We start from the raw sequence: 217,500 nt of genomic DNA on the forward strand, positions 1-217,500 counted from the left end.
CCTCCCCTCCCCCCTCCCCCCTCTCCTCCCCTCCCCGTTCCCCTCCCCTCCCCCCCGTTCCCCTCCCCTCCCCTTTGCCCTCCCCTCCCCTCCCCTTCCCCCTCCCCTCTCCCGCCCGGCAATGCCAGGTACTTCTGCTCGTAATTAAATAAGTCATCAATTAATTGATTAATGAAAAAAGAGAAAATATGGTTTTTGTCAAAGTACTTTCTCACTATTGTGCCAACATTTCAGCTACCTAGCTCAAAGGATGGCTGAGATATTGCCTGGACAAACAAACAAACAAATGAAAAATCGGTCAGAGACCGAGGACTTGCCGGAATGTACTTTTTTATCGGCCGTTTTGGACAAATATAACGGCCGAACCACGTGACCAATGACGTCATCATTATTTGTTTTCTAAACGAATTGTCCCCCGTCGCACCGCGGAGCGAAAGAAGGACTATGGTTTTCCCCTCCGTCCGTGTGTGCGTGCGTGCATGCGTAAGCAAAGGACCGAATTCTAATTTGGTGTGTGGGTGCAACCCACGTCAAAATCCAAGATGGCCGCCGCCATGTATGTCTGACGCCATGTATGTCTGAACCTTGTGAGCGGAATATCTTGAAAAATAAGCGAAGTACCAACTTCTAGTCGGGTGTGTGGGTGTGTCTTGGCATAAGGAAGAACGCTATTGAAAATTGGGTCGCCCCGTCAAAATCCAAGATGGCCGCCACCATATATATGTCTGAACCTTGTGAGCGAAATATCTTGAAAAATAAACGACCTACTAACTTCTAATCTGGTGTGTGGGTGTATCTACGCATAAGGAAGAACGCTATTGAAAATTGGGTCACCAGGTCAAAATCCAGGATGGCCGCCGCCATGTATGTCTCAACCTTGTGAGCGGAATATCTTGAAAAATAAGTGAAGTACCAAATTCTAATCTGGTGTGTGGGTGTATCTAGGCATACGGAAGAACGCTATTGAAAATTGGGTCGCCACGTCAAAATCCAAGATGGCCGCCACCATATATATGTCTCAACCTTGTGAGCGAAATATCTTGAAAAATAAACGAACTACTAACTTCTAATCTGGTGTGTGGGTGTATCGACGCATAAGGGAGAACGCTATTGAAAATTGGGTCACCACGTCAAAATCCAAGATGGCTACCTTGCGTCTTCCACTTTGTCAACTCACATCACTTCACTGACAGGGGACCGAGGCGTAACGCTTGTTTATTCCTTGATGATGCTCAAGAAATTTCATCTTGATCGGATGAAGTTTTGTACTTGTCGAATTATGACGTCATAATGGAGGCACCTATGACATCATCATTAACATATTTTAATTCCCCATGGAGAGTTCTTTACAATGAGCCATGTCTCAATTTTTTCTATTCAGCACTTTCAGAGATATAGAGGTGCAAATTTTTTTCGATTTTTCCAAGATGGCGGCCGAACCACGTGACCGATGACATCATCATATTTTTTTTCTCCACCAGTTTATGCCTTCATGTCGCTCAAGAAATTGCATCTTGATTGGATGAAGTTTTGTACTTGTCGAATTATCGAATTATGACGTCATAATGGAGGCCTTGGGCCGAGAGAGTTAAAAATTGGGCACAGTCTATTCCAGGGAAGACAAATATGTGTGTAAAGTTTGGCGATTCTATGTGCAACGGTGTAGACGTAGTACTGCGCACAAACAGACAGACAAACAGATGAAAAATCGGTCAGAGACCGACGACTTGCCGGAATGTATTTTTATCAGCCATTTTGGACAAATATGGCGGCCGAACCATGTGACCGATGATGTCATCATTATTTGTTTTCTAAACTAATTTATTCCTTGATGATGCTTATGAAATTTCATCTTGATCGGATGAAGTTTTGTACTTGGCGAATTATGATGTCATAATGGAGGCACCTATGACATCATCATTAACATATTTTATTCCCAATGGAGAGTTCTTTACAATGAGCCATGTCTCAATTTTTTCTATTCAGCACTTTCGGAGATATAGAGGTGCAAACTTTTTCGGTTTTTCCAAGATGGCGGCCGATTCACATGACCGATGACATCATCATTTTTTTTTTCTCCACCAGTTTATGCCGTCATGTCGCTTAAGAAATTGCATCTTGATTGGAGGAAGTTTTGTACTTGTCGAATTATCAAATTAAGACGTCATAACAGAGGCCTTGGGCCGAGAGAGTTAAACATTGGGCACATTCTATTCCAGGGCAAGACAAATATGTGTGTAAAGTTTGGCGATTCTACGTGCAACGGTGTAGACGTAGTGCTGCGCACAGACAAACAGACAGACAAACCAACCAATCAACATACTTGCCGGAATCTTTTCCGGCAAGTAACAAACAGACAAACCAACCAATCAACATACTTGCCGGAATCTTTTCCTGGCATGTAACAAACAAACAACGGGAGTGAAAACTGGGTACTCCCTTTCAGTGTGCGTCATTACCGGGTCCCCTTCGGTGCCCGGCAATGACGTCATGCAACACCTGGAGATGGCATCGGAAAGGAGCGGTGTACAACAACAAGAAACTGATTATGTCTACGATGTCTCCTCTCCTTCCTGCAGAATGAAGAATCGACATGTTTAATAGTTTCATTGCCAACAAAAACTGTCTTCCTTGCCTCATTCAAACTTATCTCTATTGCTGCAGTTTCACCCCTGTCTGAATTCACTGCACCTTCAGCACCGCCTGCACTTGCTACGCTCTCACCACCGCATGCACTTGCTGCACCCTCACCATCACCTGCACTTGTTTCTCCCTCACCACCGCCTGCACTTGCTGCTCCCTCACCACCGCCTGCACTCGCTTCGCCCTCACCACCACCTGCACTTGCTGCTCCCTCACCACCACCTGCACTTGCTGCTCCCTCACCACTGCCTGCACTCACTTCGCCCTCACCACCACCTGCACTTGCTGCTCCCTCACCACTGCCTGCACTCACTTCGCCCTCACCACCACCTGCACTTGCTGCAATCTCACCATCACTTGCAGCTCCCTCACCACCACCTGCACATGCTGCGCCCTCACCACCACCTGCACTTGCTGTGCTCTCACCACTGCCTGCACTTGCTGTGCCCTCACCACCATCTGCACTTGCTGCTCCCTCACCACCACCTGCACTTGCTGCTCCCTCACCACCACCTGCACTTGCTGCGCTCTCACCACCGCCTGCACTTGCTGCGCCCTCACCTCCACCTGCACTTTCTGCTCCCTCACCACCTGCACTTATTGTGCATTCACCACCACCTGCACTTGCTGCACCCTCACCACCACCTGCACTTGCTGCGCCATCACCACCACCTGCACTTGCTGCTCCCTCACCACTGCCTGCACTTGCTGCGCCCTCACCTCCACCTGCACTTTCTGCTCCCTCACCACCACCTGCACTTATTGTGCATTCACCACCACCTGCACTTGCTGCACCCTCACCACCACCTGCACTTGCTGCGCCCTCACCACCACCTGCACTTGCTGCGCCCTCACCACCGCCTGCACTTGCTGCGCTCTCTCCACCACCTGCACTTGCTGCACTCTCACCACCGTTTGCACTTGCTGCGGATTGGTTGTTTTGGTTGTTAACCATAACCTGGTACCCAAGTGGACTCGTTGTGCTCACGTCGGGCTACCAAACGGACCTTTCCAGCCTGGGCGACTCCCCTGCCCGCACAATGCGCTCACGTTCCCCAGAGATATTTTACCCACATCGCGCTCACGTTTTAGAGTTCAATCCCTTAAAAATTGAGGCAAAGGAGAGGGGAATGGAAAGGTCCGGCTGTGAAAATTGGGATGGGGCGGACGTGATATATATTTTAAAAGAATTGTCGACCTTTGCAGGTCACTCACTGCCCTGCTTGCCAGGAGGCACCCGTGGCAGGTGGGAGGAGTGCGGAGCGTGGTTAGGGGTGGGGATGGGTGATTGGTGCATCGCGCTCTCGCCGCAGTCTCCTCCCACTTAAAGGAGCACCTGTCATCAAATAAAATGTGGATCACTGGAAACGCAAGACAAAAAGGGTTGGGGGGAGGGGGCAGAGGGAGGGGGCAGGTGAGGTTTAAAGGACGATTTTAATATCTGGGCTGGGTCCCTCTACTACCTGCGTCTGTTTAATCATCGATTTGTTCCGCAAACTCGCTCGCTGAGCATCACGTTGGCATGTGCTCAGGTAGAAGACGCATCTCCTTAGGGGGAGCAGGAAGAGGTCAGGAAAAGGAAACTTAAGATGCTACGTTGTTGGAGCTCAGAGAACGTCGTCTCCTCTCCTGGTGAGCGTCGTGAGCCGTCAATTTCATCTTCCACCAAGACGCCATTAATTGCTCTTTCTGGTCATTATTACGTCATAGAGTCCACTACGAGGAAAACCTCAACATAGCAACGTTAGCAGAATTGCGAACCGATTTGCAGCTCATTCAATCCCGTTTCTATTTCCCCCCAATTAGTACAGTATTTGCATCATCATGGTGATTTTGCACCATGGGGGCTTTGCTGCTATTTGGAGCCGTTTCCAGCTTGGGAAGTTCTTATTAACAAAATGTTGATTTGTATTGCCTTGTTATACCATTATAGTAATGTGGTTATAATTGGTTAACTTTTCTCTTTCTCTCTCTCTCTCCCTCACTCTCACTCTCACTCTCACTCTCACTCTCCTCCCCCTTCTCCGTTTCCAATCCCGCACTGCAGATCGAGGCTACATCGGTTTCCACTATCTGCCTTGTCTTTCTCTCGCTCTCTCCCTCTCCTTCTGTGTCCGCTCGCCTCCCATGGCAGACAACTCAGAACAGGAAAATTTCAGCCCAAAGAAGCTCCAGTTCTCGTTACCTGTACTCCAGCCCCGCCTGGACCCACGTTCGCTGGAGCAGGTACAGTATAAGTTGTTCCAAATCGCTGGAATTTCCTCAACTGTCTCCCTCGTTAACTTCCCAACCCTTTATGTGTCTTAATATTAATCACATTTACCATAATATCTACCATAATTACGATTATATATGTATATATATATAATTAATCACATTTGCCACAACATCTACCACGTTTACCATAACTCTCACGTCTACTTTTACAATAAAAAAAAAAAAAAACAATTCCCTTTTTAAGGCCATTTTCCCTGCTAGAGCGGGGGTGAGCCTTGCGGGCCCCATGATAATCATCATGGTTCCCTTTTTGAGGCAATGTTTTTATGACCAGATGCCCTTCCTGCCACCAACCCTTTAGTCGCTTCTTCCGACATGCAGGGACATGGTGCACCTATTCTAAACCTGGGCACACACCGGCACATTCATCCCAGCAAGCTGGTACTCAATTTGCCGACCTCGGAAGGATGACAGGCTGAGTCAACCCCCCCCCCCCCCCCCAATTCAACGATCGACCAAGATTCAAACTCAGGATCCTCGGATCCCAAGCCAGCACCCTAACCGCTAAGCCAACACCAGGCTGCTACTTTTACAATATCTACCATAGTATCTACCATGTTTAGTCATTTACCGTAATATCTACATTTCCCATATCTACCACATTTACCGTAATATCGACATTTACAATACCTACCACATCTACCAATATATCTACATTTACCATATCTACCACATTTACCAATATATCTACATTTACCATATCTACCACATTTACCAATACATCTTCATTGACAATAATATCTACAACGTTCACCGTAATAGCTACATTCACCATACCTACCACGTTTACCAATATACCTACCTTTACCATACCTGCCATGTTTACCGTAATATCTACATTTCCCATATCTACCACATTTACCGTTATATATATACATTTACCACAATATGTACCATGTTCAGTTGTTTACCGAAATATCTACATTTACCTTATCTACAACACTTACCATAATATCTATATTCACCATACCTACCACATTTACCAATATATCTACATTTACCTACCTACCACATTTATGTAATATGTATATTGTTGTAGCGGTTGCTGCTGAGCATACACAATCGCCTTACACCTGCCGAAGACGCAACCAGGGAGCGATCACTGTACCGGGCTCGCCCAGGCCGCCCGGACATGCCCAGACGCGCCTTTCCCGGGCATGCCTGGACTCGCCTTTCCCGGGCTCGCCCAGGCCGCCCGGGCACGCCCGGTCTCGCCTTTCCCGGGCATGCCCAGACTCGCCTTTCCCAGGCTCGCCCGGGCACGCCCGGTCTCACCTTTCCCGGGCATGTCCAGACTCGCCTTTCCCAGGCTCGCCCAGGCCGCCCGGGGACGCCCAGTCTCGCCTTTCCCGGGCATGTCCAGACTCGCCTTACCGGGCTCGCCCAGGCCGCCCGGGCACGCCCAGTCTCGCCTTTCCCGGGCAAACGCTCCGGCATACGTGTTTGATTGCATATATATATATATATTGCTGCCCGATAAACGGACTTTTCAGAGTACCCGAGTTTTGGTTTTGCTCAATAAAGAAACTCGGACGAATTCCCGTCTTTTGTCGCGTCAATCCTTTCGACTCGCGTAGGAGCACAGCTCCTTCACTGGTGACCCCCGACATGGACACGGCAGTTGCCCTTAAACTGCCTACCTTCTGGGAGGCTCACGCGGCGGTTTGGTTCGCCCAGGCGGACTCCCAGTTTGCCCTGCGAGGCATTACCGCCGACGACACCCGCTTCCACCATGTGGTAGCGGCACTCGGCTCCGCCAACGCGGCCCGCGCCCTGGGCCTCCTCCAGCACCCGCCAGCCGCTGACAAGTATGGTGCGATCAAGACGCTCCTCCTCGACGCATTCGCCCTCTCACCGGCAGAACGCGCACGACGCCTGCTCGACCTGCCCGAGCTCGGCGACACGCGCCCGTCCGAGCGAATGGACTACATGCTCTCGCTGCTCGGTGAGCACTCCCCGGATTTTCTTTTTCGAGAGCTGTTCCTCCGCCAGCTGCCTAGCCAGGTACACTTCGCCCTGGCAGGCACGCAGATCACGGATCCCTGCGCCCTCGCCAGGGAAGCCGACAAGATCTCCTCGGCAGGCCAGCACATCGGGGCGGCTACCTGGAGCCCGCCGCCGTCCGAGGCGACGCCCATGGCGCCCGAGCGCCCGGTGCGGTTGGAGGCCGAACTGCCGGTGCAACTGGCGGCCGCCACACCGCGCCGACCGCTTCCAACACGACGGCCGGGGCCTCCACCTGACCAGGCATGGTGTTATTACCACGCCAGGTTCAGACACAAGGCTCGGACATGCCGACCCCTGTGCACTTTTGGCAAGTCGGGAAACGGCCGGGCCGGCGTTCATTACCAGCCATGAGCGCCGGCCACTCAGGCAACTTGCTTTTCATCAAGGACAAAGCGTCCGGGCGGCGTTTCCTTTGTGACACCGGCGCCCAACTGAGCGTCATATCCGCCTCCGAGCAGGACAGGCAGACCGCCGTTTGCGGCCCCTCCTTGGTCGCCGCCAACGGATCGGCCATCCGCACCTTCGGCCCGCGCAACGTCACCCTCTGCTTCGACAGCCAGCGCTTTCATTGGACCTTTGTGACGGCGAGCGTGCCCATGGCTTTGCTAGGCGCCGACTTCCTCTGCGCGCACGGGCTGCTGGTCGACGTCAAACGGCGTCGTTTAATCAACGCCGAAACCTTCAGCTCCCTGGTATGCACATTGAGCAGCTCCGCGCCGACCGAACTAGCATGCGCCCTCCCGGCGGCGAACGAGTTCGCTCGCCTGCTCGCAGAGTTCCCGGCCCTCACGCGGCCGACGTTTTCGGCCGTCGCAGTGAGACATGGTATCGAGCACCACATACCAACTACGGGCCCGCCGGTCTACGCCAGAGCCCGCCGCCTCGACCCGGCCAAGCTCGCCGTGGCAAAGGCCGAGTTCGACGCGTTGGAGCACCTCGGCATCGTGCGGCGCTCCGATAGCGCGTGGGCCTCGCCACTGCACATCGTGCCAAAGCCGGGGGGCTGCTGGCACCCATGTGGCGACTACCGCAACCTCAACGACGTTACCACCCCTGACAGGTATCCGGTCCCGCACATCCAGGACTTTTCCGCCCGTTTGGCGGGGCGGGTCATTTTCTCGAAAATTGACTTAATACGGGGATACCACCAGGTACCTGTCAGGCCGGCCGACGTCCCAAAAACGGCCGTCATCACGCCGTTCGGCCTGTTCGAATTCCTGAGGATGCCGTTTGGCCTCAAGAACGTGGCCCAGGCGTTCCAGCGCTTGATGGACGGCGTGCTGCGCGACATGCCGTTCCTCTTCGTCTACCTGGACGACATCCTCGTCGCCAGCATGTCCCAGGCCGAGCACCTCCTCCACCTCCGAACACTGTTCGGGCGCCTCAGCGAGCACGGCTTAATCGTCAACCCGGCCAAATGCCACTTCGGCACGACGGCAGTTGACTTTTTGGGCCACCACATCACCAGGAATGGGGCCGTGCCGCTGCCAACCAAGGTTGAGCCCATCACCGAGTTCCCGCGTCCCCGCTCCATCAAGGCCCTGCAGGAGTTCCTCGGCATGGTGAATTTCTACCACCGTTTCATGCCCCGCGCTGCTCAGCTCATGCGGCCCCTTTACGAAGCCCTCCGGGGCAAGCCGGCCAAGCATGACGTCGTCTGGTCCGCAGCCATGGACGCGGCATTCACAGGCGCGAAGCTGGCGCTCGCCGACGCAACTCTGCTTGCTCACCCGGTGCTCGACGCTCCCATCGCCCTCACTACGGATGCCTCCGAGTACGCAGTGGGCGCCGTACATGAACAATGGGTGAACGGGGTTTGGCAGCCACTCGCTTTTTTTAGCCGGCAACTCCGGCCGAACGAGCTAAAATATAGCACATTTGACCGCGAGCTCCTCGGTCTATACCTGGACGTTCGCCATTTCCGCCACCTCCTGGAGGGCCGCCTGTTCACGGCTTTCGTCGACCACAAGCCGTTGGTTTACGCGATGGCCAAAGTCACGGAGCCGTGGTCGGCCCGCCAGCAGCGCCACCTCTCCGCCGTGTCGGAGTTTACCACGGAGATCCGGCACGTCGCCGGAAAAGACAACGCCGTGGCCGACTGCCTTTTTCGGGCCAGCGCGAACGCGGTCCACCTTGGCGTGGACTTCGCGCTTATGGCGGCCGACCAGACCACCGACACCACGGTGGCGGACACGGCCCTCCGGCCCTCCGGGTGGCGGACACGGGCCTCCGCCTGGCCGACGTCCCTTTCGCGGACACTGTCCTGCTCTGCCACGTCTCCCAAGGCCAGCCTCGCCCCGTCGTGCCCGTTACCTGGCAGCGCCGCGTTTTCGCCTCCCTCCACGGCCTTTCCTACCCGGGCCGGAAAGCTTCCCAGAAGCTGGTGTCGGCGCGTTTCGTCTGGCACGGACTTCGACGGGACGTCCGCGATTGGGCCAACGCCTGCACGGCCTGCCAGCGGGCCAAGGTCCACAGCCACACCCAGGCCCCGCTAGCACCTTTCACCGTGCCCGAACGGCGTTTCGACCACGTCAACGTGGACCTGGTGGGCCCCCTTCCCCCCATCACGAGGTTTCACACACCTACTCACCATGGTGGACAGGACCACCAGGTGGCCGGAGGCCGTTCCCCTCGTTTCCACCACCACCGCCGACATGGCGCAGGCTTTCATCGCCACCTGGGTCGCCCGTTTCGGCGCACCGGCGGACATCTCTTCGGACCGCGGTCCGCAGTTCACCTCCGAGCTGTGGGGCGCGGTCACCCGCAACCTGGGGGTCAAGCTCCACCGTACCACGGCCTACCACCCCCAAGCCAATGGGTTGTGTGAGCGTTTTCACCGCTCCGTGAAGGCCGCGCTCATGGCCGGCCTTCAGGACGGCGGTTGGGCCGACCGGCTGCCGTGGGTCCTTTTGGGCCTCCGCAGGGCCCCCAAGGAGGACCTCCAGGCGTCCACTGCCGAGCTCGTCTACGGCCAGCCGCTACGTATACGCGTCCTGGGCGAGTTCGTGCCCGACGCTACCAGTCCCTGGTCCACAGCTCGCCAGCCCTCGGACCTCCAGGAGGCCGCCCGACGGTTTGCCCCCGTGCCAACGTCCCGCCACGGTGGCCCCCAGTCCTACATCCCCCCAGCGCTTCGCACAGCGGAGTACGTTTTTGTGCGTCATGACGCACACCGGGGGCCACTCCGGCCGCCGTATGACGGGCCCTTCCGGGTCCTGCGACGGGACGATAAGTCTTTCGTCGTCGACGTCGGCGGCAGGTCGGACCGGATTTCGGTGGACCGCCTCAAGCCGGTGCACATGGATGTAGACCAACCACCATGGCTGGCCCTTCCTCCGCTGCGAGGCCGCCCCCCGTCCACGGTTCCCCCCGCTCGACCACCCACCACCACACCGGACCCCCCCCCCCCCACGACCCTCCAGGGGTCGCTTCGGCCGGGTCATCAGGACCCCCCCTTAAATTGACCCTGCCGGGGGCAAGTCGATTCTGCGGGGGCGCGTGTAGCGGTTGCCGCTGAACATACACAATCGCCTTACACCTGCCGAAGACGCAACCAGGGAGCGATCACTGTACCGGGCTCGCCCAGGCCGCCCGGACATTCCCAGACGCGCCTTTCCCGGGCATGCCCAGACTCGCCTTTCCCGGGCTCGCCCAGGCCGCCCGGGCACGCCCGGTCTCGCCTTTCCCGGGCATGTCCAGACTCGCCTTTCCCGGGCTCGCCCAGGCCGCCCGGGCACGCCCGGTCTCGCCTTTCCCAGGCATGTCCAGACTCGCCTTTCCCGGGGTCGCCCAGGCCGCCCGGGCACGCCCAGTCTCGCCTTTCCCGGGCAAACGCTCCGGCATGACGTGTTTGATTGCATATATATATATTGCTGCCCGATAAACGGGCTTTTCAGAGTACCCGAGTTTTGGTTTTGCTCAATAAAGAAACTCGGACGAATTCCCGTCTTTTGTCGCGTCAATCCTTTCGACTCGCGTAGGAGCACAGCTCCTTCATTGTTATGTTTGTAGGGGGTAGGCAGTGATTACCTTAGAACCAGGTAGAATGTATAGATTAGTGTGCTCAGATTGTCATGAAGAAGAAGAACCACCTCGATGTACTATAAGTAGGGACTTTGTATTGGATTGGACTGTCGGGTTAAGTTTGTATCTTCGTCCGCATTACGAGGAGTGGGGTATGTTAATTAGCTCAGGGATTATGGGTAATTTATCCCTTGTTTGTCATTACCTCTGTAATTTATTTCCTATGTCCCTTTTGGCACCACACCATAGACACATAGTGTTACGTGGTCCTTCCGGTGACTACCTGGTCTCGGTGACCCCCGGACCGTGAGAGGAACACCGCCAGAAAGATTTATTATGTATGCGCTTTCGTAACGCAATCAATATGAATTCCAACCAAGAAAAAACCCCACACCAAGGATCCGGAATAATCAATGATATATTCCCCGAGCAATCAACCATCAACAATCCACAATCAACAATCAATCCCCGAGATGATTAAGATGGCCATTTTACATACGTGTGTCCCCTTTCCCCACTCCCGACCCCTTGGGTACTCACGACCCCTTTGGTCTCTGTCCCTCACAATGTCTCTGGGCCCCTCCTGACCAAGATGATGGTCGGCTTCGCCGCACACGGGCGGTTGAACGAACCCCGGGCGGACGTGCTTCCACCGGGCACGTACCGTACCGGGAACCACGGCTGCAGCACACCCCTCCTGGCCAAGCGAAGTGGGCAAAGCAAGCGCCGCTTGCAACGCGCGCGAGGCCCCAAAGTGCGACCCGTACGCGTCCTTGTAGACGGTGCGGTGAACTGTGCCGGACGCTGGGTCCGTGCACGGACCCACGGCAACTTGACGTGTCAAAAGGGTAGTTACACGTCCCGGTAACTCCTCTCGCCAGACGGGCTTGGGAACACAGCTTTTCCACGCTGCTCAATCTCGATCCCCACTCTCCTCGGAGCTGGGCGAGGAAGAAGAAGAATCGTCGCTTCTCCCGGACCTCGTGTCTTTTTTCTTCCGTTTCCGGTCTCCTTTTTCCCAGAAGGGCTCCTGACCCTTTAATCACAACAACCCTTAATCGACTACACATTGATAAGCAAGGACCTGAATAGTAATTCACATACATTCACATAAATATGTAACACATAGCCAAGTCACGCAGTCGCCCGCATTTAAACTCGTAACAGACATCTTTCCACGTTCAACGTAACAGACATCTTTCCACATTTACCGTAACAGAAATCTTTCCATATTCACTGTTGCAGACATCTTCCGCATTCACCGTACGTAAGTGACATCTTGCACATTCCCCATAATATATGACACATTCACTGTAACATCTTGCACGTTTACCATAATGTCTAAAACCTGCCCTGGGGAGAGAGGTGGAAGTGGGGAAGGGCAAGGGGAGTAGGGGAGAGAGGGGAATGAGTGTGGGAGAGACAGCAGAGAGGGGGAAAGACAGGGGTTGGGGGAGAGAAAGAGTGGGAGAAGGGGAGGAAAAGAGAGGAGGGGGATACTTTTGCTAGCTTTTCCCGTCCGGTCCGTCACTTGGGATGGGACTGGGTACTCTTCCTCATGATTTATTAACAACTGATCTGTACATTCGTCTCCTCTCGAGTCCACAAGTGACCACATCACGTGCAGTGTAAAAATCACTGCTGTGTGAACTACATTAGCGAATTAAAGCATTCCACGTGTAATGAGGACAGTGCATGTTGAGACGAAGCTGTAATATGACGTCACAATAACTACGATAAAACAGCTAGTAATTTAAACAACTTGTTTGTCATTCTCATAACCATTGATATTTTCTACTCTCACTAAACCTCCCTCACCCAACGACAATAACTATTTTTCACCCATTCATAATTTTCTCTATCCCTGACTCCTCCCCAGATCCGTAACTGTACAATACTAAAACAACTCTTCCTTATCACGATTCCCCCTACCCAAACTTTACTTTCCTGTAATTAATTGGCGTGCTGTGTCGTGTGCTGTGATGTCGGATAAGTTGGATACCTGCACTGACCCCTCAGATACGCCGAAGGAGACCGACACCAGCTACTCTCGTGCTGCTCAGTGACCTATCGTCACCAGGTGCGCTCTGGGGTTCCTTGTGTGCTTACTCTGCCATATCTAGTATCTAATAATATCTTGTCTTATAATCCCACCTACATTTCCAGTATCTGTATGCATTTTGAGTCCTATATATTACTAGTTGTGTTTATATGAAATGATATTGATAACGTACCATAACATGCTCCGTCTTCCTTCTTATACCTCTGCTGGCAGAGGAGGATTCCCAAGATGTAAGTTGATGATATTTTCAATAATTCATTCACAAATTGCGCATGAACAGACTAAAACAATACAACTCACTTTTGTGTTAACGTTCCGTTTCACCTCGAACTGATCACTGTATGAAGACAAACCACATTATGAACCCGAACAACACCAAAGGGCAAATGTTCAAAAGGTAACCCAAAACAATCACTCATGTCGAATCTCTTCGGGCACCTTCGGGAGGATCATGGAGTGCCAGACTCCACGATCCTCCATACAGACCTGATTTCTGCAATTTTGATTTTTTGGAGACCCAAAACGGCACCCATTCAATATTCAGCAATTTTGAGGATAATACTGCATAATCAACTACTACTCATACAACAACTTATCTAACCGGGCCCAATTACACACACTTTTTTGTGAGGTCAGCTTGTGTCAGATGCTTTTTTTTGGATTGGATTCCCAACCCGACGACTATAAACTATCGGTTTGTTTGTTTTTGGTTTATATATTGTTATGAATTTGGGGTAGGGGGGAATATCTAGATCCAAGTAGATCTGCATAGGTAGGTGCTCCGATGATCGTGATAGAAGAACCATCTCGATGTACAGTAAGTCAGGGACCTGTAGCCCGGATGTCGGATAAGTTGGATATTTGTCCCTGTTATTAGGGGGCGGGGCATGCTAATTATTTCAGGGATTATGGGTAAAATTCCCTTGTATGTCATCCCCATTGTCGCTATCCCGTTGTCCCTTTTGGCACCGCACCATAGACACTTAGCTAGGCCCTTAGCTGCACACATTAATTAACCCCCCCACCCCAATTACAATGACTGACGATAAAACTGACCGGAAGAAACAAGCAGGAAGTGGCCGCATACAACGTCGCCATGGAGAGGCAAACATCGTGCAAGGCAGGCAATAGCCACGCCCAGGAGGACTCTTGATTGACAGGGGGGAGGGGCGAACAAAGAGCAGAGCGCCGATTGACAGGGTAAGGAAGAGCTCGTGATTGGCCACCGACCAATGACACCAAAGGCGCAAGTCGCTCGGCCAATCAGTGAGGAGGGCACAAGGCACTGCCAGCAAGCTACGCGGGGATTGGTAGGGAGGACGAGACGGCCAGTAAAACGTCTCGCTGGCGAACATTTTCTCTCTCTCGTTCTGGCTTCCTCCCTGTCTGGACCTTCTTCTGCCCCCTTGCCTTCTTGCGCTTGGACCCTTTGTGCGCATGGATCTCCTGCCTGCCCTAAACTTCCCTTGCGGTCGGCGAACACCGCTGCTGTGCGACGGACATTGGAGAGGTGTTGGGGCGCTGTCGAGTTTCCTCTCCTGGTGCCTACGTGCGAGTGCTGTGTGGCGTGGGACGGACCGAGCCGCGGGGCCGGTGTTCGTGCCAGCAGACAGACCGTGCGCTTCGCGCCAACCGGAGCGCGTTGGTCGATGGAGCTGCACAACCTGACGGTTCCTGACTGAACCACAAAGATAAGACGCGCATTCACCACACAACGGTTTCTTTATTTAGCCTCCCCATCTGTGTGTATTTGAAATCTGTGCAGGGACGTCCCGATATAGGGGTTTAGTGATTTATCGGCACGGTTCTTTTGTTCTCGGAGTCCGGCAATAAAGCCACATTTACTTTTTGTACATAAACTCCGTTTCGTGTGACTTAATTGATTTCAGGTTGAAGACGCCTGCGACCGTGAAGGTAAGTCGGAATTCTCCCCCAACCTCCTTCTCGTGTATGATCCGCCATCAATTGGAAACGCCTCAAAGTAAGCTCAAATCCATCCGTGGACGCTCTGTCTTAACTGAGCGTCCGCACGACAATATATAATAGCAAAAGTATCCGGCGTTGCTGGGTAACAATGAGTCGCTTCCTGACGGGATATGAATGAGGGGAGGAGGAGAGGAGAGGAGGGAGGAGGAGGGGAAGGGAAGGGGAGGGGGAGGAGAGAGAGGGAAGGGGGAGGAAGTGGAGGGATGGGTGGAGGAAGGAAGGGGGAGGGAGGAAAGGGGAAGGGGTGAGGAGGGGGGCAAGGGGAGGAATGGAGGAGGGGGGAATGGAGGGGGGGGGGGAGAGGGGAAGGGAGGGAGGGAAATGGTGAGGAGAAGGGAAGGGAGGGGGAAGGAAATGGAGTGGATTGGGAGGGGGAGGGTGGATGGAGGGGGGAGGAGAGAAGGGAGGGTGGAGGGGGGAAGGGGAAGGGAGAGGGGAGGGGAAAGGAGGAGGGGGTGAATGGAGGGGGAAAGGGGGAAGGGGAAGGGTGGGAGGGAAATGGTTAGGAGAAGGAAAGGGAGGGGGAAGGGAGAGGGGGGGGGAAGGAGGAGGTGGTGAATGGAGGGGGAAGGGGAAGGGTGGGAGGGAAATGGTGAGGAGAAGGAAAGGGAGCGGAGTGGAGTGGGAGGGGGAGAGAGAGGAGGGAGGGGGAGAGAGAGGAGGTAGGGTGGAGGGGAGAGAGAGAAATTAGGGAGGAGAGAAGAAGGGAGGATGGAGGGGGAAAGGGGGAGAGAGAGGAGGGAGGGGTGAGGAGGAGTGGGGGAGGTAAGGAGGGGGAGGGGCAGGGAGGAGACAAAGAAGGGAAAGAGGTTGGAGGGAGGAAGTGGGGGGTGGGGGCGAGAGAGTGACTATATAATCGCACAAAAATGTGAGTCAATGAAAAAAATGGGTACGTGAAAACAAAAAGGCAGCTCTGTCTAATGTAAAGCTATGGCTTGCAAAAGCAAGCGTTCACCAAGTGGTGTTTCACCTAGTTAAGCATATTCAAAAAGGGTGTTCTAACAAAGCCAAACTTCCCTGGCCTTGTGACTAATTAATTAAGTACACAGGCATTTCTCACTTCATTTGTAGAGCGGCTTAAGCACTCCAACAAAATGGGTGATAAGGAACAGCTGGCTTGGCAAGCGATAGCAAGTTGATTGCTTCTGGTTGAAATGGCCGAGGAATTTAAAAAAACAGATCGACTTGAAGCAGCAAATCATGTGGAAACCACTGAGAGCAGACAAATTCAATAAAAGGGTGTTATAACACACCCAAACCTCCCCGGTCTTGCGACTAAAAACAAAAAGGGAGCTCTGTCTACTGTATCGCCATGGCTTGCAAAAGCAGCCTGAAAAGCGTTCACCAATCACTATATATGGTAAATTTTGTCAGATTTCACTCCAGATTTGGACATTATTTCGTCTACAGCATACAATCCTCATATCCGAATCCAGATTTTTATGATTTGCTTCAATTATGTAATGATAATCGTTTTTCCAAGGCAAGGCCACGGAGGTATATAATATGGAGAGCCAATTGGCCACCTCGCAGCATTAGCCGCCGTGAAGCCACCGGAAATAGTCTGGCGGCCATATTGGGAAGCCGATCGTAAGCCTGTCAAAGCAAAGGCGTGGCGCACTGATGATGCAGCTGGAGCGAATTTTAGGACCGCCGACTATTTAATTAATATAGAATACTAATATTTGAACTGATATTCGGGCTCAGAATCCCGTTCTTTAAGGAAATGGTGTTCATTAAGTTTGAAGTTGGTTCTAGACGCATTTTTCCTGGGGAATCCAATGGTTTAGAGCTTGTTTGAAAAAAAAGTGCCCAAAATTACCGCTCGGTGTTCTTTATCGTTCTTCTCATGACCCAATCACCCACTAGTAGGAATAAGAATCCTGACATGTTACACCCCTGTTTAACTCCTGTCTTCACCTTGAACCATTCTGTTGTTTCACCTTGGTCGACGACCGCACATTGAAAGTCTTGGTAAAGGGCTTTTACAAGGTTCACTAATTTTCCAGGTATGCTGTATTTCTTCATTATGACCCAGACTTTCTCTGGGCAAGGAGTCGAAAGCTTTCTAGAAATCTATAAAATTGAGGTACATCGTCGTTTGCCATTCTTTGGCTTGTTATATAATATTCCTCAATATAAAGATCTGATTTGTTGTCATGTTATATGATGTTACTTAATTCAGTCATTATATTGTAACTAAGATGTGTATGTTTCTATTACCGAGATGTTAGAAACCATGCAGATATAATGATAACCAGAGTTTATTCTACACTGACATGGGTCAGCAACACATCAACAGTGAGTCAGTCACATAAATGACATGAAACGCTGTCATGTAGTTAACCCACACAATTCACAGTTAACCCACAAAACACACCCACACCATGTAGAGATGAGGTCGCTCTTATATTTCAGCTTGCTCTGGTGTTGCCTCACTGGTGAGCAAACAGGACCAGTTTGCAATATTTTTTCCTGATGCGCTCTTCCTTCATGTCATCATCGAGTGTTCTCACAACATGATGGAAACGTATCTTGCTGTATGATTGTGATACAGAATGTATTAAAGCAAACACATGGTTGCTGTCTGCCTCACAGTCAAACATGTGCCGATCCAAGGAAGCAAATGTAGACCGACCGACCTCAGAAAGGACAGAAGTGGAAATTGCCACTCTTATCCCACTTTCACGAGGCATTTTGCCATTGCTTACAGCCAGGAGCCTCTTGACACAGCGTTCAGTCGCCTCACAGACACGAACAACACTGTGCGAGGGAACTATGAGGCCACCCCTGTTCTTGGTAACAATCAGGCTGTACATTGGTGTGGTTTGCCATTCTTCGTTGTTACTGGTCAATGCAGAAAGACATTGGCTACACTTCAGAGTCTTCCTCACCATCCTCACCACATAGCCGGCAATATAGCCAACACATGACTCTGTAAAGATGGAAAGTTGCTCAAAATTTGGAATATCCGCATAGTCGTGGTCCTCTTTTGCCGGCGATCTCAACTCCAGGTCGTATCGTCTGGCCACCAACATGTCGTGACTCTCGTCAGGCACAGCCTGCTTTGCAACGCACTTGAAGGAAGCCGCATTCAGGATTCTGGTTGAGTCCTGTGCAGAACAGTTCCCACTTGCAGACTTGATGTCATGTCGCATCAAGAGGCGCTTATATGCGGCAACAAACTGCCGGGCCGTTGGGTTATTCCCACTTCCACATGCAATGCGGACCGCTCCAAAGAAAAGTTCAATGTGGTCTTGGCTCATTTTGTACGTGAGCAGGTATCGCAGGGGAGATGAGGCAGGTTTGACATATGTGAAATACAAAATTTTGACACTCTCTATGCAGATCATGAAACCAATGAAGGGGGTTTTCAAACGCGTATTGGTCATAACTTGACCATTCATGTTTTTGATGTTGGACAAGTAACTGTAGGCAGTATCCAGGAATGGCAGGAAAAGTCCTTCTCGTGATGTCATGAGTGGTGCCTTGTAGTTTCGTGCCAATGGATTGCGAGAATTTAGAATGTCAAACAGTTTGTCCAATGTTTCAATGTATTGGCAGGTAGCCTCACTGCCCTGAAATTCTGATAGTTGCAAAGTGTCCCTGCAAAACCGAATTGCATCTGCCACACTAGTGCTCAATGTCTGAGCAGCTGTGTCCACCTTCATGACATTGCTCTTCCACTCGATGTGTTTCCGGGAGAGCTTATTTCCCAGACGCAAGCCTTCCCTCTTCTGCAGATCAAAGAGTGCCTGGATGTATTTCCACGCGATGACTTTTTTGTTGCCATCCTCCATCATTTTCATGGATCCAAGACAGTTTCTTGCAAGTTTAAGCATGTGACATGCATCGAGTACAACACAAATTTTCTTTTCGGGATTTGCTGGGTGGGGAAATGTTGGTTTCACATTCTGCGGCGTGATGTCGGCACCTAGCTCACGTAACATTGTCAAATGAGCGGACGGTCCATCGCAAGTTAAGGAAACCACCTCTGCACCGATATCATGCAATTTTAGTAGACATTGTGTCACCAAATTCGCCTGTTCCTTCCCCGACAATCCATTTATCATAAAGTATGCTACAGGCACTTTCCAACTGTCATTCAGTGCAACCAGCATGAAAACCAGTGCGTTGCTGGCCTGGGGAGCACTGTCATCTTGGACTCCGTTTCCGATGTCGACGTACCCCAATACCTTGTCCCCTAAAAAGTCAATTGCCTTCATGATGGCCATATCGTCTAACATCAGGCTACACAGTGTTCTCTTGCCAGTCTCCTTCTCTGCTTTAAACCGGCTCTCTAGTGCTTGGAATACAACTGCACTAAAACCAGGTGAACCATCAATTGCGCTGTACCATTTCCGGATTGTGGATGGACTTGGCAGTGCCAAGTCGAATGTCTCTCGAACATAGTCGTATCCTTTAGCAGAATAAAATTGAAGAGTGAGTGCGAAAGACAAAGACACAAGACACGAAAGTCAAACACGGACGCAGACACAATCGGCTTCCCAATATGGCCGCCAAGCAACTTCCGCTAGCTTCAGCCGACAGCCGTCATTGGCTCTCCAGTTTATTATATACCTCCGTGGGCAAGGCACGTTTGAGTCGGCCGAAACAAAATGGCGGCTTAAGAACCCAGTGAGGTGCATTGGCTGACCAAGATGGCGGGCCACCATATTGGTAAGACACCACATAGGGTTTTTTTATTTTGAGCACCTCGTTAATCATCTTCAAAAAGGGTGTTATAACACACCCAAGCACCGTTTTCATCCTTGCAATCTGTTGGAGGTCCAGCTGTATGCATGCAGAGTTTGGGGGCCATTAGGTTTCATGGTTTTGGAGTTATGGAGGGGACAGACGGACACTGCCTTTTATTACTAGTACCGACTGCAAAGCCGCAATGAGCCAGCGAAGCCAAAACCTCTTGCCACTATTTTACCCATCACCATGGCATCAGTAGGTTAGGTAGTTGGTAGTAGGTAGGTAGGTAGTTGGTAGTAGGTAGGTAGGTAGTTGGTAGTAGGTAGGTGTAGTAGGTACCGTACCTGGTAAGACTTGGTAAAAGAGAACAGCAGACAGTCCTCCCCAATACCTGCATACCTCTTGCCACTATTTTACCCATCACCATGGCATCAGTAGGTTAGGTAGTTGGTAGTAGGTAGGTAGGTAGTTGGTAGTAGGTAGGTGTAGTAGGTACCGTACATGGTAAGACTTGGTAAAAGAGAAGAGCAGACAGTCCTCCCCAATACCTGCATACCTCTTGCCACTATTTTACCCATCACCATGGCATCAGTAGGTTAGGTAGTTGGTAGTAGGTAGGTAGGTAGTAGGTAGGTGTAGTAGGTACCGTACCTGGTAAGACTTGGTAAAAGAGAAGAGCAGACAGTCCTTCCCGATGGCAATACCTGCATACAATACAATAAATGTCACAAGAAGCTTAAGGAAGTAACTATACGATGTGCTAGCTTAAGGCCTATTTTTAACTGGGCTTAATATACGTTTTCACAGTAAGTGTGTAGTCTTCTAACTTCAGTCGCTGTCAGGCGCCAGGGCTGGTTCTCTGACTCTCCGGGCACGGCAGCTTCGTCCACCAGAAGACGTTAGCTTGCAGTGATTAATTCGGTGAATTCCATCTCAACTTCGGATATTTCCGGCCGTGAAAAACTATCCGTATTTCTAAACTAAATATGTGAACCGCTTATACCGTATTTCTGGCCGTGAAAAACTATCCCATACGGCCGCGAGATTTCTAAAAAATAATTCTTCGTCAATTTTAGAATATTTGACGCCGTTTTCACCCTCCGAAACGCGTAATAAGCTTTAAAAAAAATATTTTTCCAAATGCTCGAATCTCATTGGTTCTGGTGTTTGATGACGATTTTCGTTGAAGATAACGAGGTTGGTCTTAACGTATTTTAATTACTAACTAGGGCATGCCCGTACGTGGGTGCCCGTTCCTTGCCAAAAAAAAAAAAAAACGCTACCCGTACGCTCTACCCCGCCCGTACGCCCGTACGCCCGTAAACAAAAAAAACAACGCTCTTCGCTTCCGCCCTTCGCTCTGGGAGAAATAATGCGCATAAGAAATCGAGAAATTATTATTTTCTCCGGAAGAAATCGAATTACGAACCGTAATGGCGCACGCGCTCGGCTCGGCTCGCAACAACGCGTTCTGTGATTGGCTGCCGGAAGTGAAGTCTTCACTGTCCGGAAGGTCGCAAATCGCAGTTACGATGAATCGCAAATTAGTTTTATTTAGTTTTAAAACATAGTTTAACGGCAACATAGTTTTCCAACGTGAAATAAATGAATACGTTCTCAAATGTGCCGTCCGAGGCAGAGTCTGTTCGCCACGTTCGGCACACGTGATAGCTCGCTGCTCTCTGATTGGTTGAATCGTTTTTTGGACATAGCTCGGTAACTACTTGTCCGATTAATATGAAACCTTGAAAAGGCACATCCTCGGGTCCCCAGCAATATACCTGGCAAGTTTAAAGTATATCGGACCCGTGGTTGTCGAGAAACAGCGGTCACAGACATACATACATACATACATACATACATACATACATACATACATACACACAGAGATTACTGGAATTATAGATAGATGAGAGGTTTCATTAGATTATGAAACAAAGAACGACGGGTGAAACAAGCTCCTATTGAACTTTTTCGCAATTGTTTTATGCAAACTTCCGCATCCGGTCGATGGCTGTCTCCAGAACTCCATCCAGTGAGCGCTTTCATTTTAGACATATTTTTGCAAATGCTCGACTCTCATTGGGTCCGGTGTTTGGTGACGCGTTTTGTTGAAGACAACCAGGCCCGTGCGGGCCGATGTTGGTCTTAAATTATTTTATTAATACATCGGAGGTGCATAAGATTGTGAATCAAACGACGACGGGTGAAAGAAACTCCTAATGAACGTTTTAAATTTGTTATGCATACTTCCGCCTCCGCAAGATGGCTGCGCCCACTGCGCTTCGGATTCTCGAGCCAAGGCATTATCAGGTTTTCAACATAATACGTACTCGTTTATTGACAACACCGGCTTCGCCGGCTATTATAGATGGGCTAGGGCTCGTAATAGAGCTCACACACACACACACACACACACACACACACACACACACACACACACACAATACTGACAAGACAAACAACACGTAACAAAGCCACTGAGCTTGTCGTCACTAACGTCACTTCCCAGGATACTCTGGGTATCAGCGACGTCATAACAATGGCGCCGCCCTTCTCACCGTACTCAGCGGGGCATTTCCAGGGTGTTTGATGTTTTCTCAGGCATGTTTGTTTTCTCAGGTTTTCTCAGGTTTGATGTTTTCTCAGGTGTTACATCACAAAGTGTGCCCTCCCTCAGATAGACGTAAATGTATTAGCTCTTAAACAAGCCTCGACTTGGTATACAAAAAATAAAGCTGGGTACCCTGTCTCTGTCTGAGAGCATTATCCAGTGGACATTAAAGATCCGACAGTGTCTTTCGTGAAAAATAGGAGATTTATCTACTGCACTCTTAAATTCCAAATTCTTGTCCAAACCATCAGGTTATACTGCAACACTGACACAGCCATGCTCTTACAAATAATACAAGAAGTAGCCATGTGCTGAATACTCGTGAATAACAAAAGAGAAAACCACAGGTCTGAATTTAAAACTGAACGCACCACCAACTGAGCCTTGTAGCTGCCCAGCAAGCAAGGCTCACTTGGTGCTGCCTTCAATTTTGAATCTGGATCTTCCGAACTACAACCAAATTTTTGCACATGACACTAAAAGTTGTGAAAAGCCATTTATGCACCAAGCAACAGCTGCACAAATCCATTTCTACCTTATCATCTGTGGTGTACAAATTCATGTGGGCATACACTGTCCCACTTTTACACAACCTGTTGCACAAAACATCTTTTTTTTATCACGTGGGATGAAAGTGGGCCAGTGTATACCATTGAACATGTCACGTGCTGCTGTGTCATGGATAAAATGTACCCGTCCTATTCCATAACTGCATGCCTAGTCCTTTGATCAATAGCGAAACACCATTGGCCAATTTGTGATGGTACAGGGGGTCCAGATAAACTGTGTGACCATTCAGGGGGCAGAGGAACTCAGCCAATGAATGCAGGATGTCTTGTGTAGAAAAAAGTTGTACACAACTACAAATACTTTACTGTATATACATGATCACCAGTCTTTGTCGGTACCTTTACAATTGTCTCCTCCTTTCTCCACAGTCAATGAAGAGCAAACCACACACCTACCCTCCTCCAACATATAAAGGTACTCATTTAACAGGAAAGCTTTTATTTAATGAGCCTGGTGTTGGCTTGACGGTTAAGGTGTTGGCTTAAGATCTTAGGGTCCTGAGTTGGAGCCCCTGTCATGCTGTTGAAATTACATTAGGTGGGTTGACTCGGCCCACCTTCCGAGGTCGGCAAATTGAGTACCAGCTCTGGAAAATAAGCCACTTGAGTATCCTGCGGAGTGGTGACATGTCCAGGATTGTGCCCCATAGCCAATGAAACTGCCTGGGCAGCCATCTGTGCATCGTGGCACAAAAGGAATGGCTTTCATTTATTCTACGCCATTCCTTAATTTGCTCTTCGGAATGGTTGAATGGATCTTGAAAAATATTTGAAGACTGATTTATTTCAAGACACTAATTTGGTCCATAACTTTTGAATGGTTTATCCAATTGAGGCGAGTAAATTATTGTACCGAGGTTGTCCTTTAGTTTCTTGTGAGCTTTACAAGGTGTACCATTGACTTTATGAGTGAAGGTTAGTCCTTTCTCAATTTTCTTGATAAGGTGACAAGGTTTCAGGCAAGGTGACAGAGGGCATGAACAGATAGTGAAGTAGTGGGGCAACAGTTGGACACAATAAGCAAAATCATGAACAAACGTTAAAAGAGGAGTGGGAGAGGAGGGGAGGAAACACAGTAACCTGCAAGTAACAGGATTAGCTTTGGAAGGGTTAATTGGGCTAGAAAAGATTGTGGGTAGGAATGGGGTATAACGTGATATAGTGGCGCACCGCGTCCTTCAAGACTGGGTGGGAAGAGTGCAATTGAACTGACTACAGGAGGCATTTTCAAAAACAGGAGGAAAGAGGAAAAAAAGGATTAACATCAACTGAAAGTCTGGATTTAGGAAGCTCAACTAGCAGGGGTTTACTGGAAGAACACGTGCATCCCGGAAGAGCTGGGATGGTCAGAGGGTTGAGAAAGCAGATTAAATAAGCCTGGAGGAGAGGTGGTAAAAGTAGGGGCATCTGGCCTGTCTGTGATGTGACAGCAACAGACCTTGTACTTAGAGTTCATTGCAGAGGCCAATTATGTTGAGAACTTTAGATTCCACTGGATCCAGCACAGACATGTGATTTTGGGGGCACATTACACAAGCATAGTACAAAACCATATCCTCTTAATTACTGGGCTGTTAGCTGACTGCCAATTATAAACTAAAGTCATGGAATCCATCATCACAGTTGACATGAAATCCTTCCTTTTATCCAACGGCCTGATCTCACACCATCCATTTGGATTCAGACTAGGTCACTTCACCCTGGAGATGCTGCTTTTGGTCTACCAACAATGGATGGAGGCCCTCAACATCAGACACAAGATGAGGGCCATCTTTCTGGACATATCTCGAGCAACTGACACAGTCTGGCATTCAGCCATGCTCTCCAAACGGTATCTGAGGCCACCACCTCTCATGGCTTACTGACTTCCTCCACACTCGTAGTCAGCATGCGGCTCTCAATGGGATCCTCTAATCTTCTTTCCCTGTTGAGGCTGGAATGCCACAAGGCAGTGACTTTGGCCCAGTTCTGTTCCTAATCTTCAACAATATTTCCGATTCCCTTTAAAATTTCATCTCATCACTTTCTTGATGACTCCGTCATCTGCCATGACATTTGTCATCCTTCGGATAAGCAGGCAGCATGCTCTCTGTAAACCTCGATTTAAACAGGATCTAGTCCAAAACTTGGAATATGTCTATGAACCACTCTTTCTTTTCAAACGGACCATCTGACAAACCCTCCTATCTACTTCCTTAACAAGCCTCTTCAAGAAGTTGTCACTTACATTTTGGCATTCACCATCAGCCACACTAGTGTAAACACAATAATTAGTCAGTTAGTTATTTGAACGCCCGGATCTTCCTCGAGGGACTTCCAGTGGTTGCATTTTGAGCGCAAGGACGGGACGGAAGTGTGATCTTGAGGTGCTTGAACTCTTGGGGTGTGCTGTGCTCGCTTTGGAGTAATTGTTATGCTGTAAGGTTCTGGATTGAATGCATTGCCCTTGGACGAAACGCTCCTCCTGTTCCTATGGTTCATCTATTTTTATGTAACACCCACGAACATAAATCGGGTGTTATAATAGTTTTTGGGCAAACAACATATAGATCAGAATTTGTACCCGAAGTCAGCTGCTGACTGGGCATCCTTTGTCATGCAAAGACTTTACTTGGCATATTTGAACTTTTAGCAACTTGCAAGGGCTTCATCCGCAGTTCGATTGAATACTGCTCTCCCATTTGAGCTGGAAGCCCATCCTCACATCTTGCATCTCTGGATGGTGTGGAAACAAAGGTCCTCAGAATCATGGGAATCTTTCACGATGAGGCTGTCTCTGTACCTGTTACTCTCACATTGCGGACAGGTCAGTGGTCTCTCTGTCGTTTACCACCTCCTTTCTGGTCAAGCACCCTCTGCCCCTTCGGTGCTCCCACCCTGTTCCCTCCTCCCTTTGGAGGCTTAGAAATGTGGCTTGCCCACAGAAGAACATAGCTGATAGTGATGTCCAAAACTTTGAGCTTGCACCCAGTGTGCTCCGCTGTCCTTTGAAAATAGTCCTCCGTTGTGTCACTCTACCCCCCCCCCCCCTTTTCAATGTCTTTTTTGTTCTGGTCAGTTGTTTTCTAACTTTTCCACAAGCCACGACTTTGTGTATGAAGGAATAAAAAAATAGGAAGGATGAGACTTTACAGCAACGAGACTTTACTTATAATTGCAAATAAATTAACTGGTCTGTGATTGATCGGACCTGTTTATGTACCCTTCTTGTGAAAGGGAGTGGTTTGACTCACTCACTTTCTTGGAGTATTTCGGAATTTCTTAAAGACTAGTAAAAAGCCCGTAAAAAATGATGAGTTGGAACTGTTTATTCGACGGTGCAGCCTTGTGAGCGTGCCAAAGTCTGTGAAGCCTCGGCCTAGTGTCAGGTGTGCTTATATCTTCTTTATTTATTAGATATTATACAGATGTAAATGAACACTCAATTTACTCTGTGGGCATTGCACATCATGTGCAGCAAATTTCACCTCCCTGCACCTTGTATTTAATGTTATTTTAAAAAACGCTTCTGTACACCGCCCTTTCGGTTTGAAAGCCACCATCTACAATTCCAAAAAAGACAATTTTTATTTTATGGAAAATGTTTTTCAAGTTTGTTTTATCCTCAAAAATAGACCGTAGTACACACAAAAGTGGAATGAGTACACACGTTCGTTTTAAAAGATTGGTCTTTAAAACCTACCCTTATGAAGGGGGACAGACATCTGTACAAACACACAAACTAACATTGTGTTTTATATGGTGTATATCAAGGGAGTGACTGGTTGCATCATTTAAATGGGCATTCCATCGGAGGCAACTCTCATTGGGTCAATTGGTCAGGATATGTGATGATGGTCAAGGTGGTAAGGTTCAATTTCCTTTATGTAATATTAAATAAATAATTTTAAAAACTTTACATCTGTGCTTATTACTTGTGACATTTCGATGTACAATTAATTAAGAAGAGAACTTTGCCATGCAAATGATCTTGCCTCTAACATACTTCACACAGTGCAATGTTTTTGTACACAGAGCTCCAGAACTTATCATTCCGCTTCGAGACCCTGAACATCGAACACAGCAGCAGCTCATCCCCAGAAAGTGAGCAAAGCAATGGGACTCCTGCGCACCAATTCTCACCTGATGAGCAGAATTCATTAGTTGGCTGTCAGCAGCACACTGCCAAGGCCCTCGTAGCAAAGGTCGCCCAAGCACAGCGGGTGACACAGCAATCGGAACAGCCCCATGTCGGCGCAGCCAGCCAAAAGAGCACTTTAAAATCCGGGAAGGACCCCTGAGATGCAGTCCAGCCCACTGATGGCCTGGATGGATGCTTGCAGTGCACGACTGTCAATCTGGGTTACAATTAGACCTTTTTGGGGGAGATGCCCTCTTCATTGCCGCTGATTGCATTAGCGCTTCAAGGTGGCAATTAAAGCATGTAAACCGGTAATCCTCCACAACCATGGATATAAACTTAACAGCATGTAATAAATTATTATACAAATAATTGTTCACCATTCTCATGCTGCACATACATGTGACTGCATTTAACAAACGGGTAATGAGTTTTTGTTTTTGGACATTAATTTACCGTGCCTTTTATGAAATAAAAAGCTTTTCAATCACCCTTAATTTCTCAACAATTTAAATCTTGGAAATCAGTGATATTTTATAGCCCCAGATAATTCTGTTTTCAACCTTTTCGGAATTCCATTCGACTCGGTGAAAGCCAGACTTTAGTCCTTATGTCACTTATTGAGACCCTTGTGTTGTATTGGACAATGTGGTCGCACCTAAAATATTAAATCATTTATGTATAAAGAATTGGGGTGGGGGAGTGGGGTGGTGGAGGGAGAGATGTTTCTCTCAATATCGATAACCAAGGATACAGATATCCAAACTATGTGAGACACCCAGGTAAGAGTATATATTTATTCGCTATACATTGAATTGTATTATCCAAATCAATTCCATGCTCTTTTGCAATACATGAATAAAGATTTATATCTTCCAATGGAGTTACTTAATAATGTCTCAATATTCTCCATATAACAGGGATGTAAGTTCTTTTTCAGAGCCAATCAGATTTCCTTTTTATTCTCACATCATCTTCCTTATTCCGATTTATTTGAAATCATTTTCAGCAACCACTCAATGTTGATGATGATTTAAATGTTTGGATCTTGGTATGTTTAATGAGTACAGACCCATCAGCATCTCCAGGCAATTGAGGCTGAAGTCCCTTAATGTGGTCCTCCTCTTCATCCGCTCACCAAATTCCAAGTCTCAGCATTCTGTTCACCTTCAATAATTTCATCTGAATAATCACTTTCAATTCGATCCTTTCATATTCTTCAAAATGTCAAAACGACCACCATCTTGGGCGGTCTGTCATATCCACCCACTTTTTTTTTTCTCCGTCTACGTGCGGCCTTATTTATCGACTCTGTCCTAAGGTGTTGGTGTTTGTCTATGTCCTTCCCGTATCTGCATGTTCCTCGTGGTCCACCAGGAGTTGTTGATTTGTCTATCTTCCATCCCGTCATCGTTCTTCCATGACCCTCATCCTCTGCATTTATTTAAAATAATTTAAATGGTTCGGTGGATGTGTGGGATTATCCTTATCCCCTTATCCCTTGACTTGACTTGTATCTTCACTTACCCTTATCTTATCCCTTGACCCCATTATCCAAAGACAGCTATGCAATCCACACGCCGAGGAGCGATGTCTGTCCCAGAATAAAACGAGTCGAGTTTGTGCACTCTTTCTCCAGATGGGCAAAAATGTCTGAAAAAACCTCCCCACCCTCTCCCTAACTTCAGACAATAATTTTGTTCTTATTGCAACAGGCATTTTAAGGCCATTTTCCCTGCTAGAGCGGGGGTTAGCCTTGCGGTCCTCATGACAATCTTCTCCATTTTTCCCTATTTTCTACATCTCCTCTTTGTTAACCCTCTTGCCCGCATTTCTTCTTCCACCACCTTCAGCCAAGTCTTTCTCGGTCTTCCCCGTCCTCTACTTCCTTCTGTATTCATTTATATCACTCTTCTCAACCAGTCACTTTCATCCTTCAACACATGATCAAACCATCTCAAACTGTTTCTCTTCACAGCATCCATCACAGGCTCTATTCCCATCATCTTTCACAATTCAGCATTTGTCTTCCTCTCTCTCAACGATACTCCACACATCCACCAAACCATTCGCATTTCCACCCTTCATTGCTGCTCCACGTTCATTACCCATGTCTCGCTCCCATAAATCATAACACTTCTCACACATGCAGCATACACCTTTCCTTTCAGCTTCAACGACACTCCCCTCCTCGTCAGCACGCCACTGAGTTCCCGAAACTTCTTCCATGCACATCTCACTCCAGCAACCGTTGCTGAGTCTGATCCACCTTCTCCATTCAGCATGTCTCTTAGGTAGAAAAATGTTTTCACACCTTCCAGCTTCCAGCTTCACGCCATCTCCAAGATCCAACTCAACAATTCCTCCATCTGCAGCTCCCTCTGTGCACACCTTACACTTGAATGTAGCTGCCACACTGGTTAATGACCCTCTAAAACCACTATATTTTTGATGAACCCACTCGGCGCACATTGTACATTGAATGGAGTTCACTCGGACACCCTTCCTGCACAAAGCACACGGCCACTTCCCAGTTCATTCCACCTCACCACGTGCATTACCACTTGCCATCACCTTCGTCTTTCCGATATTCACCTTCAGACCTTTTGCCTCCATACATTCCTTCCACTTGTTCATCTTCTCCTTCAGTCCATCCATAGTCTCCCCAAACAACGCCAGATCATCTGCACACAACTCCATGGTAAACCCTCCTTTACTTCCGAGCCAGCACCTCCATCACAGCTACAAACAGTAGTGGACTTGGTACTGACCCGTGATGCACTCCCACCTTCACCTGAAACTCACCACTGTTCCCGTCCTTCGTCCATACAGCTGTGCACGCTCTCTCACACATTGCCATCACTACTCTGATGAACCATTCCTCCACTCCTAACTTCCTCAATGCCCATGTCACTACTTCACGTGGAACCCTATTGAATGCTTTCTCCAGATCAACAAACCCAAGAAACGACTTCTTCCTCTTCTCCAAGTAGTTCTCCTGCAACTGCCTTACAATAAAAAGTGCGTCTGTCGTTCCTCTTTCTGGCATAAATCCAAACTGCATTTTGTCGATCTCACTTTCTTCCTTATCCTCTTCTCCAACACCCTTTCCAATACCTTCATTTCATGCTCTAATAAATTTATCGCTCGATACGAGCCACAGTCCAGAGGGTCACTTTTCCCCTTGTATAGAGGGACGAGGGTACTCAGTTCCCAATCCACTGGAATGCGGCCTTCTTTCACCACCAGATTACAGATCTCTGTCATTCTCTTCACACCCCAACTTCCCGCTACCTTCAACATATCTCCCACAACTCCGTCGGCCCTCCCGCTTTTCTACTCTTAATTGCTTTTATCGCTTCCTCAACTTCCTTCTCAGTTATCTTCTCTGCCGGTCCAAAAACTGGGTTACTCTCTATGTTGCCATCCCATTCATTCTCTGCATTAAACAGCATTTCCATATATCTCTTCCATCTTCCTTTAATTCCATATGGGTCCACAACGATTTGTCCCACTTCATCCTTCAAGCAACTCACCCCCATCACATCACACCTTTTTCGCTATCTGCTTTGCAATCCTGAATACCGCTCTCTGACCCATCTTCAGAATCCAAGCGTTCTCCGAACATTTTCCTACATGCCTCCTGCGCCTTTGCTACCTCTTTCTTTGCAGCCTTCTTAGCTGCCTTATAACTTTCATGCTCTGCCTTTTCTGCCCCCGTACCCTTCACCTTCTGCCACTCCTTGAACTTCTTCCTCTTCTCGTCAAGCCTCTTTCCAACTTCATCATCCCACCACCATGTTTCCGAGTGCCTCGGTGGTCCTTTTGTCCATCCACATACCTCACCAACAGCTCCCAACAGACTATCTTTCATTGACATCCAACCACTTTCAAGCTCAACCACATCATCCTCCACCATACTCAGCCTCTCTTTTAATGCCTCCCTCACTGTCACCTCTTTCAACCTCCACACCTTCATTCTCGGTTGGTACTTCACCCGCCGAGCTCTCATCGCACCTTTCACCCTTATGTCGCAGACAACTCCCCCGGGATCACCTTTGTGTCCCGGAGGTGCCCCCTATCTTGCCTATGCCCCATCAGTTAGTCAACGGTTGTCGTTGACCCACCTGACGTGTATGTAACAAGATTATCCTCTTTCTGGAACTGAGTATTACAAATCAACAAACTCCAAAATCCTTTCGCCTTCTCCATTCCTCACACCATATCCGTAACCCCCATTAAATCCCTCAAAACCGTCTATACTCCTTCCCACATGTCCATTTAGGTCTCCTCCTACCACAACAACTTCCTCATCTTTCACGTTTTCCATCAGCTTCTCTATCGCACACCAGAACTTGTCCTTCTCTTCATCACTCTGACCGACCTGCGGAGCATATCCCGAGAAAACGTTACCAAGAGCTTTCCAATCATCATTCTCACCATCAACAACTTTTCACTCACTCGTCACACTCACCACACTGTGTCTACAAACTCCTCAGAAAACAGGACACCAACACCATGCACGCCTTCTGGGCACCCTTGCCACAGAAACTTGTATTTCTGTCCCTGCCTACCCTTCACCATTCTCACACCACTTCCCTCCATCTCGTCTCTTGCACACAACATATGTCCACTCTTCTTCTGACCAATACTTCCACCACTTCTCCTGATCTCCCTGTCATTGTCCCTACATTCCATGTCCCAAACCTCAGAAACCGATCTCCACGTCGGGCATCAGACGTTTCGTCGTCATAAATGGAGTGATTTCCACCCTTGCTTCGATCGGGTTCCCCACCTTGATTTTTGACGAGAGGTGGTGAGGACCCCCACGTGGTACTTCGGGCTGTACCCTGCCCATATGTAATTGTAATGGTTCCCTTTTTGAGGCAATGTTTTATGGCCGGATGCCCTTCCTGACGCCAACCCTTTCAGTCGCCTCTTACGACACGCAGGGATACGGTGTACCTATTCTAAACCGGGGTACACACTGGTTTATTATTCCGTCTTATTAATACCGGTTCTTATTTATTTCTTAAATAAGAATACCGGTTCTTATTAACCTTGTCAATCCAGCATATGGTCCAATATTCACTCACAAAGCAATCAATTACACGGTTTACATTTAAGCACAGTGAAGGTCACACTGAAGATGATTCCAAACTGCCCTCCCTGAAGCTGTGCAATCACTGTGGAGTGCACCAATATTTTGAGGGTGGTTGGATAATCCTCAGTGAAGCCAAAAACTTCCCAGGGGCTCTCCTGTGGCAGGAAGAATATCATGCGTTTTCATTTGTGTCACGATTTCAAACTATTAGTTGGTTCAGCGTGCTGGGGATAGTGTTATCAACAATAGCATTCATCTGGAACAATCACTAAAATGAATAAACCTCTTTTTATTAAATACAAGCAGTTTCATTGCAGCAAAATATACAAATATAACGATGGCATTTTGGTATACAACAAGTTCTACTTGCATTTCATGTAAAACATTCAAGATTCCTCAACAAAACAAGCAGAGGGGTTTAACAGTGGAACTGAAAAAGCAAATTCACAAATTCACTCTCTATTCCCAAATCCTCAAAATTATTGTAACAAACCTTTTTTTTGTCATTGGATTATTGTTAAGGAAACAATATAGAATACAAAAGCCCAGCAAAACATCATCAAAAGTTAATTATGAACACATCTTATTCCATCCTTAACTCAAAGCTTATCTAATAGACAAAATGTTTTCTGCCAAGCAACTTGTTGCAACTCTAAGGTTCTATGTTTATAACGAAATAACCTTAAACACAGAAATGAAAATAATGAATACGGTAAAACATACAGTTCATAACATTTTTATAACTGCATATTATCATCAATGGATGAGCAGGATAGTTGAGAGGTATGCACACATACCTCTGAGCTGTCTAGCCTGAGAATCCCAACTCAGCTATGAACTGCCATCCTGGTATTTCATGGGCAGAGTGATTCATCCTGTGTTGTCACCACTGCTCATTGGTGGATGTTAACGATCCCATGGTGTCTTGTTTTTTCTTTTCCCGCAACAAGATCAAGGCTCATGGAAGAGCAAGGTTAAATTTGCAGTCTCCTGAATGATTATTATTATTGGATATCACATGAATAGAGGTCTGAATTTGGCATCATAATTTAAGCACAGGTTTTAAGCCTGTGATCAAATATATCGCATGACCATCTAACTGGACTGAAGGATACTAAATAGTCAACCTGTGTTAATTTTCAAAAGTTGCCTTGCAACAAAATTCAAAATTAATCATTTTATTATACCATAATCAAAATATATAGCTCGTGTTTGTCAGATACACTTCATCTTACCTGCTGTTCCATTTGCACGTAACCTTCTTTACATCGTTTAAACACCAGCGTATATTACAATTAATTAGTTTATGACACTAAACGTGAGTGCATGTTAACCCGGAGCATGCACACTGACCGTTAACGACTCCTCAAGCAATACTGCAAGCTTTCCACTTGCAATCGCAAGAATAATCAAGCCAGAGAAAAGTTTATAGTATCACTTTGTATCATACATTGGCAACAGTGGATACTTGTAATTTACAGCAAGTCCTTTTGGTCTGAATGTCATGGTTGAACTATCTCACCCAACCGAGCCATTTTCAGATTACAAAAACATTTTGTGATAAATGGAAATTTTCCGATTCCCAAAAAACAATTGTGGAAAATGGAAATCGTGTTTGTATCATGTTGCTATCACATCCAGGGTTTGATACTCCCATTTCTTGCGTAACTGCGGTGGGATTCAGATGTACATGTTGTGATGGAAAGTACACATTTCAAGTGAGTGAGTGCTCTCTCAAACACTGTGATACAATTGTTTGCGACGCATTTGGAAATATCAACTGACAATAACTTTCCACATTTTTTTTTAAACAATACACGGCAACTCGAAAAATTAAATCTGCCACTTTTCTGGTTACAAGTTCATGGAGACAGGCTTGCTGTTGTCACTTGTGAAACAGTTACAAGTGTGGCATTTCAAATGTCAACGACCACAGCAATTACTGTATTTGGGAAAATTAGAAGGCACAGCCTCCTGCTAAAAACATGGGTTACAAGTTTATTATAGTTTCTACTACTAGGCCTCTGTGAACGATGTCATCTCCCACCCTGCCACCTACCCCAATTGGCCCTGTTAATCATAACAAGGGTCGTTTTATAATTATCAAAACATATTTTCACGATTTTCACCCCTCCCATTTTTTTTACCCTCTGGAAACCAATAATATGGCAAGTAAACAGCTTGCTTGCTATGTACAAGTACACTCTTTCAAGCTCCTACTTTTAGCTTAACACTGCCAGAGTATTATCACAAGAGTCCATCTGTTTTCAGAGGGTATTAACAAGTAACAAGACCGAGTCACATTTTTAGGCATCATTTGGCAGCATCATAAGTGCTTAAAAGAGACTATCTGATGTTATTGACATCGATCCGGCTCTCATCCTTCAAACAAGGTTTACCCAAGTACTTTGAAGAAGATCATTAGTGCTGATCACTTTCCACCTTAGTCTTGCTTTGCTCGAGTGTTGTTTCAGCAATCATTTCAGGTTCTTCCTAATTGCTCCACATCAGGTGATCCACTTACAAATAATGACGTTTGGAATTACCTTTAAAAAGTTCTCATTTTTGTTATCATGTCAATTCACAGCAGTTATCTGATATTTATTCCTAATTTTCCATTACTGCCAAGCTTTCACCATTATGATCAGTTTTAAACGGTGATCCACACTCATATACATAATATAGGTGTCAACACAACTCTGTCTGCCAAAAAAACATAATCACTACGAGCCTCATCGGCTACCCGATTTACTGTTGTCCTCAGCTATTGGTATGTTCCATAGTAGTTGTAGCATTGCTTCAGTTTTCACTTGTATGGCACCTAATATGTTTTGTTAACAAGAGTTTCTTAACAAAACGTTTCCCGCATTCCTCGCACCGATACGGTCTCTCTTTTGAATGGCATTTTTGGTGTATCGACAAGTGAGTTTTCTGATTAAAGGCTTTTCCGCACTCTTCACACTCGTAAGGCTTTTCGCCCGTGTGACACCGAAGATGCTTCACAAGCGAGAAGTTTTCGCTGAATTCCTTTCCACATTCGGTGCAAATGAAAGAACGTTCACCTGTGTGCCGGCGAAGATGTTTTAACAGCGAAGATTTTTCACTGAAATTCTTGCCACATTCCTGGCATTTGTAAGGTCTTTCGCCTGTGTGACACCGAAGATGTTTCACTACGGACGACCTTTCAGTAAACTGTTTGCCACACTGTGTGCATTCGTAAGGCTTTTCGCCCGTGTGGCACCGAAAATGTATTGTGAGATGATTTTTCTGACTAAACGCCTTTCCACACTCCGAGCATTGATATGGCTTTTCGCCTGTGTGGCATCGGACGTGTTTCACAAGTGACGATTTGTCGCCAAATCCCTTTCCACACTCTTCACATTTGAAAGGCTTCTCCCCCGTGTGACTTCGAATGTGCTTCACCAAGGTCGATTTTTCGCTGAAGTCCCTTCCGCATTCCTTGCACTTGTAAGGCTTCTCACCAGTATGACACCTGAGATGTCGTACCAGTGTCGAGTTTTCACCGAAACATTTCCCGCATTCCTTACATGTGTACGGCCTCGATCCATTATGGCTTCGAATGTGCGTTACGAGGTGGGATTTGTAACCAAACGCCTTTTCACATTTTGTGCACTTGAAAGGCCTTTCACCGGTGTGGATTCTCTGATGTGCCACAAGATCAGATTTACGGAAAAAATTCTTTTTGCACTCATCGCATCCAAAAGGCCTTATACCTGAGTGGCTTTTCAGGTGCCTCACTAAGTCGGGTTTTCGACGAAACGACTTGTTGCATTGTTTGCAACTGTAGGGCTTTTCGCCCATGTGGCAAACAAAATGTGCAACAAGGTGAAATTTATGATGGAATGTCAATCCACAATTTTCACAAACATAATGTCTTTCGCCCGCCGTGCTTCCAATGTCAGCTTTATTACGTTTAACAAGAAGATCTCTGTCTCCTTCCTTTCCTTCGTGAGATGTATCATTCATCTGAGAACCAAGCTGCTCTTCCGTGAGAGTTTTCTCTTCGCTCACAACTTCTTTGTCACATGGAGCATCTTGTTTCATAAGCTCCTCCAAACCTTCGGATTTCTCACTCGAACCTACAGCATCTTTGTGGCACCTCAAATGTTGCACGAGAGTAGATTTGCTCCGAAAAGACATCTCGCAAATCTTGCAACTAAATTTCTTTTCGGTAGTCAACAGAGAATGTTTGGAGGTTGTACGTTTTATCGAGAGGGATTTCTGCCATTCAAAGTGTGAACGGGTTTTGCTTTGAGTGTGCACGAGTTGGTGGCACATAAGCTTGGCCAGTTGGTTGAAAACCTTTCCGCAGACTTTACAAACCCGCTCGCTTTCATCTTGAGCATCGATGTCGATTTCGACTTCGACTTCACGTGAGCACTTTTCCGAGTCTGTTTCATCTTCTTGGTTTCCGTTCAAACTATCCAAATATTGCTTATATTCCTTTTCTGACAGAATAACAAACGGTTTAATTTTCACGTTTTTTGACTCGCCAACGGCCATCTTTGAAAACCGAATGCTATCCTGGTTATCTTTGGAATAAACATTCAAAACCCTTCCGTCTTCGTGCTGCAACAGAAAATCACCCTGTCCTTCTTCCTGGTCTGCCTTTAACTGGAGAGGTGCTTGCAACTCATTGCCATCATTCTGAGGACCATCATGGAAAATGCTTTGTGGGCAAAGCAAGTGTTGTTCCAAGTCTGCATACAGTCATACACACAAAGACAACTTGACTGTATCGACCAAATGTATCATAAGCTCCATTTTGATTGTAAAATTGCACACACTGAATTAAACAACATTAAACATATATTACCATCAAATTAGGCAAAGAAAATATTTTTAGTCTGTTGGTGGGTTGAAATAGTCAATAGAGGAAATATAAGATGCAGAATTAAAATTAAGCAGTGTCCTCAATCTCTAAAACCTTTGAAAATAGTCTTGAAACTATACTTGCGGCGCCTCCTCGGCCTAACTGCCTTTTTGGATTAAAACATTCACAATCACAGCATGCAAAGGTAAGTACACCTGGTAATTTGCAATCAATCCAATACAAACGATACAAAGAATGCTCGAGGTGCAGTTACTTTCACGACGCTCATTCAATACCTGTGGCCTGCGAACCTCTCCTCATTTCCATAGCAGCAGTAATAAACCTTCTTTGCTGTCGAAGGACTCCATTTAACGCCTCTGGAAAAGGGAGGATGAATCCATAAGTCACACACACACACACACACACACACACACACACACACACACACACACACACACACACACACACACACACACCTCGTTTTTTCATCTATGTTCCTCACAAGTATATATAATGCATGCACACACGTACACGATGGTGGTTAGATACCTTGAGACGTGGTAGGTCTCCGTTCCATCTCCTGAAACCCACCGTGTGGAGACAGACACAAATACACATGCACACGGAGGTGGATACTTTGAAACCTGGGATGGCTGACAGTAATGTAGGACGAGTCCACTTTTTGGTGGACTCAGACTCACACTCGACTCTTCAGGACTCGCACTCGGAACGCCAAGAACTCGGACTCAGCCAAATTCCAGCTCGAGTCCGACAAAATTTAGTGTTCAGTAAAACGTTTAGGGTACAGTGGAAATAAAAAGCATAGAGTAAAACTTTTAGTGTACAGCTAAAACAAACTTACAAACTAAAACAAAATTTTAGTGTACAACAAACTTTGTTGGTTGTAGAGTAAAACTTTTAGTGTACAGCAGGAAGAACCCACATGTACAATAACCAGGCCCTATTGGTTTCCCACCAAAACGCTCGTACCATGGAACCGTGAAGCAGGTGATCTATAAAGCATTGACGGATGGAATTAAACAATGCTGATGATGAAAATGAAAACAACTCCGACCGATATTCCAGATTTTAGGAAGATTTTAGGAACTGCCTATTTTGGGGGGAAGAAAGGGTTCAAACCTGGACCCACTTTGACCCCCTGTTTACCTCCTTAGACACCGATTTTCTTAGTGCTGTGACCACAAACTATGGTACGGAGTGATGAAGATTGGGGTCAAGTTTCATCGAAATAGTGTGTGTAGTTTCAGAGGAAAAAGCAAATTCCTATTTTGGGGGAAGTCAAACCTGGATCCACTTTGACCCCCGGCAGACCCCCATAGACCCCAATTTTTTTTTAATGCCGTGAACAAACTTTAGTCACAACACAACAAATATCAACATACCAAACATTCTTTGTGCCAAGTTTGATCACAATCCCATCAGCAGTTTGGTGAAGAAGTTGCAAGTGTTTACGGACTGACGGACCGATGACGCGCCATTCCATAAGCTACCCGGAACTACGTTTCAGGTTAGCTAAAAAATATGTTTAATAAACATAGTAACATACTTTGCATCGTTGTACTTGTAAACACGAAAAATACAATTAATTGGACATTCATATCAACAAGTTAGGTGTTAATTTATGTGTTTTGAAAAAAACAATTAAAAATAAGCAATTGTATCTCTCCTGATTGGCTAAGATGATGCCTTCCATACCTCTGTTACTATTTGAGCTAGAACCACAAAAGTTGGTATTCTTAACTGCAAAGGCTACCCTGTGGACGCATTAAATCTGAGTGCCACAGCATGTCAGGAATCAAAACTACAGCGGTTTCCATGCTATTATGGTTACGATTAGGGGGGGTTTCATATTTTATTTTTTTAGAAAAAAAGTCAGTGTGAAGGGGCATGCAGAAAGTGGTCGGAATGTCAAATCTGACCAAACCTGAAGGAATTAGAGCAAAAATAATGGTTAGGTTTACAGTTAGGCTTGTGAATTTTTTGTTGTTTTATTTTTTAGAACAAATCATACAATGGTGTACAGGGGATTACTGCAATTACAGAAGATGACCAGAATGTCAAATCGGGCAAAAAGTGAATGAATTAGAGTGAAAATAAGAAGCAGAGAAGCTGGGTTCCAAACACGATTTCTGGCTAAAACAAACTACCGAATCCTCTAATAAGGTCAGAATCAGTTTCTTTGACAAAAAGCAACTTGAAAATGTTTGTTGTTTTATATTTTTTGTTTGTTTAATATTTTAAAAACATTTTTTCAAAACTGGATCTCGAAAACCGGAGTTAGATTTCTTTGTGCAAGGTTTACTGCAGTTTTTTGCCACAATTATGTCAATCTCTTAACGTTTTTATTTGAACTCACCGAGTGGTGAAACTTAACATGTGAACGGTTAGGCTTGTGAAGCAAGAAGGTAATAATGTCCTCATTTTTCATGCCTCCGCCCCAGAAGATGGCCGAAGGCATTATTTAATATATAAAATGTTCACATATATATTTGCATTAAGTATGTATTTATGAAAGCGGTGCATACTAATGAAGCACTTGTTCCCAATTTTTTTTAAAGTCCTTGTAAAGCTGTTATTTGTTATTTTTATGGTACTAATGGTTAATGTATAAGTGTGACATCTGTCATATTACCCAAAATGTTACTTTTGTTGACTAAAAAGCACTTTAAAAGACATGTACTCTTTAAATGAAATGCAACGTAATTTCTCCTTTCATCACGCATTAAACTTTAATATTTAATGTTTAATTTGACTTATACACATGTAGTTGAGACGTGCGTTTAATTCCTATATGTTTAATTTCTGTATTAACTGTTTTAAATTAAAAGGCCCGACAAGGCTTCACAAGGCCTATTGTAGTCAATAACGTGCTTAAATATGTTAATATACCAGTTTATCCTTTAGGTACATTATTAAGGGAAAATTAGGACCTGACGTTAATGCTAAGATGCGATTAATGATGCGATAAAACGTCAGAATTATATTTTTTAGCATTTGTTTTTGTTTAACGCTGTGAATGATTGTGGAAAATTTTCACGATGTCAAAATCAAATTTTAATGTCACCACTGTGCAGAGGGGCCATTGCAGAAAAGAACGTGTGATTGCATGAAATTGTACGATGTAAAATACATGAAATAAGGTAGCTGGGACATTTGTACCAACAAGTGCACAGCACAACAACTTTGCCTGCATGAGTGTGTGCATGTTTGGGTTTGGAGGTTAGAAATCGTAAGAAATTAATGGATAGCTCCGCATCCAGCAAATTTAGCATACGAGTTGTTAGTAACCATAGACAAGTCCTAAGCACAAGAATTTTTTTTAGGACTCAGACGTGGACTAGGGATGCCAAGTACTCAGACTCAGACAGCTTGGACTCGGGCTCAGACCAGGTGGACTCACTACAACATTGGGGTCCGTTACACCTTCTGAAACCTGTATATGGAGCCAGCAACCAACCAACGACACAAACACACCCTGTGAAATCCCTCACGATACTCACCTTGAGCTATTGGCGAATCCCAGTCAGCAGATTCAAATTTCACAATTTCCAACAAGCCTGCAAGCAATAATGTCAATTAGCTTATTTGGTAGCATTGCCACATTGCCCATTTTGGTAAAGCAAAAGACTAGTTTTCACAAATAGCTTGCCAAAAAAAGATCTAGAGTGAATTACCCAAAACAACACCCCTCTCATGGAAAAATATGCAGGCTCAACATCAATCTTGAGCATGTGTTTCTGCCTTAAGGCTTCATCAGCAAAACAAAATTAGCTTAAAAACATGGTGGGATGGTGGAAACATGGTGGAATGGTGGGACATCCTGCAAAGCAACATTTTCCATGTGAATGGTGGGATATCCCACGAAGCTGTTCACTGTGTGAATGGTGGGATAGCCTGCGAAGCAATGTTTACCGTGTGAATGGTGGGATATCCCGCGAAACAATGTTTACTGTGTGAATAGTGGGATATCCCGCAAAGCAATGTTTACTGTGTGAATAGTGGGATATCCCACGAAGCAATGTTTACCGTGTGAATGGTGGGATATCCCACAAAGCTGTTCACAGTGTGAATAGTGGGATATCCCACAAAGATGTTAACAGTGTGAATGGTGAGATATCCCACAAAGCTGTTCAAAGTGTGAATGGTGGGATATCCCGCAAAGCAACATTTACCATGTGAATGGTGGAATATCCCGCGAAGCTATTCACAGTGTGAATGGTGGGATATCCCTCGAAGCTGTTCACAGTGTGAATAGTGGGATATCCCGCAAAGCAATGTTTACTATGTGAGTGGCGGTATATCGCACGAAGCTTGCTTATAGTGCGGCTAAAATATTATTATGTGGCCAGTTCAAGCTGTGAAAATGGGAAACGCAGGGAGGGAATGTAGAAGCCGGTCATGCTCGCGGCCCATGGAAATAATTTTTTTGCGCCCACGAAAAACCGCGAATTCACGGCACACAGGGCCGCAAATGTGGAAGCAGGTCACAATTTATCAACCGCGAATACATGGGGTCCACGAATGTTGGAACCTCGAATGTCAGGATCAGAGTCTATTAAACTTTCTTCTTTCTCACGCAATCTATGAGGGTACGCTACACACGCTGGCAGTATCCATTACACGTCACTTTATAACGATACCAATATTGAAAACAAATAACTTTGCAGTGAATGTAAATTTAAAGCAAAGGTCTCTTCGTTCTTCCAGAAAGAAAGTACCACTTTAGGCTCCAAGCTGGTTTCAAGATTAGGTCTCTTCTGAGACTAAGATTACAGAGCATGCAGTTAATAAAAAGATGGACTATGGAAAGGCATTGAAATAATTTCTGAAATTTTACATTTTCCACAACACACCGGTTTGAGAATTTATGACACCCTGAAGGTCCTGTGTGCCACCAACAGGCTGCAAAGGGTCATCATATCCCATAGCACTCAAGTAAATGGGCTGCTGTGATTCCAATTCCGTGGCCTCGTCATCTGTACCTTGACACACCAACCAACATCACAGAGGCTCTGTTAACAAAGTGAATATGACCACCGCAGTTATAACTACTTTACATACATGTAATGTTCGTCATGCCCAAGTAACAACTTCAGTCTTCTCCGCACGTGTGCAAATTAAGTGGCATTGTATTTTTACACGTTTATAATTGCCTCACATCATGCAACATTATTCTTTTAACAACAACAACAAAAAAACATTCATTGTCAATGCAACTCACCAACTTTGGAGTTTGCGAACTCCTCAACATCATCGCCAGCAATGATTTCTTCTACATCTTCACAAATTTCATCTGGAGAATTTGCTGCAGCAGTAAAATGAGAAAAATGAGGTGAATTTATCATACCCGATGTCAAAAAGAACACCTAAACCGGAACATTCAAAACTAGGCCAGGAAAAATGGTTTACATTACATACTTATACCTGACTCAAACAATCTCCCAAATCATGTAAAATTTGTCATTTGTTTGGTCCAATCTTCAACTCTGTATCGATTCACTTATATAGCAAGTAGGAAAACATTTTGAGCTCTGCCTCCCCTCACATGCTCCAGCCACTCCTACTACCTTTCCCTCCAAATTTCCATTTTTTTTCATCTCACCCAACCACACCAACCACCCCCCTCCCAAATCTTGTATGCTCCTTGACAATATTTTGCATGTGCAGTATATATACATGTACTAAGACCAAATCTAAATCTCAAACAAGATATCTGGAACGTCTCTCTGGAAATATCACAGATATTCAACACATCCAGGCATACTGCTCTGCTTGCCAAGCTCATTACCTGTGACGTATATAGCTGCCTTCATACTGTCGCATGATACCCCATGTGAACACCACAGGGATCACGAATAGCCAAAGCAAGCTTTTAGCTCCGAGGCGACTGATCAAATGTGGATTTTACTATATGCGCCGGAGGAAGAAAGGGGAGGGGAAGATGAAGGGTCTTACCTGTTGTCCGCCGGCAGTCCCAAAGCCTGCAAAGAAAATAACTCAAACGTGCAGCCTGCTTTCCAACCGCGTAGGCAAAACACCAGCTCTTCCGCCTCGTCTCGATCACCACTGGAAAGATCTCGGAATACGACTGCCGCGATGAAGCCTAATGAGAGGAATGTCCGCGCACAGCCGTCTTCCACCAAAGTCCGGAACCAAGAGGAGAGAGTCGAGGGCAGAGGAAGGCGTGAGGGGCAAGAGGAAAAAATGTCGGTCTGAGTCTTCTTTTATTTGTCGGGTCATGACATCATCGGTGCTTCTCCTTCAATGCTCGCAGGCCCCCGCTGCATGTTCAGCTCTCCACCAATCAGCGTGTCGCTTCTTGCTCACCCTTCTTTCTACCAATCAGTGAGTGCCTTCTTACTCCGCCCTGGCCAATCACGGCTCCTGGGGGCGTGTCTTCGACCTGCTCGACCTCGATGTGTGCTGTAGCTGGTTGCTGTGCCATCGGCAGTGCTCAGAACTGGCTTCCTGGTGGTTTTTATTATCTGAGTGCAGTTGAATGGGCATTCTGACTGGTGTCTATGGTGCGCCTGGTGCGGTGCCAAAAAGGATAAAGGAAATAAATCACTGAGGTTTGACGAACAGGGGAATTAACATAATCCCTACAACTAGTTAACACAAGGGCCATCCTCGTATGGCCACAATTATTCACTCTTACGTGACAACCGGCTAAACAAAACTTACTACATGGTGATGGTTCTTACCCGACATACGGAGCATGTTAATTTCTACATCCTACCTGTTCTAAAGTATCTCGACCCCACCGACAAAACAATACTTAGCTCTCAGACTTCATCCACTCATGCTGTCAATGTGCTGATATCAAGTTAACTCTCTCCTGTCCTCCCATCTCATAGTGGAATTCCCTGAGGCAGTTCCTCATTATTAGGGATTCAATCCTTCCAGAATAGGATCCCTATTGTTTTTGTTCAGATTATGTTATTATTATTCTTCTGTATGGCTTTTCCCACCCACCTCATTTGGTCTGTCCAAGAAAGATCATGGCTTTGAGTGAGGCCCAAACGTTTCAGTGACTTGGTGTGTTTAGGAAGTAGATGGGAGGGTTTGCCAGACGGTCCTTTTGGAGAGAGAGAGGGGCGAGTGCGTTAGATTAGTCAGAGATGAAAATACATATTCCAAGTGTTGGACCAGATACTGATTCTATCAAAGTCTGCAGAGAGGGAAGAGGCTGCTGCCTGCCTGTCTGAAGGATGAGAAATTATATGGCAGAGATTGGAATTGAATCATCAGCAAAGAGATAAGCGAATTTTCCAGGGAATCAGAAAGATCATTGATGAAGATGAGGAAGAAGACTGGGCAAAGACACCCCTAGGGGTACTCCATCCCCATCAGGTGGACAAGATGAAAGGATTCCATTGAGAGCTACACGTTAGCTACACGAATAGACGAAGTCAGTAAGGCATGTGAGTTGGCCTTGGATGCTATGAGCAGAGAGTTTGGAGAGCAAGGCAGGATACCATACTGTATTAAATGCTCCAGATATGTCCAGAGAGATGGGCCTGATCTCATGACTGAGATTGAGGCTTCCATCCATGATTTTTGAGAATAGAAGAGGCAAGTCCAGGATAGAATAACCGGGTGTAAATCCAAAGTGATTATCTGAGATCAAGCCATTGGAGAAAAGGAAGTATTTGATGTCAACTGCAATGATAGATTTCATGACCTTGCTTATTAATTGAAAACAAGCGAATATTCCTGTAGTTAAGAGGATCCGTTTTTACAAGATGTTTATGTATTGCAATGATATTGGCAAACATCCAGGTAGACAGAAACTGACTTAGAAAGAATGATCCAGTGAGTGGAAAAGAAAGAGGATGAGCAAGAGCAGCAAAGCACGTTTTTAGGGCATGCACTGATGCCACCTGGGCTTGATGCAGAATCAGAGTCGAGGTTTAACTGAAACCTCTCCACCTTCTCAAGTGAGTAAAAAACAGCATTGAGGAGCAGTTGGATGCGAGATGGTAGGGTAGGTATAGGGAGTGAGGAGTTGGGTATACAAGATTTGGAAGCAAATACAGAATTGAAGCATTGGGCCTTTTCTTTATAGTGGGGCGGCTTAGCCCAAATATTCAAAAGAATTGTGCATTTTGTGATACAAGCACCAAATTTGGCACACTAGTAGACTATCATATTATGAAAAGATCTGGATATTGGGCCATCTCAGATTCAGAGATTTGATTTTTGCAAGATTTGCAGATTTTGCAAGCTGAGATTGCAACGCCAGGGACGGCCGACTCCTTCCTACGAGCTGCCCACGTCACCCGCACAAGAAGAGCTCATCAAATCACTGCAGCGGCACTGCACATCCTGCAACACCGTGCGTATGAACGCCACTGTATGACATATGCTGATGATGCAGAAGACCTGCCTGAGTTCGAAGACTGGTGTCACCAGAGAGGAGAACACATTCCCAACTTTCAGTACTGGGCAACTGTGCTGGAACTAGAGATGTTGGTACTGGTCTACGTGCGTTCTCTGCGGCAGGCTTCATTCACGACGTACCTTGATGCCCTGACGGAACTGGTCCCATGGTTCCATGCCTTAGACCACACACACTATGCCAGGTGGGTCCCTGTTCACCTAAGGGACACGGTTGCACTCCCAATGAAGCACCCAGATGTAGCCAGAGAATTCAGGGCTGGCAACTTCACTGTACAGAAGACGAAGAAGGTGTTCTCTTCGATCCCAATCGAATCGAAATCTTGCAAAAATCAAATCTCTGAATCTGAGATGGCCCAATATCCAGATCTTTTCATAATATGATAGTGTACTAGTGTACCAAATTTGGTGCTTGTATCACAAAATGCACAACAGGTTTGCTATGCTGCTACACTATTAGCAGACTCAGCTGTTGTGGCATTTGAAGTGATGGAGGGGGAGCACACACCAGACAGACTTGACAAGGTGCCACCATGTCTTTAAAGGAGACATTATATATATATATATATATATATATATATATATATATATATATATACATATATATATATATACAGTCACGTGAAAAAGTAATTACACCCCATGTAAAGTTTTGACTTTTTCAACATATTTCAACATACAGCTATTTGATCTTCATTTCAACAATATTGATATACTAGCGGGGTCACCCGTGGGAATCCCACGGGCATGGATGTGTGTGACATTTCGACATATTTGAGTTATATGCTGCACATTCATTTTTACAAAATGGTTACTGGCAAGGCATCAGATCCAGAAATGGTGTGAATTTAGTTATTTCACATAATATGTGACCCCTCACTCCTCTCCACCTGACACTCTCCTGTCTCCACCTGACACTCTCCTGTCTCCACCTGACACTCTCCTCTCTCCACCTAGCACTCCTCTCCTCTCCAAACCCTCACATCCCTCTCCTTTCCAATCCCTCACCTCTCCAATCCCTCACACTCCTCTCCTCTCCAATCCTTCACACGCCTCTCCAATCGCGCCTCACACTCCTCTCCAATCGCGCCTCACACTCCTCTCCAATCGCGCCTCACACTCCTCTCCAATCGTGCCTCACACTCCTCTCCAATCGTGCCTCACACTCCCCTCCAATCACTCCTCTCCAATCGTGCCTCACACTCCTCTCCAATCACGCCTCACACTCCTCTCCAATCGTGCCTCACACTCCTCTCCAATCGCGCCTCACACTCCTCTCCAATCGCGCCTCACTCGCCTCTCCAATCGGCTTTCCCCGTCTCGTTTCTCTCCTTTTTCTCCCGTCTCGTTCTTTTTCTTGCTCCAAATCGGCCCGTCGGAATCGGAAATCGGCCCGTCTCGCCCGTCGGCCCGTCGGAATCGGAAATCGGCCCGTCTTGCTTTTGTGCTTGTGCGTAAATAAATTGTGTTCATGACACCATTTCTGGTGTTGGGCTAGCGGCTAGGGTGCCGGCTTAGGATCCTGGGTTCGAATCTCGGTCGATCGCCGAATTAATGCCAGGGGGGTTGACTCAGCCTGTCATCCTTCCGAGGTCGGCTAATTGAGTACCAGTTCACTGGTAATTCCCTGTTTGTCGTTGAAGGCGGCAAAAAGGGTTGGCGTCAGGAAGGGCATCCGGCCGTAAAACATTGCTTCAAAAAGGGGACAAAAAAACAACAACTACCACGGTCCCCGAAAAGGCCAACCCCCGCTTTGCGGGGAAAAATGGCCTCTAAACGGTGGTTTTTACACCATTTCTGGATCTGATGACTTGCCAGTAACCATTTTGTAAAAATGAATGTGCAGCATCTAACTCAATATGTCGAAATGTCACACACATCCATGCCCGTGGGATTCCCACGGGTGACCCCACAAGTTTGCATTGACGTTCGTCGATGGACTCGTTCGCCCGTCTCATTCGTTTTCTTGCTGCATCCTGTTCAAGTCTGCGTTCTTCATCGATCGTCTCATTCATTTTGGAAATAGAAGTTTCCACGCAGCGCATGAATTGTCACGATCCTCAAGAGGAATTTGTCTCGTAATCATCAAATGATAAATGGCAAGTAAATTATATTGTGGAAAATTAAAGATTTCAAATAAACCTATTTAAAGTGTATTCGCACATAACTAATTTTAAAAAACGAAGAAATATCTCTCGGTAATTTCCTGAAACATATTTTACTTCCGGCTAATAATGTTGAATTAAATAAAAACGAAGAAATATATGTCGGCATCATTGTTGACGTTTTTGTGACGACTGTCATCAAACGAAAAAGTAATATATCTTAACGGAAAAGCAAAAGCGAATTTTTAATATATATCGACACGTTGCCGTCGGTGTCATGTTGGGCGGTGTATGATACACCATGACGCGATTTTTAAAAATATATCTCTGCATTTTCCCGCGTGTGTGGAATGTTCTCAATTATTGCTGACACCGAGTCCAAAACCATCGATAAAAATGAAATCATATGGTGAGTTAGATTGGAGATAAAGGCGTGAGAGAGACTCAATGGCCTTGAAGTTGAAGTTACAGGCGTTTGAGAATTCATTTCGTTCTATAAACGGCAACTTTCATTGGATTTCCTTCCCGTTTTTTTTCAACCGAGTCGAAAACTATGTTAGCGACTGTGAAAAATGAAATGATATATCGAATTTTTAATATGTATCGACACGTTGCCGTCGGTGTCATGTTAGGCGGTGTATGATACACCATGACGCGATTTTAAAAAATATATCTGCATTTTCCCGCGTGTGTGGAATGTTCTCAATTATTGCTGACACCGACTCTAAAACCATCGATAAAAATGAAATCATATGGTGAGTTAGATTGGAGATAAAGGCGTGAGAGAGACTCAATGGCCTTGAAGTTACAGGCATTTGAGAATTCATTTCGTTCTATAAACGGCAACTTTCATCGGATTTTCTTCTCGTTTTTTTTCAACCGAGTCTAAAACTATGTTAGCGACTGTGAAAAATGAAATGATATATCGAATTTAAAATAGATATCGACACATTGCCGTCGGTGTCATGTTGGGCGGTGTATGATACACCATGACGCGATTTTAAAAAATATATCTCTGCATTTTCCCGCGTGTGTGGAATGTTTGTGGAAAATTAAAGATTTCAAATAAACCTATTTAAAGTGTATGCGCACATAACTAATAAAAAAAACGAAGAAATATCTCTCGGTAATTTCCTGAAACATATTTTACTTCCGGCTAATATGTTGAATGAAATAAAAACGAAGAAATATATGTCGGCATCATTGTTGACGTTTTTGTGACGACTATCATCAAACGAAATAGTAATATATCATAACGGAAAAGCAAAAGCGAATTTTTAATATATATCGACACATTGCCGGCGGTGTCATGTTGGGCGGTGTATGATACACCATGACGCGATTTTAAAAAATATATCTCTGCATTTTCCCGCGTGTGTGGATTGTTCTCAATTATTGCTGACACCGAGTCTAAAAGTAAAACCATCGATAAAAATGAAATCATATGGTGAGTTAGATTGGAGATAAAGGCGTGAGAGAGACTCAATGGCCTTGAAGTTACAGGCCTTTGAGAATTCATTTCGTTCTATAAACGGCAACTTTCATCGGATTTTCTTCCCGTTTTTTTTCAACCGAGTCTAAAACTATGTTAGCGACTGTGAAAAATGAAATGATTTATCGAATTTGATTTGAAATAAAACGGGGAGAGCAAGACACCACGGGCCTACAAAACAGGACTCAAAGCTATGCGAGTTAATAAAATGGTGGATATTTGTTTATAGCCACTCCCAGAATGGGTGGAGCTATGGGTGGAGCTACTCTGCAAACCGAGTAAGCCACACCCCGGACAGACACCCAACAGATAGACAGACAGACAGAATCATCTACGGCTATTATAATATAGATAAAGGTGATATAATATAACAAATATCATGAAACATTTACATTTTGTAGTCCATTGTGTAATTTAAATAAACATAAATGCAAATTTCGCATGTGGAAAAAGTAAGTACACCCTTGGCTCTAATAGGTGGTATTGCCCCCTTTGGCAGAAACAACCTCAAGTAGGCATTTCTTATAACTGTCTACCAGTCTCTAACATCGACTGGGAGAAATTTTTGCCCACTCCTCCATGCAGAATTCTTTCCGCTGTGCGATGTTTGAGGGGTTTCTTGCATGCACAGCTCGTTTCAAATCCCCCCACAACATTTCGATGGGATTTAGATCCGGGCTTTGACTTGGCCATTCCAGAACCTTCCATTTCTTTCTTTTCAGCCATTCCTTGGTGGATTTACTGGTATGTTTAGGGTCATTCTCATGTTGCAAGGTCCACCTTCGGTTGAGCTTCAACTTTCCGACAGATGGCCTCACATTATCCTCAAGCACCCTCTGGTACAATGAAGAATTCATAGTGGATTCTATGATGGTGAGCTGCCCAGGCCCTGATGCAGCAAAGCTGCCCCAAACCATAATATTTCCACCACCATGCTTTACAGTTGGTATCAGGTTCTTGTGGTCATATGCTGTCTTTGGTTTTCGCCAAACATGTCTTCTGGTACTGTGGCCAAATAGCTCTACCTTTGACTCATCTGTCCAGAGCACATTGTTCCAGAAGTGCTGGTCTTTACCTAGGTGTTCATTGGCAAACTTTAGTCTTGCCCTGATGTTCTTTCTGGACAGCAAAGGTTTCCTCCTGGCACACCTCCCATGTAGATCAAATTTTTGCAGCCTCTTTCTAATGGTAGACTCGTGCTCTTTGACAACAAAAGTGGCAAGAGCTACCTGTCGGTCCCGTGATGACATTCTGGGGTTCTTAGAGATTTCTTTCAGCATCTTGCGGTCTGCTCTCGGGCTGAACTTGCTGGGGCGGCCTGGCCTGAACAAGTTGGCAGTTTTTTGGAATCTTCTCCACTTGTAGATGATCTTCCGGACAGTCGAATGATTGATTTCAAATTGTTTGGAGATCTTTTTAAATCCCTTCCCAGACTCGTAGGCATCTATAACCTTCTTTCTGAAGGCCTCAGAGAGCTCTTTTGATCTGGGCATGGTGACGCCACACACTTCAACAACAAAGAGCAAACCAAACTAAATGTCTGAGGTTTAAATAAGACAGGTTCCTCCAAGATCCTCTCTAACGATGTTCTAATCATTTGCACCTGAGCTGGTGCACCTGATTCTAATTTTAGGTATTTGAAGTAGTGATAAATGTAGGGGTGTACTTACTTTTTCCACATGCGAAATTTGCATTTATGTTTATTTAAATTACACAATGGACGACAAAATGTAAATGTTTCATGATATTTGTTATAATATATCACCTTTATCTATCAATATTGTTGAAATGAAGATCAAATAGCTGTATGTTGACATATGTTGAAAAAGTCAAAACTTTACATGGGGTGTACTTACTTTTTCACGTGACTGTATATATATACTGTATATATATAATATATAGTTCAGCCTTGACATTTGCAAGATGATGTTTTCTGGTTTGCCTCAGGATGGACCCACACGTGTTGCGAGCCTTATGGAATGATCAAAAGTTATACTCAGTCAGGTTAGCTTTCCAACTTGAGGAATGAGCTGCTTGACTGAAATTCCTCTTCACAGGATTCAGTGTACCAGGGTCTAAAGGTAGGAAAGGAAAGTCACAAATGGGATGGGATACACCGGTGCAAGAGCAAAGGTCGACTTTTGTGAAAGTATTCCCAGGCGAAATCAATATCAAGTGCAGAGGAGTTTTTTGGGTTTTTTTGGATACAAATTCAAGTCTCGTGGAAGAGCTCGCACACTGGTAGTCCAATCCTTTTTAGAAATGACAAATTGAAGTACCGGTACCTGCCATTTGGCCATTTTCATGGTCAGCCATTGAAAGAATTTAAATCGCTGCTTGAACTTCTATCTAGGCTTCACCATCAGCCCTGATTTCTCCAGAGACAACCACAAGCAAACGTTGGCCTCCAAAGCCAGTGGCTAATTTGGCATCCTCTGTTTCAAAATTTTAATTGAAAATTCAGAGCTACTCGCAGCCTACAAAGTATTTTCCAGTAGCTCTATGGAGTAGTGTTGTTCCCTGCGGGGTGGCACACCAGAATTACATACGTCTCACCTGGATTCTGTAGAATCTAAAGCTCACAACATTACTGGCATCTCCTGCGATGAGCCGGAAGTGCAAGCCCTGTTGCTCTCACATTACAAGAACGCCATTTGTTTCTTTAGTTTTTTGCCGTCTCTCCTCCAGTGTACCTTCATCTGCCCTCTCAGCCATCCAGGGCACAAACGCTCTTCTAGTCACCTTTTCCTGGTTCAACTCTCAAAATCCAGACTTTTTGCATATTCTGGTGTATATTAGAAATCCCTTTAAAGGTTAGGCTAGGTGGATAGCCTTGAGATATGCACGCTCGACTCTGAGTTGTCTAGCCTAGGTTCAAATCTCGATCCAGCTGTAAATCATCATCCTGGTGTTTCACAGTCAGAGCGCTTCATCATTATGTGTGCCGTCCTTCAGATGGACGTTACACAGGGTGTCTGCTAGCATTAATTGGTGGACATTAAAGATCCCACTGTGTCCTTCACGAATAGTAGGCAAGTTACTACCAGCACTCTGGCCAAAGTCCAAATTATGGCATCCTCAGCCAAGTATTCTGCGTCGGAGTGGCAACACATCCAAGATTGCAAATCCTTAGCCAAGAAACTGTTTCCGCAGAACAGACCGTGTATAGAACATGTTACAAAATAAAAATTAAATAAATAATAATCATGATGATTAAAGGTGCCTTTTGAAAACATTAGGCAATTATGTGCCTGTGCCCTGGCAATATTCCAAATTCCTGTCGTGACTAACATAGCACTCTGTGATAGAAATTTGACCTGCCCAATTGGTGAATTCTCTGCCATAGAAACATTCACGGCATGGCGTGGGAGCCCTCTTGTTCCATTAAGGGGTTTGAGACTTTGATGATGGCAATTCCAATATCAAGTTAAAGTCTATGTTGGCACCCTGCAAACAAGTCACGTCCTACTAACCAGTTTCAGGATGAACAAACAGGCTTTCCTGAGAGTTAACAAAATGAGCCTCAACCATACAGCCATGGTCCCCATGGAAAGCTTCTTCACCAATGTCGGAGAGATGGGTCTCCTGCTCCGGCATGGAATTCTCATCTGCAATAATCAAGGGGATATAAATGACAATTCGGACTTGTTACAATTCGGATCTTTATCTGCATTCATTCATGAGAAAATACAAAATGTGTTCATTTTGTAGATTTCTCCATTTTGTAGAAAAAATAAATGTAGATTTCTTCAAGTGAAAAAGGGAAAAGAAGAAGAAGCTCAGAGGTAGAAAGACGTCATTTGGTGCATCATGCCTTTGCATACCCACACCACAAACTTAGTTTGTTAGTTTACTTTTTGTTTTACTTCACAGTTTACATGGTAACTATATTATTACCTTAAAGGCAGTATATCATGAAATAGGTCACATTATTGGTCTGTCGTGAAAATATAATGTAAACACGTGCCTGCATCGCATAGATACCACATATGCAATTGCATAATGCTCGAAAGCATCATGGTTAAGGTTGCATTCATAAAAGCTGGCATGGAATTTTAAAAACCCGAATGATGCATCACCAGTGGTGAGCTCACTCTTGCCTTGAAAGTGTTCCAATGAACATTAAGAGAATAAATGGATGAAATCAACAGGACATTGATCGAGGAGTGCTAACTGCCGTGGAAAGCAAGGAGAAGCTGTTGTTTCTGGCATTAACCCTTCGTCTGAGCAAAAGAGGCTTCGCTCCGATGTAGGGTTCTGCACTATTTTGCCCCGACGAGGGCGTAATGCCTGAAATGTCAGCATCTCCTTGCTTACCACAGCAGTTAGCATTCCTCACTTAACGTCCTGTTGATTTCATATATTGTTATACCTGTCCCCCGATGCAGATTGACACTCGGCTTCATGAAGACTAGCTTGACATTCATCAGTGAATACAACTCATTGGAGGAGACAAAAGTGATAAAAACATCACTGACAAATCGAATCAATTTTGCTTAAACTCAGCCAAATGGATTCAGCTCGGAGCACGGAGGGAAACAGACCAGTCAGCATGGTTCGGAGTTAAAGCCCAAGGTCAGAAAAAAATCGATAACACAGATTGGTGATTTAATCGCCATGTACATGGATAACTTATAGTTGAAAATATGACCCTGGGCTAGGTTAATACCGATAGTGTATTATTTGACATGTAAGAAAAATGATTATATCTTCATGGCATGTATGATTACTCTGAAATTAACATAAATAGTTTCATTATGCAAATATATCCAATGATTTCAGGAAACAAGTTTTTTTTTAAAATAAATATCCTTTAACACACTTCACAAGATACACATTTCATAACCCTTAAAAAACCATTCCCCATTTGAACTATTACCAGGTTCTTTGCAACCATGGTAAAGGCCAAAAGGTGAACATCGTATCTTGAGTTATGGGTGTTTAAAAACTCTCATTGCCCATCGCTCCCAACTACCTGCAGTCCTTTCTACCCCTTCAATCCGACCTAACCCTGTAAGCCATGGGCAGTCTGTCACTATTGTTTCATTGCCCCCACCAGAGGAGAGGATATTGCATTTGAGTCCGTTTGTCTGTTTGTCTGTTTGTTTGGTGGAGGTACACAAGCAGGGAAGTTTGTTATAAATTGTGATTCGTGCAATATATGAGATTTCTCAGCAAAGAGAGAAAGATGTCTACAGTGAGTGCATCTATGAAGGGTTGGTTTTCAAATGACAATAATTTATTTGAAGGGTTCAATTCTCTGGATGCACATTTAACATGTGAAACTGTATCAAGAGATTTTAGCATGATTTGAGTTACTAACGCTGACAGCATGATTCAACATGACAGATGAATCATTTCTCTATTCTCAACAGCATCTTGTAAGAAGAAGTGTACAGAGCGTTCTGCCAAGATGTGATCAAGACAAGAATCATTAACAACAATAAGTTTTCCGTCATTAACAACAAGAAGTCAACAAGAAGTTGCAGCCCAACAATCAAGCCGCCATACCCAGACAGGCCCTCTCCCCCATCATTAATGCACCTTCTCCAGCTGGTCACGGTTGGCAAGTTACAGGTGATGAATTGTCAGTTCTGTGGATGGCACAAGATCCAGCCCCCAGGAATGATATTGTAGAAAATCAAATGCACATATAAAATGTCAAAACGCAAAACAGGACTGTGTTCATTTCGTTCCTCTACCCTGTCCTGCACGGATATTCGTAAGTGCCAGAATTCTGAGAATAGCTCCAAAACACCTATCAAAGAGGCATTTGAGGGCGGGACTGTACAGGATGACAATGATGATGCGAAAGACTAATCTGCTGATGCCATACCATATATTTCAATGAGGGATAGCGTTACTTATTTGGGGGCCCCATATAAAACAGAATAATGGCCCAGTGAGGCCCCTGTGAGCCCTGTTAATCTGTCATCACTTAAATTTGCAATTTGTTGTCCGTCGACAGTCGTCTGATATCGATGGATTCGATCGTTACTTATGCAATCTCAACCAACTAAACTTCCCAGGGGGAAGTCGTTACTTCACTTCGGTCGTTACTTCATTTCCCCCCCTCACAAGGAGTCCCGAATGTGGGACGCACAAATTATCTTCGTAAACGACATGTACCTAGTAGCGCTGCTCCCGGTGGTGGAGGTAGAGGGTATTATGAATGCCGCTTCAGAACCCTCAATTTTATCACAAGTAAGAGGACTCTGTTATTTTTCACTCGCTTAGCCTATGTTGCTTTACACTTGACTGCAAGAAACCTGGAGAAATTCCCATATATATATTGCCTTTTCGTAATGATTTCGTAATGATAATTATTGGTAATGAACGTAGAGCAGCAACGAAGGCTGGAAAGGGTGGAAATGCGAATGGTTCGGTGGATGTGCGGAGTATCGTTGAGAGAGAGGAAGACAAATGATGAATTGCGAAAGATGATGGGAATAGAGCCTGTGATTGATGCTGTGAAGAGGAACAGGTTGAGATGGTTTGGTCATGTGTTGAGGAAGGATGAAAGTGACTGGTTGAGAAGAGTGATGGAAATGAATGTAGAAGGAAGTAGAGGACAGGGAAGACCGAGAAAGACTTGGCTAAAGGTGGTGGAAGAAGAAATGAGGGCAAGGGGGTTAACAAGGGGAGATGCAGAAAATAGGGCAAAATGGAGAAGATTGTCATGGGGACCGCAAGGCTAACCCCTGCTCAAGCAGGGAAAATGGAGAAGATTCTCATGGGGACCGCAAGGCTAACCCCAGCTCTAGCAGGGAAAATGGCCTTAAAATGCATGTTGTTGTTGTTGTTGTTTGTATATTGCCTTTTCCACCTTCGGAAGGTGTATATAATCGCAGCTGGACCATCGTTCCACCTTATCATGGCATTTTTTGAAGGCATCTTCAAATAGCAAAAGTAATTATATAGTGATAAAATAATAATAATAATAATAATAATATTAACATTACATTATTGCAAAATAATAATATAAATAATAATATTAAAACAAGTACAGATACATTCAAAGTACACCACCCCCATGCCAAATAAATAAATAACACCGCCATGCAGCACATAGAGATGGTATTGGGAGGGAGAGGTGTACAGTAATTGATTGATGAATTGCATAATTAAAATCAATAAACACTGATCGTAAAATATTTTCTTAATCAATTGGATAATAGCATACCAAAACCACCAGTTTCATTCAAAGCTGTAACTTTTCAAAAATTCATTAAATAAGTCATTAATCGAAAAAAACCCCAAAAAACAATTGATTAATCAATAAATAATAAATATCCTTTATAGCCACATCACTTGATCACTGTCGTGTCCGAATATCAGCTTCCGAGCTCAAAAGGTGCCTGAGATAATGCCCAGAAGAGAAAGGAAATAAATAAGTACTTAATTAATCGATAATAATCAAGTAACTAATCAATTAATTGATTAATCATCAAACAAAAAATATCGTTCTTGCCAAAGCACTTGCTCTCACTATTGTGCCGAAATTTCAGCTTCCTAGCTCAAAGGATGGTTGAGATATCACCCGGACGAACAAACAAGAAAGAAACAGGAGTGAAAACTGAGTACCCCCTTTCAGCATGCGTCATTGACGTCATGCAGTGCCTGAAGAAGGAATAGGAAAGGAGCGGTGTTCAATAATAATAATAGTACAACAATTGTCAATAATAAAAATAATGACATGATCCCTCATGACCACCCCCACAGATATATTTTAAATTATTTTTTGAGATTAAAATAACAGTAACCCCCAAATCTCACCCGCAACGCCAGTCATAAACACAAACTCGTGCAAAAAACTGATCCAGGGGTGTCCCATTACCAATCATCTTCCTATTGCTTGTCAAGCCAGAAATTCCTTATCAAAGCTCTAAATGGAATTATCCCATCTCCTCTTCTTGTCCAGGCTGGAGTTCCTCATGGCAGTGCTCTGGCCCCTGTGATTTTTCTAATCTTCACAAATGATCTCTCTGACTCTATATCTTTTTGCTGACGACTCCACCCTCTGCCACTCCATTCCTCATCCCTCATATCGACAGGCAGCAGCCTCTTCACTCTTTGCAGACTTCGATAAAATTACAAGCTGGTCAAACATGTGGAACATGTCTTTCAATCATTACAAATCTCACACTCTCACCTTGTCTCTGTGAAGAGACTGTCTGGAAAACCCTCCCATCTACTTTCTCAACAATCCACTCAAAGTTCTGTCACTCAACTTTTTGGGTCTCACTATCTGCCATTAAATTTCCTGCGAAAACCACATTTCCTATCTGGCCTCCAAAGCCAGTCGTTGACTAGGCATCGTCCATCATGCAAAGTCCTTCCTTGGCACCTCTGAGCTCCTCACCACATACAAAGCTTTCAACCGCAGTTTGATAGAGTACTGCTCTCCCCTCTTGGCTGGTGCACCTGCCTCACACCTAGCTCGGCTTCACACTGTACAAATCAAGGCTTTCAGAATAATTGGCATCTCCCGCAGTGAAGCTGATTCTGAGGCCCTTTCACTCTGTCACCGCAGGAAGGTTAGTGGTCTTTCTATCTTCTATAGACTACTCTCCGGCCTTGCACCCCCTGCACCTTCCGTCTGTGCCCTGTCCCCCAAATATTCCTGCTAGACTCACAAGATCTGCCACAACCCCCTTCTGGTAAAACTACCAAAATCAAGACTCTCTGCTCACCTTCACTCTTTCATTCCTCTTTTCTCCCGCTTCTGGAACAAACTCCCACACTCTCTTCAATCCCAATCCTCCCTCCAGGTCTTCAAAACAGCTGTTCACCACCATCTCTTATCTTCCCCCATCCAAAACCTTCATCTTTTCTACTCCGTTAATCCACCCCAAACCCACCTCCTTCAAATGCCCTGTTTTTCTTTCCTGAAATCCCCTGTAGTTTCCATTTGTTTTATTCTGTCTCTCTCTCTCTCTCTCTCCTCCTGCTCCCTGGATTATATATTCTATGTGTTAGCTCTTATACGAGCCTCGAATAAGTATATAAAAAAAGTTCCAACCATATTCTTGAGAACGCCTTAAAAATATACAGCCATTTATGCCAGAAAGAAGGTGAATCATCATCAACAGAAGCATATATACATCGGCGTGACCAGCAGTGTTACCAGCTACGTCTATTTAGGCATTCATACATCACTTTTAATCAAGGTGAGATTTTGTCGAGCGGTTTTCGTAATGAAACCTTTTTACCGTAGTATTAAGTGCACCGGAAAGTAATGTCGTTTTTCAAAGAGGAATACACAGCTTAAAAAACGACATTACCTAATATATCTCTAAACAGGTGTCCTATTTGCGTGTTTTTATTTTAGTGAGATCTTCTGAAACCCAACCTCAAATACACGGTACCTTACTGTACAAATGTGGGCAATACAAGGTCTGGTGGAGGGGACTGAATGAAACCGTTTAGTTTTCCAGTGAAACAATAATTCATTAATGCTAAATTCACCAATACCGATGACCTCAAGAAATGCATCCCTCGGCATTTGCGATGGAGATTTGACTCCATTTCTGGTTGAAGCACATCCATTTGTTTAAATATTTTCATCTAATAGCAATAAAGATTTTCATCTCCACCAAGTCCATCTCCACCGCCACCCACTCTATCCTGACAAACTGCATCACTGAAATAAAATCCTGGCTTCAAATCAACTTCATCAAACTTAACTATGATAAATCTGAAATAATCATCATTGGCCCAAAAACGCTCACCAAATCCACCCATAACTTTGCCCTCAACATCGACGGTTTCCCAGTATCCACCTCCCCTCACATCCGGAATCTTGGCATCATCTTTGACCAAACACTTCCGTTTCCGGTCTTGCTGGCGACGGTTCGTTTTTTCGCAGGTCTCCACGCTCTCCATCGAAATCGAAGTTAAGTCATTGTTCCAATTTGTATTTTCGTTAAAACTGTATTTATTTTATGGTGTATGTACGTATATTGTCCCGTCAAAGATTTTCGGTGCAAATCTTTCATACCTGTATTGAAAATCGCGTTAATTCGTGTCGTCTCGAGGTCTTGTACAGTGTACACTGTACAACCTTGAGGCTTTGTTTTTTCTCTCAGCGCCTGTCGTTTGTGATCCAATAACTTTCGTTCTCTGTTTTCGCAGTCTTTCCACCCCAAAGCCTACTTCCTTATGTAAATCTCAACTCAAAAAAACAAAAAAAAAAGGACTACCTTCTCTGTGCTCAGTCGTTTATTCATTCTTATTCGTTCGTTCGTTCTTCGACCACGTGTTTCTCCCCCATTTCCCCAGATAGATTGTCAAATTTCAATTCGTTATTTTATCGTCCATGTGATATTGTTTGATTATATAGTTAGTTTTGGTTTGAATTTCCTGTAACTCGTAATTAATTAATCGTGTTCTGCTCCTCGTGTGTGGCCTTGTAGTTGTACCCCCGTCGGTGTTTTGTTAACTTAAGTGTGTTTTGCTTGGCTCTTGGTTTTTTCCCTTCTACCCCGAACATAATACTGTCTAACGTTCTAAATCCCCACCCCCCCCCCCCCCAAAAACAAAAAAAAAACAAAAACATTTATTTTATTTTCTCCACGTGTACTGTTGTCTCATCCTGTATTTTCTGTCCAGGTGTGCTGTTCGCCCCACCCCCATTATCTCCTTGCCATCCACCGTTTGCCCTGTTCACGTGACTCGTGGTGGTCCCTCTCGGCTCTCCCCCCGTTGGTATTTTTGTGCATATAAGATTGTTCATAGTTCTGTTTAAATATTTTTAAATATGTTTAACCTTTCCCCTTCTGTTTTTTATTCAGTGGTATATTACAACACGCTGTTTTTCTTCCTATTTAAAAGGCTTTTCTCAATTTCCTCTCCAACTCATTCCACTTCAAAAAAAGAAATTCAATATCTTATACGTCTCCCTCACTACATGGTCTAAATTCACATTCATTCCATCCCTCCTCCATCATCCTGAACCGGATTGCTAACTTGAAAATCACAACAAACCCAATTTGTTATCAATGTTCGTCTTTCATTAATCATCCACTTTCTAATCTCCCCTCTTGCCCCTCCCATCCAAATCCCCCCCCTTGCACCTACACTCCGAAACTTCCCCCTTGCCCCTCCACTCTTAAACTCCCCCCTTGCCCCTCCACTCCTGAACTCCCCCCTTGCCCTTCCCCTCCTAAACTTCTCCTTTGCCCCTCCCCTCCTAATCCCCCCCCTTGCCCCTCCACTCCTGATCTCCCCCCTTTCCCCTTCCCTCCAAAACTCCCCCCTTGCCCCTCCCCTCCTAAACTCCCCCCTCACTCCTCCCCTTCAAAACTCCCCCCCAATCCCTCCCATTCAATTCTCCCCCCATACCATTCCTCTCCAATTCTCTCTCCTCCCCCCTCCTCCTCCAAGCTGCCTCCTCCCCACTTCGTCTCCCTTCTATCTCATACCTCCACCCCCCCAAACCTTCTACTTTCCTCTGCCCCCCCTCAAACAACCCCTCACTGTGCCGCATCCCTTCACCAGCAAACCTTTCATCCTCCTCATCCTTCCCTTTCTTGGAACTCTTCTGCAACATCTGAAACACTATCAACTGCTCTCCCTACCTCCCCCTCTCATCCTTCATCTTACCCTACTCCTCCCCTCCCCTGTCCTGTACCCGATGCTCCCCCTCTCTCTTCATTAACGGTATGGACCTCAAACATCCGGGGCCTTCGCTCAAACCTGACTGATCTCTCCATACAGGTTGCTTCTGACAATCCAGACTTGATCTGCTTAACAGAGACTTTCCTCCTTCAAGATGTCTCTGATTCCTTAATATCTCTTCCTGGTTACTCCCTCCTCCGGTATGATAGACCTGAGCCTCGGCCTGGTGGTGGGGTGGCTATCTTTGTCAAAAACTCTCTTCCTCACTCTCCTTGCACTGCTCTCTTTCCTCCTCACCCGCAGGAGTACCTCTGGTTACGGCTTCCTCTCCGCTCCCACCTTTTGTTCATATGTGTTCTGTACCGTCCCCCAAACAGTGATGACTCCATCTACATTTCAATGTCTGACAACATGGACCAACTTCTATCCACTCATCCCAACTCTCTCTTCCTCATATGTGGTGACTTCAACTGTCATCATGCCACCTGGTTGGGTGTGGGTTCCTCTCTCACTAGTCATGGCACCTCAGCAAAGGACTTCTGTGACTCACTGGGATTGACACAATCTGTCAATTTCCCGACCCGGATCTCAGCCAATGGAGTATCTTCTCTTCTAGACTTGGTTATGACAAACTTCCCTGCTAATGTCTGCTGCTCTTCTTCTGCTCCAATCGGTTCTTCTGATCATGTGCTTGTCAAAGTGGACATCTCTCTGGCCATTCTCAGAGAGCCTCCTCAGCGTCGACGAGTCTGGCATTTCACTCAGGCCGACTGGGACGGTCTTCAAGCAGCCATCAATCGTCTGGATTGGTCTCCCATCTCCACTGCCTCTGACATCAATTCTTCCTGGGAATTCTTCCAAAGCAAACTGATCTCTCTCATGCACAGATTTATCCCATCTCGCCTTCAATTGTCTTACCCTTCCTCCCGTCCATGGTACACTGAATCTTGTGGTGAGGCAGTTGCCCTGAAACAACTTGCCTTTGCCTCTTGGAAGGCTAATCCAACTGAGGGAAATCTCAGTTCCTTCCACCAAGCTCGGAACAAGTGTGTGTCTACCCTCAGGAGTGCCAGGAAGCACTATCTCTCCTCACTCAAGAATGAACTCTCAAACCTGTCTCCTTCCTCCAAATCCTGGTGGCGTCTGGTCAAATCCGTTTCTGGTGTTTGTTCCCCCTCCATCCCCTCCCTTACCTCAAATGGCCACACAGTTGACATCGCACGTGACAAAGCCGAATGCCTCAACTCTGTGTTCGCCTCGAAATCCTTAGTCCCAAACCCATCTCTCTCTGTTCCCACCTTTCCCAGTCGAACCCAACTGCTCCTGGACTCTGTGTCCTTCTCTCCTGACAAGGTGGAGGAGTTTTTGTCAAACCTCGACTCTGATTCTGCAACTGGACCAGACGGCATCAGCCCACGGGTCCTAAAATCCTGCTCTGCCGCTCTATCTCACCCTCTCTCTGTTCTTTTCACCCTATCTTTTGCTCAAGGTCATCTGCCAGCATCCTGGAAATCAGCTAACATTACCGCTTTACACAAAAAAGGTGCAAAAACAGATCCTTGCAACTACAGACCAATCAGCCTGCTCCCAATTATCAGCAAAGTCATGGAATCCATCATTGCTTCGGATATGAAATCTTTCCTCTTCTCCAATGGCTTGATCTCTGATCATCAATTTGGTTTCAGACCTGGTCACTCTACTCTGGACATGCTGCTTCTGCTGTCTCAACAATGGATGGAGGTCCTCAATGCCAAACAGGAAATCAGAGCTGTCTCCCTTGACATATCAAGGGCCTTTGATACGGTCTGGCACCCAGCTCTGCTCACCAAACTCTCCTCCTATGGTATCCATGGAAATCTCCATGCATGGCTTGCGGACTTCCTCTCTGGTCGTAGTCAACGTGTGGCCCTGAATGGATTTCTCTCATCTCCCCTTCCTGTTCAGGCTGGAGTTCCCCAAGGAAGTGTGCTGGGCCCTGTGCTTTTTCTGGTCTTTATCAATGATCTCTCTGACTCTCTGGAAAATCCTCTCTATCTCTTTGCTGATGACTCCACTCTCTGCCGCTCCATTCCTCTTCCCTCAGATCGGCAGTCTGCAGCCTCCTCACTCTCTGAAGACCTGGACAAAATCACAGACTGGTCAAACAAGTGGAACATGTCTTTCAATCCTGCCAAATCTCACTCTCTTACTATGTCTCTCCGAAAAGATCGACTGGACAACCCTCCCATCTACTTTCTCAACAATCCTCTCCAAGAAGTTCTGTCACTCAAGCTTTTGGGTCTCACTATCTGCCATGATCTTTCTTGGGAAAACCACATTTCCAAGCTGGCCTCCAAAGCCAGTCGCCGACTGGGCATCCTCCGTCGTGCGAAGTCCTTCCTCGGCACACCTGAGCTCCTCACCACATACAAGGCTTTCATCCGCAGCTCAATGGAATACTGTTCTCCCCTATGGGCTGGTGCTCCTGCCTCACACCTGGCTCGGCTTCACGCTGTTGAATCCAAAGCTTTCAAAATCATTGGAATCTCCCGCGATGAAGCTATCTCTGAGGGCCTTTCACTCACTCACCGCAGGCAGGTAGGTGGTCTTTCTGTCTTCTACCGACTCCTCTCCGGCCTTGCTCCCCCAGCTCTCTCTGTGCTCTGTCCCCCAAATATTCCTACAGGTCGCACAAGATCTGCCAACAACCCCTGATGGTTAAACTGCCGAAATCTCGGCTCTCTGCTCACCTTCACTCTTTCATTCCTCTTTTCTCCCGCCTGTGGAACAAACTCCCACACTCCCTTCAATCCCTCTCCTCCCTCCAGGTCTTTAAAACAGCTGTTCACCACCATCTCTTATCTTCCCCCATCCATAACCTTGATCTTTTCTACCCCCACTAATTCACCCCAGATCCACCTTGTTTGAAATTCCAACTTATTTCCTGGAAATCCTGGCAGTGTCCATATGTTTATACCTCTCCCACCCCCCCCCCCCCCCTTCACATGCCTCCTCCCCTTCACATGCCTCCCCCCCTTCACATGCCTCCCCCCAAAGCCCTCTCCCTCCCACAGATCTCTCGATGTCTCCATGTCTCTCGGTCCCTGCTCTCAAATGTTGTGTTTGTGTCCTTCCCCCTCTCTCCCCATCTTGTCTACCGCTCCCGATGTTATTTGTTTTATGTGTCTGTTTGTCTTTCTGTGTGATTAATGTTCGCTCTTTCACGAGCCTCGATCTTGTATACAAAAAAAAAAAAAAAAAAAAAAAAAAAAAAACCCTCTCCTTCGACAAATACACTAAACACATCACAAAGACAGCCTTCTTTCACCTGAAAAACATCGCCCGTCTCCGTCCATCCCTCTCCTCCACGGCTGCAGAAACCCTCATCCACGCCTTCATCACCTCCCGTCTGGACTACTGCAACAGCCTCCTCTGTGGTTCACCCTCAATAATCACCAATAAACTCCAATACATTCAGAACTCCGCTGCCCGTCTACTCACCCATTCCCGGACCCGTGACCACATCACCCCCGTCCTTTACAAGCTTCACTGGCTCCCCATCCCCCAGAGAATCCAGTACAAAATCCTCCTCTTGACCTACAAAGCCCTCCATAACCTGGCCCCATCCTACCTGACTGACCTCCTCTCCAGACACACTCCCACCCACAACCTCCGCTCTGCTGGTACCAACCTCCTGACCCCCCCCCCCCCCATCCGGACCAAATTCAGATCCTGGGGGGACAGGGCCTTCTCCATCCCTGCTCCCACCCTCTGGAACTCACTACCTCACACCATCAGAGACTCCTCCTCACTCACCACATTCAAAACATCACTCAAGACCCACCTGTTCAACACTGCATTCAACATTTAACCCTCAGAATTTAACCCCTGACTATCTCTTCTCCTTCTCCTTCCTTTTGCTTTGATTATTTACCTATTGATTTTTGTCTTTTTGCACTTGTTTTTTGTACTCTGTCAAAGCGCCTTTGGGCTTCTTGAAAAGCGCTATATAAAATAAATGTATTATTATTATTATAAATACGCTGTGTGCTGCCTACACAAAAGTAACAAAATTAGCAACAATATTAAATATACAATGTCCTCGTACCAATTTATCATTCACGTACAGTCGTGGCCAAAAATATTGGCACCCTTGCACCTTTTTCAAATAATGCACAATTTCTTCCAGAAAATTGTTGAAATTAAAAAATCTTTTGGTATCCACATATGTATTTGTTTGGTTTGCAGTGGAACAAAACAAAAAAGCTGAAAAAAATACTAAATCTTAGCTATTCCACACAGAAATCTTAAAATGGCCTGGACAATATTATTGGCACCTTTTAGAAGTTGTTAGAAATAATTACATTTCAAACAGGTAATTCTCCTTTACTTTGGAATGGAACTCACCCGCGGTGAGTTGCAGATGCCTGCAATATAAAAATCACTCATTCAACCAGTTTGAATGGAGAAAAGGAGTCATTTTGCTGTTTTGTGTGACTGTGTGTACCGCAATGAGCATGTAGAAAAGACAGAAAACCAAATAATTGTCTGAGGAGGTCAGACACAAGATTGTAGCCAAGCATGGACAATCTCAAGGCTACAAGTCAATCTCCAGAGACCTTGATGTTCCTGTGTCCACCGTACACAATGTTATCAGGAATTTTAAGGCCCATTGCACTGCAGCAAACCTCCCTGGATGTGGCCGCAAGAGAAAACTTGATCGAAGATTGCAGCGAAGGATTGTTTAAATGGTGGAGAAAGCACCTCGATCAACTGTCAAACAGATTCAAGCTGACCTTCAGACACAAGGTTCGACAGTTTCAACTCGCACCATCCATCGCCAACTCAATTAAAGGGGGTTCTATGGTAGGAGACCCAGGAGGATCCAACTGCTGAGAGAGACACATAAGAAAGCCCGACTGGAGTTTTCCAAAACACACCTGAACACGCCAAAATCCTTCTGGGAGAATGTCCTGTGGACAGATGAGACGAAATTAAAGATTTTTGGTAAAGCACATCATCTCTATGTTTACAGAAAACAAAATGAAGCCTTCAAAGAAAAGAACACCTTCCCTACAGTCAAACATGGAGGAGGTTCAGTGATATTTTGGGGTTGCTGTGCTGCCTCTGGCACTGGGTGCCTTGAAAGTGTGCATGGCATCATGAAATCAGGAGAGTACCAAGGCATTTTTCAGCGCAATGTTCAACCTAGTGTCAGAAAGCTGGGTCTTCAGAAAGACAAAACACTGGACTGTTCTGAAGTGGCCAGCAATGAGTCCAGATCTTAATCCCATTGAACACCTGTGTGGAGATCTGAAAACAGTTGGGAGAAGGCACCCTTCAAATCTGGGAGAACTGGAGCAGTTTGCACAAGAAGAGTGTGCCAAACTGCCAATATAGAGGTGTAGGAAGCTCATTCATGGCTATAGGAAGCACTTGACTGCAGCTATTTTGTCCAAAGGCCATGCTACCAAATATTAAGTCAAGGGTGTCAATAATTTTGTCAATGCCATTTCTTTATATTTTCTGATTTAAAAGGATATATTAAGTTCTGAATGAAAAACAAAGCTTCTGTAATATTAACAGTGAAATAAAGAATTGTGGAGACCAAATACTTTTGGCAATTTCAACTTATTTTTAGAGAAATTTGTAAGTTATTTGAAAAAAGTGCAAGGGTGCCAATATTTTTGGCCACGACTGTATTTACCTGTGTGACAGTGAATGGCGCTGCTGATGTCCTGCTGAGCACCGACATGCTGCAAACCATCATCAAAGTCTGTGTCACAAACATCAGAGAAAGGTTCCACAGTAGTTAGTGAGAGGTTTTGCTCTTCCTCCAATTCGACGTCCATCTTAGCTGTGAACACGATGAGATGACCCCAGCAATGGCATGGAACTAAACAACGGTATTCGCCAAGCCTGTGGGGGTTAAGGGAAACAGGTGAAGAAAGAATTGCACCCACGAAAGACAAACACATGTCTCCCCCCCCCCCCCCCCCGCCCATTATGACATACTCATCCAAATCACCCCTGCACATCTGCACGTGTCGTACCGCCCCCCCCCCCCCCCCACTCACCCAATTATGACGCACCAATCCTAATCACCACTGCAAAATCACCTAGCCCGACACTCCAGATGAGGACATTTTGTTGCAGATCCAATTCAAATTCAAGAGGAATTTGAGGAGGTTATACAATTCATAAAGGATGACAGGATAGCTCAGAGTGAGCATACTCTCCTTTGAGCTGTCTTATTGTCTCCACCACCGAAGGTGGCAGGAGGTTATGTTTTCACACCTGTCTGTTTGTTTGTTTGTCTTTGAACAAGATATCTCAGAAAGTTGTGTGAGGATTCAGACGAAATTTAGTCGAGAGGTTGGGTATGTGATAAGGACAAAATGATTATATTTTGGTGAAATCCGAGAATTTTTAAAAAGTGATTCTTCAGCATTGAGAGATGGGGAACAAAACTATATATAGCACAATATCTCAAAAGGTTATAGATGCATTCGGACGAAATTTGGTGGACAGGTTGGGTGGGTGACGAGGAAAAATAGATTCAATTTTGGTGGAGATTCGAATCCAGATCCGGATACGTGAGTTTTTTTAATTCCCCAAGTAATTCTTCACATTGAGTGATAGGGCTAAAAACGATAAATAACATGATATTTCAAAAAGTTATGGACGACTTATGACAAAATTAGTTGGATGAGTTGGTTAGATGACAAGAACAAGCCGATTCGATTTTGGTTCAGGTCCAAATCCAGATCTGGCCTATCAGTGGAATGCAAAATGTAAACTGTTCAGCTTGTCGGAGTATGCTCTCTACCGAGTGCCATTCTAGTTCGCGTTTGATTCTTGAACGACTATATACTGCTTGGAAACTACAGCACTGATAACGTGCCTGTGAGTCGACATCTCTCTGGCTATTGTCAGAGCTGCCTCAGTGCCGGAGAGCCTGGCAGTTCACCGAGACTGACTGTCAGGGACTGCAAGCCACCATGTCACTTCAGGACTGGTCTTCTCCCATTATATTGTCGTGTGACTACTCTGTAGTGAACACCGCAGGGCGACACGGATGCCCAAACGAGCTTTAACTCCGAGGCGTTCAATTCAATGGTGGACCTTCATTATACACGCGGGGAGTAAGTGGGGGAGAAGCCGTGAGCACTTACCTGCACGGGTCCACCCGATGTCTTTGCACCTGGATAAATTAATTCCAAGCCGACACAGGATTAAAATGTACAAAAATACTGGCTTTATTATAGAAAATGACGGTAAAAAAGAATGCACGATAAAACTAAATTCCTAATTGGAGCGCCCCTACACAGACCCGAATACAGAAAAAGGGAAATATATCAGAACGAAAATAAATGTGTTATTTATTGTGTGCACTTAGCTCAGAGTTGCTACAGGAATCGTCAAAGATCGTCGAAGCCTCTACGTCCTTGCGTGCGAAACCGCAGGCTGCACTCCCTGTGGGCGTGAACTAGGCCTCACCGCGTGGTCGCTCACTCATGGCAAGCTCACTCCTGGCGCGAAGCGAACAGGCCGCGTCCGCTCGGTCGCTCCAGCCATGCTTGTCTTCTCGATCTCGTTCACCAACACCAACACCAACGTTTCCCAGCGCAAGAGCGCCACAAACTCAAACCACTCACCGTGAACTGCCGAAGCAGAGTGAGATATCAAATCATGACCGTTCACCAACAAAGCCAGGACTCAAGAGAGTGAGGGAAAGCCAAGAGGACAAAATGTCGGGGAGAAGACCGCTCGCCACCAAACCCAGAACATACGAGGAAATCAAGAAGCAAAAAGACCAGAGAGAAAATGTCGGGCAGAGCGTTCTTTTATACTCGGGGCTCTGCCGTCATCCGTGCCTGCTCCACCAATCCTATGGTCCCATCTTAACAGTCTTTGTGCCAATCTTCCCAGGACCAATCACTGCTCCTCGGGGCAATGGCCCCTCGGGTCTGCCTGTTTGTTGTGGTGATGTGACGGCTGGCAGTGCCAATGGTATTGTTCGATGCCTGGTTTCCGGTTGGTTTTTATTTAATGTGGTTAATGCACGATTTCCTGGTTAAGTGTGTGTGCTGCATGTGTCATAAGGAACAAAGGAAAAATAAGAGGCCATTACATACAGGGGATTTACCATTAATCCCCAGCTAATTAACATATCCCACCCCTCGTGATGGGAACGAAGATACGCTCTCCCACGACATACGGTCTACCGGATCCCTACTTATGATACATGAGGTTTCTTATTCTTCATGACAGTCTGAGCACACTACCTATACAATTCTACCTGGACTAAGGTAATCACTGCCTACCCCCTACAAACAACAATATTAATGCCACCTGAGAATTCTTCCACAATGCCTACTCTTCCTTATTCCCAGATTTATGGCATCTCATACCCATCCTCTCACCCTGGTATACAGAATCCTGTGGTTGCCTTGAAACAAATTGTTTTCTCCTCCTGGAAGGGAAATCTGGCCAAAGGCAATCTCAGATCATTCCACAAAGCATTCAACAAGTGTGTAGCCACTCAAGAGAGCCAGAAAACTCCATCTGGCCAATCTCAACTGTGCTGAACTATCACACATGTCTCCGTTCTCAAAGATCTGTTGGTTTGGTGCCTGGCCAATTCTGTCTCTGTGAGGAGGGCAAGGGTTAGGATTGTGTGAGGGTGAGGATTGGTGGTAGTGGGCGAGGAGGTCGTGGATGAAGGGAGGGGGGGGGAGGCTTTAGGAGAGGTGGAGGTGGACAGTTATGGGGAAGGGTTTCAAAACCATTCACCATTTTTGTATGTAAAAATTATAGATTACGTTTATAGATCTATGAAGGTCTGGAGTTAACGGTTAAGGTGGCCGAGACCCTGTCATTCCGTTGAAATAACACCAGGTGGATTGACTCAGCCTGCCATCCTTCTGAGGTTGGCAAAATGAGAACCAGCTTACTGGTAACAGGGGCACTGCATCAGCGCCACAGCCGCGCTTCCAAACAACCGATGCGACCGCAGGCCGCATACAAAGCAACAACAACAACAAAATAGATCTATGAAAGAGGATGCAAAGACAAACACGTACACAATAAGCCAGAAATTATTGTTCCCTTTTTTTTAAATCCCAAAGGACTTGATGGTGCCAGGGCCAAACTTAGGACAAAAGGGGCCTAGGGCAAATAAAAGGTTAATTATAGGGGACTTTTGGTACTTTGCTACTTTTCGTAGTATCGTAGTATTTCGTAGCTTTGCTATGCTACTACCTGATCACACGATCCACTTTGCCTCAATGTCATAGATTTTTTGCAGAGATGCAACTGTGAGGAAAAAGAAAACGTAAAAATAGGAACCAATATACAATATTATTTATTATACACAGCACAGTTTAAATACTGTTTATCCATCTGAATAATAAATCTGCATGCAGTGCATTCAGAAAGTATTCAGACCCCTTCACTTTTTTCACATTTTGTTATGTTGCAGCCTTATGCTGAAATCGTTTAAATTCATTTTTTCCCTCATCAATCTACACTCAATGCCCCATAATGACAAAGAGAAAACAGGATTTTAGAAAGTTTTGCAAATTTATTAAAAAGAAAAAACTGAAATATCACATTGACATAAGTATTCAGACCCTTTGCTATGACACTTGAAATTTAGCTCAGGTGCCTCCCATTTCTCTTGATCATCTTGGAGATGTTTCTACACCTTGATTGGAGTCCACCTGTGGTAAATTCAATTGATTGGACATGATTTGGAAAGGCACACACCTGTCCATATAAGGTCTCACAGCTGACAATGCATATCAGAGCAAAAACCAAGCCATGAGGTCGAAGGAACTGCCTGCAGAGCTCAGAGACAGGATTGTGTCGAGACACAGATCTGGGGAAGCCAAAAAAAAAAATTCTGCTGCATTGAAGGTTCCAAGAGCACAGTGGCCTCCATAATTCTTAAATGGAAGAAGTTTGGAACAACCAGGACTCTTCCAAGAGCTGGCCGCCCGGCCAAACTGAGCAATCGGGGGAGAAGGGCCTTGGTGAAGGAGCTGCGCTCCAACGCGAGTCGAAAGAATTGACGCGACCAAAGACGGAATTCGTCCGAGTTGCTTTATTGAAACAAAACAGCTCAGGTATTCTGACAAGCCCGTTTATCGGGCAGCAATATATATACACATTTATGCCGGGGCATTTGCCCGGGAAAACCGAGACCGGGCATGCCCGGGTGTCAAGGGCGAGTCCTGGAAAGGCGAATCTGGACATGCCCGTGCGTCCTGGACGCGGCCTGGCAAGTCGAGGCTGGGCGTGCCCGAGCGCTCTGGGCGAGCCCTGGAAAGGCGAGAGCGGGCATGCCCGGACGCTCTGGGCGAGCCCTGGAAAGGCGAGTCTGGACATGCCCGGGCGTCCTGGATGCGGCCTGGCAAGTCGAGGCTGGGCGTGCCCGGGCGCTCTGGGCGAGCCCTGGAAAGGCGAGAGCGGGCATGCCCGGGAAAGACGAGACCGGGCGTGCCCGGGAGGTTCGGGCGTGCCCGGGAGGTTCGGGCGTGCCCGGGAACAGCGAGTCCGGGCATGCCCAGGAGAGGCGCGTCTGGGCCCATCCGGACGAGCCCGGCATGGCGATCGCGCCCTGGCCGCGTCCTGGCAGGTGCAAGGCGATTGTGTACATTCAGCGGGAACCGCTACATTGGTAAGATAGGTGACCAAGAACCCGATGGTCACTCTGGCTGAGCTCCAGAGATCCTGTGTGGAGATGGGAGAAACTTCCAGAAGGACAACCATCACTGCAACACTCCACCAATCTGGGCTTTATGGCAGAGTGGCCAGACGGAAGCCTCTCCTCAGTGAAAGACACATGAAAGCCCGCTTGGAGTTTGCAAAAAAGCACCTAAGGACTCTCTCCTTATTCATGGAGAGAAAACCAATGACGAATCAAAACGATCTGACACATGCTTGTATGTAGCATGGCATTCCTCAAGGCATGTGACCAGTGAGCGATGCAAGGAATGAAAGCCTTTGTATGGAAAAAATTTTTTAATTTTTTTTGTATACTGAATCGAGGCTCGTGAAAGAGCTAACATTTATTTCACAAACAAATCAACCAGACAAACAAAATATACAAAAAGAGGGAGCGGAAGACCACCCTTTAGCAAAACAGGGAGCATCAATATTGATGCCAATGCATCCTTTAGTGAATTCTCAACTTCTTTGGAATGTCCATAGTCAAGCAGACATTTTTTGGACAGCATACTCATTAGTGCCACATAAGCGCATACCAGATTCTTCAAAATAGTCGAAGCATCGCTGTTGTCGGCCAAAATCGATAAGGGATATCAATACACGAGTGGCAGTATTCAAATTGAGCTCAATAGACTGTAATGTTTTACGACTCTGGATGAAGCCTTCAAACATGACATCCCACAATTCAGCAAAAAAAATCCTGTCTCTAGCCTAGTCATCTGTTCATGCAATACAACGACGGGCTGTCACGACGATCAGCTTTTTCATCATTGTCTTCTGAAATATCAAGTGTCCGTGACATCATCATAGTCTTTTTGATGAGAGCTCTGACTGTACAAGACCAGCGAATAACACTGAGTTTCTTTGGCATATAGTCAGGTTCACTATGTTTTTTCATTCAAAATCATGGTAGATTAGCAAACCTATACATTTTTGGAAACGTTATTACATGGAAAATCTGAAAATCAATGTTTACATTTGCCAATTCCGACCAATTCGATTCGACCAATTCGACCAATCGACCAATTCCATTCGACCAATTCGACCATTCGACCAATCGTTTCGATCGACAATTCGATCGATTCGATTCGATTCGATTCATCGAATTCGATTTGATCGACCATTCGACCAATTCGATTTGCCAATCAAATTGACCGACCTTTGCTTGTGTGGAACGGACTGTGAAAACGATGCGGACTATATTGTCGGATACGACACACAGGACAGTGATGACGAACTCTAAATGGCATATTCTGTAATCGTGTATGTTTGATGCCATTGACTGCCTGTGTATATTTTGTCATTGACTGCCTGTGTAGATGTGAAGTTATACTGACTGCATGTGTATATATTATTTTGCTCACTGCCTGTGTATGTTTGGTGATATGAATTATTGTGAAACATTTTGTTGTTATTAACTGCCTGTACAAAATGATAACATGTATTTGATTATGCAACTTATCGCGAATATAAAGACAGTATTTTGCAATTCAAAACCTTTGATTCATGTCTTACCATTCCCCATAGCACTAATTTGATACTTTCATTGGATTCCTTGTCCCTGAAAATATAGGTTTAGTATATTTTTAAAAGTTTTTAGGGTAATTAGAGGCAGAAATAGAACAAAATATGTATTTTACAGTGGCCATTTTGAAAATCCAAAATGGCCGCCATACAGGTATCTCTCCAAATGTAAACATTGATTTTTAGTTTCCTTATGCTATAACCTTTCCAAAAATGTATAGGTTTGCTAATCTACCATGATTTTGAACGAAATATAATTTATTGACATAGTGAACCTGACTAATAGCGGCAATGGTATTATTTGCTCTTTAACATATTGTTACGGTTTTTAGAACCTTCACTAGTAAATTTTAGTAAATGTTTCCCTTAAAAATGTTCCCCTGTAAATATCCCCATCAATTGGTTTGTTAAAGATCGCACCCTAATTAGTCCATGTACAACACGTAGCGAAGCAGAGGACCTCTCCATAGTTATTTCATTATTATGTGTTTCAGTTAAGGATCTGTTCCCAGTAGTTGAATCTACATTGCATTTATCAAATAAGATAGGTCCCTTTCAATTTCCCCAAATCGCCTCACCCACGCTTCAAAGTAACAGTCGGGCAGCGTTCGCTGCCCCTTGTCTTGGTTCGTTTGATTGCCCCAAGCCGCCATTAGCCATGCGGTCAAGCCGAGGAAGAAGGGGGCGGAGCCGCCAGATCACGGGCGTGGCACGCCGACGCACCACCCGAGGCGGGGCCAGCGAGCCCCCACCAGCCAACCAGGGCTGACGAAAGACCATCGCTGGCATGGCTCTATGGAGCGCGCATTGATTCCAACACGAGCAATAAAAGCGGCTACGCGGGACTGCTTGGCCAGTCGGGTGAGAAGGTACCAGTTGAGTGAGAGGGTTCAAGAAAAGGCAGAGAGAGTCGGGTGAGAAGGTACCAGTTGAGTGAGACGGTTCAAGAGTTGCAAGAGAGAGACGCGTGAGAAGGTACCGACCAGAGGGGAAGGACCTGGATTGCGCGACGAACTGGCATCTTGTTCAAGGGAGAGAGCGTTGACACGAGCCATTTGTTATAGACGGAGCATCCCAATCCCATCGCTATATGCAACGTCCGCTCGCGGTGAACGATACGCGCTCGCTGCCTGCCAGGGTTTTCCCGCCACGACGCGAGTCGACTCCTGGAGCCGGACCTCGACGCCTACCGTCTGCCTGGGCCTTCTCATCCCTTCTTCCAGTCATTCCTGCCTGCTATTCCCCTTTCATGTAAGTCTGTTTGTCTGTCCTGTTTGTTGTCCTGGGGTAATATAAGACTGCTTAAGGCTGCCCTGTGTCTTCTTCTTCTTCTGTATATTACTTTCGTTTCTTCTTTGGTTCTTTGGTTTTGTACATAATTAATAAATGTCTGGTATTCCTTACTTTGGTTTCTTCTTTCCCCCGATCGCTTTAGTCCCTTCCTTCGATTGAGTACCTGTGGCACGATTCGGCCAACCGCAATAGACGGGTTTAGTCCTTTGTTAACGGCTCGAATCGCAGATTGCTAAACCGCTCGGCAAATACCATCTTGTCCGTGGTTCGAGCGGTACTTGTCTCCCTGTTTTGCGGAGGGATTGGTAAAGGTATTCGGAAGAACACCTTGACCAATAACCCTGACCAATTTCACCCCGCAAAAGAGCGTTATAAGTACCAGGACCAGAGACGGCCAGCTTAACAGGCCAAGGGGATTAACCCCCCTTTGCTAAGGGGAGTGCCGTCTCTGAGATCCGTAACAATATCATTAATCTTGTACTTTGCTGTGGATGATCAAATGAAAACCCACAATGCCTGATCCATATCAAATAACGAAACTGCTTCACGACGTGCAGCTGATGCTTCTTTGCCAAACAAGTTGAGAGAATGTCCAAAGCAAGGAATAAATGTTGCAAACTTGTTATAAATCTGAAGTATTCTGCTCTGCATGCCCTGATACCGTACTGACTTGTTGCTGGCGTTATCAAAAGATTGATCACGACAATCATGAATATTGATGCCAATATCTTTCAGATTTGACTGCAATGCATTAGCCATGTGAATTCCTTTGTGTCCTGCAGGTTCTAGAAAGGTGAAGAAGCGTTGGACTGGCTCTGATCCTTACAAATAGCATAGAATAACTGTTAGTTGGCCAATGTAAGTATTATCCTCAGATGAGTCAACTGTTACAGAATAGTTGTTGTTGTTGTTTCATTTTGCCAACCTCGGAAGGATGACAAGCTGAATCAACCCACCTGGTAATGTTCCAACGGCACGGCACGACACGACAGGGGCTCAAACTAAAAAACTCGAGATCTTGAGCCAGCCGTCCGAACCATTAAGCCAACACCAGGCTTTACAGAAGAGTATTTCGATGCCTTTACATGATCCAAGGGGCATTGGCAGTTGCCCTGCATTTAATTTGATTCAGGAAGGTGTGTCGTATTTTGTCTAAAAATGATTAAATGGCTTAGAGGTCGGGACAAAAACATAATTGACCCTATTTCAACACCATCATCTTTATGATGCACCATGTCCTAAGCAGAGAGTCGGTGCCGTCGAAGCAGTTACTCGGCTACAATCCGGGACAGATCGCCACTCCGACTCAGGAAGTCAGGGCAGGAATTTGAAATTTGTTCATGGTGCCGGCGATAGCTCGCCTACTCTTCTGCTCGGAGCCTTTAACCTCCACTAATGTTGGGAGCCTTTAACTTCGACCAACTAATGCTGGGAGCCTTTAACCTCTACTAACTAATGTTGGGAGCCTTTAACCTCGACCAAATAATGCTGGGAGCCAATTACCCTCTACCAACTAATGCTGGGAGCCTTTAACCTCTACTAACTAATGCTGGAAGCCTTTAACCTCCACCATCTAATACTGGGAACCTTTAACCTCCACTAACTAATGCTGGGAGCCTTTAACCTCTACTAACTAATGCTGGAAGCCTTTAACCTCCACCATCTAATTCTGGGAGCCTTTAACCTCTACTAACTAATGCTGGAAGCCTTTAACCTGTACTAACTAATGTTGGGAACCTTTAACCTCTACTAATGCTAGAAGCCTTTAACCTCCACTAACTAATGCTGGAAGCCTTTAACCTCTACTAACTAATGCTGGAAGCCTTTAACCTCTACTAATGCTGGAAGCCTTTAACCTCTACTAACTAATGCTGGAAGCCATTAACGTCTACTAAAGCTGGAAGCCTTTAACCTCTACTAACTAATGCTGGAAGCCATTAACGTCTACTAATGCTGGAAGCCTTTAACGTCTACTAATGCTGGAAGCCTTTGACCTCTACTAATGCTGGAAGCCTTTAACCTCTACTAATGCTGGAAGCCTTTAACCTCTACTAATGCTGGAAGCCTTTAACCTCTACTAATGCTGGAAGCCTTTAACCTCTACTAATGCTGGAAGCCTTTAACCTCTACTAATGCTGGAAGCCTTTAACCTCTACTAATGCTGGAAGCCTTTGACCTCTACTAATGCTGGAAGCCTTTAACCTCTACTAATGCTGGAAGCCTTTAACCTCTACTAATGCTGGAAGCCTTTAACCTCTACTAATGCTGGAAGCCTTTAACCTCTACTAATGCTGGAAGCCTTTAACCTCTACTAATGCTGGAAGCCTTTAACCTCTACTAATGCTGGAAGCCTTTAACCTCTACTAACTAATGCTGGAAGCCTTTAACCTCTACTAATGCTGGAAGCCTTTAACCTCTACTAACTAATGCTGGAAGCCTTTAACCTCTACTAATGCTGGAAGCCTTTAACCTCTACTAATGCTGGGAGCCTTTAACCTCCACTAACTAATGCTGGAAGCCTTTAACATATACTAATGCCGGAAGCCTTTAACCTCTACTAACTAATGTTGGAAGCCTTTAACCTCTACTAATGCTGGAAGCCTTTAACCTCTACTAACTAATGCTGGAAGCCTTTAACATGTACTAATGCCGGAAGCCTTTAACCTCTACTAACTAATGCTGGAAGCCTTTAACCTCTACTAATGCTGGGAGCCTTTAACCTCTACTAATGCTGGGAGCCTTTAACCTCTACTAATGCTGGATGCCTTTAACCTCTACTAAATAATGCTGGGAACCTTTAACCTCCACCAACTAATGCTGGGAGCCTTTAACCTCCACCAACTAATGCTGGGAGCATTTAACCTCGACCAACTAATGCTGGGAGTCGTTAACATCCCCCAACTGATGCTAGAAGCCCTTAACATCAACCAACTAATGCTGGGAGTCGTTAACATCCCCCAACTAATGCGGGACGCCTTTAACCTCTACTAACTAATGCTGGGAGCCTTTAACCTCTACTAACTAATGCTGAGAGCCAATTAAGCTTGACCAACTAATGCTGAGAGCCGTTAACATCCCCCAACTAATGGCAATGCTGTAAGCCTTTAACCTGTACAAACTAATGCTGTAAGCCTTTAACCTGTACTAACTAATGCTGCGAGCCGGGACGCCCCGTTTAACGTCCATCCATGGGACGGCACACACAATGATGAATCACCCTGTTTGCAAAGCTTCCCTTTGGAGAAAAATCAGGAATTTAAGGGAACGCGCCGCATCACCCAGTCATTTCGCCTGTCATGAAACACCATCAGTTTATATACGAAATGTTAACTTCAGTTGGGAGACAAATCAGTAGCAGGCAGAGAGGACAATGCTGTTTATTTTGTGTTATATTTTTTATTGTGGGGAAATATTCAAATTTTTCAACATCTTGGGAACGGAAGGGTGAGTATGAAAATATGCTTGGATATTTAAAAAACTATTTTCAAACATAAATGTGTTGCGAAAGAGCAGATATATTCAATTATAAAACATTTTTCCAATAAAAAGCGATGGATATGCCGTCCGACAAGCCGTTCGGTCGCCATGTGAAGGTCGTTCTTTTCCGCCTTGTGCGTACAACCACCCGCGCGGCCTCATCGTTAATAAACAAACTCACCTGAAATAGTAAACTGGTCCTGTTGAACATCGAACACGTTCCTGAGCCTTCTTGTATAGAATTAGACAATGGCGGGACTAAGCACTAAGCTGTTCGGAGGGGAATCTTTCTTTTTTTACATTTTTTTTTTACTTGCTTGCAATACTTCCATTTCTGGTATTTTTATGTTATTACTGTTTTAAACATCATTTTAAACGAAAGTATTAATTTGATTTCAAAACCACCTCCAGATTAACACAAATATTTCGAGTATGCCGTCCAAACCACCAATGGCCGCCACGAAAGGTCGATCGTTTTTTTTCTCCTGAGGCAGAAAAGTATTTTACAAAGACCATTATGTTACTCTGATTTCGTGTTGTATAAATATGATACAAAGCTTGAAATGCAATGGCTTTATGTTTTAAAACAATTCATTTTGAAAACCATACCACAGCCAATAAATACAACTATATACCCCCAATATTTCCTTGCGTTATCCGGAATAATAAAATCTTCAAAAGGCTAATATGTTCATGTCCATTATTTAAACTTTGAAATGCTAAAACGTTGAAAAGTATTCACATTCATGTTAAAAATAAAACGTCCTTTGCGAAATACAGAAGCCACGCCCTGTCGCATCGCACTGTCCTTTTACGTTTTGGCGTTTATTAATAGCGATGCAATGCAGTATTGTCGCGGCTCCAAGGGAGTGTTCAGTCAGCAAGCAGCTTGCTGAATTTACATTGGGGTGCTTGCTCAGTGCTTAATTGGCGAGCGCTCTCCAAACTGATTGGTAATGGAACAGGAACAACCGTTATTGGAAAATCGATAATTTTATACAGCCTTGAACTTTCAGATTTAGATAAAATAAATAAAAAAATCGGCTTGTAGCTTTTGATTGGTGAACCAACTCAGCGACCCAATATGGAAACTCTTAAAATTCCTGGTGACGAGGATGAAAATTGATGATTTTATGTGCCGCTGAATGAGGGATGTTATACCACTAACAGCACGTTACTGATGCGGTTTGCACCATTATAATAAGGAGGGATGTTATACCACTAACAGCCCATTACTGATGCGGTTTGCACCATTATATTATAAGGAGGGATGTTATAGCACTAACAACACATGACTGATGCGGTTTGCACCATTATAATAAGGAGGGATGTTATAGCACTAACAACACATTACTAATGCGGTTTGCACCATTATAATAAGGAGGTGTGGCGGACACAAAAGCCCACTGGCGTGGTGACATCATCCCGCGCACCAAGTGGGCGGTGGCCACGCCCGAGGGGTAGGCGTGGCCTCATGATATACACCGGGCGCCCAGCCCGGAGCGGGCCAGTGTTACAGTGAGCTCCTGAAATAAAGACGCTTAAAGTTACCGCTTGTCCGCTTCCTCCTTGCTCGCAAGCAGCGCGCGTAACGCCGCGCTTTACTGGTGACCCCCTCGACGTTGGATCTGCCGGAGCGATCCTTCCACACGCGACGCCATTGCCATGGCCAACTTCGTCAAACTTCCGGAATTTTGGGAGGCTCAGGCCGAAGTCTGGTTCGTCCAGGCCGAAGCCCAATTTCAGCTTCGACGCCTCACCGGCGATGACACGCGCTATAGCCACGTCGTCGCCTCCCTCGGGCCCGGCACGGCCGCTCGAGTTGTGTCCGTCCTTTGCCACCCACCGGACGGCCACAAGTACGAGGCACTCAAGCGGCTACTCCTAGCCACGTTCGGCCTCACGGACGACGCACGGGCCGACCGCCTCCTGGATCTCCCCGAGCTCGGTGACACGCGCCCGTCGGTCCGAATGGACCATATGCTGTCACTGTTGGGCGACGAAGCCCCCGGTTCTCTATTCCGGGCGCTTTTCCGGCGCCAACTTCCAGCGCAGGTTCGCCTCGCGTTGGCCGGGACCGGGCTAACGGAACCCCGAGCATTGGCAGCCGGGGCGGACAGGTACTTCGCCGCTTCGGACACGCGGGCGAGAGTCGGCATGGCCGTCACGGCCCTCGAGGCTGATGCTGCTGATGCTGCTGATGCTGCTGTTCCACAGCATCAGCTTCTACAGCATACGCAGCATGTTCCACTGCATCAGCTTCTACAGCATACGCAGCATGCGTATACGCACCTCGTGAACGCCGCCACGCCCCGCCCACTGCCGGGCGAAAACCGCCACCGCGGGGAAACCCGCCAACTCCACCGGCCTGGCGGAGCCAGCCGCGCTCCTCCAGCTCCACCACCTGGTGCTGGTTCCACGCCAAGTTCGGCCACGAAGCTCGGCAGTGTCATCCGCCATGCTCCTTCAACAGGTCGGGAAACGCCCGGGCCGGCGCTCAATAGTGGCGATGAGCGCCGGCCGTTCGAGCAGCCTGCTGTTCATAACGGACACCTTCTCCAGGCGCCGTTACCTGTGCGACACGGGAGCGCAGGTGAGTATCATTCCCGCCGGCACGTCAGACAAGCACGCCGCGGGTGGGGGCCCCGCGCTGCTTGCCGCGAACGGGACGCCCATCCGTACGTACGGAAAACGCTGCCTCTCTCTGCGGTTTGGAGGGCAGGTTTTCCGATGGACGTTCGTCACCGCCGACGTGCCCATGGCACTGCTTGGCGCGGACTTCCTGTGCGCTAATGGGCTCCTGGTCGACGTCAAGCGCAGACGTCTTGTCCAGGCCGAGACGTTCAGCTCGCTCGCTTGTACGTTGCCCAGCTCAACGAGCGGCTTGCCAAGCGGCTTGCCGAACGGTTCGGTTCCGGCCACGTTGGTCTGTACGCTTCCGGCAGCGGACGCATTCACCCGCCTCCTCGCCGGCTTCCCGGCCCTCACGCGGCCCACCTTCTCGGCGGGGGCCGTCAAGCATGGGGTGGCCCATCACATCCCCACCGTCGGGCCACCGGTCTACGCCCGGGCACGCCGCCTCGAGCCGACGAAGCTGGCGGTGGCAAAAGCGGGGTTCGCTACCCTGGAGCGACTCGGCATCGTTCGGCGCTCAGAGAGCGCTTGGGCGTCGCCGCTGCACATCGTGCCGAAGCCCGGCGGGGGATGGCGACCGTGCGGGGACTATCGCCGTCTCAATGACGCCACGACTCCCGACCGCTACCCCGTCCCCCACATTCAGGACTTTTCCGCCCGTTTGGCGGGCAGGTCCTTCTTCTCGAAGGTGGACCTCATACGCGGCTACCATCAGGTCCCCGTCAGGCCGGAGGACGTCCCGAAGACGGCGGTCATCACGCCATTCGGACTCTTCGAGTTCCTGCGCATGCCCTTCGGTCTGAAGAATGCGGCTCAGGCGTTCCAGCGACTGATGGACAGCGTCCTGCGCGACTTGGATTTTGTCTACGTCTACCTGGACGATATCCTCATCGCCAGCGCATCCCGCGAAGAGCACCTACGCCACCTCCGCACGCTCTTCGAACGCCTGGGCCAGCATGGCCTGATTGTGAACCCCGCAAAGTGCCGGTTCGGCACCGCCACAATCGATTTCCTGGGGCACCGTGTCACCAGGCACGGAGCCGTCCCCCTGCCGGCCAAGGTGGAGGCGGTGAAGGGGTTTCCGCGCCCCCGCACGATCAGAGGGCTGCAGGAGTTCCTGGGCATGGTGAACTTTTACCATCGGTTCCTGCCCCGTATCGCCCAGCTCCTGCGCCCCCTGCACGAAGCTCTCCGAGGTAAGCCGGGCAAAGGCGACGTTACCTGGACCGAGCAGATGGACACGGCGTTCACGGGCGCGAAGCTCGCCTTGGCTAACGCCACCATGCTCGCGCACCCGGCGCCCGATGCACCGATCGCCCTCACCACCGATGCCTCGGACTACGCGGTGGGCGCGGTGCACGAGCAATGGGTGCGTGGAGCTTGGCAACCGCTGGCGTGCTTTAGCCGGCAGCTTCGCCCGCCCGAACGCCGTTACAGTACCTTCGACCGCGAGTTGCTCGGACTTCACTTGGCGGTCAGGCACTTCCGCCATCTGCTCGAGGGCCGTGCGTTCACTGCCTTTGTCGACCACAAGCCGCTGATCTTCGTGATGGGCAAGGTCACCGAGCCGTGGTCGGCCCGGCAGCAGCGTCACCTCTCGGCCGTGTCCGAGTACACGACGGACATCCAGCACATCGCGGGGAAGGACAACCCGGTGGCGGATTGCCTTTCCCGGGCCGTCGCCCACGCAGTCCACCTCGGCATCGACTATGCCCGGATGGCAGCGGACCAGGCCGCTGACCCCGACGTCCAGGCCTTGCGGACCGCCGTCACGGGCCTCCGCGTCACCGAGGTGCCGTTCGACGGCGCGGGCGCGGCCCTCTTGTGCGACGTCTCCCTCGGGAGTCCTCGCCCCATCGTGCCCGCGGGCTGGCAGCGCCAGGTATTTGACGCCATCCATGGCCTGTCCCACCCGGGTGCGAGGGCCTCCCAAAGGCTGATCGCCGACAAGTTCGTCTGGCATGGCCTCCGGAAGGCCGTCCGCGGCTGGGCCAGGACGTGCCTCGCGTGCCAGCGCGCCAAGGTGCACCGGCACACCCAGGCCCCGTTGGCCCCGTTCACGGTGCCGGAACGCCGGTTTGACCACGTCCACGTGGACCTGGTGGGACCTCTGCCCCCCTCGCGGGGTTTCACCTACGTCCTCACCATGGTGAACCGCACCACCCGGTGGCCGGAGGCCGTGCCCTTGGCGTCGACAACGGCGGCCGATGTCGCGCAGGCTTTCATCACCACCTGGGTCACCCGGTTCGGCACCCCCTCAGACATCTCATCCGACCGCGGCCCCCAGTTCACCTCGGAGCTCTGGGGGGCGGTTGCGCAGGGGCTCGGGGTCCGGCTGCACCGAACCACGGCCTACCACCCCCAGGCTAACGGCCTGTGTGAGCGATTTCACCGCTCATTGAAGGCCGCGCTCCGGGCCACCCTCCGCGACGGCGGCTGGGTCGACAGGCTCCCCTGGGTCCTGCTGGGCCTCCGGACGGCGCCCAAGGAGGACCTGCGCGCATCCGCGGCGGAGTTGGTCTTCGGGCAACCGCTGCGGGTGCCGGGCGAGTTCCTCCCCGACTCCACGGCACCATGGTCCACATCGAGGTGGGCCGGCTTGAGGCGGTCTACCGAAACGCGGTCAGGAGTACCGCCGATGTCCACTGCGGCACAGCAGCGCTCCGCTCTGCAAGAGACCGCCCAGAGGTTCGCCCCGGTGCCAACGGCATGCCACGGGCACCCACCGACGCACGTCGCCCCGGAGCTTCGCGCGGCGGAGTACGTCTTCGTCCGCCACGATGCCCATCGGACACCACTGCGGCCCCCGTACGACGGGCCTTTCCGCGTGCTGGAGACCGGGGCGAAGCACTTCACCCTGGACATCGGCGGTACTCCTGACCGCGTTTCGGTAGACCGCCTCAAGCCGGCCCACCTCGATGTGGACCATCCACCGCCAGTGGCCCGACCCCCACGTCGGGGCCGCCCTCCTGTAGGCGGACCCCCGGCACTGCCCAGCCCCGCCGCCCCCCGGTCCTGCACCCATCCCAGGGGCAGCCAGGGGCATCCCACCTGTCATCCCTGCACCCCGGACGCCGCCGATCGCCAGGGGGCGCTTCGGCCGGGTCATTCGTCTGCCCCGCAAACTGGCCCTCCAGGTGCGCGGGAATTCTGGGGGGGCGCGTGTGGCGGACACAAAAGCCCACTGGCGTGGTGACATCATCCCGCGCACCAAGTGGGCGGTGGCCACGCCCGAGGGGTAGGCGTGGCCTCATGATATACACCGGGCGCCCAGCCCGGAGCGGGCCAGTGTTACAGTGAGCTCCTGAAATAAAGACGCTTAAAGTTACCGCTTGTCCGCTTCCTCCTTGCTCGCAAGCAGCGCGCGTAACGCCGCGCTTTAGAGGGATGTTATAGCACTAACAACACATTACTGATGCGGTTTGCACCATTATAATAAGGAGGGATGTTATAGCACTAACAACACATGACTGATGCGGTTTACACCATTATTATAAGGAGGGATGTTATACCACTAACAGCACGTGACTGATGCGGATGTTATACCACTAACAGCACGTGACTGATGCGGTTTGCACCATTATTATAAGGAGGGATGTTATACCACTAACAGCACGTGACTGATGCGGATGTTATACCACTAACAGCACTTGACTGATGCGGTTTGCACCATTATTATAAGGAGGGATGTTATACCACAAACATAACATGACTGATGCGGTTTGCACCATTATTATAAGGAGGGATGTTATAGCACTAACAACACATTACTGATATGGTTTGCACCATTATTATAAGGAGGGATGTTATACCACTAACAACACATGATTGATGCGGTTTGCACCATTATTATAAGGAGGGATGTTATACCACAAACATAACATGACTGATGCGGTTTGCACCATTATTATAAGGAGGGATGTTATAGCACTAACAACACATTACTGATATGGTTTGCACCATTATTATAAGGAGGGATGTTATACCACTAACAACACATGATTGATGCGGTTTGCACCATTATTATAAGGAGGGATGTTATACCACTAACAACACATGATTGATGCGGTTTGCACCATTATTATAAAGAGGGATGTTATACCACTAACAGCACATTACTGATGCAGTTTCCACCATTATAATAAGGAGGGATGTTATAGCACTAACAGCCCATTACTGATGCGGTTTGCACCATTATAATAAGGAGGGATGTTATACCACTAACAGCACATGACTGATACGGTTTGCACCATTATTATAAGGAGGGATGTTATAGCACTAACAACACATGACTGATACGGTTTGCACCATTATAATAAGGAGGGATGTTATAGCACTAACAGCCCATTACTGATGCGGTTTGCACCATTATTATAAGGAGGGATGTTATACCACTAACAGCACATGACTGATGCGGTTTGCACCATTATAATAAGGAGGGATGTTATACCACTAACAACACATGACTGATGCGGTTTGCACCATTATTATAAGGAGGGATGTTATACCACTAACAGCACATGACTGATGCGGTTTGCACCATTATAATAATGAGGGATGTTATAGCACTAACAGCCCATTACTGATGCGGTTTGCACCATTATAATAAGGAGGGATGTTATACCACTAACAGCACATGACTGATACGGTTTGCACCATTATTATAAGGAGGGATGTTATACCAATAACAACACATGACTGATACGGTTTGCACCATTATAATAAGGAGGGATGTTATACCACTAACAGCACATGACTGATGCGGTTTGCACCATTATTATAAGGAGGGATGTTATACCACTAACAGCACATGACTGATACGGTTTGCACCATTATTATAAGGAGGGATGTTATACCACTAACAGCACATGACTGATGCGGTTTGCACCATTATAATAAGGAGGGATGTTATACCACTAACAACACATGACTGATGCGGTTTGCACCATTATTATAAGGAGGGATGTTATACCACTAACAACACATGAGTGATACGGTTTGCACCATTATAATAAGGAGGGATGTTATAGCACTAACAGCCCATTACTGATGCGGTTTGCACCATTATAATAAGGAGGGATGTTATAGCACTAACAGCCCATTACTGATGCGGTTTGCACCATTATTATAAGGAGGGATGTTATACCACTAACAGCACATGAATGATGCGGTTTGCACCATTATAATGAGTAGGGATGTTATACCACTAACAACACATGACTGATGCAGTTTGCACCATTATAATAAGGAGGGATGTTATACCACTAACAACACATTACTGATGCGGTTTGCACCATTATAATAAGGAGGGATGTTATACCACTAACAACACATGACTGATGCGGTTTGCACCATTATAATAAGGAGGGATGTTATACCACTAACAACACATGACTGATGCAGTTTGCACCATTATAATAAGGAGGGATGTTATACCACTAACAACACATGACTGATGCAGTTTGCACCATTATAATAAGGAGGGATGTTATACCACTAACAACACATTACTGATACGGTTTGCACCATTATTATAAGGAGGGATGTTATACCACTAACAACACATTACTGATGCGGTTTGCACCATTATTATAAGGAGGGATGTTATACCACTAACAGCCCATTACTGATGCGGTTCGCACCATTATTATAAGGAGGGATGTTATACCACTAACAACACATTGCTGATGCGGTTTGCACCATTATTATAAGGAGGGATGTTATACCACTAACAGCCCATTACTGATGCGGTTCGCACCATTATTATAAGGAGGGATGTTATACCACTAACAACACATTGCTGATGCGGTTCGCACCATTATTATACGGAGGGATGTTATACCACTAACAGCCCATTACTGATGCGGTTCACATCATTATTATAAGGAGGGATGTTATACCACTAACAACACATTGCTGATGCGGTTCGCACCATTATTATACGGAGGGATGTTATACCACTAACAGCCCATTACTGATGCGGTTCGCACCATTATTATACGGAGGGATGTTATACCACTAACAACACATTACTGATACGGTTTGCACCATTATTATAAGGAGGGATGTTATACCACTAACAACACATTACTGATGCGGTTTGCACCATTATTATAAGGAGGGATGTTATACCACTAACAGCACATTACTGATGCGGTTTGCACCATTATTATAAGGAGGGATGTTATACCACTAACAACACATTACTGATGCGGTTTGCACCATTATTATAAGGAGGGATGTTATACCACTAACAACACATTACTGATGCGGTTTGCACCATTATTATAAGGAGGGATGTTATACCACTAAAAGCCCATTACTGATGCGGTTTGCACCATTCTTATAAGGAGGGATGTTATACCACTAAAAGCCCATTACTGATGCGGTTTGCACCATTATTATAAGGAGGGATGTTATACCACTAACAGCCCATTACTGATGCGGTTTGCACCATTATTATAAGGAGGGATGTTACACCACTAACAACACATTACTGATGCGGTTTGCACCATTATTATAAGGAGGGATGTTATACCACTAACAGCCCATTACTGATGCGGTTTGCACCATTATTATAAGGAGGGATGTTATACCACTAACAGCACATTACTGATGCGGTTTGCACCATTATTATAAGGAGGGATGTTATACCACTAACAGCCCATTACTGATGCGGTTTGCACCATTATTATAAGGAGGGATGTTATACCACTAACAGCCCATTACTGATGCGGTTTGCACCATTATTATAAGGAGGGATGTTGTACCACTAACAACACATGACTGATACGGTTTCCACCATTATTATAAGGAGGGATGTTATACCACTAACAGCCCATTACTGATGCGGTTTGCACCATTATTATAAGGAGGGATGTTATACCACTAACAGCACATGACTGATGCGATTTGCACCATTATTATAAGGAGGGATGTTATACCACTAACAACACATTACTGATGCGGTTTGCACCATTATTATAAGGAGGGATGTTATACCACTAACAACACATTACTGATATGGTTTGCACCATTATTATAAGGAGGGATGTTATACCACTAACAACACATGACTGATGCGGTTTGCACCATTATTATAAGGAGGGATGTTATACCACTAACAGCACATTACTGATGCGGTTTGCACCATTATTATAAGGAGGGATGTTATACCACTAACAACACATGACTGATGCGATTTGCACCATTATTATAAGGAGGGATGTTATACCACTAACAGCACATTACTGATGCGGTTTGCACCATTATTATAAGGAGGGATGTTATACCACTAACAACACATTACTGATACGGTTTGCACCATTATTATAAGGAGGGATGTTATACCACTAACAACACATGACTGATGCGGTTTGCACCATTATTATAAGGAGGGATGTTATACCACTAAAAGCCCATTACTGATGCGGTTTGCACCATTATAATAAGGAGGGATGTTATACCACTAACAGCCCATTACTGATGCGGTTTGCACCATTATAATAAGGAGGGATGTTATACCACTAACAGCCCATTACTGATGCGGTTTGCACCATTATTATATGGAGGGATGTTATACCACTAACAGCACATTACTGATGCGGTTTACACCAATATATCGGCTTTTTGTGGGCTAGCCCACATAGGCTGGACATGGGTTATACATGGAATTTCCTGGGCCTCATTTGAATGTAAATGGGGTGTAAATCAATGCTGCATTAGTGACAACATCACATCTGCTTTACTGTCAGTAGAAATACAGAATGGAGTGTATTTTTACAGAGGCTTTTGCTTGACGTGATCTTAAAGAACATCCTAACTTGGATCTGTCAAAACAAGCTAATAATGGTAAATAGTTTTTTGGGGGGGTGGGGGGGGGGGGGTGGGGGATTATGGATGAAATACCTTGGCCGAGATATAATCGTATATATTAGCATGCTCCAATTGTCGCGAAGAAGAACAAGAACCCCCCTCAATGTATCTCAGTCGTGTCGAATGTCCGGGTAAGATCGTATTTGTGTCTCCATACGAGGGGTAGAGCTATGCTAATTCGATAGGCCTTAAGGATAAACCCCAGTGTGTAATTGCCCTGTGATTTTTCCCTTCGTTGTTATTGCATCAATAAGGGCCACCATCACAACTACAATGATCGCACCGTAAATGGACTAATTCGGTCACAGCACAGCCAGGCCCGACAAACCCCGCACATTTTCCGATCGTGCCAGTCAAGCCCTGTCTCGCAGCCTTCGACGTCATCCAAACATTCCTGAAAGAGATTGGACTCCACCCCCCGACTACTCGTAACGAGGCGGACATGCCCTGGCCCTCATGATTGATGGAGGTGCGATGAGATGATTGAGTAGAGCTCTGTGATTGGAGAAAGACTGACGTCAGCGTAGAAGATTGGAGAGGTGATGGAAACGCCATCTTGCTTTTCTGGTCTGGGCTTTGATAGTGGACAGTCACATTTCCTCCTTGTTCCGGCTTGGTCGCGGGCGTGTGGTCTTTGATGCATGTGCGCTCTTGGGAAAGGGCTGGTGAAAACAGCGGTTCGGGACAGTCGGAAATACAAGGCACAGGATCGACTTCGGCGGTGGACTGGGTCCACTTCGTGTTTCCTCTTGACGTCGCGGAGCGTGACTCTGCGCCATTTTGTGCGTTTCCCACGCGGTGGTTTGGAGGCGACAAGCGACCAGCCAGCCTTCCAGCCATTTGGGGACACAAAGCTTAGCGCCGGCCGATTACCACAGCATTATTTATTTTCTTTTATTTTCGTTTTCCCCTTGTTTGGATAAGAGTCTGAGTGGAGACGTCTCAATTAGGAATTTTAGTTTTTACCTCACCTTTCCTTGTTATTTGCATTTATTTTCATTAAATCATTATTTGTCGAATCTTACTTTTCTTGTATTGTGGACTTTGCTGTCACATCTTTGTGTCTGTGGGGATCGGATGACCCCTGCGTGTGTTTCTGATCATGTAAGGCCTCGAACCTTCCTGCGCTCATGAAAAGAATACCGCCAAGTTGGGTATACGCCTCGGAGTAAAGCTCGTTTTGGTCATTCGTCCTCTTGGGGTCTTAACCCCGGGGACACGACAATACTTTAATAATTAAATGGTGTTCCTGTGGCATTTTAAATGTCTTGGAACATCTTCCTGTGGTTTTCCTGCTTCCAGAATACCAAGTGTGTGAACCTCTGAAAGTTTGACGAAGATAACATCCGTTCACCCATCCCTGAGGGAAATGGCGACACACACACACACACACACACACACACACACACACACACACACACACACACACACACACACACACACCTCTTATAGTATGTATAGATTTAGTAGAAATCAAACTTTCAACCCTCTACATTGAACCACCATCCGAAGTAACATAAAACTGACGATTCAAGTATTAATTATCGATCTACATTAGGGTCTGCAACATGGATGCTGATTGGAGTTTGTTTCTTCAAACGGAATGATTCACTTCAGACAACAACAAACTCACATTTAAAAACTGTTGTTGAACTGTTGTCGATACCATGTTGGCTGCTACTGTAGTGCCAGCAGACGCTTGTGGATGAACTTATATCAGTAACAATTAACAGAGTTAATCACTGATGGAAAATAACACTGTAGTACCGTTTTCAAAGTGAGCCATAAACCTGGACGTCTCTTGATCCGATTTTGCGCCCACCGTAAATCTCGTGAGATTACGCCAGGAAAAAAAAGGTGAGATTACAGGAAGACTTGACGTCACTCCATACAAATAAGTCACTCTGCTCACGAACCATAGAAGTCAATTATCGTGCATGTTAACTTATACAGACACACCTGCATGCATTGCTTGATTTGTTTTTTTGTTGTTGCTATAAAAACAGCTTCCACAGTTAAAATAACAGCAGGCATTCAATTTTAATAAGATTCGTAAGAAATACAATATACAGAAGATATATAAAACTGCCATTTAAAAAAAACTTCTGAAAACAACATTAGCTTGGCCCAACTGGGACCCACATAGGGCCCAGTCCAAAACCCACTCACCAACCCTAGCCCCAGCCAGCTTTGAAAGGTGGGATATGACGTCAAAGATTGTCGTTCGAGTTGTAGAATGACATCGGCAGCCCAGATGGGACCCATGTGGAACCCAGTTTAAATCCCACACAGAACCCAAGCCCACCTCAGCCCATCCATACCACCTATTTCCCATCTGGGTCCCAGATGTGCGTGCTGGCAGGGGCACAACACCACACAGTGAACTGCATCAATGTTGAGAACATGTTGATGTGAGGAAGCAAAAAGAAAAACATCAAAACAAACTCTCTGGAGCAAGTCAAATACTCAATTCCAATAAGAATTATAAACAGCAAGTATAGAAACCTCATCGAATGGCGTGTGATTGTTGAGAATAAATCCTAAAATAGGTGAGAAGTGAGGCTGGGAAGAGGTGAGAGGAGGAGGATGCGTTGGATCTGTACTATATCTGTGACACTCAATTAAAGGAGTATCAGAAATCTCCAGATCAAGAGCACCAGGGTGTGCATTTCAAATGGTCTTCACTGGTTCAACTTTCATTTGTCCGCTGCCTCAACTGATTTCCAACACTGCAAAGAAATAAAAACAAGAACACGGATCATGGTGTACAATTTACAAACAATATGGGATTGGCCATCAAATCAATCGCTACGACGGAAATGCCTGATGTACATTCATGGATCTCATTTCATTCTCGGACGACAATTTGGCCAGACTTCCAGACACACAACGGCTTACCATTTGAGAAATGCCATTGGATCTTTAACTTCCAGAACCTATAAAGACAACTTCCTTCACATTCCCATCCAAAGGATTTTGTGCTGTATTAGATGCAGCTACCACTGCTGGTATCACGACTATTACTGAGATAACCTACCTCCCTTCGGCATACATCACCAACCTTCCATGGATGTCTCCCAATCCAATACAAGTAATAATGGAACTCTGGGTTGACTCAATAGCCTGAGCTTTATCATTGAGTCTGGTGATTGCAGTTTCAAGTCCCAACCCTGCAGCCACAGACGACTGAAGAGGTGCCATGGGCTGCTGCACGTACATAATGATGATGCAACCTGCAGATGCTCTGCAATATGATTGAATGATCGACTAACCGAACTAGACTCTGCCCATTTTCCAATATATAATGGCAACCCATTTAATACAGCGACTTTAAGGGCCTATTTATTATCTCCACCACTGAAGGTGGGTGGAGGTTATGTTTTCACACCTGTTTGTCTGTTTGGCTGTCTGTCTGTCTGAACAGGATATCTGAAAAAGTTGTGGATGGATTCGGACGAAATTTGGCAAAGAGGTTGGGTATGTGTCAGGAACAAGCCGATTCAATTTTGGTTCAAGTCCGAATCCATATGCGGCCTATCAGTGGGATACAATACGTAAACTGTTCCGCCTGTCATTGGTATGCGCTCTACCGAGTGTCGGTCAAGTGAAACTGAAGAGCATCACTTTTTGGGGGCAAAGCTTCCCGCTTGCTAGTTTTGGGAAAGAGAATATGCCTTCAACCGCAGCTTGATGGAATACTACTCTCCCCTCTGGGCTGGTGCTCCTGCCTCACACCAGCCCCGGCCTTGCACCCCCTGACCTGTCTGTGCTCCGTCCCCCAAATATTTCTGCAGGACACACAAAGTCTGCCAGCAACCATCTTCTGGTGAAATTGCCAAAATCAAGAATCACTGCTCACCTTCACTCTTTAATTCCTCTTTTTTTTCCAGCTCTGGAACAAACTCCCACACTCTCTTCAATCCCTCTCCTCCCTCCAGGTCTTCAAAACAGCTGTTCACCACCATCTCTTATGTTTCCCACATCCAAATGTCCACAGATGTCCCTGTTCCCTACTGTTGTTCTACTTCCCTCTCTCTCCCCCTCTTTTCTCCCGCTCCGTTTATTACACGTTCTATGTGTTAGCTCTCATACGAGCCGAGATTATGTCTACAAAAAAATGCCTTACTGTATCAATGGAGTCCATTTGCAGCACATTGTATATGTGACAAACAAACCTCTCTGCTAGCTCAGCTTTCTCCCTTGTAACCTGGACTTCCCTTAATGTCTTCTGTAGGTCAGGATTTTGCTTGAAAACCCTCCATGATATGCTTGGAGTGATTTGCAAAAACAGAGGTGGTATCGCAACCAGTTAGTACATGGAGAGACAAAAGTGCAGGTTTATTGAAACATACCAGTTCTCATCAGTAACCTTTTGTCCTTAAAATGAAGAAAATAAGCCATTAGTAGCAGAAGAACACTGTGACTCTTGCTGAAATGACAACAGACACTATGTATAACATACAAAACCATTCTTGTGTCTGCTTCCTCATGTGTAGTTCTCAGGGAACTAACATCAGTGTTTTCATTTGATGATTGAAGATCTAATTCATCCGTGAAGCCCCCAGCAGCTACCATATATGTGTGTGATGGAGCATTGGAAAAAAGTTGCACAAACATAAACCCTGACAAGTCAATGTGGCCTTCCAGCGGCTTTCATTTCTGGCAGAGCAAGAAAACTTGATCATGGCTTTAGCAAGGGAACATGGCGGCCTTCTACGACATGTCTGACAGCTTGAATACTCTTACATCTCCTTGACCTTGTGCCCGACTTAACTGAATAATGTATGTATCGATCAAAGACCACTATTCTATTCTGTTCTGTTGATCTGTTGTTGTTCTGTTGATCAGATCTGTTGTTCTATTGATCAGATCTATTCTGTTGAAGACTGAGCCCATATGAAGTACAGTTTTGATGATCACATCTGCCAGATCACCAGAAGTCAATGCAATAGCAGGTATCCCTATGCTGACAATTGATGCTTGACCATGTATTATGAGACAAGATGATTCTTCATGCAGTTGAATAGATTCAGGACAGTCTATGACTTCAGTGAAGAGATCCGCAAGCATGGATTTGTTTCCGATACGGAGTGACCCATTCTTTTCAGCAAAAGTGATTGTTCCAGGCATCAGTTTTATGCTTCAAGATTGCAGCCAAATCAACTGGTCGGCCGCCTCATAAGCGGTGACGAGACCTGCAGTTTACTTCTTTCAGCTTTCGAGATTTTCTGTTTGCATTTTTCTATACAACTCTTCTTTACATGATATAAAGTTGAGATGGTTGGAGTATTATTCCTTCCTCGTGGTTGATGGAATAGTACTTCAGACTTATTATTGACTTCACTCAAAACTATTCGTTCATTCACAGAAGTTTTCCAGTTGTTTCTGTCCGAGGTCTTTGGCATATAGCAATGAGTTTTCCATAGCTTGTGTTGCTCTGTCTTTTGTCAAAATGTTCTACAGTGTTTCTGTTTCTGGTTTCATCTTCTGCAGTGTTTATGGTTTTGTATGAACAGAAAACATATTCAAATTCTGGAAAGTTGCTAATAATGTATCTTCATCTGCACTACCTTTCTTCTGCCTATCGGGTGTATTTTCTTTGTGAAGAAGACTTTCACCCAGTAAAATATGGTATATAGCATATGTTTGGGATGAAATGTGGGACAGTGTCCATCTGCACAATGCAGTGGTAGTCTTTGTGATACCAACAATTCCACCACTACTCTTCCCAATCCCTGCTGGCTATTCCATGGCTTGATCAGGAAGGCTGTGATAGACCTGGATTGTTATTGATAAGTAATTAGGAAAATTTGTTCTAACATGATAATTTCCATTTACCAAAATCCAATATGCAGTCTCTTACTTGTGTCCATGTATTTCATCTTCTTTTATATTTTACTTTGAAGACAACAATTATTTATTTAATCAATGAAAACAGCAAAATTAACAATAATATGTGCTTTCCCTGGCAGTTCAGTTATGAATAACATGATATTGGTGTAATTTTTCGTTAGAATCGCCAATTTAGCAGACACTTTTTACTTCCGCCACCGAAGGTGGATGGTGGTTATGTTTTCACGCCTGTCTGTCTGTCTTTTTGTTTGTCCGTTTGTTTGTAAACAAAATATCTAAAAACGTTGTGGATGGATTTGGACGAAATTTGGCGGAGAGGTAGCGTATGTGATAAGGACAACATGATGAAACATGATGAAACACAATGAAAACACATGATTGGATTTTTGTGAAGATCAGGATTCGGATCCGGTTACTCGAATTTTTAAAGTGATTCTTCACCATTGGGAGAGAGACCCAAAAACTATACATAGCAGGATATCTCAAAAAGTTATGCACGGATTTGGACGAAACTTTGTAGACCGGTTGGGTGTGTGACGAGGACGATTCGATTCGATTTTGGTGAATATCTGAATATGGATTTGGATATGATAATTATTTAATTCTTAAATGATTCTTCACCATTGGGTGATAGGGCCAAAACCGACATATAGCAGGATATCTCTAAACGTTATGGACGGATTTGGACGAAACTTGATGGAGAGGTTGGGTGTGTGAAAAGGACTAATCGTTTCAATTTTGGTGAAGATCTGAATCTGGATTCGGATACGATAATTATTTAATTTCTAAGTTATTCTTCACCATTGAGAGATCGACTCAAAAGGTTATGGACGGATTTGGACGAAACTTGGTGGACAGGTTGGGTGTGTGAAAAGGACTAATCGTTTCAATTTTGGTGAAGATCTGAATATGGATTCGGATACGATAATTATTTAATTTTTAAGTGATTCTTCACCATTGAGAGATCGACTCAAAAGGTTATGGACGGATTTGGACGAAACTTGGTGGAGAGGTTGGGTGTGTGTGAAAAGGACTAATCGTTTCAATTTCGGTGAAGGGCTGAATATGGATTCGGATACAATAATTATTTAATTTTAAAGTGATCCTTCACCATTGAGAGATCAGGTGAAAATCGATATATAACATGATATTTTATAATGTTATGGACGAGTTATGAATAAATTTGGTGGATGAGTTGATTAGGTAACAAGAACAAATGGATTAGATTTTGATTCAGGTCCGAATCCAGATTCGGCCTATCAGTGGGATACAAAACGTAAACTATTCACCAGATGGAGGTATGCTCTCCACTGAGTGCTGTTCAAGTTTTAAATGGGAAAGGGCTAAGCATCTAGAGTTCCTCTTGGGAACGGGAATTTTTGCATTCTGCATGTCCAAATTAGCTTAAAGAGCAATGTTTCAGACTTTTTTGAATTGAAATTCGCCCTAAACAAGGCTGAGAGCCACTAAATGTGAAGGACTACAAAGAAAAAGAAGAAGAGGGAAAACTGGCAAAACCTTCACGTAGTCCTGAAAGAAGGAAAGCTTTTCACATGACCACTGTGCAGAGGGGGTGACAAGGCCAGGCAGAAAAACAAAATTTTCGTACTCAAATTGGATGTTTTTTAGGAGACACCATCTCCGTACGGATGGCCGTTGGCTCCCGAAGTGAGCTCATCCGCCCTTTGTCAGGTGTTGTTTTTAGTCCTAGAAGAGTGTCACAGTCACCTTCCCCACAAGCAAAGCCAGTGAGGGTTGTCGGTTTAGTCTCCGACAACCCGACCATGCAGCAAGGTAGCACTGGGTTACATGTTACCAGTGGCAGTCTCAAAAGACTGACCTGTCTACTACAAGTTTTTCCTCAAAATGCCTCTAGATGCTTCTTTTTCTGAAAATCCAACTCGTCTAACAGGAAGAGGCATAATGTAATGAATTTTTTTTATACTTGTTCACTAATCGTAATTCATAAGGAATTTCAATTATCAAACGCTGCTGTTTGCAAAGCAATTGTCGTACCTTAAAATACGCAGCCGCAACCACTGCGCACATCAGCACCACCAAAACCACACAAACGCTCACAATCCAAGTGATGTTGCTTTGATCTGCAAAGGCAAAGGGATGATGATGTTAGTTAATGCACCAACATTGGCGGTTGTGAAGTGACATTCCCGAAAAATTCCAGAATTCCCTGGGTGATCAGCAAGTCCGTGACTTAACATCGAAAACAAACTGAATCATTGAAACGTTGACATTCATTTCTTGAACAGGAAATTTATCTGTAAAATATTGAGATGTTAAAGCTAACATCGTCCATCGTGAGGTTCAACGTGTTAATCGTGCACTTAAAAGGAGGACGTCGTCCATTCATTCCAACACTGCAGGTTTCCTCTAAATTGTTAAGATGCTCTACATTTACGATTTTTATTCAGTGTGAATGCTTGCTTTGTGAGTTGTCCTTTCAGCAACTGCCAACCCTAGCAGTTGTTTCTCGTTTCATCCAGAAACCTAACCTAACAGAAACCTAACCCTAACAACCCTAACCCTAACCCTAACCCTAACCCTAACCCTAATCCTAACCCTAACAACTAACCCTAACCCTAACAACTAACCCTAACCCTAACAACTAACCCTAACCCTAACCCTAACGCCAACCCGAACCCTAACCATAACCATAACCATAACCATAACCATAACCATAACCCTAACAATAACCCTAACCCTAACCCGTGTGAAGTCCTTATCATATGTCCAGGATGAGAGAGGTCAATGTGATCAATGGTTTGGAGGTGTTTGAACATACATTGCACATTTACAGTAACAGGGTCACTCGTTGCTCTGCCGAATGCATTTGCTGCACTGCATTGGTAGGTGCCTTGATCAGGTCTCTGCACTGCCAAGATGACGAGGTCGTGACCACGGTCCAGGAAAATGAAACGATCGCTTGGGATGATCCGTTGACCGTTTTTGTTCCAGGTGTATTGAGCCGACGTTCCCTTGAGATGCTGGCACATCAGCGACATGTTTTTGTGTTCCTTAACATGTGCTGGCCTCAACTGAACGGATGGTTTTGAGCAAGGAACTGGTGGAACAGAAAGGGACAGACATGTCATGAGCGGGTACGTCTTGGTATTCTTAAAATATTTGGCCTAAATATTCCACACGAGGGGAGTTCAAAACGTTCTGGGAACGAGATACTGTACTGACCATACTCCAAGAAAATCAAAACAAGTATTTTAAAACTTATTTAACTATATACAATTATTGAGAATCTATACATATACACAGTACTGTGCAAAAGTTTGGATTATCTTCACTTTTGTGGTGCTATTCCCCATTAAAGATATGTGGGAAGTTAGAAGTGTGCAATATATGTATACACAAAGAATTAAGTTAAGCACCCCTACACAACGAATTAAGGTAAGCACCCCCTAATATATATTCTTTGTGTATATGTATACATTGGCATATATTCTAAGGTATGTGAGATCAAATAATGATTGGTATGACATTAGCAATTATCCATTGATGAAATTGAGTGATCAAAGTGAAAAAAAGTGATTGGTTGAGTCAGTGATCCGATCACGTGGGTCCTACACACGTTATTGACGCAAAGATCGCTAGAGGTCTTCTCAGAACAATGACTGTACGTTAGAAAACATAAACGTCATCCACACTGTCCGTGATGGACCTATAGCTCCATACTTAAATTGAGGTGAAAATATGCCTAAAATTCCCAAAAAATTTGCACCTTAAATTATTCAGAATAAAATATTGAAAACGGCATGATTGTTATGTTTTTATGTGACCATAATATCACTTCTCCAGAAAATATAGCAATATCATGGGTATATTACACTGTTTTGACGACAACAAACTTGTAATGTGCGAGGTTGTAAAAAAACGGGGGGGGGTGCTTAACTTAATTCTTTGTGTATATGTATGTACGTCTATTTATATATTTTAATTTTAATTTTTTAATATATATATATATATATTGTCACATCGACCCCGTAGTGAAGACCTCAGGGTGACGGATGACCAAACGAGCCTTAACTCCGAGGCGTATACCCCAAAAATATGGCGGTGTTATCTCTTTGGCATGCTCGGGGGAGGGATACCGAGGTCCTTAACTGAACAGACACACATGCAGGGGTTGTCCGATCCCCACACACACAGAAACGAATATACAGACACGACAAAGAAATGCAACAAGTAATGGATTTATTAAAATAATGCAAGGGAACAACGAAAGGTAAGGTAAACTAAAATTCCTAGATAAGGGACCCTCCATCAGACTCAAAGGCACGAACAAGGAAAAAATGAAAGTAAAAATAAATGTCGGATGTCGTGTAGCCACTTAGCTCCAATCTCAACAAGAGTTTGGTGGTGTCACAGGTCCCTGCGTGGGAAAACACATGTTGGTGCGAAGTCTCGTCTAACGCCAGCCGCCGGTGCGAAGCAAACAGGAAAGAGCTCCTCCCTTGGTCCTTCACATTCGGTTGCACTGAGCTCCGACCATCTCAAACCGCTGCCTCTCACCAGCGCCTTTCCAGGAGTGCACACGAACCAAAGCAGCCACAGCGGAGCGACCCAAAGCCAACCAGCGACCATCCACCACAAACACCAGAACAGAGGGAGCGCCAAATGCATACGCTCGCACGAATCACAGAACAGAGAGAGAGAACAATCACGATCCTTTCGCTTTTTCTTCCTCTGTTCTCGATGGTCCCCTCTGACGTCACGCTTGCTCCAATCAATAAGTGCGATTCAATCACCCCATCGTTCCTCAACCAATCCTCATTCGGGGCATGGCCTTACAGCCATTCGTGATGCCCATCGAGAATATTTGGGGGCGGGGCCTGTCAATTACGGTCCTTCGAGGCAGAGTCTAGCCATCCTTCGGGGATGTTCGGCTGGGCGGGGTCGTAATGTCTGGGTACTGTCGGCGATTATGGTTGTTGTTGTAATTGTGGCCCTTTTTAGATGAAATAAAATATAAGGGAAAATCACAGGGCAATTACACACTGGGGAGTTAATCTCTTCTTCTTCGCGTCATCGGAGCATTCTAAACCTACACAATTCTATCTGGACTAAGGTATTTCATTACCTACCCCCACACACGTAACTATATATATATATATAAATATAAATATAAATATATATATATATATATATATATATATATAAATATATATATATATATATATATATATATACGTATATAGGTACCGTATATATATTGCATATATACATATATGTATACTGTATATATTACTCTTGGCTTTGGAGGTTGTTAATTATATCGGGAATGGTATCTATCTATAATTCCAGTAATCTCTGTGTGTGTGTGTGTGTGTGTGTCTGTCTGTGTGTTTGTTTGTCTGTGACCGCTGTTTCTCGACAACCACGGGTCCGATATACTTGAAACTTGCCAGGTATATTGCTGGGGACCCGAGGATGTGCCTTTTCAAGGTTTCATATTAATCGGACAATTACTTACCGAGCGATGTCCAAAAAACGATTCAACCAATCAGAGAGCAGCGAACTAGCGCGTGTGCCGAACGTGGCGGACACACTCTGCCTCGGATGGCACATTTGAGAGCGTATTCATTTATCTATCTATAATTCCAGTAATCTCTGTGTGTGTGTGTGTGTGTGTGTCTGTCTGTGTGTTTGTTTGTCTGTGACCGCTGTTTCTCGACAACCACGGGTCCGATATACTTGAAACTTGCCAGGTATATTGCTGGGGACCCGAGGATGTGCCTTTTCAAGGTTTCATATTAATCGGACAATTACTTACCGAGCGATGTCCAAAAAACGATTCAACCAATCAGAGAGCAGCGAACTAGCGCGTGTGCCGAACGTGGCGGACACACTCTGCCTCGGATGGCACATTTGAGAGCGTATTCATTTATTTCACGTTTGCAAACTATGTTGGCGCTATGTTGGCGTTAAACGATGTTTTAAAACTAATAAAAACGAATTTGCGATTCATTCGCTTTCCTGCGCGTTTGTGTACGCGATGGCGATTTCTTTACCAAACTCCGGAAGCCGTTCGCTTTGGACCGAACCATTTCATGTAAATAGAGGGGGGGGTTCTGTGGTCGTTGCGAATGGACCAAACCATTCATGTAAATAGAGGGGGGGGATTGTCACTGTACTCGCAAGCCGTTCGCCGTTCGCTTTGGCGTTGCGAATGGACCAAACCATTTCATGTAAATAGAGGGGGGGGATATAATTTTAGATAGATATATAGTACGGGCATATATATAGTACGGGCATGCCCTAGTTCCATCAATTCCGATATCATTGTACTCACCCATCACCACGACATTCACCGACATTGTAATGTTGTTTTCAGTCACCTCGTTCTTTACGAAACACGTGTATTGCCCGGAGTGATTCAGTGCAGCAGAGTTTGTAACCAACCATTCGCCATAACTCTGTGAAGAACGATGGAATATTTTGTTCTGAAATTTCCATACTGGTTGTCTCCACGGACGGGAATGGAAGGCACACTTCATTTGAAGCTTCTCACCTTTCTTAACGTAGCAAGTACTATTTTTATTCACATACTGACTGAGTATTTGCAGACCTATACCTTCGGGGCCATCTGCAAAAGGTGACAAATAAAACATTGTCATTGTCTAAGGTCTTTACACTAAAACACACCTCAATATCACTCAAATTGCTTCTCCGAATATTACCTTTTATTAAGGCCTATAAATACCAGCATAATGTAAAACAATAGTTAGTAGTTTTGTAGTTGTCCACCAAAGGCCTCTGAGATACTTAGTTAAACACATGATGCTTGTCTATTGTCTTAGTGAGACATTGCCCAGGTATGACTATATTTAACAATGACCAATGTCGACTTGAGCCAATACCTCATCAATACGTGTTCTATTCACAAATGGAACTAAACAGTGGGTGAAGGTAAGAATTATGATCAGAGGACCTCTGATCAGATCTTTTTTTTTTTTTCAACGACTGCTGCAAGCCATTCACGTTGGACATTAACATGTGGAACATAATTTGGAGTTGGCAAGGCACAGCAACAACGGCAGGGAATATAAATATGGTTGTTTGTGCATTCTCTATACTTTTTTTTTTTTTTTTAAAGTCTGAGCGTTAAGCGAGGAAGCAATATTTAAGTTTTCGACTTTTGAACTTTTTAAAGTTTTAATTGTTTTTTATTCTTTAAAAAAAAACTTTTATAAACGTAAAAAAAACTTTTTTAACTTTAAAAAAACTTTTCAGAACTTTTTTTTAACTTTTAAAAACTTTTTTAGTTTTCAGCTTTTAAAAACTTTGTAACTTAAAAAAAAACTTTTTAAAAACTTTTTAGAACTTTTTTTTACCTTTTAAAAACTTTTTTAGTTTTCAACTTTTTACCTTTGTAACTTTTTCAAGTTATTTTTAAGACTGGTTTTGCTCAGCCACGGTTCGAACTGCCGACACATTATACATTCCAAAGACCATCGTTATGGATACGTCATGGACTTCCAGCTCTCTTCCAACAGCCTCGACTATGTACACTAAAAAGGCCACCGTTATGCAGATGGTAAAAGTATTCCAGGATGGTAAAAGCATTAGAACTGTAATATTGTACCCACAGTAAATGTCATTGCACAATGAATGTGAAGTCGATTTCACTTACAGTATTAACGATCACTTATAGTAAAGAAAGTAAACGTTCACTTACAGAAAATGGCCAGGTTAAAGTAGTCGCTTTCCATGCTTCCATATTTTGTGCTGGCAGTACATGTGTATTTTCCTTCGTCTTCTTTGTCCAAAGAAATGATTGTAAGGGTTCTGTTGGTTGGGAATGTAAAACGAGCTTTCCTTGCCAAACGAGTACCTTTCCTGGACCACGTGACCTCGACAAATGGAGCTTTGACTCGATCACATGTGAGGCTCAAATTTTGACCCACAATATGATTGTAAGAATTTGGTTCAACGGATGGCTTTGCCGCTGGAAATACACAATGGTGACACAGGAGTCAATCACAGGCATTGACATTGAACAAAATATACTACCGGAAAGCGTTTCTGTATATAGTACTATATAACTACTTCGAAATTTGATGTGGTAGCAACATCAAAACCATGAATGTTTTTTTACTTGTTCAAGTATATTGGTTGGTCTGGTCTGTTTTATTCTGTCTGTCTATCATGGGGAAAGGTGTTAGCCTCATCGGGAAAGGTGTTAGCCTCATGCAAGTCGTTCGATCAAGATCCACCTGACCAGACCTGATGTTCTCCTACTCTTCACTGGAGACCTCATGTATTTTTAACGTCCACCAACTGATGCTAGAAGTCGGGACACCCGGCTTAATGTCCATCTAAGGGACGGCACACTTTGTGGTAGAACTTCAACTTTATGATGGTACTACCTACCGGCAAGGTACTAAATGGACCTACACAGCTCAAAGGTAATGCCTCCGCACCATCCTGTCGGACTCTTTCCAGAAAATAATACATCAGATTTTTATTTTGTAATTTCTTCGAGCACACATTATAGTAAAAATAGAAACATTTGTATGAATAATGTAAATGTACTTCATGTAGACATAAAATACAATGTACCCCCCTTACCCCTTCATTACCTCATAGCATTTCCTTCGCTCATACTTCTTCCATACTCCCCATTCCCCCCTCCCTCATGCTCGATCTTCCTTACCCCATACCTCTTCCCTACCTCCTCCCACCCCATAACTTTTAATTCCCTACCTCATACGTTTGATGTGTTACTTGTCAATGGACGTCAGATAAACAGGTTTGTTGTCAGGTTTGCGGTAGGGTAGAGTTACCCCCATACCTCTTCCCCAGCCCCCTCCCCCTAACCTCATACCTGATATTCCCCACCCAATCCCTACCCTATAACGCTTCCATACCCCACCACCACCCCATACTTTATATTTCCTACCCCATACATATGATGTGTTACTTACGAATGAATGTCAGATAAGTGGGTTTGCTAAATCTATCTAGAGTCAGAGATCCACAAGAATATGTTCCACTATCTCTGACTTTGATAGGAGCAATTGTTAAATTCCTTCTGTCTGGAGAAAACCGATGATGAGTTTCTTCTTCTGGCAAAAGTCTTCCATCCTTCTTCCATTCTACAAAGGTCTCATCATATGGCAGGTTCATGCACGTCAGGGTCACCGACTTTGGAGGATTCTCATCCAGGTGGATTTCAGGCTCTGCAAGGTGTTCAAGCTATATCAGGTACAACATGGAATTGCGTTTAAATTAAAAAGCTACTTTGTTTCAAAATTCAATTTAAAGAAACTTGTGCTTTATGTCTTATTGTGAGTCAGAGAATCATCGAACACCTTGATTGGCTCGATGAAGCTCTGATTTGCTAATGTATATTCATTATCAAGTAAAAAGTAAATATCTTACAGCACAATAACAAGCATCTGGGATTAAATACGACATAAAGGGACGTCTATTTATTATGTACGCAAAAAGTATAATTTTTGACCCACCCCTGCACCCAGACTCAGTTGTCCTCATTTTCTCAATTCAGCCCCTCTTGGGCATACGTAGTAAATAGATGGCCCCTAAAGCACACTAATTTCAGAAACGTTGAAATCTACTTTTCACTGTTCATTAATAAAAGGTGAAAAAGGTTTTAAAACTTTTTTTAAGCAAATCAGAATATTTGTAAATGCAACGGATCCATTTGTCAAGTTTGTACATTACACATTTGCCATGACTCCATGAGTATAGGATTAGAAACCATTAAACTATTGAAACTCAAACACAATCAATCTCCAGTCAATTTACAGTTTATTTGCACCCACAGATTATATCAATAATGCACAATCCCTTTCCCTCCCCATATACTCCCTTTCCTCCATACCCCTAAAATTCCTTTTTAATTAAAATGTATGATTACAACATATCACAAAAAGTTATGGACGGATTCGAACGAAATTTGATGGAAAGCTTGGGTGGGTATGTGACAAGAACGAAATGGTAAAATTTTGGTGAAGATCTGGATCTGAGAATTTTTTAGTGATTCTTCACCATTAAGTGATTGAGTGAGAGGGCCAAAACCGATATATAGCATAATATTTCAAAAAGTTATGGATGTATTGTGACAAAACAAGATGGATGAGTTGGTTAGTCGACAAGAACAATTGCCAATTCGATTTTGGTTCAGGTCCGAATCCAGATCCGACCGATCAGTGGGATACAATATTTAGTTCAGTCTGGCGGAGGTATGCGCTCCACCACGTGCCGTTCTACTTGTTTACGAAACTAACCAAATTACAATGTTACCATTTAAAGTAAATATATAATGTAAATCTGGACAGGTAATTAAAACAAAATCAAAACGATTTCAAAAAAAATTTTCTAAAGAATTTTTCAAAGTATTTTTCTAAAGGATTTTGAAGATTATTTTCGTCTTCAGTTGTCATACCCTTCCATGGTACACTCCATGGTACACTGAAGCTTGTGGTGAGGCAGTTGCCATGAAGCAACTTGCCTTCACCTCATGGAAGGCAAATCAAACTGAAGGTAATCTCAGTTACTTTCACAAAGCTCAGAACAAGTGTGTGTCTACCTTCAGGAGAGCCAGGAAACAATATCTCTCTACTCTCAAGACTGAACTCTCACACCTGTCTCCCTCCTCCAAATCCTGGTGGCATCTTGAGAAATCTGTTTCTGGGGTTTGTTCCCCCTCCATCCCCTCCCTTACCTCAAACAGCTACACAGTTGACACCGCACGTGAAAAAGCTGAATGCCTCAACTCTTGTGTCCCGAACCCATCTCTCTCTGTTCCCACCTTTCCCAGTCGAACCCAGCTGCTCCTGGACTCTGTGTCCTTCTCTCCTGACAAGGTGGAAAAGTTTCTGTCAATCCTCGACTCTGATTCTGCAACTGGACCAGACGGCATCAGCCCACGGGTCCTAAAATCCTGCTCTGCCGCTCTTTCACTCCCTCTCTCTGTTCTCTTCACCCTCTCTTTTGCTCAAGGTCATCTGCCTTCAGCTTGGAAATCAAGAAACAATACCGCTTTACACAAGAAAGGTGCAAAAACAGATCCTTGCAACTACAGACCAATCAGCCTGCTCCCCATAATCAGCAAGATCATGGAATCAATCATTGCTTCGGATATCAAATCCTTCCTCTTCTCCAATGGCTTGATCTCGGATCATCAATTTTTGTTTCAGACTAGATCACTCGACTCTGGACATGCTGCTTCTGCTGTCTCAACAATGGATGGAGGTCCTCAATACCAAACAGGAAATCAGAGCTGTCTCCCTTGACATATCACGTGCCTTCGATACGGTCTGGCACCCCGCTCTGCTCACCAAACTCTCCTCCTATGGTATCCATGGAAATCTCCACGCATGGCTTGCGGACTTTAGTCAATGTGTGGCCCTGAATGGATTTCTCTCATCTCCCCTTCCTGTTCAGGCTGGAGTTCCCCAAGGCAGTGTTCTGGGCCCTGTGCTTTTTCTGGTCTTCATCAATGATCTCTCTGACTCTCTGGAAAATCCTCTCCATCTCTTTGCTGATGACTCCACTCTCTGCCGCTCCATACCTCATCCCTCAGATCGGAAGTCTGCAGCCTCCTCACTCTCTGCAGACCTGGACACAATTATAGACTGGTCAAACAAGTGGAACATGTCTTTCAATCCTGACAAATCTCGCACTCTTACTATGTCTCTCCGAAAAGACCGACTGGACAACCCTCCTATCTACTTTCTCAACAATCCTCTCCAAGAAGTTCTGTCACTCAAGCTTTTGGTTCTCACTATCTGCCATGATATTTCCTGGGAAAACCATATTTACAAGCTGGCCTCCAAAGCCAGTCGCCGACTGAGCATCCTCCGTCGTGTGAAGTCCTTCCTTGGCACACCTGAGCTCCTCACCGCATACAAGGCTTTCAACGGAATACTGTTCTTCCCTCTGGGCCAGTGCTCTTGCCTCACACCTAGCTCGTCTTCACGCAGTTGATACCAAAGCTTTCAGAATCATTGGAATCTCCCGCGATGAAGCTAACTCCGAGGGCCTTTCACTTACTCACCGCAGGCAGGTTGGTGGTCTTTCTGTCTTCTACCGACTCCTTTCCGACCTAGCTCCCCCAGCTCTGTCTCTCTGTCCTCCAAATATTCCTCCAGGTCGCACAAGATCTGCCTGCAACCCTCTCATGGGTAAACTGCCAAAATCAAGACTCTCTATTCACCTTCACTCTTTCATCCTCTTTTCTCCCGCCTCTGGAACAAACTCCCTCAATCTCTTCAATCCCACTCCTCCCTCCAGGTCTTTAAAACAGCTGCTCACCACCATGTAGTATCTTCCCCCATCCAAAACCTTGATCTTTTCTACCCCCGTTAATTCACCCCAGATCCACTTTTCACCCCTCAGCCCAAATTGGGCGTCGTCCTGGCGTCAGGGCGTCCGTTAACTTTTGGTTTCCGTCAATTTCGTGCAGAACGGCTTGTCCGATTAAATCCATTTTTGCAGTGTGTTGGGGTTGAGTCGAGGAAGGTTCCTTTCTAAAATGGGCGCGATGCGATTTTCAATATGGCCGCCACGGCAGCCAACTTGAATTTTGGTTTCCATCCATTTCGAGCAGAATGGCTTGTCCGATTAAATTCATTTTTGCAGTGTGTGTTGGGGTTGGGTAGAGGAAGGTTCCTTTCGAAAATGGGCGCTGCGATTTTCAATATGGTCGCCACGGTAGCCATCTTGAAATTGGTTTCCGTCAATTTCGAGCAGAACGGCTTGTCCGATTAAATACATGTTTGCAATGTTTGTTGGGGTTGAGTAGAGGAAGGTTCATGGGCACGCTGCGATTTTCAATATGGCCACCACGGCAGCCATCTCGAAATTTGTTTCCGTCAATTTCGAGCAAAACGGCTTGTCCGATTAAATCCATTTTTGCAGTGTGTGTTGGGGTTGAGTCGAGAAAGGTTCATGGGCGCGCTGCGATTTTCAATATAGCCGCCACGGCAGCCGCCATCTTTGAGATTGGTTTCCACCATGCATGGGCTGAGGGGTTACGCCTGCTTTACGGTGCTATTTATTTTAAATACCGACTACTTTCTTTGAAGTCCTAGCAGTGTCCATGTGTTTTACACGTCTCCCCTCCCCCCCCCCCCCCCCCCCCCATTCCCATGCCTCCTTCCCCAAGCCCTCTCCCTCCCACGGATCTCCCGATGTCCCTGCTCTCAAATGTTGTACTTGTGTGCTTCCCTCTCTCTCTCCCCATCTTGTCTCCCGCTCCCTTTATCATATGTTTTACGTGTCAGTTTGTCTTTTTGTAATCAATGTGATTGTGATCAATGCGATTGTGATCAATGTGAATGTGATCAATGTGATCAATGTGATTTTGTGATCTTTTCTTACACGAGCCTCGATCTTGTATACAAAAAAAGATTTTTTTTTTTAAATCCACAATAATTTCGAAAACTTAATTATTAACTGCAATTATGAAACAAATCCGTTTGACCTGTTGGCATCACCATCTGAACTTAGGATGCAGAGAAACCCACACGTTCAAATCCCATATATACTGTCGAGTATAGACTGTCACATGTACGACCTCTGCCAAGAACCTCAAGTGAATAGAGATGGGAACTGTACATACTGGGAATTATAATCCTACCTATAGCTGGCTAAGGTTAAATCCTACGTAGAGGTAGAGCCGTCGCCTCCCAAACAGACTTTAAAAGCATGTCGGTTATGATTAAGCGATTACCCACTTTACGCCTCAAAAGGTTAGCAACCAATAAGCCAAATCATCAGCGGGGAAAGATGGTGGATACTCAACGCACATGCGCCATTTGCGAAATAATTGCCCCGTGTGCAAAGCGCAAATCGGGGTTAAGCAATTGGTTCACTTTGTCTGTCTACAGATGTCAGTCTATGATCGAGGAAGTACTTAATTTCATTTGAATGTTATATTTTGAACACTCTAAAACACGAATTGGAGCACGAACCTGCAGTTTAGCATTGCTTTGGCTCTGAATTTAGCAAAATGTACGAAATCTTATCCCAAGTGTGCAATTAACTTACTTTGGGAGGAGTAAGGTAATTTTCTTTAAGGATTGGCTTTTTAAGGCTTTAACCCTAAATAGGTGTACCCCTGAGTATACCCATCCATACAGAATAGGTATACCCTGGGGTACATCTATCTTAGGTTAAGGTAATTTAAGGCTTGTCTGGCAGTCAAACAAAATTGAGAATTATTCCAAACAGGAAATTTACTGTTTTTAGGGATGTCATAAAGGACACAAGCAACAGGCACGAATAAATAATTTAACGTGTCGCTGTTGTTGTTACATAGCCCCAGACAGTTCTCTTGAACAAGCCCGCGGCACGGAGCCAGCCAATCGATCTCGCTGGAGTGACCCAAATATTCCTCAAATCCAGGATCGTATACCCCTGCCTTCACAAAGTCAGGGCCAAGGCAGAGTTAGAGAGAGCGAAAGAGAGAAAGAAAGAGGGAGAGAAAGACACAGAGAGACAGAGACAAGAGGAAAGGGCCGGTCCATGGGGACCGGTTGGCACTCTGACCATGACCGCACCGCCCTGACAAATCTGGGCAGCAGGGAAGAATGGGGAAGATTTGGCCCCAAACTTGCGTTTTGCATCAACAGTGGTAAACTGCCGCATCAACATGACAACCACCACGAAGAGGCAAATTTAACATGTTTAATGAGGTGGTGGTAGAAGACGCTGCATCAACAGTGGTAAACACCCGAAAAGGTTTTTTCTCTACAACCTTTAAAACTTTTGTTTTACTTTGATTGAGTTATATACTTGAACACAAATACCTCATTGGCCCTTTCAAAACCTTCCGTTTAGCAGTAACTGAACACAATATTATGCCATTTTACATCATATCGACCAATCAGATTTGCTGCTCGTGTTGTCAGTGTTGGGAAATATCGAGATTCAGACAAAATTGCAGGTCATAGGAAATATAGATTGTGCTCAGAAATGCAAAGCAAAAGTTGAAAATTTGAAATTTTTTTAGTTGAAAAGCAAAAAACCCTTCCCATGCCCTTTTCCTCAAGACTGCGTGTGGTAAGGTATTCTATGAACTCTTTAATTGATTATTTAAATTTAATTACACTTGCTGCATGGTGCAATTTTAGAAAACGCTCCTGTGCCATCACAAATTCCTGCCCTTGGGGTATTCCTATAGGAATCTTGACATCCGTCAGCCAATGACGGCAGGTGCCTGCATCAAACAAGAAGAAAAAGACATAAAATGTCATAGCCCCCGTGGTTTTAGTAATTTTGCTGTCCTGAGTTAAAAGCCAACAGTCGGCCATCTTTGGTCAGATTACAAAACAAAATCTTCTGCATATGTATACTCTCATGTATTGCCTTTGCCCAAGCTTGAACAAAATCGGTCCATGCATGTCTGAGAAATGGCTGGGGACATGTTTAAGTAAAACAAATGGCCACCAGTCGGCCATCTTGGATCTGATCTCTAAAATAAATGAGGTGCATATGTAAGCCATCATTCGTTATCTGTGTGCAAAGTTTGAACAAGATTGGTAAATGCATGTCCAATAAATGGTTGAGGACGTGTTTAACATCGGGGTTTTTATGCCTCAACCGACAAAGTCGCCAGAGGCATTATGTTTTCGGGTTGTCCGTCCGTCCATCCTTCCGTCCGTCCGTCCGTACGGGCTAAACCTCGTTTTTCTCAGCAACCATATGTCCGATTGAGACAAAATTTTCAGGGAGGAGTGACACCCATGCAGAATGTTTTTATGATAATTATGAGGTCATATGTCGCGTGGTATGGCAGCCATATTGGATTAAAAGTAAATAATTAAATAATTATTTCTCGGAAACCACTGAATGGAAAAATTTTAAACTTGGCACATTGTCAAGTACTCCCAAAGGGGGAAAAAAGCATGATAATTATGACATCATAGGTGAAGTGGTATACCAGCCAAAAAAGTTTTAATCGAATTCCTAATCCTAAAAATCAGAAATGGCATGCACATGATCTATGACCCATTTGTATTGAAATACTAAATTTATGACATCATAAGTCACATGGTTTGGCAGCCATTTTGGATTGAAGGAAAAAATTAAAAAAGTATATCTCTGAAACCGCTCACCCTATCGATGCGAAATTTTACAAATATCATCTAACAGCACTGTTGCATATAGTTTGAAAATGATGAAGTCATAGGTCATGTGGTTTGGCAGCCATCTTGGATAGAAAAACGAACCTTATCCGATCAACACAAAACTTCACAAACGTGATCCACCACCCATACATATGCAGATTGATGGCATCTACCCGTTAAGGGACTATGCAGAGGCATATTGGCGACACAGTCGCATTGTTCTAGTTTACAACTAAAATGTCCGCTCGGTCATCTTTGATCGTATCGTGAAACAAAATGATGTGCATATGTACACCGACATGCGTTGTCTTTGTGCAAAGCATGAACAAAACTGGTCCATACATCTCCAAGATATGGTTGCGGATGGACGGACGGACAAGACACAATCCATAAACCCCCGTTTTGGACGAGGTTCAATGGGGGTTAAAAAGCCCAAATTGAGGGCAAACCATCTCCCCTCGTCGGCAGCCGGAACTCGTGCTTTTGTGCCAGCCTGAAACTAGCCCAATGCCAGAAGGTGTGTCCTTGACAGGCCCTGACACCTGATCCTGTTCCCAAGCCTGTAGCCAGCTGGAGCATCCAGGGGTAGGGAGAGGGGGACAAATTAAATTCAAGAGGGGGCGTTTCTTTAAAAAACGCATCAAAACAACTGGAGATGACGGTGCTCTGCGAGAACACGTGAGAAAATTTTACCCCCCTTATACCGGAGTTGATGTATTTACCATATGTGGACTCCGCTGATAAAAATTTACAGCCAAAATCCTCCGAAAAAATTACAATACACCACCCTTTGTGCCTTTTACATTTACACCACTTATATATCACGTTCAATTACTCTTTCTCTCTCAGATGAATGAAGTTTAGGTTTTATACCTGAGGGTCTGAGACCATGGTCTGGCTTCAGTCCATGCTAAAGGCTTAAAGACTTTTCTTTAAGAGTCAGATTCTACAGGGGGCGAAAGAGTGATTGTGACCAAAGAGGGACAATTCTCCCCATGCCCATTCCCTAGCTCGTACATACCGGCTCGTACATACCTGTTCCACAGACGGAGGACACATGGCAGGACATCATTACGCTAAAATGACTCGACTCATACACCCAGCTGGGGCACACAGGCAACCTCACCCCATCATATGTCCTCAATGCATGTTTCAAAAGTTCGATAATAAACTACAATATTAATACACATAATGGTGCTTTGGTGCTGAAAGGCATTAGACTACCTCATGTACCCCAACACATAAACGTAGTAATAGCAAGTGTTTGCCCATTATTAATTAAATAAATAAACAATTAATAAATGATCAATCAAATATTTTCTTCCTTCTTGTGCCTTACCTCGTCCTTGGCAAGAGAAATTGGAGCCAGCCGATAGAATGACAATGAACCAAAAGTAACTGAGCATGGTAATAATTACAGAGAGTTTTCTGTTCGTTGGAAGCAGAAGGAGAGAAATCCGCGGTAATCTTGGCTATCAATGGGAGTCCATTCGAGAGGAGGGTAAAACAAAACGGTGTTGCTTATCTTCACCCTTCACAGCTTCCTGTGTATTGTACAATGCCTGACACAAAAAGTCTCTTCCTCCTTTCTTATCCTTTCTTACAACACGGATGTGCACAACACAGTACGAGGTGAGTGAACGAAACATCTCGTGTAAAACACTATAGTAGGGTCATATCCAGGACTCCCGTGACCATGGAGAGCATAAGTTCGTTTGAGGATGGATTTTGGTACTTTGGGGTATTTAGAAAAAAAATGAGCTCCTATGCCCCTCAAAAAAGTGTGGGCTAACTCCACCAGAGGGCAAAATCCAAAATGGCCGCTGGCGGCCATCTTGGAAATTACACAATTACATATCTCTTGAGTAAAATAACTTACAGACATAAAATAAGTGTCGTTTTGATTAATTTAATGACCAGGAGTCCATTCCAGTGGTTATTTTTTCATTTCATGGTCATCTTCAATGTGAAATCCAAGATGGCCGCCAATAGAAAGAGAACCTCAGTGAGTTGCTTTTATAGCTAGTAACTTGGTTGAAGAAACCAGCGAAAGGTGATATCGATTTAAGCCCCAAAACACTCGCCTTGGCTTCGCTATTGACACAGTATGTCACTGGCCGTCAGACAACATGCAGCATAAACCTGAGTATGACACGACATGGGCTCACTAAAAACAAGGAGCTGGTAGACATCCTCCATAAAAATGGCATTGGCATCAGCTATGCAGATGTCCTACGTCTTCATGATGTGTGGGCAGCGCACGACCTGCAACTTTCCTCCATATGCCCCTATGAGATAGCAGAAGGAAAACCTGCCATCGCCATCATTGATAATGATGATTTCAAGAATGATACTCTCACCGGAGGTGGAACATCACATCGCACAAACATGATGTATGTACAACCGGCATCAACGGAAATTAAGCGGAACTTGGCTACTGAGAGGGTAAAGAGCTCAAAGGAAGTCTCTGCAACCCTAAAGGATTTTGTGACTGAAATGCAGGGTGTCAACCCCTACAAAACAACCAAAAGAGGCGAGCCCCCACAACGTGAAATGATTCCTCCTCAGAATGATGTGCAAATCCAGAGAAAACGTGGAATAATCCATGCAATGGCCATGAAACCATGAAATGACCATGAAATGAAAAAGACCCACTGGAATGGACTCCTGGTCATTAAATTAGTCAAAAACGACACTTATTTCATGTCTGTAAGTTATTTTACTCAAGAGATATGTAATTGTGTAATTTCCAAGATGGCCGCCAGCGGCCATTTTGGATTTTGCCCTCTGGTGGAGTTAGCCCACACTTTTGGGAGGGGCATAGGAGCTCATTTATTTTCTAAATACCCCAAAGTACCAAAATCCATCCTCAAACGAACTTATGCTCTCCATGGTCACGGGAGTCCTGGATATGACGCTACTACTAACCAGGTTGTTCTTACACCTTACACCTCTTATATGGCCTGGGTTGGAATCCCGACACAGCTATAAATTGTCATCCTGATGTTTCATCAATGATGATGTGCATTGTCCAGCCGGTTGTCCTCTCTGCCAGCATCAAATGGTGTACTTTAAAGGTCCCACAGTGTCTTTTGCGAAGAGTAGGCGAGTTATTACCGGCATCCTAAACAACAAGTACAGATACATACATTCAAAGTACACCGCCCCCATGACAAATAAATAAATAACATCCTCCAGCGCGGCATTTCCGGGGCGTCTTCGGCACATAAAGAGGTATTGGTGCAGCACATAGAGATGGTATTGTGCAGCACATGGAGGATGGCATTGGTGCAGCTTATAGATATGGTGTTTGTGCAGCACATAGAGATGGTATTTGTGCAGCACATAGAGATGGTATTTGTGCAGCACATATAGATGGTATTGGTGCAGCATATATAGATGGTATTGGTGCAGCACTTAGAGATTGTATTTGTGCAGCACATAGAGATGGTATTTGTGCAGCACATATAGATGGTATTTGTGCAGCACATAGAGATGGTATTGGTGCAGCAAATATAGATGGTATTGGTGCAGCACATAGAGATGGTATTTGTGCAGCACATATAGATGGTATTTGTGCAGCACATATAGATGGTATTGGTGCAGCATATATAGATGGTATTGGTGCAGCACTTAGAGATTGTATTTGTGCAGCACATAGAGATGGTATTGGTGCAGCAAATATAGATGGTATTGGTGCAGCACATAGAATGGTATTGGTGCAGCACATATAGATGGTATTTGTGCAGCACATATAGATGGTATTGGTGCAGCACATAGAGATGGTATTGGTGCAGCACATAGAGACGGTGTTGAGAGAGAGAGGTGTACAATAATGGTTAGGGTGTTGGGCTTGGGATCCGAAGATTCCTTGGGATCTCCGAGTTCGAATGACCTTCAGCTGTTGAATTAATACCAGGTGGGGTTGACTCAGCCTGTCACCCTCCCGAGGTCGGCGAAATGAGTACCAGGGTACTGGGTCCTCCTTCAAGGTTGGTGGCAGGATTTGCACTCCAGCCGCCATAAAACACACCTCATAACGTAGCACACACAGTGGTGTGTGTCGGGATTGTGCTGACATGGGGTTGCACCACTTGCTATATCGTGGATCGTGTGCAGCCTGTGGTTGCAGATTGCATCATTTTCTGGGGGCACGGCTGTGCCGCTGATGCAGTGCCGCCATTACCTGTCATCTGGTACTCATTTTGCCGACCTCAGAAGGATGGTAGACCGAGTCAACCCAACTAGTGCTAATTAAACTACATGACAGGGGCTCAAATTCAGCACCCTAATATCTCAAGCCAGCCACCTTAACCGTTAGGTCAACATCAGGTATTACTTGCTAAATGAGAGGGTGGTTACTGCCTCGGCAGGAAATTCTGCGACATGTTTACTGCAAGGAATTTTGGGTAAAAATAGAGGTTCAATCCGCAACGTCAAACAGACAGACGGACGGAGCCGATCACAATATCCTCCCGTGTTTTTTTTTCAAAGAGCATGTGATAATAATACTGTCGCGTCCTCTGCTAGTTATCATCAGCCTTGGACGATGAGTCGAACCAGCTTTAACCCCCAAGGCGATCTCCCAATTTGGCGGTTATGACGCGCGCGGGATGGAAGAAACACGAAGCGTTTAACTTCACGAACACATGGGTTTATTCTGAAACCCAACCAGAAACTCGACAACGAAAATGTAACAATAATGATTTATAATAAAATGAGGCGCGGAATGAAAATAAAGGCTGAGGTAAAATGCTAAATTGAGGTACCTCCACACAGATGTAAACACGCACACAGGGTAAAGTAATCAAATGAAAATTCCCCTCCAGCACTTAGCTGGCCCCAATATGGATCTTGTGGTAGGTTTGGCGGCTGTCGAAGCCCGCAGCCGGGAAGCCTGGCAAAATGGCGGCAACGCTGCATGCTTCAAACGCCAGTATCTAGGCGGGTGGCGAGCACTGCCCTTGTTCCCTTCTTTTTCCGTCCACCACTTCAGTGCAGCTTTCAGCTTCCCGAAGAGCCCAGCAGCCAAAGCCTCCTCGCGATCGCCACAGAACAACACAAACGTTCTCCTCAGCAGAACACAAAATGTGCAAGCTCCTTCTTGCCGCTCACGCTCTGCCTGCGTCATCCAGCCGCGTCACTCCGGGGGGCGTGACCTGTTGGCCCTGGTTCCCCCCGCCCATTGTATCACTGTAGCTCCGCCTCTCCTGGGCGGGTCTTCATTGTGTCGTGTCCATGGAGCTTGGATACGAGCCGGCGGTTGTTATAAATAGTAGGGATGGCCACAGAGGGTATCATGAACTGGGGAATTAGCCTTAAACCCTGCTGCTAATTAACACGGCATCATCCCTCGTATGACGACATCAAATCACAACCTTAAGCTACGTTTTCCTTGCTTATTACATCAAAATGCTCCTACACATCACATGGAGCATACTATTTCCTATTCAATCCTACCCCCATTCTCTTCCCTACCCCCATAAACGTAACAATACATTGACTATCTCGAAGTTGTCTCATTCACAACTTCACTATAATAGTACTATCACCACATCACACCTGTTTACACCTTCAACTCACTTCTAGCTTCTCCTGCAATGTCAAGCGAACTTTCCATGAGCTTGTCCTTCTCCACATCAAGTTGTCTTTGTCCAGGGTCCTGTGCCTTCAGCTTGTTTGAACCGAAACATTTATTTTTGTACACGGCTCCTTTCCTGTGCCATTTCCAGGTGCTGTTTGATGTCATCGCCAGGCACTAAAGGGGGCCCAGCAATGACACGTGCTGAAAGGGAGTACTTCGTTTTCACTCCAGTTTCTTTCTTCTTTGTTACTTGCCGGAAAAAATTCCGGCAAGTATGTTGGTTGGTTGGTTTGCCTGTCCGTCTGTCTGTCTGTCTGTTTGTGCGCAGTACTACGTCTACATCGTTGCACATAGCATCGCCATACTTTACACACATATTTGCCTTGCCCTGGAATAGACTGTGCACAATTTTTAACTCTCTAGGCCCAAGGTCAAGCTCAAGGTCACCCAAAACGTGAAATCAGGGGGGTCGAGTTTTCATTTAAAATATATTTCAAACCACTATAACTCTAAAAGTACAAGAGTTATGCATACACTTACTGTTACTGACAAAAAGGAAGTCACATACGACATTTCATTTGGCACCATGACCTTTGATAACAAATTGATTTGATAACAAGGTCAATAACAAAAAAGTACATTCCGGCAAGTCCTCGGTCTCTGACCGATTTCTAGTTTGTTTGTTTTCTTGTTTGTTTGTTTCTCTGGCCGATATCTCAGCCATCCTTTGAGATGGGAAGCTGAAATTTCGGCAAAATAGTGAGTAAGTACTTTGGCAAAAACGATTTTTTTTTACCTCCACCACCAAAGGTGAATGGAGGTTATGTTTTCGCCCCTGTCTGTTTGTTTGTCCGTTTGTCTGTCTATCCGTTTGTGAACAAAATATCTTTAAAATTTGTGGATGGATCCGGACGAAATTTGGCAGAGATGTAGCGTATGTGACAAGGACGGAATGATTAGATTTTAGTGAAGATCCGGATTCGGATCCGGCTCCTAGAATTTTTAAAGTGATTCTTCACCATTGAGTGATATGGCCAACCAGGTGGAAGTATGCTCTCTACTGAGTGCCGTTCTATTTTGTTTTTTGATTAATCAGTTAATTAATTATTTACTTAATTATTATAGATTAATTAAGTACTTATTTATTTCCTTTCTCTTCTGGGCATTATCTCAGGCACTTTTTGAGCTAGGAAGCTGATATTTGGACATGACAGTGACCAAGTGATTTGGCTATAAACTATAAAGGATATTTTTGTTTTATTGATAAATCAATTCATCGATTAATTATTTCCTGATTAATCAATTAATCGCTTATTTCTTTATTTTTAATTAATTAATTAATTATTTAATGACTTTTTAATGGCTTATTTACTTTTCAAAAAGTTACAGTTTCGGATGAAACACTGGTGGTTTAGGTACGCTTTTAGCCAATTGATTTAGAAATTAATTATTTTACAATTACCATTTATTCATTTTAATTACGCAATTAATAAATCAATTATTATAGGACACCTGTCCCTCCCAATACCGTCTCTTTGTGCTGCACGGTGGCATCGCCAGGCGATGAAGGTGCCACGGCAATGTTACGTGCTGGAGGATATGTTATTTATTTATTTGGCATGGGGGCTGTGTACTTTTAATGTTGCTCTACTTATTTATGAATTCGTTTCAGTGAAAATAAATAAATAAGTAAATCGTTTCAGCTTATATAACTACAAAGCAATATTCCCTACATTTACCCTACAGAAATATCTTTGCAAAAATAGGTTGTTTATATTTCAGACACAATAGTACAAAGTTTATTTTGCTCTCCATCAACTCGAGCCCTTCGATAGATTAATGGATTCTGGGTTATTGGTCGCGTGTTGTGTTTATTTTAAAAGCCACTAACAGACCTTTGAGTGTATGCCTATTGGTAATTTTGTTTATCAATCAAACCTTTTACTGAACACCAATCATCCAAAACTGCAGTGTGGTGCACATTGTTAGAGGTCCAAGCGTTTATCAAATAAAGTGTCAAACACCGCATCCGATTTCCAAACTCTCGTGGTTTGCAGACTGAGGCCAAAACTCTCTTCCCGTGAACATAAGTGTGAACCTTTAAGAAGGGCTTGTTGATCGATAGTTCCCTGAAATGAAGATGGCGAACCAGGGTTTGGTGTTGCTGTCCCTTTGCACGGTCACCCTGATGGTCGTGCCCATGGTCCTGGCAGAGAAAAAGGAAGAAATCGATGCTGAGGTTTGCAGTAACTTTATTTTCACAATGAGATGATTGAGAGGTCATGAGTTTAAAAAAACATTAGCATTTATTTTTTTGTTATTACCTCGACCACCGAAGGTGGATCGAGGTTGTGCTTTCACTCCTGTCTGTCTGCTTGTTCGTTTGTCCGTTTTTGAACAGGATAAAACTGAGTTTGTGAACTCAAAAAGTTGTGTACGGATTCATATGAAATTTGTTGGAGAGGTTGGGAGTGTGACGAGGACGAAAGGATTAGATTTTGGTGAATCAATTAATCGGTGAAATCTTTGGTGAATCAATCAATAATTTTGGTGAAGATCCAGCTCTGGATCTGAATCCGAGAATTATTGATTCTTTGCTATTGAGAAATAGGGCAAAAAACGATATGTAGCACGATATCTCAAAAAGTTGTGGACGGATTCGAACGAAACTTGGTGAACAGGTTGGGTGTGTGACAAGGAAGAATTGATTCGATTTTGGTGAAGATGCCGATCCGGATCAGAGAAGTTTTTATGTTTTAGAAATGATTCTTTATCATTGAGTGATAGATCCAAAAACGATACATAGCATGACATTTCAAAAAGTTGTTGACGGATTCGAACGAAACTTGGTGAACAGGTTGGGTGTGTGAAAATAAAGAATTGATTCGATTTTGGTGAAGATGCCGATCCGGATCAGAGAAGTTGTTATGTTTTAGAAATGATTCTTTACCATTTAGTGATAGATCCAAAAACTATACATAGCATGACATTTCAAAAAGTTGTGGATGAGTTATGACAAAACTTGGTGGATGAGTTAGGCAAGTGACAATAACAAGCTGATTCGATTTTGGTTCAGGTCCGAATCCAGATCCGACCTATCAGTGGGATACAAAACGTAAACTGTTCAGCCTGGCAGAGGTATGCTCTCAAAGGAGTGCCATATTCTAGTTATCACTTTGTTGATATTGTTGCGGTTCTCGACGCCGGCCTTCCCCCCTTACCAAGGGGGGATTAGTCCCCTTGTCTTTGACTGGCCTGGCGGGACCCGGGACCTATGACGTCCTTCCCGGACAGCGCGGAATAGGGTATTAGGATTAGAATCGCTATTAACTAATTACTTGCGCTGCCCTGAAACGAGGAAATAAGCCCCGCACGAACCACGCGTGTTGAGACGCCGAGCGGTGCGTACACGCGATCCGTGCCGTTTATATGGTGAACCCGGTTCTAGCGATCTTATTCGTACCACGCTTAGTCAATGGATAAATCACAAAAGCGGTGGAATTGGAAAAAGGAAGAACAGATTTATTTACGCTATTCACAATGGTTCAGAGAAAAAGGGGGCACAGTGCAGCCTTATACAGTCTTAACTTAATACCCAGGACAAACCGGCCCGTCACACACACACACACACACACACACACTCACTCACACGGGGCTTGCAGCTGCAGGATGATGGTCTGCGTCCAAGGATGGCTCCCGTGCAGCTCCCTCTGGTCTCTGGCTCGTCCCGTGCAGATGGTAAGAAGAGAAGGCAGGAGCTCTCCCTGTGTCGTTTGTACGCACAAGGTTATTACGGGGCCAACGGTAGGGTGTGGGCTCTGGCGGTTAATCACTGGCGGCGATGACCGCGTTTACTCGCGAAGCTGACATAGGCACTATTTGCCAACGGCACGTCTGGCTGCAGCCGTGTACTCAACGCCTCTTCTTCCTCTCCTCTGGCGCGTATGTTATACGATGGTGAGTTACAGTTCAATGCCTCAAAGCGAGTGATGCGAGTCAAGTTCTCCTCAAAGTCCGGCTCGTAAATTCTCCCAAGTGCTCACAATGCGCTCGCCCCCTCAAGTCCTCCGATGTAAGTGCTCTCCCAACAAGTCCTCCAAGTCCTGTTCAAGGGCTTTGTGCACCGACTTATATAGGCACGCCCCGTGAACCTTCGAGAACTCACCAGACGCGCCTCTCATGCCATGCCGCTAGAGCCCTGGTTGGCTGGTGGCTCTTACCGTCATCGCCTCTGACGCTCTGACTTGACGCCGCCCCCACCCCGACCCTGCGCTCCTCCTTCTCAGGCCTACCTCGTGTTACTCGACTAGTGAGCGAGCAAAGGGCAGCAAATGCTGCGGGCAGCCAAAGCGTAACAAACTGAGTGGGTCAGCCAAATGGGGCGCAGGATCAATTATGCCCATTGAGGTGGAATTGGAGGGTGGACGTAAAAATGAGCGGGACCTAAACTCATGTCTTTACACAACGCATATATTAATAGGGGAAATGGCCGATACTTACACATACTATGACATAACTAATACTACAAGTGGGCCTACGTGTTGCTCATGGACTATCTATGGGGGGCAACCCTTTAACCTTTAATGATCAATATGTGCAAATCTCAAAACCGTAGCACTGCCCCCCTCCCTTGCCAGACTCGTCCCCGAGTCGAACCCACACATGTGAGAACGACCGGTTTTGAGAAAGGTTCGGGACTAGTTTTAAAAATTACGTGTGACACTTCGATGTGATTTCCCTCTACATTTAATCTAACACTCTGTATGCGACAGTTTTACAACACAAAATATGTCTCACCTACTGCGTTGTGTAACTAACTCTAGCAGACTCACACCCACAGCTAACCGAATTGCGGAATTGATTCTCAAACTAAACATAAAGCTGGTGGGAAGCATGTTATTTACAACAATAAACTAATTATTTACATCTCTATAACCCAGGACCTGTTCTTTTGTGGAAAGAAATTTGGAGGGGAGAAACAACAGCAATGCACCAATGCACCAATACACAAAAACAGTTCACACTTCAAATGTCATATTTAAATTTCACATTTGCTGCTTGGCTGCTGCTTGGCTGCATCATCTTGCTTCCTGCTTCGTCTTCGGTGTGCCATAATAAAAACTTACAGGTCTTCTTTCCTGACACACCACAATATAATGTACAAACCGGGTCTGTTTTTATTTCCCAGCAGGGCCAATCTTATGGTCCATCTGCCTGACATTGACGCCACTTAAAACCAGTGGTCCGCAGGTGCACGGTAACGTTTGCAGCAAATGACCGCTCAGCAAAGATGCCAGGCCACAGAACGTGTGGTCCATAAGGTGTATTGGTGCAGCAAAAGGTAGCAGGTGTGCCGCACAAGTGTAGCCAGGTGCAGCTGCACAGTTCAAGATTCCTGCACACTCCCCTCCAAAATGGGTCCATGGGTGGGGAGGAAGACAAAGCACAGTTAGCAAAGGAAAGGGCGCAAGGGTACACCAGAACACAAGGCAATGCAACATGAGGGGCGCAGGGGAGCGAGCAGAGAAAGCTCGTCCCTAACCGTTCATACCCCCCCCCCCCCCCCCGTGTCAGCCGACACTACCCTTGCCCCTCCCTGTATTTACACGTTACAAATTCGTCACTATGTCTTGTCTCCCATATCCCCTTCTATGCCAAATTCATCGTCCAATCCCTCCCAAGAAGGAAGAGATGGAATAAACACAATGTCACATCACGTCGAGATGCGTCTCACCCACTCAAATCGTTCACAAAACCTGGTGTGGAGTTCCGTCTCCCTTGGTGAGTGGATGTGGATGGTGCGAAAAGATTTCTCATCCTAACTATACTCTAATAACATTAACTCAGTTACACTACCCGGGGTCATGCCCTGCCAATTGGCATCTTTAACCTATGTGGTTCTAAAAACCAATTCCCATTGACCATCCTGTGATGCCATCCAATTTGGGTCTCACTCCCCAATTTTTCACTACTGTGCCTTTGCACAATTTCGGGGTTGGGTCGTGTGGCTCCACTAGCAGGTCCAACTACCTGCGCACCTCCGCCACTGAAGTCGCCACCCGAGCTTACCTTGCTCCTTGCAACTACCCTACACTAGGGAAGGCCCCTCCTGGCTCTCTCACCCCCTGATGCCCTCTCTGGCATTGGGCTACCCGGGTCCTTCTCCTGGATCCTCGGGCCCCACTGAACACTACTCTGACTGGCTCCCAGAGCCTACCTGTGGCCTCACCTGGCCGACAAACTACCAGTGGCGGAGTGCCCCATTAACCATACGCACCAACAAAGCCCACATGCCCAGCCATTCCACAGACTCATGCACCCTCCAAAGCAATACCTTCTACTTCCTGCACCACAGATGTCAATATCCAAACAATTTACCTAAGCCCTCTACCTGACTTTAAACTACCCTCCCCGGGTATTCGTGAAGGGGTCCAGATTCCCCCATTCACTCCTTCACACCATGCATTCTACACCACTCATTTCACACCATTCATTCCACACACCAAGCTCTCTTGCACACCTCTTGTGCTCTCATTCCTCTTTCCCACTTGCACCCCATGCAAGTCAATTCACTCAACGCAACTCCATATGTCCTCAATACACCACTCATACACTACCTCCGGTTATCCCCGACCAATTCCTCATTTGCGCCTCAATCTCAAGCTCATACTCACACACAATTTCTCCACACTACTACACACACATAGCATCATCTAACTAACTACTTCCCTCTAATACTCGTGCTTTCCCGCCTTCCCTTACACTAAGCACTTCCCCCGTCATTATCATCCTTCTAATCTCTCTATGTCCCCTCTACCTGTTCAAATGTCACTACTTAAATCTCATGTCTCCTATTGTCATCTAGTTCCCTATCAATTATCCTAGCCCGCCCTCGGCTAGTTTACACTGCCATCCCCATAATCTACTGCTCATTTGCCCCAATGAATGGCATAGCTACCATTCGCCAACACTATGGCTAACTGTCCACTCCAGTTGACCCTCTCGGTGCAGAAATACATTGTCGTCACAGCTCGGCTTCGCAAAGCCGAGCAATGCATATGGGTGGTTGGTCTCCTGTTGGTTGGGTCCGTCCGGCATTTTCGATTCAGGGGAGGAGGTTTTGTTGGGCCAAGGTTCCAGGCGCCATCTCTGCGTGGAGCCTTTCGGTCCCCGGCACGATGGCCCAACCTCCCCGGGTCGGAGCACCGCGCCCGCCAGGGGGCGAAGTTCCGACCTCTCCTTCCTCCCCTCAAACCGTGCCGATCGCCTTTCCCGCCAAGGCGCAGCACCGACCATACAGGGCAGGGCCCGGAATGAATCGTGCATGCCGCCGCAGCAACGATCCCCGCCGGTCCCCGCTGCACACAAAGCACCCCGCGCACCGAGCGCTCGCGTCAGCTATACGTCACCCTAAACGCTAACCCCCCGGTCTGGGTCGATGCCCGAGTCGCATTCTCACACACACATGCGACCCGTTCTGCACTCGTACACCGTGGCACTAGTGAGCGAGCAAAGGGCAGCAAATGCTGTGGGCAGCCAAAGCGTAACAAACTGAGTGGGTCAGCCAAATGGGGCGCAGGATCAATTATGCCCATTGAGGTGGAATTGGAGGGTGGACGTAAAAATTAGCGGGACATAAACTCATGTCTTTACACAACGCAGATATTAATAGGGGAAATGGCCTATACTTACACGTACTATGACATAACTAATACTACAAGTGGGCCTATGTGTTGCTCGTGGACTAACTATGGGGGTCCACCCTTTAACCTTTAATGATCAATATGTGCAAATCTCAAAACATTAGCAATATTTATTGATTACTTTTGTTTTATAAAGATCGCAAATATTTTGCGCAAGTTTTACATTATCGCTATTATATGGTTTTGGTGTGGTGCATTCCATTGAGACAGAGTAAGGAAGATGTAAGTTGTTCCACCTGATCCTCAAGAATTCCCCAAAGGGAAAAACAGATTCGGCAATATCGTTTCCAGTGGTGCTTTCAACTCAATTCTGCTTGAATTGTCTTACAGACTGAAACATTCAAATTTGTGTGCACATCTGGGTAAAGTATCAGGATGGACTTCATCCGGTGTTATGGACAAGCAGAACATGTCATGGACCTCCTCGCTCTGTCAAAGTCAATTACAGTGAACTGGAATAAACTTTCGGCACCTGTGCATCCAGAGTTTAACATTGTAGAGATGTTGTGGATAATGTTCTTGGGATGATAATTATTATTTTATTGTGATGATTCTTGTTGAGATGGTTGTGGGGGTTATTTTGACTTTTTATTTATTACTGTTGTCATTATTATGGGGTTGTCGTTGTTGTTCTGGTGGTAGTTTTTCATTACCCTTTATATATTTTTTCTGCTGTAGAATTACCTGCAGCAATTTGGATACCTCAAAACTGAGAAGGGAGTTCTGAATGAAAATGAAAGGAAGAATAAACTCGCAAACTCCCTCAGGTTTGGTGCTATTTAAAAATACAGGTGCACAACAAAATGTTTCAACATAGATTTATACATGTATAAATAATTAAAGTAAAACTTGTGCATATATAGGGTATACATCCAAGATGCATATACACAAGATGACATCAGCATGCATGATTTATGGCTGGCCTTGTTACATTTCCTCCACAGTGATTGGTTGATTTTTGACACTTACACACTCAATCATACTTTTTTTTCTATACAGAATCGAGGCTCGTGAAAGAGCTAACATTTATCAAACAAACAAATCAAACAAACAAGCAAGCAAAGTATATAAAAAGGGGAGCGGTAGACAAGATGGGGAGAGAAGGGGAGGAAGCACACAAACACAAAATTTGAGAGCAGTCATCGGGAGATGTGTGAGAGGGAGAGGGCTTGGGGGGAGGCAGGATAGGTATAAAACGCAAGGACACAAGGACTTCCAGGAAAGAAGTTGGTATTTCAAAAAAGTGGATTTGGGGTGAAATTAGCGGGGGTAGAAAAGATCAAGGTTTTGGATTGGGGAAGATAAGAGATGGTGGTGAACAGCTGTTTTAAAGACCTGGAGGGGGGAGTGGGATTGAAGAGAGTGAGGGAGTTTGTTCCAGAGGCGGGAGAAAAGAGGAATGAAGGAGTGAAGGTGAGCAGAGAGTCTTGATTTTGGCAGTTTAACCATAAGAGGGTTGCAGGCAGATCTTGTGCGACCTGTAGGAATATTTGGGGGACAGAGCCCAGAGAGAGCTGGGGGAGCAAGGCCGGAGAGGAGTCGGTAGAAGACGGAAAGACCACCAACCTGCCTGCGGTGAGTAAGTGAAAGGCCCTCGGAGATAGCGTCATCGCGGGAGATTCCAATGATTCTGAACGCTTTAGTTTCAACAGCGTGAAGACAAGCTAGTTGTGAGGCAGGAGCACCAGCCCAGAGGGGAGAGCAGTACTCCATTGAGCTGCGGATGAAAGCCTTGTATGTGGTGAGGAGTTCAGGTGTGCCAAGGAAGGACTTCGCACGACGGAGGATGCCCAGTTGGCGACTGGCTTTGGAGGCCAGCTTGGAAATGTGGTTTTCCCAGGAAAGATCATGGCAGATAGTGAGACCCAAAAGCTTGAGTGACAGAACTTCTTGGAGAGGATTATTCAGAAAGTGGATGGGAGGGTTGTCCAGTCGGTCTTTTCGGAGAGACATCGTAAGAGTGTGAGATTTGTCAGGATTGAAAGACATGTTCCACTTGTTTGCCCAGTCTGTGATTTTGTCCAGGTCTGCAGGGAGTGAGGAGGCTGCAGACTGCCGATCTGAGGGATGAGGAATGGAGCGGCAGAGAGTGGAGTCATCAGCAAAGAGATAGAGAGGATTTTCAAGAGAGTCAGAGAGATCATTGATGAAGACCAGAAAAAGCACAGGGCCCAGAACACTGCCTTGGGGAACTCCAGCCTGAACAGGAAGAGGAGATGAGAGAAACCCATTCAGGGCCACACGTTGACTACGACTAGAGAGGAAGTCCGCAAGCCATGCGTGGAGATTTCCATGGATACCAAAGGAGGAGAGTTTGGTGAGCAGAGCGGGGTGCCAGACCGTATCGAAGGCATGTGATATGTCGAGGGAGACAGCTCTAATTTCCTGTTTGGCATTGAGGACCTCCATCCATTGTTGAGACAGCAGAAGCAGCATGTCCAGAGTAGAGTGACCTGGTCTTAAACCAAATTGGTGATCAGAGATCAAGCCATTGGAGAAGAGGAAAGATTTCATATCCGAAGCAATGATGGATTCCATGACTTTGCTGATAATTGGGAGAAGGCTGATTGGTCTGTAGTTGCTAGGATCTGTTTTTGCACCTTTTTTGTGTAAATCATTGATCATTGCTTGATCTGATCATTGCTTGCTTGTGATTTGTACTGATCTGTACTGATTTGTACTTGTGATTTGTACTTGTACTGATCATTGCTTGTGATTTTTCTTTATTGGTAATGATCATTGATTAATTCGCAAATTAACCTTGCACAGTAATACCCAAAGGACCATTGTGCAGGGTCAGCCATTCTTTCATGTTGGCCTTTTGTACAGAGAATTCCAGCGAATGGCAGGCCTGGCAGAGACAGGTACACTAGACAACACTACGATGTACAAGATGAAGCAACCTCGTTGTGGAGTGGAGGATGTAGGACAGAGCAGCTTCGACGCAATGGACAACGATGTGCGGGGGAAACGGCAGACACATGGTGCGTATGTCACCGCTTCACTTGATGGGGATAAAGAGATGTCTCTGCTTTGATTTCTTCATCCAATACAATGTCGTGTCGATTAAACACACAGTTTCTTCCATTATGTTGTCTCCATGTTCAATTAAATAATAGCCCCGTGGGGGGACTGACAGCTATTTCCCCCACAGTTTTTCAGGAGATTTTAAAGTAAATGACCTGAATTTGAGGTAAACCCCCCCCCCCCCCCCCCCTTGTCAGCCCCTTATAGAGGGCAGATCTGGATAGGAGGCCAACTCCATGAGGCCTGACTGTTACGATGTACTGTATCGTACAAATTTGGTCCATATTAGTCGGATAGTTTGTGAGGAGAATGTTTTAGTGAATATGAAGGGTTAGGGGAGGGAGCCCGAGGCCCCTTTTCCAGGCTAGATTCGGCCATGGGGAGCAAAACTTAAGGTTAGGTGTGGTCACGATGCCGCATAGCCAGTTTGGTCTGGATCTGGTTGTCAGTTTCTGAGAAGAAGATTTTTCAATGAAATACCAATATTTGGGGCAAAATCCCCATTTTTCTCCGTTCAATTGGATTGATCTGGATTGGGAGAACAACCCCCTGATACCTTCCTGTCCTGATGCATTGTATCAAGTTTTGGTGCATATCACTCAGGTAGTTGTGGAGAAGATTTTTTTTGTGAAAGTGAGGGATTGAGGGAGGGGGACGGTGGCCCCTTTTCCAGTGGAGATACGACCATGAGGAGCACAACTTTAGGTTAGGGCATGGTCCCGATGCCTCATGGCGAGTTTGGTCTGGATCTGTATGGCGGTTTCTGAGAAGAAGATTCTTGAATGAAATATCAATATTTTGGGCAAAACCCCCCATTTCACCCCCTCTGTAGGAGGAGCATCTGGATAGGAAGCACATCCCATGAGACCTTGCTGTCGTAATGCATCATACCAAATTTGGTCCATATCTGTCAGGTCGTTTGTGAGGAGAAGATGTTTTAGTCAAATGTTAACGGACGTTATTGACTGCTCAACACCGGGACCCACTCTGAGGTTATTTCTGAGAAATACTCCGAAATACCCTAAAAATGGACAATTATACCATTGCAGAATAGATTACACTACTTGTAAAACACTAGGATGGCAACTTATAGCTGGATCAAGTTTCTAACCCAGGCTAGATAGCTAAGAGGGGAGTACACATGCCTCTAGTCGAGGCTATCAGCCCATTAGTAAGAATAATACACTTAAAATTCTTCCAATTACAGCGATTGATTTAAAAAAACAAAATCACAATGTCCTGTATCTGGAAACATCCCATTCCTGGCACCCTTCTCCTATATGTTTGTCATACGATCATATATGACATCAGTGGTCTCTTCATTCTCTATAACAATGGTTCCCAACCTTTTTGTACTCGCGACCCCTTTCTCAAAACCCCGGAAGACACGCGACCCCCCTGCCATCAGCCGTTTCAGTTTTACAAATTTTTCTGAGAAGGAAAAGGGAAGAAAGAGAAAACAATCATTAATTCATCAATTTTTACAAATTTTAATACAATATTCCTTGCACATTATAAAATTCGGGTAATTTTAGTTAGTTAGTCAAACCAAGCTCATCATTTTTTTCTCACTTTTTTTTATTTTATTTTATTTTATTTTTATTTTTTTATTTTATTTTATTTTTTGTATACAATATCGAGGCTCGTGTAAGAGCTAACATCGATCCCAAAAAGACAAACTGACACGTATAACATAAGATAAAGGGAGCGGGAGACAAGATGGGGAGAGAGGGGGAAGCACACAAGTACAACATTTGAGAGCAGGGACATCGGGAGATCTGTGGGAGGGAGAGGGCTTGGGGGGAGGAGGCACTGGAAGGGGGGTGGGGGGATTATGATTGCCATGGAGTTTCACCGACAAGTGGCCGAGACTTTCACATCGCCATCCATTAATGGAGGAAAAAACAATTTTAGGTGAGAAAAATTGGGGACAGAGATGAAAATTGGCTGAAATGACCTAAATACCCTATAAATGCTTTGCAGAAAATTCCCCATAATTCCTGGGGGTGGAAGGTACCTAATTTGCATATTTCCAAGATGGCCGACACCGGCGAAGGTAAAATTTATAACTTTTGAACCGAAGAGGATAGAAGCATATGTAACATGTCTAGTTCCACTAATTTTAGGGTGGAGAACTCATTTCCGAGGTTTTTGGGTGGCTACAGGGTCATTGAGGGGGTCAAATTAGGCAAATTAGGCACCTAAATTTGCAAATGTTGAAGATTGCCACCACTAAAAAGCTGTAATTGTGATACTTGTGATAATTGTGGAACCAATTGTTATAGAATAATAAATGACACTGCTGAATTCATACCAGATTTTAATATAAACAACAGGAAATTGGTTGTGTTAAGCTGTCGTGGGGTGTTTTAGCATACAAAACATACAAAACAATTCAATTATTTAGTGCGTCCAAGGGAACACAAGCATGTAAGTAAGCAAGCAAGTGCAAGTACAAGAGGATTTAAGGTAATCTAATCAATCTCCTCAACAACTGGGGCATTATAACAGTTCTCTCCTAGACATGTTTCACACATTGGTGTGCATGCACGACCTGCCTTCCTGCACTTGCAAGAGGCTGTCTTGCATCCCATTTTACAGTTGCAGAATATGAGTTCCAGGAGTCTCCCAGGGGCAGATGGGTTTGCTGAACCCACTGGACAAAGTACATCTGCCCGCATCTCCCAGCCCCACTGGGTACAATCAAGCTTAACACCCTGGCACTGCTGAATCAGTAGATATGCCCGCAGACTATGCTGCTTGGCTGAACCAGATGTCGGAGGGAGGACAGCGAGGTTCATGACATTTGTCACAGACTGCTTCGCAATCATTTGCTTAAGCTTGAAGAACCGAGCATTGTTCAGTGAGGCAAATATTTCGGCACCATACAAGGCAAGAAAGAAATGCTCACCCGCAACACCGATTTCTTGCTGAGACGCGTCCTTCTTATAGAATATAGACATCTCGTCTCTCAGAGTGGATCTGTTTCCCAGCAGCTGACACGCTTGAGCCTTACCTCGGCGGTATGCTGCTGATGTCGTGTCAGTCCCATTGGTGTGCATGCACGACTTTGAAGTATGGATTCTTTGAAGTGTGCTTTCAACTTAGTTAGTAATGTTTTGCTTGAATACCCTGCTACTCCCTCAGTAAGGTGATCTTCCATGATATCTGTAAGCGCGCTATTAGAATCCTGGCATTCGTCATTTTGCTCGAGGAACTCAGTCAGACAATCAAATGCTTTATCCTTGCAGACATTTCTTTCCGATTTTGGTTTCTTGTTGCGGAAGAAATTGACGCGACAGTTATTGTGGTACCGCCCTTCCGCTGGAACCAAGTCGATAATGTTGCTTAGTCTGATCAGAATCTGTTTCGCATTTTCCTCAACATCACCAAGCTCCTTTGCGCGGTTCTCAATCCGTTCACCAAATCATAATGTCCGACAGTGACAGATGGCATTGTGTTCACGTTTATGCCCCCAATGACTTCTTAGGAGCCTTAGCCTCGAGACCATAGAACAGACAATGTTTTTTGAAGTCAAAGGACTCAGCAGATTGTGAACGTAAATGTTGGGTTGCTGCTATAGTAGTGGGGCAACTTAGCATAACAATTGTGCATTTTGTGAGGAAAGCACCAAATTTGGTACACTAGTAGACTATCATATTATGAAAAGATCTGGATATTGGGCCATCTCAGATTCAGGGATTTGATTTTTGCAAGATTTCGATTCGATTGGGATCGAAGAGAACACCTTCTTCGTCTTCTGTACAGTGAAGTTGCCAGCCCTGAATTATCTGGCTACATCTGGGTGCTTCATTGGGAGTGCAACCATGTCCCTCAGGTGAACAGGGACCCACCTGGCATAGTGTGTGTGGTCTAAGGCATGGAACCATGGGACCAGTTCCGTCAGGGCATCAAGGTACGTCGTGAATGAAGCCTGCCGCAGAGAACGCACGTCGACCAGTACCAACATCTCTAGTTCCAGCACAGTTGCCCAGTACTGAAAGTTGGGAATGTGTTCTCCTCTCTGGTGACACCAGTCTTCGAACTCAGGCAGGTCTTCTGCATCGTCAGCATATGTCATACAGTGGCGTTCATACGCACGGTGTTGCAGGATGTGCAGTGCCGCTGCAGTGATTTGATGAGCTCTTCTTGTGCGGGTGACGAGGGCAGCTCGCAGGAAGGAGTCGGCCGTCCCTGGCGTTGCAATCTCAGCTTGCAAATCTGCAAAATCTGCAAATCTTGCAAAAATCAAATCTGAATCTGAGATGGCCCAATATCCAGATCTTTTCATAATATGATAGTCTACTAGTGTGCCAAGTTTGGTGCTTTCCTCACAAAATGCACAATTGTTATGCTATATTTAGCTTAGCTGCCGGACTATAGGAGTTTCAGTCTCTTCACACTGTTTGTTTCGATATGATTTAATACTAGTTTCACGGGTCTAGCTTTTACGGCAGTCACTGTGCACAACCAATGGATTGGTAAGTTCAATTGCTGCAGCTACACCATCATTTCTGCGAATGCTAGCGGCTATGATTGCAGGTCGTCCGAGCTCAGTGACGTGGTTGACATTTCGTCCATCCTCCAGTGACTGGGAGCAGAGTAGACAGCACGCTCCTACCTCCATGACATGCAACATAAGAAACCATATTATGTTAGAACTGATAACCAAATAAAGCCAAATTACCCAATGTTAATAATATGATATAGTGTAATGATATTACCATGATATTGCCAGAGGTGACTCCGTAACCCACTTTTTAGCATTACTTGCATATTTTTACCGCTAAATGACCCCATTACCACCCAAAATGACCTCTAAATGACCCTATAGCCACCCAAAAACCTCAGAAATACGTTCTCCACCCTAAAATTAGTGGAAATAGACATGTTAAATATGCTTCTATCCTCTTCGGTTCAAAAGTTATAAATTTTACCTTCGCCGGTGTCGGCCATCTTGGAAATATGCAAATTAGGTACCTTCCACCCCCAGGAATTATGGGGAATTTTCTGCAAAGCTTTTATAGGGTATTTAGGTCATTTCAGCCAATTTTCATCTCTGTCCCCAAATTTTCCCACATCATGCCAATTTCTAGCTAATATTCCTCCACTACATGGTCACACAATCCATGATCGTCATCACTAGCATAATAGCATATCATCATCTCTCCAAACTAGCTAGTGGGATGGTTGGGGTTGCATCTGAGCAGCGAGTCTTGGAATTCGTGGCGGGGTGTTTGTTAGAGCCAATCTCATGTCATCCTCGACATCCAATCTGTTCCTGGGCTTCGTTTTGATGTGGACGAGGGTACAAAATCCGGCCTCGCAGAGGTAGGTGGAGGCAAATGGAGGAAGAACACGTAAGGCCAGCATGCTGACTTTAATTTCTTACCTTATGCTTATAGAGTCTATAAGGTAAGAAATTAAAGTGTTTTTGATCTTGAAAACTATAGTTTACAAAGGCTGCTGCATAAGGTTGTAAACACGAACAACCTCCTGATAGCCCCAACTTTCTGTTATTTACCCTGCGCTCGCAAAGCGAAAAGCATGGTTAGGCATTCAGGTGCGTACGTGCGGCGTACGTGCGTGCCAGCTTTTTAAAATTCATTTTCTCGGCAACTGTTGGTCCGATTGACATGAAGTTTTACCATAGGAGCGCCTTCGCTTGTATATATTTTTAGTCATAATTACGATGTCATAAGTCACGTGGTTTGGACGCCATCTTGGAAAAACGTTACACCTCTTTTTCTCCAAAACAGCTCAATGGAAAAAATTGAAACAAGGCTCATTGTCAAGTGCAGTACTCCCCATGGGAAATAAGGCATGTAAATGATGATGTCATCGGTGCCTTCATCATGACGTTTCATCTCATCAGCATGAAAAAAAAAATATCTGCAACTGTTAGTCCGATGGACACGAAATTTTGATCATAGGAGCGCTTCCTCCTCCTCCTATAGACTTTAAAAAATAATTATGACGTCATAGGTCACGTGGTGCCGGCGCCATCTTGGAAACCACAAAATGTTGCACCTCTATATCTCCGAAACTGCTCCATGGAAAAAATTGAAACGCGGCTCATTATGAAGACCTCCGCATGGGGAATAGGTGTTGTTAATGATGACATCATTGATGCCTTAATTATGATGTCAAAATTCTACAGGGACAACGCTTTGTCTGATCAGTTTGACATTTCTTGAGCGTGATCTACACAACAATTATGTTAGATTACATAAAGTTATGATGTCATCACTCACGTGGTCAGGCAGCCATATTGGATCAAAGAAAAAAACCCTTCAAAAAGAGAAGAGTTGGCTCGCACCAAGTTGACGGCGGCACAGGTTAAGTATTCTATGAATACCATCGAGTTTATTATTTTTTTGTTTTGGTGATTATTGATTATAGTTATTGAAATGGCCATATATGTGAGGTTTTATTGAAGCGGTGTGCATTGGCCATTGCGGTCATGTCCAACCTGTGGCGCATTTCTCATGCAGGTCGATGGCGTAGAACCCGCCTCACTTACCGCATCAGCAATGTAACCCCCGACATGGGTAGAGCAAGAGTTCGTAGAGCCATAAACCAAGCATTCGGCCAGTGGAGCTTGGTGTCCCCACTGCGTTTCTTCGAAACTACATCATCAAGCAGTGACATCGTCATCAATTTTGTTCGTGGGAACCATGACGACGGACACCCATTCGACGGAAAGGGTGAGGACCTCTCGACATATTGGTATCTGGAGGTTTGGGGACTTTCAAGCAGGTGATAATTGATGATTTTAAAAATGGGATATTGCCCGTCACAAAGCCAGAAGGCCACTTGAGGTGGGGGCGACACACAAAAAAACAAAAGCAGAACAACCAGCCCCTTGGATTGAAACAGGACAATTATAGAAAGTTGTCTCTTCACAGAACAAAAAGTGCTGGGAGGGGTGAGCTAGTCTGCTTCGAGACAACAGTGCCTTTACCCCCATTTTTGGTAGACTGCCGACCAAGGCTAACGAGCTCAACCCACCTGGGTTTGGGATCAGAGTTTTCCTCCTCCTAGGGCCTAGGCAAACTGCCGGTCAAGGCTATTGAGTACCACCCACCCGGGTGTGGGATCAGTTGTCCTTCTCCTAGGCAGACTGCCGGCCAAGGCTAACAAGTACCACCTACCAAGCCTGTTTTTAAAGCTTGGTTTGTGGTAAGGCTTGGTAGGTGGAGCAAGCCTGGTTTTAAGGCTTGGTTTGTGGTAAGGCTTGGTAGGTGGAGCAAGCCTAGTTTTAAGGCTTGGTAGGTGGTGCAAGCCTGGTTTTAAGGCTTGGTAGGTGGTAAGGCTTGGTAGGTGGAGCAAGCCTAGTTTTAAGGCTTGGTAGGTGGTGCAACCCTTGTTTTAAGGCTTGGTAGGTGGTAAGGCTTGGTGTTAAGGCTTGATAGATGGTAAGGCTTGGTAGGTGGAGCTAGCCTGGTGTTAAGGCTTGGTAGGTGGTGCAAGCCTGGTTTTAAGGCTTGGTTTGTGGTACGGCTTGGTAGGTGGAGCAAGCCTGGTTTTAAGGCTTGGTAGGTGGTAAGGCTTGGTTTTAAGGCTTGGTAGATGGTAAGGCGTGGTAGGTGGAGCAAGCCTGGTTTTAAGGCTTGGTTTGTGGTAAGGCTTGGTAGATGGAGCAAGCCTGATTTTAAGGCTTGGTAGATGGTAAGGCTTGGTAGGTGGAGCAAGCCTGATTTTAAGGCTTGGTAGGTGGTAAGGCTTGGTAGGTGGAGCAAGCCTGGTTTTAAGGCTTGGTAGGTGGTAAGGCTTGGTAAGTGGAGCAAGCCTGGTTTTAAGGCTTGGTATGTGCTAAGAATTGGTAGGTGGAGCAAGCCTGGTTTTAAGGCTTGGTAGGTGCTAAGACTTGGTAGGTGGAGCAAGCCTGGTTTTAAGGCTTGGTAGGTGGTAAGGCTTGGTAAGTGGAGCAAGCCTGGTTTTAAGGCTTGGTAGGTGGTAAGGCTTGGTAAGTGGAGCAAGCCTGGTTTTAAGGCTTGGTATGTGCTAAGAATTGGTAGGTGGAGCAAGCCTGGTTTTAAGGCTTGGTAGGTGCTAAGACTTGGTAGGTGGAGCAAGCCTGGTTTTAAGGCTTGGTAGGTGCTAAGAATTGGTAGGTGGAGCAAGCCTGGTTTTAAGGCTTGGTAGGTGCTAAGAATTGGTAGGTGGAGCAAGCCTGGTTTTAAGGCTTGGTAGGTGCTAAGACTTGGTAGGTGGAGCAAGCCTGGTTTTAAGGCTTGGTAGGTGCTAAGACTTGGTAGGTGGAGCAAGCCTGGTTTTAAGGCTTGGTAGGTGCTAAGAATTGGTAGGTGGAGCAAGCCTGGTTTTAAGGCTTGGTAGGTGCTAAGACTTGGTAGGTGGAGCAAGCCTGGTTTTAAGACGCCAAACACCCGGCTTTCACACCTCCGCATTTAGTTAAAAACAGTGGTCGGCATGAGAAGCCATGCGGTAAGAGTTTGATTCGGAGAGGCTATCTGAGGTGCAGACCATATGGGATATTTTATGGATGAGTTGCTCAGTTCTCCACCACCATCCCGGTCATGCCTGGTGTTTGACACCCATATGGTCTGCACCTGGGATGTTCGCTTCTTAGAACCTAATCACAGAGTAAGAACGGTAAGGGGAATCTAAAATGTTGTCATCTTACTATAATGTCTGTCCGTCTGTCTTCCCGTCTGTTCCCAGGTACCGCAAAAACGGCTGAACCGATCGCAACAAAATTTTGGGTGGGTAATCCTGGGACCCCCTGGAGTAAAATAGCCTATTTGTTTTTCCAATTTTCCCCCAATTTTTCAATTTTTCCAATTTCCAATTTTCCAGTTTTTTCAAACACGATGGAATAATATTTACCGATATGAACAGTGATGTGGCTTTTGTTGAAATTCTAGAAATACTGTTTAGATTTTGATGATTTATGTGTGATATGATTTAACGGATGTTTATATGAATCGTTTAAAATAAAAGAAAAAGCCTTCAATTTATGATATTTTGCCTTTTCATTTGGGCCTCCAAATTGAAGCCCCGCCCATAGGGCAGGTACCGTTGCTAGTAATATTAATTTGAAAAAGAGCCTTCATTGCTGGGAAGAAGAAAGTGAGGTTGATGATGTGTTTGTTTGAATAATTATAATTCCATTTTGTAGCTATAATGTGAACAAGAATCCAAGTTTGGTCTTCACTGAGTGGGCTCAGAACTATTCTGTGCAGGAAACAGTTGTGAGACAAAACCAAAAGCTCCATGTGTCTATAGAAACACAAAAGCTAGAGGCTGACTACGTCATTATGCATCTGCTTATGGTGCACCTTACCATAGTTCGAGATATCGGTGAAACCATACCTTGAGATCCTGGAGTGCACACCAAAAACACTCAAGGGTTTTCAAGGTAGGACATGAATGTAAAACACAGAATAACACGTGTGTTCAATTCTCAAAACCACCTCATGTTACACTATCCTGACCTAAAACAAAGAGGAAGAGCATTCCATGCTGGAGAACCTGGGATGCATCCCTTGTATTTAAACATTAAATTCCTGGACCGCGTATTGAAATAAACAGGTTATAAACCCGGTTTTGCGATACTAGTACACCTCTGGGGTGTGTTCAGTTACCACGTTTCTTGTAGTTGCTTGCCAAGTGACCTAAACACTCAAGCAAGCACTCCATTCGAAAGCATTTCTAAGGAACGGCTGGCTTGGCAAGCGCTAGGTAGCTGCTTAGTAACCAGCAGCACGGGGCGAACTTGTTTGTGGAGACCATAGCCCATACTCCAGTGGAAAATCAGAATTGTAGCTCGAGATTTCTCTTACAAACAAATGACTTGATCCTACAAACTCAACACCAAAATAACAAAACACCCCCTTCCCTTCCTCAATAATTGCATGCATTTTTAACTGTGGTTATTGTGGTGTAAGGCTTGTTGTAAGGCTCTGTGGGAAGAATGTCATGTGGTTACCACTTTGAGAAGTTACTCGTATGTGTGATGCAATGCAAGGGCTGCAAGTTGTAATGCAAGATGCAATGCAAGACCAATATCCTGAAGAAGAAAACCACAGCAAATGAAATTCAAGAAGTTGGAAGTCATAACCGGCAAGGATTGGTGGTTATCGAGAGATTGGAACTGGTTATGACTCATAAACACTGTCAAAAGTAACTGACATGTTGGCAATAAGAATTGGGTAATGGGTGAGCTGCACAAGGGGATTAAAGATAGGGCTTGGGATGACACAATGTTCAAGGAGACATTTCATCCTTGGTGGCTCAACTACTTTTGGTGGAAGCCACCCTGAAATTGACATCGTGGCTGAACATAAACTTTACATTAAATAGGGATTATCTCTTCTAGAATATCCCAGAAACTTGTTTTTAAAATCCATATGATTTCGCAAAGAGAAGTGCATCAACAGTTAGAAACTAACAGGAGTAACAGCAGATAAATTCAAAGTGAACTAGAATAGCACTTAACAGAGAGCGAATACCTGCACCAGGCTGAGCAGTTTACGTTTTATATCTCACTGATAAGCCGAGTCTGGATTCGGACCTGAACCCAATTCTAATCGACTTGTTCTTGTCACTTACTCCACTCATTGACCAAGTTTTGTCTTAAGTCGTCCATAACTTTTTGAAATATCATGACCTATCACTACCATGTGTCTCTCTCTATCACTATGTCTATCACTAGCATGCCCTATTGTTTTTGGCCTTATCACTCAATAGTGGCGAATCAATTTTAAAACGTTTGAATTTATTTTATTTTAATTTTTAATCATTTAAAAAAAATTTTTTTTTTTCAACTCTTGTATCTGGATCCTGATTCGGATCTTCACCAAGATCGAATCAATTCTTTCTTGTCACATACCCAACCTGTCCTGCAAGTTTCATCCAAGTCCGTCCATAATTTGAGATATCGTGCTCTATATTGGTTATAGCCAGCCCTATTTATCAAAGGTGAAGGATTACTTTTAAAATCTCAGATCCGGATCAGGATTCGAATCTTCAACAAAATCGAATCGATTCTTCCTTGTCACACACCCAACCATGTCTTGGGCCCAGTCCTATTAATCTTCATCAACGATCTTTCTGACTCTGGAAAATCCTCTTTACCTTTTTGCTGATGATTCCTCCTTCTGCCAGGGCATCTCTCATACCTCATATAGACAGGCAGCTCCTCCCCTTTTTTTTTCGTATACAAGATCTGGGCTCGTGTAAGAGCTAACATTGATCAATAAAAAGACCAAACTGACACATAAAACATATGATAAAGGGAGCTGGGGACAAGATGGAGAGCAGGGACATCGGGAGGTCTGTGGGAGGGGGAGTACTTGGGGAGAGGAGACATGGGAAGGGGGAATGGGGGGTGGGAGAGGTAGGAGAGGTTAAAGCGCGGTGTTACGCGCGCTACTTGTAAGCAAGGAGGAAGCGGACAACGCGGTAATTGGTAAGAGTCTTTATTCAAGAGCTCACTGTAACACTGAGCTGCTCAGGGCTGCGCGCCCCGTGTATATCGTGAGGCCACGCCTCTCTCCGGGGCGTGGCCCACCCCCACTTGGTGTGCGGGGTGATGTCACCACGTCAGTGCTTTCGTGTCCGCCACACGCGCCCCCCCAGAATCCCCGCGCACCTGAAGGGTCAGTTTGCGGGGCAAACGGATGACCCGGCCGAAGCGCCCCCTGGCGACTGGCGGCGTCTGAGATGCAGGGATGCCATCAGGGATGCCTCCGACTGCCCCTGGGATGGGTGCAGGACCGGGGGGCGGCGTGGCTGGGCGGTGCCGGGGGTCCGCCCGCAGGGGGGCGGCCCCGACGCGGGGGTCGGGCCACCGGCGGTGGATGGTCCACGTCGAGGTGGGCCGGCTTGAGGCGGTCCACAGAAACGCGGTCAGGAGTACCGCCGATGTCCAGGGTGAAGTGCTTCACCCCGGTCTCCAGCACGCGGAAAGGCCCGTCGTACGGGGGCCGCAGTGGTGTCCAATGGGCATCGTGGCGGACGAAGACGTACTCCGCCGTGCGAAGCTCCGGGGCGACGTGCGTCGGTGGGTGCCCATGGCGTGCCGTCGGCACCGGGGCGAACCTCTGGGCGGTCTCCTGCAGAGCGGAGCGCCTTGCAAGACGCTGCCGGACCATGGTGCCGTGGAGTCGGGGAGGAACTCGCCCGGCACCCGCAGTGGTTGCCCGAAGACCAACTCCGCCGTGGATGCGCGCAGGTCCTCCTTGGGCGCCGTCCGGAGGCCCAGCAGGACCCAGGGGAGCCTGTCGACCCAGCCGCTGTCGCGGAGGGTGGCCCTGAGCGCGGCCTTCAATGAGCGGTGAAATCGCTCACACAGGCCGTTAGCCTGGGGGTGGTAGGCCGTGGTTCGGTGCAGCCGGACCCCGAGCCCCTGCGCGACCGCCCCCCAGAGCTCCGAGGTGAACTGGGGGCCGCGGTCGGACGAGATGTCTGAGGGGGCACCGAACCGGGCGACCCAGGTGGCGATGAAAGCCTGCGCGACGTCCGCCGCCGTCGTCGACGCCAAGGGCACGGCCTCCGGCCACCGGGTGGTGCGGTCCACCATGGTGAGGACGTGGGTGAAACCCCGCGAGCAGGGCAGAGGTCCCACCAGGTCCACGTGGACGTGGTCAAACCGGCGTTCCGGCACCGTAAACGGGGCCAACGGGGCCTGGGTGTGCCGGTGCACCTTGGCGCGCTGGCACGCGAGGCACGTCCTGGCCCAGCCGCGGACGGCCTTCCGGAGGCCATGCCAGACGAATTTGTCGGCGATCAACCTTTGGGAGGCCCTCGTGCCCGGGTGGGACAGGCCGTGGATGGCGTCAAACACCTGGCGCTGCCAGCCCGCGGGCACGATGGGGCGAGGCCGCCCGAGGGAGACGTCGCACAAGAGGGCCACGCCCGCGCCGTCGAACGGCACCTAGGTGACGCGGAGGCCCGTGACGGCGGTCCGCAAGGCCTGGACGTCGGAGTCAGCGGCCTGGTCCGCTGCCATCCATGCATAGTCGATGCCGAGGTGGACTGCGTGGGCGACGGCCCGGGAAAGGCAATCCGCCACCGGGTTGTCCTTCCCCGCGACGTGCCGGATGTCCGTCGTGTACTCGGACACGGCCGAGAGGTGACGCTGCTGCCGGGCCGACCACGGCTCGGTGACCTTGCCCATCGCGAAGACCAGCGGCTTGTGGTCGACGAAGGCCGTGAACGCACGGCCCTCGAGCAGATGGCGGAAGTGCCTGACCGCCAAGTGAAGCCCGAGCAACTCGCGGTCGAAGGTACTGTAACGGCGTTCGGGCGGGTGAAGCTGCCGGCTAAAGAACGCCAGCGGTTGCCAAGCTCCACGCACCCATTGCTCGTGCACCGCGCCCACCGCGTAGTCCGAGGCATCGGTGGTGAGGACGATCGGCGCATTGGGCACCGGGTGCGCGAGCATGGTGGCGTTAGCCAAGGCGAGCTTCGCGCCCGTGAACGCCGCGTCCATCTGCTTGGTCCAGGTGACGTCACCTTTGCCCGGCTTACCTCGGAGAGCTTCGTGCAGGGGGCGCAGGAGCTGGGCGATACGGGGCAGGAACGGATGGTAAAAGTTCACCATGCCCAGGAACTCCTGCAGCCCCCTGATCGTGCGGGGGCGCGGAAACCCCTTCACCGCCTCCACCTTGGCCGGCAGGGGGACGGCTCCGTGCCTGGTGACGCGGTGCCCCAGAAAATCGAGTTCGGCGAAGCCGAACTGGCACTTTGCGGGGTTCACAATCAGGCCATGCTGGCCCAGGCGTTCGAAGAGCGTGCGGAGGTGGTGTAGGTGCTCTTCGCGGGACGCGCTGGCGACGAGGATATCGTCCAGGTAGACGTATACAAAATCCAAGTCACGCAGGACGCTGTCCATCAGCCGCTGGAACGCCTGAGCCGCATTCTTCAGACCGAAGGGCATCCGCAGGAATTCAAAGAGTCCGAACGGCGTGATGACCGCCGTCTTCGGGACATCCTCCGGCCTGACGGGGACCTGATGGTAACCGCGTATGAGGTCCACCTTCGAGAAGAAGGACATGCCCGCCAAACGGGTGGAAAAGTCCTGAATGTGGGGGACGGGGTAGCGGTCGGGGGTGGTGGCGTCATTGAGACGGCGATAGTCCCCGCACGGTCGCCATCCCCCACCGGGCTTCGGCACGATGTGCAGCGGCGACGCCCAGGCACTCTCCGAGCGCCGAACGATGCCGAGTCGCTCCAGGGTAGCGAACTCCGCTTTTGCTACCGCCAGCTTCGTCGGCTCGAGGCGGCGTGCCCGGGCGTAGACCGGTGGCCCGACGGTGGGGATGTGATGGGCCACCCCGTGCTTGACGGCCCCCGCCGAGAATGTGGGCCGCGTGAGGGCCGGGAAGCTGGCGAGGAGGCGGGTGAATTCGTCCGCTGCCGGAAGCGTACAGATCAACGTGGCCGGAACTGAACCGTTCGGCAAGCCGCCTGGCAAGCCGCTCGGTGAGCCGCTCAGTGGGCTGCTCGACGAGCTGGGCAGCGCACAAGCGAGCGAGCTGAATGTCTCGGCCTGGACAAGACGTCTGTGCTTTACGTCGACCAGGAGCCCATTTGCGCACAGGAAGTCCGCGCCAAGCAATGCCATGGGCACGTCGGCGGTGACGAACAACCATCGGAAAACCTGCCCTCCGAACCGCAGAGAGAGGTAGCGTTTTCCGTACGTACGGATGGGCGTCCCGTTTGCGGCAAGCAGCGCGGGGCCCCCGCCCACGGCGTGCTTGTCCGACGTACCGGCAGGTACGACACTCACCTGCGCTCCTGTGTCACACAGGTAACGGCGCCCGGATAAGGTGTCCGTGATGAACAGCAGGCTGTACGAACGGCCGGCGCTCATTGCCACTATCGAGCGCCGGCCCGGACGTTTCCCGACCTGTCGAAGGAGCATGGCGGATGACACTGTTGAGCCTCGTGGCCGAACCTGGCGTGGAACCGGCACCAGGTGGTGGAGCTGGAGGAGCACGGCTGGCTCTGCCAGGCCGGTGGAGCCGGCGGTTTTCCCCGCGGTGGCGGTTTTCGCCGCGGCAGTGGGCGGGGCGTGGCGGCGGCCACGAGGTGCGTATCAGCATGCTGTGTATGCTGTGGAAGCTGATGCTGTGAATCAGCATCAGCCTCGGGATCCACGAGGTGGGCCGCACCGACTCTCGCCCGCGTGTCCGAAGCCGCAAAGTACCTGTCCGCCTCGGCGGCCAATGCTCGGGGTTCTGTTAGCACGGTCCCGGCCAACGCGAGGCGTACCTGTGCTGGAAGTTGGCGATGGAAAAGCGCCCGGAATAGAGAACCAGGGGCTTCGTCGCCCAACAGTGACAACATATGGTCCATTCGGACCGACGGGCGCATGTCGCCGAGCTCGGGGAGATCCAGGAGGCAGTCGGCCCGTGCGTCCTCCGTGAGGCCGAACGTGGCTAGGAGCAGCCGCTTGAGTGCCTCGTACTTGTGGCCGTCCGGTGGGTGGCGAAGGATGGACACAACTCGAGCGGTCGTGTCGGGCCCGAGGGAGGCGACAACGTGGCAGTAGCGCGTGTCCTCGCCGGTGAGGCGCTGAAGCTGAAACTGGGCTTCGGCTTGGACGAACCAAACTTCGGCCTGGGCCTCCCAAAATTCGGGAAGTTTAACCGACATCGCGCTGTTTGCCATGGCAATGGCGTCGTGTTTGGAAGGATCGCTACGGCAGATCCAACGTCGAGGTCACCAGTAAAGCGCGGTGTTACGCACGCTACTTGTAAGCAAGGAGGAAGCAGACAACGCGGTAATTTGTAAGAGTCTTTATTCAAGAGCTCACTGTAACACTGAGCTGCTCAGGGCTGCGCGCCCCGTGTACATCGTGAGGCCACGCCTCTCTCCCGGGCGTGGCCCACCCCCACTTGGTGTGCGGGGTGATGTCACCACGTCAGTGCTTTCGTGTCCGCCACAGGGTACTCTTCACTCTCTGCAGACCTTTCATCGAATTATGTACTGGTCATACACTTGGAAAACGTCATTCAATCCTAACAAATTTCATGCTTTCCCTTTGTCTCTCTCAAAAAAGCTTCTGCGGAACCCTACCATAGACCTCCTTAACAATCCTCTTGAAGAATGTTCAGTCATTCAAACGTTTGGACCTTCCCTTCAACCGAAATCTGTCTTGGACAACCCACATATCTAAGATGGCCTCCAAAGCCAGTCATCCTCCAATGTCTGGGCATTCTCCATCGTATTATTTTCTTGGCACATCTAAACTTTCACCTACCTATAAGGCCTTCATCTGCAGCTTGATGGAATACTGCTTTCCCCTCTGAGTTTGCACCCAATTCCTTTTCCATGCTCACTCACCACCAGGTTTGTACAGGGCCCACGCTGTCTATCAGTAACCTCCTTTGGTGAAACTCCAAAAATCTAGACTCACCCATCAGCTCCATTTTCCCCCATCTGTGGAACCAACTTCCTCAGTCTCTTCAATCTCTTACTTCCCTCCAGGAATTTTAGACATCTGTTCACAACCACATGTCATCTGCAACCATGATGTTTTTTTTCTCCCCCTATTAACCCTCCCCAACCCCACCACTTTCCAGGTTTCAAGTTTTTCTTTCCACTTCTGTGATTGGGAGTTTGTGGCTGCATCCATCTTGTTCAACCTCTGTATCCCTTGCTCTCATTCTTCCCCACGTCTATTATGCCTCCGAGTCTCCATCTATTTGATCACTCAACCCTACCTTTGGTGTGTCCCCTGCCCCTCTTCCTACTGTTTTTTGTTCATTTTGTTACGCCCTGTTCCTCTGTGTTCTAGCTCCACCATGTGCCGCAACTCTGTATCACACTTTGCCACCCCCAATCCCAAAAAGAAGTGTTTGAGTGTGGATGTCCTCCACTGTCTACTGCTGTTATTCCTCTGTTCCAAATGTGCCTCGTTTCACTTCCCACTCTAGGACGAACACTGGCACATGCCTTTTTTCCTGAAGATGGCCGTATCCACTTTGATGAGGATGAAACATGGACGGATAATAGTAGAGGTATCAACCTAATGGTGGTTGCCACCCACGAGCTGGGTCACACATTGGGCCTTACCCACTCAGCCGATCCAAGCGCCGTTATGGCTCCCTTCTACAGTGGCTACCGCAACCCCTTCAATCTCCAACCTAATGACATCCAGAGGATCCAGCGAATATATGGTCAGCAACAAACACCAAACAATACACTTTGTGCCAATTAAGTAACGTGTCTTTATTCACCATTTTCCTCCTGCATGACAGATCATGCCCTCCACACCCCCTTCCTTCCACAAAATTATGACCACCCATGAAGGGAACATTGTCCATGTGCTTTCCACCCACATCCCTTGTACTCCAACAGGTCCTCCAACAAACACACCAACGAAACCGACGACGACAGTGAAACCTCTACCAGGAGATGTTCCAAATCCGTGCTCAGGACATGTCGATGCGATGACACGTGGTAATGGCAGGAATATTCCGATACTCAGCGGGTTTGAACGATAAGTATGTTGGCGGGTACTGAAGGAAGGATGTAGCACCGCAATGTCTCCAATTTGACCCATGATCGTGAAGGCCAGGACAAATATCTAAACATTTTATCCAATTTGTCCTGGAGATTGGATAACATATTTAAAATAAATGCGCTTTGTGGTATTCAATATTGGATGTGTGGTATCCCAATAGTGATCAACGGTAATATGGAATGGCAAGTGAGAATCAACTCTGGTCTGGAAAAAGGAGTGATATTTCAATGATGCTGAAGAGTTTTTATGGTATGTGAATCGTACTTTTTTGTAAGGAAATATTGTGGTGACCTTCAGTCATCAAATAACTTATCATTTTCAAGTCTCTGTTTTTCATGCATTCATTAATGCGAATCGAAGACCTGTATAATGAAGAGCGAGAGTGGCAGCACTTACAAACTTACAACAAGGTGGAGGGAAAAATTAATATAAAATTGGGAGATTATTCCGAAGCAACAATAGATGTGTAAAGTGGAATTCTACTGGATCCAGTTATAGGGGAGAATGGTGATTTTGTTTTAAGCCATTTTGTCCACAACAGGTTACAGGGGTGGATCCAGGATTCCAGGTTGGGGGGGTTGGGGGTGAGGGGGGGGGGGCACAAAAAAATTACATTGTATTGAAAAAGATAATTTCGCCGAGCAGAGCAAGGGGAACATTTTTTGTGGGTGTTTCTTTTTGTCATGAATTCTAAAGACTATTTTAAATACAGACAAATAATGCTCTAATACACTTGAAAATAAGTACATGGGTGATAAAACGTTTGCTCAAAACTCAACATTTATTTTCATTATTATCTCATGATAAAAATCCAATGACCGAAAAGCAAAAATTGCATATAATGCAATAAATGGCATAATGATAATAATAAATCAATTGTTCCGAGGTAAACTGCAACGACAATAAGCATTCGGCCAACAAAGTTGATGTGTGACGTCACTGTGATTGTCTGATGAAACACATTGAACTAGAACAGCACTCGGTTGAGCGCATACCTCCGCCAGGCTGAACAGTTTATGTTTTGAATCCCACTGATAGGCCGGATCTGGATTCTGTTCTGAACCAAAATCTGATCGGCTTGTTCTTGTCATCTAACCAACTCATCCACCAAGTTTAGTCATAACTCGTCCATAACCTTTTTTAATATCATGTTATATAATCGCTTTTCGCCCGATCTCTCAATGGTGAAGAATCACTTAAAAAATAAACAATTCTCGTTTCTGAATCTATATTCAGATCTTCACCAAAATCGAATTGATTAGTCCTTGTCACACACCCAACCTCTCCACCAAGTTTTGTCCAAATCCATCCATAACTGTTTAAGATATCCTGCTATATGTTGGTTTTATCCCAATCTCCCAATTGTGAAGAATCACTTAAAAAATTCTAGTAACCGGATCCGAATCCGGATCTTCACAAAAATCGAATCATTTCGTCCATGTCACATGCGCTACATCTCTGCCAAATTTCGTCCAAATCTGTCAACAACTTTTTGAGATATCTTGTTCACAGACAGAAAGACAAACAGACAGACAAACAAACAGACAGACAGATGAAAAATCGGTCAGAGACCGAGGACTTGCCGGAATGTACTTTTTATCGGCCATTTAGGACAAATATGGCGGCCGAACCACGTGACTGATGACGTCATCATTAACATATTTTATTCCCCATGGAGAGTTCTTTACATTGAGCCATGTCTCAATTTTTTCTATTCAGCACTTTTGGAGATATGGAGGTGCAAAGTTTTTCGGTTTTTCCAAGATGGCGGCCGAACCACGTGACCGATGACGTCATCATTAACATTTTTTATTCACCATGGAGAGTTCTTTACAGTGAGCCATGTCTCAATTTTTTCTATTCAGCACTTTTGGAGATATGGAGGTGCTAATTTTTTCGGTTTTTCCAAGATGGCGGCCGAACCACGTGACCTATGACGTCATCATTAACATATTTTATCCCCCATGGAGAGTTCTTTACAATGAGCCATGTCCCAATTCTATCTATTCATCACTTTCGGAGATATGGAGGTGCAATGGTTTTCGGTTTTTCCAAGATGGCGGCCGAACCACGTGACCGATGGCATCAACATTAACATATTTTATTCCCCATGGAGAGTTCTTTACAATGAGCTATGTCTCAATTCTTTCTATTCAGCACTTTTGGAGATATAGTGGTGCAAAGTTTTCCCGTTTTTCCAAGATGGCGGCCGAACCACGTGACCGATGGCATCATCATTACCATATTTTATTCCCCATGGAGAGTTCTTTACAATGAGCCATGTCTCAATTTTTTCTATTCAGCACTTTCAGAGATATGGAAGTGCAAAATTTTTCGGTTTTTCCAAGATGGCGGCCGAACCACGTAACATATGACGTCATCATTAACATATTTTATTCCCCATGGAGAGTTCTTTACAATGAGCCATGTCTCAATTGTTTCTGTTCAGCACTTTTGGAGATATAGTGGTGCAAAATTTTGCCGTTTTTCCAAGATGGCGGCCGACCACGTGACATATGACGCCATCATTAACATATTTTATTCCCCATGGAGAGTTCTTTCCAATGAGCCATGTCTCAATTTTTTCTGTTCAGCACATTTGGAGATATAGTGGTGCAAAGTTTTGCCGTTTTTCCAAGATGGCGGCCGACCACGTGACTGATGACGTCATCATTAACATATTTTATTCCCCATGGAGAGTTCTTTACAATGAGCCATGTCTCAATTGTTTCTGTTCAGTACTTTCGGAGATATAGCGGTGCAAATTTTTTCGGTTTTTCCAAGATGGCGGCCGAACCACGTGACTGATGACGTCATCATTAACATATTTTATTCACCATGGGGAGTTCTTTACAATGAGCCATGTCTCAATTTTTTCTGTTCAGCACTTTTGGAGACATAGTGGTGCAAAGTTTTCCCGTTTTTCCAAGATGGCGGCCGACCACGTGACATATGACGTCATCATTAACATATTTTATTCCCCATGGAGAGTTCTTTACAATGAGCCATGTCTCAATTTTTTCTGTTCAGCACTTTCGGAGACATAGTGGTGCAAAGTTTTGCCGTTTTTCCAAGATGGCGGCCGACCACGTGACATATGACGTCATCATTAACATATTTTATTCCCCATGGAGAGTTCTTTACAATGAGCCATGTCTCAATTTTTTCTGTTCAGCACTTTTGGAGATATAGTGGTGCAAAGTTTTGCCGTTTTTCCAAGATGGCGGCCGACCACGTGACTGATGACGTCATCATTAACATATTTTATTCCCCATGGAGAGTTCTTTACAATGAGCCATGTCTCCATTTTTTCTGTTCAGCACTTTTGGAGATATAGTGGCGCAACGTTTTGCCGTTTTTCCAAGATGGCGGCCGAACCACGTGACTGATGACGTCCTCATTTACATATTTTATTCCCCATGGAGAGTTCTTTACAATGAGCCATGTCTCAATTTTTTCTGTTCAGTACTATCGGAGATATAGAGGTGCAAATTTTTTCGGTTTTTCCAAGATGGCGGCCGAACCACGTGACCGATGACGTCATCAATTGGGCACAGTCTATTTCAGGGCAAGACCAATATGTGTGCAAAGTTTGGCGATTCTAGGTGCAATGGTGTAGACGTAGTGCTGCGCACAGACAGACAAACAGACAGACGAACAGATCAACATACTTGCCGGAATTTTTTCCGGCAAGTAACAAATGAAATAAAAGCGGTCAGAGACCGTGGACTTGCCGGAATACACTTTTTTATCGGCCATTTTGGACAAATATGGCGGTCGAACCATGTGACCGATGACATCATCATTATTTGTTTACTATCATCTATTTTGTCATCATTATCTAAACTAATTTATTCCTAGATTATGCTCAAGAAATTTCATCTTGATCAGATGAAGTTTTGTACTTGTCGAATTATGACGTCATAATGGACGCACCTATGACATCATCATTAACATATTTTATTCCCCATGGAGAGTTCTTTACAATGAGCCATGTCTCCATTTTTTCTATTCATCACTTTCGGAGATAGGTGCAAATATTTTCGGTTTTTCCAAGATGGCGGCCAAACCACGTGACTTATGACGTCATCAATTGGGCACAGTCTATTCCAGGGCAAGACAAATATGTTTGTGAAGTTTGGCGATTCTAGGTGCAATGGTGTAGACGTAGTGCTGTGCACAGACAGACAAACAGACAGACAGACAGACAAACCAACCGATCAACATACTTGCCGGAATCTTTTCCGGCAAGTAACAAACAGACAAACAGACAGACAGACAAACCAACCAATCAACATACTTGCCGGAATCTTTTCTGGCAAGTAACAAACCAACCGATCAACATACTTGCCGGAATCATTTCCGACAAGTAACAAACAGACAAACAGACAGACAGACAAACCAACCAATCAACATACTTGCCAGAATCTTTTCCGGCAAGTACCAAACAGACAAACAGACAGACAGACAAACCAACCAACCAACATACTTGCCGGAATCTTTTCCGGCAAGTAACAAACAGAAACAGACAGACAGACAAACCAACCAACCAACATACTTGCCGGAATCTTTTCCGGCAAGTAACAAGCAGACAGATCGACAAACCAACCAATCAACATACTTGCCGGAATCTTTTCCGGCAAGTAACAAACAAACAGACAGACAGGGAGGAAAACATAACCTCCATCCACCTTCGATGGTGGAGGTATTCGGACAGTGGATCCATGAATAACATCTTTTGGTGATGTTTTCTTGCATACATGTCCATAATCCTCTCAATGTCTAACTCAATATCTTTGTGCACATATAACACCAAAGCATTGAATCGATCCTTCCCCATGGTGCTCCTGGATGCATTCTTTATGGATTTCACTGACGAGTTTGCCCTTTCAACACCACTGGATGTCACAGATGTTAGGAGCAACAAATTTATGATTTTGGTGATATTTAGGTATTTAGGTATCACACCAGTGAGCACGTTTTAGTGTCTTCAAGAGTTGTTGAGATGTCATCAGGCTTGCTGTCTTGGCCGTCCCACATACGGCACCAAAACACCAACTCTTGCTCGAATGTGGACGGCATAGGCAAGTCCTCCTTATAGTTACTCAAGATGATGTCCAAAGGTTGCTGATCCAGTAATTCAACTGTGAAGGAATCAAACTCATGGCTCTTACTTACAGCCTGCTTGGCCAAACTACCAAACCGCATGCTAAACTGCTGGATTAGCGAGTCAACGAAAGGAAGAAAAATGGCAAGCCTGAAGTACTTACTCCTTTGGTGTGTCTGCAGGTATATGATTTATTTGAGTTTGCCTTCCACAACGCCTCGGTGGAACTAATGATGCGAGGTTTGCCACCTCGGCCATTCACATTGCCTTTCTGTATATAGTCACAATCATGATTGTTTTCCCTTGCAGATGATATGGTTCCTTTATTACCTTTAACATATTCCACCATCATGTAAGTGTGGAACCCTGGAGCTCTTACTCAATCCAATCCTATATCCAAAACCAGAACGACACTCTTCGATGTCACGATGTCGACCGATATCCCTCCGCCCACATTACTACATCATTATACATATTTGTACCAAGTTTGATTTCAATATATTCAGCTGTTCTCAAGTATCACACTTTTACCTGACATGACCTCCGACCTCACCAAAATAACCTCACTCCTCACCTTTGATGCCAAAATATAATCAGTTCATCTTTGCATTTATAATATATACTTATACCAAGTTTGGGCAAAATCCCATCACTGGTTCACAAGTTATCGTGGTAACAGGATTTTTACCTAACATGACCTCTGACCTTTGACCTCGTGACTCCAAGATCTAATCAGTTCATCTTTGCATCATAATGCATACTTGTACCAACTTTAGTCAGAATCCCATCACTGGTTCACCAGTCATCACGGTAACAGGATTTTTAACTAACATGACCTCTGACCTTTGCCCTCGTGACTCCAAGATCTAATCAGTACATCTTTACCTCATTATACATACCTGCACCGAGTTTGACTAAGATTCCTTCAGCAGTTCTCAAGTTATTGCGGTAACGAAAATATATGACGGACGGACGGACGGGCAACCTGAAAACATAATTTCGACTTTGTCGGCGGAGGCATAAAAATGAAGAACAATCTGGAAGGATACAATGCATCTTGAGTCTGTGATATGCGTTATCAATGCATATGCTTCAGCTGTTGATTCGTTTTGATTAAAAATAAATAATTAAACGTTCATTGGATTGTTAGTACTCGTGAGATACCCGTGCTACGCACGGGTGGGAGGCCGGAAGCAAACAGGCAATGCAGAAACGGCGAATGCTGAAGCATGAAACCAATAAATTCCACATTCCTGTAGCACCTTCAGTCGCACATCAGACATGAACAGCAAGTTCATGAAGGACTTCCATGAAAAACGTACCCGTTCGCAAACAAATGGGTACGCTCACGTATAGAAACATCGATCATGGGTCCGTGGCGAATCTGCATATGGCGATCCGCGAAGTTCACGTTCAGAAAGTAGAAACCATCACGGCATGTCGTCATTTACTTGAACTCGATATCTCTTTTTTCATTCCAAACAACATAACTCCAATCACAAATTAATCACAAAATAAACTTTTAACAACATTGTTAATGTTTCCTTCATTGTAAAAACTACCAAGTCAACATTTAAAAGGATTTTGAGCGATAGGTGTTACGGCCTCAGCAAGATCGATGGAGACAGCGATCTGTTGGCTTATACACCACCCAAATAGCTATATGGAATTCTCTCATGTAGAGATTAAACCCACATCGTTTGAACTTGACCTATGACGTTTGACTTCCGTTTCCGGTCTTTTGACTTCCGTTGACTTCCGTTTCCGGTCTTGCTGGCGAGGGTTCATTTATTCTCAGCTCTCCACGCTCTCCATCGAAATCGAAGTTAAGTAATTGTTCCCTTTTGTATTTTCGTTATAACTGTATTTATTTTATGGTGTATATATTGTCTCCCGACGAAGATTTTTGGTGCAAATCTTTCATACCTGTATTGAAAATCGTGTTAATTCGTGTCGTGTCTTGAGGCCTTGTACAGTGTATACTGTACAACCTTGAGGCTTTGTTTTTCTCTCAGCGGTCCGTCGTTTGTGATCCAATAACTTTCGTTCTCTGTTTTCCCAGTCTTTTCACCCCATAGCCTACTTCCTTATGTAAATCTCAACTCAAAAAAACAAAAAAAAACCATTTCCTTCTCTGTTCTCATTCGTTTATTCATTCTTATTCGTTCGTTCGTTCTTCGACCACGTGTTTCTCCCCCATTTCCCCAGATAGATTGTCAAATTTCAACTCGTATCGTTATTTTATCGTCCATGCATTATTGTTTGATTATAGTTAGTTTTGGTTTGAATTTCCTGTAACTCGTAATTAATTAATCGTGTTCTGCTCCTCGTGTGCGGCCTTGTAGTTGTACCCCCGTCGGTGTTTGTTAACTTAAGCGTGTTTTGCTTGGCTCTTAGTTTTTTCCCTTCTACCCCGAACATAATACTCTGTCTAACGTTCTAAATCCCCACCCCCCCCACCCCCCCCACAAAAAAAAACAAACCAAAAACATTTATTTTCCTTTCTCCACGTGTACTGTTGTCTCATCCTGTATTTTCTGTCCAGGTGTGCTGTTCGCCCCGCCCCCATTATCTCCTTGCCATCCACCGTTTGCCCTGTTCACGTGACTCGTGGTGGTCCCTCTCGGCTCTCCCCCCGTTGGTATTTTGTGCATATAAGATTGTTCACGGTTCTGTTTAAATATATTATTTAAATATGTTTAACCTTTCCCCTTCAGTGTTTTACTCAGTGGTATTTTACAACACGCTGTTTTTCTTCCTATTTAAAAGGCTTTTCTCAATTTCCTCTCCAACTCATTCCACTTCAAAAAAAAGAAATTCAATATCTTATACGTCTCCCTCACTACATGGTCTAAATTCACATTCATTCCATCCCTCCTCCATCGTTCTGAATCGGATTGCTAACTTGAAAATCACAACAAACCCAATTTGTTTTCAATGTTCGTCTTTCATTAATCATCCACTTTCTAAACTCCCCCCTTGCCCCTCCACTCTTAAACTCCCCCCTTGCCCCTCCACTCCTGAACTCCCCCCTTGCCCTTCCCCTCCTAAACTCCCCCCTTGCCCCTCCCCTCCAAATCCCCCCCTTGCCCCTCCACTCCTGAACTCCCCCCTTGCCCTTCCCCTCCTAAACTCCCCCCTTGCCCCTCCCCTCCTAAACTCCCCCCTCACTCCTCCCCTTCAAAACTCCCCCCCAACCCCTCCCATTCAAATCTCCCCCCATACCATTCCTCTCCAATTCTCCCTCCTCCCCCCTCCTCCTCAAAGCTGCCTCCTCCCCACTTCGTCTCCCTTCTATCTCATACCTCCACCCCCCCCCCAACCTTCTACTTTCCTCTGCCCCCCTCAAACAACCCCTCACTGTGCCTCATCCCTTCACCATCAAACCTTTCATCCTCCTCATCCTTCCCTTTCTTGGAACTCTTCTGCAATCTCTGACACACTATCAACTGCTCTCCCTCCCTCCCCCTCTCATCCTTCATCTTACCCTACTCCTCCCCTCCCCTGTCCTGTACCCGATGCTCCCCCTCTCTCTTCATTAACGGTATGGACCTCAAACATCCGGGGCCTTCGCTCAAACATGACTGATCTCTCCATACAGGTTGCCTCTGACAATCCAGACTTGATCTGCTTAACAGAGACTTTCCTCCTTCAAGATGTCTCTGATTCCTTAATATCTCTTCCTGGTTACTCCCTCCTCCGGTATGATAGACCTGAGCCTCGGCCTGGTGGTGGGGTGGCTATCTTTATCAAAAACTCTCTTCCTCACTCTCCTTGCACTGCCCTCTCTCCTCCTCACCCCCAGGAGTACCTCTGGCTACGGCTTCCTCTCCGCTCCCACCTTTTGTTCATATGTGTTCTGTACCGTCCCCCAAACAGTGATGACTCCATCTACATTTCACTGTCTGACAACATGGACCAACTTCTATCCACTCATCCCAACTCTCTCTTCCTCATATGTGGTGACTTCAACTGTCATCATGCCACCTGGTTGGGTGTGGGTTCCTCTCTCACCAGTCATGGCACCTCAGCAAAGGACTTCTGTGACTCACTGGGATTGACACAATCTGTCAATTTCCCGACCCGGATCTCAGCCAATGGAGTATCTTCTCTTCTAGACTTGGTTATGACAAACTTCCCTGCTAATGTCTGCTGCTCTTCTTCTGCTCCAATCGGTTCTTCTGATCATGTGCTTGTCAAAGTGGACATCTCTCTGGCCATTCTCAGAGAGCCGCCTCAGCGTCGACGAGTCTGGCATTTCACTCAGGCCAACTGGGACGGTCTTCAAGCAGCCATCAATCATCTGGATTGGTCTCCCATCTCCACTGCCTCTGACATCAATTCTTCCTGGGAATTCTTCCAAAGCAAACTGATCTCTCTCATGCACAGATTTATCCCATCTCGCCTTCAGTTGTCTTACCCTTCCTCCCATCCATGGTACACTGAATCTTGTGGTGAGGCAGTTGCCCTGAAACAACTTGCCTTTGCCTCTTGGAAGGCTAATCCAACTGAAGGCAATCTCAGTTCCTTCCACCAAGCTCAGAACAAGTGTGTGTCTACCCTCAGGAGTGCCAGGAAGCACTATCTCTCCTCACTCAAGAATGAACTCTCAAACCTGTCTCCTTCCTCCAAATCCTGGTGGCGTCTGGTCAAATCCGTTTCTGGTGTTTGTTCCCCCTCCATCCCCTCCCTTACCTCAAATGGCCACACAGATGACATCGCACGTGACAAAGCCGAATGCCTCAACTCTGTGTTTGCCTCAAAATCCTTCGTCCCAAACCCATCTCTCTCTGTTCCCACCTTTCCCAGTCGAACCCAACTGCTCCTGGACTCTGTGTCCTTCTCTCCTGACAAGGTGGAGGAGTTTTTGTCAAACCTCGACTCTGATTCTGCAACTGGACCAGACGGCATCAGCCCACGGGTCCTAAAATCCTGCTCTGCCGCTCTATCTCACCCTCTCTCTGTTCTTTTCACCCTATCTTTTGCTCAAGGTCATCTGCCAGCATCCTGGAAATCAGCAAACATTACCGCTTTACACAAAAAAGGTGCAAAAACAGATCCTTGCAACTACAGACCAATCAGCCTGCTCCCAATTATCAGCAAAGTCATGGAATCCATCATTGCTTCGGATATGAAATCTTTCCTCTTCTCCAATGGCTTGATCTCTGATCATCAATTTGGTTTCAGACCAGGTCACTCTACTCTGGACATGCTGCTTCTGCTGTCTCAACAATGGATGGAGGTCCTCAATGCCAAACAGGAAATCAGAGCTGTCTCCCTTGACATATCACGTGCCTTCGATACGGTCTGGCACCCAGCTCTGCTCACCAAACTCTCCTCCTATGGTATCCATGGAAATCTCCATGCATGGCTTGCGGACTTCCTCCCTGGTCGTAGTCAACGTGTGGCCCTGAATGGATTTCTCTCATCTCCCCTTCCTGTTCAGGCTGGAGTTCCCCAAGGCAGTGTGCTGGGCCCTGTGCTTTTTCTGGTCTTTATCAATGATCTCTCCGACTCTCTGGAAAATCCTCTCTATCTCTTTGCTGATGACTCCACTCTCTGCCGCTCCATTCCTCATCCCTCAGATCGGCAGTCTGCAGCCTTCTCACTCTCTGAAGACCTGGACAAAATCACAGACTGGTAAAACAAGTGGAACATGTCTTTCAATCCTGACAAATCTCACACTCTTACTATGTCTCTCCAAAAAGATCGACTGGACAACCCTCCCATCTACTTTCTCAACAATCCTCTCCAAGAAGTTCTGTCGCTCAAGCTTTTGGGTCTCACTATCTGCCATGATCTTTCTTGGGAAAACCACATTTCCAAGCTGGCCTCCAAAGCCAGTCGCCGACTGGGCATCCTCCGTCGTGCGAAGTCCTTCCTAGGCACACCTGAGCTCCTCACCACATACAAGGCTTTCATCCGCAGGTCAATGGAATACTGTTTTCCCCTATGGGCTGGTGCTCCTGCCTCACACCTGGCTCGGCTTCACGCTGTTGATTCCAAAGCTTTCAGAATCATTGGAATCTCCCGCGATGAAGCTATCTCTGAGGGCCTTTCACTCACTCACCGCAGGCAGGTAGGTGGTCTTTCTGTCTTCTACCGACTCCTCTCCGGCCTTGCTCCCCCAGCTCTCTCTGTGCTCTGTCCCCCAAATATTCCTACAGGTCGCACAAGATCTGCCAGCCACCCTCTGATGGTTAAACTGCCGACATCTCGGCTCTCTGCTCACCTTCACTCTTTCATTCCTCTTTTCTCCCGCCTCTGGAACAAACTCCCACACTCACTTCAATCACACTCCTCCCTCCAGGTCTTTAAAACAGCTGTTCACCACCATCTCTTATCTTCCCCCATCCAAAACCTTGATCTTTTCTACCCCCACTAATTCACCCCAGATCCACCTTGTTTGAAATTCCAACTTCTTTCCTGGAAGTCCTGGCAGTGTCCATATGTTTTATACCTCTCCCACCCTCCCCCCCCCTTCCCATGCCTCCCCCCCAAAGCCCTCTCCCTCCCACAGTTCTCTCGATGTCTCCATGTCTCTCGGTCCCTGCTCTCAAATGTTGTGTTTGTGTCCTTCCCCCTCTCTCCCCATCTTGTCTACCACTCCTGATGTTATTTGTTTTATGTGTCTGTTTGTCTGTTTGTCTTTCTGTGTGATTAATGTTCGCTCTTTCACGAGCCTCGATCTTGTATACAAAAAAACAAAACCAAAAAAAAAAAAAAACTTTGGCCGAGGTCATTATTTACTTTTAATGATGTTTATATACGAATCAAAAGAAGATAATTGGTTTTGGGTCATCCTTTCCGCATATCTCATGGGATTGTGAGTTGGAGAGACGGCCGTGATGGCGGGGAGGGGGTTGGCATTCTCTCAAGCAGGGATTCAACCCATGTCCTTATAAAACGTCTTTGTCTGAGGTCACCGAGTCCGATCGGTGCAACCGTGCAGCGATCAGTGCAGCCGTTTGTGCGGCACCCGGGAAAATAACGTTATGCGGGAGTCCAAACCTGGAAATGCTGGAGGCCAAAGCTGAAAGTGGAAAAACAATATTACCTATTTTACTCCAGGAGATCCCAGGATTACACACCCAAAATATCGTTGCAATTGGTTCAGCCGTTTTTGTGGTACCTTCAAACGGACGGACAGACGGACATTTGGTGAATTATCGTAAGATAAGAACTCGGGATCTCTTGTTGACGAAGAAACGGTTAGATTACCTCACACCACACAGTCTGCTCTGTTTGTTCAATGCTGGATAGTTCACGATCACGATGAAGGACCAAATTAAGAAAATATATTAGCAACAACTCGGCTACAGGCCTAGTCGTAATGACACAATTCCAACTGATTGAGAAGGAGTTATTGGAGTTACAAAACCAAATGGTAACAGCTTAACTATTTCTTACCTTCTTTCTGCATGCAGATCATGGTACTTTAAATCCGTTTTTTTTTGGAAAAAAAACATTTAATATTCTTTTGAATTTTCGTCCTTTTTGAAGAACTACATCGTTCGGCTTCTGTTGTTCTTGTTCTTGATCTTCTTCTTCTTTTCTTCTTGTTCTTCTTGTTATTCTTCTTCTTCTTCTTCTTCTTATTGTTGTTATTCTTCTTCTTGTTGTTACTGTTGTTATTCTTCTTCCTGTTATTCTTCTTCTTGTGATTCTTCTTCTTGTTATTCTTCTTATTATTATTATTGTTATTCTTCTTCTCGTTATTCTTCTTCGTATTATTCTTCTTCTTGTTATTGATGTTTAATCGGAATTTTAAATGACAATAACAGAAGCAATACGGAAAATACTGTATCTAATTGATATCGTTCTTTTTCACCAATGTTTAGTAATGAACAGATCCGGATGTTTGACATAATGTGTTGGTAAACTTAAAAAACGTAAACATAATTAAACACTCGAAGCATTTTCTTAAATGTAATTGTTGCACATTTTACGTTGAATTTTTTTGAAACGCTATGGAATATTAGGTAGACTGCCTTAGTGTGGCGACTACCGCCGTCTCAACGACGCTACCACCCCCGACAGGTACCCGATCCCGCATATTCAGGACTTTTCCGCCCGTTTTGCGGGACGGGTCATCTTTTCGAAAATTGACCTGATACGGGGCTACCACCAGGTACCTGTCCGGGCGGCCGACGTCCCGAAGACGGCCGTCATCACGCCGTTCGGCCTGTTCGAATTTTTACGGATGCCGTTTGGCCTCAAGAACGCGGCCCAGGCGTTCCAGCGCTTGATGGACGGCGTGCTGCGCGACCTGCCGTTTCTTTTCGTCTATCTGGACGATATCCTCGTCGCCAGCACGTCCTGCGCCGAGCACCTCCTCCACCTCCGAACACTGTTCGGTCGCCTCAGCGAGCACGGCTTAATTGTCAACCCGGTCAAATGCCACTTCGGCGCGACGACCGTTGACTTTTTGGGCCACCGCATCACCAAGACCGGGGCCGTGCCGCTGCCGACCAAGGTCGAGGCCATCACCACGTTCCCGCGTCCCCGTTCCATCAAGGCCCTCCAAGAGTTCCTCGGCATGGTGAATTTAAATCACCGATTCGTGCCCCGCGCTGCTCAGCTCATGCGGCCCCTTTACGAGGCCCTCCAGGGCAAGCCGGCCTAGCATGACATTGTTTGGTCCGCGGCCATGGACGCGGCCTTCGCCAGCGCCAAACGGGCCCTCGCCGACGCAACGCTGCTGGCTCACCCGGTGCTCAACGCGCCCATCACCCTCACGACGGACGCCTCCAACTACGCGGTGGGCGCCGTCCATGAGCAATGGGTGGACGGGGTTTGGCAGCCACTCGCTTTTTTCAGCCGGCAACTCCGGCCGAACGAGTTAAACTACAGCACGTTCGACCGCGAGCTGCTCGGGCTATTCCTGGCCATTCGCCATTTCCGACACCTCCTGGAGGGCCGCCCATTCACGGCTTTCATCGACCACAAGCCGTTGGTCTACGCAATGGCTAAGGTCACGGAGCCGTGGTCGGCCCGCCAGCAGCGCCACCTCTCCGCCGTGTCGGAGTTCACCACGGACATCCGGCACGTCGCCGGCAAAGACAACGCCGTGGCCGACTGTCTTTCTCGGGCCAGCGCGAACACGGTCCACCTCGGCGTGGACTTCGCGCTCATGGCGGCCGACCAGACCACCGACGCCTCGGTGCAGGCACTCCGTGCGGCGGACACGGGCCTCCGCCTGGCCGACATTCCCTTCGCGGGCACCGTCCTGCTCTGCGACGTCTCCCAGGGCCAGCCTCGCCCCATCGTGCCCGTTTCCTGGCAGCGCCGCATCTTCGCCTCCATCCACGGCCTTTCTCACCCGGGCCGGAAAGCTTCTCAGAAGCTGGTGTCGGCGCGTTTCGTCTGGCACGGCCTTCGACGAAACATCCGCGACTGGGCCAACGCCTGCACGGCCTGCCAGCGGGTCAAGGTCCACCGCCACACCCAGGCCCCGCTGGCACCTTTCGCCGTGCCTGAACGGCGTTTCGACCACGTCCACGTGGACCTGGTGGGTCCCCTGCCCCCCTCGCGGGGGTTCACCCACCTGCTCACCATGGTGGACAGGACCACCAGGTGGCCGGAAGCCGTGCCCCTCGCCTCCACCACCACCGCCGACGTGGCGCAGGCGTTCATCGCCACCTGGGTCGCGCGCTTCGGCGCACCAGCGGACATCTCGTTCGACCGCGGCCCACAGTTCACGTCTGAGCTTTGGGGCGCGGTCGCCCATTCGTTGGGGGTCACGCTGCACCGCACCACGGCCTACCACCCCCAAGCCAACGGGTTGTGCGAGCGGTTTCACCGCTCCATGAAGGCCGCACTCATGGCCGGCCTTCAGGACGACGGTTGGGCCGACCGGCTGCCGTGGGTCCTTTTGGGCCTTCGCACGGCCCCCAAGGAAGACCTCCAGGCGTCCGCCGCCGAGCTCGTCTACGGCCAGCCGCTCCGCGTCCCGGGCGAATTCGTGCCCGACGCTACCAGTCCCTGGTCCGCCACTCGCCAGCGCTCGGACTTCCAGGAGGCCGCCCGACGATTTGCCCCCGTGCCGACGTCCCGCCATGGTGGGCCCCAGTCCTACGTCCCCCCGGCGCTTCGCACAGCAGAGTACGTCTTTGTGCGTCATGACGCGCACCGGGGGCCACTCCGGCCGCCGTACGACGGGCCCTTCTGGGTCCTGCGACGGGGCGACAAGTCTTTCATCGTCGACTTCGGCGGCCGGCCGGACCGGATTTCTGTGGACCGCCTCAAACCGGCGCACATGGACGTCGACCGACCACCACGGTTGGCCCTTCCTCCGTGGCAAGGCCACCCCCCGTCCACAGTTCCCCCCGCTCGACCACCCACCACCACGTCGGACCCCTCCCCACGACCCTCCAGGGGTCGCTTCGGCCGGGTCATCCGGACCCCCCTTAAATTGACCCTGCCGGTGCAGGTCGATTCTGGAGGGGCGTGTGTAGCGGTTACCGCTGGATGCACACAATCGCCTTGCACCAGCCAGAACACGGCCAGACGCGCCTCTCCCGGGCATGCCCGGACTCACTGTTCCCGGGCACGCCCGAACCTCCCGGGCACGCCCGGTCTCGTCTTTCCCGGGCATGCCCGCTCTCGCCTTTCCAGGGCTCGCCCAGAGCGTCCGGGCATGCCCGCTATCGCCTTTTCAGGGCTCGCCCAGAGCGTCCGGGCATGCCCGCTATTGCCTTTCCAGGGCTCGCCCAGAGCGTCCGGGCATGCCCGCTATCGCCTTTCCAGGGCTCGTCCAGAGCGCCCGGGCACGCCAGCCTCGACTTGCCAGGCCGCAGCCAAACACGCCCGGGCAGGTCCAGACTCGCCTTTCCAAGGCTCGCCCTTGACACCCGGGCATGCCCGGTATAGCTTTTGCCGGGCAAACTTCCTGACATAAATGTGTATATATATTGCTGCCCGATAAACGGGCTTGTGAGATTACCTGAGCTGTTTTGTTTCAATAAAGCAACTCGGACGAATTCCGTCTTTGGTCGCGTGAATTCTTTCGACTCGCGTTGGAGCGCAGTTCCTTCAATATTGTATTTACAGTGGAAAATGTACACCTTATTACATATACTGTATAAGGATCTGCCTATGGGTTACCCCAAACAGGTATTTTGCCCCCAATAAGTCACGTGGGGTGCGTGATTGTTTCCATCAGGTCCTGACGAGCGACTCTACGCCTTCAGTGGAAACTACTTTTGGCCAGTGGAGGCAAGGCGTCATACATCTCCTCCGAAGCCACGAGCGATTGCTTCTTTGTGGCAGGGATTACCAGGCAACTTGAACGCTGCAGCCTTTGCATCGAAGCTGTCGTACTTCTTCAAAGGTGTCGTAAGGTGGAAGGTTGACAATGCATTTTGGCACGTTGTAGCGGCATCATTTTGCCTTTGGTGTTATAATATGTGAATATGCTTTAGCTTTGGTTTATCGGAGGATTTACAGTACGGGGTTTCCCATCAGGGGTTTTGGAGAGGTTTCACGGTTGTGGTTGAAGAAGGACTCGACTCGGAATCCAAACGTCTTGGATGTCGATTCTTCCTGCTAAAGTGGTGACCCCGACATGATCCAAATGGATGGAGGAGTTGCAAGCATGCAACCAGTCGCTGGGAACAAACAGCCAGCCGTGCCATTCCCGGAAGCAAAACAAGCTTCGGTTTCGATAAAGCTGCCACGATTCCGACCTAATAGCTTGGTGTTGGCTTAGCGGTTAGGGTGCCGGCTTGGAATCCCAGGATCCTGGGTTCGAATCCTGGTCGATCGCTGAATTAACGCCAGGGGGGTTGACTCAGCCTGTCATCCTTCTGAGGTCGGCAAATTGAGTACCAGCTTGCTTGGATGAATGATCCCGGTGTGTACCCCAGTTTAGAATAGGTACACAGTATCCCTGTGCATCGTAAGAGGCGACCAAGGGTTGGCGTCAGGAAGGGCATCCGGCCATAAAAACATTGCCTCAAACAGGGAACCATGATTGTCATGGGGCCCGCAAGGCTAACCCCCGCTCTAGCGGGGAAAATGGCCTTAAAACGATCATTCATTCTGACCTAATGACCCAAAGCTGTGGTTTACGCAAGTTGTGTGTATGTATATATTTAAAGTCAATCAGATGAAAATTGAGGATTTCAGAAATTTCGGCCTTTGTTGATCTCACAGATAATTGGTGGTTGAATTCAGTGACTGGATATGCAAATCCAGTTCAAGTCAATCAGATGAAAATTGACAATTTATAAACTTGGCCTACAGTATATTGACCTTTTGACCTATGTTGACCTCAAAAATAATTTGTGGGTGAATTCAGTGGCCTGAAATGCAAATCCTCTTCAAATTTCAAGTCAATCGGATGAAAATTTGGGAGTTTTAGAAATTTGACAAAGTTGTTGACCTTTGGCCTATGTTGACCTTTTGAGCTCAAATTGAATAGGTTTTTTCCTTATAAACATTTGGTGAAGTTTCGTGAAGATCGTTTTGAAATTGTGACCTGTATGCGATTGACATACTGACACAGAATAACATGCGACCAACCAACATACGGGTACTTGAAAATCTTCGATTTTCGCATGTAACAAACGGGGGTGAAAACAACCTCCATCCACCTTCGATGACAGAGAAAATTATAGGATCATCATTCTCCAATAAATAAATTGCGAATTGTGCATTGTCTGATCGGAAGTCATGCTGTTTGAGTTCTCAATCCGTAATACTACCAATCATCTCCAAGGATCTATAATCTATATGCTGTCAAATAACAACATCAACAACAACCAACAACACCAACCAAGAACACCAATAATGGTTCATCTTTGTGTCCAGAATCATTCATCCAGCATGAATTTCCTTGCTCTTTTGAGACCTAACTACTTGGTAACACACTGGTAAAATGCATATACAGTATATTGTTGTTTTGTGGTCTTATACTTTAAAAACAATATTGGGGAATTTTTTGACAGTCAGAGAATGATATTTGTGTATCTTTTGAACTCTCAGGAGACAAGTACTGGGTCTTCAAAGGTTTTCAGCTTGAACCAGGCTACCCGAAATCCTTGACTGCCATTGGCCTACCTGCAAACCCTGATGCTGCAATAGGAATGGGAAAACGCATGGTTGTCTTCAAGGTAAAGGGCATTCTCAGTATCTCTCTGCCACAGAACCAAACAGGACCATTAATGACAAGGAGAAAAAGACATAAAATGTCAGCCCCTGTGGTTTTAGTAATTTTGCTGTACGGGGTTAAAGGCCGCCAGTCGGCCATAGTTGGTCGGATTGCAAAACAAAATCACCTGCATATGTATACTCTCATGTATTATCTTTTTGCCAAGTTTGCACAGAATGGGTCCATGCATGTCCGAGAAATGGTTGGGACATGTTAAAGCAACAGAATGGCCACCAGTCGGCCATCTTGGATCTGATATCGAAGCAAAACGATATGCATATGTAAGGCATCATCCATTATCTGTGTGCCAAGTTTGAACAAGATCGGTAAATTCATGTCCGAGAAATGGTTGAGGACGTTTGCAATATCGAGTTTTTTTTACAACTAAAATGGCCACCAGACTACCAGTCGGCCATCTTTGATCAGATCGCAAAATAAAGTGAGGTGCACGTATATGCCATCATGTATTGTGCTTGTGCCAAGTTTGAACAAAATCGGACCAGGCCCAGGCATGTCCGATAAATGGTTGGGGACACCTTTAAGTAACAAAATGGCCGCCAGTCGGCCATATTGGATATGATCTCGTAAAAAAAATGACGTGCTTATGAAAGTCATCATTCATTTTCTGTGTGCCAAGATTGAACAACATCGGTAAATGCATTTCCGAGAAATGGTTGAGGACATGTTCAATATCGGGTTTTTTACAACTAAAATGGCCGCCAGTCGGCCATATTTGATTGCATCGTGAAACAACATGATGTACTGATGTATACCATTATGTATTGTCTTTGTGCTAAGTATGAACAAAATCGGTCAATACATCTCTGAGATATGGTTGCGGACGGATGGACGGACAGACGAGACCCAATCAATAAGCCACCGTTTCGGACTAAGTCTAACGGGGGCTAATAACCATATAATGCTTGACCATATCTCAGGACCATATCTCCTATATGGGTGGTGTCCAGTCTAATTTAGAACCTTCTTGGTTTTTAACCACTACTGTTGGCTTTTCAGTCTTTTCCTCACCAAGAAAGGTGAGCATCATCCGTTTGATGAGATCTATTTCCGTATTTGTGAACGTCTGTTTGTTTGGTTGTGTCTCATGGACAGCCTAAGGGAGTGACTTAGAGAGGGAAGAGGAGGTCCATGGGGGGTAACTTTTCACGACAAAAAACATGGGCGCATCAGATTTAGACTAGGGGCGTGCCAAAGGGGCGTGGCAGCAGGGCGTGCCCAAGGGGCGTGGCTTCCTCTGACTATAAAAAGCCCACTACAAATAAACAGAATATCAAAACTAAATTGCGTGACTCACTATTTATTTTCCGGACAACGCCAGGTAACTCTGCTAGTCATATCATAAATTTCCCGGCCTACAAAACGATGATGGTTTTTGTTTTTATACACAGGTTTGTAAGCAGTGATTGTTATCACCACACATCACATTTTACATCAGGATAAATTTGTGTAGGTGTGCACTCCATTTTCGGACACAATTTCTCAGCCACAGATTTAGAGTTCTGAAAATCCACACAACATTTATGAAGCGAAAATGTGTGGTGAAAAACATTACATTCTGTCAAGTCATGGTCTTACTGGTCCCTAGTTCATCAAATGGAGTTATTGGTCACAATAAATAAATAAATCTCCAAATAATATTGTTCATATTTCATGAATATAATGTTGTTTAGCAGACATAATGTTGATCAAAAACTGCAAACAACCCCCCCACCCACCCCCACCTCCTCCCCAACATGATTAATAGTAAATATCACCTTTTGAAAAGTTTAAAATGAACTTACCCAGGGCATTCACAAGCCACAGGTATTTTTTTTTTTTTTTTTTTTTTTTGTATACAAGATCGAGGCTCGTGAAAGAGCGAACATTAATCACACAGAAAGACAAACAGACACATAAAACAAATAACATCGGGAGCGGTAGACAAGATGGGGAGAGAGGGGGCAGGACACAAACACAACATTTGAGAGCAGGGACCGAGAGACATGGAGACATCGAGAGATCTGTGGGAGGGAGAGGGCTTTGGGGGGAGGCATGTGAAGGGGGGGGGGGGGGGGTGGGAGAGGTATAAACATATGGACACTGCCAGGACATCCAGGAAAGAAGTTGGAATTTCAAACAAGGTGGATCTGGGGTGAATTAGTGGGGGTAGAAAAGATCAAGGTTTTGGATGGGGGAAGATAAGAGATGGTGGTGAACAGCTGTTTTAAAGACCTGGAGGGAGGAGTGGGATTGAAGGGAGTGTGGGAGTTTGTTCCAGAGGCGGGAGAAAAGAGGAATGAAAGAGTGAAGGTGAGCAGAAAGCCGAGATTTCGGCAGTTTAACCATCAGAGGGTGGCTGGCAGATCTTGTGCGACCTGTAGGAATATTTGGGGGACAGAGCACAGAGAGAGCTGGGGGAGCAAGGCCGGAGAGGAGTCGGTAGAAGACAGAAAGTCGGTAGATAGAGAGGATTTTCCAGAGAGTCGGAGAGATCATTGATAAAGACCAGAAAAAGCACAGGGCCCAGCACACTGCCTTGGGGAACTCCAGCCTGAACAGGAAGGGGAGATGAGAGAAATCCATTTAGGGCCACACGTTGACTACGACCAGAGAGGAAGTCCGCAAGCCATGCATGGAGATTTCCATGGATACCATAGGAGGAGAGTTTGGTGAGCAGAGCTGGGTGCCAGACCGTATCAAAGGCACGTGATATGTCAAGGGAGACAGCTCTGAATTCCTGTTTGGCATTGAGGACCTCCATCCATTGTTGAGACAGCAGAAGCAGCATGTCCAGAGTAGAGTGACCTGGTCTGAAACTAAATTGATGATCAGAGATCAAGCCATTTGGAGAAGAGGAAAGATTTCATATCCGAAGCAATGATGGATTCCATGACTTTGCTGATAATTGGGAGCAGGCTGATTGGTCTGTAGTTGCAAGGATCTGTTTTTGCACCTTTTTTGTGTAAAGCGGTAATGTTAGCTGATTTCCAGGATGCTGGCAGATGACCTTGAGCAAAAGATAGGGTGAAAAGAACAGAGAGAGGGTGAGATAGAGCGGCAGAGCAGGATTTTAGGACCCGTGGGCTGATGCCGTCTGGTCCAGTTGCAGAATCAGAGTCGAGGTTTGTCAAACCTCGACTCTGGTATGACCTTTCTATCAATGTTAAGAAGCACCCAAACCAGATACGGTGTCTCCCTCAGGGAAGTCTACCTGATACATCAGCTCCCACGTGAATATAGCTGGAACAAGCTTTGTGCAATTTAACATCGCGAACACAAGCGTTGGCGAAGAGCTGGTAGCCATTAATTTGGTGGTAATGATGCTGAGCATCGTCTTCCCAATTGCAGACGTCCATTAAATAAATCGCCAAGCCTGCCATGTTCACAGGAGGCGCTCACAAGGTTCAAAGCAATTCACTGGTAGCGATCCGGAAGGTAGCTTTGGGTAGAACATGCCCGTCTACCGTCTACAGTTTGGGTCTTATACTGGCCCACACCATCTGGAGTTTTTGCAGTTTCAGCAGCTTCCAGTTCTCAGCTTTTTGGGTGAGCTGACAGGGTTCAACTCTTTCATTGTGCAGAGGCACCTCCTTTTTCTCAGGTACTTTTCTAAGTATTTTCGGCTTCTTTTAGAAGCTTTGTGAGCCATTTTAGGTAACAATACTTATCTCTAACACATGATATTTGTTAACAGGCCCCGAGCAACATTGCTGCTAATAATTCTGGGGCAGATTACATCATTTTGAAAGCCCCATATTACGGCAATTTTACTCACATCACTCTTTCGAAGGTTGATTTATTTTTTAAAGTTCAATATGATGTCATGTTCATTGTTTCCTGTTAATACGGCAGTGGAGATCATGCGCCGATGGTTGTCCACATATCATTTTCAGGATGGACAGTACTGGAACGTCTACAATCGTTGGCATTTCTTGAGGGTCACAAAATCATACCCTATGAAGAATGTATGGAGAAACATTCCAGCACGCCTGGACGCGGCGATGCGCATAAATCGACGCCTCATTTACTTCATATCTGGCGGACAGTACTGGAGGTTCAGTCTCAGGCAATGGGATGTGCCATTTGGTTACAAGTATCCCAGGAACCTGGCAAAGCAATGGTGGAGCTGTTAGACCAGCCTGCATATTAGGAATTCATTCTTTGACCTATTGCTGCAAGTAATGATTGCTTCCATTTTAGTAGCTTTGGCAATGACTAGATATTCTGCACGTAGAATGCTGTTGCTTCCACAGTGTAAGAATTACAATTACTTTTCAAATTGCAGTGTGGCCTTTGCTTTGTTGCCTTCCACTTTGAAATAAATTAACTTTTGCTTCATACATTTTTTGAAATAGTGTCCTTTCATTTCAACATCACAACTCAAGCTTGCCATTGAGAATACATTACTAGATAACTAGAATACATTACTAGATAACTAGAATACATAACTAGATAACTAGAATACATTACTAGATAACTATCAGAAGTCATTATCACGTACCCTAAGCAGTAAACGTAAAAACAATGGCATTGAAACACAACAATTAAATTAATATATTTCAAATAATTATCTACCCCATGATCTTTTTCTACCCCGTTAACCCTCCCCAAGTACGATTAATGCAGGGCACGTGCCCAGAGCCTCCCAACCTCAATGAGGGCCCCGGGAAGAGGCAGCCTGAGAGTCATGCAACCCACGGGGTGAGATGAGAGGTAACGAGAGACCGATCATGGTTCAGACCCAGGGTAGGTCTCACTTTGTCAACAAAAACATATCAACTTGTGAGTGGTGATAAACACTGGGTAAAGGGAATGCTCCATCTCGAGGAAAGAAAGCATTGTCACTTGATGAATCAATGAAAAAAATTTTTCCCCTGATGTTCAGCTGGACAGGACTATTGCAAAATTATGTGGTGAGGTTATAGTATTGGTCCAGAGAGCAGGTTAAGTGGAATAATAACTCGTTGAATGTATACAAATTCAACTACAATCGTAAAAAATTTGTATAATTTCAAATGTTAATACACATCGATATATAGTCCAGCAGATAGGTGCTAAAAAATGAACAAATTGTGCACTTTATGATTAAAGCATGAAACTTGGTACACTAATACTAGACATCATGGGGATCATTTTAAAGATTGGAGGCATTCTGTATCTGTCCTGTGTCCACCGTAGCGGCCATTTTCCAAAATGGCTGCCATCGAGGAGATTTTGCCGATAAGTGAATGACAAAAATACCTCTATTAACATAAAATATATATGTTCATGCTATATATATAGTAACTTACTCAAACACAAGAATTATAAATATGCCCTAAGAATATATATTTAATGGATATATGGACCAATATAGGTATTTTGATGGTCAAAATATTAAAGAAAATGAACAAATTCCTTAATATCACTTTTTTTTTCTTTTTAAGATAAGGATCATATTATGTTATTAGTTATAAGTTTAGAAGTAGAAATTGTTAGTAGTCATTATTAGATATAAGTTGTTATATTTGTTATTAATCATTATATGTTATAAGTAAAACATGTTTTAAATAATTAAGTAGATTAATTAAGGTGTTTTTTTTGCAGATCTGATCCAGAATTCTTGCAATATTTAAGAAATATAATTTTCTATAATTTATTGAATTGGTGTGGTTGTGTTTCTAATAATCATTGCTTCTGTCTGTTTCAGATTGTTATGAGTGTTAATCTAATCTACTGCTCATCATCATGAAGAAAGTCTTCAAACTTTCAAGTTCAAGCTAGCAGTGATATCACCATGTCTGTGAATGAGGACGATACACCGATGGACTGGAATAAGTGTCTCATCTGCCAGGAAAGCACCAGTGAGAAACTCACGTGCCCAGCAGACTTTGCAGAAAGGTTCCAAGGAGCTGGGTATACGTCTATTGTTCAAACTTTATCAGCATTCAACGAACTCGGTTGCTTGCCACCAAAGCTTAAGTTGACTCGAATGGACGATGGTAATGGACTGGAGAAAACTTTTTCAAATAGGAAAGCAAAATTTCATAAAACATGCAGACTTAAATTCAACCAAAATGAACTCAAACGTGCAGCTAAGTGGAAGATATGTGTAACGGACAAGAGTTCCTCTTCTGGTGAAAAGGAAAAATTCAAACGTCAAAAGGTCTCCAGGACTGGTGATGCTGTTAGCCATTGTTTCATCTGTGAGAAGCCCGCATCTGATGCCCTACCTCTCCATAGAGCCTCAACGTTTGGCCTTGACACTCGAGTGCGACAGTGTGCAATTAATCTACAAGATGAGCGTCTGTTGGCAAAGCTCAGTGAAGGAGACTTAATCGCTACAGAGGCTGAGTACCACAGCCAATGCTTAGTGTCATTGAAAAACAGAGATCGAGATAGACCAACAACATCACATGACGAATGCAACACAAATATTGCTCATAACACTGCATTTGCTGAACTTATTTCATACATGCAAACTGCTCTTGAGGATGACAACATTGCCCCTGTTTTCAAACTATCTGTATTGAAAAAACTATATACTGATAGAGTTAACCAGCTGGGAGAGGGCTCCTCTGTCGTTCACTCTACACGATTCAAAAATAAAGTTCTAAGCTACTTTCCTGAGTTAGAAGCGCACAATGAAGGTCACGATGTGCTTCTTGTCGCCAATTAGTCCTTGAGCCAGACCAAAAGTAATGCTCCGGCGGGGGGAGTAATTCTCATTATGATTTTCCATTAGACCAATGTCTCAAGTGTCAGAAAAGGTGTGATGGACATCTGAGAACGGTAGCTTAGTGCCCGGATGGACGCCATCTTTGAAACCACCCAGCTCGAAAATGCCCATTTGGTGGGGTACATTGTTGCACGTGTATCTGGACTTCTATACTAGCTATCGATGTGCGGTTGACGACTAAATATACGTCCGATGTGTACCGTCTAAATAAAAAATAATATGAAGCATTTTGTTTTAGATTAATTATTATAAAAATCAATTATCGAAAAAAAATCATATATTTTTCAATATTTTATTATTAGACTTGTACTTTTTTTAGTGAAACAACACTGGTATGATTTTCCAAATTATGCATTGTGCTACACCGTTTATCTGTCTATAAAAATAACTCAAAAACTAAAACATATCATCCACCACGAGTTTACAACAAATAAATGTAAAGAGGCATAAAATGACTTAGGCCGCCGCTGGCATTATCTATTCTGACGATAACGCAAGTTAGGAATGTCGTACGGAGAGGATTTTAACACCATACGATATCTAATAAGCAGGCGGAAATTGTTACATAGGAAATCTGCACTTTGGTGGCCATCTTGGATTTCAAAATGGCCGCCAATTATATTAATTATTCATTACTAGAGTTTGGAAAGACGTATGGAGCTGATTTTAACACCATACGATGTATATTCCTAATAAGCAAGCGGAGGTATCATTGAACATGTCATGTTTTAGTCAAATAACACCGGTATGATCTTCCAAATTATACATTTTGCTAAACCGTTTATCTGTCTATAAAGATTTTCAGGCAATTTGGCCTGCATTATAATAGAGAACAACATATGCTATACAATATACAGTGCACACAAAGTTAATCATCAGAGTCGCCATCAGAGTCATTGGCATCCTGAGCCACGATAGCATCATCCTGCACCATGTTGGAGCATCCCTGCAGCTTACACACAACAGTGCACTTCAACCCATTCAGTATGCAGGAGCAATCTGACGGTCGACACGTCCTTCTGCATGTGCATGAGATGAGATTCAAGACGACATCTGGAGCTGGTAGACCCGCCATCCATCGGATTGTGAGCGAACCGCCATCATCGAGTTCCCAACCATGTCCTGCTGATGGTGTTGGGACGTCTGGTAGGTTTTCAAGGCTGCGTCGCCAGATAGCCGCCTGATAGTTGGCCCTAAGCGTATGCTGCATCAAGGAGTCTTCACAAGGCGGCAATTGTCCAGATTCGATCTGGCCCTTCTTTGCACAGAACATGTGATAACGGAGCGAATTAACACCGACGATCTTCGTGTTCTTGGCGTACAGCTGACACGTGAAGGCCTGAATGCTATTGAAGACGTCTGTTGGTACATTCCACGAAGATCCCAGATCTGTGAATGCTTGAAGATACAGCTCATTCGCTTGCACAAGCTTCAAAGCCTTTATCTTTCCTTGGCTAGCCAGAGCACTCACAGTGTCACACCCGCTCCATGCATGAAGCCCTGGCAATGCACTGCAAACTCCAGACCCCAATACCGCAGCCAACTTTCCAACGTCGATCATTCTGACTCGAACCTTTGTTCCTCGTCTGATGAAGAGCTGACTATCGATGGTTCTGCTGAGATGAAGACTGATGATCAGAACGTCGGTGTCATCTGCCACTAAGATGATCGTCTTGTAGTGGGTAGCGGCGTGCTTTGCGTGGAGAAACATACGCGTGTCTGCTTCCTCGTGGCTACATTCGAGTGCTTGCACCAACTTCCACCTATCGCGGGTCAGTACCAGACATTTTTCACCACAGGTGACATACAGTGTTCTGTTGCCTAGCTTTTCGCGATTTGTTTCATGTTTCCACGACTCCGCCAGAAACACAACCAGTTTCTCCTTTGTCTGGCTGCAAGCAAGGAGACGCCGCCAGTTCATGATTTTGTGTGCGGGTCTGATCTCGCTGAAACTGATGCCTTCATTTGAACCGCGGTTCACACGCTCAGCTGCTTTGATGGATTCTTCTGTGTATGTGTCAAAGACAACATCGATGCGCTCACTGCCTTGACCAGCGTGAAGCGCTGCAGCAAGGATGCGGTCAGATAGTTCTTCGAACGTGTCGTTCTCGCCATGCATCTTTTGTATGAGAGCCATCGCATCAATTATTGTTGCACTTCGCTTGTCAACGTTCTCGGCTGGTTCCACAAGACCTTCCATGTGTTTCGCAAGTGCAGCTTTGTTCGTTTTTTTCATTGACCCATCAACGTTTGCCAAAGACCATGGTAACGGCCCTAGTGGGTGACAAAGGACAAGTTGCATGTCGAGGTTCCTTGTCTTGGCGATGAGTATCATGGTGGCAAACAGTTGTCTGTCAGCTCTCAGGACGATCTCCTTGTTTGTGCCCTTCACAACTTTCTGCTTGATCTTACCAAAGGTCTTCAAGTTTAGCTTGTTCAATGTGTCATGAAAGCCTGTTCCCTCTTCAAGACGTTTCTGGAAGCTTTGATACGCCGCTTCCCCCTTTTGCAGGGTGTTGAGTAGGTCATTAGAAACGTCCTCCCTCGCAGCCGCTCCGGTAGATATACTGAGAAGACATGACGGATCATCGGCGAATGGATTGGTCCAGTCATTTTCCAGTAGATCACAGATAGCTGTGACGCCAGACTCATCACGTTTGATGCGAGAAGTAGACAAGTCAGGGTGCTTGGCGTGAGATGTGTCGCTGCCATTCACAAGGATAGTTTCTCGTAGTTGCCTCAGTGCAGTAGCCCGATTTTCTGCAGTTAGATAGTATCGTGACACAGCCCCTTGTCGAAGACTAAAACCTCGTGTTCCTCCAGCTGTTTGCGTATCTTTGTTTACTGTTTCTTCTGTTGTCTGATCAACAGCGATTCTGGCAAATGGATTCCCTGGTCTAAGCTGTACGGAGAAGTAGCCTTGATTGTATTCTGATGACCTCTGTATTACCGGTGAGCGTTTTCATGACCCACGGAAGTAGGACATGCTTCGATGTTCTGATGGTACCCCGGTGTACAGCATTGATGATATCTTGAGCCATCGACCATACCAGTGTGTCGGCACGCGCAGAGCTACCCCCACTCCCGCAAATCAAAGTATGCAGAAATACACGAAGAGAATCTGGTATCTTCACGTAATCTGAAGTGAGTTCTGCTGGCTGAGGCGGCCAACGTTCATTGTAATGAGCATCTTTGATCTGGTGTCGCAGTGAAGTAGCTGCACGCACAATGTTACTTTCACCGTCCGTTCGTTCAAATGCTTTCACTTCTGCTTTCAGGTTTACGCACTCTGCAGCAATCTCTCGCTTTGTCAGATTATCGGGCATCAAGTATACACGGTGTTTCACATTGAAGAAGATGAGCGATTCTCCAAACTCTCTTTGTAATGTGCGCTGCAGATTCTTCTTGATGGAGTCACGAACATCAACTGAAAATGTATCTGAAGACAGGATATCTGTTGCAACATCAACTATTGGAACAATCCTCGGGTTCAAGAACAAGTCAGTGCGAATGAAATTGAATATACATCGTATCATTTCTTTTTTCTCGATATTATCTTCAATGTCAGTTTCTACTTGAGGTTTTTGGGGCCGTGTGTAGTTTCTATAGCAGGAGAAGTGGTAGTGAGCCTCAGCTGCAACCATATCTCGTGTAGTCAATGCCAAAACTCTCTCATCATTGCGAGCTGTCGCAGCATCTCTTATTGTCTTATCTGCTCGAAGTTCAACAGCCAAGACAACTGTTTCACGGGTACGACTGCCTTTTATGAATTTTGAAGCACGCTGGCAAAAAATGCATTTATCATCGTAGACCGTTGAAGTTGATCCTGTCTCTTCCCGTGATGATCGCCGTCGCACCGCATCGCCAGTATCAACTGAAGAACTTCTAGCTGCATTGGTCAAAGTAGCTAGGTGGTTTTTGTGAGTGAAGTCTGATCTACAAGGCCTATGGTATAATATTGGAATATTAGGAAGTTCAACTGCGCCTTCTTGGACTAGCTTTAGAATTGGATAAAAGTTTCTAACTGCGGCTGCGTCACACAATGTCTTCCAAGAACTGTTGCCCGCTGCCTTGCTTAGTTCAGAGAGTGGCGACTTCTTGCTGCACAGGATGCACGTTCCGGACTCAGGTTCAATCTTCGCCCGTTTCGCCTCGACACCGGCCATCTCAGCTGAAAGAACAAAAAGACTGACGTTAGATTACTCCGATATCCGAAAAGCTCGCCAGCTTACATAGACATACTCATCCAAGTCAGTGAACATGTTAGATGGCGCCACAATACAACTCTATAATAGAGTTGTATGTGGCGCCATCTAACATGTTCACTTTTAGTTCTTAAGCCACCCACCCCCCCCCCCCCCCCCCTCAGAAATTAATCAGGTCACCGCAACAAATCTCAGACTGAGATATAGAATATAGAATATAGATATAGAATAGACTGACGTCACTTTCGGCACTGGGTTCTGTGGGTTGATTATCGGCGGGAAATTCCAACTGACATAGTTTCGGTTTGTGGAAAGTGCATGCCTTTTCATATATTTTTTGTGTAAACTCGTGGTGGATGATATGTTTTAGTTTTTGAGTTATTTTTATAGACAGATAAACGGTGTAGCACAATGCATAATTTGGAAAATCATACCAGTGTTGTTTCACTAAAAAAAGTACAAGTCTAATAATAAAATATTGAAAAATATATGATTTTTTTTCGATAATTGATTTTTATAATAATTAATCTAAAACAAAATGCTTCATATTATTTTTTATTTAGACGGTACACATCGGACGTATATTTAGTCGTCAACCGCACATCGATAGCTAGTATAGAAGTCCAGATACACGTGCAACAATGTACCCCACCAAATGGGCATTTTCGAGCTGGGTGGTTTCAAAGATGGCGTCCATCCGGGCACTAAGCTACCGTTCTCAGATGTCCATCACACCTTTTCTGACACTTGAGACATTGGTCTAATGGAAAATCATAATGAGAATTACTCCCCCCGCCGGAGCATTCACTTCAAAATATGGCCGGTTGGCTCAAGGACTAAATGCAAATATTGGTAAATCGCTAAGAAGTTCGTGCCAGCTCGACGGTGACAGTGAAGCAGTGTTCATCTCTCGTGCTGCAAACATTGTTCGTAGAGACATGTTAAGAATGAAATGCTTACCATTCAGTGGTTCATTCAAAGAGGATTGTCAAGAAAATTCTGTGCCTCACTCACCGCTGATGCTGGTCACAATGATCATGTATGGGACAGATATCCAAAACCAAGAAAACTACTCGTCACAGCCAGCTTTGTCTGTATCACAATTGATGACATATAACAGCTGTGTGCGTCGACGACAACAACCATCATTGGAAACAAGACATACTGAAAAGCGTGAGACACCACTTCCACTATTTCTCGGATCATTGATCCACTCAAGGACAAGATCTCGCGATCTAGTTGATACACTTTATAGGCTTGGATTGTCAGTTTCATACGACCGTGTGCTAGGCATGTCTGCAGATCTAGGAAACTCTGCCATTAGCCACTTTGAAAGTATTGGAACAGTGTGCCTACCTGCACTCCAAATTGGAGTATTCACAACATCAGCAGTCGACAACATTGACCATGACCCGACAGCAACAAGTGCGCATGGATCTTTCCATGGAACGGGCATCTCCTTGTTTCAGCACCCTGACACTGAAAATTGTGGGACTGAGCAAATGCACATACCTTTCACAAAATCTGGCAAGAAGGTCATGAACTATGTACGGAGGCAATTCACAGGCTCTGTTTGCCGTGTTGATGTGGTATTTGATGTATACAGAGAAGATAGTCTGAAGGCCGCCACAAGAAAGAAGAGAGGGAAGGGCATACGGATAAGAGTGCAAGGAAACAAGAAGCTGCCTGGAAACTGGTCACAATTCCTACGGGAAGATGGTAACAAGACAGAACTTTTTAATCTCCTGAGTCAACGAGTGACAAATGAAACATTTCCTGGTATAGTGGTCATGACTCACAGAGAAGAGCTGCGTTGTTCAGAGACAATTGACTCAGACTGGTTGTCCTCTTCTACACAGGAGGAAGGAGACACAAGAATGCTGCTGCATGCAGCAGATGGGGCCAGGCAAGGTTGCAAGGACATCTTGCTTAGAACTGTTGACACAGATGTAGTTGTACTAGCCGTCAGTCTTGCTCACAAGCTTGACAGTGCACAGCTAACTGTAGCATTTGGAATGGGAAAATCGTTCCGTTACCAAGACGCAACTCACATGGCACAGACGCTGGGAAATGATAAGTGCAATGCAATACTTGCTTTTCATGCACTGACAGGGTGTGACACCACATCCAGTTTCACCGGCATAGGAAAAAGAACAGCCTGGTCATCATGGAATGCGTTTGTTGATGTCACGCCAGACTTGTGCAGACTTGCACAGACTCCAACAACAGCTAGCATAACCCAGCTTCTCCCAAACATCGAGAGGTACATTGTGCTTATGTACGACCGTGGAAGCTCTGATGATAATGTGAACATGGCATGGAAGACTCTGTTCACACAGAAAGGCAGGAGCATTGAAAACATACCTCCGACTCAAGATGTTCTCTATCAGCATCTACTTCGAGTTGGTTATCAGGCTGGCCATGTATGGGGTCAGGCCCTGTTAAAAGCACCTCACCTGCCCAGCCCAGCAGAGTTTGGATGGACGCGAAAGAACAATTTGGCCGAATGGGAAGTGATGTGGAGGAACCTGCCCCCTGCTGGTGCAGCATGCCGTGCTGTTATTAAGTGTGGCTGTATTAAAGGCTGCAGAGGAAGATGTAAATGTGCGGAAGAAAATCTACCCTGTGCATTACTCTGCAAGTGCGGTGGTTGTGAGCGAGAAGGGTGACAAGAGAACGGTTGACATTGAAACATGAGTGTTCTTGGACGTTATTGTTCTATCTCATGCACACCAAAAAACTTTTGTACTACTACAGTGTAATTTTCTGAAGTGTTTTCCTAAATGAAAGGAAAATAACACTTTGTACAAATAAACTAGTTTATCGAAACCAGTTTGTGTTACTTTATTCCTGGAATTTTGCATTTTTCCCCTCCAAATGCCCTTAAAGTGACACATAGAGGTCCCCAAAACAATCAAAAATGAATATTTATGTTATCATATATAATCATTGGTGATACTTTAGTGTGCAGATGATATTAAAATAACAATTTGATATTTTCTGATGTAATATAAATTTATTCTAGCTAAATAATGATTCTGACTAGCGGCCATTTTTTAAATGGCCGCCACGGGTGACACAGGACAGATCCAGAATGCCTCCAATCTTTAAAATGTTCCCCATAATGTCTAGTATTAGTGTACCACGTTTCATGCTTTAATCATAAAATGCACGATTATTCACCTATCCGCTGGACTAATAGTTCAGCAAATCCACACTACAATTTATTGGACAATCACAAAACAGCTCCTCAGTTGTAAATGGACCAACCCATGCGCATGCCAGAACGTTGCAGTTTTAAAAATCAGATCACCTGTCCTAAAGATGAAACAAGACTACCCCAGTGGTGCTGAAAAGCGAAGCATAACTAAAGTAGAACGGCACTCGGTAGAGCGCATACCTCCACCAGGCTGAACAGGTTACGTTTTGTATCCCGGTGTATACCCCGTTTTAGAATAGGTACACCGTATCCCTGCGCATCGTAAGAGGCGACCAAGGGTTGGCGTCAGGAAGGGCATCCAGCCATAAAAACATTGCCTCAAACAGGGAACCATGATTGTCATGTTGCCCGCAAGGCTAACCCCCGCTCTAGCGGGGAAAATGGCCTTAAAACGATCATTCATTCATTCATATCCACTGCTAGGCCAGATCTGGATCCGGACCTGAACCAAAATCTAATCGGCTTGTTCTTGTCATCTAACCAAATCCCCTACCAAGTTTTGTCATAGCCTGGCCACAACTTTTTGAAATATCATGCTATATATCGTTTTTGTCCCATTCACTCAATGGTGAAGAATCAATAAAAAAACATTCTCAGATCCAGATCCAGATCCAGATCTTCACCAAAATCTAATCACTTCATCCTTGTCGTACACCCAACCTGTCCAACACATTTTGTCCGAATCCGTCCACAACGTTTTGAGATATCGTGCTCTATATATATCGTTTTTGACCCTATCACTCAATGGTGAAGAATCACTTAAATAATTCTAGTATTCGGATCTTCACTGAATAATTAAAATACTATATTTAAACTTACCATGTGCATTGATTCACAAGCCCCAGATATGACTTTCCCATCGGTGTTTCGAAACACCCAAACTGGATATGATGTCATCCTCCAACCCTTCAGTTGTGCAGTGGCACAAGCCACCCCCATCTCTCTCAGGTATTTTCCCAAGTATTTTCGGATTATTTTCGAACCTTTGTGATCCATTTTAGGTAACAATCCAACGGAAGGCAATCTCATTTCCTTTCACAAAGCCCGGAACAAGTGTGTCTACTCTCAGGAGAGCCAGGAAACAATATCTCTCCACGCTCAAGAGTGATGTTGCCTGGTGTTGATCAAGTGATCAAGCCTGGTGTTGGCTTAGCGGTTAGGGTGCCGGCTTGGGATCCGAGGATCCTGGGTTTGAATCCTGGTCGATCGCTGAATTAATGCCAGGGGGGTTGACTCAGCCTGTCATCCTTCCGAGGTCGGTAAATTGAGTACCAGTTCACTGGTAATTCCCTGTGTGTCGCAAGAGGCGACTAACAGGGTTGGTGGCAGGAAGAGCATCCGGCTGTAAAACATTTGTGTATATAAAATGTGAAAATGTGATGTTGTAGCGGTTCCCGCTGAATGTACACAATCGCCTTGCACCTGCCAGGACGCGGCCAGGGTGCAATCGCCGTGCCGGGCTCGTCCGGACGGGCCCAGACGCGCCTCTCCTGGGCATGCCCGGACTCGCTGTTCCCGGGCACGCCCGAACCTCCCGGGCACGCCCGGTCTCGTCTTTCCCGGGCATGCCCGCTCTCGCCTTTCCAGGGCTCGCCCAGAGCGCCCGGGCACGCCCAGCCTCGACTTGCCAGGCCGTGTCCAGGACGCCCGGGCATGTCCAGACTCGCCTTTCCAGGGCTCGCCCAGAGCGTCCGGGCATGCCCGCTCTCGCCTTTCCAGGGCTCGCCCAGAGCGCTCGGGCACGCCCAGCCTCGACTTGCCAGGCCGCCCGGGCATGTCCAGACTCGCCTTTCCAGGACTCGCCCTTGACACCCGGGCATGCCCGGTCACGGTTTTCCCGGGCAAACGCCCCGGCATAAATGTGTATATATATTGCTGCCCGATAAACGGGCTTGTCAGAATACCTGAGCTGTTTTGTTTCAATAAAGCAACTCGGACGAATTCCGTCTTTGGTCACGTCAATTCTTTCGACTCGCGTTGGAGCGCAGCTCCTTCAATGTGATCAATAGCACTTTTTGAAGGAGGCCGAGCTGAGAGCCAAGTTTCATGGTGGTTGGGTGGTGAGGCCTGGAAGTATTCACTACATGGACGCCTTTAGGAACGTGGAGTTCACGGTTAATCCGTGTAGGAATCTTGGCTCGGCTGCTCCGCAGCATTCAGTGCTTCAAACTCTTCCTAACTTTCATAATAATCACGGTTGGAGCGCTTGTCGCTGTAGTCACGTGAATATCGGTCTCCTCCTCGGCCACTACCCTGATAATCATCCCTTCGGGAGCTGCCGTAACTCTGGGAGCCTCCATAGTAACCTCGACTGCAGCCACCACCAAAACTACTACTCCCACCCTGGGAGCCATAGCCACCCCTGAAACTAACTCCACGTTTTCTTCCTCTGTAGCCCCTTCGACACCCATGGCCTGCCTTCTCTGCTGTTATGGTCCGACCATCCAAATCCTTGCCATTCAAATCCTTTTCTGCATCTTTGGCGTCCTTTGTGTTTTCAAACGTGACAAAGCCAAACCCTCTCGACTTTTGCATCTCCCTGTCTTTTATCAGCAACACTTCCAAGAGTGGTCCATATTTGCCGAAGACAGAGTCCAGAACATCTTCTCTTGTGTCAAAGTTCAGTCCACCAACAAAGAGCTTGCCAACATTGCCTCCATTCATGACTCGTGTGCGCTGACACTTAGTTTCAGGGTACTTGACACGAAGTGTCTGTGCAAAGCGTGACGTCCGTACCTTCCTCTTCTCTTCAGAGCGCTTCCTACCCATAGCACGAGTCGCGGTACAAGATGGAAAGATACCCGGAATCTCCTGCTCTAACTGTGCAGTGTTATTTTCCATACTAGGCTTTTCAACAAACATCGGGTTACCAGAAACTTGACCGCCAGCCAAATCATTCCTGATAACAAAAGAGATTCCCTCTACAGGAAGAGTGGCTTGTAAACCTACGGTGACCGGTCCTGACACCAAATCAGACTTCAAATGGATGACAGGAAGTGGAGCTTAACATATCCACCAACCCCCTGTAAAAGAACACTAACACCAGTTACCGTCTTCTCTGACAATGGCAAAATGCCCTCAAGCATCAAAGATTGATGTGCTCCTGTGTCCCTCAATACCCTAACAGGTCTCTGGTTAGTCAGGTCTCCATCCAGTGACACAAACCCCTCTGAAATAAAAGGTTTGTAACCCTCTTGAACAAGGTCGTTCTGTGATGCCGTAACTTTGGCATGGGAACCTTCACAAGGCACTGTCCTCGAAGGACGATTTCTCGCATTTGCCAATGCATTTGGAGTTGTACTAGTCTGACTCCGCTCCTGATTTTTCCTTTTCAGGGCGTAACATTGGGACATCAAATGCCCAGGTTTCTTGCAAAAAGCGCAAGTAGGCCCGGAGGAAAAACTCGAGGTCTGCCTCAGGCCCCCCGGAAGATGTCTGTCTTGGAACTGTAGTCTTCTGATCCCTAAAAGTCGTGGTATCAGATTTGTCCTCATCGTCATCTCTAGGCCGCCTCCATGAATATTTGATCTCCGCATCTGATTTACCATAACTCCCCTGGTTAACTCTAGGCGGGAAGTTAGGTTTGTGGAACCCCATCCTGTGTGTCAAGGCATAGTCATCTGCCATGGTTGCTGCCTCATACAACTCTGGTACTTTCTTTTCATCCAGATGTACTTTAATGTCCACGTGGACACACTGTTTGAATTCCTCCACCAAGATCAATTGTCGTAACAGGTTGAAGTCTTTCCCAATCTCCTTCGAGTCATACCACCTATCAAACATGGTTTCCTTCATTCTGGCAAACTCCACATGGGTCTCACTCTCCCTCTTCCTGGCATTCCGGAATTTTTGCCGGTAAGCTTCAGGGACCAATTCATAGGCTTTGAGAATGGCTTTCTTCACTTTCTCATAATCTGCACATTGGTCAATCGGTAAAGCCGAATAGATATCTTGAGCTTTACCCACCAGAACACTTTGCACTAACATAGTCCAGGACCCCACAGGCCATTTTAGCCACTTTCTCAAAGTGTAAAAAAAACCTGGCTACCTCCTTTTCATCGAAGGGTGGAACCAGCCTCACATGCCTACCCACATCCCAGGTGTTCTGATTAGTTGTCGAACTAGCCGGCATGGATACGACACCTCTCCGTTCTCCCATTAATTCCAGCTCCTTGAGTTTAACTTCCTTCTGATACTCCATGTCACGTTCCTTTAACTCCCTTTCGGCTCTCCTTTCCTCTGCTCTTTCCTTTGCTCTTCTTTCTTCTTCAGCTCTCATTTCCTCGGTTCTTCTCTCCTCGCATTCTCGTTCCTGTTCTACTCTTCTTTCCTCGAGTTCTCGTTCCTGTTCTACTCTTCTTTCCTCGAGTTCCCTTGCAGCTCTCCTTTCCTCTGCTTTTAACCATTCCTGGCTCTGCAGTTGCATCTCCATTTTCCAGAGCTCCACATTTTATTTTTCCTCGGGTAACCAATCCAAGGCTACCTCTGTCCATGTTCCTTGTCCCACCAGAGATTCTACCAGCAATGTCTGCATCTCTGCTTTCTTCATATTAACTCGGACCTCCAAGTTAAAATGTCTGGCTAATATCAAGAGTTCAGATCTTTTTAATGCCTGAACTGTGCCTCATTAGGGGACGCCGCAAACTGTTCTGCATCAAACACCATGGTGACTATTAGTTAACACCTGTTAACCTTCACACAAAAATTTTCCAATTTTTTGAAAAATTTGGGAATGTTAGAAAAATTCCAATTTTAGGAATTTTGGAAATGTTAGGGAATTCTATCCCGGACGAGGACCCCAATTTCAATTTGCGCCAATTTTTGACGAGTTCCCAATTTCTCGGACGAGCCCCCAATTTCTGTTACGTGCTCCTCCCGGACCCCCTGGTCACGGTGTACCTCCGAGCCCTGAGAGGAGTCACGGCAGAAAAATGTGTTATTCTGTATGTCAAAGATCAATGGAGAAGCCACCCCAATTGTTACTCACAAACAAATATTGTATTAAGATTCCTATGATTAAGTACAACTTAAGTACAACAACAACAAAGTACAACAACAAGAAGAACAACAACAACAATTAACTACAACAACAAAAATATATTAAGATTATTATTGTATTAAGAATTGTATTAAGAATAACAGTACAACAATAATAGTATTCAAAAGTACAATCAATATGTCCTATGATGGTACCATCAGTTTTGTAATATATAACTCACTGTGCTCCAAGTGAGTGAAACAAGAACATCCCCAATGTCTCTTATTCCCGGCTTCAAGACAAAGTTGCTCCGCACAAGCGATCGCCAGAATGATGTCCAATCGAGACCAGAATCCCGTTCGGATGGCAAGAACAGTCACACAGCCACAGCTGCACAAAGGCGCCCTCAAGGCGACTGGGATATCCAAAGGCACCCTCCAGGCGACTGGGAAATCACACCCTCGGGTATGGACATTTCACAGCTCACAGTCGGCGATACGCAGACTTTCCACTCAAAAGCCACGTTACACACACACACACCCCAGATCGACGTCTGAATGCGGTGAAAATGTTCGAAGCGAGATGAAACCTTGAGCGAAGCGCAAGTCTTGCGCTAGTCAAAATGGCCGACGGCCAGGTCTCGTGGCGCAACGGCACGACGATGATTCTCTCCTGAATCGATCGCAAAACCTGACACGCAGGTTAATCTGTCACAGCGATAACCACTCTGTCGCAGGAATCCCTTTCCTGGGAAACCCAAAAGTTCACTCGTGACTCTTGCTCGCCAACGTTCACTCGTGACTCTTGCTCACCAACGTTCACTCCAGACCGCAAGTAGCTCGGCTCCTTCTTGTCCGACTCACTCGATCCGCCTTCTTTCTTTCTCCTCTTCCTCTTCGTCGTCCTGTTCCGGTTTTATTTAGAACATTAACTTTTAACTTTTGAAAATAGAAATATCTATTTCCTTTAAATGACAACAATAATAATACATGGAATCAGAAATGTTTACAGTGGATGAAAACCACCACAACGGAAGTGACGAATCCTTAACACAAGAAAGGTAACACATATACTTTACATGGATGATTTAAAAGTATTTGCACCAAATGACGAAATATTGGCAGAACAACTCAAATTAGTGAAAGGGTACTCCAAGAATATTCTAATTCAATTTGACCTAGATAAGTGTGCCAAGTGCACATTCATACAAGGTAGACCAAGAAAAATGGAAAACATAAAAATTGACACAAATACAACAATACAGGAGCTAAACAACGAAGCATCTCATAAAACCTCGGAGTAGAAGAGGGCCACCAAATACATCACAAACAAATGCGCAAAACAATAATTATTACCAAAGAATACCTGTGTAGAACGAGACTGATCCTGAAAACATTCCTTTTTCCAAGGAACAAAATCAAAGCCATAAACCAACTCGTAATACCAGTATTCCAGTACAGCTGTGGAATAATAAACTGGCCACAATCAGAAATCAAGAAACTGGACATCAACACAAGGAAACTCCTCACTATCCACAAAATGTTTTACAAAAATCAATGCATCCTGAGAATGTACCTGCCGAGACACGAAGGAGGTAGCTACCTGATGAAGCTCAACGAAGTCCACAGACTGACAACTGTAGGATTGGCCGAATACGTAAAAAAGTGCAACAGACTACCGAATCCAATTTGTAAGCAAACACAAAAACAACAAACCAAAGAAGGTATCCCTAACCCATCGAGCAAAATAATTACAAAGACAGGTGCAATGGTAAGATGTCACACAAGAAACCGAAACAACGAGCTCAGCCCCAAAATTGCAAAAAAGGCAAAATAAAATATAAAACGAAATATCAACAGATATACACTGACAACTGGGAAAACGATAAAAGAGTAGGAAGATACAAAAGAGAGTTAGATGGATTGGGAGTAGACAAAGAAGGCTCTTTAGAATGGCTAAGAAGAGGTCAGCTCAACTGGGATTGAGAACAAATAATTTTCAATGCCCAAGACCAAGGACACTACACCAATGGCTTTAAGAAAATGGCAGGACCGAGTCAATCGGACAAGTGTAGGTTCTGCAAGTTAGAAACAGAAAGCACAAGTCACCTCCTATAAAGATGTAACAAACTCATGCCAGAGCAGCTGTACACCCAAAGGCACAACAAAGTATGTCGAGTATTCCACTGGCACATCTGCAAAAGTCTCAATATTCCAGTTCCAGAAAACGCATGGAAACATGAACCAAAAGCAATCACTGAAAACAAGGAAGTAATGCTCACATATGACCTAATGATCCCATCAAACGTGAACATAGAAAACAAAGCATTGTGACCGGATATAGTCATGAGGTACAAAAGAAAATAAAAAGGCATTGCTACTCGAGGTTGCAGTACCCAGAGATGTTGGCCTAAGCCCTAAACAATGCAGAAATCAAGAAAAAGCCCAAATAATAAGCTCTCAAGAATGGAGTGAAAAGATCTTGGAAGCTGAAGTGCCAAAATTGTACCAGTGATTATTGGAGCAACGGGAATGATAAAAAATAACCTTACAGAGATCTTAAAAAACTGCAGTTGGGAATATTACTATAAACGAACTGCAGTTGGAAGCTATCCGGGACTTGGTGGCGATCCTCCAAAGAGCCCTCGGAACAAAACTTTAAAAATAAAAAAACTTCACAAACTGGTCCATGAATCGTGATCCTTACTGAAATGGAGGTGGATACTTCGAGACCTGGGAGGACTCCGTTGCTCCTTCTGAAACCCACATATGGAGATAACAACCAGACACACACACACACACACACACACACACAGTCAAATACACCGAGGCAGCACCAGACCACTTCAAACACAGCTGCTGATCTTGGGCGAAGTGATGTAACTTCCCGGATTACTATGGGTATTGGTGAAGTCATTTTTTGATGTCACCCTTCTCTTCACACTCAGTGGGTCAAGTAATGAGAAATTTCCTCCAACCCAAAGGAAGCCAACCGATGGAGTTTACCCATGCTCTTTCCTCTAAGCTAAGTGCTCAACGTCAAGAAACAGTCTTTTTAGCCGCGTCGCAGACGCTGCTAATAGAGTGCCCTCTGCTGTTGTTGTTGTTCTTCTTCTTGTTCTTCTTCTTCTTGTTTTTTTTGGCTTGGTCCTCATTATAGTCACTGTGTATCATTCTCCAAAAGGTGAGGTGCTGTTGATAAATCAACTTTGTGGGCACGAAATACGCTGCCTTCCCAACCTTCCCATCTGAAGTACGCATTGGAATTTGGAACACAATGGTCTCCTCTTTTCGAAAAGTACTATGGAACATTTCACATCCACAAGTGAAAAGAACATTAACACCCAAACCAAGGCAATCTCCAAAGGGTAGTGACTGTTTGAATTCCAATATCTCAGGTATGTATTTATTATTACACTTTTTTAACCTTTTTGATTTACACCTTCACTCCATGTCAGACAACTCCCACCATGCTCATGTTGGCTTGCATTTTCAACAACGGTTGTAATATCTCTTCCTTCTCCTCCCTTCATAAGGAGTGAGGTCCCATAATACCAAGCTTCTGCCTTGCTTTGACCATGATACTCCTCCACACCCCTCTGTCCTCGGCCAACTCTCTCCACTCTCCAACGACCCCCACATTATTGATATTCCTCTCCACACAATCTTCCCATCTCAACCACGGCCTACCTCCTTTCCTCCCACCTTGCTCCCTCCACCTATTCGCTCTCTTTTCCGTTCTCTCTTCCTCCATTAGCACCAAATGTCCAGCCCACTTCAGCTGGTTTTCTAAACCAATTGTTTTTACCGTTTTTCTTTTTCCTTCCATCAAGCTCATCTGCACACCAATCTCCTCTCACAATTCATCCATCCTCCTTCCATCCACCCTCTTCACATCCACAATCCTCCTCACCCAGTTGTTCTCGCAGACCTGGAATCTCTGCTATTGTAGGTCAGTGCCACCGTTTCGAGACCGTAAAGGTAGGCTGGCATCACACAAGACACCAAAACGTTCCCTTTAAATTTATTTGATATCTTTACCTCTACCACCTAAGGTGGATGGAGGTCACAGTATCTTCACTCCAGGTATTTCGATCTTTCCTTCCGAGTGCTTTAATATCAATGTGGTATTCCAAAGCTCCATGCTTTCTCTATAACTTTGATTACTTGGGGGTTGATCTTGTGCAAATGCATGCATTGTATCATCCATTAATGTGGGACACTATCAAAAGCTTTTTTGTAGTCTATACATGGATAATTTGTTTCTTCTTGTATTGCAATTTTCGAGTATGGCCTTGTTTTGCAGCAGGTGGTCTATCGTTCTGTAGCATCCTCTTTTACATCCCCTTTCTGTTCTGCCTCTAGGCCTCTTTCATGCATTAGGTGATGGGATATCGTGTGTGTGTGTGTGTGTGTGTGTGTGTGTGTGTGTGTGTGTGTGTGTGTGTGTGTGTGTGTGTGTGTGTGTGTCTCCATATGAGAGCTTCAGAATATGGAACGGAGCCCTCCCAGGTCTAAATGTATCCACCTCGTTAGCACGTGTGTGCATGTGTGTTCGTGTGTGTGTGTATAATCTTTATAATATTGTATGTGTATGATAACATACCAATATGTATATAATCTCTATATAATGGAGCAAGTGCAAAAAAAAAAGTGAAGTAAGAACACCTGTAAGAGATGATCCTGACAAGTGAAGTACGTATTCTAGAAGAGATGATCACGACGGGTGAAGTCAGAACACCAGAAGAGCAAAAAAAAAAAAAGAAGTGTTTGTATGTATGTATCATAAATGGTTGGACAGCTGAGCTGATGCCATCCACAATTGTAACCTGAAATGCTTAACCGAAAGGACGCAGGGGATCGAAAAGACCCCCTCCCCCCGGAAAACCCCAAAACACACAAATTACCTCAAGGACCCATAAGACCGAGAAGACCAAAAGGACCCAAAATACAAGTACTCAAATGATTGAAAATACCCCGAGGACCCAAAAGACTCTGGGGACCCTAAAAGACCTCGATGACCCAGAAGACCCCATTTACACAAAATACCCTGAGGACCAAAAAGACCCAGAGGACCCCAAAAATCCAGAGGACCATTATAGACGCCGAAGATCCATGCTCTATTTAACTGAACCTTCTCCGGTCCTGAAGCATCCATCTTAACCCCAGCAAGGTCCACGACTCATGAACCAAGCTGTCTCCTTGTCCGTGCTCCATTTAATAGAGCCTTCCCGGTCCTGAAGCATCAATCTTCACCCACAGCAAAGAACCACAACTCATTGATTGTGTGTGTGTTGTTCATTGCTATCAACACATGCATGTTTCAGAAAGTGGAACGGAGCCCTCCCATGTCTCAAAGTATCCACTTCCGTGTGTGTGTGTGTGTGTGTGTGTGTGTGTGTGTGTGTGTGTGTGTGTGTGTGTGTGCGTATGTGTGAGAGAGGTTCATGTTACCACTTCTGCAGTAGCCATAGACTATGCAAGAGGGTCACAACTAGCTTACTCCCTCAGTTTCTACGCTATTAACTGCCTGTTCTCCATAACGTGATCCTCGCTAGTCATTGCAAGTCTGCTATAAAGCATTTTCTTCCATCCAAAATTCCTCCTTTTGGTAAATGTTTTCACAGCACCTTTGGGTGGAGGCATGGAGCCTAAGCAGACATGACAAAAATGTCCATACGTCCAGCAAATAAATCAAAATGACACAGACCTGGTGGGTAAGGCAGCCAGGGGAACACCTTGTTTATTGCATGGAGTGGGTCACATGCCGAGCAGCATCCAGAAACCACATGGCTGTTCCTCCTCCCTCTAGATCTGCAGAGAACTGTAACAGTAATGCTTCAGTCATATTTGGCTCGGCGGCCGTAGGGTCTAAAAAATCTACGGCCACTAGCAATTATAGGGCGGCAGCAGTATTTCCACGGTCACACAATGTAGCAGTCACATATGTTTTTATTTTTCGGGTAGCCGCACGGGGTATTTAGAAATTGTGGAGACCGAAAACGTGGGGGTGCCGTACGGTCTTTGATTTGATGTCGCACGGTGACCTTAGGGCGTCCCTGCGGCGGCCATAGAATTTTCAAGGCAGACGCAAGGTAGCCTCAAGGTGCCCGCAAGGCGACCGCAGGGGGGCCCTAAGGCGAACGTGTGGCCAGACGGACGGTAACGAGTGGGTATATATACCAGTTCTTTTTCATATGTATAACAGCACTTACAGTTGTCATGGCTACGGCTTGTCGAATTGCTACGGCCACCCTAGAAATGAAAAAAGTTATAACTCCGCGCTATAATTCCACGGCGACCCCTACGGCCTGTAAAAGATAGCCATATGCCCTAGGGCCACCCTGAGGCCACCTCAAAACTCTGCGGCCGCCGCACGTTTCTGTCAATTTAGGGGGGGTACGGCCGCCGTATCCTAGCCATAGAGCAAATGTGACTGAGGAGTAAGTCTTCATCAATCTAACAAGGCAGAGCGTGAAATATATTTTCGTTTATTACTTAAAATTCCAATATTCATTATGCTACAAACATGCCAATATATAAACTGTCCTAAAAACATCTACGCTGGTACCGAACCCTGTGTGCAGTTATCAAAATCACAGGCAGTTTGAAAATCTTCAAGGTTTAGTTGTCAAATGTCCATGCAGTGTTATCTTGAGTCATATTATTTCATTAAAAGTTTACTTATATGGTATTGCCAAACGAACTTTGATTAAATCATTAGTCTATCGTTTCTGCTAATTGAATTTGTGGACACTTTTTGGGACAGGTCATTCCGTCCGCATACTTGCGGTGTCTGTACATCATCATAGATCACTTGGGCCTTTAGAGTCACAGTTAAAACTTTTCTTCTGCACTCGTCATCATTACAATATCTACATTCTATCATTACACGTTAATCTTCATGGAGTTAAAATCAGATTTGAACCACTGGGGTGGAAAACGACTAATTCATCAGGTTGTTTTGGTCATGAGTTAGCTTCGTTTTGGTCATTAACACTTTCTTCTCCTCATCCCTGCCCAGATCTGTTGACTGTTTTGTGGTCAATGTCAGGAAGCAGGTTGTGTTGAAGATTCCTGGAAAGAACAGCAAAGTCCACATGTTTATCTGTACTTCGAAGGCTTTTGCTTAGACAGTGGCCTGCTGGTCATGTGGTCCCCTGTGCTTCACAGCATCAAGTTTAAAATCTTGAGCACTGCTGCTGGTGTTTGTCTTCGTACATAGCTAAGGTGACATTTAAGATATCAGAAGTACTTAATTAAGATACAACTTTCTTTGCATTTCTCCAGTCCAGTTGTGCTCAACCACCACTTTTCCTTCCACCCTCATCCTTGCACGACTTCAGACCTCTTTACCCCATACACCCATTCTCTCTATTTACAAAAACCTTACTTCTACTCACATCCACCATTTTCCCATCTTCCATATACCTATTAGCAAAGATCTTTCACCAATGTCTTTACTGTTTCCTGGGTCTTCACTGTTGAAATCATGATGGTCACTTCAAGACAAATGATTAATAGCTATTGGAGCTGAAAAAAACGGTCAAATGAGAGCACTTGTTTTCTTGGAAGAGTAGGTTTCATGTTATTTCTTCCATATCATCATTCAGTATCGTGGTGGATCAAGCGACCTCCGTTCGTTTCCGGGTCATAGGCCAGGTGAAGTCACAGCTCGGTAGTCAGCAGTGGGCGTGGAGGTCTTCGGACGCTTTTCTGTCCAGTCCTGTCATCAGCCTTCCTGCAGAGGGAAACGGAGAGACAGTGACCACAACAAAATCAGCTCAGAGACACAAACATACACGTTGTTTTGTGGCAGAGCTCAAAAATGTTAGAAAAGAACTTGCACATGCTCATATAGTTTTCTTCTGTGCAAAGTAACTTTAAACCCAGAGTGTGTACGAGCACATTTTTTCCTTTACAAAAGTAAGAAAAAGTCACTAAGCCATGACAGAGTAAGGCATAATTCACTGTGTAGTGTATATCCATTGACTTGGTGTGCTGTGTTGTGAAGGGCAATCCATCCTGGAGAACGATTCACAGCTTCTCTGGATGAAAACTCAGAATACATCAGATCCCATTGTAGAGCAAATGTCTGCTCATCTATAGAAGAATAAAAGTCTTTGGTACACACAAACACACACACACACACACACACACACACACACACACACACACACACACACACACACACACCATTGGTTCTGCCAAAGCAGTTTCCTTTGCTTGTGGTTACGATTCCCGTTGAGTTGGCTCTCCGATGCAGGATGCTTGACTGAAGGTGTAGGAACTTGCAGTTTATCCAACACAACAAACTCACTCTATGCTCTCTTAGAGGTTTTTTTTTTTTTTTTTGTATACAGGACCTCAGGTGTTGTAGTGCAATATCTATGTCACTCCCTGATCTAATACACTTTTTTTATCATGAAAGCTCGTGAAAGAGCTAACATTTATCACAAAAAAAAATCAAACAGACACACAAAGTATATAATAAGGGGAGCGGTAGACAAGATGGGGAGAGAGGGGGAAGCACACAACCACAACATTTGAGAGCAGGGACATCGGGAGATCTGTGGGAGGGCTTGGGGGGAGGAGGCGTGGGAAGGGGGGGAGGGGTGGGAGAAGTATTAAACACAAGGACACTGCAACGACTTCCAGGAAGGAAGTTGGTGTTTCAAAAAAGTGAATCTGGGGTGAAATTAGCGGGGGTAGAAAAGATCAAGGTTTTGGATGGGGGAAGATAAGAGATGGTGGTGAACAGCCGTTTTAAAGACCTGGAGGGAGGAGTGGGATTGAAGAGAGTGAGGGAGTTTGTTCCAGAGGTGGGAGAATAGAGGAATGAAGGAGTGAAGGTGAGCAGAGAGTCTTGATTTTGGCAGTTTAACCATAAGAGGGTTGCAGGCAGATCTTTTGCGACCTGAAGGAATATTTGGGGGACAGAGCACAGAGAGAGCTGGGGGTGCAAGGCCGGAGAGGAGTCAGTAGAAGACAGAAAGCCCACCAACCTGCCTGCGGTGAGTAAGTGAAAAGGCCCTCGGAGTTAGCTTCATCGTGGGAGATTCCAATGATTCTGAAAGCTTTGGTTTCAACAGCGTGAAGCCGAGCTAGGTGTGAGGCAGGAGCACCGGCCCAGAGGGGAGAACAGCATTCCATTGAGCTGCGGATGAAAGCCTTGTATGTGGTGAGGAGCTCAGGTGTGCCAAGGAAGGACTTTGCTCGACGGAGGATGCCCAGTCGGCGACTGGCTTTGGAGGCCAGATTTGAAATGTGGTTTTCCCAGGAAAGATCATGGCAGATAGTGAGACCCAAAAGCTTGAGTGACAGAACTTCTTGGAGAGAATTATTCAGAAAGTGGATGGGAAGGTTGGCCAGTCGGTCTTTTCGGAGAGACATAGTAAGAGTGTGAGATTTGTCAGGATTGAAAGACATGTTCCACTTGTTTGACCAGTCTGCAATTTTGTCCAGGTCTGCAGAGAGTGATGAGGCTGCAGACTGCCGATCTGAGGGATGAGGAATGGAGCGACAGAGAGTAGAGTCATCAGCAAAGAGATAGAGAGGATTTTTAAGAGAGTCAGAGAGATCATTGATGAAGACCAGAAAAAGCACAGGGCCCAGAACACTGCCTTGGGGAACTCCAGCCTGAACAGGAAGGGGAGATGAGAGAAACCCATTCAGGGCCACACGTTGACTACGACTAGAGAAGAAGTCCGCAAGCCAAGCGTGGATATTTCCATGGATATCATAGGAGGAGAGTTTGGTGAGCAGAGCGGGGTGCCAGACCGTATCGAAGGCACGTGATATGTCAAGGGAGACAGCTCTAATTTCCTGTTTGGTATTGAGGACCTCCATCCATTGTTGAGAAAGCAGAAGCAGCATGTCCAGAGTAGAGTGACCAGGTCTGAAACCAAATTGATGATCAGAGATCAAGCCATTGGAGAAGAGGAAAGATTTCATATCCGAGGCAATGATGGATTCCATGACTTTGCTGATAATTGGGAGAAGACTGATTGGTCTGTAGTTGCAAGGATCTGTTTTTGCACATTTTTTGTGTAAAGCGGTGATGTTGGCTGATTTCCAAGGTGATGGCAGATGACCTTGAGCAAAAGAGAGGGTGAAGAAAACAGAGAGAGGGAGTGAAAGAGAGGCGGAGCAGGATTTTAGGACCCGTGGACTGATGCCGTCAGGTCCAGTTGCAGAATCAGAGTCGAGGGTTGACAGAAACTTTCCCACCTTGTCAGGAGGAAAGGACACAGAGTCCAGGAACAGCTGGGTACGACTGTGTACGGTGGGTACAGAGAGGGATGGGTTTGGGACACAAGATTTAGAGGCAAACACAGAGTTGAGGCATTCAGCTTTTTCACGTGTGGAGCCAGATGTGTAGCCGTGTGAGGTAAGCGAGGGGATGGAGGAGGAACAAACACCAGAAACCGAGTTGACCAGATGCCACCAGGATTTGGAAGAGGGAGACAGGTTTGAGAGTTCGGTCTTGAGAGTGGAGAGATATTGTTTCCTGGCTCTCCTGAGGGTAGACACGCACTTGTTTCGGGCTTTGTGAAAGGAAATGAGATTTCCTTCCGTTGGATTTGCTTTCCAGGAGGTGAAGGCAAGTTGCTTTATGGCAACTGCCTCACCACAAGCTTCAGTGTACCATGGACGGGAGGAGGGGTATGACAACTGAAGGCGAGATGGGATAAATCTGTGCATGAGAGAGAACAATTTACTTTGGAAGAATTCCCAGGATGAGTTGTCAGAGGCGGTAGAGATGGGAGACCAGTCCAGATGAATGATGGCTGCTTGAAGACCATGCCAGTTGGCCTGAGTGAAATGCCAGACTCGTCGACGCTGAGGAGGATCTCTGCGAATGGTCAGAGAGATGTCCACTTTAACAAGCACATGATCAGATGAGCCGATTGGAGCAGAAGAAGAGCAGCAGACATTTGCAGGGAAGTTAGTCATAACTAGACTACGGATTTTTATGTTAAGAAAATAGGCCTTTTATGTTTTGAAAAGCGGAAATTTTTTTTTTTAATGTGAAAAAATCCCGAAATATTTTTTTCCCCCGTTTTTTTCATTTTTTATTATTACCAAGTTTTTCAGAAATCAGTCAAAAAAAGAACAAAAAATGGTAAGCTTTTTCCTGCACAACATTAAGCACTCTGGGCTAGTAAACAGGTACAAAATGACGTTCAGGTACCTTTATTGCAACCGCATTGTTTGATAAGTAGAGGACTAGAAGAAATTGACAAGACCCTTTTAGGAACGGTTAAAGTAGGTGTTTGAAATCATTATCTTGGTAATGTTCTCCTTGGTGAGGCGGTGGCGGCGGTCAGTGAGGATGTTTCTGTAGACGGAGAAGGACCTTTCCATGTCGACGCTGACGATGGGGCAGTACCTCAAGAGGGGGATGTCGGCAAGCTTGACTCCAGCCGGCACACCAACCTCAGATCCGTGCTGATCTCCATCCAGGATCAAAGCCACTGTCCTCAGCACACCAATGTTGGGATTGCGCTGCAGCACCGCCTTGAACTTGGTGAGCAGGATCTCCTTACGGCAGCCTCGGATCTTTTCGAGCTCCTCCTTGGCCTGATCAAGGAGCTGGAAGGCCTTGGCCAGCTCCATGCCGGCCTCCTCCAGCTGCTTAAGGATCTTCGGGATGAACAACACGTGGGCATTTAAGAAGACCAAACTGAGCTTGATGTCCGCTTTTCCGAACAGGTCCTTGGCACTCCGGATTGCCATCGCGTTGTCATCGTTCAGCTGGTCCACAATGTCCTTGACGGCCTCGAAGTGCTCGGCGTAAAACACCGCGGCGTCGATCCACGTCCCCCACCGAGTCAGAATGGGCTCCGGGGGGGGGGAGATAAAGATTGGGCTGCTGCTCCTTCCAAAGGACAACATGCGACGGGGCTTTGACGAACACCTTCTTCGTCGTGGCAATCAGGTCGTTGACGTCCTTGAACATTTCTCGGACTGTCTCGCAGACACGGTGGAGTGCGTGGGCAACGCAAGTCACATGCAGCAAGTCCGGGAAGAGTTCCTTCAGGGCATGGCCGGCCTTGATCATATAGGCCGCGGCGTCGCTGACGAGGACCTTGAGGCACTCCGGCTTGAAATCAGGCCAAAGATAGCGCAGCGTGTCGTTGACTGCGTGCACGATCTCCCCAGAGTTGGTCTTCTCCAGAAACATGCACTGGACGAGGTGGGGACGAAAGTACCCCTCCTTGGACAAGCGTCCCGCGATGATGTTGGCCACATATCGACCTGCCGAATCGGTCGTCTCGTCGACGGACAGCCAGATGGGCTGCTGTCCGAGGTTGGCACGGAACCCCGCCAAGGCCTCGTCGTAGCACTTGTCGAGGTAGTGCTTTCGAATCCAGCTTTCATCAGGGATCTGGAGAGTGATGTGCTTCTCCAGGAACGACCGGAGGGCAGGGTTTTCCAATTTCGACCATGGGATGCCAGCGGCCAGCATGGCCTGGCACAGCTCCTGAGCCACGACATCGCACTTGTGCCTCTTTCCGCCACCAAAGTCCTCCATGGTGGCTTGCGTGACCGTCCTCTTCTTCTTCAAGGCCAAGTTGTTCTTGTGGCGGTCTCCTCGGACATGTTGGGCCAGCTCAGACTTCTGCTTCGCCCGGAAAGTCTTTTCACAAGCTCGACAGAAAGCCGTGTCACTCGACACGTACTTGAAGGTGGCCCCATCGCCGCCAGCGTTGAATTCCTTCAGCCACTTGTCACGAAGAGCAGCACTCATCTTGATAGGAGACTTGTTCACACTTTGTGTACACTCTCTCACTGTAGTACACCGCCTCACTGCTGTACACGCTGGGGACGCAACGCACGCAAGTGGACGCAACGTTTTGTTTTTGAGATCGATCGCAGTTAAAAATTTCGATCGCAGTTAAACATTTCGATCGCAGTTAAAAATTTCGAAAAATTCCCTAATCTTTTTTAGCATTGCCAGACATTTTCGACCAAAAAGGGCATTTTATTTTATTTTTCCCGAAAAAGGGCGAAATATTTGTTTTTCTCCGAAAATAGCAAAATGTTTTTTTTGCGCGCAAAAAAGCAGTTTTATGTGAAAAAATATTTTTTATTTTTTCACATAAAAATCCTATGTGCAGTCATAACCAAGTCTAGAAGAGAAGATGCTCCATTGCCTGAGATCTGGGTCGGGAAATTGACAGATTGTGTCAGCCCCAGTGAGTCGCAGAAGTCCTTTGCTGAGGAGCCATGGCTGGTGAGAGAGGTACCCACACCCAGCCAACTGGCATGGTGACAATTGAAATCACCACATATGAGGAATAGGGAGTTGGGATGAGTCGATCGAAGTTGGTCCATATTATCAGACAGCAAGATGTAGATGGAGTCATCACTGTTTGGTGGACGGTAAAACACACATATGAACAAAAGGTGGGAGCGAAGGGGAAGCCGTAGCCAGAGGTACTCCTGGGGGGTGAGGTGGAGAGAGGGCAGTGCAGGGCGAGTGAGGAAGAGAGTTTTTGATAAAGATAGCAACCCCACCTCCAGGACGAGGCTCAGGTCTATCATACCAGAGGAGGGAGTAACCCGGGAGAGATATTAAGGAATCAGAGACATCATGAAGGAGGAAAGTTTCTGTTAAGCAGATCAAGTCTGGTTTGTCAGAAGCAACCTGTATGGAGAGATCAGTTAAGTTTGAACAAAGGCCCCGGATGTTTGAGGTCCATACCGTTAATGAAGAGGAAGGGGGAGCATCGGATACAGAACAGGGGGGAGGAGGGGTAGGGTAAGATGTGGAAGAGGAGGAAGTGGTAGGGAGAGCTGTTTAAAGTGTGTCAGAGATTTCAGAATAGCGAGGAGAAAGGGAAGGATGGGGTGGACAAAAGGTTTGATGGTGATTGGGTGAGGCATAGTGAGGTGTTATTTGAGGGGGGGGCAGAGCGAGGCAGAAGGTTGGGGGAGATGGAGGTGAGAGTTGGAAGGGGGAAGAAGTGGGGAGGATGCTTTGAGGAGGAGGGGTGAGAGGGGGGAAATGTAGAAAAAATGATGGTGGGGAGATTTGAAGGGGAGGGGCGAGGGGGGAGTTTGTGAGGGTAGGGGTTAGGGGGGAGTTTAGGAGGGAAGGGGCAAGGGGGGGGGGGAATTTGAAAGGGATGGGAGATGGGGGAGATTTGGAGGGGAGTGGTGAGGGGGGAGCTTAGGAGGGGAGGGGCAAGGAGGAGTCTCAGAGGGGAGGGGTGAGGGGGGAGTTTAGGAGGGAAGGGGCAAGGGGGGAGATTTGAAAGGGATGGGTGATGGGGAAGATTTGGAGGGGAGGGGCAAAGGGGGAGATTTGAAAGGGATGGGTGATGGGGAAGATTTGGAGGGGAGGGGCAAGGTGGGAGATTTGAAAGGGATGGGTGATGGGGAAGATTTGGAGGGGAGGGGCAAGGTGGGAGATTTGAAAGGGATGGGTGATGGGGAAGATTTGGAGGGGAGGGGTGAGATTGGAATTTAGAAAGTGTACGATTAATGGGAAACGAACATTTATTGCAAAATGAGTTTCTTGTGACCTTCGAGTCAAAGATACGTTTAAGGACGCTGGAGGGGGGATGGAGTGCAGGAGAGTTTAGGGAATGTAGAAAAGAGGAACTGTAAGAGATGGAATTTTTTTTTGGAATGAATAGATTTGGTGGGCAAGTCGAAAACACCCTTTTAAAGAAGAAGAAGAAAAAGGTGTTATCATATACGACAGAATACAGTACTTCAGGGGAAAGTTTAAACATTTTTAAGTTGAACAGTGAAAACTATCTGGGGAAATGGGGGTGAAACACGTGGTCGAAGAACGAACGAACGAATAAGAACAACGAATAAACGAATAAGAACAACGAATAAGAACAAAGAAGGGAAATTTTTTTTTTTTTTTAGATTTTAAACAAGGAAGTATGGGGTGAAAGGACTGGGAAAAACTGAGAACGAAAGTAAATGGACCACAATCGATCGCTGAGAGAAAAAAAGCCTCAAGGTAGGAAACAAACTACTAGGGTGCAAAAAAACGCGGCACGAAATAACCCACGATTTTTTATACAGGTATAAAAGATTAACACCAAGAATCTTCCTCGGGACACACTATAGGTACACACACCGAAAGATAAATACAGTTTCGACAAAAATACAATTGTGAACAATTACTTAACTTGGAAAGCGTGAGAGCGTGGACAGCTTCGAAAAACCATGCCGTCGCCGACAAAGATCTCGCGAGATCCGAACACTCACTCAAACTCACAGCCTTCTTCACAGCCAAAGTTGACACTCACAGCCTTCCCAATGTTTCACAAGATTATTTATTCTGCCATTTTCCCTGTTACAAGAGTAATCAAAGCTGTGTGGTGACATGGTCCATGGTATTCTTAACACATTCGAGCTATGGAACTCCCCCCCCCCCCCCCCTTCCCTGTAACAATATTTTAGCTTCTTCAGTAAAGTCTGGGCAGGTAAGCAAAACCTTTCGATTCCTGGTGCTTGAACAGTGAAAAAACGAAATAGTCAAAAGCCCTGGTAGATTGTTCTACGTGACCTTACACCTTTTCATTGCTGTCACTTTTCTTTGGTTCTGTTTGCTCCATATTTCATATGGCTAAGAGGCACTACCATAATTGTGGAGAACAAAATTAAGTTTCCAGGGGGCCATGTCAGATACAGGTTGCCCCATCCCATAATATGGACGCCCTGAGGGCATGCAACTCACCCAGGACCATCTGGGGGCCTGCATGGGATGGCAGAAACAGCCCAAGATGCCACCTGCACAGAGGGGTGTTGAGGTCTCATGTTCGTCTCCAGCAGCAGAAGGTCTCGTAGCTGACGATTCAGGAAATAAGAAAAGGAGTCTGAATGAAGTGAACAGTGAAATGCTTTTGAAAATATAGTATTTGCCCAATAAGGGAGACAAAAGGGAGATAGAACAGTGAACCATCAATCTAACAGGTTATAATGGATCAGGAAGAGGAAGCATCCAACGGTTTGCTCACTGCGATGTAAATCCACAAGTACATCAATGATGATAAATTAATAGCTCATTAATGGTGGATTGTGCTTGCATTCTGCAAGTAGATAAATAAACAAGAAGTATGTCGTGCATAGTACGATACTTGTGAAATCCCTGAAATAAATTGTTGACCTTTGGCCTATGTTGACCTTTTCTCCTTTAGACCTCAAAAATAATTGGTGGTTGAATTAAGTGACCGGATATGCAAATCCTGTTCAAATTTCAAGTCAATCGGATGAAAATTGAGGATTTTAGAAATTCCACTTGAGTTGTTGACCTTTGGCCTATGTTGACCTTTAGACCCCAAAACCAATAGGCTTCTTAGCTATGACTAACCCCACCATTTGGTAAAGTTTCCTAAAGATCGGTCTAAAATTGTGACCTGTAGGTGATTGACAGACAGACAGAGAGAAAAACAGACAGAATAATGCACAAAAAAAAACAAGAAAGAAAAAACAAAAAAACAAAAAATAAAAACAAGACCAACCAATGTGCTTGAAAAATCTTCGATTTTCGCAAGTAATAAATTAAATTAATAATGAGTGAGCAGAATGATCAGGTATTATTTAGATATCAGAATTATCAGGTATGAGTGAGCAGGTATTATTTACTGTCAGTGACATGATATATCAAGGAGATCATGACATCATAGACATAGTGACCAACAACAACAACAACAACAAAGTACTAGGGTGCAAAAAAACGCGGCACAAAAAAACCCACGATTTTTTATACAGGTATGAAAGATTAACACCAATAATCTTCCTCGGGACGACAGGCATTTTCAACAGGCATTTTCAGGCCTTTTTCCCTGCCAGAGCAGGGGTTAGCCTTGCGGTCCGCATGACAATCTTCTCCATTTTCCCTGCTAGAGCGGGGGTTAGTCTTGCGGGTCCCCATGACAATCTTCTCCATTTTGCCCTATTTTCTGCATCTCCCCTTGTTAACCCCCTTGCCCGCATTTCTTCTTCCACCACCTTTAGCCAAGTCTTTCTCGGTCTTCCCCGTCCTCTACTTCCTTCTACATTCATTTCCATCACTCTTCTCAACCAGTCACTTTCATCCTTCCTCAACACATGACCAAACCATCTCAAACTGTTTCTCTTCACAGCATCAATCACAGGCTCTATTCCCATCATCTTTCGCAATTCATCATTTGTCTTCCTCTCTCTCAACGATACTCCGCACATCCATCGAACCATTCGCATTTCCACCCTTTCCAGCCTTCGTTGCTGCTCTATGTTCATTACCCATGTCTCGCTCCCATAAATCATAACACTTCTCACACATGCAGCATACACCTTTCCCTTCAGCTTCAACGACACTCCCCTCCTCATCAGCACGCCACTCAGTTCCCGAAACTTCTTCCATGCACATCTCACTCTAGCAAGTGTTGCCGAGTCTGATCCACCTTCTCCATTCAGCATGTCTCCTAGGTAGCAAAATGTTTTCACACCTTCCAGCTTCACGCAGTAGACATCGTGACCAACCTACAATATTATTGCTTTCAGCTTTCGTTATGTTCAAGTACACTCGAGCACTAGGTTATGTTCGTGGAAACCCAGTAAACTTGTGATTCATGATCACCTCATTTAATTAAGTCTCATGGGAAAAGTAGATTCAGTTCATAACCATAACCATCATCATGCAAGTTTAAATGTTGGTTAAATGTTGTTGGTTATATCAGGCAAGTTAAAATGTTAGTTAAAATGTAAAATGTTGGTAAAGATTATCACATCTACAAATGACTAAATATTTATTTCAGTGCTTGGAAAGATCTTTCTATATTTGATCAAGTTGATTGTGAAAGAGCTTCATATATTATTGCATTTTGCAAGCACCTAAATAAATCAAGTAAATCAAAAATGCGTGATAAGAATAATCCAAACCAGCTCTTTCGCTCCCCTCCAGGTGGCTTCCCTCTTATTTAAGTCTTCTTTGAAAGTACACCTCCAAGTCTCCCTCTATATATTCTCCCATAGAATAGCGACTCTAGCAGGTCGCCTCTCGGGTAGTTGGAGAACATGACCTGCCAACCTCTGACGTCTCTCAGTCACAATATCATTCAGGCGCCGTTGTCCACTCTGTGCCAGCGCATCCTCATTGGTGACGTGGTCTCTCCAGGTGATGCCCATTATCTTGCGAAGACATCACTGATGAAAGATGTCCAACCTCTTTGCCACATTTACTGTCCTCTTCCATGTCTCAGTGGCATAGATTGCCATTGGTACCAGGATGCTCATGTAGAGACGAAGTTTCATGGGTGTGTTGATGGTGGTGGACGTCCATACTTTATATATATATATATCTCTCTGCTCAAAAATAGGAAAAGCAATCTCAGTCTTCCAGCATATATATATATATATAGGATATATACAGTATATACTCGTATATGCTGGAAGACTGAGACTGCTTTTCCTATTTTTGAGCAGATGTCGAACTCGGTCGGCATCACCATCCTAGGAGATATTGCTGCCTTGGTAAGTGAAATGGTTGACATCTTCAACACTCTGTTGCCCGATGGTGATGGGCAGCCCTTGTTGTTGGTTGATGGATATCAACTTGGACTTCTCATGGCTGATACGTAGCCCAACCTTTACACCACATCCACATACCTCCAGGTTATATTTAGATTTTGCAATTATTCCCCTCCACAAACATTCCCCTGTTATTTGCAAATTACCATTTCTCTTTCTCTCTCTCCTCTTTTCCTGTTTGTTCATCCTCTTACTTGTTCTGTCTGCTTGATGCCCTACTACCATGTATCACCTTGCTGTTCCACAAACTCAAATTTTGTATCCAATCCCTCGCACTGAATTGAAGCAGTGTATTAGCAGGAAATGCAATTGGTGGTGTTCCGTTGCATTTCCTCGTTATACCCAAGGCAAGATTTTGGACCTGCAGGACAAAATATTGCACATTTCTAATCAGCACAAAATGGTTTATGTTTGCATCTCCCCTTGTTCGTATCTGAAGTGAGGTGTGTGGGATCCCAACGTAGGATTTAGTTTCATCGTCACGTTTCATTGTCACGGGTTCGTTAATAAATCTCTATTTTTGTACATTCTAATTCGGTGTTCGAGTACATTAATTCCCTACAGGACCGGAGCTGCAGTCGGCGTGCTCCAGGTAAGCGCTTTTCCCGCTTCTTCCTCTTCCCTTCTTCTTCCCACGCTTCATAGTCAAATCCGTGTTTGGTCGTCACCTCCATTAAAGCCGTTCTGGTCATCCGCGGTCCCTGGTATTAACCGGAGGGATTCGCACGACATTATGTTACGTATTACCTCCTCAAACTCCGGTTACGGTGCCCCTCAGAGTCTCGAAAGGGAACGCGGCAGAAAGTTTTGTTATTTTGAGTGTTCTAATAAACCATGGTAAAACCATACCAATGCAATTGTAGAACAAAACAAGTAATTGTATTGTTACGGAACCCAACGTCGGCCTCTGTTCCCCTTATCGAGGGGCGATTAATCCCCTCGTCTATGACTGGCCGACGTGGTCCCTGACGCTGCACAGCTACCTCCGGAAAGGCAGGTGCGCAACCCCGTTCGCGTCCACGGACAGATGGTAATTGCCGAGCGGTTTAGCAACCGCGGCACAAACTATTAGCAAGCACTGACCCGATCCTTAACGTTGGCCAAATCGTGCCACAGGTATTCAATTGGGAAAAGACAAGGACGAAACGGATGTAAAGGAAAGAAGAACAAAGGTAGGAAATAGAAATATGATTTATTACTAATATGTACACAATTACAGAAACCAAGGAGAAGGAAGGATAATAAAATAAATACAGAAGGATGGAAGAACCAGAAGGACACAGTGCAAATATTAGCTTACCTATTGCAGTCTTCCTTAACCCCAGGGACGAGACAAAAGACAGACTACAAGCACACTTACACGGGGGATGATGACAGGAATGGCAGGAGGTGGATGGCTGGAGGGAGAGGAAGGTCCAGCTGGAACCGGAGCACGGTCGGGCCGGGAATGAGCAGCTGCCGCCCTTTCTCGATCGGCGCGTTCAGCAGCCGCCGTTCCTTCGCGGCCACGCTCAAAACTGCCGTCAAAGCCCCGAAGCTGTGGTGGTTCAAGCTGCGATCGTTCAAAGCTGCGATGGTTCCAAAGCTCCTGCGTGCTGGTGCTTCGCGTGCTCTCCAAGGACTCCTCTCACAATCGTCTCTCGCTCGTGGGGGGCGTGGCGTCACGGGTTCGCTCTCTGACGCATCTCCCCTCGCAATCCTTCCCCACACACTTTTATAAGGTCCGTCGCGATCAAGCCACGCCACGCCCGTGATGGTGTCTCACCAGCCCTGATTGGCTGGTGGGGGCTCGCTGGGCTCCACCTTCTCATGACGAGTGGAGGGCAACGCCCTTCTTCCCCGAGACGGAGCACATGGCCAATGGCGGCAAATGCTGAAAACCGCCCGATGCAGTTGGCAACGGAGGCTTTGGGAATGGGGGCTTTGGGAATGGGGGCTTTGGGAATGGAAGGGAGCTACCTTATGTCATCTGGTGCAATGCAGTGTCAACTAGTGGGAACAGAGCCTTTAACTACATAGAATAAGGAGATAACTACTTCCAAGGGTATATGATTGGCTACGTGTATGTATATGGCTTAACTAGGAGGACGACCTTTGACCTTTACACACGGAGGGTGATATTTTACAACAATTCATTACACTTACAACAATACAAAAACACAACAATTCTCAAATCCACAACAGTATTAACAACTCTCACATACACAATAATAACACTATAAAGAAAGTACAATGAAAATGTCACTTGCATCAAATGAACAATACATATGATGGTACCATCATTCCCCAATGCACTCAAAGCAAGGAACTCACAATACGCCAAATGTGAATGTGATGTAACATTCCCCAAAGTCCGTGCACAAATCCCCACGCTGGTTGAAGATCGAGGTTGTGCAGAACGGCAAATCAATAGGCAGGTATTGGTGCGACTGTGGATGAGGAGTTATGAGGTGAGAGGTCGATATGGGAATTGAGCCGATAGGTAAACCCACGGCAATCAACACGATGAGGTCGATACGGAAATCCCAATGGCAAAACAAGATGCACCAAGCAGACAGCCTCTTCTTCTTCGAGGACAAAATGGCATATAGACCCGTAATGGAGGCGCTTGATTTCCCCAACGATGACTCGCACTTAGTGATAAAACCTGAGACGCAAGTTTAATTGCACTCGCAATATATGACGATGTCGCAAACAATCCCTTTCACGGGAAGCCTCAACTCCTTCGCGACCATTATCAAAAAAGCGCGACCAATATCAAAAAAGTCCGCTCGCAGCCTCGTTGCGATTCACGCTGGTATCTCTCTCCTGGCCATTCTCCTCCTCCTCCTCCTCCTCCTCCGTTTTTTTCTTCAGTCGTTTTTCTTTTTCTTCCACAAACATTTATTTTTACCTTTTACGAAAGTGATCTCCATTTCACACAAAAATCTTAACAACAATATTACCTGAAACTAAAAATCCTACAAGTATATAATAACAACAAAGGTGGAAGTGATGGATCTGTAACACTTATGACACTGCAGCACACACACATATCCAAGCCAAGCAATCGTGCATTAAAACAGTCAATAAAAACCAACCGGAACAGGACATTGAACAATAACACTGCCAAACAGTTCAATCTTGGTTTCATCAGACCACAGAATCTTGTTTCTCACAGCCTGAGAGTCCTTTAGGTGCTTTTTTTCAAACTCCAAGCGGGCTTTCATGTATCTTTCACTGAGGAGAGGCTTCTGTCTGGCCACTCTGCCATAAAGCCCAGATTGGTGGAGTGTTGCAGTGATGGTTGTCCTTCTGGAAGTTTCTCCCATCTCCACACAGGATCTCTGGAGCTCAGCCAGAGTGACCATCGGGTTCTTGGTCACCTCTCTTACCAAGGCCCTTCTCCCCCGATTGCTCAGTTTGGCCGGGCGGCCAGCTCTAGGAAGAGTCCTGGTTGTTCCAAACTTCTTTTGTTCCAAATTTAAGAATTATGGAGGCCACTGTGCTCTTGGGAACCTTCAATGCAGCAGAGATTTTTTTTTGTAGGCTTCCCCAGATCTGTGCCTCGACACAATCCTGTCTCTGAGCAGGGCAGGCAGTTCCTTCGACCTCATGGCTTGGTTTTTGCTCTGATATGCATCGTCAGCTGTGAGACCTTATTTCGACAGGTGTGTGCCCTTCCAAATCATGTCCAACCAATTGAATTTACCACAGGTGGACTCCAATCAAGGTGTAGAAACATCTCAAAGATGATCAAGAGAAATGGGAGGCACCTGAGCTAAATTTCAAGTGTCATAGCAAAGGGTATGAATACTTATGTAAATGTGATATTTCAGTTTTTTCTTTTTAATAAATTTGCAAAACTTTCTAAAATCCTATTTTCTCTTTGTCATTATGGGGTATTGAGTGTAGATTGATGAGGGGAAAAATGAATTTAAACGATTTCAGCATAAGGCTGCCACATAACAAAATGTGAAAAAAGTGAAGGGGTCTGAATACTTTCTGAATGCACTGTAGCTTCGTGACGACTGAGGGCCGTTCCGAGTGAACCGGAGAGACTGTGGTGCTGTATGGAGCAGACGACAGGGAGGGACCTCTGCTTGCTCGATTCGCACACGGAGGCTGGAGTGAGCAAACTGCGTGCCCAGGGCCTGTGTGTTTCCCACGCACGGATTGTGCGCCCAGGGCCTGTGTTTTTCCCATGCAGAGAAGCGGGGCCTGTGACGATTTCCGACGGGGTCCAAGAGCCGCTCAGAGCTAAGTACCAAAAGACATATCTTTTTTACTTTCGTTCTTATATATTTCCCTTTGTGTTGCATACGAGTCTGTGCGGGGGCACTCCATTTAGGATATTCGTTTTACTGTGCATTTCATGTTCCCTGGCATTTATTTTCATTAAACCTGTTTTTATTGGACATTTTAATTCCGTGTCGGGTTTGAGTTGATTATCCAGGTTCAAAGACGTCCAGTGGGGTCTGTGAAGGTAAGAGCTTCGCTACACCCACCCCCACCCCCGCTGCCCTCCCCAGCACATATAAAGGAGGTCCGCCATCGTTGACTGAGCGCCTCGGAGTGTAAAGCTCGTTCGGCTATGCGTCCCCAGGGGTGTTCACCCCGGGAACGCGACAATATGTATCCACATACTGGTACAGGTGCCCCAGTTTAATGACCCTCCAGTCCCTCCATACCTCTGAAAGACTCAATGTACTGCCCTGTCTGTGGTGGATGTACCATAAGTAGTGAATGTACTGCCAGAAAAATCATGAAGGTTTACATAGTCAGGTCTGGATTCAAACCATGACTTATAGCTTCACTTGCAAACAAACAGGGTGAGTAAAAATACACAAATACAATGTGTTCTATAGGATGTTGCAGAAAGCATAACAGCATTATAAACCCTGATGGCCTCTCCTGATTACTAATACAATAATAAAGTCAACAAGGAAGACATAAATGGTTCACCTTTAACTTTCACCTAAACTGCAATAGGAAAAGGCACCCCCAGGGGACGCCCCAGGAAAGGAAGACAATCAAAATCCGGAAAGAAAGGTTCAACAATAGGTGAGGATTAACACAGAAAACAAGTAAAATATAAATCGACCAGCAAACAGAAATAAAGACAAAGCAATATTATAAAACAAAAAGCACAGACTTCAATTAAATTACAACAACAACAACAACAACAACAACAACAACAACAACAACAAGTCATAATGGCTACCAAACTACGTGGTTTCAAGATTTCTCCTGAGACAGTATACCATGAGCAGTCTCTCATGAAGAGCCAAAGCTCGAGCTTTTAACGTTCTATGAATGAATAAAGCATGAAAGAATCATATTAAAACAACAAAAGAATGAGTACCGTACTAGATATTCCATTTAACTGCATGGACATTGTGATGGGCCGAGTGATTCATACGTACCAGCTGCTGTGGTGATGCCATCTTGTCCGCATGCCTACCACGGTCTCGTATCTGAAGGAACAGGTTGCTTTCTTTCATTTATATAAATAAACTCGTACAGGGCCCACTGTGGTGCAGCTCACAGCACGATTCATAATAAAATACAAATTAACGTCTTCCACCCCACCCCCCTGCCCACCCCCCTTCCCAAGTCCTTCACGAACCGGCTGGTCAGGCCTGATATTCAACAGAAGGTGATTTGGGCAATAACCTGTATTATATCCAGGGTGCTGGATTGCTGGTGATTACTCGCCTACTCTTCACAAAAGACACCGTGGAATCTCTAATGTTCACCAACTAATGCTGGCAGATGAGATACCCGGCTTAATGTCCATCCGAGAGATGGCTCACTTTGTGATGTTGCGATGCACCAATTTGAACTAACCCGAACCCTAACCCTAACAATTTTTAATTTAATTTTTTTTTACTTCCATCCACCTTTGGTCCGTCCACCATAATTACAATTTATAGTCTTGTCAGAAATCAAACACAGACCAAACGGCTCAAAGGTGCACTTCCTCTGTAGCATCCTGTTAGACTAAGACAGGGACTTAAACAACAAATTAAATTAGTCAGTAGGTTCACAGTTGCATTATCGGGATTAGACAATCAAATTTTCTGCATGATATTTCATGACTTGTACTTCTGGTACGATACAGTATATGGTATGATGGTACATTACGATTCTTCTTATACTGTACGATGCTTGTATTTCTGGAAACAAAACAAATCCTGGTACGATGGTACAATGCAAGGTAAGACACTTACAAGAGGGGTCTTGTCACTGTAGTCCACCAGCTGGTCAAGCGGGTTGGAGAGACGAACCCCTGCAACCTGGGGCAAGGGCTGAACACAGGGAGTGCCATGGAGACCAAGATACACAAATCAAGTTATCACAATCACAAGTTAGCTCGATAACAGAATTTTTATCAAGCAGGACATCTGACCTTTGACCTCTTAATCCCATAACCCATAATCTAATCAGTTAATCTTTGTATCATTATATATATTTCTACCAAGTTTGACTTAGTTCCCTTCAGCCGTACTTAAGTTATCGCGGTAACAAAAAACTATGACAGACTCTGACAGTTGACTTTTTACCACTTGACTCCAAAATCAAATCAGTTCATATTTGCATCATAATACATACATGTACTAGCTTTGGTCAAAATCAAATCACTGGTTCAAAAGTTATCGTGGTAACAAGATTTTTTTAACCGAATGCGACTTCTGACCTTTGACCTCAAAATCAAATCAGTTCATATTTGCATCATAATACATACATGTACTAGCTTTGGTCAAAATCGAATCACTGGTTCACAAGTTATTGTGGTAACAGGATTTTTACCTAATATGACTTCTGACCTTTGACCTCAAAATCAAATCAGTTCATATTTGCATCATAATACATACATGTACAAACTTTGGTCAAAATCGAATCACTGGTTCATAAGTTATTGTGGTAACAGGATTTTTACCTAATATGACTTCTGACCTTTGACCTCAAAATCAAATCAGTTCATATTTGCATCATAATACATACTTGACCTAAGTTCGATTTAAATACCTTCAGACATTCTCAAGTTATCGCGATTACAAAAACCTATCACGGATGGATGGACTTACAGACGGACAACCTGAAAACATGATGCCTCAACATGACTTTGTCAACCTCCGTCGAAAAACCTTTTATTAAAAATATAAAATAATTACAGTTTATTCACAATCAATTCTCGGGGTTTCACCATGAAACATAAGCATAGATGTAAGTGGATGTGCCAATCTCTTACAGGCCGTGGAGGTGCCGAGTCTTGTGGTTTTCGGCGATGGGAGTTACCAAGACCCAGGGATGTGGCAGGAGTGACTGCCTGCCCAGTCCCAACCAAATGCCCCTTGATCTGCGAGTCCAGCTGCAGCTCTTTACCTTGATGGCCAACAATGCTGCGGATACAAGTGAAGAACACCGCAATGTGTCATAAAGGGTTCAACTGTCCCAAAAGTGGAAGCTAATTCACTTATGGAGCTCAAACAATCCAAAAACCCATCTGATTCAACCCATCCACATACTTATAGGATACAACCCCCCCCCCCTCCCCCCCAACCCCCACCCAAGGTCCCACTGTGCATGTAACAAAAGTCAAGATCATTTAAAAGGGGGTGAAGACAATGATTCAATGGGGAAACAAAAAGCAAAGAAATCCATCTCAGCACAGTGTTACCTGGTGCACAGTGAGGCAGCAACAGTCCCCGACATCATCCGTCCATTGGTAAGTGGGGCAGCAGGTCGTAGGGGTCTGGGGTGAGTAGATGGCTGGGCCGGATGTGTCGGACAGCTTGTCGAAGCCAAAGATGTGGCCTGATATGGATCTGCGGTATCCTGAATCTGGAAATGGAGGCAGCCGCTCATCGCATCGCCACATGCTAACCGTGCAGCTGCGCTTCGGTGATAAGGAACCTTCATTGATGGGTGCTGTTTTAAAGTAATCATGTGCAGCTGAACGTCACACCACCGAGAGGAAATAAACATTTAAACAAATGCATCACCCCTCGTGCGAACAATTCCATCTTCTTCACTTCGCAATCAGTTAATGTCAGATGTGTTCACTCTCAACATTGCCCAAACAAAAGATGGAAGATGGCTGGAGATTGTTAGAAAAAGCTAAACATTAAAGTGAAGCCAAAAGCAAACATTTTGTAGCAAAGGTACACTGATTTTTTTTTGTTGTTGTTACTTAAGGGGATTCCTCACATTATGACACCATGAGGCAGGCAGACATTACCCTCGACCTGAAGGTCAATATGGAGCCTGCTGGGTTTTACAAGTCTAGTGTTACTTCCAGAGGCTAAGACTCCTTAATAAAGTTGGCTTCAGCCAGATTGTAACACAACCTCTTGGCAGGCAAACCAGTATCATCACCACTAGGCCACAGCTACAATCCTCCAGCCTTTGCTCTAAACTAATGCTGTGCGCATACTCTCTTTAACAACCTGGTGATATCTGCACTTGCCCCACTCTTCCACCACCCACATCCCCTCCGCCAGTGAGTTGATGTTGATACACTGTTATATTAAATTAATGTGGTGTACATGTAGTGCAGGTTTGTTGGACCAAATGCATCCAAGTTACTTGTGTAACACTCTTCTTATACCCAGAAAGTATGGGTAAACAAAGGAGAGGAGGAGGAGGAGGAAGAGAGGGTTTCAAGAAACAGTTAAAATTCCTAAGGAATTCCAGCTGTTTTACCTCTTTTGATTCTACCTTGTGCTTGCTAACCCCAAGTCAATTACATGTGCAATTCCTAATTAGGTTTGCAAAGCCATTCCTTGCCTGTGCTCTTCCGTTGCTTCACCTGCTTTCTGTTTTAGACATGTCCCGATCCTATTGTGACGAGTCTGCGCAAACAATGCATCAACTATTCTCATGTGGTGCTGTCGATATGCTTTCTGAGACGATGGAAATTCTGACAGTACTTATGTGAATCTGGAACCTTTGTGACGTCATCCTTCCCAACAGAGTTGTCAAAGGAGCATCCTTCAGTCTTGGAGTTTGCAGCACTCGTTTCATCCTGTGACTCTGCAGCGCATACACACACACATATACACACACACACACACTGCTGATGAAAGCAAACTTACGAAAAGAGGATTTCTGACAATGCTCAGCACAAACAATGCACCAAAATTGTTGCTTTCATCAGTTTAAAAGTTACTGTTTGCAACTTTTCCAAACTTTTAATTTGGAAGTTCCTTGAATCTGGATTCCCAATAATTTGGCAAGCAATATTGTTATGTAAAAAGTTGTTTCAAGAGTTGCAATATATAAATATTTGTTCAACTACATAATTAAATGTGAGACATGGAAAATGCCAAAAAAAATAGCTCAATGGTCGCGTAATATGTTATTGCAATGGTATAAGCTTTAGTTAAGGGTTGCCTTTGAGCTCTCCCGTCTGTGTTTGATTCCCAATCAACCTATAAACAGTCACACTGGCACTTTATAAAGAAGAACCACCTTTAGAGGCCATTTTCCCCCGCAGAGCAGGGGTTGGCCTTTTTCGGGCACCATGGTCCCCTTTTTGAAGCAATGTTTAGTGGCCGGATGCCCTTCCTGCCACCAACCCTGTCTTGCGACACACAGGGAATTACCAGGGAACTGGTACTCAATTTGCCAACCTCAGGGGGATGATAGGCTGAGTCAACCCACCTGGCGTTGATTCAGCGATCGACCGGGATTCAAACCCAGGATCCTCGGATCCCAAGCCGGCACCCTAACCGCTAGGCCAACACCGGGCTCACTTTATAAAGAAATAACTGCAGCAAAGAAATCCTTCAGAAATGTCTTTCAGAATGAAACACCCACAACATCCTTCAGAAAGGTCCATCTGTCCCGTCGACTCACATTTGCTTATCCACGTCAGAGATCTCAAGCCATTGCGTGCCGGGACCCTGTGCAAATTCAGTGGCATGGCAATATCTCGAAAAATGATGCAAATCAAATTAGTAATTGAACCCTGTGGTCAAGTATGAATTGGAGAGTCTTGCCAATGTTTGCTTGAAGGCTTATGAGTCTGTAGTTGAGATCTTGGTAGCTTTTTGTGGATTTCTATGACCCACTCTCTGTATAGTTGGAAAAAAAATCCTCAGAAAAGATTTTGGAGAACTAGAAAGCCAGTGGAAATGCCAGATGAGCTGAGCAGAACTTAAGGATCATACAAAAGCAAATGCAAAGCTGACTCAGGCACTGATCAAGATTGGTGAAGAATGACAAGTAGATCAATAAATTGATCAGTAAAATTAGATGATCGGAGATAGGAAATTATGAATCGTTATCAAAGTCTCTAACTACCAAGGAAAGAAGGACAGAGAACCAACTTCACAACACTGTACACCACATCTTGCCAGAGGACCAAAGGTCATCGAGGTCACATTTCAAATAAACTTGATGTTCAATTGACTTCATGAGTTTACATCAACAATGGTCTCAGGCAGTACTATTTCTATATCAGAGCTTCACAAGCAGGACAAAAAACCATCACATTGAAGCTCGATTCAAAAAACTATAAAGGGCTGAAGGACTTCCTGAATCCAAGATTCCAAAACTTCCACAAACATTTCCTGGGAAGGATTAAAAGAAGCAAAGAATAGAAACAAAGGTGGAAATCAAAAGGAGAAGTTAGAAAGGAATAAAAGATAGAAGAATAAACACGATAAAGCATGAAGAAGAGAGGCCACAAAAGATTCCTGTTTCGCATTCCCTGCATGTAATTTGCATAATGCGTGCATTACAATCACTCATGGGGACACATGGATTAATCAGGTTGTTCCATTCCCCAGATTAGCATAGACCATAGTGGCAGCTCATCGTGTTCAGGATCAACCCGAGCCTGGAGTAGAGAACCAAGGCCGAGGAACATTGCATCGTTGTGTTAACAAAACCTGGGTTCGATTCCTGGTCTGGGTGTGTAATTTTCCCACATATGTCAATTAATTAGTTAGGGTTAGGGTTACCTTCTTCTTATCTTATTGAGAACACTTTAAGTCTAGCAGACTGAAAATCACTGTTTATGAGTGATTTATGTCTACATTTTGAGCTATGTTTGTGTGATGCGGTTTTGGACTTTCATAACTTAGGTCCAAAACTACCATATTTTCTGGACAGGATTCGTATGCTATCAGAAACTTTGTAGTCCAAAAATATTGATCAAACTACAGGAAGAGGGGCACAATATGGAATAAAATCTTGATGCGAGTAACAAGTTACACTGTTTGTCCGTTTTGACATTTTATTGTCCTCGTTTACATAATACATAAGCAAAAATGAATTCGCTAATGTTTTGCGACATTACGATACACTTTCAGCACAGGACTTGGACCAGGTGGACTTCAACTACAACACTGAAAGATACCAACTCCACCAAAATTTTACCCATTGTTGTGGCCAGAATGGTGTGAAGCTCTGATGTGACATCACCAAACGTGATTGGTTGCCTCCAATACATCTGATTTGACACTCTCCACATGAAGCTAAGGATGTTCTCATGATACAGAGTTAGGACATTCCAGACTGCGACTATGAGCTCTGATCTCAATGTGGGTTGATCAGCACAAGAGTCAAGAATCGTCAGAGCTTTTGGTGGATACAAACCCAGCAAGGTGCAGAGTCATAATAAAACCGCACTAAATATGAACAAACTATACATTCCACCGAGGTAGGGACACAACCCCATTGTTAGGCAGGTAACAAAAATGTCTCCAGAGGTTGTCCCATCGAGCAGAATAGGGTAAGACTAGAGTTTCGTCCTCTCGGTGTTTCAAGCATCTACCACCAGTCTCGGCCAGAGCAAGGAGAAGTTGCACTTGTACTTATTGTAAAATCGCATTTGCTGAAGCATTTTTCCTTTAGTATGGAGCAAACAGAAAGACTTGATTGTAAATGAGCAGTCAGCTCATAAGTCGCACACTCGGTGTCTCTTTCCACCTTATCTTGGTGTCAAATTGCCATTACGGACAAGTCATTTGTTTTTCTTTAGAACTGACTGAAAGTGGGATAAACATCAAGGGAATGGATAAACAGGAAAGAGGAGAGATGGACGATGGGAGGAAACACTGAAACTAGAAAGTAAGATGGTTGTGTTAGGAAAGGTTAATGGCTTTAATAAAGATCATGGGTCAGAATTGTGGATGACAGCACATGGCAGCGCACTGCTTCTTTGAAGTCTGGAGGGATGAGTGAGACAGGAAAGCCTCTGGTAGGTATTTCCATATGTGGGAAAAGATAGGAATAAAACCGTTAAGGTGTGGAGTCACCCTGGTCATTTTGGAGGTTTAACCAGAAGGGAGTTACTGGAAGAACGCATGCATCCTGGAGCTGCTGGGGAGGATCACAGGACTGACAGAGAGCAAAGGGAACAATGTTGGAGAATAGACGGAATAAAACAGAGAGACCACTGACATGCTTGTTATGTGAGAGCAACAGACCTTGTGCTTCAGTCCCATCACAGAAGATTCCAATAATACTGAAAGTTTTTTATTCCACAGAATCCTGGAGAGACGGATATCATGCTGGACTGCCAGCCCACAACAGAGAGCAGTACTCCAATGAGCTACGGCCAAAGCCCTTGCGGACTGAGTAGCTCTGATTTTCCACAGGATTATCTTCCAATACAGGCTTCCATTTATCCTTCATTACAGGTTATATCCTTCCACAACCAATGGGTATATATTGCAAGAACCTAACGGTAAGATTAACCAATGAGGAGCTCTGGCTCGATCTTTCAGAGCAAAATCCCTTTCAGTTCTGATTTAACATCTTACCGGCCTCACGCTCATGGGGCTGCCCATGGCTCTCCATGGGAATTCCTCCAACAGGTCCTTCCTCAGCTGGTCTTCCTTCAGGTTTCTTCACTTCTGCCATTGATCCTGCTGAGCATACATTCTCTCTCGGAGGAACACGTTTTCCACCATCACCCTGGTTGGGAATCTGCAGCCTAGAGAAATGGAAGAGCTGCAAACATCAGAACACACTTGCTACATACGCGGTGAAAATCTTGCAATGTACACTGTACCTGCATAGATGGGGTTTAAAGACAGAACCTCATGGATTTAAGATGTGCGAGTAAATTTTACCCCCTTTGCCATTTCCATCGCAGCTCATAGCTAAAGATGGTAGGATTTGAAGTTCCACATACTGCCTTGATTCAATGCTTGATTTAACATCTCCTAAAGTCCTTGTACTCATACATACACCACCAACCCAGTGCTTCCGCTTAATGCATCACCATATCTGCAGTGCTTTGCAGATAGGGTGACGCATTATAGGGGAACCCAAACACACAAAAAAAATCTCGAAACCATTGAAAATCATTAATCACGGTTTAATTTGAAGGGAAATTTTTTTAAAGTACTTTTGCCAATCAAAGAGTGTCGAAAAAATCCCCATAGTGTCGATTTTCGATTTCGGCAGTGACATCACACTATGAACTCACCTTGATCCAAATAGTGGTTTACATAGAGACGAGGGTATTTCAAGCTCAGGGAGGTGTTAGTAGTGCAGATGAAAATGCTGGTCACATGTTCACTACAGATTTCTAGGTTTTGTTTTTCCGTTCAATTGACAGTTTATCAAGGATTTTGCATTAATTGATAAATCAGTTATATTACTCCTGAAGAAATACGACACGACACAGTCACGAGACAAACACAAAAGGGACACAGCACAGTACGGACACCGCCCAGGCACACTCGGACACCACTGACCAAATAGGCGACAAATACTTTGTCCCACCATAGCAGGTTGACCCGGCATCCTGTATCTTAAAGGATCATCCTGTTTCATACTTTCCCAATATGCCATTTGTGTCTGTGGTCGTGCTGTGTCATGTCCCACCGTCGTGTCCATGCTGTGTCCATGCTGTGTCGATGTCCCGCCTCAGTAGAGAGGAGAGGGAGAGAGGGGTGGAGGCGAGGTGAAATCAGTCGTCGGCAGGCCAACACAGGTGGTTGATTCACCACTCTAATCGTCCATGCACATGTGATGGTTGCTGGGTAGAGATGGCGTTACAGTTTCGAGCGACGGCTGTTTCTTTCGCTTATTCGTGGGCATGGCATCCTCTCAATCGTGACGGATAACGACAATATCTAGCCATCTCTGTTGTTTCATAATAGTGCTCTCTAAAATGTTCTGAGCACAAAAGCAAATATTTTGTAGGCCCGATCCACACTCAGTTATTTCGGAAAACTTCGTCCAATTTCTGGCAACCCTCCGATCTTTCGGCCAATGGTGTAGCATGGAACCATCTTGGTTTGTATTACTACAACCACCAAGGACGCATCGACCTGGCATATTTGTATAAATTCAAAAATTATTCGCCGTTTGAGTTCAATCGTAACGCAATGTAACCAGTAGACAATATGGATTTGGCGGTCACCTTCCTGGTGCGATGTCACGGCTTATCATGAAGAAAAATATTTTAACCATTAATTGCAAAATTACCCACGTTATAAATCGTAAATCGGAAAAAGACACATCATATCTATTTTGTAGGGTATCAAGGGATAAATTAGTGTTGAGGTGGTCTGAGAATTTGGGTTCCCATTTTAATGAGTGTGCCATCCTTCGGAGGGATGTAGGGCTCTGCCATTTGTGAGGATTTGTGTGCCGATACTGGCCATCACAAAATTCCAAATTCCAACCGATCAGCTGGAAAGAGTAATTTCTACTAAAGTCCTTTGTCCTGCATGTGATTTCTGCACAAGCTCCACTCAGAGGTTTGAATTTTTTTTTAAGTCTCTCAAACTCAAGGCAGGCCTTTTACATTAATGAATCACACAACGTTCCTCGATCCGCAACATCCATAATAACGAAGAAGAATAAAACAAGGCAGCACACCTTTGATCATGATGCGAATACTATGCAATGGCATCACAATATGAGCATTCCGACATGCAAAATATATGGCAACTAGAAGGGCACTCAGTAGAGAGCAAACCTCCACCTGGCTGAACACTTTATGTTTTGTGTCCCATTGATAGGCCGGATCTGGATTCGGACCTCATCCAAAATCTAATCGGCTTGTTATTGTCACCAAACCAACTCATCCCCCAAGATTAGTCACAACTCGTCCATAACTTTTTTAAATATCATGTTATATATCACTTTTTGCCCGATCTCTCAACGGTGATGAATCACTTAAAAATTAAATAATTCTCGTATCCGAATCGATATTCAGATCTTCACCAAAATCGAATCGATTCGTCCGGGTCACCGACCCAATCAGTCCACCAAGTTTCGTCCAAATCCGTCCATAGCTTTTTGAGATATTGTGCTATGTAATGTACATAGCCTTAAAATATTCTTAAATACAATCACTTAAAATATTCTACTAGCCGGATACGGATCTGGAACTTCACCAAATTTGAACCAATTCTTCCTTGTCACACACCCAACCTCTCCACCAGGTTTCGTCGGAATCCGTCCACAACTTTTTGAGATATCTTGTTCACAGGAGACGGACAAACGGACAGGCAAACAGACAGACAGGGGTGAAAACATAACCTCCATCCCACTTTCGGTGGCGTAAGTAACAATGACATCATCCCATGCAAGTACACTGCTGTTCTACGAATTATTCCTGGCCTGGTCTTAGGATTAAATGAACCGCGCTCATATAAACTACCGAAGTAAACTAAAACCTTAATGGGTTCCAAACGTTAAAAGATTAATAAAGATTGCACGATAAAGTTGTATCAAAACACCAAAAGTTTTATGGATGTCACCATGGTCAAACAATGTGTGTGTATATATATATATATATATATATATATATATAGGAGAGTACGCTGGATCAGCACGTCGCTGCGTCCATGGATGACTCCTCAGCACAATCCCAACACACACCACTGTGTGTGCTACGGAATGAGGTGTTTTTACGGCGGCCGGAGTGCAAATCCTGCCACCAACCTCCTTGAGACCCAGTAACCTGGTACTCATTTCGCCGACCTCGGAAGGATGACAGGCTGAGTCAACCCCACCTGGTATTAATTCAACAGCTGAACGGGATTCGAACTCAGGACCTTACGATGCCAAGCCCACCACCCTAACCACTAGGTCTAAGACTGCACCAAGCAGCCTAACATTGTATTTCAAAGTTTCTGGAATGTATATATTTGTATATATATATATATATATATATATGACAAAAAATTGCTGAATTAGTGGGAATTTAGAGGCCTGGCATCGTTTCTTAAAGCTTTCAAAGCTGAGCTGATAGAAGGTTGATGAGCTCATTGTTTTTGCAGAATCCGCGGAATGCGGAGATACTCTAAGTGGGATGGAACACATGACTTACTCAAACATGTAACAGCAGAGCACAGAAAACTATTTCATTCCAACCAATATACTGCAGGGGGGTTTGAAAGGTCTGAATTTGGAGCAACATCCTGAAGGTTTGAGTCAGACAACCAGAAGTACAGAGACACTCATGGGGATGAGGGGAGTTCCTCTGCCCCCCCCACCAATACTATCTAATTTTCTATGTATTACATGAAGGCCATGGACATTAGAAGACAATGGACACATTGACATAGGATATACAATCGGACCATAGGAATGTAGGATCTCAAGACAAGTTGAAACTATTGTGAATAAAGTAAATTTCCAAGGTGCTTGGAAAGAATTGCCAGCTTATAGCAATCTGCACAGCATCTCCAATGAGAGACTAAACTCCGAAGGATATGGAGGTCTGACCCTGGAGTGTGGCTACCGGACCTGGCTCTAATCGCATCTCCTGCCACCAAAATCCCTCCCCTGGGGCACACATGGCCAGCTCCGCATGCTGCCAATTTCAACTTCCAAAGGCCCCATTGACCTGTGACCACCACCACAGTGACCCCACTTTGAAAGGAGGGACACGGTGCATGCTCTCGTGGATGGGGGATGGAGGGAAGAAGGGAAGGAGGGTATTTTTCCCAAACGCTGAACAGTCCAGTACACAACGATGTGGTCATAAATAAAGATGGCGAACTCAGCACTTCTTTTGCCAGATGCTTTGGCTTGGCCACGTTGAAACCAGACATTCCCGGCCTTAAGGCTCCAGGTTCAACTGTTAGGCTTCCCAGACTTTCCGAGTCGAAACTCAGGCTACACGTTGTTTCCTTTCCGGACGAAATCAAAGCCAGGTTCAAATGCAACCGCAGGCTATCCAAGATGAAAATATAGCGCATTTGTGAGATTCAAACTTAACGAAGGAAGGTGAAATGTATGAGAACGCCATTTATATTCCAAACAGTCTCCAATTGGTTTGTACTAAATTCCTGTGATTCGAGTGAACATGGAGTAATATCCGATTCGATAAAAATCTAAATCAAATTCTGATAATCAATCAATTATTTCCCAAATACAAATAAAGTAAACAATTGATTTATGTATATATGAAATTGTATCAGTGATTGAGAGAACAACGACAAAACTGGCATTCCCACGTGGTAATCAAACTAACGGGTCACCTGATACTCCCTTGGCAAGTCAAATGGAAAGTTCATTTATTTATCAGCTCTATAACTCAAAGAGATGTATCGGGGCATGGAGCAGGTCAAGGTGTGCGTGCGTGTGTGTGTGTGTGTGTGTGTGTGTATATATACAGACTTGGCATTTAATATGGAATATTTTTTTTGTGGGGGTTAACTTACTTTTCAAGTTGTCTTAGAACCAAAAGTTCATTGGAATTATGTTGAAATTATTCTAGATTT

The 217,500-nt window shown here is 45.6% G+C and overlaps 5 protein-coding genes across 13 annotated transcripts in view; 2 read left to right on the forward strand and 3 right to left on the reverse strand.

Moving 5' to 3' along the window:
* Window positions 1-4,689: 4,689 nt before the first annotated feature.
* Window positions 4,690-27,885, forward strand: LOC137431430 (uncharacterized). Its single transcript, XM_078782018.1, has 4 exons — window positions 4,690-4,869; window positions 12,970-13,030; window positions 23,252-23,297; window positions 26,897-27,885. The coding sequence occupies exons 3-4, from the start codon at window positions 23,255-23,257 to the stop codon at window positions 27,160-27,162; spliced, it is 309 nt and encodes a 102-aa protein (XP_078638144.1). The 5' UTR covers window positions 4,690-4,869; window positions 12,970-13,030; window positions 23,252-23,254; the 3' UTR covers window positions 27,163-27,885.
* A 4,490-nt stretch (window positions 27,886-32,375) lies between these two features.
* Window positions 32,376-78,069, reverse strand: LOC137431432 (uncharacterized). The gene is made up of 8 exons (XM_068122747.2): window positions 77,766-78,069; window positions 66,264-66,475; window positions 52,432-52,566; window positions 42,183-42,266; window positions 41,815-41,943; window positions 40,462-40,518; window positions 37,237-37,317; window positions 32,376-36,827 (listed from the first exon to the last, which is right to left on the reverse strand). Exons 2-8 carry the CDS (start codon window positions 66,406-66,408, stop codon window positions 34,906-34,908), a joined length of 2,553 nt encoding a protein of 850 aa, XP_067978848.2. The 5' UTR covers window positions 66,409-66,475; window positions 77,766-78,069; the 3' UTR covers window positions 32,376-34,905.
* Window positions 78,070-89,855: 11,786 nt separating this feature from the next.
* On the forward strand, window positions 89,856-166,487 carry LOC137431434 (matrix metalloproteinase-19). 2 transcript variants are annotated; one of them, XM_078782020.1, is made up of 9 exons: window positions 89,856-89,950; window positions 124,039-124,127; window positions 126,190-126,344; window positions 132,882-133,094; window positions 143,298-143,540; window positions 143,722-143,823; window positions 160,159-160,326; window positions 161,982-162,109; window positions 166,041-166,487. In XM_078782020.1, the coding sequence occupies exons 3-9, from the start codon at window positions 126,203-126,205 to the stop codon at window positions 166,278-166,280; spliced, it is 1,236 nt and encodes a 411-aa protein (XP_078638146.1). In that variant the 5' UTR covers window positions 89,856-89,950; window positions 124,039-124,127; window positions 126,190-126,202; the 3' UTR covers window positions 166,281-166,487. The 2 variants fall into 2 exon arrangements, with proteins under 2 accessions (XP_078638146.1, XP_067978850.2); XM_068122749.2 differs by lacking the exon at window positions 89,856-89,950 and adding an exon at window positions 117,696-117,896.
* Window positions 90,115-117,863, reverse strand: LOC137431433 (cell adhesion molecule CEACAM1). Of its 4 annotated transcripts, XM_078782022.1 has the most exons (8): window positions 111,413-111,573; window positions 110,416-110,643; window positions 102,901-103,155; window positions 101,652-101,921; window positions 100,266-100,559; window positions 96,747-97,025; window positions 95,963-96,048; window positions 90,115-90,822 (listed from the first exon to the last, which is right to left on the reverse strand). In XM_078782022.1, exons 3-8 carry the CDS (start codon window positions 103,100-103,102, stop codon window positions 90,790-90,792), a joined length of 1,164 nt encoding a protein of 387 aa, XP_078638148.1. In that variant the 5' UTR covers window positions 103,103-103,155; window positions 110,416-110,643; window positions 111,413-111,573; the 3' UTR covers window positions 90,115-90,789. The 4 variants fall into 4 exon arrangements, with proteins under 4 accessions (XP_078638148.1, XP_078638149.1, XP_067978849.2 ...); XM_078782023.1 differs by lacking the exons at window positions 110,416-110,643; window positions 111,413-111,573 and adding an exon at window positions 117,756-117,863; XM_068122748.2 differs by lacking the exon at window positions 110,416-110,643 and having other exon boundaries at window positions 111,413-111,637.
* A 20,491-nt stretch (window positions 166,488-186,978) lies between the features above and the next one.
* LOC137431435 (band 4.1-like protein 5) overlaps window positions 186,979-217,500 on the reverse strand; it is a 158,042-nt gene continuing 127,520 nt past the window's right edge. For 3 of the 5 annotated variants that reach the window (XM_068122754.2, XM_068122750.2, XM_068122753.2), the window contains 8 exons: window positions 212,569-212,741; window positions 208,743-208,828; window positions 207,474-207,637; window positions 207,045-207,195; window positions 206,023-206,100; window positions 205,216-205,266; window positions 196,977-197,086; window positions 186,979-189,008 (listed from right to left, as the gene is read on the reverse strand). In XM_068122754.2, coding sequence (XP_067978855.2) covers window positions 188,936-189,008; window positions 196,977-197,086; window positions 205,216-205,266; window positions 206,023-206,100; window positions 207,045-207,195; window positions 207,474-207,637; window positions 208,743-208,828; window positions 212,569-212,741 — 886 coding nt within the window. In that variant the 3' untranslated portion in view covers window positions 186,979-188,935. Of the gene's footprint in view, window positions 189,009-196,976; window positions 197,116-205,215; window positions 205,267-206,022; window positions 206,101-207,044; window positions 207,196-207,473; window positions 207,638-208,742; window positions 208,829-212,568; window positions 212,742-217,500 lie in introns of all 5 variants that reach the window. The other 2 variants (XM_068122751.2, XR_013624117.1) reach the window with 2 other exon arrangements.

This window comes from Myxine glutinosa, chromosome 7 (genome assembly GCF_964187855.1).
Source record: "Myxine glutinosa chromosome 7, kmMyxGlut1.1, whole genome shotgun sequence".
NCBI lineage: Eukaryota > Metazoa > Chordata > Myxini > Myxiniformes > Myxinidae > Myxine > Myxine glutinosa.

What these genes read in the sequence shown, in the direction of transcription:
- LOC137431430 (XM_078782018.1), top strand. Translation starts at nt 23,255, where the DNA reads ATGAAGAGCAAACCACACACCTACCCTCCTCCAACATATAAAG. An exon ending in CCCTCCTCCAACATATAAAG is followed by an intron (nt 23,298 to 26,896) that starts GTACTCATTTAA and finishes TTTTGTACACAG; the next exon opens with AGCTCCAGAACTTATCATTC.
- LOC137431433 (XM_068122748.2), bottom strand. Translation starts at nt 111,479, where the DNA reads ATGCTCAGTTACTTTTGGTTCATTGTCATTCTATCGGCTGGCTCCAAT. An exon ending in CTTTAACCTGGCCATTTTCT is followed by an intron (nt 100,560 to 101,651) that starts GTAAGTGAACGT and finishes CACCTTTTGCAG; the next exon opens with ATGGCCCCGAAGGTATAGGT. An exon ending in TTGCGGCTGCGTATTTTAAG is followed by an intron (nt 90,823 to 95,962) that starts GTACGACAATTG and finishes ATTTCTTTGCAG; the next exon opens with TGTTGGAAATCAGTTGAGGC.
- LOC137431432 (XM_068122747.2), bottom strand. Translation starts at nt 66,408, where the DNA reads ATGGACGTCGAATTGGAGGAAGAGCAAAACCTCTCACTAACTACTGTG. An exon ending in CGCCATTCACTGTCACACAG is followed by an intron (nt 52,567 to 66,263) that starts GTAAATACAGTC and finishes TGATTATTGCAG; the next exon opens with ATGAGAATTCCATGCCGGAG. An exon ending in GTTCGCAAACTCCAAAGTTG is followed by an intron (nt 41,944 to 42,182) that starts GTGAGTTGCATT and finishes TGGTGTGTCAAG; the next exon opens with GTACAGATGACGAGGCCACG.
- LOC137431434 (XM_068122749.2), top strand. Translation starts at nt 117,792, where the DNA reads ATGAAGATGGCGAACCAGGGTTTGGTGTTGCTGTCCCTTTGCACGGTC. An exon ending in AAACTCGCAAACTCCCTCAG is followed by an intron (nt 124,128 to 126,189) that starts GTTTGGTGCTAT and finishes CCTTTTGTACAG; the next exon opens with AGAATTCCAGCGAATGGCAG. An exon ending in TGTCGATGCGATGACACGTG is followed by an intron (nt 143,824 to 160,158) that starts GTAATGGCAGGA and finishes TGTTTCCATCAG; the next exon opens with GTCCTGACGAGCGACTCTAC.